Source organism: Sylvia atricapilla, chromosome 2 (assembly GCF_009819655.1).
Source record: "Sylvia atricapilla isolate bSylAtr1 chromosome 2, bSylAtr1.pri, whole genome shotgun sequence".
Classification (NCBI taxonomy): domain Eukaryota; kingdom Metazoa; phylum Chordata; class Aves; order Passeriformes; family Sylviidae; genus Sylvia; species Sylvia atricapilla.
The window spans coordinates 24,600,332-24,874,394 of NC_089141.1; the positions used below are offsets into that span (position 1 = coordinate 24,600,332).

At 39.0% G+C, this 274,063-nt stretch overlaps 4 protein-coding genes across 6 annotated transcripts; 1 reads left to right on the top strand and 3 right to left on the bottom strand.

Annotated features, from left to right (window-relative positions):
- The first annotated feature begins 4,034 nt into the window (after window positions 1-4,034).
- Window positions 4,035-184,456, top strand: STXBP5L (syntaxin binding protein 5L). The gene is given in 28 exon segments (XM_066341019.1): window positions 4,035-4,738; window positions 20,602-20,699; window positions 68,902-68,983; window positions 71,016-71,116; window positions 91,121-91,163; window positions 91,165-91,185; window positions 91,187-91,260; window positions 101,900-101,963; window positions 108,855-108,938; window positions 113,703-113,826; window positions 115,367-115,445; window positions 115,621-115,775; window positions 117,341-117,413; window positions 118,643-118,790; window positions 120,367-120,434; window positions 121,631-121,671; window positions 124,976-125,193; window positions 128,371-128,543; window positions 132,903-133,028; window positions 136,950-137,101; window positions 145,487-145,552; window positions 164,244-164,414; window positions 176,430-176,669; window positions 177,566-177,926; window positions 178,885-179,050; window positions 180,858-180,969; window positions 181,340-181,560; window positions 182,577-184,456. Coding segments are annotated over 28 exon segments (3,495 nt in total). The 5' UTR covers window positions 4,035-4,546; the 3' UTR covers window positions 182,619-184,456.
- A 6,207-nt stretch (window positions 184,457-190,663) lies between these two features.
- POLQ (DNA polymerase theta) lies at window positions 190,664-242,623 on the bottom strand. The gene is given in 30 exon segments (XM_066338408.1): window positions 190,664-191,162; window positions 193,974-194,089; window positions 195,831-195,984; window positions 197,413-197,537; window positions 199,131-199,242; window positions 199,585-199,769; window positions 200,414-200,532; window positions 202,859-202,994; window positions 203,468-203,642; window positions 204,955-205,092; window positions 206,813-207,006; window positions 208,080-208,320; window positions 209,737-209,933; window positions 210,518-210,661; window positions 211,679-214,740; window positions 215,552-215,795; window positions 217,352-217,476; window positions 217,797-217,990; window positions 220,359-220,501; window positions 221,048-221,252; window positions 222,515-222,657; window positions 225,865-226,077; window positions 227,117-227,291; window positions 227,350-227,505; window positions 229,384-229,603; window positions 232,247-232,355; window positions 236,259-236,415; window positions 237,806-237,936; window positions 238,641-238,823; window positions 242,428-242,623. Coding segments are annotated over 30 exon segments (7,806 nt in total). The 3' UTR covers window positions 190,664-191,048.
- A 1,037-nt stretch (window positions 242,624-243,660) lies between these two features.
- METTL16 (methyltransferase 16, RNA N6-adenosine) lies at window positions 243,661-253,134 on the bottom strand. The gene is made up of 9 exons (XM_066341020.1): window positions 252,994-253,134; window positions 252,705-252,904; window positions 250,283-250,423; window positions 249,178-249,293; window positions 248,294-248,436; window positions 246,942-247,011; window positions 245,998-246,087; window positions 244,914-245,087; window positions 243,661-244,822 (listed from the first exon to the last, which is right to left on the bottom strand). The coding sequence occupies exons 1-9, from the start codon at window positions 253,119-253,121 to the stop codon at window positions 244,202-244,204; spliced, it is 1,683 nt and encodes a 560-aa protein (XP_066197117.1). The 5' UTR covers window positions 253,122-253,134; the 3' UTR covers window positions 243,661-244,201.
- A 2,373-nt stretch (window positions 253,135-255,507) lies between these two features.
- On the bottom strand, window positions 255,508-271,712 carry TNFRSF1A (TNF receptor superfamily member 1A). Of its 3 annotated transcripts, XM_066341022.1 has the most exons (10): window positions 271,524-271,712; window positions 262,031-262,232; window positions 261,575-261,703; window positions 261,134-261,280; window positions 259,168-259,249; window positions 258,779-258,846; window positions 258,457-258,579; window positions 258,072-258,109; window positions 257,136-257,292; window positions 255,508-256,557 (listed from the first exon to the last, which is right to left on the bottom strand). In XM_066341022.1, the coding sequence occupies exons 1-10, from the start codon at window positions 271,560-271,562 to the stop codon at window positions 256,256-256,258; spliced, it is 1,287 nt and encodes a 428-aa protein (XP_066197119.1). In that variant the 5' UTR covers window positions 271,563-271,712; the 3' UTR covers window positions 255,508-256,255. The 3 variants fall into 3 exon arrangements, with proteins under 3 accessions (XP_066197119.1, XP_066197118.1, XP_066197120.1); XM_066341021.1 differs by lacking the exon at window positions 271,524-271,712 and having other exon boundaries at window positions 262,031-262,367; XM_066341023.1 differs by lacking the exons at window positions 258,457-258,579; window positions 271,524-271,712 and having other exon boundaries at window positions 262,031-262,367.
- Window positions 271,713-274,063: the final 2,351 nt, after the last annotated feature.

Sequence of the window (274,063 nt, forward strand, 5' to 3'; positions counted from 1 at the left end):
CATTGCTTTTAACTGCTAATATATGGATTCTCAAAGGGACTCACATTAATCACTTAAAAAGTGTCAACTGTGAAACCATCTCTTTTTGCACACTTCTGTATGTATTTTTTTAACTACCAAAAATATAACCTGAGATTAAAATATGTTTGCAGCTTTGAAAAGTCAGGAAATTCTAGTCCGCAGGCTGAAGCAGGATTTGTTATTAAAACAAAAACAACAAGAAAGCCAGAGAACTGACCAAAACACTAATGATCAGTTATACACAAAACATACAATCTCTAATATTATCCTTTCTGGTCAGCTGATCTAAGGGCATCTTTCCTGATTCTTCATTTTCTTGGTCAGTGCTTGAATCAGATTGAGAGAACACTGAATTAATATTACTCTCCTTTCCAGTTTGATTCTAACCAATCTTTTTATATTACTGCACATAATCACGAGCTTCCTTGAGCAAAAACCAGAATGAAAGTTCATATGAATTTTGATGGTGTAGACTGTTAAAGATACTCCTTCTCAGCAAAATCTTTGTAGCAAACTTTAACATTTGGATCTTTTTGACCTTGCAGAACAAGATGACTACTAAATATAAAAGATACTATTCAGAAAAAAACACTGAAAAAAATACCCTCTCATTACAATCTAAAATACAGATTCAGACACGTATTTCCCACAATCCACAGGCATGTTTTATTTAACTTTGTTTATGTATCAATTTAACATCTAAAATCTTTCCACATTTTCTTAATTTGATCAACTTTTATTAAAACTCGTGGTGGCAATCTCATGAGTGTCCTGTGAAACACCAATACCACCTAAATCGGTACAAGTTGGCACAGAATGCCTCATGTGTCTACTGCTTGTTTCTCTACTGAAAAAAAAAAAAGGAAGCAATAGGCGGTTTTTTTTACTGTGTCAAAACCAAATTGTTTCCTTTTTGTTGTTGTTGTTATACAACAAAACTTCTCAGCAGCGTGGTCATTCCATGGGGCTCCTTTCTGTGCCTGTCAAAGCTGAGTTAGCCTATGTCCTACACTGTCGTGTCTCCCTCTGCACCATCCCACAACTCACATTGCCATCATTCTCTCTGTTTCTGGATTTGTGTCCAGCTTAGAGAAAAACTTTCAAAAGGGACATACATGCCTTACATGCACCAAGCAATGAGACCAAGTTGTTTTTTTTTTTTTTTTTGCAGTTGGTGTTTATAAACAGGACTGATAATATTTTACTGGGCAGTTTGTTTTTGTTTTGGATTTTTTTTCCCCTGCAAGTTAGTTTTTCTAACAACACACTAGCAGTGTGAGAATCTTTGCTTGCCCTTTTGGATACTCTAAGGTAATATCTAATATCAATACCCAGTTCTCCACAGTGATTCTCTGGAAGAGAAATGTTATTGGTATTCAAAAAATGTCTGCACCTTATTCCAGCTCCAAAGTTATCATTCATTTTCTAATTTTCCTCTTTTTCTTGACTTAAACTGTCTTATCTCTGTCCTCTCTAGAACTGTAAAATTATTGTGTTATCAGATTTTCTTCCTCTAGTACCCCCTGACTCCTAGACAGACTTTTTGCAAGTTTCTGTGACATTTTCTTCATCCTAATTATTTCATTTTTAACCTATCTTTCCCTTTCCTATTTACAATTCATGTTGTTATCCTCCTTTGGGGTTTTGTTAGCCTTTTTTTTTTTAACTTCCATTGCCTCTGGTGAACATAGTATCAGTAGGACATGACATTCTTCAAATAGCTTCAAGTGGGTTTTGACTTTTTCCTCATTCTCCAAAAACTCTGTACTTTTATCTTTACAGATTTGCTTACTCAGTTCCATGCCCTTTTCATTTCTGTCTCCTTGCCATAGTCCTCATATATTTTGTTTTCCCATACAAAGTTATGTTCCCTTTTTTCCTGGCTACGGAAAACCTATCACCTTTCCAGTTTCATCAGCATGTACCCTTTATTTTCATGAGGGCATTAAGTGAAGCTACAGTTATTCTTTGAACTTTACTGCAATCTTTTTATCATTCAGATGGAGAGTACCTGTGAACACAAAGGGATGAGCTAAAGTGAAAAAAAAAGCATGGATCTCAATGTAAGATGCTGAATTATCTTGCTTCACAGAATCGTAAGATTCATAAAAACCAAATTAGGGCTCAGAGTGGGTATCAGAACGACACTAAGCACCCCTAAAACATCTGAAAAATGAGGTGACCAGTGTGCACTCATTGGTCACCTCAAGTGTGAGGAATGTGCAACACTTCGGTGAGGTGTTACAGATAATTCCTACACGGGAGAGGTGTTATGTGTTTATTCCTTACACCATTTTATTCAGTTTCTCGGCTTCCAACCACGCTGACAGCGCTGTGCCATGAGTCACTTTTAATCGCTGCCTCATTTGTTCCTGACCTGAATAACCTTTTTATAGAGGCCTGCGTGCAGTGTAACACCTCCTGTGCCGGATCGCGCTTCAGAGGCCACACAGCTGTCCCAAGCGATTTGCACGGCTTCGGAATGAGCCTCGGGAAGGGCAGCCCTTGGTCCTTTGTACTCCTTCTGGAAGGAAAAAGGGATTTGCCCCCGAGAAGGGACGGTCAGTGCGCGGGTTTGAGCACCGACCTGCACAGACCCCTCAGTGCCACAGCGAGAATATGGGGGCTCCACACTGAGGACCCCTCCTCTGCCACCGTCAAGACCGTCACCTCCCGTGACACTTTCACAGAATTACCGAATCTTCCGAGTTGAAGCGACCCTCAAGGATCACTGAGCCCATCTCCTGCCCTGCACAGGACTATCCCCAAGTCACAGCACCGAGAGGATTGTCCCAAACACTTCTTGAACTCTGTCAGGCTTGGTGCTGTGGCTGCTTCCCTGGGCAGCCTGTGCCAGTGCCCAAACACCCTCTGGGTGAAAGAACCTTTTCCTAATATCCAACCCAAATCTCCCCTGACAAAACTTCATGCCGAATTTGGGGTCCGTTCGACCCCACGCACGCAGCTGAAGCTGCGACACCAACTCCCAGCTCTCCCCACCGCCACAAACCCTGATCGCGGCCAGCCCGGCTGCCCCAGAGGCTGCTCCCCCTCAGCAGCTCCGGGATCCTTGCCGCTCTCGCCGCAGTGGGGCGGGGGCTCCCCTGGCCCCGCCCACCCTCTGGGTGGGGGCGGAGCATGGCGGAGCTGTGCTTCTATTGGTGAGAACGAATGCCCATCCTGGCAGTTCTCCAATCAGAGGCTGCGAATCGCAGGGCCGTCAGACATTGCTTGTTTCCTATGTGGAGCACGCGAGACGCCGCGCGCAGTTCGCCGCCCCTTCTGCCCTCTCGGCCAGTCACGTCCGGCCGGCCTGACCGCAGTAGGGAGCAGGACCCCGCTGGGCGCCTGTCAATCAGTGCGTTGCCCCGCCTTGCCCATTCCCCGCCCGCAGCGCAGCCGGGAGCGGGGGGCGGGCCGCTCCGGTGCGGCAGGCGGGGCCCGGCGGACGGGGGAGGGAGGCAGGGAGGGAGAGGAGGAGGAGGAAGGGGAAGGAGGAGGAGCTGCGGCTGAAGCCGGCGGAGCTTTCAGTACCTCGGAGAAGGGCTGCGAGCGCGCCGGGCGGGCAGGAGCCGCCACCGCCGCTCTCCGCTTCCCTCACCTGCCCCGCTCCGCTCCTCTCCCGCCCCTCCCGCCCCGCGTCCCCGCCGGCGCCGGAGGGAGCCCGGTCCCGGCGGAGCGGCTCCGCGGGGACAGCACGGCAGCGGCACAGGCTGGGTGATCGGGACGGGCGGGGGGTCCGTCAGCGCAGGGACGGGACGGGGGTCAGCCCGGGACAGCCGGACTGGCTTAGGGGTCGCTCGCTGCCCCGCTCCTCACGGAGCGGCGGTCGGGGCGGCGAGGAGAGCGAGGGGGCTCGCAGCCCGCATCTCGCAGCCCGTGGAGCCCGAGGGGAGAGAGGAGCACCGAGTGCGGCAGCGGCTGCCGGCATTTGCTGGGTGGGCAGGGAACCAGAAACAGGAGTCGCACCAGCGGCTGAGAGCGGGGAATCTGCTCCTCGGGACAGAGATACCCCCGGCTCAAAGCGGGTTTCAGGGGAAGGGGAAATTGAGTGTTAGACGCATTTTGGTAGTTTTGCTGAAAAAATCAAGTGCCGAAGGCAGATCTTAGGCAGATAAGGTAGAGGGATGGATCCCGCTGTTTTGGATGCCGGCTTGAATTTTTTATTTACTTTTCTGTTTTGACCACTGCTAAATGTGGATTTTGTGAGCGAGCCCGATGGCGGTTGTTCCATTGTTCCTTGTTTGAACGTAAATCTTAGTCCTGCTGCTTGTGGATGTTTTATTTATTTATTTATTTATTTTTGGGAAGGACCTTTCCAGGTAGCTTTTTGCGTCTGACAGAATGAAGCCTTTGTATTTTTCAATCAATCATACCTAATATTGACGTTCTGTTTGGTACAAGAGACTTAAAGTGCTGCCTCACTCAGAGGACCATTAAAGACTTTTTCGGTCGCTACATGTAGCTGAATGTGTTACGACACATCCTTTCTCCCCCCCCAAATCTTCCGAGAGATTTTTCCAAAATGAAGAAATTTAATTTTCGCAAAGTTTTGGATGGTTTAACTGCCGCATCCCCTGTTGGAAGCAGTGGCGGTGGCAGTGGAAGTGGGGCTGGTGGTGGCTCCGTGCACTCAGGAGGGACTGCGGGAGCTGCAGGGACACCCAGAGAGGAGATCCAGGAGACGCTCACTTCAGATTATTTTCAGATCTGTAAGGTAAAAGCTGTATTTTTTATTTTCTATAGAAATAATAAAGGCTTTCCTGGGTTGGGGGTTGGGGGGGTAGTAATATGATACCAAATAAGCGTTTTCCTTGAGAACTGCAGTGGTTGTATAAGGACTTTGGAATGATAAGACAGAGATCCAGGGGATGCTTTTTCCCTCCTGCTGCAGAGTTGGGGTGGTCAGTAAATTCATAGAAATCTTGATTTCAGCACTCAGGGCCGAATTCCAAGTTCACACTTGGACCCCAAACTGCTGACAGGATTGTGGACAGGAAAGCAAATCAAATGGTGTTAGTACGGATAACATTTACAAGTCATTAGAAATTGAAGATTGTATGCAGCTACAGGAGGATTGTCACCTCCTCGTTCTTCATCCTCCCTGCCTTTCCTTCTCTATTTTAAGAAAAGGCACAAGCTAGAAATAAAAAACAGTGCAGTGACTACTGAAATCCAGGACTTAAATGATTGTGAGGAGCTAGATGTAGATTCAGGGTGGCTGTTTACCATTTGTACTGAAGTTTCTGATTGCATGATAGCAAACTTGGTGGGACAGCATAAATACCAAAAGTTGCCAAATCTGTTCTGCTTTTTATGTGTTGATCACCTTAAGTGGGAATTTTCTATTGAGTAGAAAGTGTGAGATATCCCTGCATGTATTTTGGTTTGTATCGTTTTCTGCAACAAAGCTTTTCGTGGTGGTCTTAAATACTTGCGCCTGTAAGACAGTACAAACTATTTGATACTTCTGACCAGCTCTGGAATATGAAAATCCTACTTTTGTAATAAGGACAAACATGAAAGGAGATTATGGTCTTCTACTATTACATGTCAGTTTTATGTGAATTCTGGTGGCTTTACAAACAAAGTTTTGTTTGCTTATTGTTTTGATTAGAAGCTTCAAAACCAGAATGTTTAATTAGTGCAATTTGCAGTACTAGGAGTAAATGGACTCCACCTATTAAGTACTTTGCTTTTATTAATCAGATACAAATTGATCTGAAATTTAGATTACAGTCAACTCCAGCACATCTTATTTTTTTGTGTTTCGGAATGAAGAAAGAAATTAAAAACCAAGACAAGCCTATGAGACATTTTGTGTGTACATCTGGTCCTTGTGAAACACACAGCCTCCCTGATCTCAGATACCGTGTTTCTAATTCTGTTGGCTTTCAGCTACAGCTGGTGTCAAAACTCTTGCAGACTTCAAGGGAAGAAGGATGAGCCGTATGGCTTAAAGACTCAGGGACCTTTAGATAGGTTGTACAAAATTCTAATTATTTTTTCTTATAGTTCTTTGCCATCCTGAACCACAACAGGTTCCGGCCTTTTGACTCACATGATTCTGTAGTTTAATAGACAGTCAGTAATAAGTGCATTAGAATCATATCTGCTTCCCAGGTTTAAGTTTGACTACCTTTGCTTATGTACACGGTAATTTAGCATTTTGTGAAACTCCAGGTCTTTAGTACAGTGATTTCCCATTTTGTCACATCAGTAAAAAAGATAATACAAACAATCAATTAGAAGGTCTGACATTTAAAGATTTCTAAGTAAAGCTAAAACTCAACGTGGTTTTTCATGTTCAAGTCATGTGATAGGGACAAAGATCTGTATTTAGCGAGATACATTCTTATTTCTTACGGCACATTTATGAAAATAAGAACATAAGATGAAAAAAAAAATTTCCTTATCTCCATTATTTCCCTTGTTTGCTTTGATATTACTTGAAGACAGATTGTGTTATGTCCTGATAGATCTATTTGGAATATGTGTAAAGGAATATGCCATTTGAAGAAGATTTCAATAGCCAATATTTGCCTGTCTTAGCTCTCAGGTTAAAACGTTCTCAACAAAGTAAATTTGCGTGCGAAACCTTTCGGTTGCTTGCAGCGGCACTTGCTCATGAACGCATGTTACTGCAGAAGTCTACGGTACACAAAACACCGGCTTCCTTTTCCAAGGTATGCCGACAGCAAACTTGCGAAGCCCTGGGTGATGCTCGTGACAGACAGCCGGCGGTGTTTATGCCCGGGTGCGCCGAGCGGCAGCTGTGCAGCGCCCCGGGAGAGAGGCAGAGGCGGCCCGGGCGCTGCGGGCCGGCGCCGTGACTCGGGGCAGCGGGGCCTGGCGCAGGCGCAGCTCGGGGCCGGAGCGTGCGCCTCCGTCACTGCGGGTCGGCTTAGACACACCGGCCCCGCGGGCCCCGAGCGCCGGCCCCCGGCCTTTGGGGAGTTCGGCGCTTCGCTGTTTCAGCGGGGTACTCGCATGTTCGCTTACATAACTTACACGGGCTGCGTATTTAAGGATCCGTCATCGGTGATCCTGCTGCGCGCAGAGCTGAGTGAGGCTAATGGCACTTCTGGTTCGTTGTATCTGCAGGGTCGAGGCATCTGGGCTAACAGCCTAAGCAGCCCTCAGCCTGCTTTTCCTTTCTTTGCTGATTATAAAAATCCTCATTTAGAAGAGAAACATAAAAGCTGACTCACACTTAAGAATTAAAGGGCGTTTCCCTGCAGTTTTTAATGTAAATAAATTGCCTTTCTGAAGTTTGTAGGAGGTCTGCTTGACTGAAAACGCACCTCCAATCCTCTAGCAGAAAGCTGTTTTGAACGGTAACACACCTGATTTCATTTGTAACGCACCTGAACACACAGCTCTCCATTTTGTGGCATTTTCAGGTTTTGAGTTCCAGACTGGAGTTTAACAGAAGTAAACTGAATATTTTATGCCAAGATGTTCTCAATGAGTTACTTTTGACATTTATATTTAAATCATTTATGTGATCTCCTGTATTGAAAGAATGAAGTATTCTTGAAGCTATTTCATATGAAATAGCTACGGCCTGTTTTAAGCATGATAAATTTACGTGTTGGTAGCTGTAATGAATCAGAGGCACCATTTTCAAAGTACTCAAGCAGTGTGAGATATTGCCATACCTTTGTGACAGCAGGAAGCTGAGGTACAGTTTAGGCTGCGTCTAGGGGCTGCTCTTGGGATTTGGGTATCCAAGTGGAAATCACGAAAGTATTGATTAGAGTTCACATTAGTTGAATTGAATGTGTGAGATAGCAGCTAAAACTAGGCATGATCTAGTAGAATATGCTACTGAAGTCTGTCTTAATTTTAATTGGGACAGACCAAATTTCCTTGGGTTTGCTTCTTTGTGTTTTCCCTCTGTATATGTGTTGGTTTTTTCCTCTGGCAAGGATTTTTAGGCTCACCTGTGTTTGTCCAGACCATCTAGAAACTAAAATACGGCACTGGGGAGAGATCTGCTATTAATAAAGGAAGTGAGAAGTTCACAGTTAGGATGTTTTAAGTCATTTGGGTAGAACTTTGAGCAGAGGGCACATAAAGGGAGAAAACAGTGATTTATCACTTTTTCAGGATGTTGGTTAGGGGATGATGCAGTTGGGAAAAACTGAAAAAGAATGAAGATTTTTTTGTATGTGAAGTACTTGTTCCTCTTGAAAAGAAGTCTCCCATATAGAACTACTCAGGATTTTCTTGGAGGGCATTATAGAGTTGAATTGAATTTGTAGAGCATGAGGTTAATAACTTTGAAATCAAGACCTCAGTTAAGAGCACAGTAACAGATGTACTTTACCAGGTACACAATTAATCTACTCTAACATGTTTTCTTTTGCTGTGGGCAGCAACTGGATACCCACAAAAAGGTCTAAGAACTGGCAATTTAATCTTGTCAAAGAATTGCTCAAACGGTTATAGACTGCCCTTAAGCCCCAAAGCATGAGATTTCTTTTCTTTCCCAAACTGGTCTTCAGTGTTATTAATGGGTAGTCTTGCAACCCAATAAACATCCCTTAACTCTTGTTATATTGTTTGATAGTGTAGTCATAGTTTCAGTATGTTATTACCCAGTCTTTGTGCAAAAACCCATGGAGGCCAGAACAGTTTTAGGCTTTTGTTAAAACTGATATGGAATCCCAAGGCCAATTGCAATTGTGCCTTCCTAATCTTGCTTATGTTTTGCAGAAACAGGCCTTCAAGATACAGTCAATGAGTAGCCAAGTTAAATACCATAATTTTCTGGATTTCCTATCAGGTAGTCTTAAATTTTAATTCCCGGAGTTTATAGATGGTAATACCTTATTTCAACCTATGAAGATAAACATTTAATCCTTCTGACAACATCCAAGTAGGTATTTTAACTGCAAATGCAACATGATGCTATAGTTCAGTGATAACACAGAGAAGATCAATTTTGGAATGGCAATTTAAGCACAATGCTGCCAGAGCACATTTTTTGTTATGAAGAATTAAAACCAAAAAAATCCTTGATATAAGATATCCACAGTGATTTAGTCAGTTTGAGCTGTTCGGTTAATATGTCTTATTTCCTGGCTGAGATTATACAGGGAACAAAAAATAAAATGTTTCTAAAGTGCTACATTTTCATGAGAAGCCATTTTAAAATTAGCATGAACTCTTACTTGTAAGTTCTCAGAGTTCATTTAATACTTAAATGGTAATAAGTTAATGTTGGGAAGGATTTTTTTTCAATATACCAGAGTTTGGATCTAAAATTAAATGCAGATCCTATTCTGTTTAAAACTACAGAGTCATAAATGACACTTCTAAATTAGATTATAGTAATTTCATGAAATTTGGGATGAGAATAATGTATTCTTCTTTTTTAAGTGTTTGTATTAATTACAAATAGGATTTATCCATGGGAAAGAGCATAGCATATTAAAAGCTTCTTTTGAAAGAATTTTGCAGATTTTAAGGTACCTGTAGATATAACTGGATTCACTTCTTTGGGGTTTTTGTGGAAATATCTGTCTTTTTGCATAATTAATCCTGAATGAAGTAATACACACCCTTCATGGCCAACACATGCAATTACATCTTCAAAATTATTTCCAGACTTGAAGGTTGCTGAATAAAGCGCTCAAAAAATTCCACATTTCTTAAATAACTTTGTTTGCACAGTCAACTTTTAATTACATGATCCCCTATTTCTTCTATAGGTTTAATTTAGCAGAACAAATAGTGTTTGCTCATAGGAAAGTACTTCAATATTTCTTTGCATACTTAAACCTCAGAACATGCCTGAATATTAAGTTCCCCATGGACGTTTCCGACAGAAGTGCTCACCACTGTAGTTCTGAAAGCTTTATAAACATTAATGAATTGACCTTCATAATATTTCTGTGAGATGGAAATTATATATCCCTGCAGTATAGATGCCACAGAAAATCTAAAATGTCCAGGGTCAACTGTTTTGAGTCTCCAGCTTGACCTGCTTTGCATCTATTTTTCTTTTACGTATTTAACTCATCTCACATTGTTTTCACATTCTGTTGCACATATTCTACACAGCTGCAGAGTGATCTTTAAGTTGGTTGTTCAGCTTATATGCCCACCTTAGATAATAGCCAGAATGACTCTGAATTTCCTTTCTGTCTCAAATGACTACAGATGGATATCTGGCTCCACTGTACCATGGCAGAAAAAGATAATATAATTAATCCCTACAAGAGGAGAACAAATCTATACTGCATAGATTAACTTACTTAATTTTTAATTTTTTTTCTTTTTATAGTTGATCTTGCATTTTTAACAATATAAGGACCATAGAATAACCTGAATTGGAAGGGATCCTTGAGGATCACCAAGTTCAACTCTTTGATTTCACTAAGGGAAACCTAAAGGTTAAGATATTTACTCTAATTTTGTGTGCCATTTGAAGTGAGGTTTATTTTGATTGTTGGTTTGGGAGGGTTTTTTGATTTTTTCTTAATCCATGGGATCATAGCTGTTGGAAGCTCATCTAGTCCCAACCCCACTGCCATGGGCACAGACACTTTCCATTTGACCAGACTGCTCAAAGCACCATCCAACCTTGAACACTTTTAAGAGTGTTCAAGGCATCAACAGTTTTTCTGGGCAACCTGTGCCAGTGCCTCACCACCCTCACAGTAAAAAATCTTTTCCCCAATATCTAATCTGAATCTGATCTCTTTTAGTTTGAAGCCATTGCCCCTTGTCCTATCACTACATGCCAATAAAAAGTTCCTCTCCAGCTTTGTTTTAGCCCCTTTTAGGTACTGGAAGGTGCTGTAAGGCGTCCCTGGAGCCTCTCCAGGCTGAACAACTCCAACTCTAGTGGGAACACTGGCTATATTATTCCTCACCTGTGGGTCACCAGGTAGTTAATGAGAACTTTTCTTACTATTGCAGTGGGAAAAGCAATTTTTAATCTCATGTAAGAGGATGGAGGAAATTCTGCCTGGTTGGCTCACAGTGCTCTGATTGAGGAGCTGTCACGTAAAAAGTTGGTTGCATAAGCAACTTTGCCCCCAACTCAGTTCTGAAAGAAAAAGATATTTACACTTAATTTTTATAAGAAATGACCAAGAAATTACTTAGAGTTTTGTGGATAAGAATATGAAGATTTTTTTTCCAGATAGAAATACATATTCTGTGTAAAACATGCAGCTGTCCTCAGTGGAGCTGGACTAAATCAAAGACAGACCCCATTCTCACTCCGTTTAGATGAATATCCACTCATATCTGCTTCCTATTCTGAGACATCTAATATTCCCTGGTGTATGATTTATGCCCAAAATACTTTTGGAAGTCTGTGTGAAAACGCTGTGAAAAGTTAGTGTATTCCCTTTATAAACTGAGAAAAGGAAACAGTAGAGAGAACTAGTACACCTTCCTAAACTACATGAATATAATGGTCTGTTGGCAATTTTAAGAAAAAAAGTGCTCATGAAAGTAGCTTATGGGGTATATTAATTTGTCACTGTGTGTTAGAATCGTTATAGGGAAGATTAGAGGACTGTAGGGTTAGAAATACAAGTAATGTGTGTCTGTGGAGAGGAGAGAAAGCACATTATTACGTACAGATGGCTGGCAAGTATGCTCAAATGTAATAAGATGTTATCTTGTACAAAGCTGTGTCCATTCCTAACAGATCACCAGCAAAGAGTATGAATAATAAAGTACTAGAGATAATCTGTCACCTGTAGCTAGGGCCAAGGTCTGAGGAGGTACACTTTTAATGGTTCCTTTGAAGTTAAGTTGTATATAGTACTGAAAAAACCCAACCTCAATATTCAAGGTGATGAATTCATGGACTCAGAAGGAGCCTTACTGTATTCTGTGGTGTATATAAGTAGATGCATGGTAGCATGTCTTTTGCAGAATTTGAATCCAATAAACTAAAAAATAATTGCTTCTATTTCATTTAAAAATCTGTTATGTAAGAACGCTGTGAGGTCAGACACTCAGAAGTCAGGTCCCTTATTCAGCTAGTATCCAGTTATATCTATATGTGAGGCAGTCTTGTCTTATTGCATCTTTTTATTTTCCTAAAGTGTCTGCTTATATCTTGTTCCTGTCCTCCTCACAGTATACAACAGTGAACAGTATACAACGTGTGAGGAGGATGAATGCTATTCAGTTTGTGTTCTTTGCAACAGTTCCTGTGAGAAGATATCTGTGTTATCCACTGGGCATCACCATTATAGTAATATAATAATAAATTAATGAATGCTCATCTCTGCTTCGTTCATCCTGTTCCATCTCTTGTATCCCTTCAGGGTGGAGATGTGCTCTCAGTTACAGCTGTCCATCATCATTTGTGTTACAGGTACATTCCCTTGTAGCTGTGGATAAAACTTAATTTTACTGAGTCCACAGATCCCTGCTTAATTCATTGCTCGTCCCTACATATATTTTGAAACGCTCCCTGAATGAGGCAAAGGCAGGAAAAGTGGCCGTGGTTATGTAAACAGAGATCTGATTCTTACAATCCTTTGGCTCTGCTGTTTTCATTGTGTCTGTTTTCTTGGTACCTTCATAGGCAGTGCAGAGGGACAGTGATGTGCAAGATCTGCTGGATTTCACTGCTGTGAGAGGGTAAAAGCCTGCCACAAAATACCTGCATTTCATTTGGAATGTATCTTCACCCTGTGTGAGGTGACATGCTGGCCTTATTTTCAGGTTAAATTCTCAATTCAACATCAGAAAAAAAAAGATCTTCAAGTTGCATACAGCATGTATATAGAAAGAAGGTAGAAGATTAATTATGAATTAGTATTAAATAGTAAACAACGTTGTGAAGGAAAGTAATGAAATCTGGTAATAGCATTTGTATACAAGAATTTCAAATTACATTGCAGAACAGATTTTCACAGGAATAAACCAATAATGCAGATTATCTCTGTATCAAACTAGAGTTTAACACTCTGTTTCTCTAGCTTCTCCCCTGCCATTCCCCAGCCCAAATCCCCCACCGTTCAATAACTTTATCACAGCAGTAACATTTTTTCAGTCCTCAGTATGGCTGATTTTTTTAAAAAATCTAAAATATATTGAAAGCAGCAACCAAAGCATTTGTTTCAGAACAGAAACCACAATCCATAACAGAACACAAGCCATAACAGAACAGAACTAATTAATCCAAAGTAGTGAAGTTTCAGAAAATCTAAAAATGGGAAGTAATGCAAAATTAATTAGTTATTAATAATATTGTTTCATATTATTATTATTATTATTTATTGTTATGTTGATCTGATGTAAACTTAATAAGAACAGTTTTGGTTTTTTTTTAATTTCTCATTAAAGTTACAAAACTATCCTATTCTTTGTATCTGCGGTCATAGTGCTGACAAAAATATTTTTCTTTCAGGGCTATCAGATACGTTGAATGTTTTACAATTCTTGTATATGTCCCTAAAGCAGATCCATCTGTTGATATTCTGAACCAGCCTGTCTCAAGTTCAGAGTAATACAGTTAAATGATGCAACGACAAATCAATGGAACTGCTGTTTAAGTTACTTTGATTATAAAGATTTTCCTTTGCACTGAAGTCTTGCTTAAGTGGGTAGGCCAAATGAACATTGCAATCAGTAGTTTAGGGTTGGGGTTTTTTATAATTTTACATTAAAGACAAGGGTAGATACAGTTTTATGAACGATCAAGACATTTCTCCATATGCTGGTGCCCTATTTCTTCTTGCCAGTTTAAATGGCAGTGGTAGGAAGTACATTACACATATTACTCTACAGTGGGTGCAATTCCTTCATTGTTGTCTCATTTTTTCTTCCCTATTTTGTATATTTGCCTGGGGTTTATTGTGGGGTTTGTTGTTGTTTTTGGACTTGAGAGAGTTCTTTTAGAAAGAATAGTAAAGTAAATGAAGAGATGAAAGAATTTTGCATATCCTTCTCACTTGGACTTGGGATTTCTCCAAAGGGCATAATGCCTCCCTTGGGATGGTTATATTCATGTATTACCCTGTAACTTACAATGCTGTAACTCAGTGCTGTGGTGGATGTAGGAGGATGGTGTAGTTGCCAAGCAGTTGCTTGGCCATAGCTACACCGATTTAAATAGATCCAGAAAGTGATATTAAAGGAGGAGTTGGACCAGACAGTCTGCAGAGTTCCCTTCCAACCTCACCTGAGCTGGGGAAAATAAAGCTTATAGATCAATGTAATTCTATTTATTTGTGGATTTTCCTGTCTAAATCATATTAATTTTGTATTTTTGATACACTACAGTGTATTTCAAAGGACAAGCATGAGGAGAATGCTTTTTGAAATTCAGAAGGCCTTATTTTTCCCCTGTGGTTTGCTTAGCTTGGCTATATTTATATGAATTGCATCTAAATAGGACCATCCTTATTTATTTAATAGTCTTTAACATCTAGCTTGCAGAACTGAAAATGACAGTGGAAAAACATCTCTGAAGTATCTGCAGAGATCTTTGTTACAGAAAAAAAAATCATATTAATTTTACAAAAATATAATATTTAAGTCAGCTAATTTCAAATACTCTAAAATCTCTCTTATTTTTTGTGTAATTATCAGTGTGTAATATTTGTGAAACTAAACATTTAAAATTCAGGCTTGAAGTCTGCTTTATGTCCAGGACAGCTACAAAATTCTACCATAGCTAATTAAGCAGTTTTTTGTAACAAAGTAAGTTCCATAATTTAAAAATTAAACAATAAAACAAATTTGCCTACTGCTAAAAGGAATGTTCTTCTATGCCAGCAGTTTTGTAGGGAAATATTATGAAATTCTGTGTTTCTTATACATATCTTTTCTTCCTGCCCCAATACCTATCTCAGTAATGCTTCCCTTTTGTGTCCACATTTTCCATGTTTTTTCTTACTGTATTTCTCAACCAATAGTTTTCCTTTTCCTTTTTCTTCTTCTCTGTTCACTGCTACTGGCGAGGATAATAAGCTCTAAGAAATAGCTGCTGAGACAAACCCATGGTCCATCTCTCCCAGCAGTCAGTCTCTGACAGTGGCAGCAGAATTGTCACTTAGGGAGGGTAATAAGTACATCACTTTCTGCAGTCCATTCCCTTTCCAATCTCCCATTCACCATCACTGGATTTGATATGCCACCCCCCCCCCCCCCCCCCCCCCCCCCCACCCCCCCCCCCCCCCCCCCCCCCCCCCCCCCCCCCCCCCCCCCCCCCCCCCCCCCCCCCCCCCCCCCCCCCACCCCCCCCCCCCCCCCCCCCCCCCCCCCCCATTTTAAACTAATCTTTAATTTCCTTTGAATGCCTCCAGGCTTTGCCAAATGCCTCCATGACTTGGCCAAATTGTTTAGCTTACCCACTCACTTGTTTATATGATTCTTAGTGATATCCCCCCACATCCAGATCTCAAGTAATGGGCTCACACAGGTTTTCTGTAGCAGCAGAATGATGCCCTCTGTTAGTCCTTCCTGTGTTCTTCCTCATGATGTCCAATATTACTTGGCTTTTGGGGGTTGCCATTGAACATTAAACCAAGTATTTCAGAGGAATGACAACCATGCCTGAAAATTACTTTGCTGAATTGCAAATGCTAGTTCCAAGTTCAGCATTGTGCAGATCTAGTTAAGATTTTTTTTTTCTTCTAGATCTCTTTGACTGAAGCTCATTTATCAACTTCTTTCCCACTTAAGTCACTCTAATGAAGTCTTTCAGGAGCTGGTCACCAGTAGTACTGAACTTCACTGTCCAAAGGAGATTGCTATTAGCTGTGATTTCAGAGACTTCAGGGTTCATTACCTTTTATAGGTCATTAAAGACAATGAATAAAATTGGTCCAAGCATGGAGAACTCTACTTGTGGATTTTCTTCATGGTAAAAAATCCATAAAACTCTCCTTTGTTTTCTGTGACCTAACCAGCTTTCAGTCTACAAAGAAATTTCTTCAGTCCCATGACACTTCTGTTTCTCTATAACATTGCTGTGGAATGTTATTGGAAGGCTTTTGGAGAACTTATGTATATTCATCCCCTTTATTTACTTGCATGCTGACAGCTTCACAGAATTAGAGAGAGAACTAGTCAGACATGATTTCCCATTGAAGAAACTCTGCTGACTTCTGCAACAAGCTTTATCTGTGTGCTCTGTTAGTCTTATTTTACCAGCTTGTCAGGGACAGCAATCAGCTTTCCCAGTCTGCAGGTCCAGAATCCCTTTTGTAAATGGCTTTTTCCAGATGACTCTTACACCACAGAAAAGAACTATCTGGGGGTATCTTTATCTAAGGGGGAAAAAAAGATAGTTTTTTAGAATATACTGTGAACATGCTCAGAAGCCCTGGTTCCTATTAGAGGTTGAGAGCTAGATGGAATCAATAACTTGGGTTTGAAAAGTTGTAGCTAAGCTGTGATTTTTCAAAAAAGTATTCCTTTGAAAAATGAAAATTTAGCCTATAAAAAATTTATTTGTCGTGTGTTGTTTACTTTGGTGGAAACCTGCTGATACCTTGTCCCCTTTTCATTTTTCATGAGAAGGGATCAGTCTTACCAATCAGAGGTTACAGACACAGAGAGCCATAAATGAGTGATGTCATGGTCTTGTAGTGAGTGTGATACATGGCAGCTCATTTGTATAAGCACTCAGTTTTATCACTACAATCTTGGAGCACCACAATACTAAAAATAGTATTGAATTGGTGAAAATGCTGTCATCATCGACTATTTTAATTTTCTACATAGCTGAGCAAGAGGCTGGAGAGGTTTCAGTCAACATTTTATCTCTTCTCTGTAAACCAGTCAATTATTCTTCAATGACATTTTGCATGTGGCATGTTGGTGACAATTTGGAAGTAGACTCTACATACTGAGCCACAGGTTTAGACTATGTAGTTAAATTTTAGCAAACATACATATTCACAAAAATTGTTTACCTAAATAAATCACTTTTGCTATCAGATGTTAAATGAAACAGGGTATCTATAAAATATTTGTAGATAAGGTAAACATTTTAGGTTTATGCAAATTGTCAGAAACATTTTTACTATAAACCCTATGTATCAGTTGATACAATTTAAATTTTGATCTAGTTCTGTGTTTTCTGGAGCTATTTAGAGGATGTTATAATCACTTTTATTAAAAAGGTGTCTTTGAAGTCTGATACAAATTACCACAGAATAAAAGATGAGAAAAACTCTTATACTAGATAATTGCATTATGCACCATGTGAACAATTATACTGGATATTGCATATTAGTACTAGTGCAATTTTTTCAGTTAATGAATATATCATGGTATCTTAGGCTGAAAAAGACCATTATGTCCTGTACAGGATATTAAAATGTTCATTGTAGATTACTAGCAAGCCCAAATAATCGATTTCCTATATTAATTGAAGTAAATTGTTTGTATAAAGATTACTTTAATGATATGTTCATGCAATTCACTGCTTAAAATGATTTAAAGAGAATTTAATAGAAAATAACTGAGCTAAACACAGATTTATGCTGAAATTGTATCTGCATTTGTAATTGTTCTGTTTCAAGTAAATTATTTTCCATATTGCACGGAAACTGTATGTCCTAGGGAGTGCAGACTGCCTCTAGAGACAGCATGCCCAAAAAGGAGACATAAAAGGAACATGGATAATGTGGAGAAAAGCAGTCCTGGCCCATCTGCTGTTTTCTTTTCTCTCCCCCCCATTTTTTATTTTTTTTTTTTTATTTTTTTGCCAGCTTCTTTCTCGGGGTATTTGGGGTAGTTAGGCCCCCTATATTTCTTTGAACGCAGAATGATTTTTAACCATACTTCTGCTTTTGTCTTCTATTGGCCCCAACTATTTCATTTTGTGTTTCTGAACACCATTGTAGTTTTGTTCTATGTTGTTCCTCCTGGACACAACTCAGATAAAATAGGAATGTTTGGGGGGGTTATTTGTTTGTTTGTTTGTTTTGTCACCCTAGGGTCAAGTTAATTTTGTAGCCTTCTCTTCTTTTTCGTTTGTATTAGTAAATGCTGTAAGGAAGCCCAGGCACATTTCTGGAGCTGTTACTCATCCTTATGCTCACATTCACTCAAGCTGTATCAATGCACAACTGAAAAGTCTGCTTGAAGTGCTGGCTTTTCATGTCAGTTTTTATCACAGTCCTTGGAAAAAGAAGGGACCAAAAAGCTTTTGTTGGACAAAAGCTGAGTACAAAAATTTGGGAGTTTGGAGTGTTACAGCTTTTCTGTTTTGTTGAATAGGTTAAATCTTAATTTAGTTTCTGAGGCTGCTCTAATTTGGGCCAAACCCTCAGTTATAGAGACATCTTTTTCTGCCTGTATAATGTAGCTTTCCTTCCTAAATGGTTTTGTTCTTTTGGCGTCCTAATAAATAGAAATATTGTACTTGAAAAGTGTAATTTAGTTCGATGTTCAGTAGATTTCAACAATTTTTTAAAAATATTCTACAAATGGCAGAATATTGCATTCACAAAAACCTCCCAGCTGGAATTAGTGTAAATACTCAAATTTGGAAAATGGCTGCAAATTAGAAAGAGCACTTTGAGTTAATCTTAGAGTTCAAAAATCATACTGAGCTATGATCCTGAAAAGATTTACATCACTGTTCTTGTAAAACATAGTTCTATCTCAAATACAGGTCCCAATTAAAATTTCCAAGTGGGAAGTCTGACTCTAGATTGCAGAAATACTGAATATACAATGCAGATTCTAAATATGTAGGCAAGGATGCAAATATGTCTTTAAAAATATTTATCTTTGCATTCTCAGATCTTAAAAAAGCACTGAATACTCCAGTAGTGGCTAAACATCAGAGAAGCTTACTGTGACTGGAAATGGTAGGAATTCAAACTTTATTATAGAGAGCCTCTCTAAAATCAATAATTAAAAAGAAGAAGAAGAAGGTGATTATTGGTGAAATACATAGGTTTTTTCAGATAAGGAAGAACATTTGTTCCCCAGAATACAGAAGTCTCAAATATCATAGCAGATTAGTAATGTGACATATCCAACACTTCAGCACACTATAAATACTACAGTCCATGACTCCTGATGTGTTTGTGACATGAGAGGTAAAACCATTTTTAGAGTGTGTAAGTCTGGTCCCAGACTTAGATATCAGAATGAAAAACTTATATTTGAGTAATCCTAACACTTAAGAAAATAAGAAAGTTATAAATCCCCAAAACACAAAGCAAACCAAACCAGAAACAGAATTGAGATCTTTGATAAATGCCTACATTAACATAAAGAGTGAGTTACTTTTCTACAGCTTAGTGAAGTAGCATATGCTTCTGGGTTTTTTTCAGCCTAGAAACTAATAATTAGACATTCTTTAAACAACTTCCCTTATCAGCAGTAATTAATATACGAGACAAGGAAGATCTCTTTTAAGGAAGTGGTTATTTGCTGAAAAACATACATTTGGTTGTTCCCAAACTGCTTGTGAATATCAGTTCAAGTGTTTGCAGCTGTAATGGAGGAGTTGGAGTGATACAGCTGTGGAATCATCAGCTGCCTTTTACTCAACAGGTCTGCAATTAAGGAGTCCCTTTTGTTGAAGTTGTTCCATAGGGACTGCTGAATGCTTCAGCAGACTTAGTTCTTGAACTAAATAATTTCAAGGAAGAGGAAAATAGCTTAAAAAGTTAAATTTCATTCAGTTCCAAGTACTTCCTCTCCAACCTCAACCACTTACTAAAAAAAGAGTCAGTCCTAGAGTTCAAGGTTTTATTGTGTTAAATAAATAAACCTTTATTATTATACTAAAAATAGCATTCTGTGCCCATTTTAGGTAAGCAGCCCCCCCCATTTAATTATAGTTCATTTTTATGTGTATTTTTATAGTCTAGTCTTGTTATTTTCAATTTTACTCTGATGTTAGTGTTCTCTGTCATCAGATTCTTTCTCATAAGAATTGGACAAGTCGTGTTGGTCGTAACATTCAGGTTAAGGTAGCTTAAAATACTGAGACAGTCTTCAAGGATTTGTTGTATCATGCTCAGTTTATTTATTCCCCAAAGTATCTCAGCAAAAATTAGAATTAAAAGTACAGTATTAAAATAAAGATTAAGAAAGGGTGAGTGGTTCAGTTGCTCATTGTGAGAACATCTTCTCTGCCGTCTTTGTTTTTTAAATTGATATTAAGGTTTTTACCTCATAGACTCGATTCAGTTTGTTGGTTTATTGGATCTTTTCCCCTGGATATATTCCATTTCTTTCTGCTGGAGCTGTTTTGTTGAGGCTGAGGTTGCTTCTGATAGTGTTTTGAAAGCATATTATGTATTTTTTTTCAGTTTACAGTTCAGCCCTGCATATTAAGGTTATCTTTCAGTATACCACTTCAGCAATATATACCAGTTCTATAATAACATACATTTCACAGTCTACTTTGTTGCAAGAAAACCTTTTAAAATATTACTGAGTGAAAAGCATAACTAGAAATTCATGTGAACAGAATTCACCTCTGTATTAAAATACTGTATCTTTTTAAATATTTCTCTTGAAATGTATTGAAAAAATACAGAAAAACATGAGCACAAAACATTCATGCTGTTCTCTGTGGTTGCAGTTCAGTCACTTTGCTCTTTTGCTCTGTTTCAGACGGTTCGCCATGGTTTTCCTTACCTACCCACTGCCTTAGCTTTTGACCCAGTTCAGAAAATTCTGGCAATTGGAACAAGAACAGGAGCCATACGAATGTATCCTTTCTCATTCAGAATTTGCACCATTTCTATGTATTTGTAAGTCAGGGATGGGAATTATCTTCTGCAAGTACTCAGGTAAGGGTACTGTTGTTGTGTTCTACTTTCTACTTCTTTGCTTATGAGATGGACTGGAAAAGGATGTGCTGTTGAGGAATTAACCAAGTCCCTAAGGGGTTCAAAGAACAATTTCTGATTGAGTTTTTAGCATATGGCTTTGGCATATTTTGTTTAAGATGAAACAGAATTGATCTTTTTCAGCGTGAAAAGTAAGAGTGGACAGCAAAATGGTAATGAGCAGGTTGTGGATGTTGTGCTAGCAATAAAAATTCATTGCTGCAATGCAGTTAGTCAATGTTAGATTGCTGTTAGGTGGTTATGTATGAAGTTATTTAGAGTATTCCATGTAAATGGTGGGAAATAAGTGATTTTAGGACAGAATTCATCTCTTCCCAGAGGAGAAGGTGAAGCACTGTAAAAGTGGCTATTTCTTTTTGTTAATTTAAAGGTACTTAAGTGCCAGTAATTTATATGTTGTTTTTAACACAGTAGGATTTTAAGTTAGAAGTTTATATGAAATTAATTCAAAGAAAAGGTAATTAAAATTTGAAGACTTAAGGAAAAAATTAAGAATATTTAAATGTTATGTATTTAAAAATGTCTAAATAATTTTTTTAGTTTGGCATGGTTCCAATGTTTTCCACTTCAGTGAAAATACATATAAAGGAAGAAAAAAAGAAGGACTATTGCAGGAAGGTTTAAAAGTTACAGAATACAAAAGTAATAAACCAATGTTTTTTACCAACTTTTGTAGCCAAATGAATTATGTGTTTAAAGTAGGGGACAATGCTGTATGAAATAACAGTATGATATTTTCTGGTTCTTTTGCTATCCCTGTTCCCAAGGTAACTATAAGTGTAATGAACCCAAGGCAAGTTACAAAGTAAAGAAAAATCTCTTCTAGAAAACAAGCCCATTCCTCATGTAACATTACTAAAACTTTGGCTCCTCCATTTTTGGGTATTCTTGGTGTGAACAGTTGCATTTTCATTAGCCTCATTTCTACAGATCCAGAATTTCTGACAAGACTCAACTAAACCTCCAGTAATGTGGTCAGCTTTGCTTTGATAGTTCTACTCTTTATTTCTTACGTATGTGAAGTAGATTTGGTATATTCGGTTCAAATGCAAAGAAGAAAGTGTCCATGAACTTGTGCACTTCTGGGAAGTGCAAGTCTAGTAGTCATGGTTTCTTCTTTTTAGAGGTATGCAAGGTTAAAAACCTGGGGGTTTGTCCCTGGAAACTTCCCTGATATCTTCAGAGTGAGGACATTGGGAGTTCCATGGTAGAAGGAGGAAGACTTTGCAGAAGACTGACTTTTAAGCCCACCCCTTCTTTCCATCTCAGCAATTTGGCTTTTCTAGGAGCAGTGCTGTCCCTGGCTAGGCATCCTGTATCTCTAAAAATCCCTCCTTTGAGGAAAATTCAGGTACTGAGACTGAATTAATACAGGTTCGTGTAGAAATAAATTAAAACTGCATGTCTCCTGCCACAGGAGTTCCATGCCACAGGAATGGAACATAAAGTGGAAAAACAGCTATATCCCTAAGCTTATATAGAATTCTCTATGTGTTTTCTATTAAAATAGTTAGCAGAAGGGAAAAGAATGTTTTTCAAAGTGTCCTTCCTTTTAACATCTCTTCTGTTTGCTAGCAAACTCCTACCTCACTCATGGAAAAAATTCTACCAGTTCTAGTATTCTTAATCAACAAGAGCATCAGGATTAACCAGGGAATTTGATTTTTTGGGGAAGATAAGTCATAATATAAATGCTTCTCAGCTTAGTCACAGAGAGCCTGGTTTGCTTAATTGAGCCCTGAGTTAATGGAAACTGTGCTTTGAAGACCAGAGGGTGCCATAAAAAGAATTACTTATTTATTAATTTTAACTGAGGTTTCTCCACTTGGCTCTAAGTTTTGCCAGAACATATTACATAAAAAACCTACTTGTGGACTAATAAATTCCAGTGAAACAGAGCCTAAGACTACCCCCAGACACCACTCATTTAAGCCAGTCTGATTGCAGATGTTTGTAGTTGTGGAAATCAGGCAATAAAATCCAAGATGTAACAGATTACGTATTATATCTGAAAGTACAACTCACTAATGCATTTTTCTTTTTAGCAAACTAAAGAAAAATGTTAGATTGTAGTGGCTACAAGTTTTCCACAGTATCCTGTAAAAAATACATTTTTAACAGAACTGCAGAATTTCATTCTGCCGTGAATATGTCACGGAAAGAAAGGGAATTCTTTCCATACATAGTTGTGTTTGGCTGGTGTTTGTAACAGTATTGTTGATGGAGCGAAAGGACAGCTACTTGGCTGCCATCAGAGAAATTCACCAGTTATCTATTTGTTGTTTACTGGTAGTGCCAAAGGTACCCGGTTTGGATCGGACTCTCTGTTTAGGGGACACAACGAGGATGGAGAGGACTTTTTTTCCTACAAGGAACTGCTGAGGAGCTGGGGATGTTCAATCTGAGAAAAGGATGGCTGGTGGGGGGGGACCTTATCACTCTCTCAAGTACTGAAAGGATAAAAGAAAATGGAATTAGATGTGCAGGGAAGTTCAGATTGGATCTTAGGGAAAAATACTTCCTGAAAGGGTTGTCAAACCCTGGAACAGGATGCCCTGGGAAGTGGTGGGGGTCACCATGTCTGGAGGTGTTCGAAAGTTGTGCAGAGGTGGCACTTAGGGACATGGTTTAGTGGTGGACTTTTTAGTGCTGGGTTAGTGGTTAGACTTGATGGTTTAGGAGGCCATTTCCTCCAAGAAAAGCTAAGTGATTTTATAAGATCATCTTGTTTCTTTCGATGAAATAACCAGTAAACAAATCTTCAATTCCATAATTACTGTGCCAAGTAAAGGGGAAGGTAAAATCCAAACCCAAGATAGCTCTGTTGAATGTCATGGATCCTCAGCAGCTGATGTACACAGAGAGGCTGTATTCCTGGGAGGTAAAACTCAGGCTGTTTGTGCACTCGAGAAAAAAGAGAATCTGGCAAAGAAAATAAATAGTGCTAATTAAATCATTGCTAGCAGAGTTCTGAGTAGGCATGGAATTTTACAGTTGCTAAAGGAAATGTGGTAAAGAATGCTTCACATCAGGTTGGATTTACTTTAAAAGAAAAGAGGAGAATGTAACTTGAGGTTTTGGTCTGAGAGAAGGGTGGCATAGAAGCTAAATATAAATTGTGACAGATTTACTCTCCCTGGAACTGCTGTCTTTTAATCTAAACAAGGTTTCAGTAGTTCTTTATCCTTAAAATAAGCTGACTGTGTTCTCTGCTGTTTACTCTGTGTGATTTATTGGGCAGATGGAATGGGGGTAGCACAGACGAGATCATAAACCTAAAGTTCTGTTGTTTGAATTGGAGGAATCATTGATACATTTCATCTTTTTATCTCATTGTACAATATATCTGAGATTTTTCTAGAGATCTTGACCTATTTAGGAATACAAACTTCACTGAGAGTCAGTACTCCTAACATAGTTCTTTTAAAATTCCCCCGGAAATCAACATACAAATGTGTGTTTTTGTGTGTATAGATACCTAAATTGGTTATTACAGAAATAAATTTATTGTCATCTACAAGAATAAAAAATTATTGTAAAAGATACCAAAAGAGTTAAATTTACCTGTATTACTAAATCTGACAGAATGAGAGTTTGGAGGAATTTTTTTATGCTAAGACTACTATGCATCTGATTATGTGTGCATTCACATATGGATACATATATGTACATATTAGGTTTCTGCTACATGCATAAATTTGGGTCCATTTGTTTCTCAAGCCTCTTCAGACTGAATATGTTACAGCTAAATGTAATGGACTTCCCTCACTTCAGTTGCAGTTTTATCCAGGAGATAAAATGGAATCTGACATCTGCAAACAAATGTACTGAGAAATATAAATTGGAGATGCATGTAAAACTGGCCTACAGGTGGATGACTCTGGCAGCATTTTAAGTGGAGCTGATGACTATGAACACTAGCTGAAAAAACTGCGTTCTGCATGTCTGTTACAAGGGGTTTTCTTGACTATAATAAAAAAAGCCCTCAGGTTATTCTGATAGTGAAATTATGACTACTGGTGATAGTCAACCATTTAAAAGATGGTTATGCGTCTTTAATTAGACCTTGTGCCCAGCTTTAGGGCTTTCCCTTACCTTTTTTGTTCCAAACTTTGTCATCAACAGAAGAGTTGATGTGCATTGGAATAAAGTGCATCAATTTGACCTCCTTTCCAGTCTACTAATTAATAATTTTTAGACAAATATCCATGACCTAAATTTGCAGACATTCTTATACCACAGAAATTGTAGTCATGCTACACATTAAGTTAGTTATTTTGACTCTTTTCTTCTTTTGTTTTTATCTGCCAGATACTCTTGATGGTAGCAGGAATTGATACTTCTCCAAATAACTTAGCAAAGCTAATATCTAGTAAAAGACAAACCCAAAGTACACAGGCACATTCAGTGGGAGTATTTTAGTGTTGTGGAAGGAGACCTATTTTTGTCTAGCTACAGGCATTCATTCAATTTAAATTCTTGATGACTTCTTGAAATTAGGTGCGTTTCTGCACATATGTTGTTAATGGAGGGAGACCAGGGATGAAAGGGAACGGGGAAGGTTGAATGCCCATTATGAGGTAGAAAGGCTACAATGATTCTGAATAATTGTCTCTGCATTGGGAATACCTAAGGAGAAGTTTCTGAAGCCAGCGTTCCCCCTGTGAGGATCTTCCACAGGAAGGAACATGAACCATGTGATAGGTGGTTCAGTAGGAATAAGACAGACACAGTCACACACTATTTCAGCCTAAACCTCAAGTAAAGGTGTAGGATAAAAGCACAGTTTTCCTGAGGTTCAAGAAATGGGGAGCTGAACAAAAAGAGAGACTATGATCTCATTCAGGACAGGGAGAGGGAAAGGTATTCTTGAAAAAGTTCTCTCATCCATGGTCAGCTCACTCCCTCTTTCCTAAGTGACCTAGTTTCACTTCAGTTCTTATAGGTTCTTAGATTTCTGTTCCTCACCCCTGACTGTCTTCTCTTAGTGGCATTAAGCAAGCAATATTCTTCAATATCCATCTTTCACCGACCTGTGCAAAGCAGTCTCTGAATAACATATGTTTCTAAGGAAACTGTTCAAGTCAAGAACCAAGATGTTTTCCCAGGTGCTTCAGATTACTGCATTCAGAGCCACACGAGTACAAAAAGAAGGATTAAAAAGAGCATCATGGGAGAAGCCAAGTTTGTCCAAAGAGATTGTGGATCAAGAGCTATCAGAAAATTAATAGCTCAAGTAGCCAACTCTTAGAAGGCATTAAAGAATGTAAGTGTGGCATCCAATTCTCATCAGAGAGAGCACAGGGAGGGGAAGTGACCAGAAATTTTGTGAGTCTGCTCCTCTTCAGTGCTCTTATGAGGGAGATATTCTGGTGTTTATCAACACTGTTTTAATCTTGTACTCAAAAACATCACCTGCAGGGCTCCATGAAGAAAATCAGGTCCATTTCAGCAAAACACAGCATTACTTTTCCAAAAATTCTGCAGTACTCTTTGAACAGTGTGGTTTTCAGATGATGAGTGGAAATCCCAGTGACTTTAACATGCTTAATTGTACAAGTGATAATTTGAGCAGAAAAAAATGATTAGATCTTCTCTCTAATTACTGACAATAACGTGCTTTCCAGTAATCTAGTTTTTGGGCTTTCCCTTTTTTTTTTTTTTTTTTTTTTTTTTCATTTTATTGAATGAATAGTAGCATAATTTATATGGTATAAAATAGATATACCATATATAGCACATTTATATGTTGATATTCAACATTAAGCCTAAAATTGCTCATAGAGAGGATAAGAAAGAAATATTAGAATATGATTCTTTAGTACTATAGTTGATTTCTGGTTGGGATTTTTGTGTGGTTGCTCCAACAAAAACCCAGTCACTGAATACACTACATTTTAAGTAGCTACGACAAGTGCATTTTAAATGCTGTGACTTTTAGAGGAGTTTGACATTTTGTTTTGTTATTTAGCTGTATTTTCTGCAATGCAGAATTGATAGCTCTGTGGCATATTTACATATTTCAGTTGCTTCAGTAAATAAATAAGGATTGACTGAATTATGTGGTCTGATCTGAGACGCACTGATTTCAAAAGCACCATGCTTTTATTGTGAGATGAATCAATATGAGATGTGTGGTAGAAGAATACATTTGAGTGCATGCATGTGCATGCATGTACATGAATGTCTTTAGTCAATATTGTCTTGGAAACATATGATCAGAACAAACCAACTTAGGGTTTTAAAATATTTATCTCAATACTTTTTCCGAATTACTTGCAATATTATGTAAGTTTACATTTGCAAATAATTTCTCCATGTCAGGTGTGGATAGACATGTGCCCCAGTTCCCATTAGATTATAACAATAGGCCTTTCTTTTTGACAACAGTTTTGTTCATCTTAATTTGTAGATTTTGAGAAATTCCACTTTAAGTTAAATGCTTAGAACTAAGGAGAGGCTAATGTAATGCATCAATACTGTATCTGTTATAGAACTAGATTTAAAATTTCTGATTTGGTTAGGGGAAGTGTCTTATATTCCTTCTGCAGACATCCTACATTCTATTTAGTAGATTATTTGCATAGTTTTAATACCAATTCATTTTACCTAACTGGCGAGTTTCATGAGAGGGGCATCATTTTGAAACCCAAGAGTACAGTCTCTTATATATAAAAATTAAGTTAAAGGTGAATTTTGTCTCATGATAGTACACTAATATGGTTGATCAATCTTCTCCAGCAGCCTCTGTTACAAGATTACGTTCTGGCAGACCGTCTCAGAGGAAGTGTAACAGGTCAGACTGAACGTAAAATGCAGTAGTGGATGCTACTTCAAAGAGTTTATGCTCATCCACTGACTTGTCCTGTGGATGTACACAGTTGAGATGTGTGACTGTCAGTTCAATTTTCTTAGCAGAATGTTTAAATCTATACATCCTGTTACACACAGCATTTTTCCTACCAGACTACATATACCTGTGAGGTATTTTTCATGTTAAAGTGTTGCACTTTATAGGAAAAGCAAGTGCAACCCAGTGTTTGTAAGATAATAATTTAGTCACATAATTTAAAGGAGGAATCTTGCATTCCAGTTTGTGCTCAAGGACAGATTATAAATCTTACTTGGAACAGTGACTAGATGCAATAGTAATAACATGTGAAGTTCTTCTCATTTTTGTAGATCATGTTGTCTTAGCAAGACAGATGGAATATCAATTTCATAATAGCTTCATATGTTTGTTTCTCAGAAGTTGTTCATAAAATATTAGTTTATACTGGAAGATCAAATGGTACCCAGTAGATTTGGTGATTTCAAAGTAGCACTTAAATTCAGAGCTGTCTGCATCTACAGCTCTTGTCTTTGATAAATTCATTTACTTTATATAACAGATCACTGGATAGCATATGCAGGTTATAGAGACTGGAACCTAAGATCTCCCCATCCTAGGTGAAAACCTGCTAGTCATGATTTCTTGTTCCATCTCTCTTAATTGAGTGTTCCATTCTCTCTCAAACTCCCACATCCTGCTCTCCTGAGCTGAATGAGTCACGAGTTGCTGTAGTTCCAAGTAGGGTGTGGTCAGGACACTGTGCTTACAGCACTTTTATTGTAAGCAGAATAACCATTCCATTTTTGTTCCTCATTATTTTGAGAAGCAAAAAATGCTGCACTGTTAATGGGGAAGCTTTTTCATGGTTTATCAGTACACCTTTTCATTCATACGATAAGGTGTCTGGTGGATAGAGGCACCTGCAGATTTAGAACTGGTCACGTGGATTTATTTGAGTGAAAAGTTTTCATCTACAGCAAGAGCCAAGACTTGCCTTTTCAAGTCCTTTGGCCTTCAATAAAAAAGAGCTTTTAACTTGATTCTTGCTGTTCGAAGCTGTAAAATAGTGAAGTATCTACCAGTGTCAAGAAGTCGTTATATTTCTTAAATGTAATGCATGGTTTTTAAAATTCTTTTAAATTAAGAATACCACATTTATATTTTCCAGAACAACAGACATAGTAAATCCTTAAATACATTGACAACAGAGTGATGAGCTCTGTTAAAGCATCTGTGAATTACCAGGTGTGTTTTAATTATGTCTCCACAGTGTGTGATTTGTATAAAGTGAATGAATAACCATTCTTGAGCATGTATTTATCACTAAAAATAAAATCTTGTATAAAAATGGACCTTAAATTAGTTAAAAGATAACTTACCTGAATTAACATCGTCATCCAGACCATAAGCTTTTCAAGCTGTCAACTTCCTCAAGTAGAATGTCCCAGCTAATAAGAAAACAAAACTAGAAACCCCAATCTTTTCTGAAATGAGAGGAGAAGCAAATACTTCTGTGAAAGTCATCCCTAAGAATGTCTTCTCCTATGCTCCTGAATTTTGTAGCTTAGGATGTCTCTGACATTGCAACTCTCAAATGAAAGGAAATACTAATGAAAAACTGGTTTATTTTATAGGTTCCCTCGGTTTTAATTGATAGATCACTATTTTGGACTTGAAAGTACAAGAATCACTTCATTAGGCTGACAGTTTTACTACAGCGAAGAAGCTTTCTGTTTTTTAAGCATAAATTAAATCACTGGGAGATCAATAAATGCAATAAGAAAACAGTGTAATTTTCATGGCTGCTGAACAACTTAAAGATGAGATATTTTCCAGTTGTTTAGGGGAAAAAAGTTAAACTCTTTTAAAAGAAATTTATATAATGCTACCTGCTACATATTCCTAGGAGTAGACTAAATCTTCTGCTGCAAGAGAGGACAGAAAAACACTGAGTCCTTACTAGTTTCTTTAGAGGAATGGTTGTCTGCTGACTTGAAATTCATTAGTTAATGTAATTCTGAGCAAGCGGGTAGAATGTTGTACCTCACTTGTCTATTTTAGCTAACCACTGCCAGGGCTTCCCTATTCTAGCTAGCCATAACCCTTTATAGGGCTTCACAGAAAAGATGCTAAGAGAGATTATATTAAGAGTGAATAGTTTTACTTCTACATTTATACCCTAAGCAAAGGAACTCAAACATGAAGTCCTTAGAAATATGATACAATTAGGTCTGTATGTTCATTTCTCATTAATCCTGCATCAGTTCTGTCCTCACACTTCCCCAGCTTTGCTATCGTCAGGATTCCTCACCAACCTTATGCTTTGGGGCCTCACAAGGAAGAGCTGTGTCAGGGTCTGTGTCTACTTTGCCATACTGCAAGCTGTAGAGAAGGGAAGAAGCACAGACATTACACTTAGAGGAAATGAGGATAAAAGAATGAAATACTGCTTTTTGAACTACTGCATTTCTCTGTTGTTGCTTTCCTGTCTCGTCTCCTGTGAGACTGATGTTGTATCATGAGGAGAAAAAGAGAAAATTTTAGTGGTTTCACGAAACAGTCTAGTTGGTTGCCTGCTCTCAAAGTACAAAATCAAAGTGCCTGCTCTGGTTCCCCTGGCATGTTTCAAACTGGCTACAGGGACTGAAAGCTCTTCTGTTCTCCCAAGAGGGACATCAGGTACAGCTAAATTCATTCATCTGGGCAAAAGCCACCAAAGCTGCTACTGCTGAATAGTTTGAAGATTTCTTTTACTTCCCTAGTTTAGGACAGGATCCTGAATGCTGGCAACCAAAATATCCAGCAATTTCTGCTAATGTGGTGCAGTTTCTAACAAGACAGGTAAAACTTGTGAATAGTAGAGATGGTCAGAAAGAATGTTCATGATCTGTGTGCTCAGTTTTATCTTTGCTATCCAGAAACAAAACTTCCACTGAGGCCTAATGGTTGTCTGGCTACTGGTTTGTCTCTAAGCACCACCAGATGAGGCTCCTGCTATCAACCTGTATAACCAGGTCTCTGAGTTTGCAAAGATAAGGAACCAGTAGTTAAGTAGGGTTCTCTTATCTGTCCTTGCTTCTGATATTTCTTATATTTAGAACATCACCTGTGTGATCGTTAGCTCCTAGTTTTACGAGGTCTGTGCTTTGACAAAAACAAGGCAATGACAGACTGTTACCTTTTGTTTCGAAGCTTCATCCTGGGATAAATATTTTGCGCTTCTGGACTCTGATATGATGTTGGCATCAAGGTTTTAATTAAGACAGAAGGGAGCAGAAATCAAGGTTTCACATGTAACTTTAACCCTTCCAAGTGATCACATTTCCAAATTCTTGGCTTTAATTTACATTCTTTAGCACTCTTTTATCACTTCAGTGTGATCACATAGTAAATGAATTCTTCAAGATTTGGGTCAGTTTTGCAATCGTGTCAGAATCGCAACCTATTTTCTTGTAAATGTGTTTTAAATCAATGCTAATACTGAGTTAATAATTACATAAAATCAGTTGAATTTCAGGGAAGAAACCCCAGATTGTATAGAGTATCTCAAAATCTGAATTAGAAATGGCCAAATCTATTAAAACTATCAGTTTATTTGCCTTTTAATTAGCAGCTTTACATTCCTAGCTAAAACAATCATCCTGCTTGTTGGAGATACCTTTAGAATCCAAGTTTCAATTCAGTATTCCTCATTTTACTTTCTCTTCTTCTTCCTTAGTGGAGATTGAAAAGAGCTAATACTGTCTATAGTTCCAGAAATGGTTATAAGGGAAAGCCTGTCAGTATTCTGTGAAAATGTGAGTGGCTTTTTTGAATGAAGTTAAGCCTGTTATGAGAGACATAGCAGATCAAGTTACATCTGCCTGTGTTGCTGCTTATGAAATAGTTCAGCATCTTGGAGGAGAGCAAAAGAAGCTCCCCCAAACTAGATAGTTTGAGAATTTAATAGAAAGTATTTTCAAACTGCCTGAAAAATCAGTAGAAGCTTTTGGGAGTAGCAGACTCGTGCAAGCATCTTTCATTAAAAAAAAAAAAAAGAGAGAGAAAAATAAAAAGAAATTTCTCACCAACTTTCTGAAATGCATATTTAGAAAACTTCTTGTTCATCAAACAACTCCAAGACCAATGACAAAATTATGAAGTGTTATTTAAGTGTGGGGTTTTTTTTTAGTTCTAGTCAATTTATGGTTATATAATCATAGTATGTCTGCCCTGGAGCCTTGTTGTCACTGCTCATTGCAGTCATTCTTCAGTCATGATTCTGGAAATTTAGGCAGGGTATTTTTATCAACAGAATCTTGTAAAGTTATCCTTTAAAGGGAAATTGAGCTGTGAATCTTCCATGTCAGTTTGAAGCTTGTAAGCATATAGGATCTCTCATGGGGCTTTTTTATTGCCACAGTTCTATTCATCAACACTCCATATAGAGCTGATTGTAGAGATTCACACAGTCTCTTCCTGCTGTAAGTTTAGATTCTCCTGATGTGCATAAGCAGGTAAACTGACCTTTTCTTCTAGTGGAAATCATATTGAATTTGTCAATTTTGTGTATAGTCATCATTTTTCTCTTTCATGAAGTTATGCTGGTGTGTTTAAAGATTCTTGCTAAGCTTGCTAAACCAAATGGATTTGTCACATTTAACTCTTTCGGTCTTTAACAGATTAAGAAATATAGCAAACCTTAACAGAAGTATACTGTGGTATTGTGACTTTACCATAAGTGCCATTGCTTTTGGTGGCACTGTCTTCAGAATGTCAAAATCACTACTCAAAGTCACTGTACTCCCTTATCTCCTCTCCATTTTTTAAATGCTCTTCAATTACTAGGAGGAAGATACTACTGGAAATTTTTGAAGCCCATTAGAATTTTTTTTATTGGCAGTTTAGTCATACCCTTTTTTTCCTACTGTAATTGTTAATCAATGAAGTTATTTCCTCTTGTTTTGTGTCTTCAGTTAGTTTGTTTTCTGTTAAGGAGACTTTCTGCAGCCTTTTGACAACTGCGGAAATTTTTCTCCTATTTCATGACTTTTTAAAGGGCCAAGAAGTACCAAGAGATCAATTTGCATATTTTGGAAGGAATTATTGGTAGTTTTTAGAAAATACTGTTTAGACTAAATTCTTTATTTTTCTATTCCTATTTTAATTTAAAGGTGTTTGCAAGATTCCAGTGTAGCATTTACAGTCTTGTAATTTTCTGGATAATCTCAAGTCTCTTTTAGATGTGTTATTATCTACACAGTTTGGGGGGTGGGCATTGCTAGCATCCATTCTGCTTTGCTCTTATGCTCCTTCCAAAGCGTGACATAAATATTGTTTGGACCTACTAGTAGTTTACCTGGGACTTTAGCTGCTGGTTTCTGAATCTACATTTCTGATACCTGCATATTTAATAATCTTACTTAACGGACACACACAAATAAGGAGTGTGCATAAAGGAATCTTTGCCAATATACTCTGTTAAAAGCTGAATCAAAGAAATAATTCATTTTCTAAAATATTCTTGTTTGATTGCTTCTTGTAGCCCTGGGTAACCCAAGAGATTAATAAGGTTTTGTGGTAGTTATTATTGTTTTGTAAGGTTGTCATTTCCAATGTGGTCCAAACATTTCACATTTGTAGTTTTTTACTTTTATCTTTCTTAATATTCTGGCAGCAGTGTAAATCTAGAGCAACTCTTCTGAGCTCAGTGTAGTTGTTCCAGATGGATGTTGTACTTTCCACCTCCACATGGCCTGGCAGCACTTTCCCCTCAGGTTTTATTCTTCTTATTAAAATAAAATAAAATGTTTGAGCAAGAACATATATTTGCTTTTTATGATAATGGGCAAGGAGTTGTACTTAAAACTTTTTACATAAAGAAGTTTGGACTGTTAGCCCAGCTACTGTTCTGATAAAATCTCCATTGTAAAAACTTTCTTCTACCTTTCTCAGGAAAAATGACATCCATTTTGGTTCCATCATATTTAATGAGTAACATAGTCTTTACTTGTAGTGCATTTAGGCTTCTGGGTTTAGTTTCTTAGTTTTACAAGAAAATCCCTCTTATTAACCAATGCCTATGGCTGTAACACCAAGCAAAGTGCAGGGAATTATATAGTTCTGATGCATCTCAATCAGTTTCTTTAAAAGGGAAGTTGAAACACTCTTGGGAAGCATTTAATATGAAGGAAGATAGAATTCATTCCATTTTAATACTTCCATTTTACTCTTGCATGCTTGAACTGATCTGCAAGTAGAACAGTTCTATATCAGTATTTAAAAAGCTATACCAATATGAATTAAAACTACAAAAAGCAACACTACAGAGTGGGGAGAAAGCAGTATTTTTCTAGAGAGACCTCTAATCACCAAGTATCAAAATCATTAAAATGGATATTGATAGAGATATTCCAGCTTTACTGATGTGAGGAAACTGAAGCACTAAAACAATTTAACCCAGTCTTTAATATGAGATGATTGAAGAGCATAGGTCCTTTGATTTTCAGGCTAGGACTTCAACCACAAGCTGTTCAATTCATTGGCATTTAGCCTGAAAGTTTGTCTGCATGTTTCTGATGGTGTTCTTACGTGTTGTCTTCTAGGTCATAAGGAATTCAGGGTTCATTCCCTTACCCTTTCACATTGTGGTGTTGTAATAGCAACCTAACAACGTAACGTATCAGCAATGAGTTAACTACATTCTTGATCTTATTTTCCCCATATAGTTTACTGTTGCTGTGGCTTGATCAATAGGTTTTAGATTGCCTGTTACAATCTTTGAATGGCATATATAAAATACAGAGAAATTGTTCTCACAGTCAGGTTTTGAGCACTGTGATGCAGACACAGGCATTTGTTAAATGTGTTGCCACATGGAATAAATAGATTCAGTGTGTACGTTCCTCAAATGTAAGAAAAAGTAAGACTTTCATCACCCCAATGCGTGTAGCTATGTGTTATTTTAATTCCTATCTGAAGTGAGGAAAAATGAAACAGTATACACACAAAAAGAAAAGAAGATACTTTTGGCAACTGCATACTTCCAGATTGCATTTGTATTTTAAGGGAGGGGACTGGGAAAATGCTGTGTCATGTGGCCACCTGTCAGGAAAATTACCAACTGTCTCCAGTCTTGATTTTAGTCGTTCATAAAATTAACACAACAGATAAACAGTGATATCGTTGTAAGTGAAACCAGTTGATGGATTGATCTATTTAACAGGGTTACAAACTATTTATTACCCAGGTAATAAAAGGCTGAATAAATTCTTTGTACTGTGTATCAGAATATCCAAGCCTCAGGCAGGCAGAAGTGGCTCTTGAAACCTGTGTGTATGTTAGGTTTTAGGTTCTGTAAGGCTGCATATTAAAAGCTTCTGTTTACATTTCTCTTCCATCTCACTAATGCTGATTTAATTTCAATCACAGTGGCAAAATGATCATCACTATTGCTTAGGAGTTCAAACAACCACCAACTATATCATCCATATTGTAGAATTCTGTTGTTGGTCTCTCTAACCACCTTTCTCACAAAGAGGGGTTGGGAAGCTTCCAGGTTCTCCTTTGTCCCTTCTTCCCTGTCTTTTCTCTGAAGGATGAGGCAGGGTTAACTACTGAACATTCACTGAAACCATGAGTGCATACACAAAATTGCTATTACTGCCATAGCCAGTCCTCAAGCTACTTGGTGTGAGTCACATCTTAAAGGAAAACTTTATATAGGCAAATACAATTCCTTTTCCTTGTCTCCAACTGTGTTTTGTTACTAATTTTAATCACTTGGGCAACCTCCCCTGCCACTAAATTGTAAAGCTACCAGTACTCCACATCTTGCACCCGGAAATACTTTTGTTCTGCTTGCTGCTCTCCTGTGTTCTGCAAAACCTGGGGAAACCAGGTCTTCATATGTGTGTTTGTCATAAGTCCTGAACTGGAAGCCTAGTGTTGTCCATCTGCCTCTTCCACTGAGATCTTAACAAGAGATGATAACCGGGAGAGAGGGAAGCTGAAACATCACAGCTCAGGGAGAGAACGCAGTCTTTTCAAAGTCTTCTGCTGTAGAATACTGTCTTGCTATTGCAGAAAACTCTTAATATTCAGTTCCAGCATCTTCAGACTGCTTAGTCTTCATGTACAATGGTATTTCTATTGTTTCAGAAATCTGCAGCCAGTTTTCTGCATTCTCTCAGTATCAGCAGATACCCACATTAAAGCTGTCTTAGCAAACCCAGGAGTCCTTCACTCCAACCTGCCTAGCACTCCTCTGCATGTTACTATGCCTCTGCACGTTTCTCAGGTCTGGCATTTGCCTTCCCTCTACAGTGTCTCACAGCCTCTCAGCACACCCAGCAAATCTTACCGCTTTTGTTCATCTGTAAGAGCTGCCAGGTTTTGCAGAGCTCTGGTCTTCTGCTGCTGTTCTTTGCTGCAGGATATATTGACCATATACACTGATATTTGTAGCTGAACACAGCTTACAAGTTTCTTCTCCTGCTTGCAGTTGAAGAATATTCTAATGACAGCTATAGCAATTGCTAAGAATGGAACATGCAAAAAAAAACCCAAACCAAAAACAAAACAAAAAACCCCACAACCAGCAAACCAGTACTGTTTTTAACTTCTTTTAATGCAATTGGGTCAGTTGGAAGAAGAAGGAGAATAAATATCATCTGACTTGGATAGTTCTCTGAATTCATCAGCAAGTCTCCAGAGATTGTTCAAATACTCCTGCATTTTGAAGAATGTGTTTTTGCAGTCTTTATTAAAGCTTAAAGCTTCTTGGGGTGTCGCAGCACCACAGACTTTGCCAGCTCTGGGTATACCTAAACTGAGTGACTGGATTGCAGTTGTGGTAGGAAAGAACTCAGCTGGTGAGCTCACATTCAGCCTAGGAATGTGAATACGTGCTGGGAGATCAGCCCACAATGACCTTTGTGCTCCTGCAGACAACATTATTACAATACCAGGGCTGTGTGAGCTCGTTGGGAATTACCTTCCTGAACTGTAGTCACGTCTTTGCTGGCTGGCTGGCTGTCTTTTTGTAACTAGAGGCTGTACTCTTTTCATATTTTACAGTAACTCATAAATGTTTAAGACAGCTTTTGAGCAATTAGTGCTGCTTCTGCTCTAGAAGTTATGAATTTGTTATGTGCAATGATTTTCATAATGTGTCACCTTAATTTATTTCAGTCAGTTTGGCAAAGAAAAGCAGTAAAACTGAAAACATGTAAGGTTGCAGTTTTCTAGTTGCATGAATAATGTGCAATATCAATTCCAATCTATTTTCATGAAAAAAAAATAACAAATTACTTACTCCACTCTATTCTTAGCCTGGAAATATGCTGACACATCTAATGCATAATAAAAAGTACTTTACACGTGAGTTACCTTGGTTAGCGGCTCACTGGGTCCTCATGCTTGTGCTTCCTATTTATGAAGAGACTTTGCAGTTGAATGCAGTTTTTTTCATAATGCTGAAAGACAAATTACTCTTTACAGCTATTAAAATGGGAAAGTATCTGGTGGACTAACAATCTCTTTCTTTACAAGCAGTTTAGGGGTTTTTTCCCTCAGAGATGTAGCCCTTCTGTGTTTCTTATTCATCCTTTGTGTGTGACCTATCAGACTGAAGTGGTTTGGGGAGAGGAAAAGCAGTCCCAAGATAAAATACTAGTTGTGACACTAGAAAGATTTTGATGCAGTTTTATTTTTAGAAATCCACATCACAAAGCCATTTAAGGCAATGGTTTTTTTGGCTTGTGACCATGGACAAATGTTACACTTTTTCAGACCAAGTTGGAAAATGCATCTGCTTGTTTATTTGTAATCATTCCCATCTCAGAATGGGATTGTATGTGCTTGATATAATTCCTAGAAATCTTGAAGGTTCATGCCTTTATGAGTTCTTGGGTTGCAGCTGAGGTTGATTATTTGACCTTCCTTGAGGATGTCTCCTGCCCAGGCCAGGAACAATGTGGGTATCTGGAAATGGTGGAGCTGTGCTGTGCACTGGAACTGGTTAAGGAAGACCAGTGTTGCAACTCCTGAAACTTTTCACTGCCACTTTATCTCACTAGATTTCTCTATTTGCTTCTTCTTATCCTTTTATTTACCCCTCTGTTTTGAGGGGAAGGTTAGTATTGGTCTCTTTCTAGCATCTCTACAGGGAAGGCCAGAAAAAAAATATAAAAATAATGAATTTTTTTCACTTCAATAGGTTGCTAAGTAGGAAAATCCAGTTCTTTTGTCCTGTAATTGGATTCCCTTTACAATGCCTATTTTGTAATCCAGGATCAAAATAACTTGAAAAATTTTGAAATTTAATCCAGCACATACCATGCTACAGAGGGTTATTAAAATTCTAAAATGTTCTTCTAGATACCTAGTTGATAAACGTGATACAAATTTGGAATTCCAGTTGTTTGGGTTTACTTAAATTGAAACTTGTGGAAGAAACCAAAACCTTGCAGCAAAAAAATATGTCCTCTTTGCTGCTTTGATGTGTTCAGAGCCAGCTCTCACATTACATAAAACTGGGTTTGAACTAAACACTTCAAGATATTTTTTTACTTTTAAGGTTATTCAGCCATTAAAACTCATATGAGTGGTAATATATTTTCCTAGAGCTTCAGATCTCTCCCCATCTTCTGTGAGCTCAGTGAATGCTTTGCTTGAAGTTTTATTCCCTTGGTGGGGTGAATGACTGGAACCCTCTCTGTGGAAACAGGTCAAACCAAAACCCTTTTCTTTCTGTGCTGATGCAAACAGTGCAAAAAATAAGAAAAAATAAAAGGCTGTTTTCCCTGTCTCCATATACTTCCTTTAGATGAGGTATTAATTTACAATATTTTCCTTTGTAAAATGCCAGTAGAAATAGGAAATAAAATTAATATAGAATTACTGACTGGTTGCTTTTATTGCTGACATTTTGTTTTTAGTATACACTGATATTTGTATGACAGTTCCACTTCCCATTGTCAGAAAGTAATTTAATATTACTGTAGCTCCAAGATCTCCAGAAACAAAGTTAAATTAGAAACAAAATTGCCAAAGGGACATTAAATGTGCTGAAGAAAGTAGTGGGAGAACCCACTGAAGTATTGTAGACTCTAGCAATATTTTAGAGGCTGGATACCTTGTGTTAGGTTTCTGATCTATTTAGGCAGGTTAGAACAGGTTGATAGGTTTTTCTGAATTAAAAAACTCAAGGTAATTTAACTTAATTTTTTTTTTTTAATAATGAACACCCAGAAAAAAATGAAGCCTTTTCTCTTTCTCTCTTTCTTCCTAAATCCATTCCTTTATTTGAGGAGTTAAGGACTAGAAATTGTAAAAAGTTGGAATATTTATTTAAGGTTGTCACAACAGGTGCAGGTGCTCAGCTGATTTAAACTCATCTCTGTGTGTTCGTGCTCTGAGAACTGGTTCCATTCAGTACCATCCACCACCAGCCAGCACTGCCATCCCTCCCTCTTGCTGCCTGGTGAGCCAGATCTGGGAGCAGGGAAATTCAGTCTAGGGGAAAGGAGTTGTTTTTTCTTTTGCTGTGTAGCTGCGTTTGAGCACAAATGCCTCCCCGTTGTGCTTGTGTGGCAGTGGAATGAGCCACGCTGTCAGCACGAGGAAGATCAGGCTGCTCAGCCAAAGGCGGCAGGGAGAAAGGGCACAGCATCACTTGTGTCGGTGCTGTGGGCTTCAATTTGTGTAGATCAATCATGAAACCACACCAAAGCATTTCCTCCTCTGCTGTTTAACAGTTGATGTTATGGATGATCTGAAGGTATTAACTAGATTGATTTGCAATTTGTCAGTCATCTTTGCAAACATCAAAAAGATGAGGCAAAGCAGAAGGATCAGACAAACAAAGCAGACCCGAGTCAGGTCACAGAGCTCCGGGTACAATGGGATGTTTCAAAAGTTATTATATAGTGCAATTATGTAACTAACAGTCTAGATTTTATCAACATGTCTGTTCATCACTGAAAACTGCAGATTTCAATGTGGAATATCTCTGTTTTCAGCCGCTTTTCTTTCAGTGTAAAATGGCTGTTCTTAATCAAAATTTGCACTTTTAGGGCTTTGTGTCAACAACTTTTTTTTTTCTTATTGCAGTAGGCTATCTGTACAAGTACCACTAAATTCCAATTGGCTTCTTGCCATCATCTTCAAAAGGGTGATGTTTGCTCAAGTTAAAGAGTTTATTAGTTTTAAATGATCCTATACTTGTAAGATTTCACTTCTCATTAACAAGTTATAGGAAAATGTGACTGTCCTCTTCCTAACTTTAGGAGTTATTTACATGAATATTTGTAAGCACATTTTTGCTTTATAATCCTATCAGATAATGCAGGTGGTGCAAAAATTCCCAAGTAACTTTTAAGCCACAATTTTAATGTTTGCCTGAGCCTGTTATTTCCATTATTTACCTCTTTACCCCTTCATTTCCCAGTGCTTTCAGGAGTTGATGTTCATCAACATTTTGCAGTCTGCTACCAGAAGTGAAGTATTGTTGACATCATTTCTGAATCCATTAAAAGCAGGTTCCCACAGGGCAAATATTGCATGTGTACAAATTGTTTACAGCTTCTGTGTGGTCAATGATGATAATAATAGTAGAAAAAAAAAAGATCCTGGGAATTAAGCCATGCAGAGTTTTGCTGTTTAATTTTGACAGTGTATTGGTTTTTTGCTGCTGCATGTTCTTAATGCTCACTAGAAATATAAAGGGCAGTTCTTTTAAAAAATGACCATCAGTGGCTGACACAGATGCTCTTTAGAATGAAATAAATTATATGTAGCATTGAAGCAGTCAAACTGTTTTTTCACATGTCAACCTTTTCCTTATTCTATTTAGCTAATTTTGTCAGATCGTACTGTATTACTGATAGCTTGTCATGGAAGAGTTCAGTATTATGTCTCTGTCTTTGCTCTGTCCCTTTTCCTTTTCTTTCACTGTAGTCCATCTCTAAGTGAACTCTTCTCTCTTCTGAGCATGATGTTATGCATAATAATTGCTGAGTTTAAAAATGTTTTAGAACATGTCCTTTGAATATGTGAGGTTTTTTCCATGTTGCAGTCATTATTGCTGATGGAAATCTCTCTCTATATATATATGTTTATATCTCAATCAAACTGCTTTTTTTAATTTGTATAAAAGCATGTTTCATCAATCATACCTAATTTAGTTTAACAAAGATTAGAAATAAATTTGCATGTAACAGCTGTACAGTATACAGGTACATTAAGCAAAACCATATACATGGGAAAATATTCTTGGAATGGAGAGACCTTAAACTGTGAGACCTTAAACTTCAGAATTGGCCTAAATTCAAAAATGCTGTATCTTGAAGCAATATTCAAGTCTCGTTTCATAAGCACTAAAAGGTTCCTGAACTCAAATAGTCAAAGGGATTAAATTACTTCAGTTATGCATATGTTTTATGCTTCAAATGACTGTGCCAGGGAGCTCACTGAGTACGTGCCCTTGTATCCTCAGAATGCGGGATGTTTGTGGCTGAGGGAGCACTTTTCTGTTGCACAGGCAGGAAGGACCTCAGCCCATTTGTTTGCTATATGTTCCCCTCTGGTCTGTAAAGATAAAAGAGAAATATGTGGGCGAATCAGAACGTGTTCATCAGGGTAGATATCTGTCATACTTCAGAATTTTCCTGGAGCTAGTGCAAATTTTGGCAGTGTGTACTTATTTTTTAAAAGCTTGAGCAAGCTGCATAGTTCCCCCACTAACCTTTTGCAGATAGAAGAGGATTCCACATCCTCAGGGTCTTAAACAATTCTTTTTAACATTCATAGAAGCAAATCCTTCAGAATTCTTTTCTAACCTCTAGAGGCAGAGCATTCTTAAATTGCCATTTTTTTATTATAGGTCATCTTGCTTTTCATCCTTCTACAGGCTTTAAGTAAAGCAAAGATTTTAGTTAGCTGGACTAACTAAAAATCTAATTAAATCCTGGCTCAGGGTTTAATGAACAAGATTGTATTTTGCACCTGATTATTTCTTGTCTTTTTTTCCCCCTCATCACTACTTATTACAGTCTCTTCACCTGTTTAAATTTTCCTTAACTATTTTTTTTACCTTTTTTTTTTTTTTTTTCTTTTATTGTGAGTAGTGGTTTTAGAGGATGGGCAATTGAAAATGGTGCCATCTGAGGAAATGCTTGTTGAGATCCCAGGGATAGCGTATCTTGCTTCAGAACTTCTCATGTTTCTGTGCTTTCTGAGATCTCACCCAGCATAGCACTTGACTGGGGTCCACTAAGGGACTCTGATCTTTTTCTTTCCTTTTCTCTTTTTACTTCAAAGCCTCTGAAATATGTGAGATCTGTGTCTCACCCCTACAGCACAGTATTTTTGTGACACATGACAAAGGATGTGTCTTACAAGCTCCAGGGTGTGGTAGGAATGTATGCAGTGGTATTAGAGGATGAAAAACCTTTGGGGATAGAGATGGAAGACTGAATGGGGAAGCAGAACCCAAAACAGACACAACATTTTCTTTCCCATTCTGTGTGGAGAGTGCTGCATGGAATATTCCTCCTTCTGCACAACTCCCTGGTTAGGTCTCAGAGTGAGCTAAAAGCATCTCTTAAAAACAGCCTGGAAGCTGAGTAACGATTACATCACATGGACAATCATGGAATCTGCTCCTCACCTTGATCCTGGGTATTATTTTACTTAGCAAAGTAGATGCAGTAATCTGCCTTCCAACTGCTCCTTACAGTCTGGACTAGTTCCACATTCATCTATTGCATTTCTATTCCCTTGGATTTAAACACCAGACAGAAATGCATTTGATGACAGTTGTCAAATTGGGCAGTGTGGTTACTTAAAGGTACCTACTGAATTAACCAGGAGCTGTGTCAACTGTGGCAAGGGCACTGAGGTCTTTTTCTGGAACCAGGCACCTTAGTTAAAAGCTGTGTTCATGGCTTGTCAGCCAGCTGCTGTTCTCCAGCATGAATGTTTCATTTTTCAAGCATTAGATTCCTAAAGACACCAATACAGTGACATGAAATATTACGCAAGATATCTTTTATGCATATATTTCATGGTCTTTGTTACTCTTCCTGTGTTCCCACAGTGTCAGTGAAGTATCACAGTAATAGATGAGTATGTGATATTTATTTATTATTACCTTGTAAGTAAGACATAAATCTTGATGTGAAGACATAAAGTGCACAATTTTCACAATTTTCTTAATTCTGTAAAAAAATTTGCATGTTTTTTTGAGTTCAGCTTTCAGCCTATTATTATGGCTTTCACAAATCACAGAAGTCTTTAGTAGGTTTTTTGGGGTTTTTTTAGGGGGAAGGGTGTTGTTGTTGGGGTTTTTTATGTGGTTTTTGGGTGTTTTTTTGGTTTTGGTTGTTTCTTTGTTTGTTTGGGGTTTTTTATTTGTTTTCATTTGTTTGTTTGTTTGGGGTTTTTTGGGGGGGATGTTGTTGTTGTTGGTTAATTTTTGTTTCTAAGCAGATTTATAGACACTAAACAAATTGTGCCCTCCGTGTCAGTGTTTTGTATGACCATGGAATCTATGGTTTGGGGACTAGAATGAGGCAGTAGGAAGCATGTTTTTCTCTGAACCAAGAAAGGGGGACGATTCCATCATCATGCAAGGCTCTTGTGTCAATGTAGCCTTACCAGTGTTCTGTGGCTCAGTGCAAAAAGGGAGGCTGTACAGTCTGCACTGTTGAACAGTGCTTAGTGTTGACATCTTTAAAGCAGCATTCATCCCTTTCTAACTTACATATGCCTGTTGAAGTAGAATCACAATAATGCGAGAACCACATAACAAAAACCTGTGACCTGTGAAAGATAAAATTATCCCCTTTTGCCATAATAGCTTGATATGGATCCGTTTCTTTTTAATGTAATCATTAACAAATCATCACACACAAAGTTAGGAAGGCTGCTCCATTTTCCAGTAATTTGTTCATATGGCTTTTGAAGATGCTCCAAAGTTCCTACTAGCAAGTAATTTAATTAGGTGAAACTATTTCCTTTGCTGTTTCCGAGCAAGATATTATCCAATTTAATAGTACCAAAAATATACCCCATAACTTGATATATATAAACGATCATGCTTCAAACTGAAGCTGGATTTTTTTTACTCCTAGTTTCAGGATGGCTTTTTGAGATCCTGTTTAGACCTTTTGTTTTTTCAGAAAGTTCAGAGTTTAAAACTAATATAATTCCTTTGGGTTCTTAGATTCTAAGAGTGAAACCTATCACACAATTGCTGAGTGCAAACTTGTAGGCGAGCTGCAATAAATCAGGGCATGACTCAGATTTATCCTGTCTCAAGGGAACGTTTAGAGGTTCTCTCAATGAGTTTATGTACAATGAATTGACCATCGTTCATATACCTGTTACCTAATGGCAATATTATATCCAGTAAAGGATTTATTTTAAATTACAGAGACTGGCAGAATAGTTTTTATTCTGATGGTAAGAACAGAACATAATTCAAGAAGCAATGTATTTAAAATATAACACTGTCATGCTTATCTCTGCCATTGTATTTTTAACTCTTTCATTTGGAAGTACTCTAAAGATGATCTTTAATTACTTGAATGCACAGTATTTTTTCTACAGGATCCTTAACACCATTTAACTTTGCTAATGGATTTGTTTGGGATAAGCTATACGTTCAGTAGTTCTACAAACATAATTTTTGTTCTTGCCTCTATCATAGTTACTGTTACTGTCCTGTGAAGACTACACTGGTGGGGGGGCTTCGCTTTTCTTTTTAAACAATTTGTTGCTGTCAGAACAGGCTTGCTGCTACTGTAGTGCTGCCAAATGGATTCCAAATTATGGATCTGGCATGCATATTGTCCTACAGTCCAAAATATCTTGGAGGAGTTACTGCTGCTTTCTGTCTGGGTAGTCTTCACTGGCAATTCTGGATGAGATTTGAACATATCAAAAGAGGAGATAAGAAGGGTATTGCTGATATCTGTTGGAGAATGAAGAGTGCAGCAGTCAGCTCATGTTCAAACCAGCCTGTTCTGGCCAGTAGCCTCCTACCCACCAAGGAGCAAGAGCAACTTCTTACTTCACTTGCATACCATTCATGATCCAGTTTGATCACCCAATCAATTATACTCCATGGTGCCAGCGGAGAGAATGAGGTGAGGGTTTATGCAGGGAAGCACAGCAGCAGTAATTTAGACTCGTAGCCATCCACAGCTGTGAATGAAACCCTGACCCAGACTTTTGACAGCATTATTTTGGGAGAGTGGTAATCTTAATTGCTTAGGTATCCCTGAGTTCTTGTCCTTTTCTTGTTCTGTTTGTCTTTTTTAATTCAATAGATTTTGTTTGCTTAAATATCTTTGCCACTTTCCCACCCTGGCACCTCCAGTGAGTGGTTAACATGGCTCCCATTCATAAGCAGTTTCTGGCCAGGACATTACACTAATGTTCTAATGTAAAAAAATAGAAGAAAAAAAGGTTGATCACTATATATTTGTACAGTTTGAGGCATATTCTTAGAAGCCCTGGTAGCACAGCTCCTGCATCACTGCCTTATCCAGGAGCTGTGGGGAAGGCACTATCAAGATTTGCACATAAATGAATATTCTTGACTCAAGCATCCTCAAAAATCAGTGTTTTTAAGGATATCACATGTGGCATCATGTGCTGTGTATCCTCCAATCTGTTCCATGCAAAACCAAACTTCTGCAATTTGAAATTCAAAGTGTACAGTTACATGTGCAAAAGGCAGCCTGGTTGTGTAAGGGTGACATTAACATTTAGATACCCATATATTGAAAGTGATAATCTAAAAGAATGAGAAGGAAAAAAAAAACTTACTCAAATTGAAAGAACAGCAGAGTAGAAATAGCAAAGCTATTTAGAAATACCTTCACCTCACTGGAATGTGAGGATAAATCATCATTTTGGAAAGGTATATGTATGAAATTTAAAATGGATATTTAGAATTTTACAAAACATAGCATTTCATGTTTCTTTTCAAAGCATGAAATTGTTATCCGTAGGAAATATGTCCTCCTCAAAGTAGTGAAATAAGAAAGGACAATGACAGTTCCAAAGACAGGCAGCATGATTAAAACCCACTGACTTATACTTTATATAAATGTAGAAATGGCAAATGGGCATTTTTTGACTGCAATAAACTGCCTGAATTATTAAATAGCTGAGAAATTAAAATGAGCAGAATTTTGGCAAGCGTCTTAAAAACCTCATGCAGAGTTTGCCTTTTCCTTACTTGCTGCTCTTTCTAAGGGAAAAAATGCATAGATTGTGATAGTTTGTTTCATCTTTTTAGGTTATCTCATTGTTATTTTTAAAATGAGCTCTCAAAACACAACGTTCCAAGAATCCAAAGATCTGAAAATTGGTTTGCCCTTTGCTGCTTTCATAAATAAACTAGAAATCAAGAAGGCACAAGTTATCTCACTTCTTTCTTTGATTGATTATTACTGTTTTCTTATGCTCCAAAGTCCTAGTCTTTTTTGATCATATTTAATTACCCTCTCTCAAAGGTAGAATTGTTGGTGCTTAAAATGTCTGCCTATGGTTGTGTTGGAATGTTAAATCCTTTTGTACACCAGCAACAGAGGTGGGTTTACAAATGATGTTTCCCCTTATGTTCACATCACCAGGGTGAGTACACAGCAGGTACTCTCCCCAGCACAAGTGAGATACTGCAGTGGCAGTGGGACAAAACAGGTATTTGGTAGTGTTGGAGAAAAACATGGAAAAGAAGCCTTGAAAGTCTAGACAATTAAGATGACAGTGTGGAATAGTTTCTTTATTTCTTTATTGCTTCACACTAAGAGAAAATAAAATGTGAACAGATCTTCAAAGAAAACAAGTAACCAGAACTTACATTATCTCAAAGATTTTGTAAGGAAGTTGAAAAATTGCAGATTATTTTTGGACATTAGACCAGTGCAGGCTAAGAGGATGACTTGGCTGCATGCAATGTGAAAAAATACATAAAATATTTTCTCCTACAACTTTGCATATAAATGTGTGCTACTTTTCTATTCTGTGTATCGATTTATAATAGAAATCTTTATCTATATGTGTGGTTTTACTACTTCAATATATGAATTAGCTGATACACACTTTAATGCATTTAATGCATTTTTCTCTCCTACATGCATGGCATATGCAGTTAGACATTATAGATTTATATCCAGCATCAGTATAGTCAGCTTTGTTCATGGTTTCTTTGCTTTCCAAGTTAAAAAAAAAAAAAAACCAAGAACATTCTCTTTGTTAACCTTTGGACATTTTACCTGAATACAATTCTTACATACTTTTTCTGTGTGCATCAATAAAATTACCAATAACAAATGTGGATTGTGATTAAATTCAGGGAACTTGGATTCCTCTTACCATGCATAGTTGTTGCAAACTGAGTTATATCAGTGTGTCATTTAGAGGTATTTGGTCTATAAACCATTATTGCTGCAAAAACTGAGTTCACACTTGTTTCTGACTACAGAAATTTTTAGATCAGTAGACAAAGAAAACTCAACTTGCTCAGATTGCTTTTTAAATTGTCTAGGAACATAACTTGAAGTGTACCATTTTAGGGTTATAATTTGAGAGTTGGGGCAATTCTTGCTCTTTCTGGCCTAACAAAGGACAAAAAAGAAAGAAATGCTTCCACAAGGATTAGTTTGTGTTGATGCTATTGATCTGGTTCCTCTTGTGGCCAAAGGTCATGCTGACTGCTAAAAAAGAAAAGTGGTTGAACAAAAACCACTGACTTAAAGGGAGGTTGTTAGTAGAGGTGGCTTAGTAAATATTGTCCTTTTAGCTGCAAACTGAGCTGCCATTTCTGCAGAAATTGTTGCTTCTGTTTTATTTCACTGAGTTCAAAAGGCCAATTCTGAGTGCTGAACCAAATAATGTGGGTAACATAAGGTTTAGGAAAAGTCCAGATTTCCAGTATAGAAGGCATATTCTGTCATTTGAAGGGGTACCATCCCAGCAGACTTGGGCAAGCTTGAGAAGTGGGCCCATGAGAACCAATAATAAAATAAAATAGAGGGAGAGTGAGTTTATACGCTGACAGATTGTGGTAGGATAAGGAAGAATAATTTTAAACTACACCAAAGGAGATTTAGTTTAGATACTAGGAAGACATCCTTTACTGTGAGGGTGGTGAGGCAATGGAACAGGTTGCCCAGAGAGGTTGTGGATGCCCCATCCCTGGAGGTGTTCAAGGCCAGGTTGGACATGACTTTGACAACCTGTCTAGTGAAAGGTGTCCCTTTCCCTGTCCCTGTCCATGGCAGGGGGCTTGGGAATAGATGACTTTTAAGGTTTCTTCCAACTCAAGCTATTCTAGGATTGACTGTTTTATATGTAAGTCTAAGTGCAAGTGTGCAGATACAGGTATATATGTACATACACATCTATGTGTATGTAATCCAAAGGCTGAAGAATTTGGCACCATTTAAAAAGGGATTAAGAAGGTATAAAGTGAAGTCACCTTCATTTAAACCTTGTTTTAGTTTATGGAGTGGGATCTGAAAACAAGAACAAGGACAATGTTTATATTGTCAATTTTTTTGAGGCTATCTACACAGTTTAGTTTTTCATTATTTTCTATGTCCACATGTTGCAAGAGGGAAAAAAAGGACTAGACAATTCTTGCTATCTCTTGATAAATAAACTACTATGCATTTGTCTTTTAAATTTCTTTGTCTTCCTTTAGGATTTTCTGATGTCTTCTCTTTGTAATTCCATCTTATTTCTAAGGTCTCAAGCATGTAAATGGAAGAGTTTTCACTGTAAAATTATTCTCTATGCTAGCATCATATATATAAATATCAGTCTGACATAAAGATCCAGTAGTTCAGAAACAGAATTTCATAGACCAGGTATTGTTTATTCCTTACTGGTTTTCTGAGTTTTTGATCAGCATTCTGGTCACTCTCCTTTTAGCTAGTTTGGGAGAATGTACACATACTGTACTGCAGTAACTTTCATGTTACCCCTATCCTTTCAGTTTTTTGGCTTGCCCTTTTTTAAAAAAAGTTTATTATATTTTTTCAGTACTTTCTGAGGTCCATATTTTAGTAGAATTTGTATTAATGGTTTCCCCACACATTTATGTGATCTTTGTTTATAGTGGGAGGTGACCATAGCAGCACTGTAGAGCCAGTTTCATAGTATCAGTTCTGCTAAAAACTGAGTCTTCTGAGCTATGAAAGGGGTCTCTGAAAAATCCAATGACTGCTGCATCTGCAGAGAAGCAGCACTGAAAACTTACTGCAGAGTGAGTCAGATGAAACACAATGAAAGAACATTTTAGCAATTTCTAGAGTTTTGCAATTATTGAGAGTGACATTGACATTTTTCGAAGAAAACTTTGTGTCTCTGGAGAGTGCCTATACAAGCATTATGCATTGTGCAGCCTCACTTAAGCTATCTGAAAGCTTTAAATGTTCCCTGGTCTTCATTTGTCCTCTGTAAAAGAAGAAATGTGACCGATGCTGTATCTTCACTCGCTGAGCAGACATTGACTATGTGCCAAATGCAGCAGTGATCAAGTTTGCCTACCTGGAGAATTTTTTCCAAGCTGTTTGGCTTTTAGTTTTGTTTTCTAGAATTTAGAAGAAGCATCTTCCTAACAGCAATCCATAAGAAAACGAAATGGGGAGATGTAGGGTCTAGGGTTCACTACCTGTTTTGGAGGAGCAATTCTGTAAGATCTCAACAGCTCTGCTTACATGTGGCTCCTAGAGAGAGTCACAGTGCATGACTGACAAAGCAGGATGAGCCCCTTTCATGGACAGGATGAGAAAGTGGGGAGTGTGCAGGAAGGGCTCTAATTCTGGCAGAAGTGCATGGGCTTGTGGCTGAAGGATGGAGCATACAAGTGTCAAGGCTCAAAAATTGGCCAGGAGAAAGGAAGGGCTGTCAGGATGGGGCACCTTTCACAGTTAAATGGAGAATGTTGGTATGTGCCTCATAAAGAATAGAAGTATTGTGTATTTATTTTATCAGTGCAGCATTCTTCATTGGAGAATGATGTCCAGACCCTAATGGACACTAATGGCCTTAAATAGGGCAAAGTGAAAGACATATTTCATTAACAAGTAAAGTGAAAGGTATTTTTCATTAACAGCTCAAAGATATCTGTGTAGTTTGTTGATTTTAAAATATATTTAAAAATCAGTTTATGTTTATATATATAATGCTGTTTTAACATTCCAGAAAAGATAAGCCTCCTCACAAACATTAATACATAACTTTTGGATCTGGGTTAGGTAAGGATCACTTTCAGCAGTATTACCTCAGACTGCAGCTAGAGCTGCAGAAAAATGCTACAGCTTGACATTCGCATAGTTAGTCAGGCTAATGTTTTTAGGGAGGCCAGGCCTAAAGTGAAATTAGACTATTTTCTGTGGCTTCTCCATGTGTTACCTTGCTTTACTCTGTGGAGTGCAAATGTCTCAATACCCTTGTTTTCTTCCTGCATTATTTCTACTTCTATTAGGAATCCATTGAAGTTTTCACGTAGTGTAAGACCAGCTTCTGTTTAATTATCTCTTTTTCATTCTGAAGAAATAAGCACAGTGAACTATTTTACCAAAACTGAAATAAAAGGGAATTACTAGTTGATTGTGAAAGATAAATTGCAGCCTTTGCTGTTTTAATAAGAAGCATTTATTCAGTTACAGAATCACATTAATATTTTCTGATTATACAAATTACAAGATATTCCACATTTTAAAGTACAAATAGCAATAGTAGTAAGAATTTGAAATTTATAACTAATTAACTTACAAACTATTACTGTAGACTGAACTAGAAATATCACAGCTCTTATGCAGCAATAAACAATCACTGTATTTTCCTTTAATAGATTTACATATCTTTTATTAAAGTAGTCTTGAATTTTCAAAATATTATTGATTTTACTACCTTATGTAGCATGTTGTGTATTATTTTCAGATGTCAGACATTATTCTTCTGATGTTGGTACCTCCCAGAACCTCAAAGGGAATATGTCTTTTATAGGAATATGGCCTCAAAACATTTGTCACTGAAAACAGGAGTTTCTAACATATGTATTTGGTATATACACATAGGTGTATAATTGTAATTTGTTTATACCTATGTATTGTATTTATATTAGTGTGTGTAGATAGATAGATAGATAGATAGATAGATAGATGCTGTAATGACCAAGAGTATTCTGTGTATTGAGTAAGACAAGTGGTTTGATAGATTGAAATCTATCTATATATATAAGGACAATTCAAAATAAATTCGATGAAGTCTCTTGGTTTATCTCCAGATGCATGATCTGTGAAGAAGGGAATATAATTTTCTGTAAAAAATCAGCCAGTTGAAAAACAACCCCTCAAAATATGGAGGTCAGAAAAAAATCCTAGTTTTTAAAAACGGAGGTGTTCTTTGAGGATAAGTATATTTAGTTAAAGTATAGATCGATAAATATATTTTATCTATAAAATTTTTCTATAAAAATTATAAAAATATTTATCTATAAATATTTTATCTATAAAATATAGATAAGTATATTTAGTTAAACTGAGTCTTTCTGAGTCTATGAAATAAAGATATAAAAATAGTATAGTAATTATGTATAGCATGCTTTAAAGCATACTTATGCATGCCAGATATTGTAGTTTTATAATTATATCAAACTGTCTGCAGAGCTTTACTTCATCACTTTTTGTTAACGCCAAGGAAAATAATAAATTGTTATATATCAGTACATTTTTAAAAACAGCTTATTAATCATGGGAATAGTGCCATAAAAATATCATGTGACAACAAAAATAACTGTTGGAAAGACTTATTGCATGAAATAACTGAAAATATAAAAAAATATCCCATATGCTTCCCCAATTTCTTTCCAGATACCAAATGACAAAAATTGTGAGTTATCTGGGACAGTTGAAATAGAGGTCTTCCATTTGCCTTATGGTGGCTCCATGTACACTCTTTGCTGGCTAGCTGGATCTCTAGGGCAAAGGTGATATCCCTGGTTTTGCTGTCAAATCCTCTCAGCCATGGGAAGTTTCCAGTTGTGGAGGAGGGAAGAGTAAGGAGCAGAAAACAACACTCCTGGGAGCTTGGTGTGCAGGCAGCTCTGGTGGAAGACAAAAATGAGACCTTTTGTAGGTGCCAAGGAAGAACTATCCAGGGGTGATGTGCCCCTTTGCAGGTGTGCAGTGTGGAGGTTTTTTCTTAGCTCATTTTTGGAGGTACCTCACTCCCAATGTGCCTGAGTTTTTATCCTTCCCTGTGTTCTGGTTTGTGCCCTGACAAGAGCTCATGTCAGTGATCCTGAGCCCTTGGGGAGCACTGGAGGTTACCCACTTGGGAGGAAGGAAAGAGGTAATTCTTCTGAAGTGTGTGATCATGGCAGGGCCAAGGGGCAGTATTTCCCCAGTGATCAGGATGGGAAATGTGCGGGAAGCTCGGAGTCAAGGCTGTGTTGTGTTCTCTCCCTCCACTCTGGGGAAATGTCTGAAGCAGTGCTTTGTGCTTTCCACAGATGTAAGCCTCTCTTTACTGCTGTCTTGGGCTAGCTTTGCATAATTCAATAGATCCTCTCTTCCCACTCAGTGGCCACCTCCTTTTGCTCCCTTATCTTCTTGCTTTAGGCAAATGTGGCCTGAAGGTTTGGAAGAACTCCTGCTCTTCCTTATCTGTTATGATTACAGAATTCTCTGCAGGCTTGTCCTGAGTTCCCTACAGTTTCAGGCTTTTAAGCAAATTAGTCTTAGTCTCACAGTATTTGTCACCAAGCAGAGTCTTCACAGATTGTGTCAATTTTTGCTTCAGTGACCTTTTTATTATGCACATGTGGAACAGATTCTGGATCAGATTCTGTATCAGACTTCAGAACCTGGAGAACTAATTTAAGTGTGAGGTGACAAGCTTTCCTACCTATGCCATTTCAAATGTACTTTTTCATAAGTTATAAAAAGGACTAGTTATTGGGTTAAGAGTATTTTAGTCTGAAAAAAGTGATTTTTCCTGATTTTCATGGTATTTTCTGCTTAAAAGAACAAACAAACACAACAGCCAAGTGAACTGTATGCTATGAAAAATGCTTTTCATTCTCTTCTGACTTGTGTATTTCTGCTGGTCAACAACCAAATGACATTAACCTGCAGAATACAAATACACTTTCATGCTGTATGAGAGGTGATGATAATTTGGATTACAAAAGAAATCAGGAAATCTTGCATGCTGTTGCCTACCTTACATGGTCTGTGTGGGTTTTTTGTCCACCTGAAATTTTCCCTTTTTTTTTTTTTTTTTTTTTTTTTTTAATGCAGTTTATATTGTTATATTTATAGTTTAGATATAGTTTGTATAGTTAGATTTTATATAGTTAGAGAATCAAAAGCATTTTGTTCAAGTACAGGAAATTATTTCTCTGTTATTTTGTATGTTATCTTAAATTGTTACTGTAAGCCAGGGAATTAGCAGCACTATGTGAGAACTCCATATCTAATGAAAAATCAAAAATCGATTACAGTTGTTACAGGTAACTAATGTCTCACTTCTTGAAAAATTACAGTGTTGAGCTTGGGAGATATTTTAGTGTATGGTCAAAATGGGTTTTTTTTGGCTGCTTTCTTTGCAACAACAAAAAAAAGAGGTAATTTTCTAATGATAAAGTAATAGTTGTGTGTGTCATCAATTTATTTCTCAGTAATCAGGAAAAACAAGGAAATTACTAAACTACAATCACAATCTTGATCTCCATACAGTTGAATCCTCAAAACAAGAGGTGCTATAAGAACTGAGGAAAACATTCCTCAACTTCTTCATGGTGCCTGACTTTACGATCAATGTTAAATACGTTGTTTTAGAAGCCAGGGCTGGGGAGAGGTGGAAGAGACAGCAAAATGATTAACATTGAAAAATCTATTGCTTGGACAGATTTTTGTCCCCAAAATTTCATAAGAATCTGTCAGTCAGTCTCTCTGTCACTGCTGCACAATAACAAAGACTTTGATCACACCAACAGCCTGCAGATCATTGTTGTTCTGGCAGCCTTCCTAGTCAGGAAGCACATGAGTCTGGTTGTAGGTGGCAGCCCAAATCATCCCAGAAGCTCCATTATTTCTGTGAGTAGCATCAGCTAGACTTTATACCTGCCATACGACCCCGTGGCTCAGACTAATCTTTATCAGGAAGGAAGGTGCAGGAGGAAGAGTTCATATTTACTTTTTCCAATCTGGGGCACATTCACTGCCCTAGGACTTAATGATGTTAATCTTTGGGAGACTGGTGAACTGCTTTCTCTTCAGGGACAGGGTGTCTTCTCATGAAGCAGGTAGCAATTTAGGTAAAGAGAAAATTATTGAAATTATCTCCCATCAGAAGAATCAGAATGCATGTCTCATTTTCTGGAGAGGTGATTACATGTTATGCTTCTCTATTTGTGATTCTGTACCTTAATGTAAGGGTTATTCAGAGAATTGGTTAATTGCCTTGCCAACAGGAGTGTGTGTTAATGCTACTGAAGTTTAACAGTTGACTGCTACATTGCTAGTTTAATTCTGCACTGGTGGTTGAGTTATTTTGTAGCAGAGATATAAATTACCAGTGTGTGAATGTGAATAAGAGCTGAATAACCAGAATACAGTGCTTTTTAGGGAAGCTTTCACGTTTTTCTCTTTTTCACTTGCCTTGTCTTTTTGTTTTTATGAATGTAAAACTATAGAAATCTTGATCGATTTAAAGGAGAGAAACAAATATTACGTGGCTGGAAGTAGTGTGTTACAATGAGAAACTTGAGGATCTCAGTCTGACTTTATGAAAAAGGAGAGGGAATGATGATTTAACTGCTTTCTGCATGTCCTTCCACAGGAATAAAATGGCTACTGAAAAGATTTTCTAAAGTAACAGAGAAATATATTAGTGGCTTGAAATTAAAGTCTGACAAATTGCCTTAATATTTTTAGCAGTTTATGTTCTTAGTCTTTGAAATGAGCTTCCTTGGAAAGTCGCAGGTTCTTCATTTCTTGAAATCTTGAACTTTATTGTCTTTCTGGAAGATAGACTTTATTAAATAGTATTGTGTTCATTGAGGTAATAAAAGAGGTTAGACTAGACATTTTCATGCTCCAACAACCAAGAAAATTTGCTTTTTTTTCCATTAACTATCAAGGAATTCTAGTTCTAGAAATTTAATTTCAGATTTAATTTCAGTTCTAAAAATTAATAGAGGAATATTTTTAATAGTATTTTATCTACTGGGTTTTTTATTCTTATGATTTGTTTTAATGCTAATCCAGCAATTCTGGCATATTTGTAAAATTTGATCTGGTAGTAGAAGAGGGCTAATTCTGAAAGGATGTTCTAGTAAGAGCTTTGGTTAGACTATCAATAATTAACTACTTGTACCTTGAGAATACCACGATATGCTACACAGTGATCTGAAATAGATTCAGCACCAGAAGAAATGAGAGAGTCTTGAAAATTAAGAATGAATCTGGTTCAGGTTTCATAATGTGTTGTGCAAAGATGTCAAAACATACTTAAATTAATGCAGGACACTTTGATATGCAAAGTGCCTTAGTGCAGAGCTTGGAATTTGTGGTATTTGACTCAAATAAGGCTTCAAACAAAGGAGGAGCTGCCCTGATTTATGATTTTCCACCTGCATTTCTACCAGGCCTTTACTAAGAAAACAATTGCAGTCACTTTGCTCTTCACTACTTCTTTCATTTGAAGAATTTCTACTCTTCAGCAGAGCATTGAAACCAGGGTCCATCTGTGGCATTTGCATTGTGCTCGAGGAACAGTGTTCCTGGGGATATCATTGCAGAAGAAATATGGCCAGAATCTGAGTATTCTGTATTCAAACATAATGTTTGTCACAGGAACCAGGGTTTTCAAAACATTGGAATAGAGTGCATTAAAGCTGTTGCCATTGGTCTGGATTCTGTTGAGTAAAGCAGGATGTATAATGCATTGGTCATCCATAAGTATGAATGTCTTGAAGTTCAAAGAAATTTAGGGTATTATTTGTATTATTTAAGAACAACCTCTTCCCAAACCCACAAAATATAGCAACAATAAAAAAAACCCACCTTTCCCCTGAGTCTCTAAGTATCAAAAAAGCTATTTTGTTCTTTCAGACACCAGAGATTATAGTAATAATGGGGCAGAGTAGCCAGAATAGAGGAAATATGAAATTCAACATTTTAAATTAATTTTTTATCACATTTTATTTCTGGATCAACAGATATAGCAGGGAAATAATGTGTAATGTGTACATTCAGTGAACAGAAGAAGTGCCTGTACTTTCCACATGAAATAAAATCAGTGCAGTAGTTGGAGCAGTGGATAGATTATCTGTACCCTCATTGCAAGGGTGTAATTCAGAAGAAATGAAGGAAAATTAGAAGTATTTACTATCATGAGGTAATAAAAGAAAAGAGTATTTTCACATGAAACCCTTGATTTTAACGTGGTGTGTGATTATCAGTGCTAAAGTTAATCATCCTTAAACTGGGACACAACCTTTTTTATTGTCTTTAATGAATTGACTTAGATGTGTTACTGATCTTTAAAGCAAAAATGGATGAAATCTATAGTATATGGTTGAGTTATTAGAGAAATAAAAAATTCAGATACTTAATTGCTTTTTGATAAATATTATTGAATCTATTCTTTTTTCATGTCAGGGGGACCACTTAAATTTGGCACTATCACTATCATTTTATAGTACCATCAATAATAAATCTGACTGATGATTAGTGTGCAACGAATATGAGTGCTAAATGTTAGACTGGGCTATGGGAAATATAAATGCCTGTGTGATTTGGATTTAAAAACTGCTTCATTAAGAAAAAAAAAGTCAACAAAAATTATGATTTTGTTACAGGATCATAGAAATCACATTGAGCAACCAATGCCATCTTAGTAGTCACAAAAATGCAGGTCTTAATCCCAGAAAAAGCTTTGGTGTGGTGAATTTACAGTTCTCTTATTCCTGGCAAGATGAGTATGGGAAATGTTTGTTGATAAGGTAGAGCTAGAGCTCCCTCTCAAAAATGATTGCTTGAAACCAGACAAAACTGAAAGCAAGCCACATGAAAAATGGGATACTAAATTGGATGGCAAAGGTCAGTTTAGGAATTAACCTCTTTTAAGTATATAGAGCTGAAGTCATTGGCAAAGCCAAACATGAAAAGAAAGCTTCACTGTGGGCTGCAACAGCAGCAGACTTTCGGTGAGGTTTTTATGTTCTTGTGGAAAAGTGTGTATATATATTCTGTGTCACGTTCTGCGTAATGGTGGCTTAAGTTGCAGGAAAGCAGCTGTTGTAGGTACCTATCAGTTTCAAGTCCTGATGTCTGTCTTTGGCAGAGAGGAGCTGGGACACTCAGCAAGAATAATTATTTGCCTTTAAACGTGATTGGTTCAACATCATCCCTTTCATAGGCATTTCTTCTCTTTCCATTTACTTACTAATCAGTTCAGTTGTCAAGTTACAAATCTGTGCTAAGATGTACATGTAAATTGTGTAAGTTTACCCAAGCTACAGCCTTACATTTTTATCACATATTAGGATGTGAGTATATCTCATATTTAAGAGAAATCCATCAGCAAATTTGGACAAGAAAGCCTCCAAGCATTGTCAGTAGCTGTGAGTATATCTTGTCAATGCTTGTTCTAATAAATCAGTATTCTCTGAAGACCTTGTACAGCTCCTGCTTTATCTATACAGATACTGGCATTTCCTAGGGCAAACCTAAATTCTCAATATGTTTACCTACTCTTTGAAAATTCTGAATCCTTCCAAAGTATTAAAATTACAACATCAGAAGTCTCTGTTGAGGAAAACTGGGAGGTCATTTAGGGTCTTTTTGGTGTCGCCCCTTCCCCTCACTTTGTCTGGAGAATGTCAGAAAGTAAACTTGCCATTTCTCTGCCATTCCTTATGACTCTCTGGTAGTAATTATCTCATTTTTTGCCTCTTGCAAGCACTGATTAATTGCATCCTTCTTGCCTTGTTATCCTCACATTTCCCCCTCTTTTAAACATTTCTCTCCATCCTAGTGTGTTTGTGTGTGTGCATGCATTTTTCTTTCTAGTCTGATTGTTTTGGGCTGATTTGCAGATAAATTGTGGTCACACAAAGCATCCCCTAATAAATACATATTCATTTGGAAACTTGAGATTCAAATATTAGAAAACTCCTGCTCGTTTTGGTAAATTAAGTCAAAAGGTGATATGCAACAGCCGAAAATGGGCAGTCCAGTTTCTAGATTTAGAATCACCTTGCCATTTTCCTAGACAGACATCCCAAGCAATGTGATGTTTATATGCACTGAAGTCAAACAGAGATAAGTGACTGTCTTCCCAAGTTGCTCCATATCAACCTTTTGTATTTATATTCCTTTATCTGTCTTAAAATTAATCCAGGTGATATTTCTTATGCTGAACTTGGAAGAACAGTGCTTGGAAAAAGACAACTTCTGGGTTCGGGCCCTCCCCCGCCAAACCCCCTAATATAGATTAGTTAATTTTTTTTAGTAAAAAGGCAAATCAGGAATATAGAAGTGCAGGAACAGTGACCATGCAAAAGGTGATATTTATATATCAAGTCTTGAAGACAATATAGGATTACTGAAATGTGACTTTTGTGATTATTGTTTGTGGAATGGAAAAGAATATATAAAGTTTTTGTGTTGCTAAATAGTCGGTAATGCTTGTTAGGGTTTCACAAAATCAAAGCTAACTACATCTCCATGTTTATCTTCCCAAATATTTCCATTTTGACCTTCACATTAGTGAGAATCAAAGGCTTAACTAATTGGTGGTCTCTCTTTCTTGTTCTACCTACAGTTTAGATTCTTAAACTTCAATATGGACATATGAGTAATATCTCCAACTGCTGAAAATCAGTGTGGAGAGAAGCTCCTGCAATTGATGTGTGTATATACTGTGAAGCTGGATTTCTCCCTGTTTTGCTTCAGGTTTCTCTTCTCTTTTGCTCATGCTACATGTATGATAGATTGCTGTGCAAGGGCTGTCTTTCCCTAGATGAAGCCTATTTTAATAATTAAAATTATATGAGGACTTCTCCAGGAGGCAGAATGGGTGGCCTACACTGTATCTTGCTTCTTCTGCCCAGTTTGTTTCCCTGCAGGCTTCCCGCCTCACGTCACACTGCAGTAACACAAATTAGATGGAGCATAAGGCATTTTTCTCATTGTCTTCAGCAGAGAGCAGGGCCCTGGTGGTGTGTCCAATTGTGCTGGGCTGGATCTGCAGCTGTTACTGCAGGCCTGCTTCCTGACATGAGATAACAAACCCAGCAGATCTTGCCAAAGACCATGACAGTGGGAAAACTGAACCATCCAGCCTCCACAGTCTCTGCCAGGTCTTCTCATTCTGTAGAGAGGGATTTGGATTTTTTTGGGAGCCACCACCTCCAGCAGCTCCATCATGCTGTCAGTTACCTTGAGGGAGCCTGATGTACTTCAGCTGTAGCAGTGCTTCAGTTCTCTCCAAATCTGCAAAGAATAATCCCTCAAAGGGAGGCAGAGCTCTCAGTCTTTCTAATTAGAATTGCCAAGGAAGTGTAGAAGTAGTTTTGATCCTTCTTGATTCTTGTCCAACAAGAATTGGGTTATTCTGAAATAATGCTGTATTAGTATGGTAAGTTCTGAAGCAGTGTCCTGCTTCACTGAAACATGCAGATTTTTCAGTAATTGGCATGGAAAAACTGGGATCCTGGGAGATTTGTGGTATGTCCTATTTTATTCCCAGTAGTAGTCGGTCTTTTCTTAAAATGCAAATTCTCTTTGGAACTTATTCAGTATTCACTAACTATGTTTTCAAACCTTTATTCATGTTTTAACCATGTTAACTAATGTGATTATAAATTTTAATTCAAATAAAACATAAGTGCTTCTTACAGCTATGTTCATCATACATGAACATAGTTTGTATAACACAATCTTACAAGGATCTGTTTAAAGTGACAAAATGATGGTTCATACTCATTTACACCAAAAAGATTTCCTAAAATACATTTTAGCCAGCTGCTTGCTAGCTGTTTCATGTATATTGAGTGGAAGGCCTGATTAACTGTGGACTATATTGTACTTTACTTCAAAATCAGATGGAATAATTATGTGGCTCAGGAGGGTTATAAAAGTGATAAATATAGATATAATTTAACCTGTAACTTGGACGAGGGAAAAAAAGCACCTCTTCCATGTATCTCAATGCTGAAATATTTTCTTAAAAATGACATGAGTTTTACGATAGTAGAAAATAAAACTATTTAAGGTTGACTGATATTTGAAATGCCTTTCAACATAGGCATATTTATAGTGTCAATTATATGGAGCTAAAACTAAGAATAAAACTTGCCAGATGATTCATTGAAATTTTGTCAAATGCTAAATTAAATTTACTTCAATTAAATTCTTACATTATTCTAATTTTAGTAATTCAAATTTGAATAGCTTCATTGTCAGTTTTGGCTTCTATTGATAGCACGTGTTCCTGTGTGCTTTATACGACCATTCTTGCTTAACAAATGAAACTCTAGATTAACATCTTTCTTTATTAAGAGTCAAAAATAAATATATTGACTGGCAAAAGAGCTGAATATTAATACAGCCTAAATGAAGCTTATAGAAATGTCATTTGTCTGTTTTTCTGGGGCAGGAATAAAATTACTGCCTTGTAACATATTGAACTTCCTTTTAATAAGTTTTTGAATGTGAAGTACTTTTCTGTATTGTACCAGAGACCTCCTGGAATCATCCAATACTAAACAGATGATAATAGAGCTGAAGCAGTGGATGAATTTGAGGAATTGCTCATCAGCTGACTAACAAGCTGTGAGCAGTTTCCTGTGGAGTAATGAAATTATTTAATATTTTAGGCAGCAGTGCTCTGCCTAAAAAGAACATGCTCTATGACCTCAGCATCTGTATTATCTTGTGGTTGGATAAACAGTGAAATTAAATTATTTCTATTGGCATATTGATGTTGTAGGGCACATTCCTTGGAACAGTGGAAATGTTCAAACACTCAAGCAAACGAATCTCTAAACCACTTACCACTTCCAAAGCCTGAGTCAAGATCAGGTGCTGTCTTTCCCAATGCATTAGTACCTGTGTGTTAGTGCAATTTTTTCTGACTGAAATGCTCTTGCATAATACATCTCTCTAAGTATACTTAGATCTCTCAGTTAAATGAAAGTGATCTCTGATGTTATGCATGGAAATTTTCTGACATATTACTGAGTAAAACAAAAAAATGTATCATCAAGCCATCCACTTTTACATTAGAGCCTTGGGGTTATATTTGCACAGTATTCCTTGCTTCTTATTCCAGTATAATCAGAAAATTTAACAGGATGATTATTCAATTTTATTTGTAAAGTTAAGTTCAGACTAGAAATATGTCAATCAGTATACAAGCTCTACTCATCATCTGTTATTGGATAATCACCTCATTTTCATAACCTACTCACTGTCTTGGTAGCTAGTGGTCTGGAGATTTTCAGGGACTAAATTTCTTAAAATTCATTCTGGGATTATTTTATTGTTGTTTTAGCAGGTAATTGTGAATTTAACTTTGAAGAAAAGAAGTTGCTTATAGAAAGGATTTTTTTTTTTTTTTTTTGTGTTGAAAGCACTCTTTTGAATGCCTTACAAAGATGCTCATAATTGTTCAGTGAAGTGTAGAATTTTCTCACCTTTTCAGTAGAAACTTTTCACTGTTTCCGTTCAGTGTTGATTGGTTGATAAAAGCAGTTTTGGCAAGGTCTTTGCACGTGATAAAAGTAAAATCTAGGGCATTCTTACTGCAGGACAGAGCACAAAATTTGCCATGAAAACCAGTCATATATGTGCTCCTGATTGCTTCTGCTTTGCCTTTGGAGTAACACAACCGTGTGCAAGGCAGTGTTGGTCTTAAAATTCCGTAAGTGCTCATGAAACTCAGAACTAGAATTGTGTGGGACTCATTGCTGTGATGTACCTGACACGAAGAATTAGCCACTAGTAATTGCGACAACTGTTAATTATTCTATCACCTTCAAACAATGAAGTTCTTCTTTCCCCTCTGTGTACTAGCCAAAACAGTGGAATGATTTCATGGAGGAGGGAACATTATTTCATTATTTTCTCCCATCTTCCATAGCCTACATAATTTGCCGTAGGGCCTTCATCGCCTTGTTCCTCGTCTGGTTGTTGGGGCTGGAAGTAGCATTCGGGAAAACAAGCAGTCTTGCTTTAAAGATTTCCAGTAATGGCTAAGTGCTGTCTCTGTTTAACAGGGAAAGTACAGTGAGTGTCTCAAGCTCTGTCGCTATATGGATTAAGATTTAATGTATTATTTTACTTCTCTGACTTTTCCATAGCAACCTGGGGAGGAATTAATAGTTGGGAAAATGCATTTTTATTTTTAGTTACATTTACTTCAGCAGGTCTTTTGACCTTTTACAAAAGACTGGTTATGAGATCACTTGTCATTCTATCCTCTTTTGTCGCCAGTTGTTCTTCATAACTGGCAGCTATGAGGAAAATCTGCACCTTGTAATCAGTGTTACCAATCACTAAAAATTCAACAAACATTTGAAAAAAATCTCTGTTGAGGAACAATATGAGAAATAATAAGTTTTGACCTTTTGTAGAGTTTATATAGTCTTTCATTTTTGCTTGAAGAGCACAAACAAACATTTCTTGAACTTTCTCCAAATCTGTTATCAGCAAATTCAGTGGCAGAGTGTACAAAACCAAGGAAAACAAATACTAACAAAACATTGGTGCTTAAGTTTTAAATGCAGTTGAGTTAAGTATGAAACCGTTGTAGATGGATGCATTTGTCATCAGTGACTGCACATGTGATAACCTGCATCTGTTATGTGTGTTCTGGGTGTACAGACTCACACGGAGCAAACACTGTGTTAAATATTAATGCCTGAAGGCTGAGAAGAAAAGCAAATCAAAATGGCTGAGTTAAAGCTACCTGCTTGGTTTCTTTGGTAAGACAGAGTGTGTTAGACTACCATCTGTGCCCACTGCAAACAGATGGGCAGCAAATGGGATGATTTGCATAGTCCTCTTAAAAGGCAGTAAATTGAATCAAATGCTGTGGTGTTATCAAATTTTTTATCTATATATCTGTAGGATCTCTGGATCTTGGTTATGTTCAAGTAACTTTCTGGCTTTGGAACACACAGCCCTCTCATTTGTGTCTGTTTAGTTTTCCATAACCTCCAGTGTGCATTAGGGCAAGAGTATTATTCTGTCCCAGCTTATTCTCTCTGTAGCTTTTTACCAGATGGGTTTGTAAACAGATATGTTCCTCCTATTCCTGTATTTGTCATGCTTATGACTGAACTGGTGTCTGCACTGGTAAATAGCTCTGAAACACTGGCCCCTGTGAATATAATTAATTATACTCTTCACTCACTTCCATGGATTCCAGTTTTCATTCATTGTTGCCTTTCTTGGCTTTATCTGTATGTGTCAGTGAGCTTGCTGAGGCTTATGACTACCTGGGAAAAAACAGGAGGCCCACTGTAAATGCACCCTTTTAATGTTGTTCTTTTTTTTTTTTCACTGCTGCATGAAGATCAACCTCAAAATACAGATCATTCAGTGTAGCTGCCTGGCAATATGGAGCTTTTTCAGACTAATAACTAAATTGCTTCTCCTTTGGAGGGGAATTTAGCTCTAGGTAGTTTCTGTTAATCATTGTGCGTGTGTGTGTATGCATATGCAAAAGGAAATTTAAAATTATTGATATTCCACAAATTAAATATGAAATTATTCATCTACTTGAATAGATAATCTTGAAGGTCTCTTCCAACCCAAGCCATTCTATGATTCCATGATTTTGTGTTATTTGTGAAATATTGCCAGAGTCAGTACCTCTGAGTAACTGCCTTCACAATGTACTACTTCAGATTTAGGGTTGATTGAGTTCAATCATATGTTGGCTGTATTTGTATTCTCTTTCTGGAACAGATAATTCTCAAAATGACAAATACCTTGAAAGAGAGTCTTATTCAGAAGAGATGAAAATATGTAGCCTTATGAGTTTTGCTTATTCTCATGGTATCTGCAGATACTTTTGGAAATAAAAATTAAAGTGCTTCTAGTGTATAAATTAAATACTAGCTATCTATAAGCTTTAACCTGGACAAAATCAAAGATTTGCCAGAAGCAAATTTTTCGGCCATTTAAGTGAATAATGAACATTTAACTGTTCCTGTGATTAACTCTTACATAATTTGTATGCATGAACAGAGAAATGTATGTTAAGAAAAATAAACAAGATGAAGGTCATTGTAGACCAAAATCTCATGTTTATTGGTGCCAAAAAAGTTTGCATTTATGAAAGATTTCACATGTAGCATCCTAAGATAGCAGCCAAGTGCAGCAGTATTTCACCTTCTCATAGTTGAGAGGAAAAAAAAGAGCCATTTATTTAGCCAGCTGAATGAACTCCAGACATAATGAAGCTCATTGTAAAACCGAATCCTTCTATGTTCATAACAAAACCCACAAAGATATTGTTTAATGAAGCAGTGCCCAGTGAATCTACAGCAAACAGAAGGCCATAAAGGTAGGAATAAGTTTTGTGTCCTTTGTAAGGAATTCAGTGAGCTCAGCTACAAGCAGTTGACAGAATGGAGCTTCGTAGGGGGTCCTTATTTTTTGAAGAGCAATGGAGAAGTCCCAAAACCCAAAACCAATATGATTTCCCAATTTGTTATTGTAATAAATAGGTGGTACACACATGTATTAAAAAACTATGTTGAATATAAGAAATTGCAAAATTTCTTATATGCAAGCTATGTTTTTACATTGTATTAAAGAAAGATGATGTGTAGCTTTGGTTTTGAGAGTTGAAAGACGTTGAGCACACATTCTAGACTATGTATGAAAACACACAGTAACAATTCAAAGGTAAGAAAATTGCTGGTGACATGAAAGTAAAGGAGTTCAGAGTATTTTGCTTTTATTTATGAAAAAGATGGATAAGATACCACTTTCAAAGCAGGAAATTTCTGAAAATATGCAAGTAATTAATTTAGCATAAAAAGATGTAATGAGATGCAAAGACTTGAAACTGAAGCTAAATGTATTGATTCCACATATAGCATGACATTCTTAATAGTGAGGATAACAAAATGCTGGAGTAATACACTTCAGAAATTAAAATATAGAATATCTCTCTTTATAGAATATAAAGAGAGAAAAAATCAGTTTGAATCCCGGTTTTGTACTTAGGACTTAGCATTTATTTAGGACTTAGGACTGTGGCATTTATTTGTACCAGAATATGCACTGTCCTTAGTAGGTAGAAAATTAATGTATGTGAGACTTGGAGAAATTCCACGAGGGAAGTGTAAAAATATGTATTCCAGGAACTGAAAGTAGCTATGTTCAAAACTGAAAATCTAGGTGCTAAAGGTGCTGTTTCCATAATTGTCATCTTTTGACAAGATCCTCCCTGCGACACAGATACAACTGACAAACCTTCTGGTTGGTTTGGTTGGTCAGTGGTGTGGTTGAATTCTTTGATCATTCTAGTACTTGATTATTTAGATGAATCCATTGGTGCTTTTTAAACTGATAAGTCATTCAATTCAGTGGAATAAGTCTTCTGCAAGAAAAAGCCGTCCTATATTCAAGTTATACCCTAAGTCAATTCTGCAGTTGCTTTATGTAATGGAGTAACACCAGCCCACAAGCATCTGCTCTTAGGGTGCTGTATAGTCCTACTCAAACATGTACCAGTCAGTGCAGATCAGATGACAAGGACTCAGGGCAGCAATGCTACTTTTGCAGCACCCCACAATTCCAAAATGTTTTAAAGGAGAGGCTGTAAATTGAGTTTTCCTATTTCTGTGTATATCATTTTAATAAAATAGTAGATGAGTGACCATGATTTCTGTTTAGTAATCATAACCCTTTGCTCTAATGTTCATTTCTGTACATAGATTGCTTTCAGTCATGGAAGAAGTTAGTTAAGTACTCAAAAAGAGTTAGAGCTGTTATTTACATAGCTTGCTGTAATTTTCTTCTGTGGAAGAGTTTTGGTTTTGAAAAAGGTGCCATATGTGATTTAGGAGTTTTTACTTGACAGGGGATGGCTGCTGTCTGCCTTGGCAGGTGGTTCTTTATGACACCGTATCTTCACTTCCTTGCCCCTGCAAAGAGGAATGAATCAGACTGCAGTCCTTGTTATTGCCAAAAGATTTAATCTCACACTACTAAAGAGTCACTGTCTTAATGAAGGAAAACATGTCCTACCTCATCCTCTTCTGATCCTAAGAAGTTAAATACCTGCTGCAAGTGACACTGGCCTCAACTTCATGAGTCACTTCTGAAGTATCTGCACTTATGGTTCTCAGTGAACACCAAAGACTTAAAAGTCTTTGAATTCCATTAGTACTAACCTCTGAGAAGTATGAGACACATCAGATCTGTATGTATCACATAGTAAAAATGAGTCATGGAATAAAAAAGCTGTGGGATACTGTAGAAAGTGGTCAGAGATCATGCTATGAAGAGATTTGGTCATTGTTACCTCTCATCATGAATGTAATCATTCACTTGCAACTTTGATTTCCAGGACATGAGAGTGTAAATACTTGGTTACTAATTTATTATGCTGTCAAGGAAGTCTGCATCTTGGAAGATGAATCCAAGTACTTAAAATTAGTCATCTCAGCAACAGATTTTTTTCCCAAGTAATTTTAAGCTTTGGAATATCAGAATGTTGAAATACTTAGTGAAAAAGTGTTGCATACAAGTGAATAGAAGAGCAAAAAATCCTATTTCAGTTTCACAGAACTTAAAACCAGGATTAAATGTAATTTTCAGAAAGAACACTTTTCTTTTAGAATGTTATTACTGTCACACTTTCACTGCTTGATGTACATAATTCTAATTCTACTTGTTTCACTCTAGATCCCAGAAGACATCCAGACTTAGTTTTCATCTTTTTCACTTTTATGTATAAATTAGGATAATCTGGCATGGCTTTGAAGGCCCCTGGGAGATCCAACATACTGATAAGAGAGAAGATAGTGACTAGCTTTTATTCTTGAAACCCGTGGTGTCTACTTTGCAGTATTTAGATGTATTGGTCCCCCCTTTTTAATATCCTCAGAGATACTCCATGCTCCTTGATAGCAGAGTCATCATTTAATGAAAAGGCAAAAGTAAAAAGAATAAAGTCAACCCAAAGCCTGAACTGCAGGTTCTTCTTCTGCTGTATGTCCTGTTGTAATACACTGCTATGAAAAGATTTGATGAGGTAAGGTTGTACTTCTCCATGCTTGGCAGCAGAACACAGAATTTGCAGAAGATGAGCTCAAGTGCCAAGAACATGTGCCAAGTCATCATATCTCTTCAGCTCCTTCTGCTGGAAGGACCTTACTGCAGCTTCCAGAATGTTTGAAAACCACCAGCAGTCAGTGCTAATGCTGCTATTTAAGCATCAGTTCTAACTTCAGGGCAACTGGCCAGAATGAAGCAGACAGCACAATTTCTCTCTTATTTTAGTAATTTGTGAGTACTTTAGTAATTTGTGTTTCAGGGTGAACACTGATGCATATAAATGTGAATTTTTGGAGAGTGCTTTGTTTGTTTGGGATATGCTGAGTGGATATTTGGGATATTTGTCAGGATGTTTCCTAGAAAACTGACTTAGTGTGATGCTGATGCTGAAGGGTGACAGACGCTTAATCAGGGTAATGCAGCTGTAATTTTCATTAAGGGCAATCATTAAGTAGTGCCATGTATTTATACTGAGTATTTAACTCAGGTTAAAAGGAAAGCACTTACCTGTTAAAAGTTCCAGTTAGCTTGAAATCCCAGGTGGGTTGGTTACTTGCTTGGTTGGTTTTGGTACTTTCTCTCATATTACAAGAAGTGGTTGTTAAATGTTAAAGAAGAGTGCCACAGAACAGTCATTCAGAATGGACCAGAGGATTACTATCAACTCTTAGAAAGAGCCTTAGACTACAATACATCTTTATAGTCTATTTTGAATAGGTTGTTTAAAAGGTACAGTTTTTTATTATTTTATCAGTTATGATTTTATCCATGACTACAGTTTGGGAACAAGCAGCAAATGGAGTTACTTCTTTTTCTTTCCCTTGATGTTCTGTAATGTAGTTATGGAGTTTTATACACAACTTTTTGTCTATAAACATCAGTTTTATAGAACTCCATCTTCATCTTCCAAATAGAGAAATGAAGGCTCAGGTAAGAAAAAATACTTTTTGTCCCCTAAGGTTATCCATTAGACCAGCTGAAAAAATCAAGAGTACAGTTCAGGTCTCTCAAGGTTAGTGGTATCCATTAAGCTGCTTGTTTACAATTGGAAGAGCAATTGCTTCCTACTTGGAACTTCTAAACCTCAAATTTGCTAATTAACAGATTATACTTTCTGGAGGCCAATATTAGAATGGTTTACTGTACATCTTTCTCCTGTGAAAGGGGAAGTAAAGATTCTGACATTTACTTGCCCATAAAATAAATGGCCAGTTGGCTTTTTTCGGTCAGGGTTTTACAATATGCTGATATGATTGTATATTACTAGTAGATCAAGCTCTGTGTTGTAAAATCTTGCTTCTAATCATAATCCTATTATTTTTAATATGTGGTGTTTCATATGTTTCACACAGTGTGGTTGCTAATAATATTTCATATTTCTCCTTTTGCTTTACTTTTGATCTTCAGTAATTTTCTGGAACAGCAGTTTCTTGCTGACGTCTCTGACTCAGATGGTAAAGGCCATCATCCTCTATGTAAGGGAGATAACAATTTAGCATGCAGAGAAAAAGGCCTGAATAGAACAGATAAAAAGCTACGTACATTATATGTCTAGCCTTGATAAGTACAAAAATCTGTATATTCGTGTCTTGTATAAACCAATAATATATAAAAATAAATTTAAGATTCATCCTGCTGAATTTATCTGTTAATTCATGTACTTTGTTTCACAGGAAAAAAAAATAGGCAAGAACAGATCACTCACAATTGCACATGTTTCAGGCTGCTGATGTTGGTACTTTAATTAGAATACTGGAATGTCAACATGAATTCTTTTGTTTTACAGAAAGCAAGAAGAATTGAGGTTAATTAAAAGTTAATTAGAGTTTAATTGGTAGTTCCTTCTTTCCCTCTTTACTTCTGGTGATAACAGGGATGTTAGAATCCTTGACTTTGATGACAACAGATTGGGCAGGCCTGGTGTTGATTGCTACTGCCAACATGAAAGTGGTGCTGCAGTGCTGCAGCTCCAGTTCCTAATCAATGAGGTAAGGACATATTTACTCAGATTCTTCTGTATAAGTTCAGTTGAATAAGTCAATTCATGTTATTGTAATTGAGTGATATAACTTCTCCCATTGACAAATTGTGCCAACAAATAAGTGATATACATCCAGAGGACATTCAACATACAGCCTTCTAGAAGAGTATTTATGGGACTGCACTCAGGGGGAAGTATTGCCTTCCTATACATCAGTTTAAAGTATTGAACAAAAGGCAGTCAATACATGAATGTGTGTAAAATGATGTAAAATCCATTAGGTTACTAAATATGCTGCATAGTTCTGGTTCAAATAGAAATTAATAAATGAGCTAAATCTTTCTATCAAAATTTATTGATGGTTATTGGCTGAAAACTCAATAGTTGGGGATATGCTATTAGGTGAAACAATGAAAAGCAATTGCAGGGATCATCAATCAAACCATCATGCTTAGTCTTTGTAAATGGTTTATCAAGATCAAATTTAAACATGAAGAAACAGAGCCAGATTATAGCTTGCTGTCTGCAGAAGGTTCTGAAGATGGGAATAGGCAAGAAGACTTTCTGGTGAATACAGATCAGAGGGGCTTTCTGGGTTTTTTTTAGGACTTTAGAAGTTGGCCAAATCTTAGTCCAGTTTTGATTAATTTTCTCTTATGACATAAGGAGACATTTTGACAGTTTCAAGTCCTCTTCGTAAATGGGGAGATCTTAGAACTTCTTAGGGGAAGATTTTTATTTTTATGGATTTTTTAAACCTGAAAAATATTTAGTTTTTTCCTACATCTATTTGGAGAAAGTTACGGGACCACAGATACTGAGAAGGGAGGACTGAAACTTTAGAAACAGTCCAGTGAAATTCTTAAGAGGAATGCAGGGATGAGAACAGGAAGGACAAAGTTTGAATCAGTATTCTTTCTTTTCATTGGTTGACCAGCAAACCCCCTAATGCATAGAATTAATTTGATTTCTGTGGTGGACAGACTTTCTGACTCTTTGGGAGATGAGAATTAAAGCATGGATTACTCTGTATTAGAGAAGTCTCACCTCCATAAATTTTGTTTGCATAGGTCAATGTTGAAAAGAACATTTGCTAGGATTAGAGAAGTTTATTAGTCAGTCATAAATGATAGGAACTAATCTTTCCAGTTACATTCTTGCTCTTCCTCAGTATAAAGTATCATCTTGTGTTTAGGCAATCTGTTCCTCTCTGTGATGGTAGTACACTAGGCTGGGTCTGTGCCTGGCCAGATCTGAGGTGTCAGGGTACAAAACCACTGCAGGGGCTGTAGGGAGCTTCCCCTGCAGGTAATTTTCACATGTCACCAATGTTCTGTGGCGAGGAGAATGGCTGTCTAAACCAGGTAGAATAAGTTCACTCCAAGCTTCTCAGTCAGATAGAGGCCTGGGCTTTTAACCATGACCATTTTTGGGACACCATAAGCGGAACCAGTCTTCAGAATATATTTTTTTTTATCTGTGATAAGGGCTCTATCCTTCTGTCTCCATCTCTTAGTTCTTCCTACGTCCTGTCCTCTTGCTACCTGTCCCTGCTTTCTTATCTGCATCCTCTTTTCACAGTTCCAGTCTTGAATTTTCATCTTACCTTGATCTGAGTACTAAGCTGTGCTTGGCACTGTCACGTGTGTGCCCATGCATGCACTAATCTCTTTATCCTTCAGTTATATCTTTCACACTCACCTTTTTAAGTAAGTGTTGTCTGTTTTCTATTTTGTTAATCTTTCTGCTTATGTGGAAGGACTTAGGAGTTGGCTTGTGTAACCTTGCTACAAAGCTTGAATTTGAGTTTTGAACTGATGGAGTTTTAATTTAACTTAGGCTGATCTGGTAATGTTTGCATTTACCAGATTGATTCAATTATGTATTATTTATGGTAGAGTATTTTTCTTCTAGAAGAGAGGAATGATTTTTCATCACCTGTCAGTTTTACAGGCAGATCTTTAGCAGTGAGGATCACATAAGAATAAGACAGAATCTGCTGGAAAATAACATGTAGCTGTATTTTGTGTCTGCTCTAGGGTGCTTTGGTCAGTGCATGTGCAGATGATGCACTTCATTTGTGGAACCTCCGACAGAAACGACCAGCTATTCTACATTCTCTAAAATTTAACAGAGAAAGGTAAGACTATATGACACAAATTGGAGATCTCATTGCAAAAACACTTCCTGGATTTCTTTTAATACATTTTGCCTTTCTACAGGTGGATATAGTTTTGCATTGAATATTTTTCTTTCACGTTTGTTCCTATGGAACAAAAACTTCACTTTCTGCAGCTTTCTTAGAACTAGAAAAACTTAGTCTTTTTTTTTGCCAAAATGTTCTTCATTTTACTTCTATTTGCATGAACTGCTGTGAACAGTAACTTGTTTTTTCTTTAGACTGGACCCAAGTACTCACTTTTGGGTGAACTGTTGTTCAGTAATACACAGAGTACTTCAGCTGGCTGTATGAGGGTAATAATTATTTTCTTTACCTTGAAATATTTTTTTTTAAATACTGGAAGTTTAGCAGAAAGAGGTTGTCAGTAAGTGTCAAGTGAATCAGAGTGTTTTAATAAAATTTGACTTTATCAGTACCTAATTGTAGGAATCCCTACAGAAAATAGATTAAAAGAGTGATTGTAATTTTCAAACTCAAACAGGAGCTGAGGACTTCAATCTGTATTTAGTCACCCAAGTAAAACCTTCATTTCAGTGCTGCACATCTATTAATAGTGAGAAAAAGTTCCAAATTTCTATTAAGGAATTAGGGCAGTAGTCAGGAGACCAAGATTCAGTGCAGAAATGCAGCAGTTGTTTTTAACTGGAAATTTAACTCATATTTTTATTCTCTCAGCATGTGCAGTGTTTATTAAGGTGCAGTAACTTTTTTGATATTTATATATTTGCCTGTGCAGTGGGGAAAGATCCCAGTACTTCACCAGAGCTGTGAAATGAACAGACTCATCAAATCTTTAGCTACAGCTAGTCTGGAAATCATTATGGAAATATATTTCTCTTTGTTGTTTATTATCCAGATACAAATCATATTTGCACCAAAATGTCACCAAGGTGGGTGATTTGTAGTGAGAAGTGCTGCCTGATTATTTAGGAAATAGACAGCCTGATTCCAACGAGTTTATAACCTATAACAAAAGTGTATCAAGTGGTCTGGGACTGCATGAGGGAAGATGAAAATGAAAAATTATGATTGCATTTCTAGCTGCTTCTGGACAGTAAGTTATCATTTTACATATGGTGAAATGTTTGAATCTTGGTATTCTCATCAGGTAGGTGCATTATTCACAATTTGTCATTGATAAGTATAAATACCATAGAAGTTATTCCAGTACCTCTTGGTTGAGCTCTCCCAGCCAGCAATCTGACACACAACATAACCAGTCACTGCCTATAGGAATGCAGCCTCTGTTCATCTCTGCCTTCTCTTCAGAGATATTAACCTGTTATCTTGGTCATTATTTTGTCAGCTTTACTCACTAAGAGAAACTTACTCATTTTTGCTTTGCTAAGAGCAAAACATCTGTCATCACACTCACCTAATTTTCTTTTTCATCTGACACCCTAAGACATAAGGCAAAATATTTGCAAGCGAGTTGTTTAGAATACTGGAAAACTTTGCTAAAAACCCAGTTTTCTCCAAGGACATTTTTGAACTGAGGTGCAAGTAGGATCTGAGAATGTAAGTTATTTTTAACAAATGCATGGCTAACTGTACTGCCTTTTATCAAAATCTAGTAAGCTGTGAGCAAAAAGAAATACTGTTAGTTCTTTCATCTGTATTTTGTGTGTATAACTGGTTGCGTTGCTGCCATTTAAATAATTTTTATTAGTGCATCAAAGTGTGTGAGGCAAATACCTTGCAATATAATATTGTCAAAGAAGTAAGTCCAGTTTTAAATTAAAAAGAAGTTTTCCATAAAAATGAAAAAATAACATTATAGGCAGTTCATTTCTTCTTGGGGGTCTCTAGCACTGCCCTAAGCTTCTGGGTGGTTTTTTTTTAAATTATTCAAGCAATTGGCTTCAAAATGAAATCTCATAATTTTTATTATATTTTCTTTTTACATCCATATGAATTTATTTTAAATCATTTAACTTTCAATTTTCTAAGCTCAATTACACATTTAGCAATGTAAAATTCAACATAAGCCTCTGGGCAAGTAGCAAAAAAGGCTAAAGCTCTAATTAACCCTCTCAGTTTGGAACATTTATATGCCTAATAGAGCCAAGTCTAAAAGAGAACTTTCCTTTTTTCTGACTATCTTTTTGGTGTTAGAGGGCAGAAGCTCTAAATTATGGGATGGTTAGAGAAATAGTAAATTAAATAATAATTGCCTTAGCTATATGAAATCTATGACAAAATGGATGTAAAGGGAACTTGAGAAGCTGACAAAGTGATAGGATCAAAATTGATTTTCTTGAAGAAATTCAAAGGTCTGGCTTCCAAAAAGTAATGTTTTCCTCACTGTGGGAACAGTTAAAAATACTTTATTTTCATCCTCCCATCTCCTCTTGAAGGGGGGAGTTAAGAGAAGGCAAGATTCATATTGAATAGAGAGATTCTTTCATCCTAAGTCTGTAAACCAGTAAACAAGCTGATTTTAAATGTTTCTTAAATGGGGAAAAATGCTTGTTGACAGATAATAGGTTTAAAATATTGATGCATGTCTTAAAAAAATGCTAAGGTATTAAAAGAGGACATATAGGGAACTGTTTAGAAAGTCGAATCTAGTTCTTATAAGATTATTTATAATATAACTTGATTTTAGATTTAAGTAGCTTTCACAGAGCCAAACACATAATTGTTCAGATGCATTTTATCTGTGAAAATGGAACATATGAATCCTTCAAATTTTTCTATTTGCATGTCTCTCTTCAGGATTTAAAAAAAAAGTAGTTTTATTCATCCGTAGTGTTTGCCTCCTTGTTACACTGTTTGGTTTAGTTGTGGAGGTTTTTTTAACAAATGGCATATTTCCTTCATGAAGTGATGCAATATAATGCACTTAAAATTACAGTTTTTTATCTGTATGTGATGATGAAGATTATTTTATTATTCCAAATGCTTGTTTTATTTGACTTTGATTAAGTAACTTTCATGCAGAATCAGTTTATTCTGAGTTTTTATGGTATTTGGTGCATGAACTGTAGAGCTGGTAGTTTCTATTAGACAGGTGAATGTTACTTAAGTCTTTGGCTGTTACTCACAATGCACCAGTCATCATGTAGTTGAACTGTTTCATTTGCAATTTGCTTCTGCTTCTTGACATTTAAGATTTCGGGATAATGGACTAAAATCTGTTCTTTAGGTTTCTGCAGTTACTTGAGTCAAGTTTCCCCAAGTGCATGCATACATATATTCCCTCTCTCCCTCCCACAAAGTAAAAAATGTTTCTTCTTTTCTTTGGATGTTGGTAAAAACATAGTTATAAAGAGCAGAGAACATTAAATGCCAGTAGTCTTTGACTTAATATGTAAGATTCAGTATTAAGACACTGAATGGTTTATGAATAATAATTCACTAACAAAATGCACACTTATAGCCATTAAATCAGAGTTTGCAGCTTCTCCAGATTTAGTTTTTACTTCTTCTGACCTACTGTTAAACTAATGATGATGCAGCAGTAGCAATAGTAATTCATAATTCACTGTTCCTTTACTAAGTGTCTCTTTGGAGCAAGTGTAGAAGGAACACTAAAGAGACTTAATGACAAACAGGTATTTTCTGTTGTACAGTGTAGGGCTCTGGGCTTTTTTGGACTTAAGCAAATTATTTGGTTTTTGCCAAAAAGTATGTATTTATTTTATATGAAGTAATAATCTTAGATTTCTATTGCTATAATTGGAATATAATACAATGTATTAAGAACTTTCATGAAAATACAAATATAAGCAATGTGTTTCAGGGCTTGGCTCCACACCAAGAGCTGTAATGATAAGGCAGTTACTCAAAGACATGCTTGACAGTAGCATATGGTTGATAATATATGATTTATGGTTTCTTTTACAAATAGGGTAGACAGGTAAAACATTTAAACTCTGTAAACATTCTATAAGAATTACCTCAGTGTTTTTGAAGGTCAAAATTGTGGACACCTTCCATATGTCAGAACCCCTTTTTACTTCCTTGATGTCATAAGAAATGCCAGATTGATCTTCAGCAGGCATTTTAGGCAAAATGAATAACTCAGCTACTGGACACTGTTCCAGGCACTGCCTCTATCTTCTGCAAACAATATCAGGATTAAGCAAAACCCCTGGAAACTGCTATAGGTCTTCATTGTTTTTAATGTAATCAGAGCAGACTTCAGCAAGTACAGCTTTAAATATACAACAGCTTACAGATTCCCATTTAATATAGGTAGGAAACCCAGCAAGGATTGCAGTGTGAAATCCAGGGCCTGTAAGCCAGCAGGCACTCATTTCACTTATGAGCACATTTCATCTCCTGTCATTCCAAAGCTGAGCTGGTTCAGTTGTGTTGACCGACACGGGGAACAGCTCTCCTCTCTTTCTTCTTTCAGCCATTGCTGGCTGGTGTGTGACACATGAGCCAACAGTGCTGCAGCAGCTTATCCAGTGACCTAGAGCAGCACACATGAGCACAGTGTGACACACTGTTAGGTCCTTAAATCCATCTGCATGCACTCTGCAGCAATGCCGTGACAATGCCACGAGTGCCCTTCTGAGGGGAATCACCAGGTGACACAATCTGTATAACTGGCTTTGAGACTGGTGTGCTGGCACAGAGCAAGAGAAGCCTTTTAGGTGGGTGACTTTTAGAGCAGCTCTGTTAACTATAAACTCACTATTAATTAGAAATTTGACTCCTACAGTTGAGATCTTGCAGTATTTGAATAAGATGATGGTGAGTATTACTGCAAATGCTTGAAAACAAAGCAAAACAAGCCCAAAACAAAAAAAATGGGTGTTTTTGAATAAGGTAACTTTTCTTGAGTCTGTATTCTTTCCTAACAGTAAGTGAATCTTATTTTATTTGCCTTACTGTATCTTTGCAGGATTTTGTGTCCTATGTTAAGAGCAGTTTAAATACTTCATCTCTCCTTTGCAGATAAACCTCATCAAAATGACAGCAAGAGGCTATTGAGTGAATATTGGGGACTGGCTGTGCAGTCACAGCAGTAGCTGTGTCTGTTGATTTGTGTTAGGGAACTTGGGGGTTAGTTAAAGTAGATTCTCTGTCTCACTGCCTGTTCAAAGAACTGGATTCTTGTGATAGCTTACCTGCTCATAAATGAACCTCCTGGTTAATAGTGCATAGCTCCAAACTCTGTTATGTACTTCCCAATTAGTCAGAGGTCTGTCATCAAGCAAGGTTCTGTACAGTTGCACGGTCATGCTATGCAACAAAACAGATTCTGATTGCATGGTGTGGTCTAGCATTCAACTATTGCAAAGAACCACAGAATTCAAATATAAAGCAATATTTCACCTTAAAAACATGCCACAGTTTCTGGAAAGGATGTAAATTTTCTCAGATTGATGATGGAAAAAAATAGGAAACTAAAAGAAGCCATGTGATTGGCATTCATTTCCATATGTTGATGAAGATTTTACAAAACATTCTTCTGGAGGCTTTTGTTTGGGGTTTTGTTGTTGTTGTGGTTGGCTTTGGCAGTTGCTGGTTGGTGGTTGGTTGGTTGGTTGGTTGGTTGGTTCTATGTGTAGTGTCGTCTTGCATCAGCATTTGCCATTTCTGAAAGAATGGTGCTCAGGGGTTTCAAAACCCAATGTTTTCATGCAATTCTTGAGCTTGAAAAGATTGTTGAAGTTCTTAAAAACCTTTTGGGGAGGCTGTACTTTAATACTGCAGGGCAGAAAAATCAACTTGTCAAATATCACTTCAGAAAGACAAAGGCCGGAAAGATTTTTTCAGTGAGATTCACCCAAATCTTGTTAATGTATTAATTTACCACATGCCTCAGCTTTCTGTGTTTTAAAAAACCAAAAACACATTATTTTTTCACATCTTATATCGTGTTATGGAAAATTTAATAGGGCACTTGATCTGTAGGATCAATGAGAGCCATAAGGTAATCCTGGAAAGTGTCATGCAACCTAGCTAAAATGAAGACTGTCTTAGTTATAAAAAGAAATCAAGCATTTGGGGCTTTTTGTCTTTAGCACAGGTTAGCTAAACCATCAATGAAAAGCAAAAATGCCAAACATAGATTTGTTCATTGATTCCAAGAAGTGACAGGTTTGATTTGATAGTTTTGTGAGACTGTACAATCTTCTGAAACAAAATAAAAATTCACATGATCCTTAAATTCTCTTTTTGATAGACATGTAAGCCTTCTAGTGGAGTGGAGCCAAAGGGACTTCCTCAGTCTGGTTCCCTCAGTTGCACACCAGAGAACTCATATACCTCCCTTTCTTTAATGAGCAAGCTGACGATGTTTTGCCTTAAGGTTTGATGGTCCCCTTAGAATCCCACTAAGGAAGGCACTCAAGGCCCTGTAAGTTAGCATTCAAAATGCTGTCTTTTAGAACTAATACTACAAAGAATGGCAGGAGACAAAGAGTACACAGGTACTCTTGCATCCCTGTAGATGCTGGGAGCCCTGAGTTGGGCATTGTCACACAGACCTTCAGTCAGCAGATAACCCATCCTTGGAAAGTGGCACCCCATTTTTGTCAGCCAAGTTATTGCAGAGTTTTCTTGTAAGGAGACAGCTGTGTGCATTACTATCTATTACTACTATCAAACAGAGAGGACATAAACACTAAAACTTCTTTCTGCACTGTTGGTGCAACCCCCAGGTGGGAGCTGCCGGGCTTCTCAGTGAGAACAAGGTGGCTGTGTTCATCCAGCTTCCAAGGGGTACGTGCAGCTCCGCACAGCCTGGAGACCGCGCTGCACATGCGGCCCCTGGCGCCTACTTGGTGTCACTTGTGTGTGGATCACCCACATGCAACAGCCCCCCACCCAGGGCCTTACACTGTTATAGAACTACTCACGCTGAAATCCACTGTTTGCTCTTCAGGAAAATCGTTCCTTCTCAGTTTCATTCTTCTGATGGAAAGAAACCTTGCAGCTTCAAGACTAAATGTATTTTTATGCCTCTTTTCTTCCCGTTTGTCATGATCTTCTGGTATCCACACTGTCATACATTTTAAATATTTTGTCTCTCCTTTGCAGAGAAACAGCTCATTCATACACATTCACAACCTGTGGTTTTGTTGTATGGGGGGTTTGTTTGTTTGGGGGAGTTGGTGGTTTGTTTATTTGCTTTGTTTTTCAAAAAACAAAGCATCAAGATTCTGTGTTCTCCTTTATAATTTTTGTCTTCATTAGCTTGTCTTTTCTTTGGGCTTTTTTTCCTCATATCAATTCTTTTGAGCTGATGATTCATCAATGGAAACACATTTTAGATAGGGTCCCATCTGTGCTGTGACCATGACAATGCATTTTCATTTGTAATCTCTGCAGAAATATGTTTACTGATGCATGCAAAAATGGCATCTTCCTTTTATGTGGCTTCATCTTACCACTGTTTGTGGTCTTGCTGTGATGACTAATACGCCCATTACACTTCTTCCCTGATGTATATCTAGCTGGCAGGGAATGTGCTGCTTTTCAGTGCAAGCCTTTAATAGTGGAAGCCAAGCAAGACAAGCAAAATTGAATTATCTTTTTCTATCACTTCTGTATCATGAACTCTAACCCTAACGTGGAAGTTCTTTGAAATTTGAGGCTGTGCCCTTTGCATTTTTAATTTAATTTTTATTCCTTATACTTTACTCATGTAGATTGTCTTTCCTCTGTAATATTGTGTCTTTAGAGGTTTCAGTAGTATTAGTACCAAGATCAGTTGTGAAGTTACAACAGCTGTAAACTAATTCTTGAGATATCTTTCAAATATCCAATAAAAAATTTCCTGTTTTCAGTAAAACCCAGTGTAAAATAGACATTAAAATTAGAATTTTATAGTGATTTTTTACAAGTGCTGTATTGAGCATATTGACATATGCTGTATTTCCTATAATTTGAATATTCTGGAATAGCCTACCTTTGGTGAACCTACCTTCCATATTTTACTATAACTTTCAAAATTTTTTCCTTTTGAAGGAAAAAATATTTTGAAGGACTCCAAACCTTGGTTAGTGTTTATTTTTAAGTATAGGTGAGTAAGGAGTGATAACGTTACAGTCAGAACATCAGACATAACAACATGGCCTAATTTTATCAGGTTTAGTTTTTTTATGCTTACCATCTTGAGTGGGATTTGTAATGTAATCTGAGAGTTGGTGCCATTGCAGAAGAAGTGCTACAAGAGCTTAAGATGGCTATTCCGAAACCAGTTTAGTTTCTTTATGTTTAAATTACGTGAGGGTAAATGTTACTCTAAACTAAGATCACAGAAGCCCTGGTCAAATTATTCATTCTAAAATATTAGAAGGATCTCTGTTTATATCCAGATCCAAAGTTGAATTTAGGAATGTCTGTTCTTTCTGAATGGTGGCTTTTACAGTCTTTCCCCAAAGTAATTTTTAGTCTTTCAGAATTCTGCCAATATTATTATCATCAGTTTCATTTGAATTTGAAAGTCCTTAAATGCATTATGCCACAGTATCTGCTTTTTTATATGTTTGTTAAATTACTTCTCTGAGGGCAAAATGCCTAATATGCTACATCTGACTTACTCTTAGAGCTAGCAGCTGTCTTCAATAGCAGAAGGGCAAGAAGCCCTCGAAAGATAACTTGCAACCAATCACTTAACACATGCACACACGAAACCATCATGGCCCATAGAGCTGCTGGAGAAAATGTGTAGCTGACACAATTACCTGAGGACTTAACAACAGTACAGGGCCCTCTGACCTGATAAACCCCACTTTTCCAGTCTACGTCTTTCTTTGGGTGTCTGGCTGTTGTGTTGTTTCTCTGAGGAAAAAAGCATCTCTTCAAAATTCCATTTGAAGAACAAATTCCATTCAATTCATTCCGTTTCAAATTCTGTTCAATTCCATTTTGAAGAACATCTTTGCAAAGTTTTGGTTTTTTTTCCTTAATAGGGAAGAAAAACATGTCCTGGTTTATTTAAATTTTGTGTCACCTGGCCACATGTGATTATTTGCCTGGGTTTCTTCCTTCTGGAAAAAAAATCCCTCAACAGGAGTCATAATGTTGCTATATGCTGTCAAACCTTTCATTGTATGCTGAACAGTGTGCTGTTTGTTTCTAAATTCTTTGTAAAAAATAAAGCACGTTTGTGAGTAGATTTATGCATTTTTTGAGAAAATACAGGGTAACATGTTATGTTGTTTTCACATAGCAGCTATGTTGCCAAATTGCTCTGAGGCCAGGTTTGGATAGCAACATTTAAATATATATTCACAGCTATGCATTTAACAACTGTTTCATGGTCTCAGTCATAACAAATGAGAGGCCCAATACTGCAATATAAACATGCATCATATTAGACAACAGGGGGAAAAAAAAGGCTTTTAAAATGTATGCAAGTTCAGACAGCATAAACAGTCCAGATTATCAGTTGGAATTTTCTTGTTACAATTATAATATAGATATGGGAATTATACGTTTTTGTCTTTCGAAGTTTTCAAATTACAATTTTGAGACATCTTTCAGAGTTCTGTTCAGGTCTTTCCTTTGACCTTTGTTATATTAGATTTCCAGTCATTTCTTAGAGCAATGAAGAACATGCACCCATTCGGTTGCAGAAAGTAATTTGGTGTTGGAAACCACACCACCTCTTTCTTGCCCAGACACATGTCAGCTTCGAGCAAGAACTCAATGCAATGATTTAGGATTACTTTTCCTTCTGTCACAATAAACTCTGGGCATTATTCCAGTAAATCAGAAATAGAGCTAGTAATGTCAGTGTTGAGATTATATCATTAAACAGTACATGAGCAGGAAGAGAAGAGAGACTACAGATTGCAGAAAAACAAGGACCATTAATCACAGAGTCCCTGTCTACTGAAGCGCAACAAATGAGAACAGCTGGTCTCCAATAAGTCTACATGATTTTAATTGATGGAAGCTGTTAAGGAAAAAAAGCATGCATACAAAGAAAAAGCATACACATGTAAATTATTTTTTCTTTGAAGTCAATTTCAGTATTTCAGTCTCATCCTGATTTTAGCATGTCATTCAAAATTACTTGATTGATATTGATATGAAATTGGGTTTAAACTTATTTTAGTAAGAATGTATGATAAACACAGATTTATGTATACTGCAGCTAGCAGAGGGTGAAATACTAACATATCTTTGGTTTACTTTTCTAACAGCTCTGTGAAGTCAAGCTGTTAAACAAAAGACAAGTTTCAACCTTTCATCTTTGAGCTAGGTCTCAATTAACTTTTTTGGAACTAGGAGACTGGCAACCAAAAACTGCATTTTTGATTTATTTTGTATTCAGTGTTGGGTTGAAGGGATGAGAAAACCCTAAACTTAGGTGTTTGGGATTTTTTAATGCAGATGCTACAAAATCAATGAGATAAACACATCAAAACCTTTCTCTTTTGAGACCATCATCCTCCTGTTCCAGCCTTTGTTATTTGGCTTTCTTTCATTGCTAAGAACTTAGTAGCTCTTACTGTGCTCTGTACTGCCCATCACTGTCAAAGTGTTTGGTATTACAACCCCATTTTTACTTAACCTTCAGAGAAATTTATGAAGGACAAGTGAAGTATTACAAATATGAAATAGTGATTTCACAAGCCAGTAGACAAGAGAAAATCATGTACATTGTCTTTCCCCTGAAGATGAGAGCAAGAGTCTGTTCTCCAACCCTGTTTCATTAATTTTCTCGCCTCACTGCTTTTGTGGAACTTTTATTCTCATTTTTGTCGTATAATGACCTTGAGTCAGCATCAGAAACAAATTAGAAGTCAATGGAAAGTATGCTGGTTTCCTCCAGCGTCTTTTTGTATTTAAAGAAGCGCATTTTCCATGCAATTTCCTTATCTCTTTCTCTTGGTACCAAGTGTTCGTGTTACACCTGTTCCATCCATAGCATTATTGTTGTGTAATACTAAAGATCTATCAGGGAGAAAGTGTCACTGTCACTGTCAGTGATCCTGCTCCTACCGGTAAGACACTCCAATGAATTTACAGTCAAAACCATAAAAGGGAGTTGACAAAAGAGAGTGTCTCTTTGCTGTGCATTTGCCCAAGAGGAAGGAAGGTAATTTTCTGTCATTCTGAAAATGAAACAAAGTCTCTGTAGCACAGGCTACAAAACTGTACGTCCCCTTGCACACTGGGATTTCAAGAATAACTTCTAAGTTGTTCTTGAGCTCCGATAATGCCCATAACTTGCTGCAGTGCTATGCAGATAGCCTTGGAGTTGCTGAGGGTGGGAATTGCAATGCCTGTATCTTATAGGACGTTATAGTGCAGCTGTCTTTCTGTATGTGTTATGACATGCTGGACAGGCCAGGGTGACCTTCTGTAGAGTTGTAAGGTTAGTTATAAGAAATTAACCTGGGAAAACCTAAAAGTCCTGTGGCGTGCTGTAGACTTTGACTGTCCTTGTAAAGAGTTCTTAATATCCTCGTAAAACTTATCTAAATACATAAATTAACTCTTCATTCAGGGGAGATCTCTGGATTTACTAATTTAATCAAATGGAATGCATCTGATGTATTTCTGAGCATGCTTTTTCTGATTTGGTCTAGGTTCCTTTGAGTTAACTGCTTGTAAATAATTTATGTTGACACACATTACAAATGTTCATATAGTTGCTACATGGATGTTTTTTGTGGTTAACATAAGCATTTCTTTAAAACAAGTATTTTTTAAATGCTGTAAGCTGTTAACTACAGTTGTGATTGCAAAGTCATTTGAAATAGTAAGCTCACAAGTCAAGAATAGGCCTAACTTCAGGCTTTTAGGGTTATCCCCCTTCCAGATGGTTTACACAAAGTTCTGGCTTTTGAAGAAACAGAGGAACAGCCTACTTTTATTCTCAATTGTTTTAACAGAAACAAAGGGAAATAAGAAACATAATATTTTATTAATAGTGCTTTACCTTGAACATCATATTTTCATTTTTAACACTTTAAAGGAATTATGAGCTATTAATGATCATTCCCAATTTCTGAAAAAAGAATGCTTCAGAATGTGTCAATAGATCCAATGGGAAAAAAAAGGGACAAACAAAAATATCCTGAGAAAGAAATGGTTTTCCAGCTGCAATTCTTTAAATTTGATGTATTTTTTTGTGCTTCTTGTATTTCTGTTTCATATTCTTGTAAGTTTCCTATATATAATATTTTGGGTAAGGGACACCATGAAAAATGCTTGTATCTCAAACACTTTGAAAACAGCAGTGGATCACCAGCCAGATGATGTATCTAAATAATTTTATGGAAAATAGATGCATAAGCTTTTTTTGCTTAGTCAAAATAAATAATTGTGTTAGATATCTCAGCAGTTTTTAAGCCTATTGGCCTTAAATGAAACACTAAAGTGAAAATGTTTTTCTTAACATTTTCTTCTACATAGAATTGCAGAAATTGAAGTGGGAGTGGGGGGAGGAGGAGGTCTTAATTATATGTAAGATTTTCAAAATAGATAGAAGTATACTTTGCTTAGGATAATTGTACTGAAATTATAGTTTAGAGGTGAATCCTGATTTGTTGTACCTCAGCATTTGTAGAGAATTCTCCCATCACTGAAGCTCTTTAAATCAAGAGGTATCGTATAGTAATTGTTCTAGCTCAAGTGGTAGTTAATTTGAAGAAATCAGATAAATCAGTATTAAACAGAAGAGAGGAACCTCAAAGGTCATTTCTTACATTCCAATCCACAAATTATATTTTTTGCTGTTTTACAAGCAGCAGTAACTGTGATGAATACTTTTATCTAAACCTGTATAAAACAAAAACAAATAAAACTGCTCTGTGGATTGATTTGGGTAAGATGAATGGTCTGAGATACCAAACTTGAAGGAACATTGGGAAGTAGAAGTCTAGAAAGTAACTGTTACCACTGCCTTGACTCCATTTTTTCATTCATGTTTCTTTGTAAAGAACATGTATTAAATTGCCTCATGTAAAGCAATAATTTCACTGTCTTTCTTCAAAGCATTTATCTCTACAGATAGAAGGTGTAAGCTCAAGTAATGTCTTCAAGCGATCTACTGTCTGCAGGTTTTCAGTAGTTGTTGTTTGTTGTTATTCAGTCAGGAAATAGGCACAGTGGTATGTGAGCTAACTGATTACTTGTTTCACAGTTTTTAATTGTAAATGCTTTGTGACTTTCATATTGACTTAGAATGGTAGAACTTGTTGGTAGAGATGATTCACCGAGTAGTAATAACAGAGTAGTCACATTCAGCTCTGAATTTGGTGGAAAAATACAATTAAGTTCTAGCTCTTGCACTTTCTCATTAGATAGGGGCTCTTCAGATACCCAGTCCTGTCATCACCTTTATTTGCAGTGCATGCACTGTAGTCTTAAAAAACAGATATTTGAGTAGTCTGTGTAACACTCTGGAAAAAATCCAGAGACAGAACTGTTCATGCAGTATTTTGAGAATATAATTACCTTAATATTCCTCTTGTGTCCAGATATTCCTAATAACAGTGGGATTTATCCTATGTTGTGCTGTCATCAGGATGCAATGCAATTTGTGTTCAATGTGTTTTTAGCTCTACTTCACCTTCTTCTATGTAAGTAATTAAAACAGAACTTAAGACAGATCAAGTGATTTTAATTCAAAATAAAGGTTGACTGTTGCTAGCAGAAAATACATGTGAAAGAGAAGACTTTTCTTATTTAAAATGAACCAGGTTTTTAAAAAACAGGTTGACTAACAGTATCAACCTCAAAGGCATGTTTGGTCATTCACTTTCCACTAGGAACTGTATGTGCAGGGCTGCTAGAATTTTTGAAATTATCTTATATGGTATTTGGAGAATCTAGTGTGATAAGAGCAACTCACGTTGTGATTAGTATCACCAAGACCCTGAAAGGAAGGAACTCTCCAGATGTATTGAAATGCTCTATATTTTGTTTGACTCTTAGTCAGCCAGTTAGTAATTTAAAGTATTTCCTGTGCTCTTCCATTGGTTCCAGAGACTTCACATACTCTGCAAGTACGTTAATATGAGAGTTGGAGTTAAACATTGGAATTCATAATAATGAAATTTATCTTGGGTTTCTGCCTTGCTGGGGCCTCCTGGTATAACAACAACCCCCTGTAGCAGGGGAAATGTTACTACTATGCACAGACCCAGTTCACATTTATCTGGGGAACTGCAAACCATCTGCTGAAAACATACCACATTACGTGGATGGCAGACTGCATGAATTGCTGCTGTGTATGTTTTTTGCTTGTCTTAGAGTGCTGATGAGCTCCAAATTTATATATAGACTAGGAAAAAGATTAAATACCTCCAGAGACCAAACAGCTCATAATTTACATCCTTTGCCAGATCTGGAAACAACTCCTTTCTTCCATTGTCAGTAGTGTTAACTTGTGCTTCTGTTAGGGCACTTCAGGTTGGCTACAAATTACTTTGCATGAATGTGTCCTCTGTCCATTTTGAGACTTAAAGCAATAATCTATGCTTGAACATCCTCTGCTAAACTGGGAGAAAAGTAACCTTACACTTTCTGAGAATACTGGCTAGCCAGAAGCTATCTCGGTCCACTTTCAGCCACTGGAGAAGGAGGGGCACCAGATGAGTCTGGTGTGCTTTGTTTTGTTTTACTTTTGTTCAAAATTACCAAAAGACTAAGGGAATATGAGGAAAGAAAATAAATTGTGTGGAGAAAATTTATGCTTGCTGATGGAGGGAAAAGGGGACTGATACAAAGTCATGAAGCCCCCTCAGCAGCTGGAGTTTTTTTGTTGGAGTGAAGAAATCCTGCAGAAGTGAAGAAGGAAGGGAATAGCTTATGCAATGGTTTTCCCCTGTTGTGAATATCCATTGAAGTCTACCACACGGCACAGATTCCTCTCTAAATTAATCCTTTCAAAGAGGTCGCTTTGAAAGAGGACCTGACATAACATCAGCCAGTCATTGGCAAGTACCAGGGAGGATACCCAGTCTATCAGGTGCTAGTGCCAAAAGAACAACTCTTGGGGATGACCAGGGGAGGGAAATAGCATAAATTAGTGGGAAAGTACTGAAAGCACCAGAGGATGCTGGGGGAAAATCCCTGGAGTCAGGAAAAGAGCCATAATCACTGCAATGAAAAGGTAGACTTCTGGTAGCCAAACCATCTTAAGAAGGTGATCAACTTTCTCAGCAGCTGAATTCTTCCATGCTGGGCAATGCCCTGTAAATTTGTGTGTGAGACAGTGGCCGTCCCTTAGGAGTCACTGAGAGTAGAAGGCTGGGCCAGGACCCCCGGACTGGCGTGCCTTTGCAGCTACTGCCTTGCTTCCTGTCAGCTACTCATGTTCCCAGGTTAATGCTCCTTCTTGTTTATCACCCTTTTTTCCTGTCAATTTGTGAAATTTCCATAATTGATGAGAACCTGGACCCTGTAGTTTATTTTGGTTGGATTCTGAAAGGGAGTTCAGACTAATGTTTGTTTTCTTTAAGAACTTAAGAAACTGAACTCTGACAGTCAGTGTCTGGGTTATAAGGAATACACGTTCTATGCTTGTTCATATTTAAAAGTATCTGTATGAAGAGAAAAGCCATAATATAAATTTAATTGCAGTTTTGATGTCTGTGAATGAGCAACTAAATAATTAAATTGGAATAGCTGTTTCTCATTTTGACAAAAATGCAATTTACTCTCCACCCTTCAGTAGGTCTCCTCACTCAAAACCAGGAATAGCATTCCAAGAAAAGTTTTCTAGTAAAAATAGAAAACAAAAATGAAAAAGCAGAGGCAGAAAGAAGCATTCTAAAAATATCTTTTCTGTTTCTTAGAGAAGTACAATTAACATAAGAAAGATGATTTTAAACAATCTGAGAGTTTTTGCTAATACTTTAGAGATTGTAGCATTCTAAATTATTTGTAGTATTGTAGTACTCTACTACTATGCAGTGAGGTTTTGGCCATGGGTTGTTAGAATGTAGAGTGCTGCAATTTTTCCAAAAAAGCATACCTTTTCAAGATTTTGTAGGCAAATATTATTCCTTTCTGAAATAACGTTCAGTGTTTTTGACAATGCCTCTTTCGTTATTTCATTACTGAAAAATATGTTTAATTACTTACATAAGGTCTGTTTTAGGGCCTTAGCAAAATAGTTTTTCCTTACTAAATTCTGATTTAAGTGTTTGAGTTAGTGATTTTTGAAAATTTTTGATTTTTTAAAAAAATTACTATATCCTGCAGGATAGTTCTATATCTGTTTTGTCATTTAGAAAAAAATTATGCCATGTTTCAGACTGTTACAGCAGAATAGAAACACCTTTTTTGGTATCAATTCATCAGGTTTTTGCTATTCTTATGATCAATAAGATTCATGTTGTGGTTTGCTGCTAAGAATGTACAATATCCACATTTCTGGATCAGTTTCTGTTAAGTGATCAACATTGAGAAAGTCCTCAAGTTTCCATTTAATTCTGTTGCATGTTCTCTCACTCAGATTGACAATCTGATTAAACTTTGTCAGAAGCACTTCGTTACCGACATAATTCAGTACAACCCCTAACTTCTTAAGAAGAAAAATAGCCTTTCTTTCTTTCTGGCTTATTGACTTGTTTTTGTAATGGCATCAAAAGACATCTTAATTGCTTGTGGGATATATGACTAATAGAGTCATATAATAGAATACCTTTCATCCACACTGAAAACTACAGTGTGAGACTTCATTGTTTTCTCTTGAAGAAATCGTTATGTAATTTCAGTACTTACTGAGATGGAAGATGTTCATTAAAAATCTGAGGTCTTGCTTCAAAGCTTCCAAGCCTCAAAGTCAAGTTAATATTTTCTGTAGAAGTGAAAAGTCAATAATATATAAAGCAGTTTGAATTTAATTTACATAATGTAAATCAAACTGCTTCAGAGAAGTGCAGAGGTTTAGGAGAATATAAAAATCATATGGCTTTGTTTGGGTGAAGTCTAGTAATATGTTAAAATGCCTAATAATCCCTGTGCTCTAATAGGTTTGTTACTACCGGACTGTCTTTAACGGGAGTGCTATTTTCTTAAAAGCTCTCATATTATAAAGGTTTCATAATGACATTCATACATTCATAATGTTTTATAACAGTTTGGGTAAACAATAAAGTCTCACTAGGGTAGTTTTCTTTATGGAAGGAAGAACATGCAGGATACTTTCTGGACCTGGCTGTCCCATAAATACTTGGCAGAACAAAATTAATTATTTAAGAAGAAGTAGCTGAGCTTAAGAAAAACAGGCAGGCTGTGGTGCTTTTTTTTTTCATTCTTTAGCAATACCTAATTCTCTTTTGGTCTTTCCTATTGTGCATCCAGGCTTAGTAGTTGACTGGTTCTGGGATTTCACATAGGCCAGCAAGATACTAAATCTAGTAACTTATGGCTTAACTGCTTATTAGTAGTTACTACATTTGTTGATTTTTTCTCTTGCTGTAGGTACCTTGTTCTAAAGCATTATGTTACTTGAAATTTTAAACCTAGGTAGGCAAATGGAGGATATGCAATATCTAGGAATGCAGACACTCACTTTGCCCTTTGGTTGTTGTGGCAGTGTGTCCTAGAGATTATGACATGGAAGCAAATCTCAAAAAGGATGAAAAGCAGCCCAAAGGAACCTCAAACAGTGTGGGAGGTGATGTTGAAACGTATCCATAATCAAAATATGGGATTTAATTCTTGCACATGGGAGATCGAGTTTTCTGCAGTACCCCATAGTGGCTTGTGATTAGATTTAACAGAGGACTGAAAAATAGTATTATTGTCCTAGGTAGACTTGAACCTGCTTAGTCTGATGACACTACTGCAAGAAGTTGGAAGTAGTAGCAGGTGTTGAAGTCTACCAGGGCTCACTTTGGAACTTAAGAATTTTTTGTCAGTCACTAGACGGCTATGTTTTTACACTTTCAATTCAAAATTATCTTCCCTTCCTGTGATTTAACACTTTACCTAAACAAGTGTTGGGTGAGCTTCAAAATGAAATGATTAAGAGGGTTTTGTTAAGTAGAGAAGTTTTTTATGGGCTGGGACCTAACAAAGCACCCATGTGCTTTGCAGTGCAAGAAAGAAGAGTAGAGGTAGCACAGAAATGCAAGTAATGAAACAACAACAACAAAAAAATAGACTAAATATGAATTTAACCAGAAGTGAAGGAAATGATGCACCTGAGCAGAAAGCAAAATAATAGAGTTGTTTGATATAGAGGAAAAATATCAGGAAAGATGTGAAAAACAACTTCCATTCGAAACTATAAGCCACAAGGGTAAATGGTTCCTTGCACCTGTTAGAAGCAGAATAAAGCTCATAGCTTAAACTCCATCAAGGATTATGCAGGTGGCATAGATACCTTCTGCAGTTGTTTCTGTTGGATCTTTGATGGTTCTGACTGCACCCACAATATCAGTACTATGCAGCTGCTTGAAGGCATTTTAAGTTATGGATACTAAAATATAGCTCCCATTCTCAAAGCAATTCTCTTGAAAAACCTGGTGCTTTTTCCACTAAAGGCTCCAGAATTATTGCCAAAATTCCACAACATGGTAAAATTTAGTCCTGTACAGCTGGACAGAACAAAGATGGTCTCATATCTAGGTCTCGCTTTAATTAACAAAACAAGATTTCTGTGAAGGGAAAGCCTTATTCCGGGTTCCATGATTCACGATAATTTTCTCCATGAATTAAAATGTCAAGACTCCATATTTCAACTGTGTTCCATCACGGTGATGCATAAGTACAAAAAAAAGTAATTTTCCTCACTTGAATGAATTTAGCATTAACATGTACTGACAGTTTATTAGATACTTGGAAAACTACAGAACTATGCAAATACTGTGTATAATCTGTTTGGAACCTTTTTATTTGTTGAGAGTGCTTTATGGGGAACAATTACATAAAGTATATTTAATTTGTAAAAATTATTGAATAGTTCCTTTAAAGAGTGGCAAATGCTCTACTCAGAGGACTTTACTTGACTGAGAGAGCCAATTACTGAAGATTGCCAACACCCCTCTCACTCCTTTGTAATAAATTCATGAAAATTCCTCACCATAAGAATGAAAATTTTAAATATGTATGGTTTTAAATAATGTATGTACTTTTGTGCTGGTTGAAGGTGCTAAGAAAAAAAATCACATTTGTATAAAAGCCAGAAATAGCCTGTTTGTGGAACTGAGTGATAAATATAATAACATATGACAAAAAAAGAAAAATACCTGTTTTTTTCTCAAAATTTACAAGGTCTGTACCATAAGGTTGGATTCAGCTTCAGTCTCTGTAGGTAGCATGCACTCACTTACATTTTAATAGCAAATGTTTTCTCACTCATATAGATTTAGTTTTGTTTTAGTGTAGGTAATATCTATATAATAACCATAATATGAAAGTTACCTGATCATACTTACTTGTCATCTGTAACAACTTTTATGTATTATCATGAGAAATCATCATGATTTCTTTCCAAGCTGATGTAGCACTTTTTCATCACCTTGTAATGACTGAGGATTCAGCGTGTCTTGTGGTAGTTCAGTTTTGATAAATGCTCTTATCTAAGGCCCTACTCTCCAGATGGCAAATAAATGAATGTTTTCTTGTGTGAATTATGGTGCTATACTTCTGTGTGCATAACATGAATCCCACTGATGTCCACAAACTGTTTATTCGGCGGATAATCTGCTATTCTGGGAAAGGCTATAGGAAGGCCTTCCCTTGGGAGTCCTGAATACTATCAAAGTGCAATTACATACTCATGGAGATAGATAGACCTAGTTCAGTGCTCAAGTGATGCTTCTTTTTGTCCTGGCATTTAATATCAGGAGGCAGGAGGCTCTGTTTTGTTTCATGTTCTCTTTTATGATTTTTCCTGGAGATGACCCTCAGACCTGTACATTTTTTCAGAATGCCTGCTGGGCAGGCTTTTTTCTCAAGTTATAAATGGAAAAGAATAATTATTTCAACTGTAAAAGTGTTAAAAAAACTATTGTTAATGTGGTATTCAATCACTTATATTTTGTTGTTTTGTTTTGTTTTGTTTTTCTTTTCCAGGATTACTTACTGCCATCTACCTTTCCAGAGGGTAAATTGGCTTTTATGTTGGAACAGAGAGAGGAAAATACACACATTGTAAATATTGAGTCCTTCATTCCTTTCTGGATATGTATCATGTGGAACAAGGCAATAGAGCTGTAAGTGCAGATTTTTTTTTTTTTATTTGTATGTTCAGTCATTTTCATAGCTGTCTTAATTTCAGTTTTTAAGAATATTTGGTTTTGCAAATATTACGTAGATCTTTTGAAGCCTTTAATTCTGTGAATGCAATTTGCAGTATTACTGGCTTTTTACAGGACATTAGGAATCAGATTTAATTAGAGACCATGTAATTATATTTCACATAAAAGAAAAAAAAAACCTGGTATACTGCTTAACTGTGAAGTTCCATGAATAGAGGAAGTCTTTAATCACTAAAATTCAGATTTTGCTATTTTTTATGAGGAAAGCTTGATCACCATATCCTCTATCCTGTGAAGAGCATAATGGAGGATATTTGCCCTGAGATTCTACAGAGAACTTTTCTTCAGTGAACTGTGGAATCATTTAGATGAGAGGGGACAGGGGGAGGTCTCTAGACCAAGCCTCCTGCTCAACACAGTGAGAATTTCAAGGTTAATTCAAACAGATCAAAACCTGATGACGTGATAGGAAAGAGAAAGAGTGCCTACTAAATGTTAGTTCTCTAACAGGCTAAGCCAGGTACCTCTGTTGGGAGTATGAAATGGAAAGAGACATACAAAAACCTGACTGGGATACATCTATGCTTCGTGCAAGTAAAAGTCTTGACAGAAATGAAAAACACTTCTTCTGCTGTTTCCTCTGTGAAGTTCCAGCAAGAGGAACTTCTGTGGGAAAGCTCAAAATACTGCTGGCAGTTTCTGAGACATTTGCTTCATGTTGTGAGGGACCTGTACCTCTGGTAGTAAACTGAAATACGGCGATCTCAGTGAACCAAGAGGACATTAGCTAAGAACAGGGTTACAGGCCTGCAGTGCAACCCCAGTTCTCAATATTTCCTTCCTTTCTTTTCCCTCTATTATTATTATTATTATTATACTAATCACTTTGTCCCCCAGATTGAACTGATGCCTCATTTCTCTCTCCCTCTCTGCACTCACCAAACTTCATAGGCACAGTTGTATAAATTAAAACCAAGGATTCATAGTAATGAAGATTCAGTCTGCTGGTAAATCTTTTGTTCAGTTCTCATTTTGGAACGTTTGGTTGTTCTGTGAGGCTGCTCAGCTCTGTTTAGTAGTTCTGGCTGCAAAATAGTAATGGTGGAAAACATGGTTTCCATCAGGGTATGATGATTTGATTACTTATTCAGGTGGATATTATCCTAATTGTTTTCTGTTTCTCACTTTATTTGGTGACATTGGAGGGCTTTTGAACCCTGTATAGAGTGTTTATGTTTACTACATTGAATAGATAAGTCTTTAAGTTTTGGGAACAACATGTTTTCATTTTGTGTGCACTTGTAATTTTCTTTCCTCCAGAATTCGGAATGTTTCTGTTCTGTAGGAAAATACATCCAAAAGTTTTTATGGACTGGAAGCCTTCCACCAAGTTTCAGTTTATAATTATTTTAAATTCTTCTGGACAAATGTTTTTAAATCATTTTAGTGGCGATGACAACATTTTTCATCAGAGTACAATAGAATGATGCCTCCCTTTCTATATGGGAAAATAAGGGCTGCTTCCTTATGAGCTTCACAACTGATCTGTTGACATGGGCTAGATGCTGTGCAGTATGCTCCCCAGAACTTTCAAGGAAGAAAAGCAGCCCCTCCTAATTATCTTCTTTCTATTTTCTATGCAGGAAAATACCTAGATTTTCCAAAATTGCTCTTTCCATAAGTTGTAAAGGTAATAACAGCATAATAAAGATGATAGTGTCACCTCAAGTACTTGGAAGTGCTCTATGGGTACCAAAGTAGGTTCTTCTTCTAAAAAGCAAGTTTGCCATGTACTGTTTTGCTGACAGGTGAGCACAGGTATTCATTCATAGCTGTTTCCAGTTCTACCAGTCTTAAAAGGAGGAATTGATCCATGTAGGTGTGCTTCTCTAAAGCTCCATCCTCTCTACCCAGTCTTATCATGTACTCCTTGATATGGAATGGAGGAGGTTGTCCTTGTAAATATTTTGCAGGTGGACAGGGGATCCTATGTGTCTCCAGATTAGCTCTCTGTATTAGAGGAAGAGGCTGGTGGGAATAATGGTGATGTTTGCCACACCAGCCACTTTTATGGATGCTGTATCCCTCTGAAGTTGAAACTGGGTGACTCAGTAATGTAATTTGAACTCTCTCTGGTAATAAACTATGATGTCTCTTCCAGTACTGTTGCTTTCCTGCACTGTAAAATGGAATGTAGATTAGCTTTTAAAGGAAATGTTATTAACTTTAAATGTACTTCATGAGGCTGAGCTTATGATTGTAGACTTTTCTTTAGAATAGTACTGAGAAAAATGTTTGAGAGAACAGTTTTATTTGGGCCATGGATATGTTCTGATTTGATGATATTTTTTAATCTCCACATTATTTTCACATAATTTTTTGCATATTTTTCACATTTTAGTATTATAGGATCATAAAATAATTCATGTTGTAATGCTTCTTTACAATTCTCAAGACCAACTTCCTGCTTATAGTAAAATCAGGTTGTTCTGGGGTGTTAAGTTTACAGGGTATGTTGATGTTAGGTTGCTTTCAAAGACAAAAGAAAATAGGAAAATGTGTGTATATAAAATTCAGGAAATCTTCAGCCTTACCATGAACAATGTAAGGGGCAATGATGCTCATAACATTATGTTAAATTCTAAGTTAATGATAATATTTCTGAGTGTGAGGTTAGCTTGAAAATGTTACTATTCTCTATAAAATGTAGAAGGAAAGAAATTAACTTTTGTGCAATTGCATGCCTTTCAAATTTATTGGCAAGAAAAGAAGCATTGCTCTGCTGCTGTATTCAAGTCCTCAGCTAGATGGAGGTTCTATAATAAAATTTTAAGTTTCAACTTGTGTGTCATCTGCTCTAACAAGCCTGAAGGAGTTCATCCCTCTTCATGCAATTCTCATCCAGCTTCTAAAACTGAAAGTCTACCAATATAACTTATCTTTCTTTTAATCACCCCCCCATACTTTATACTGATTTGTATCTACTTCCAATGAAATCTCCATGTAACCCTCATTCTCAGAAAAAATCAAATTTTTTGAGTCAGTGAGGCCTATTAAGTGACTGCAAGAATTTTTTTGTAAAAGTTATTCTGTTGCAGTGAAAGACTGAGGTGAAAATGCTGGTAGTTTGAAGACTTGAAGGGAAAACAGGTTTAGATGCAACATTTTTTAGACTTTGTATATGATACAAGAAATCTGATCACCTTGTCCTGCACAGCTACTTTTACTTACAAAACTGACATTTGGAGCAGAGGGATTTTTTGTGATTTTCTTGTCTACTTTTGGATCTGAAAGATCTGTAGAGCACTAATTTTTTTTAAGTGATAGTGGTTTATGCCCTGTTCGAAGCTTCTAGCGAAGATACGTGTCAAAAAGATGATTGCAGTACATATTTTATCATAAGAGACGTCATGTTCTCTTACAGGACGACCATTTAGTGAGCTTAAACAGTATCTAATGTTACTTAGAAATTAAAGCTTGAACAGCTATAATTCAAAGGAAACGGATTTTTTGTTGTTTTGGTGTTTTTTTAAATATTATTTTCAGAATTATTTAAGTCATAACCAATTCTGGAGGTTACAGATGAAATTTCCTTCTTAAATCCTGTGCACTTTCTGTGTCTCGGTGGACCTGTCCTTGAACAGAGCTGAGAAAAAACACAAGCATATGAGTACCATTCTTGTCTCAGCCATTTCTATCATCTCATGCATTATCACTACTTCAGGCCACACTGAGGCATTTCTCAGCTAAGAATGAATAAATTAAAACATTTTCACTTGTCATTTCTCTGTCATGTAGCAGAGACAGTCCTTTGCCAGGGGGGTTTGAGGCTCATGATACTGTTTGGTTTTCTACCCTCTTAATAAGCAAACTGTTCTCGTCTTTTTCTTCCAAATGTTTGGAAACAGCGTTAGAAGAGAAAAATAGTCAATGAGCCCAGCATGCCTCCATTTACTCCAGCTACAATGAGATCGATTTTCACAGCATGATCATACATTTGGGAAGGTCATCTAGTGTTGGAAAGCAAAAGAAGATCTTTATATGTCTTCTGAACTTCAAAAATGAAAAATCTGCCTTATAAGCCTCCAGTAAGATTCCAGTGTTTTAACATCCCACTATCTAATGAATAAATAACTGAAACTTGCCAAAATTTATGGAATTTAGAGGATCAAAGAATTGGGCAGACTGGAACTCAGTTATGACTGAGCCATAACTTGGTATCTCCTTTCTTAGCCCTTTGTTGCCCAGCCCCATTTCCTAAAATGGAGACTCAGAATCAGTAGATCCACAGCTGTGAGGGAAAGCAGTACAAAGGAGAAGTAACAGTCTAGAAGAATCTGCTACCCACTCTATGTGCAGACCCAAATGGAGATAGTTATTACTATAAAGAAAGCACAACTTTCCAGGCTTCCTACTTCTGGACGTGTCAGGAAGTGTGTCTAAGACTCAGAGTTGCATCTTGAGGTTGAACTGATTCTCCACTTACTCCATCTCCAAGCTTTGATCCACAGCATATGAATAATGTGTCTAACTTACTAATTCTCTTAAATTGCTCTATGCTCTACCTATGAAAATAAGATCTTAAATTCCCTGGAGCACTGCAGCTTTATGGTAGGGGTGGAATAGTGGGAGATGTCTGATTACTGACACTGAAGAAGTATTTGTCTATGAATGTGTTTTTTTCAGCACTGCCACATTCAGTCAATTTCAACTTCCTAACAATGAAATATATGGATATTTTCCTTCTTTTTCCTCTCTTCTAACTCTTTCTATCACTTGCTAACACTAGACTTTTATTCAGAGATCATTACAATACTTCTCCAATTGTGCAGGCTATTTTTCTTTCAAAAGAAGAATGGTTTTGATTTGAATTTATTTTGTCATAGCGTAACTTTTTCCTGCTTTAAAGATTGTCTTGGTATTTGAAGTTTCTTATGACAGTATTTAAGTCACTTGATTTCTTAGAGTGCCTGAAACATTCAGGATGATTGAGGAATACATCATCTATGTCTTTTCCACATTTTGCTGGGTTCAGATTGTAACTTTGCTGAAGACTTCTTTTTGAGCTTTCTAATTTTAGGATAAAATAATCAAATAAAAGCTTCTGTCCCTACAAGTCTTTGAAGACTGTTTTACAGTGACTGCTGTCTTAATTTCAGTCCAGTTCTTCTGAGTAAGAGGTCACGTCTTACACCATAACCACTCTCATCATTTCCCCAAATGAATATACACCAGGCAAATGAGTACCTGCTGCTGTCAGAAACTTCTGATGAAGCACAAAACACTCAAATAATCAGTATCTTCTTAGCAAACACATAGTTCTAGTTCTGTACAGCTGTCATGGGAGTCTTGGTTCCATTTTTCAATTCTGCAGTCTGTTTTTTGGGCTAAAGGTCAAAGAAGACTATGAAATGTTTCAAAGTTTTGTATCATTAACTCATACTTTCTTCTTGCTCTGTTGAAGTTAGATTTCATTTCAGGATATTTTTACTGCAATCATTGCTGATAGATTTTGGACTTGACCTTCTTTTTTTTCTTTTTTTCTTTCTGCTGTATATTGACTTGGATTTGTGTTTATCCTTTTTGTGTCTTTTCAGAGCTTTTATTTTCTCAGTCATTCTCAGCCGTACCCTGGCTGCTATTTGGGAATGAAAAATTCCCTGCTCAACTATTTCACTTACGCCTTATTTTCACCTACTGATTTTCTTTATTTTTCCCTTTCTCAAGGAATAGAATCTAATTCATTTTTATGCTATGCTTTTAGTTCCCCAAAGCCAACTTGAAGGAGTGCCTGTATACAAGTATCTGTCATCAACAGTAGAGTGCGTTATTCATAAAAGCTTCAAATCTGGTTGGTTTTCCATCACCTCTTTGTCCTTTCCATGATCTCTGCTTTTGCATTTAATATAATTCAATGGCAGGGTTTTTATTCGTTGTAGGCAGTTCCAGAATGACAGTGTCCAACTCTCCAGTCTCCTGGACAGCTTTATGGTAATAGCAATGAGGGGAAACAGTACATTTATGTATACTAAAACACTTAAGGCAAAATGGGATTTTGTGTGTAGACATTTCCACATGCGGTATAATTTACTGTATGAAAGCAGTAATTATTGTATCTGTAGTTTGATAGCATTTCATGGCTTCTATAAAATGATGTTATTGATATAATATAGTTAACTAAATAATTGCTTTGTTTAATCTGGCTTGTAGTGCAGTCACAATGTCTGCCCTGAAGAGAAATTGACTGTAGAGCCTAATGCCTTGCTCTCCTTTACGAGCAACACTTCCCTAGGGCTCCAAAAAATATTGTTATTTCTATTTGTACATACCTTCCTTGAGGAGACAGGGAGATGCAAGAAGTGAGGCACCGATCCTGGTCCTGGTCCTAGTGTGGCACAAAGGACGAGGTTTGGATTCCTCACCACAGTCCTGTACCTGAAGGGAGGTAGCATCACTCCAGGAGAAGCAACCAGAGAAGATTTATCTTGTCACTCCTTCTGTATCCAGCCATTGGGCAGTCTCAGAGCAACAAGCAAAAGGTCTTGCAGAATTAAGGAGGTTGCAATGCTTTCACACATAGCTTTCTTCCTTGCTCCACCTGAACTGGGATTATTTTGTATGAGTTTATCCTCCCACAAACATCTCCCCCAAGACAGTATTGTGCATGTTCATCCAAAACCAAACACCAAACTTAATGCTGCAATCTTGTGAATATTCCTGTTATGTAGTCCGAAGAAGAATCAGGTTTGATGCAAATACTTGCTGTGTATAAAAAAAATCAATGTTTCTTGGAGCCCTGGAAAGGCAGTGCAGGAGGATTGCCAGGGAATAGGCTCTACACTTCCAAAAAGCTTCAGGAACATCTGTTTCATCTGTGTGTGATCTTATCTGTGATGGCACATGTGAAATTAGTTTTTGGTATATACATCTATTTGAAAAAGATCCTTTCTGCTTTCCTGACGGAAGTCCTGTTATGACTGCCAACTTAATAGACTCTCTGCTTACCTGTGTATAAACAGAGCTGGCCTCTGTTAAGTGATCAAGGAAATTGTGAAGGGTGGATCCTGGCTGGTTGTGAAACCTCCACCCAACTGCTCTCTCACTCCCTGTCCTCAACGGAACAGGGAAAGAAAATAAGATGGAAAAGTTCATGAATCAAGGTAAAAATCAGGAAAATCACTTACCAGCTACTGTCAAGGGAAAAAAAAACAGACTTGACTTGGAAAAAATTAATTTAATTCATTGCCAGTTAAAATCGAAGAGAATGGTGAGAACAAAGACAAAACTAAAGCCCTTCCCTGTCGAATCATCATTTTCCCTAGACCAATGATATATGTGTGAAAACTAAACAATGGTTTGTTGAGTCTTTTGATAGAGTGACATACCTGACAGTCTTACATTTAAGAGAAGGGAATGAAAAAGGAAGAAGCCAGAGCAAGCCAGGTATCATACAAAAACAACTAAATCATTAAAATGACAAGAAGTGAGGTAATATGAATGCTAAGAAAATACTTATTTCAGATATAGAGGAAAAACAATGAGGAAAAATAAATCTCATAAATGTAGTGCACAGACTGATGTGCTTGATATCAACTTGCTGATAGTTTATATAAGCTGTTATTCAACAAAACTTAAAAAAATAGCTCAGTGCATAATAATTAAATTATAATACTGATAAAAGAACAAAAAGTGCCTAAGAAAAAAATACCCAAACCCTACAACATTAGTGCAGGGTCCTCCAACTACAATGAATTCAATAGGGAAGTGGAGGAGATTGGAAAATGTATTGTATTAGTGAAGGTTTTCAGCTGAGGTTTTAGCACAGAAATTTGAGGCTACACCCCGCAGGAATATAAGACAAAAATAAGACTGGTAGTAAAAGACAGGGGGTTTTATACCATTTGCAGGGGAACAAGGAGCTTGTGTGACTGTGAAGGTATACTTACCCTAAAGAATAGAGAACAGCTCATGTAGAGTTTGCTTTTACCCAAAGGGAAATTGATACATTCTTTGGTAAGTGATGTCATATGTATCCTTCAAAGAAATGGGTTTGCACAGATTTATCTAAACTGTTCCTGACTTTTAAAATTAGTAGGTACAAAGAGCTGACTAAATGGAATCGATTTTTACCTTAGAAAGACAGTATGCTCTTTTCCTTTCTCCCCCTATTTGTTGTGATTTTGCCAATATTCCTGGTCATGTACCAAGACTGGAATGGCCAAGCAACCCACCGTGCATCCTGGTTGGTTCAATGGCCTGGGACAGCTGCCCAACCCATTGTGCTTTGTCAGCCTCCATGTGCTTCTGCTACCAATCTTGTTTGTCCCCAACATTCCAGGGAAAAATATCTGATGTTTGCTTGCCTCTGCTCTCTCTTATGTCATCTGTCGTGTTTCTCACCTGGCTAAAAAGTGAAAATTCCTATGCTGTGTCTTCTCTTCTTGTTTTTCCTCTTGTTCTCGTCCTTCCTCCTTTGCCCATCACTTCATAGGCAGTATATACTCCAAACAGACCTAGTTCTTTCCATCAAAATACTCTGACCCATTCAGACAGGTGAATCTTTTGTCAGAAACAATACTTGAAACAGCCTAGAATGTCCCAAACTGCCACATGCACTCCCTCAGGTCAGATGTACAAGATGTCTGTAGGTCTAAGCACTGCTTGCAAACAACCTCATCTCATCCCTCAGTTCTCTGTCACTGCCTACCTACTCTGCCTGCTCCAAGGCCTGGTGTAGTGCAAATGATATTTTTATTCAGTATGGGTTACTCAGAAACAGAAGCACAGCCAGAGGGGTCCCCTCTGATGAGTTGGCTTGGATAGGAATGACAGCCAGATCTCCTGCTATCTGCATCTCTGTAAAAAATGGGTTTGTGCCATGTCTCAGGCCAAATGGGTGCTTGCTGCTGGCACCATGAAAGAAAGTCTGTATAGAACGTCACTGTATAAAGCGTCTGTCCACTGCTTTCCTGCTGATCTCATTTCTGGGATGGGATATGCTGCAAAATGCTTTTACGGGAATCTTACTCGTGGAGACATCATGTAGGAGAGTAACACACTGCATGTTCAGGATGTCTGGAGTAATTTTTCCTTGTCCTCCGCTCAGAAATAAATACCAGACTAGATCTTTTCCTCTCTGCTTTGACCCAGCTTTGGTGCATGATGAAATAGTTAAAACATTTAAATATAATAGGGGCAAAGTATAGAGGCCAGAGAAGAGCGTGCATGTTTTCAAGAATGTTGGAGCATACTATTCTGGGAAGGAGGAGCCTATGAGGCTAGGGATCAGTCCACAGTGTTTTAATGTTTGAGTTGTCTAAGAATTTTTGTGTACCACTCTCAGCCTTGATTTGGAGTCTGGCCTGTAGAACAGAGGCTAGTTTTGCTACGGTGCAGTATTCAGCCAAAGGAAGAGGCCATTATTTTAGGAAAATCCTTTGAGTAATTTGGCTGGAAAAGCTTGTTTTGGTTTGTTTCTCTTGCAAACTGTTTTAAAACTTGGACCCTAGGTAATTTTTTACATATGGTTTTGGGGTAAATTTTCGCTTTATGGGCTCTGCCAATCTCTGCTGTATATTTTTTTCCTGATGACCTTTGGTGAACCAAGACCAGTCATACAAGTTCAGATCCTAAGCTGAACTCCAAGGGACACGTACTCTGATCCCAGAACCTGGACTGGAGAAAGGTCCTCCTCTGTGTGGGCATTCAGTGTGGACTGGTGCTTGTCATCTTGCTCTCTATGATTGCCAGGACCTGAAGATCAGGTCAGAAAAGATGATAGACAAAAAATTCCATCTGTTCAATCAATTTCCTGTGATTTGCATTTTCTGCCAGGTGCTGGACATTATAACTTCAGTACTAAGTTGCATACAACACGGTTGACACGTGTTGCAAAAAGGGAGTGGGTATCAAGAATAGTAATTAATCTCTCTGTAGTCTTACAAAGACTCCTAGGAGGGGTGTTGTGGCTGAGGAGCCCCACTGAACATGCATTGTGGTGTGGCTGTGTCAGTTGGTCTGAAGATGAGATGAGGCTTTACTGATCAGACAGAGGCAAGATGCTCCATTTCTGAAACCCCACTGCAGTAATGCTAAGGTGCTTCCTAACAGGGCAGTGTAGGTGAAGTTACTGAAACCCTGTCTGTAGTGACAGTGGAACTTGGTGAGTCATGCTATCAGTATCTGAAATGAATCCAGTGCAGACTTTGTAAATCCTTGGCAAATTAGCTTTCTAATGGAACAAGTAAGGAGAGAGAGTCAGAAGGAGATGGAGTAGAGAATAGAAAAGGCAAAAAAGCTGTAAGAATGAGAGAGGGGGGAAATTACTGTAATAGGAAGAATAGTGAGATTTAAAAAGAAAAAAGAAAGAAGGAAGGATTCTCTCATTTAGAAGAGAATCTTTGCCTATAATGGCAAAAAGGAAATAAAGGAGAACATGAGAAGCTACCTAAAACTTTACCTTGCCCTGTTAGTCTTTTTTACAATTATTTTTAAATTATTGGAGGTACCTATTAGCACACCTAGAAACTGTGTTAGACCTAGCTCTTCTTACAACAAAAACCATTCACAGATTTCAACTGATTTTATTTTGCAGATCCACCAAGACTCACCCTGGCCCAGTTGTACATTTAAGTGACAGCCCAAGAGACGAGGGAAAAGTGAGTACAACCAATGTATAAAATTTTGCAGAATTTCATAGCCTTTGTTTGCCTTGCTACCCTTTCCTTTTGCTTACTCACTAATTTTATCATATGCTTTCTTTCTCTGTTTGCAAGTCACTTTAACTATTTTACTGTTCCTTAGAAAAAAGGTTATTTTTGTACAAATTTAATGAGTAAACTTTTGTGACACAGACTACACACTGTACTTCGAAATTTATAGCCATCTAAATTGTTCCTGTTTAAAAAAGCTCGACTTTGTCTAAGTAAGATTTGACTAAAAACTCTATAATTACTTCAATACTTGGATACACATGCTCTTATGAAGGCATTATAGTGAGTTTTTATAAGATAGCAGGGTTGCTATCCAAACCAGGTTTGGAACTTACTGCTGTTTTCTAGTCTCAACTCTGTTCACTGTCCTCAAGTGAGAGCCAAACATGTAGTCAGAACATTAGGGTTGTGACTGATACCAGCAGGAGGCACAATCAGAGTTGACTTTATTTTGTATGGCAGCTTTTCGAAGATGAAATATGGTTGATGGAATTCTGGTTCTATTACAGCTTTTTTTTTAATGTGTGGCTACTGATATCTGAGCATTTTGCCTGTGTGGAAAGGGTATTTAACTCTCTCCTTGGTTTTGATCATTTTTAGTAATTGCATTTCAGTGTGTATTTGTAAAGCACTCCATCTTCCAAATGGTCTATCTGTTTGAAAGTGTGCCTCACACAACAGCTAACACTAATTAGAAGCTAGCAGCAGTTTGAATTTCCAATACTGATGTGGGGGATATTATGCTGAAATTTTGGGTACCTGGAAAAGCACTGATGGCCACATCTGATTTTCATTTGCATTGCTTGTCCTTGGACGTATCCATATTGCAAGGTGAACTACACACTAATGATGCACTTGTGAACCAACTCTCCAGCAACCTCGATGGCATCTCTAAGCCTTTCTGGAAGAATCACAATAGGTCAAGCTATTTAGAACATTATCAAATAAAATAATTAAACATTATGAAGTGTAGTGTTGTAGCCTCAAACAAGAAGCCATGGAGAAATGCATTTTGTATTATCTATGGCAAAACAGCTGGTGAGAATAATGGTTTATGGATGAGGCATCGTTCTTGTTTGCTGGCTGCAACAGAAGCTGCTGATGAGCTACCAAAGGGAAACAGTGTAGGAAAAAAGGGTCTTGAAAAAGGAAAAAATGGTCTTATCAGTGAAGATTTTTTACAGGAATGCCATGCACTGTGTCCAAACAGAAACCTAAAAATATTTTTCAGCAGAAAGAGAGAAGAGGAAAAGGACCCAGGCAAGGGAGTTAAAAGAGAACTGGCTTGGGAATACAAGTGCTTCTTGTTCAGAGGGCACGTGGAGACATCTGGGCACTGATGAAGTGCTAGCATTCGAAGAACAACAGCAAATTCAGACAGATGCCTACGAAAAACAAACACTGAAAATTTATGAGGAGAAGTAGTAGAAAATGTAAGGTTACTAAAACCATCCCAATGCAGTTCTTTATATCATTGATAGGTTGATAGTGGTGTGAAGAATTAATTGGTGCTAACAAAATACTTGCAGTTTTACAGAATGTAGAGCTGATAGTGTTTACAGGAATATATCAGTAAAAGGTACACCCAGATGTAAGAGAATATCCAAGTATTAAATCAAAAGACATAGTTCTAAATAAAAAAAATCAACAGTAGAGAAATAGATTAAACTACATTTTTCAGCTAAGGCTTATTAAACTTTAGTTGAAAGAATGCAAAATAAATCAATCATTATTCAGAATGAGGAAAAAAGTGGGGAAAAAAGCAGCTCTTAGGACTTTTACTGTTCAACATGGTCATATATAGCCTAGAAAATAGAGTAAGCAGTGATGTGGCCTGGTTTCTAGGCTTTAGGAAGCTGAGAAACTCAGCAGTAAAATGGCAGGTTAAATACTATCTTTTTAAGTACATTCAGTGTAAATTATGAGAAGTGATACATGTAGGGCAAAATATTTCTGATTTTACATATAATGGTGTGATTTTACAATGGATGTGAGCTGATGATTACTGTTTGGTATCTAGAGCTTTGAGTAATGATTGCTAGTTCAGTGGAAATGTCAGCTCAATGCTCAGTAGTGAACAATTAAAAAATCAAAATCAGGCATTATGTAGAGAAGAACAGAGAACAAAACAAAACTATTAAAGAATTGCATTGTTGACCTGCCTGCTGAATGCTGAGTATAATACTTGTCCTTCTGTGTCTGAAATGAACATAATGCTAAAAGAAATTTAGAGAAGGGTCAGGGTTTTCTGCATGACAGACAACTTAGTAAGACAGGAAGATTCACTATGGAAAAGACCTGATTGTGAATCCAAGTTTGAAAATCACAGCTGATATTAAGAGAATGGAAACAGTCTCTGTCAATACAAAAAGCAAAAGGATACCAATTGAAGCTGATGTGTCAGATTCCAAACAGGCCAGTTAAGTACTTCTTCAAATGTGCAATAGGTAGAGCCTATAAAACTTTTTCCAAATGCTATTGTGTGTAGTGAAAATGTGTTGATCACAAGAAAGACTACAAAAGTTAACACAAAAGAAATCAATGTGAGAGTAAGTGAAGAGGTTTGCTGAATCTTCCTGAAAAGTCTTTACACGTGATGTAAAACAGGGCCATGTATAGTAGTGGAGATGGATACACTTGAATGAGAAAATTACTTAGACTGAGAGAATATGTGAGAGTTGCAAGTATTTGTCTTCTTCCCATATTATTTGGTATTTGCTTTTGGCCATTTCAGAACAAGATACTGTTATAGGTAGACTTTTATTTAAATTAGCTAAGTTGTTCTTAGATAAAAGAGCTGTTTGATGATAGCTTTACATACTTGGCTTATCTCCACAGCTCCAAGTTAACCAAAAACCGCCAAAATGTGTTGGTGCCAGAAGTCAGACTCCACGCATCACTTCATGATAGGCAGCAGATTAAAGTGTTCTTTGCATATGTTTCAGGAATTAAAGAATAGGTACAAATCAGTCGTAATCCTTACACAAAATACAGATGTTCTTGTACTCTACAAGTACTTTGCAGGAGTCCAGTGGTATAGCCTTCTTTGGGGTATTACAAAGTTGTTTACAGACCTGGGACTGTTTTGCTGAAATAAATAAGTGTTTCTCCTGTGAATACTGAGTGGTTGAGAGTCCTAAAATATAGCCAGACTTTTTAAAATCTAGGACGACAGTCTTTCTATTTGAAAGCCAGGGAAGTTTGTGCACTGGCAGTATCTTCACCTTTTTCATTAAGATCCTTTGAATTCCTGAAAGTTCCGATTTATTTCATTGACTGACGATTGGGTTCCTTGTGCCAAAAGAGTGAATGCAGTTCCAGAAGACTTCTGCCATTCAAAACTTTTCCAGAGTGGCCTCTAGGTAAACTGTCTAGGCAGGCTTTGGAGACAAGTCTCTTTTATGAATCTAACAAGCTGTGGCTGGAAGACAGACATCAAAGAAAATTTAGGCATTTAATGTGTCACTGAAGAACAATTCGGAGACCAAGTGATTAAGTTCATGAAATACAACTATGTCTGCCAGATCAATTAATAAGTGTACATTAGGGACAGACTGGAGTGCACAGACATTAATAAGTGGCAGATCTGTAGCAAACATGATTTTTCTTGCTGACAAAGGAAAAGACATTAAGTGCAACGATCTGCAGTTTCCCAGCAAATGGAGAAAGCTTAATAGGAAAAGGTTTAATGTTATTTACAATTAACTGGTGGGCTAAACTTCCTATCTCTGAGTTCTGAGATCTAATAATACCTAAAAAAACAAGCCTGTTTGGCAGGCTTCTTTGTTTGGGATTTTTTTCTCCAGATGTTTTGTGCTACCAGAACAAGGAAGGGGCTTGCTGGCATGTACCAGGATGTAATTGGTTGATGGCAAAAAAAAAAAAGAAATTTCCTCCCATCATCAAAAGCATTTGATGAAGAAAGATTTAAGTCAAAATGTGAAACAACTCCACTAGACAAGGGAGATCTTGCCAGGACTTCTCTCTGCAAATTCTGTCCTTTGTTCTGCTTTATTTGTAACCTAATTTAGCCTGAATAATTAAAAAAAGGCACGGGAAAAAGGCACGAAAGGCGAAATAAATCTTTACAGTTTTTTCCATCCTTGATTATTTACAGATATTGTTTCTCTTTGACTGGGTTTTCCTCTCCATCTGCATTTACGGATGTTTTGCTTTTTACCTCTATTACACAAATAGAACTTGTCTTATAGATCTCCCAAGTGAGCACTATGACTGAGAGAAGTGGGAATGTTTGAATTTCCTGTGGTTCAGACAGGTCAGAATTCAGAGCATCATAAATATCCTGGCAATAAGACTAATCCCATTCACCCAAGCTGGAATTGTGACTTTAGTGCTGTACCACAGTGTTGGTAGTAAAGCAGCATGACTACTGTCTGAAAAAAAGAGAGATTCTTGGCTATGTAGTAAATATCTTTGCCATTCAATTTCTTCACTGAAATCACACTTTGTAACTTGCAGTTCTTTAGTGCAGTTGTGCATTAAGCATTTCAGCAATAGTTCAGGTGAATTGCGGCCTCTGATGAAAGGTATTTAACCTTTTAGTAATTACCTAGAGCATGATATCTTTGCAAAAGAGAGGGGAAAAAAACCAAAAGACAAGCCTCCTTCTCCAGGGAGAAAGGCTTATTAAGAAACAGAGCCACATAATAAATGCTTTTCAATTTCTTCACTTTTCTGAATATATTTGTATAAAAGCCGAGGTGAAAAGAATATTGGTGGATACAAACTGAACGTGACTGGTTTGGTACCCAGCTGTAATGCACAGGTGCAAGTGCTTGTTATGATGCAGCAAGGTAGGCACTCAGACTCCATAACTTATTAAAATATTATTTATTGGAGTGAATACAAAAAGGAGGGTGGGAACCCCAAGCTGCGTAGCATTGGTTGAACCTCCAATAAGGCCATTGTGAAGAGGCTTGCCAGCTATTTTGGTCTTTGGAGATCCCCAAAGGTTGTTTGGTTTTTTTGTGTGTTTTGGGGTTTTTTTTGTTTGTTTGTTTGTTTTTTGGTGTTTTTTTCTTCAAAAAAAAGCCCCATCCATTTCTACTGTCAAGCAAAAGAATGTTCTCATGAGACATACTGCCTTACATAAGACAAAGGCACAAAGGTGCTGTCCTTGCCTTTACCTAGTGGGAGAGACCTACAGGGTCCTTTAGAATCGGCAGCTAAGTTTACCCTGTGGCCAAGGAAGATGTGCAGCATGATGCAGGCCTGAAAGCCAAGTGCTGTGTGCAGCACAGCACAGGCCTGCACCTACTCAAATGAATTGCTGTGAGCATCACTAACTCCTGGATATACAAATGGCTTCCGTTTGGGATTGCTCTACCAACAGTGCAAGCAGCTGCAGTAAGACCCTCCTTTGTTCACTCTCTCAGTGGCAGCCTGTTATCCCAGAATACCATATGGCATCCTGACACAAGTGCTATCCAGTTAGATGCATGCTTTCTGACTCTACCACAGTATCCTATATGGAGCCATCCAGAGCAAAAGTGCTAAATATTCGTGAATTTTTCCAGGACAATTTGAATGTTTTTCAGGAGAATACTTCAGGAGCATAATAAGTTATTGTTTGTATTCAGGTATTAAATGTATTAACCATAAATCATTTCCAGACTAGCTAGAAGACTCCACATTAAGAATATTTTCCTAGCAATAAAAAGAATCATATCCAGTAGAACTGAGGCTCTTTGGTAGCAGTATTGATGTGTCAGTTGTACTTGACTTGGAAAGAAACTGATGTTTTGTTTTGCAGCCCAGTCAAATTTCATTTTTAGGACTCATACAAGCTAAAGTGAGTGATACCAAAGATGCTGTTAAGGCTTCTCCAACTAAGAGATAATTTTGTCGTTATTCTGTACAATTCTTTATATAGAAACTGTAAATTCTTGCCTTCTGTGATATATCTGCTTACAGATTATGAATAACTGCAATTGTCATTGCCAGTTGTATAAAATATTTTATCACAGAAATGTGAGAGTCTGCCAGTCTTCATGTCCAGAACAGATTCTTAAGAAGACAGATTCTATGGGAAACAGTTTCCAGGACACCTAAATAAGAGAGCCATCATATTGTCCATAAGATCTGAAATTAATTGTGTTCAAATGAAGAGTAACTCTACAGTACCAGATCAGTATTTCACTTCTTTTCAGTGAAGACAAGGAGAAATTATTATGTTCATTCTTATTTTTCTCCTGAGCATTGTTTTTCTTCTCCTTCATCTTTTCCAAAATTTTTGCTGGTATTTCTCTGGTGTGCATGATGATATGACATCCCAGTTCTAGAAGAAGTAAAAAATGTCGTATCAGTTAATTTATTTTTAATTATTAGGAAAGCAAGCAAATTATTCTCTGCAAGAGGAGTTCTTCAGAATGTTTTAAAGCAATAGCAAGCATAAATAAAAGGAATGTAAGTAGCTGGATGAGGGTTTAATCTGGTGATTCTCTCGGTTTGAATTATTTAAGTATCTTAGGTGTCAAACATTTCTTTCTCCAACAAGGGGCAGGGAAGGTAAGAGCTGGTAGGAAAATGCTACAGTTTTTGGTTTTCAGCAGATATGTAATTGAGAAGACTGCCCAGGAACATAGTCATGCAGGGAGAAAAAAGGTGTATAAAGCTGGTTTTTTTCTGTATCAGTTCTTAAATTGTCAGCAATGTGAAGTAATTTATACTGAGAGATAATTTGAAAGCAAGGTATTATGTGTAGGGCAAATCACAATTTTGCACATCACTTTGTTATTTCTTTTTATATTACTCAGTGTTTATATGTACCTTTTCATTTAGAAAATGTAATTGTGGCATTTTTTTCCCCTCCTTCAGCTGTTGATAGGCTATGAAAATGGGACTATCGTGTTCTGGGACTTGCGATCTAAAAGAGCCGATCTGAGAGCTTATTATGATGAGGTAAGCAATTCCCATTAACTCAGCAAAGCCATTGTTCAGCAGTTTGCCATATGTCTTACCAAGCAGATGGATGTTTATCTAAAGGCATTGTTGGTTCTGGAAATACTGTTTGTACTCTGCTTTTGGGCAAACTACTGACAATAGAAATCAAAGTCTGAAGTCTCTAGTTCTGATGCTTTAGGCTCTCATGAGTGTATTGTGACACAGAATGTCCTCCCCTTGATCCTGACAAGTTCTTCAGCTTCTCTGTGGGGATCTTCAGTTGAACAGTCTGGCAATGAGCTGACCTGAGATATAACTGCCGTAAGGATTACATAATAATCTTTACTGAGTATTTCTAGAACATTATTGGAAGACAAATTACCTTGTACAGCTGTTGATATTGCCTAGTACTTAAGATCTGATTAAACAGTTTTCAAAATTATATTGTCATAATTATCATACAATTGTCTCCTGTCATTTGTAAGCAGCTTGTGTTAACAGAGATGCAGTTCTTGTATCAATAATCAAGCTGCTTGAAAAATAGATATACTCCTAGTTATTATTATTGTAGCACTAGCCCTATTAGGGAAGAATATTCTTTGTTCTGCCAGTACTCTAAAGTTCACCATGGATGAGCATGAATGCAACTACAACTGAAGGTAGAAAAGCATATTTTCTTAAAAGTGATCCTGGCAGTAATTGGTTTCCTGTAGTTCTCTTTCCTTCTTCATCTTGTCACCTTGCTATGTATGATGAGTGTATACACACATTTATGTCCCCTCTAAAAAGCAACCTGAATACATATGAATCCTGCACTCTTTCAGACCTGCTGCCAGAGACACATTGAAACTACTCTGAGCTTCAAGGCTGAGTTTCTGAGCATCAAGTCAGCAAATGTTTCAAAGGACAGAGTTTGAACAGGCCAGCACTTAAGCCTCAAGACATGCCCACTAAATTGTCTCTCTTCTTTTACAAACACTTGTGAAATTGCACCTATTCTATTACTTAAGGTTGAACAGTTTTTCCTTTTACAGGTCTCCTCAGGAAGGGTGGGGGTGGGGATGTCTGTTCACCCCCTGTTCTCTCTGGTACTCAGAATGAAACTACATGAAGCAGGATCTTCTTAATGCTGGTTCCCCTTTTTGGTTTTTTGGGTTTTGGTTTTTTGTTTTTTTGTTTTTTTTTTTTTCATTTTCAGCCCAGAATGAGTGGGTGTTGAAAATTGCTCATACAACTTAGAATTTAGTTGTTCCACATTTTTAAAATATGGTTCTTAGGAACTTGGTTTTGTCTTTTAATCAGTCCTATGCTTTCCTCCTCAGTGGTTATTTGCTGTGTCATTACTCCACTTCATGCAACTTGTGCTGGCTTCTTATATACTGAAATAACTACAAGAGTCTTGTTTTGTTTATAAAAGGATTGTGTGACTAGCATTTTACATTATTCCAGACTTTCAGGCTCCATATTCATAATGTTCCAGACCTGATAGAATTCCGTTAGGGAAGCCACTGCCCTTAGGGAGCCACTAAGAAGGGTTCCTTTTTAAATCCTGGGTTACATAGGTTCTGTGAGTCAAAAAATTACTAGTTTGGCATGTCCCACTTTGTGTTTAGCAGCAAACCAAATTATCAAGCCTAAACCTCATTTTCCGGATTGGCCACCAAAGATCGTAATCCAGAAATCATTGTTTTTGCTCCCCTTCACCATGCGACCTGGACTGATGGAAGGTCTCAGTGCCCACAATGTCTGACTAATCTCTCAGTATTGTTCTGGCACTGAGCCAGAACAGTTCCAGTTGCAGGGTATCTGTGAAGTCTCAGATAAATTCCTGTAAGTGTTCTGTATCTTCATTAAGGACCAAAGTGCCTCTTTGCATGAGTTCTGAATTAAATTAATTCACCCTCATCTTTCCTACTATCACTGAGATTTTCATCTTCTCAATGGTGATTTGCATGAGGCATTGAGGCTCTTCCAATCAATGCTCCTACACAATACCTTCTATAAAAGGCTTTCCTTCCAAGCTGTTTTATAATATCTTTCAGAAGTTTATTTCCATCAAGTGGTATAAAAAGACAGCACATAAACAAGACAGATCTTTCAGATGGTTCTCAAGTTGTTACTGGTAGTTGGCAAACTCAAAATCCAGCCATCTTCCTGTGCAAGGCTTTGGAAGTTTGTGTCAACCCCCATTCAGAGCTGTCATCTTTCATTGGAACACATCTCCAAAACAACGATGCAGAGTTCTCAGAGCCATTTGCCAAATGACAACTCCCTTCCTTTGTCTAGCACCATGCCACTATGGAAATATCAAATCGGCTGTGGCCTTTTGCTGTAATAGTCCTGCAGTACTACGAACAAAAGGATTTCTAGCATTCAAACACTAAGATGAGACAAGCATTGTTCTTGTGCAATATGGTTAAAATATGGTTAAAAGTGGTACTAAAGACCGTCACTGGAGAAGGTTTGTGGTTGGGAAGGAACTGAAATGGTGTTAGGCATGCTTAATTTTAGTACATACTTAGTATGAGAGAAGATGGAATGTGTGTGCAATCAACGTGGGTATTGCAGAAGGAGAAACAGACCGAGTCTGGAGTGAGATGCTTTATGTGCATACACTGTGTGAACATTCACATGAGTCACCCACCATGATGAACTCCTGTTCTAAGCACATAACTGCTCCTTTTGTGTGTGGATGCTAAAGAAGTGGATCAGAATGCTAGACATACTTTAGCAGAGTGAAAATTTGGGACTTCTTCAGGACTGTCTTTCAGAATTACTTGTGACTTGCAGCTGAGACCTCCAAAAGCATTTCTGTTTTTCTTGCCCACTTTGTGGCAAAGTCTAACAGGTCAATTTGAGTTGCTGCTGAGCCAGCTATCTGTGCCAGGATTATCCCACCTCAGCTCCACCCCACGGGAGGTTTATGCTGGCAGGTGGCACCTGGTCATGGAGAGGCAGTTTAACAAGCAGCTCAGTACAGTTTTTAGCTAGTTATTATCTCCTGCTCAGACACAGTCAGTGACTCTAACCATGTGACATGTTTCTAAGTGTGATAACACATCAAAACCAGATTCAAATTTGGCATGATAGCAAGCATGAATGAGCTCATGTCAGAATTAATTTGCATAAGGATAGACATGCCTTCAGTGTAAGTGAAGCAGTGCTCCCCACAGAACTAAGGATATTCTACCCGAGGGCAACAACACTGGACTTTGCGTGAACCATCTTTCTGTGTTATCTTTTGTTACTTCAATTATAGTTCAGTTTCTTTTGGTTATTTAATAGGAATTGTGTACCAACTTCTTCTCTGGAAGGTAGATGTTTGAGTGATATCCATTGTGTCAAAAATAAATACCTAGAGTTCAATATTTTTCAACTCTGTTTTTTACATCCTTTTTGGCACAACTATTTTAGTAGTGTGTTAGTCAAGCATTCATATACAAGACATGTTGGATTCCTATTAAAATATCTGGGTCATCTTAATGCAGACTCACTTGTGGCTCTGCTGTCCAGCCCCAGGAGCTGAGTAAAGCTTTGGTAAAGGTTCATGGCCCTTTGGTTGATTTCTTCTGATACTGTTTCCAGACCATGAGCTGTAACCCACCATAACAATCGATATAATGATTAAAAGAGGAAAACCAACAGGGAGTTTTAAATACTGACCAGTAGCACTTAAGCAAAATTAATATGAACAGCTGCAGTGCTGACTTACGAATACCCAGGCATGATGTTAAGTCTTTGAATAAATCAGGTAAATATCTATATGCAATTTTAAGTGCATGCAAGGCCTTAGCATTTCCTTTGAAAAAAAACACTGGAAATTTATTAAGCTTCATTCAAAAATAGATCTTTTTATTTACATTTACATAAAATTTTACTGGTTTTTGCTATTTAGCAGTGAACATTTCTGGAAGGGATATGGATTCAAGGGAGAATTCTGTGAATTTGTGCTTCTGTGGGGAGTGTGTAAGAAACTGTGGCATATAATGAATGTTTTGTCAGAATATGGCTTTTGTTAGTTTCCAGCACATGCCAGGGAAATCGAAGGACTTACGCCATTATCCTTTCCTATAGTTTGATGTAACTATGGATATTTTCAGTCAGTTCCACTAATTATGCACAAAACACTAAGAATGGTGTACATAACATTTATCATGTGATACTTGCAGCATGCACAAAAGAGTGGGATACTCCTCTGCTCCAAAACTATCTTACATCATTGTTTTGGTAATGTTCTATATCAATAAAATAGCCCTGGATTCTTTAGTGTTTTGGTTCTGACATTAAACATCCCAGATTTCTGTAGACTTGCTCTTCAACTTCAGTATGTGAGAGAGTGTGTGGAAATTATCCAAGAACAGTGTATTACTTCCTCTGGGGAAAACTCTGTGTGTTGTATGTTACCTGTAAAGTTTTTTACACAGAATGACCAGTAAATTTACCAGATTAAATACTTCTAAGGAGAGCTATCAGACTCTATATTACAACTGCATTGTATGGCCCTTGTTCTTACACTTTTACCTTAATACCCTTTTCCTTCAATTTTTGCCTGATTCAGTACAGACTTTCTTACATTACTGTCTTACATTAGCCTCTGTGATGAAATGTTGCTTACAGCCATCTGTTGCTAAAAAAGTGATGGTAATGGACTTCAAACAAACAAGAAAAATCCAACTGTTGATATAACATTAGAATAATATAATCCAAAGCCATACATGAAAGTATCATTAGTGCAAGCACTGTATTCCATTCCAGTCTCAAGTTCTTCTTTCATTTCTGTAGGCTATTCATTCTGTTGCTTGGCATCATGAAGGAAAACAGTTCATGTGTAGTCACTCTGATGGCAGCTTGACCCTATGGAATCTGAAAAGCCCTAACAGACCATTCCAGACCACAATTCCACATGGTAATTCTGAGAGTTAAAGTGTGTAACTAAGAAGAAAGACAGTGTTCTCAATGCTGTTTGCTAATATGTATGTTTACTTAATTTTTCCTTCTAGCCCAGATGTTGCTTCTTGCATAAATATTTTGATCTGCAAAGTAGCTGCAAATTATTGTAAAATCAGTAACTAAGATCAAACTTTTTATTTTAATTGGTGTCATAAATACCTCTGTCTGATTAGTATTACTCTAATGTCTTATCCAATTCCTTTTAAGAGTCTACTGCTGCTCTGTGAGACCCTCAGGCTCTGGGATCTTCACATTTTTTCCTTTTATAGTTTGTACTTAGGGGCTTTTTTGTGCAGTTTTCACAACAAATTAATGCATTTTGTACAAGGTACTGTGGTGTTTGTCATGGGGATGGTACAAGGCTTCCCAAAGAACTGCAATGAGGAATTTAAAGGAGCCATAGTAAGAGATGGCTGTATCTTTTATGGGTGGGACTTTATACAAAATTGCTTCCAACAAATTAGGTTAAAAAGTATTGGCACCATTGTAACTGAATACATTACTTTACTGAGAGACCTGACCAGCTAGAGAGGGAGGAAGAAGAGAAAGTTGAGATCCGAGTAGCCCCAGAAGGATTTAGTATTTTCTTAATTTACTTCCCTTTTTATCATTTTTAGTCATAGAATTGTCCAATATCAGAAGGGAACTCTCAACCAGCCAGATGATCAGATCAAAACAGGCCTGATTTGATGAGTAAACTTAGGACATTGGGCACTTGAACACTTCCAGCAAAAAATTGCACAACCTCTTTGGGTAATACCTTTCAGTATTTAGTGACCTGTGTGGCACACAATGTTAGTATCTAACCAGAATTTTCCATGCCACAACTTTTGTCCTTTATCTCTCATCATATATCACTGTGCACCTCTGAGGAAAGTCTGGATCCATCTACACTGTATCCTCCAGTTAGGCTGTTGTCAAAAGCAAGCATAGACTTTCCAAGGCAACAAACCCCAAATGGCTTTTTTTTTTTAGTTTACAAGTGGCTTTTCTTTGATTGGAAGAAAGTACTGAGCCATAATTAACCAAGAACTAATGAATTTCAGTTGTATGTTTCATTTAATTTTATCACTCAACTAGTTACACTCCAAAGCATGTAATGTTTTGTCAACAATGGGAATTAAGTCAATCTAAGAATGGCATAGGAAAAAAATAAAGCTGTTTATGGTCATTACATGTCCAGAAAAAAAAAAGGCATATAATTAGTCTGATTCATTCATTATTAGTTAAGTGTCATACTCAGAAATCTGCATGGTTTATAGATGTCTTTGAAGTGTGTCTATGGTTCTTTAGATGTATGAGGCAGTAAAAACACAAAGACAACCAACGTAATTTAGACAAATGCGTATTTTATGGAAATAGGAGCTGATACTCATAATCATTTGTAGCTTTTTAATTCCTTTTTTTGTTGCTTACACTGTTGTTTCAATGTATATGTTTTCATTTGATCATTCAATTTCATGTTTTAAGAGTTTTCCTGTTCTTTCTCTCCTTAGGAAAAGTTCAAAGAGATGGAAAAAAACCTGAATCTTGTAAACCAATTCTTAAAGTAGAGTACAAGACCTGTAAAAACAGGTTTGTTTTTAATGCTGTAATTAACTCAATATTACATTTCTGAGTTTAAATCCTTTTAGAATCTTTTCCTGTTTTCTTTTTACAAAGCTCTTTATTATTATTTGCAAATACTAAATCCATAATGTAAACTTGTATGTACTATGTAGACTTACACTTGCTGGTTTTTTTAATACAGTGAACCATTTGTGATATTTTCTGGTGGATTGTCATATGATAAGCCTTGTCGAAGACCAAGTTTAACGATCATGCATGGGAAAGCAATTACAGTTCTTGAAATGGATCATCCTATAGTTGATTTTTTAACTCTTTGTGAAACCCCATATCCAAATGGTGAGTTTATTGGGAAAAATACAGTTATTGAAAATGTAAAGTGATCTTTCCTCATACATTAATCCCATCCCAGGGACTTGCATCCTCATATTTGCCTTCATCTCAAGAAAACTACATAACTGAAAGTACCTGGAACTTGTTTGCATTCTCAATGTGGGAAGCAAGTAGGCAATAAAGTGAACAATAAGGCATGCATAAATCTCCACTTATGGAATTGAAACCTATGGGCTACTGTGAGAAAACATTGCTGTTAATCCAAGATAGGTGCTTATATTTCTGAAATATTTCAACATTTACAGCTAGCTAAATTATGAAAATTAAACTATCACTTACCTGCAAAAAAGTTCTTACACTTAAATAAACTGTTAAAAAGTGTCATGTTTGCTGCATGCTGCAGGGCTGCCAAGTTCTGAAATACGTTGTCAGAAAGTTCCAGAAAATAAATTAATAGCTGTAAGTCAAAAAGGGACTAACTGTAGCATTTTAAGCCCTCAAGCAGAAAAGTAAAATAAATCTTATATACATACCTAAACCAGAAAAACACCTAGTGAAGATAAAGTGTATATGTGCTTCAATGTCATGCAAAAATTTAATTTTCCATAGTCAGAGTTGCTTTGGGCCTTCATTTAAGTGTGTCAAATACTTCCCAGTACTCTAGGTTTTGCAGCATCTTCCCCTGTTCACAGACCAATATTTAAACATTTTGGTTTAACTTGTGTTATTCATAGCCTAGTATAAAAACAGGCAACAAAGAATGTGCATTCATAGCAGGACTGAAAGGAAGATGAATCATTGCTCTCTCATTGACTCCTCCTTTTGGCATCACCCATCTGAACACTTTATTCTGAGCTTGCACGTGCTGCAATGATTTGCTGCTGTTGAAAAGAAAGTCATAATTTGACATTTATATATTTTTATAGCATCCTATGCAAATGAATATACTCTGTGCATCAAGGGAAGCATTTATTTATCTTAATTCTTTAGTTCTGATAAATAGAAAGAGAACTGTATGAAAAACCAAACCATATAATCTCCTAAAGAGTGAGCAGGAGGAAGGGGCATGTTAGTACCAGAAATGAAAATAGCAGACTTACAGGATTCCTAGGGAATATTCCCCTTGAATCACCTCAGAAACAGGGGCATTGTGTATCAGGCAGTGTCCTGCACAATCTGTTTCTGGAGAGCAGTTGTATGCAGCAGAAGTATTACTTTTGGACAGCATAAATACTTCTTCTGTATGACAATTGGATTCAATAATACAATGATACACACAATTTATTCATATTCTACTTCTTTACTTTCAACATAGCATCATGCTGGCAGACTGTAATACTCCAATTTTTCTTCTGCTTTGTATATTTGTCAACAGTACTATCCAAAAATAATTTCTTACTTCCTCTCTGGCCCTGGTTTCCAGCTATGTCTGGTTTGTGCATATATTAAGGGTTTATACCTCAAAGCTTCTAATATACTGTAAAAATTTAAAGAACATAAATATTGCTTGCTTGCTTAAAATGGCTAATAGGAAAACTCCATGTCTTTAATACTTGATTCCTTGCTTACAGAATTTCAAGAACCCTATGCTGTAGTTGTGCTTTTGGAAAAAGATCTCATAGTCGTTGACCTGACACAAAGCAAGTAAGTATAAAGTTTTATATATTTGTGTGTTTAACTGCCCAGTAAATTACCATAAAATTCCAAATCATTTAACTATCCAAAATCATTCACTCTTGGAGATAACTCCTACTAAATATTTACTTCCACTTTAAGAGCTAAGTTCATCATGAAAAGGAACTTACAGTAATATTTGTTCCTAAACTTTGGCATAAATCTAAATCTGAAGTCCCTTCAGCACAACCCTCAAACATTCATTCAACACCAAACTTCAATAATATTTGAACATGATTTGGAAATATAATTCAACTACTTTTATTCACGTCTAGCCTCAGTATCTTAATATATAAAGGCATTGTTTTACATGGATCTACAGAATTACTTTATGATCCAGTTGCTGGTTTAAATACAAATAGTTCTTTCATATTAAAATCAATGTTCCTATCAAAGAGGGACTTTAAATAATTTAAAGCATAATCCAATTCTTATTTATGCTGTGCTGCCTCCAACACTACTAGGAATGGACATCCACATTCACATTAGTGTTAACAAGGAACAGATTTTGCTGTCAATGTCTTGAAAAATGTTAAGTGAACATATTCAGATCTCACTTTAAGGAACAATTTAGATCATCTCAGCAGTGTAAAATTGACATAACTGAAATCAGAACCAAATTTCCTATATTTTTCAATTGTGAATTACATTGTGTAATGTGCCACAAATGAGATTTTCCTATTTATCAGGCTTTTCAAACTGATGGAAGTGAGAAATAAACTAAGATCTACGCACCTGTTATTGCAATTTTTCATTGTATAATCAGAAGTCTACTGACTCAATAAGCTGAGATGTTCAATATAAAAACTCCTGTTGTAAAAGTGGTTTGTAGTTCAAAGTATATACCCATGAACATGAAACTTCTGGAAAATGTGTTACTTCTGTATAAATAAGTCTTTGAGATGTCAGGAAAAAAATCAGTTCCTATTCATTCATAAATGTAACCCTATTAGCTTTAGGCACTATTTATGTAAAAGGAGAATTCTTACCAAAGCAGCTGAAATTTTAGAACTTCATTTGGGTAACTACTCATTATTACTGATATTAAAAACAATGCATAAGTTCAAATAAATAAGGGAAAATATATTTAATTAGTATGATTTTACTTGGATTCTGTTATATACTTTAATATAAGAATATGTTTTATTCGATGGCTCCGTGTGTCACAGTGCTTCTAATGAATTGTCTTCCTTAACTAGTTTTCCAATCTTTGAAAATCCATATCCTATTGACATTCATGAGTCACCTGTTACCTGCACAGAATATTTTGCGGACTGTCCTCCAGATTTGATCCCTGTACTCTATTCTGTAGGAGCAAAACATAAAAAGCAAGGATACAGCAATAAGGTAAGCAAAACCAATATTCTTCCTTTAAGCAAAGGAAGGAGATGTGTAACCTAAGTTTTTGTGACATCTTGCCAAATTATTTTTGTTTTGCTCCTTTAATAATCACTTTAAAGTTAATCCAACCAACAGCTTAGCAACCTGATTACAGTCCAGTGTTTGTCCCTCAGAAACATGACCACTTAAGCAGAAGCTTACCATTAGATAGGACTTAGTGATTAAGATGCTGGAGTTAGTCCAGATCAGATTGTGTTAAAGGAGAGCCATCAGTGTACAATTCAAATTTGTATGGATAGGTTCTCTCTGTTACAGAAAAAATGTGAAAGCATTTTAACTGAAAGATCTGAACAGAGGAGGTTCAGTGAGAGCTGACAAAGTCTGTGAGATTTGCTATTAAACAGGGATAATAATAATTATTTTACTGAGCTACCAAAGTCTTACCACAATCCTGTAGAAATAGGACAAGCAGCAGGAAGTAAAAGAAGAAATGTAATTAATTTATGAATTTCCAGCTTTAAATGGGTTTGTATTTTTGCTAGAAATAATCGATTTTAATAAATGAAGTAGAAAAAAATACTGGGTAAACAAGTCAGACATCATCAATTTTGTATTCAAATCAATGGAAGTATTCTCCTTGGAGCTGGCTTGTTTTGCATTAACTCTGAGAGTGAGCCCTCTCTACTTCTTTTGCATCTTGGTTCACAAAAGTACTTCAAAAATTATTTTTAATTCTCCTACTTGAGTCTACCCTTACCTTACCCTTACCCTTGCACTTTGCACACCTACCTGTATTCCCTGCATCCTCCCTTGTCCCCTTGCTTTATTTGTGCATGTACAAATGCACACTCTGAAGGCAGGTAGTCACTCATGTGCCAGATACCCATTTCTGTACCCACAAGCATCCACTCCGTGTATCCACAGAAACAGTTTGTGCTCCCAGTTTTTCTCCATCCACTCATACCCTGCACACATCCTGACCCACTCTGCACATATGTCACCCTCTGCATCCTGTATCCTGGATCCATACATGTCAGGGCTTGAGGCACTGGGCAGCATTATAGACCAAGAGAAGGGGAGTCTTGCTATTAGTAAACAAAAGGCAAGGAAAGAGATTATGATCTCATATGTTCTGTAAAAGTTGCATTCTCTTATGTCATGGCATCATGCTCTGGTACTTGTTTCTGGTCCAGCTTCTTCAATGGTCTTTGCATTCAAAACAAATTCTCAGTCTATTCGGTGTTCTATAGAATCTCCAAGTGAAAAGCCATTGCGAAAGACCAGCAGAAGTGTTTGTAACTCCTCCTTCCCATTCCTGTTTTAGGCTGTTCAGTGTTAGCTGTGCAGAAAAATTTTAAAAGCATAGAACAATAGTTGATAATATAAAAGTGTTATTAAGTTTCCAGAGCCTGGACTGATGACACAAAAATGTTAATAAACTGTAAAAGCCTTGAATTATACTTTTTTTGTTGTTGTTCTTTTACAAGCTTTTTGGGGGAAGATGTTGTCTCCTCCTGAATTTAAAAGTTAACCAAGCAAGATTCAGTGGAGTAAGTTGTGGTCTCTACTTTTGTTTGTTTAGGAGTGGCCTATCAGTGGTGGAGCATGGAATCTTGGAGCTCAGACATATCCTGAAATCATTATTACAGGGTGAGAATGGAACTGGTGATTGGTACTTTTGGAGTATTTGTTCTACTGCTTTTGATTGTGGGTTTGCTATAGATAAGACTTGAGACTTCACCACGTATGCATTTCCTGGCTCTTCACTTGAGTAGTGTCACCACAGAAAGTCTCTTTTGCTGTAGAAAGCAGAACTTAGTACCCGGGGATCATAAGTACCCAGCTTAGTAGCTTATACCCAGCTACCATTAAGAATGACCATTTGAGGAGCTGGTGTTAGATAGCAATGCTTGTGAAGGCAGGGGCTTTGGGAAAAAAAATCTATTGCAACAGAATATTTTGGCCTTGAAGGTCACAGAGATTCAAAAAGGAGAGCAGCTGTTGTTCTATGGCTGTTGTCCCTTGGCCTTCTGGGGACTCTCTGTCTGGGGACAGTTTGGGAATTCATTTTAATATTGAGCACTAGTGAGGATGTGGTGCACTGGGATGAATTTCACCTTGTGGGCAGAGAACCACAGCAAAAAGGCCTATAAAGGCTCAGATTGCAGCAGGAGTAGTGCCTGATGGATTCCCAAGGGATCATACTGTGAAACAGACACTGTTTGTTCAGGTAAGATGCACCATGTGTCTTCCTCTGGTCTCAGTCATGTATTTGATGAATTGTTACTATCACTGATACTAAAGACCTGATTTTAAAACTAAGGTTATGATGTATGCAATAGTGTGACGAGGTGATGAAGGGATCATTCTCATTGCAAACAGAAGTGTCTCTTTTTTCCAGCTTTGCTTCAGGGATTTTATGTTAATAAAAAGAACACAGCTGTGAAGTATCAAGTGAAATGAAGTTACCTTCTGTTCTTTCCAAGTTCACTGTACATGTGATTTTTAGAGTGCATAGGTTTGATGCTGGCCCACTGCAAAGCCAAAAGTGCTATAACTTCAACTCATTATTAGTGTGGGGAGTAATTTCCTCTTGTTGCAATCTTAAAATTCATTGGGGGCCTAGTTTTCTGCAGGAAATGCATAAAAAATATTTTGTTAACTAAAGGAAACCAAATAAAATATTCTCTTATAGTTATTGTGTATGTCTTTAAGATATTGTCAGTAATTATAGAGAGTTGCATAAACAAAATGAATTTTTTCTTGTATTTATTAGTCACAAAAGTAGATGATGTTTTAGAATTGCATCTTGTTTTAACACATTTAATTTTTATATTTTTTTTAAGCCATGCAGATGGATCAGTAAAATTTTGGGATGCTTCTGCCAGTAAGTTTCTAAAGTTCACTTTTACATAATGCTAACAAATCACACAAACACACATTTAGATATAAAACAGGATATTTAACAGGTTGAGTAGTAATAGCTGGGCTGATATAACTAGGACAAAGGGGTGAAATTAAGAAAATGTTTATTAAGTTAAGAGAAAAAATACTGCTAATGAGATATATTAGGCAGAAAAGAGCGAGGAATAATAACTAAGGTCCAACGTACCAAAATCTATGAAGGATGAAGTGCTGGTAAAAAAATCCCTAGGGCATATTTTTCTTGTGCATATAGAGGAGAGGGCTCAATTAGATCTAACATTGAGTTCCAGTTGTCACTTCTATACTAAGTACAACAAAGTCTTCTTTATAGCTAAGTAAAAATAAAATATTCAAATACATTCATATATTTCAAAACATATTTAATCTGGTGAGAGTGGAGAAGACCCCGATCTTTTCTTGTCCAGTCTCAAATCCCAGAAAATAATTGGGAAGCATTTCCATTCGTCCTAGCAGGAAAAAGCTTCAGAAAAGACTTATTCCATACAATCTAGCTATAACTGCACATATCAGCAGCCAGCACTTTCCCCTACAGAAAATACACATGGTATTCATTAGTAAAATATATTTATTAAGATACATGTACATTTTGATGGAAATTTAAATTACTCTGCTTCAAATAATTGATGGTGCTTCACTGAAGTTCCTGTAGAGTTGCCTTGTATTCTTGTCTCTTCAGTGGTACAGGGATGTCTGAGTAATAACTCTCTTTTATGAGGTATGAATGTGTTAAAGAAAAGAGCATGAAAGAATATTGTGGATGAAGTGTTAGGCATAGGGAGATTTAATATCACCCAAATAACCAGTCTGCTGTGATGAGTGCCAAGATCATGGAGTATGGGATACTTAAAATACCTGCTAGTTCCACGTGATGGCACAGAATTGAAATAATTAATATTGCTACAGTTTCCAGCCAAATATGGGGAATGTTGACAAGTTTTAAATGTCAGCTGTACCTGATGACTTTGTCAGGTTCTTGCCTTTTGCTTAATAACAAATATTTTCACTCAGTATGGACAAGGAGAAAATGAGGATTTCCAAACCCTCATTTCACAAAATATGTTTCATTTATTAAATAGGCACAGCAATGGAACATGGCCATGGATTGTTTTTTTTTTTAATTATGTAATTCATCTGTTTGGAAATGGTGGGAAAACAGAAACATGCTGCTCAGAATTTACGTCTTCCACTGTCTTCAAGTTATGGTGAACACCAATCATCAAATGAGGTCAACAGTTTATCTGCAAAACCAGAAGTTTTTGAGAGCTTTAATATGAACACAAGTAGGATAATTAGTTTTATTTAGAGAAGTACAGTGAGACATTATACTTTGTCTTGTGAATATTTTGTTTTTAACAAGAATGTGCAAATACAGGCTCTAAAGTTAGGGTGAAACAACACAGACTATTGGAAGACCCCAAGGCACTTAGTGTATTTACTGCACAGGAAGCAATGTGCTGGTTATTCCTTCTATAACTGGCAGAAATGGGGAAAGAAAATAATTCTCATAGGGAATACAAGCATAACCTAATCAATACACACATGCTGCAGTAGGAATTTTTCTTAACATTAAAAGCTTAGATAGTCATGAATATCCATGATCTCTTCAACGGTACTGGTATTTGCAGTGCATCTCTAATGTCCTGGTTGTAGTCCTGCTTTTCAGGGCATGTACTGTGTTAGTCATACCATACTTGGTAGACTTTATTTAAAAGGTTTTGATTATTACAAAGTGTTTGTTTTTTGTTTTTTTTTTGGTTTTTTTTGTTTTTTTTTTTTAATTTTACCTACAAGGTGTTAACCTTTCTAAATGGAGTTAAAAGCTCATTTGAGATTCTCTAGCAGAAATAATATCCCACCGGTATTTGAAGGCACAAAATTCTTTTCTTTTAGACATATTTTAATTTAGACAATTAAAATCTTGTGTCTGAAAGCAGAGATCTGTGAGAGACAAGGACTTGCTAGGCCACTGGAGCTGTTTTCCAAGTGTATCTTTATTCAAAAGAAATTGCTGGGTTTTTATTTACTTGTGCAGACGGTACCCAGTAATTCAGAGCAGCATAGAGAGTCTTGTACTCTGTACCCTGTGATTCTATTATTCTTCAGAAGTCATAATGTGAATGGACCCATGATACCTGATTTGAAGTGCCACTTTAGATTTCCTACTGGCACTAAGAACAACCTGAATCCTCTTTCTTTGCCACTGAGGGCAGGAAGAATTATGTATTTATTACAGAAGCGCTTGCTGTAATTTGTGAAAATTCAGAAGTGCTTTATGTGCTAAAACTTTTTAAAACATTAAAAATTGTATATGCTAAACCTCCTGGAATATATCTGCACTGCCAAACAAAAATGGGGTTTTGCTGTGTTCATCATCTGGTTACATAACTAAAACACTGTCCTTTCATCTTCCTGTTGCTCTTGTTACACAAGCTGGCCAGGCTGAGCTGCCACAATTACACTGACACAGGCAGCAGTTTTGCCTTTGTGGGTATGCACACCTTTGTATGTGCTGGGCCTGACTGACTGTTTCTGACCTTGTGCAGTTACTGATTAATGCCACTGAGAAACCAGTGTAAAAGTAGTAGAAACAGGGAAGAATGTAAAACATAATGGGGTGAATTGTCACCCCTCCTTTACCTCTAGAATTTGCTGCAGCGGAGTTCTAATCTTGACAAAAGCTTCTGGATACGAGGATTTTATATACAGGTATAAATATAGATCTACTTATTAGTCAAGAAATTCAAAACATTTTTAAATTCCCATTAATTCAGAAGAACTTTTTGTTGACCAGGCCACCAGCATGCTTTCCTAAAGTTTTCTCTTGAATTGCCATACAGTCTTTACATTCTGTCAAGACCATAACCTCAGACAAATGAAATTTTAGTGTCACATCTCTTTAGGAAAGTATCAATATTATCAGAGCCTCTCTATACCACTGATTATAAGCCCAACTATGGACACAATGATTTACACCTTTAGCACCCTTCCCCAGTAACAACTAAGAAGTATTTCACAGATAAATACTCTTTTGAGAAGTGTTAAACACATATCCTATTAGTAGTGTGTACCAGAATAGTATTTGTACTGTTGTCCTGGTTTTGACAGTTGTATATTATACATCTCCTCCTCTTAGGCTTTCCCAAGATTCCTTGTTATGCTACAACTGAGAAGAAAGTGGGGACTGAGGAATTTTATTACTGATTTGCTTCATGTTAGTATTTTTTATATGTTTTAATATATTCCAGTTACTCTACAGATGTTGTACAAACTAAAAACATCAAAGGTCTTTGAAAAACAGAAAGTGGGAGAAGGAAAAGCAACAGCTGAGATTGTGGAAGAAGATCCTTTTGCTGTTCAGATGATGTACTGGTGTCCTGAAAGTCGAATTTTCTGTGTGGCAGGAGTTTCTGCATATGTAATTGTTTACAAGTTCAGCAAACATGAAGTAAATACTGAAATTGCAGTAAGTACTCATTTCACTCTCTTATAAGAGAATGTAGTTCCTAAATCAAATTGCCTTGCTTCATCTGTGCTCAAGTACTTAAATAAAAAATAGCAAGCAGTATAAATACAAGTTTAAGGACATTCCATTTTAAACCTTTACTTTTTTAAATTTAAAATATTTAAACCTTTTAAATCTTGATCCTACTTCGGTTACTGACAAAAATCTGAGCGTTTGGGAACCTAGTGTCCACTTTCTTTGTGCTGTAGTAGTAACATACAGTGCAGCTTTCAGACTTGGTTTGCTTTTAAGACTTTATTATATAGTGATCTCTGTTGTATTAACCTGGTCTAAAATTACTGTCTGCTGTATGTTTTTATCAGTTAATGTACATTGTGTACATGCACAATGCTCTTTTTTAACGCAAGTATTTAATCTCTTTAATTTCTGTTCATAAGGAGACTGAAAATTATCAATGGGTTTAACAAAACAAAAAGAGTTGGTCTGTTTCTGGCTTATGCTGACGTTGCTTCCCTAAAGATGGAAACTATATAAAGTGCCAGATTATTTGTCACCTTCCCTGATTATAGTTCTTTCCTTTTCATGCTATTTTAATGCACTTTAGAACATTCTATTGTGGCAAAAACCTGTGTTATTTTTGGTCTGTAGCCATGTGCCATTCCGTATGGGTATTCATTACCTGTAGTTCTTCTGTTGTTTTCCAGTCTTTTCTCCCTCTCCAGGCAATTATTAAGCTGCCTGAATGTATCATTTCAGGAAGGGTTTAAAGCTGATGAACAGTAATTTCACACTACTGACCAGCTCATATATATTGCTGCTAAAATTACTCCATTTCAGTATTCTTACATTGTCCCACAGCAAATGCACCTTATCTTCTATTATCTATAATTTGTTATCTTTTCTCCCTGTCTTTCACTTTTCTGGCTGAATTGCATCTTTACTGTTATTTTCCAAGGTGTTATAATATGTGCAAATTGACAGTTTCTCAGATTTCATCTGTAATTAATAAGCATTTTTCTCTGAATATTAAATTATGTAATCTGAGTGACATAATCACAGAGTTCCCCTGGGTTTTGTGCATCTCTGAAATGGGCCTTCTCTTTTGATTCTGCATTTTTGCTGCTTGCATTCAAGGCTTTGCTCTAAATGATGTGAGGGTTTTATAATCAAAAGTATGGAATTCTTTGTTGGAATCTGCACCTGACTTTGGGCTGTGTGGTTTTGTCTATATTGAGACTGAGCTGGCCAGTCTCAGGATTTCTTTGCTCCTTGAGGTAAAAAGCACTTTGTGTCCTCCCTTCCTTATCCGCTGGACTGAATTTACCTTGAGCTCAATCTACAAATTCCTACATTTTAAGGCTCCCACATTGGTTTGACTGCCCTGATGTCAGTGTTGCAATGTTTTTGCTGTGGTAAATTGGAAGTCTGCAGCTGAATATGCCTTAAGGACATAGGCTGTGCCTGGGATTTCCTTAACAGAAATATTATTTGCATCATTTCATATCTGATTCTGGAGGCAAGGAGTATGCATGAAATGAATTCTACTTCATATCTAACCTTGGTGTCGTTGCCATGCTGTTACATAAAAAGCATTTGCTGCTGTTGGTTTTGTTTTCTTAGCTGAATCCACTCCATCCTATCTCAAAAGGATCTATTTATTCAACATGATCACTTTCTCAGTTGTCTTTCCTCAATGAAGGTCTTCTTCAAAGCTCTTGAGAAGAAATATAGGAAAAAAAGTTTACACTCATTTGAATGTGGAAAGAGGAATCAATAAGCCTAGTGATGAGATCCCCCAAAATTACCTTTCTTCTGTGTCAAAATAAATCGGTTCAGTATTTCTATAACCCTCCTAAGGTCCAGTCAAAGCAGGGACAAAAACATAAGAAAAATTCACAATCGTGTTTTTAGCCTGATTTTTTTCCCTCTCTCTTCAAATGCACAACACCTAGCACTTTACAAAATTAATTTTAGCAGACAAAGTAATACACACAGAAAAGCATTCAGAGAAGAGTGATGCCCTTCTAACATGGTAAGCAGAAGAACATACTCTTCAACTCTTCAAGTTACTTTAGTCCTGCATAAAGATTAAACGGCATTATAAATTGTCTCAGTCAGCTGCAATTACTTCCAGATTAGATTTTCCTGAACTCAATATTTCACTCATTAGTCTTTGAAGGCAAATGTTGTCTGTAGGTTTCTTTAACTGATTCAGGCACAAAATGTCCATGGATTTTGAAAGAAGAAAACAGAAGTGAAATTTTGAGAAAGGACTCTCTCTCCTGGTTGAACAGAATCACTTCTTTCTGAAATCTTGTGTGCTTTAGCACAATGGTTGAGAAACAGGGGACCCTTCAGTGCTACTCACCTTTATCTCCTGATTCTCATGAAATTTAGCCATCTTGTTAATCTTCATTCTGGTACAGATGATGTCTCAGTGAAAGATCACTAAGATGGAGCTTGTGGTGCCTACCTCTACAATTGCTTCGATTTCTTTCAAGGTAGCAGGATTAAAATTATGCTCAGCTAGTAACCCCCAGACCTTATCTCTTTGAGAGCTGTACCTTGGTTTTTATTCTTTTCAAAATGAGGATTTTCTGGGACGAGTCATGAGGTAGAAAGAATTGCTCTGTATTTATTTACCTAGATTTGAACTTCCTGTCCAGTTGCTCCCTGGAATCCTTCAGTTAATATTTCCTGAATTAGTGGAGAGGATTGTAGAGTGGTTTGGCCTCTTTTTCCCTTTCTAGAGTGGCCAGAAGGAAAGCAAAAGGTAACTGGTTTGAATTTTGCTTTCTAGAATCCACCAAACTCATGTTCATTCTATGGAACACAGAGGTGTCTGTGCTGTAATCTCTGATTTCCTGGCCCCAACCTGTGGACAAGTGAAGCTCATGTATCAGTACTATTCACACTGTCAGGCTTATCCATCCTGGCTTGAACTTGTCTGGTAGAGACTGTTGTATGAGTAATCAGGAGGCAGAGTTGGTGATCCTTCTAGTTCCTATCTGACGTTGCTGTTACTCTGTATAAATAACAAATTACAGTATTCTTTGCCTGCAAGCTATAATGATAAATGGGGGGTATTTTTTTTAAAAAAAGGTGTACAGATATTTATCTGAAAGTAACAGCAGCTTTCCTTAAGAAACGATAACTTGGCATTTTTATTTATTTAAGTCATTAGAGGTACGACTTCAAAGTGAAGTAGAAGACATCATTACTCCTGAACCAGAAACAAATCCTCCATTTCCAGATGCCTCCTCCCAGCTTCCTTCTTTAAAGAGTCTTTCAGGCAGTACCAACACTGTAACATGTGAAGGAACGATGAAGGACAGTATCCCATGTCTTAGGTAAGTCTGTGCCATTGTTTAAATATTGATCTTTCTAAAAAGCATTCTTATCTGTTAGTCAGTCCATCAGCTCCCAAGAAAAAGAGATTAATTGTATGTATGTGAAACAAAATGAGAATAAACCAGAATATGGAACAAACAAAATAATTAAGGCAAAATTATCAACATGGGATTTTAAAAGGATAGAAGTAATTGTGAAGAATATAAACTGTTACAATAAAGGTTTGACTGTGATTTTCCAGTGTGATCTAGGAGTAAATCTTCAAGGAATTTCTGAGGATAAGTCATGAAGAAACTTCCAGCATGTGCAAAGCTTTCTCTCCTTGATCAATTAATATAACACTATCTTTTTTAATCAAGAACTGTATGTAACACATAGAAACTGTGTTCATACTTATGAAACAATATTTCAAATATAAAATTATGAAACAGTCGCACTGTGTGAAAGTGTATATTTGTTTAATCTTTAAAAAGAAGCAAATTGTTTTCTGGTAGAATACATTATCACTGTTTTGGAGTAGATTAATATGTTCTTATTAATAAGGCATATAATTATGGATTTGAATAGTTTAAAACAAGAATTCGGTGTAAAACTCTATAAACTGTAATTTTTCAGCAATTAGAGTGCATTGCTGACAACAGTTACTCTCATTTTGGTGAATTCATTATTATTTGGGTATAATTATTATTAAATCTTTTAAATGCCTCAATTATTTCAAAAGCAGTTCAAATGAACACTTCCTGATTTTGCAGATACTTTGGGCTGCTTGACTCCTCAAAATGGCATTAGCAATTAAAAGCAATATTGTGATATTGTCCTTGTAAAATTAACAGTATATTTTGGCATTCTGTTCATTTGTCCACCTCATTCAGGCAGGCAGTTGAACTTCAGACCTCAGTTTAATCATTAATTTGAAGTATGAAAATCAACAGAAGAGGCAGAGATCAGTTATTAAAAAAATCCAAATGTGAAATCTATTTATGACATTGATATCAGGAAAAATGCAATAATTTAATCATTTCACTGGCTAACATTTTTGCTTCAGAGACTCTTACTTGATTTTGTCTGGGAAAGAGAGGAATTGTTGATGTTGGAGGCAGAAAAATTGTCATGAACCCATAGATGTTCAGCTTGTTAGTTTTTAGAAATTTTCCTAACTCAAAGAATCTCACATTAAATGGGCCAATAGGATTTTTTCAAATTTTACACAAGGTAACTGTAATCTTATTTTGACTGAAAAGTGATTTTTCAAAGTCAGAGTAATTATACCACTAGAACTGCTGGTACAGTCCTACATTTAGATAAAAGTATACTTGTGTATGCTATTGTCCTTCTCAGGAAAGACATGTAAATATCCACACTTCCCCCCAAACCTTAGCTGGGTCCACAGGCCTTGTCTGTCTAAGAACTTCTGATCTAAGCAGAATTCTGGTGGTAAAATGAAAGTAATGCTGAAAACACGGGAAAAAAACCCCCAAAACCAGTAAAGACCAGGGTGATGCTGTTGACTTTACATGCAAGTTATTCAGGTGGGCAGCAGGACAGAATCTAAAATAGAGCAGTATTTGCATTAAGCTGCAGCCACCTGCACTTGGCGGGTGAGTGCACAGCTTGAACTATATTGATAATGCACATAAAATTTTACACACATACATAACTGACTCCATTATGTTTATTTTCATATCTGCTTCACAACATTGTTACAGCAAATGAATGGCACTCCACAGTACATTTTTTTTCTAGCCAGAAGTCAGAATGACTGAATGTGTTCGTGTCTTTGAACAGCTACTAGGAAGAAAGTAATTGGAAGGACAGAAGTAATGAAAGCTTGGCACTTTTCTGAAATCAAAAGTAACTGTTACCAAGAGAGGCAGGCAGAGTATGGAATAAATATTGTTCTTGCTTCTTTCAGAAGATTTTGCAGTGAAATAGGCAGCTGTAATAACCTAAGAAACCAATGGATTTGTGATTATGCAGATAAATATTTTTGATGTAAATGCTGTTATCATAAAGCTGTACCCAGAATGTCAGTCTTTGTTCCCAGACTTCTAGTATCATCCCAAAATTAGGTCAATCAAAGGTTTTGACAGTAGCTTCAAGTAACTCCAAAGTGATAAGGAACTGTGAATATCTTGTGAAAAAAAGTAAAATCCAAAACTTTGCAACAGTGAAATTCACTGTAGCCTAACAAGAACAGTAGTCTAGGAAATCGTTGAAATGTCTTCATTCCTTCTGCTCATACTCCTGCAGTCTGCTTAGGCTTTTATTAAAAACACTTCAAATAAAAAGCCATCCAAAACAAGGTGCAGAACTGAGTACCTGCATTACTGTTCAAGCAGGATGGTTAGGGAAACAAGGGAAATAGCTCAAAGATTCTTAAGCAGGAAGATGTCACAGAAACATGGGAATGACAACCTCAATCTTGAAATCTGAAAATATTTTACTCCTTTATTGTATTCTTTCACCACCTGCAGTTTATTCTATGCTTAGAGAAAATCCCTGTGAAAATAATATCCATTTTTATCAAAGCAAGGGCCTCAAATTTGCAGTGAAAAATATTTAGAGGGAAAGGTATTTGCTTTTTTTCCCTCTGGTGACAGAATCCAAAAGAAAGCTTAGAAGGTACTTCAAGTTGTCTAATTTTTTCAGCATGTCATTAAAAACACATTTGAAAAGTAATATCACATTAAAAAAACATGATTTAGAAGATCAGAATTAATTCTGCAGCCATTGTCAGTCTCATGGTAGCTTGTTTAGAAGAAGGAAAGTACAAATGCATTGCTTTGACAGATGCTTGTTGGAGCAGTGTCCTTGCCTCTTGTGTTTTTCCACACCATCAGTTATCCATGAGAAAATATGGATGGAAAGCTCAACTGAAATGGTATTAGACTAAGTCCTGGTTCTTGGATTTCATTTACCTATTCTATATTTTTCTAACATTTTTAAGGGCAGGAGCTGAAAGCTGAAAATGGGGTAAAGTTGGAAAGGCCACCACTATTATGCCTCTTAAAAGGCTTATCTGCAGACATTAGAAGTTGAAGGGCTCCATCACAAAGATACTCTGAAGGAGTGTTTGTAAAATATTCAGCTTCTGCTTGCAGTGAAGTTTCTTTGAAAATAATAAATCTTTACTGTATACAACTCTTGTCTGTGGTTTCAGTTTATCCTGGTCTCAAAGGACCCCTCTCCCTTAGCAGCTTGAGTTCACAGATGTTCACACCTTTGTTCTCAGCACAAATACTCCTGGGTAATCCAGGGCTTGCTTCATTAAGGTTATGAATAGCGTCACTTCAGAAATGCTCCTGGATATGTATCATATGAACAAAGGAAAGGGCAAAGCTTTAGTGCCAACAGAACAGGTTAGGAATTGCAAAACAGAGGTTTGCTGTTGATAGAAAACAACAATACAAAGCTATCGCCAGCTGTAGTGGGTTGAGCACTTGCTGAGCTGCATTGTCACGTCTTTCCGACGACAATATCCATGCCAAGTGCCTGATCACTGCTCCAGACAAATACACATGTATGGTCTGAAGAGTACGACAGGGAAAAGAAATAGAACAATGAGTGTGCCAAGCCACTGTTAAGGACATGCATTTAGAGGATAGATAAGGAAAGACTTACTCATAAAGTAGACTGCCCTATTTTATGCCATTTTATGGTGTGCAAAGGGATGCAATATAAGCACTCACCAGTAACAGGTACAGTGAAAATGCACTGACTAGTGGGTTTTACCTGTAAATTACTACTACAGCGTGAATGTACTAATGACTAACATGAATACCTTAAAGTATTGCAATAGCATATGCACTGCATTGCAAAATGTTTTCTTTCGGCATATCCCACATTGTTGTACCACTCAAAAAGGCACATAAAGCAGTTATACAGAGCTGTTCAGCTCTTACACTTCCCCTTAAAATGTACATCTTCACTACCTGCTTTGCAAGTCACTGAACTTGCCTAACACAGTAGGAACAGGTGTTAATAGGTGTATCAGATTTAGTGTAGGCACCATTCGTTCATGTATTAGGTGATTATAGCCCTAGAAATAGAACAGGGCTTGTTTGCACTACATGGACAAATAGATTTGTCAAGTCCATACGTTTTTAATATGCTCTGGTGAGGTCCACTGCAGAAAAGTGTATCTTATCATCTCTTGCCTCTTCATGTTTTTCTGTCACGCTTTACTTCAGAAGGGAAAAACGTTCCAAATACACAGAAATGTCCTTTTTCAAAGTCTGAAAAGAAAGTACTTTAGGTTTTCCACACAAGTTGACATTTCATAATGACGCAAAACAGTTGTTTTTCATGGCTCAATGTTTGTTTGTTTGTTCTTATTTTGTACTTCTTCTTCTTCTTAGTGTTAAGGCTCGACCTGTGCGGATGCCTCCTGGCTACCAGGCAGATCTCGTTATCCAGTTGGTGTGGGTGGATGGTGAGCCTCCACAACAGATTACCAGCCTTGCTGTTAACTCTGCTTATGGCCTGTAAGTACCTCAGAATTAAGGTGATTTATTGTTTGTTGCAATAAATCACATGTTTTCCAACTGTACTTTGAAATTTCTCACAGACAGTTGAGGTCAACGCAAAGTATTCAAAAGATGCTGTAACTCAGCATTTTCTAGGGGAAAAATTATTTTGAACTGACATAGAGATTGTAATATGGGATGTAAAACTGCCATTCTTGCCAATATTTTTACTAATCCTATTTAAAAGACTGAATCTTTTCACATAATTCTTCCCATCCTTTCAAATAAGATCTAATTGCACTTCAAATGTGTAATTTTCAAAGTTATTTTGAAAGGTTCACCAAGGTGAAATGCATTTAATGGAAAATGGTGAAGCAATTAACTGTTAAATGCCATTTATCATGACATCATATCTTACTTGGAAATTGTCTTCTGAGAGCAGCATTTTTGTCTGTGCTAATGCCTGTTTGCACAGGAATCGGTGACCCGAAATTGACAATTGAATAAGGAACATTTAAATGCTGTATTCTGGATGGCAATGCAAATGAGTGTGTGTAATTGTTTCCTCAGGTTCAGTTTATTTGCAAATTTTTAATGTTTTCTCTTACTGAGAGTCACCCTGATATATTAAAATGGTTTTCCCTGTAGGTGTTACTCCAATAAAACTATTGGCTGTAATAGGTGTCAGGTGCTGACTCCTGCTGATTTTCAGTAAGTCTCTGGACTCTTTCCAGAGGCTGGCAGTTTAATGCAGAGTTTTTACATTTCTGCAAAAAATATTGTGTTCTGGGGGCTGTTTTTTCAAGTTTTCAGCCTGAATTTTTAGAAAGTCTCCTATTAATGAATTCTTGGAGTTTCTTTTCCTTACCATACCTTGATGCATTTGTCACTTGTGCAAATTGTTAGCTTTTGCCTGATTTGCTCCCTTGCAGATTTCAGACCTCAAGGCAGTGTCTGAATAATCACATTCTCTCACCAATAATCAGCATTTTCTCCCTTATAAACTACTCTGATAGGTTGTGGTTCTCCTAATGGCAACGGTAGTTTCCTAAACCACTGATTTGATTCAATCAAGTGCTTTATTTTGTTTCATTTGCTAGGAGCAATAATAGTTTATATGACAGCCTCCTTTAAGACACCATGAGCTAAGTACAAGATTGTTTCAGAAATAAATGCATGTATGAATAAAGTAGGATGATAACCTAAATTTAACTTTCCTACAAGAACCACCCAGGAAAGGTCTTTTTTCCTTACATTTTTTTCTGTAGACTCTTTTTTCTCTTCCTTTCTCTTGTCTCTCTTTACTTTTTTCTCAGGTCTGTGACAAGGCACGGTCTTTTCTTTCATCAGAATTGTTGTTTACTACTTTAATTGTCACCTGTTATCTATCTTCACAATGTGGAAAAACCTATTCCACTTCAGCATGAAGCCTGAGAACATGTAATTTTTGTCATGCTAATTGTACAGTTATTTGGGTCATCTTTTGCCTAATTTTTCTTCCTATACTAATCAGTTTAAGTAGGTTGAAGACATAAAATGGTGTCTGTTCTGGAGAGCTGTTTCCAGTATTCTTTTAATTATTATGATTTCTGGAACTGTTTTACTGCAGCCATGAAACAGGAATAAAGTCAGATGCAAAAAAAAAACCTTGATTCCCAGGAAAGATGAATGACTTCAGACACTGCAAACTTCTATTTAATGTATTTGGTTTACTTTTAACAGTACCAAGGCTACAAATTAAAAGTATTGACACCTGTTTCATTAACGTTGAAATGAATCATCAAAAACGTCTTCCTGTTATGAAAGTAGAAAAGAAAATTTTACAAATTGCTTCAATTACAACTGAATAACTAGGTTAACCTTGAGGAAAAAGGTTAAATACAAATAATAAATTTGTTTTCAAGTAGGTTCTGTTGTACTGAAAGTAGTCAATGAAAATTTATTAGCAGCTCATGTGGTAACAGTTTTCAGCTAATCTGTATATTTATTGTCAAGAAATATCTGATGAGGGTTTACCAACACAATAGGACATTACCTATCAACTAATTCTGTTCATTGCTCAAAACTGAGAAATTTATTTTGTATTTGATTTTATAAGGACTTGGTTGTTAGCAATTTATCTTAAGTCTTGGTAACAGTAATGGCCATCTACTTTTTTTTACCCATCCTCAGAAGTGGGTAAAAATCCTATTAATGAGAAATTTCAGATTCTTTTTTAAACTAATTTGTTTGGGTATAAGAAATATTAGATCCATACTTGTGTGTGAAATTAGAGGAGTTTAGAAAACTACAGACCAGGAAATTATACATTTTGTTAAATTGCTGACTAGGGGCGTGAATGATCACTACCTCTTCTTGTGACTCATGTTTTCCAAAATTCATTAATCTCAGGTTAATAATTTTCAAAGTACAAATGGCTATTTTTTTCCCCTAAAGTATTAATAGATGAGATTGACACTTGTCATTTTTATTCTTTTTTTTTTTCTTCACCCAGAATGCAGGGACTTATGAACACATACCATCAACCCTCTTTTAGTCTAAAACCATTATCCTCATTCCCATGAGCGCTTTCTCACATTTGTCCAGGTCCTTCTGGATGGTACTTGTCCCTCAGGCTTATCTCAGCTTGGTGTCTGCAAATTTACTGAGGGTGCCCTCAATTCTGTTGTCTCTGTCACTGGTAAAGACATTAAGCTGTACTGGTCCCAGAATGGGCCCATGAGGGACACCAACTGGGGAAAAAAAAGGTCAATGGGGAAAAAATCAGAGTGCATCCATAGTATTTCCATAGATGCTGTACTGCAGCCAGTGTTGAGACAAGGGTGGTGAACACAGTGTAATAACAACCAGTAGAATTCAAGACACTGTTGCAGATGGTCCCTTAATTTGCTAGTTTAACAATTGAGGAAAAATAATTTCATTTTTCTTTACATATTACTTTTATATTTGCAATATGGAACCCTCTTTTTTATAATAGAAGCAATGTAAGAAAAGGTAGGACAGAAGAAAATTTCCTAGTTACCCTGCTTTCCCTCCACCTCATTACTTTTCTTCTGCAATGTTGTTTTTCTGCACAAAAATTCCTTTCAGATATTTTGAAGATACATTAAGAAGAGTCAGGTGGAGGTGAGTGCACACCTGACTTTGTGTGTGAATTAATTGCTTAAATATTTTGCAGTGATTTGAACTAACCATCTTATTCACTTTTTACATAAAATCACAGAACCTGATAGCAAGTGATTCTGAGTATGATTGAGCATGGTTTGGGTTTTTGAGTTTCTTTGTGGCTGTACTTGAAATCCAATGTCTGGAATTTAAAATTGCACTCTGATACAGAAGGACAGAGATCTTGTCCATAATCAAACTACCATCAAAATTCATTTGCAGAAGCATTTCAGAGGGCTAGAGACTGTTTTAACAGGAATCACTGCTGTAGATAAGCTGACAGACTTGGAAGGAAATTTTATAAATGCATTTCAGATTTGGAAATTGTATAAATGCATTTCCACAATATAGCCTAATATATTTCATTTGTCACTTGCATTTAGCTTTAAAAGAATTTTTACATGTATTTGTATTTATATTTTAATTTGTATTTTATATAAATGCATAACCACTTTTTAAGATCTACATCCTGATTTTTAGGCTTAATTGATATCATCATTATTATAATTATATTGTTCAGTGAAGTAACATTTAGACATTACTGCAATGTGTTTGGTACAGAAAGTTGGTAGAAGTTGGAAGTCTGCTTTCTGGAAAGTCAATTCAGAAAACAGTCTTTGAAATTCAGGGTTATAGGTCCATAAGAAATAAAAAATGTGAGATTGAGCAGTTCCTGAAGAACAAGTTTGTGCACTGTTCATAATAATAATGATTATTGTTTTCAGCATTTAATTAGATATTGCTAACACTTTGGAGGGACGCTTCTCTTTGCAGGGTGGCTTTTGGGAACTGCAATGGTTTGGCTGTTGTGGATTTCATGCAGAAGACAGTCCTGCTGAGCATGGGCACCCTGGACCTCTATGGATCCAGCGACCCGTACCAGCGCCAGCCGCGCTCACCTCGCAAGAGCAGGCAGTTTGCTGCAGGTAGGAAATCAATCATTGTGCTTATGAGCCTGATATGTTTCTTTGGTTTTTTTGCCTGTGGCTTTTTCTAGTGCTTTTGGAATGCATGACTATTTGCCGGCCAATGGAGTTTCTATAACTTGGCAAAAGAAACTTGACATGCTCTAGGTGCGGGCACTTTCTCAGAAATAAAATGTTTTATGAGGTTTTTTTTCTTTTGGGATGGAGGTCAGCAAGTAATTCCCTTAGCTGAGTCTGTAAAAAGTCATAATGAGCAGAGCAATAAATTGCTTCTCTGGCAATCCCTTGAAATGTAAATTGTATGCTATTTGCTTTCTGGTTTTAAAAAGTTCATACCAATAAGACTTCAATTTAAGCTTAAATGTACCTTCTGCCAGGTGCTATTAATTTGAGTAGTCAGTTATGTTTAGAGATGTGTAACACATGGGTATGTGTTATGTAGGTAACACAAGGAGCTCAAATTAAGCACTTCTTTAGTGAACTGAAGTTCTTAATTTAAACCTACAACATCCCTTTTAAAATTTGATGCTAAGAGGATCACAGTAAGTCATAACTGTTATATTGTGTTGTGTATTAGAAATATTAATACTTCCATAGAGCTAAATTTTACCATACTTCGTTGGTTATCTAAGCATTTACTTGTATGAGAAAAAGTCAGATTGTCTGTTTCAAGTCTTTCCACTTGACATATTCCATAGTAACATGCAAGAGTCAGACACAATTATGAAATGTGTTTTGCATAGCTGTGAAGTTTTAGAATTAGATTTTAAAATATCTGTGAAAATGTGGAGTTTTAAATCTAACCCTAAAATTGTAAAATCAACAGATTATAGTAGGTTTATGCCATCAGCATTTTCATCAGCAGACCCTACACTGAATCATCAAATCCTACTTCTCCCTAGAGTTATGGGAAATACTTGTTTATAATTGGGAATGTGTTTACAGCCCAAACAGAAAATAAAATCTAGAGGAAAATTTATAGAATAAACTACAAGTTTTCAGGCCTACTTCTGCTCCTGAAAGACCATTTATCTCACTTTCTATGCATTTAATCATGGCAAGCTTAGTTCCCATCTGTGCCAAGTGTTAAATATGTAAATTTGGCACAGCTGAGGAGAGAAGAGACCAGCAGCTTCAAGTTACCTTCAGCTTCTCTCTCTGGTTTCAGCCAGCTCCACAGCAGCTCCCTAAGAAATGTGAGCAGCTAGCCACAAACAACATGCTGCAGAACTCTGTACAAAAGGTGGAGGATTGTTCATGTAGAAAAAGCTGTTATCAGCACTGTTTCACAGAGGGTTTTTCTCTGTCAGTGGCAGCCTGGGCCAATCCTTTAAGGCATCATTCCAGCTATCCAGTGCTGCCAGAATGGAGCCCACTGGGGATAAATGACCACTGTGAAGGATTGCAACATCTAGATTGCTCATAGAAACTATGCATCTAAAAAAAGCCTCAGCTGCTTTCTCACCATCCATCCCACATACTTTACTTTTTTGATTATTTTTCTTGTTATATCTCCCAATTGGAAGGTAAGCATCTGCTGAAATTTCTTCACCTTGGCTGTTCTAGATGCTGGTTATGGTATCACTTCCTTTCACTTTAGACTGTTTTTTCTCTCTTTCCTCTGCCTGCTGCTGATGCTGGTGTACTGGCATGTTCCAAAGACAACTTTTGCATGCGTGGCCTGTCTAACTTTTATCCAGATTTAACGAAACGGATCCGTACTTCCTATCAGAGTAAGTTCTATAAAGGTTAGGCAAAAAGCTTTATCATGATTGGACTATGCCTGACTTAAACCCATGTGTTTGTGCTTTGTAATGTGTTTTTTTAAACACATTCAGCATGCATGCAAACTTTTATTACATTTTGTGATGTCAACCATGCTTATTTTTGACAATTACCTTTATTATACAGAAATCCTTTTCTTTAAAAAGAGAAAACCTCAGTGTTATATGGGACAGATTGGGCCTTAGCAATTATTTTTCAACAATGTTATGTTCTTGGTGACAGTATCTTTCTTTGGTTTTATATTTGTTTCCATGAACATTTACTGATATGAAGCATTTCTTGTTTTGCAATGGCACTATTTGTAGTTACCAATTAATTCTTCCCTTTTTCCAGAAGAACAATGTGGCTTAAAAGGGTACCCATTTGATTGGATGCTGTGAAATTCAAAATTTTAAATATCTTGGTTTGGTACTTAAATATTTGGCTTTGGGGAACAATCCTGTGCCTCTGATCTTTGATGGGGAATGTAAAGTGGACATAAAAATACATACATCAAAGAGGGCTATGAAAATTCACGTTTTTAATATCTTTAAATTATGAATTATACTGCTATGAAATTTAAATATTAGTATTCATCACTGCAGAATGTAGTGAACAAAGCTATAATTAAGTTTGCAAAAATGACTGTTCAACAGATGAGCCATACATATCTTAATTAACTGCAGTGCTTATATGTAATTAGGTCTCTAGGATGCCTCATTTTAAAGCACTTTTCACAGAACAACGAGATAGGCCATTTTATGTTAAATATTCAGTATAGGCAGGATAAAGGAGTGGCAGTTGTTTTATCATCTCTCATAAATATAAAGTTATGTAGCTATTGAAATACATTCGTACACCTGCACGACATATTCTGTGCCATGCCTCTAGGCTGATTTTTATGACTTTATTTCATAGTAGTTCATAAAAGGTGGTCTGTTTAGTTAAAAGACTAGTCCAGCTACAAATTCAGCAGTCCATAAAAAGGTTTGGTGTATGGTGTCTTAAAGTCTATTAGTCTGATCTTGCTAATTGCAAATGTGTAACAGAGAACCCAAGTGACAGCAGTCAAATGTTTGGGGTTTTTTTCCCCCCTTCTAAAATATTACAAATTTCTAAGGGCAAAAATTACCACTGTTTTCATTCAGGATTACAAACATAGACCATAGAGTCTTTCATAGCTGAAAATGTAGTGTCATAGTTTTTGTCATAGTCAGAAAAGTCTGAAAAATCTTCCTATGAAGTATTAGTCTGAGTTTTAGGCAAGATCATTAGCAGCTTCATTTCTTTCCTCAAAAATGGTTTTGGTTCTTGCTTTTGTCATTAGATACGTATATGGGAATATATATTGTATGATCTGAAAGGTGCACCAAGCAGTAAGATCAAGAAAAGGACTAGAATCTGTCACAGACTGAAAATATCTTGCATAGTCATTCTCATGTTCTGCGTTTTTATATCTCTTATTTGAGAGATGAATTTTAGGAGTGGTATTAAGAGAGGATTCCGGATTTTGCTTACAAGTTTATCTTCTCTCATAAGGGATGATGATGGGAAAAGTAAATTATTTTTGGAAATTGTACAGTCGAAACTGATATTATTATGACAAAAGCAGGAGCAGTCGTGATAACAGAAGCATTAGGTCTAAAGTTTTAAGGGTTATATCAATAAAAATGGAAGTTAATGGGAAGATATAGGAGTAGTTGATTCAATTAAGTAGTGAAGCAGGAAGATAATTTCATGTGGATCAGTATGGAAAAATAAGACTTGTAGGCATTGAAGCCACAGAAGATATTATCAGTGAGCAAGATACTTAGATTTTTTTTTTTTTTGGTCATTTTAGAGGTTATTTGCAGGAAGAGGCAATATAATTTAGTGCCCAGCCTGATTACAAGAGTTAAAGTGTGATGTTCAAAGATGGGACCAATGTTATGGATTATAGTATCAGAGAAGACAGTGATGCTGATAGCTCTGTTGATGTAGTAAAGAGGACACTTCAGCACAAAAAAATGTAGAGTTCATCTTGATGATGTTAAGTTCATATCGAATACTTCTGAATAGATTTTAGAAAGACAGGGTTACTACTCTAGTTTGGATGGAAGAAATCCAAGTTAAAGATGTGTACTTATGAATCACTAGGGATATATATATATATATATATAATATCGCTATGTTTATACAAAAGAATCTCTACAAATACTGAGTCAGACAAAGAAAGTGTTGGTATTTCAGTCTGGGATGTCCTGCAACTTAACAGGGAAAGGGGGAAAAAAAAAGAATGAACATGTAAGAGGAAAGAGGCAATAAGTTGGAAAAGAGAGGCTTTCCAGAGGAAAGACAAAATCGACAATATCAGGGACATGCAATATGCCAAGCACAGTGATGGAATAAATGTTTTGAATTTTAGCCAGTAAATCTATAGATAGCTTAATAATGGTTAAATATGTGAAGTAGACTTTTAGAATGCACCCAGAGTGGACTTAGGGCATTAAGGCAGCACATTCTCTGGTTTGGGAGGTGAAGGAGGGAAGAAATGTAACCAGTTCTAGGCGTACACAGTGGAAGAGACTGGAATGCAGTCATCCTATCAGGGAAGTAATTTGAGGAAAATAAGAAGCTAAGATGAGTGTAAGTGCAGAGCAGGGGGGTAGCTTTCAGGTGTTGATGATTGGTTCCATTTACTGTAGCATCTGCAGCAATATCCCTTTGTAGCAAGATTATATGACAAGCTAAATAAAATAAACTCTCCCTGCTGCACTGCAGAATTATGTGGTTGGCTGGTTGTTGGTTGGTTGGTTTTCTCCTTCAATTGAAACCAAGTTGTACGTGTTGTTACCCAATTTTGGAAAACATGCATTCAAATATTAAAACAAGTATATTTATTGCATGTAGAGGGATAATGTCTGCAGCAGAATATAAAAATACCAAAAATGATGCAAAAGGAATTTGCATCTCCTACTAGAAATTCATACCATCTGTTGGTAGAACAAGAAAATACTCTTCATGAAGGCTCCAAAATATTGTCAAATCCAAAGGATGTTGATACATTGCAAAATAATTTTCATAATGAAGCTCTTCAGTGAGAAGTCCTTGTTCCTCCCTCAGGCCAGTCCTTTGAGAGGGGGTGAGCAGAAGTAACCTTGGTCTGACAGGAGGGCACAGAAAACTGTGTGCTATGAGTCACTGTATATCAGTAATTGACATTTTAAGTCACACCTAAGAAGCTAATATAGGTTGATTTAAGTCACAGCTATATTCTGAACTAACTCATTTCCAAAGAATGGATGCATAGATATATACAGGTATATAAACATAAAGAAAACATAGTATGATAATTCAGTGTGGAGATGAGCAATTAAGACAACTCTGACCTTACTTATTTTATTGGTTTGTGAATATTTATGGTAATGTATTTATAATTCACTTATTTATAAGCAAAGATGTGATGGCTTTGGGTGCTTTAGAGTAAATGCTCAGTCTGAATGATTCAAACATACGAATAGAAATTTCAAATTTCACAACATTTTAAATTACAGGTTCATTAAATCTGTTACCTCATACTAGTATGGGTTTTGATCCTTGAATAAAAAGGAGATGAAAATCACACTAAACTTAGAAAAATATCCATAGGGCATATCTGTAAAAGTGTTTTAATGCCTTATGCAATATATTTACATCTTGCACTATTTACATATGTTTATGATTTGCTCAAATCAAAGCCAATTTCTTTATAATGTCCATGGGTATATCTTCTCTCAGGTGGTTGTTCACATTGACTGTCTCAGGTTTTTGCCTTTATTTTTACTGCTATATTCCTTTTGCTTTAGGTGGGCTTAAAATTTGCTGGGGTGGTGGCTTTGGGCGGCTAAAAATAGCTAAAATATCTTGGGGCACAAACTGCCTACACAATTCAAAATGGAAAGTGAAAATATTTTTTTAATCTAACTTGAGTAGCTGTTATAGTCTCTCAGACATTTGAGGGAAGCTGAGGTTCATGGAAATATTTATGCATGGTAAATTATTGAAAATACTTAGTTTGGTTTCCTTAAAAAGGAAATGAGAGTAAAAAATGAGCAGTAGTACAAGGAAAAGCTTGAGAGCTCACTTTCTTATCTCAAAGGGAAACATTTAGTGGAATCAAAGGTAACACATAAAAATTGGCCAATATGTGTTTATCTTTTCACTTTTCAGTGAATGATGATTGAGCAATTCATTGCCTTACAACATCTTCAGAGTTTAGAATTTAGCAAGATTAAAAGAGACATTGGGTAAATGGGTGTGTAATGAGCAGAAGTCATTATAATATTTCAAAGCAAGAAAGATTTATGGCAGGAGAAAATCTGCAAGTGGAAATGCTTAAGCAAATCTAAGTGAAATTAAGCCAATGCTCCAGTGCAAGACACTGCATTTCACATTGGGATATGTTGCATTTCTCCTTTAAAGGCATCTGTAGGTGGTCATTGCTGGGGGTGACAGTGGCTTGACAGCAAATCAAAGTTTGTAGAGAAGTTTGCCTGTTCAACATTCTTAGATACCATAATATAAGATGTATCTTTTATGTTTTATGTGGCAAATTGTGCCAAACATGAAGGAGTCATGGTCTTCATACTGAGGTTGCTCTTGGGTAGTGCAGTTTGGTGTTTTTCCTGTTTAAGTCCACAGCATCATAATTTATATTGAGATGGAATATTATTTTTATGAACGCCATAGTAAAACAAAACAAAACTATTTAGAAGCAAAGTCTGACCTGAGATTTTATATTGTGTCTGACAGGAGACCTAATTATACAATGTTTAGAACATCTTAGACAAGGTGTTAAAACTTACGTATCTCAAATAATGCATTTACAAAAGAAACAGTATAAATTTTATTTATCCGAGGTCTCTGATGCTATGCAAGTGTGCCAAAATTGCTCCCACTGCAACCTGTGGACCGTTCTGTAGGAAAAATCAATTCTGTCCCAAATCTCTAGGTACATACAGAAACCTTGGGTTCATGTGGAAGTAAGATCTGCTGTACAAGAGAGGCTTCCTAAATTATTACAGTTCCTGAATATTCTTACGATGTCAAAAGTGACTGAATTTGCAATTGATTGAAATATAATTTTTTCTCACAGATTCTAAGTGAAATCAAAGAAAGATTCAAGTACATTTTTCCAAATAAAAAATCTTTGGTTTTCAACAATAGTGTCTAGTTTGGCAGCTCTTGTTTCTTAAGTCAGGAGTGAGTATGTTTTTAATACTGACTTAACAGACTAAATCAATACTGCTGGTCTTCCAAAGGGCTCTCAACATTATTCTTGTGCTCCTACATCTTCATTACTGGTAGGAGCTTTTTTTTTTTTTTTTTCTGCTGGCTGGGTCTCTGGATCTTCTCCAGTTCCTTTAGCAGTTCAAAAATACATTGTGATAAAGTTGTCAGTACCTACTTAAAGATTCCACTGGTTTTAATACTAAGAAAGCAGGAATTGTGACTGAGTGGCAGAATTTTCCAAAACAAGAGTGTATATGAATTTTAGTGGTGAGGGTCCAGAAGCAATAAGAATTATAACACGTAGTCTTACAGGAGCCATGGTGCCCATTTAAAGCATACTGAAAGGTTCTTGTAGGATATTTGATTCTCAGGATGCAGCACAAGCAGAGTGTGTGTAAATCCAGTATCAGTAAGGCAGTAATGTACACCTGACTGTGGGTTCTGACCTCAGGGCTGTGGGTCACTCAGCTGGCATGTGAATGTCTGGGCAGGGCTGCCAATGTAGCCAATGGTATGGGGTGCCAGAGCCCCTATAAGAAAGGTGAGCCACAGGGTGTTATGGATACATACAATGGGTGCATTTGGATAGGTGTGGCCATGCCCAGTTCACTCACTCAATGGTTAGCCCATGGTAAAGGATAGAGTGAGCTCAGACTTTCCCTCCCTTCCATGCCTAAAGGCATGTTTTAACTTGAACATTCAAGCAAGATGGATCTTAGTTTGCTCACAGAAACAAGCTCGAGTTTACGTGGTATAGACTAGGATTCCTTTCCTTGGTGCTGTCTTCCATGTAGGTGGAGTTCCTGACAAATATTTCTAAACCATGTATAATGTATTTTGTCAAAAAATTCAGCATTACACTCAGCCAGCATTATCAATGCTTCTGAGTGATCTATCTTGTGTGAATTTGTGAAAGTTATAATGTTGCACAGCAGCAGTAATCTTATTTTTTTTCTTCCCCTCTTTTAAGATTTCCTCCCTGCACTATGCAGCAGTTTGAAAGCACTGAGTTGTTTCCACATCAGTTTGACAGGGATGAATGAGTTTGAGTCATATCACAGACTTTTACATTTTAAACTATACTTACTTGTTTTCTTTTGTTAGGTACAGTCACTCTTTTCTATCCCAAGGCACTCGGAAAACAAATCTGAGTTAACAAGAGGTGTGATTTTATTTTTTTTTTTTAAAACCAAGCCTAAATTGCTGCAGTGACAGCCTGATAACTGCACTTATCTGAAATAGATTATTTCCCTCTCATTTCACACCATTCCTCTCTCCAAATTGACTTTTAAGTGCAGAATATCATCAACCAAGAAAGTTGAAGCATGCCCTGTTAGATTGTAACTTAACTCTTTAACTCCATTTTTTCAGGCCTGACTGAACTCAGTGACAGTCCAGTTTCCCTGGAGCTTGAGCGTTGCAAGTCTCCCACTTCAGGTAAAGGTGATTGGCTTCTCTTCCTGCAGTCTATATAAGCCATTCATGTCATGCATCACTGTGTTTCATTAATCCCTAAGAAGTGAAGTGCATAGTTCCAAAGAGAAGAAAATACTGGAGAAGCACTTTTTACATAGCACAGTAAAATCCTAAGTCTGTTTCCTTAAGGAAAACTTAAATGTACCTTGTGCATCTTGAGGTGAACAGTGTGAAAACATCTGAAGTAACAAGATTGTGCAGGTATATTCCTATAACCTCCTATAAGAAGCTTATTTCTCTGGTTTTTTTGAAGTCGTTCTAAGTTTTTTTGCAGTAGGAAGTCCTTGTAATTCTATATGTATATATTATGCGTACATGTACATAGAGAAATTATTTGAAATCAGCAGTATAGAGATGGTAAATATTAGCCATTAGACCTCCAGTGCCTAATCTATGTAATCTACAATAAAAGCAGAACCCCAGATAAAAATATTTGCTTATCAGCCGGGGCAGGGAAATCTTGGCCACACAAAAATTCCTAAATGTTTCCCGTTTTACCATAGTCCCTCAGAAGGTGGAATTCGTCTCATTCCCTGAGACCTTTTCAGCAAGTACCTAGTCTACACTGATCTCTTTAATGTGAGTTCACAGTCTTAAAGATGGTTGCTAAGAGCTGTTTTCTGGTAGCTGACTTTTAAATGTTATGGAAAATAAGGAGGTGTAGCTGTGATACATCCGTTTTGCTTGTGGTATGCATATCACACTTCTTTTCCTTGTAGTTTGGTAAGTATTGATAGATTATTTTTTTTTCCCTCCTTAGTTATGGTGACAAATTCCCACAAGTATGCTATTCAAATTCTCTGTTATTGTTTCACATATTTTATGTCATAATAACAAGATACATTAATCTTGAATGAAAGCCACTAATTAGTAATTTACAGAAGGCTGAAACTAATAAAAGTGTTTCCCTGACATAACAAGAGCTAAAACAAAACAGCTGCTTTGAAATGTGTATTTCCTTGTACTATTTGCAACCCTGATTCTTTAGATATGGAGATATCAAAGTGAAATATGCTATAATAGTATTGGTATAAAACTAGGAGATCAAACTCTTGAGCAGGGCCTCAGAAACTCATGATATAGGCTTTAAAAGAAAACATTTCATAGCTCAGTTATAATTAGATTATTTATTGTGTGGCTCACTGGGATTCAACTTTTCACTTTTCAGAAATGAGCTAAAAACCTTTCCCTTTCTTTTCACTGAAAGCTAGGAGATAGATGACTGACTTGGTAACCATATGTGCAAATTCTTGGTTTTATAATTATGAGTGTCTCCTATAACACTTTACTTTTCTGCAGTTAACTTCAATTTTTCATTCTGCTAGTGCTCAAAAATAGCTCGCTTAGATAAATCTGAGATAATTTGCTCCAAAATTTATTCTGCTTTTTTCTGTTTTGGAGATATTCAGCAGGGGAAACATAGCATATTTATGGGTGTTTCCTATTTTAGCACTTTCATGTTGTTTTCCAAGCTATATTTATATTTTTAAAATGTTAAATCAGGTGCAGTTTTGTAGGAAGTAACTATTATTAGAACTACTTTTTAAAAGAAGAAGCTTCTTTTACTGTGACTGATATTGATTATTTTTATCTAATTATTGCAGATTTTAATTAATATTGCTTCTGCATGCATGCTGTATAACAGAGCAGAATCCAACCTTGTCACCTGGAATAAGTGACCTCAAAACTACGCCCTCCCAAACTTGAGAGTGGAACTAATCCTGTGCTCAGCAGTACAGCCTCACACCTACACCAGCCTTCTCACTGACTAATGTTTCTTGCTCATAGAGCATGGCTACATACTTATGGATCTGTCAGGCAGGATCCTTCTACTTCCAGTCTTGCCTTTATCTGTTTAAAGTCCAAGGCACACAAGCCCTGCAATGGAGGTGTGCTGTGTTCTGTAAGTGCCCCGTGATCTTTGTGTTTGTAAAAACACTGACTGCATTCCTCTGCAGACCAAGACTTGATCCTCCAGAAATTTAACAAAGCCAGAAAGAACACTTGAACTGCCCTGTGAAGTGGCTCGAGTTGCTGCTCAATGGAGGAGGGCCTGCTGGGTGTGACTACATAGGGTTGCAAAGACAGAGGGAGCAGAGTTTGATTTGTAGCAGTTCATTCTGGTTGCCACAGCACATCAACATCAGTTCTTCACCCAGCAGGGGAGTTCATGCCAGGTACTGGCCCTGAGTGTGCTGAATACTACACAAAGTGCAAACTTCTGGAGGGCACGAGTCTAGATGGCGAACACTGCAGACATGATGGATGGCACAGTGGTGAGCGTCCTCGTCCTTAGCTCTGTCAGAAGGGCAATGATTTGAGGAACAACATTGCTGTGCTCGTGTGTGTACTTTGAGACTCCCAAGACAGCACCCAGGAAGAATCCCTAGGGCATGCTAATTGCCAATGTAGACATGAGTAGCTCAACATCTGAGAGAACCATGAGTAGCTTAGTCAGATTTCCGTTCCAGTCGGGCCATAAGAACAGTGTTGATAAAGGCTTCTTGGAGTACTTGAAAAATCTCCTGCCTCCTCATTTCTTGGTCTGATGTTGAACATTGCTTAGAGTGCTTGAACTGTCTCTGTTTCCTTGAAAAGTTGACTTTGCCTGTAACATTCTAGTACTTGGCAATGTCTTAACCTCTGACTAAATTTCACCCTAGGTCAACTCAGAAATTTGGCTTTGTTGTTTCTCTTCTCCCTGCCTCAAAGCAGAATTAGGCATTTCTGTGTTCTATCATTGATATGAGCGTTGGAGCACTGAGCAAGAAACTCGGGGCTGAAGAGTACTCCTTATTTCACATGCAGGGCTGGTACATAATTCAGTACAAATCCTACTTCTTCATTAAGAAATATTTAACTTGGTTCACAAGACTGTCTTCTCAGATGTTCCTCCTGTGCTACTTACTAAAACATGACTTTGCAGATGATATAATTGAAAAATAGATTTCTGTGCTGAACATGGTTCAGAATAGAACATAAAATTAAACCATTTGATTAAAAGTTTTCTGAAATGCACAGTGCCACACAGAGGTAAGGAGTAAGGGAAGAAACAGCAACCTTGCTTTTTTAAGAATGATAGGCAGAGGAGGGGAATAATCTTCCTTAACTTGTCTAATTAAACTAGTATTTAAATACTATAGTGATGCATTTCCAACACTATAAAGGAAAAGAAGAAGTTAGTAAAGCCATTTGAAAGATTCTGCTTATTTTTAAATATCTGAGAGAATTTCTGCTGTAAATGTATTCTGGATGTAGTAATATGTATGGAAAAACACTATGGTAAAAATTGTGGAACAAAAGAACTTTTAAAAACCCCAAACTCTTACCTATATAGAGTATGTTTCATGAATGCAGAAATGCAGGAAGGCATGCCATATCATGGTGTTTGGTGGCTTAAAACCAAAAGCCTCAGAACATCCTATTCTTCGTCCTGTGTGCCTTGTTCTTTCAAACTGTATTTTCATTTTTGTTTTGATGTGGGGGCCAAAAGGGCTTTGTACTGCTTCCGTTCTGCAGTGGCACATGAGAGCTCAATAGCTCTAAAGCACTCGTCATGTAAGTGGTGCTCTATCAAATGCTTGAGTTAATTACTGTGTAATGAATTACAGAACAGTACCCATTCCAGTAAATTTCGCCTTTATTTTTATTATCTCATTAGGTAAACTTATTCAGGGGCTCTTAGGAATATAATGTATAAGATGTATATAATTATGTATGTCCATTACCATTTTAAACATTCCTATGGAGCTTCATATTGAAGTCTATAGATGCAAACACACTGTGAGCTCAGGAAAATGCAACTTTGATAGGTCATTTGTTCTGTGAGATGCAATTGGACATTTTAGACTCCTTTCAAAGACCAGAAGGAAAGAATTTCTTCAATCTGTGTATAGGAGAGTGACTTCTCAAATGTTTGTTCTAAAATGAAAATGGATTTGTGTTTTTTCTGAAGAAGCACCTTTATATTGGGGGCTTGTATCCAAAATGCTTTTAAGATTTTGAAGCTTAGAGGAGGCTATGTAAAGATTACCATAACTGATTCCCGTGAGCTTTGAGACAGGTCTCTAATGGCAAGATAACGAGTTTTTATACACATATGATTTCCAAGTGCTGCTATCCTTACTCATTTCTAGTTAAATCTGCTGGGATTAGGCCTTTGCCATGCCAATCTCCCACCTTCCTATGTGAAGTGTTTTTAAAACAGCTTTTTTTCTAGCATATTATTAAGTTTCTTAGCAATCATTCTCTTTCTTAACTTGTGGGTGACTTCAGAGTATCTGAAGAGATTTGACTCCATTTGAAAATTATATTCTGCTGGAAAACAAGCTAGAAAGTAAACGTTTCAAAACATTTTGTGTGTCTGTAAAACATAGACTGTAATTTATTTTGAAACTTAGTTACTGATAACACTGCAAAATTATTTCTACTTTTCTGTATTAAATTTAAAATTATGTTAATAGTTAGAAGACAATAATTAGAGATTAGCTTCAGCAGTGTGGATACAAGGTGCATTTTATCACTATTTCCCATAAGCAAGGAAGTTTCTGTACAGGTGAATTCGGCCTTAAATTCTTGAGAAGGGACTTGTGTGTAGGGATTAGCAAGGAGGCAGTGTGAGCTGGGGACCTGGGTTTGGGCCCTTGTGCAGCCCCTGGTACATGGCTCAGGGTTCAAAGGGGCTTTAGCAGTAACTGGGACTGATATTTCCAAGTATTAGCCAGGCAGAAGCTCCTAAGTAGAAAAAATGCTGTATGAAGTCACCTTCCTTTTGAATAATACGAAAAATCTGTGACCACAGTGCTGCTGTACTAGCTGAGGGAAGCTCAGCATTGAATGCCAGAGCTGTGAGCACACGTTTGTTTGTTGGTTTTGCCTTGGTGTTTTCCTTGAAAGGCTGAGAGGAACCATATGGCTACGGAGCAGGATGTTGTCAGGTCAGAAGACCTGCGTGCTCAGCTTAGCTGGCTGCTAGACTGTACCTAGGAACTCTTCCTCATCCCACAGTTGAATAATTTGACTCTTAACACTTGAAGCTCTTTTGGGTAGGGGCTGTCTTGCCTTATGCTGTAGCATCACAATTTCTGCTGGCTGCCTTCAGCGTGAATATAAACAAATAATGATAGCAGACAACTCTGCTGGCCTCTCGAACCTTTGTACTCCATTCTCAAATAAGACTGGTTTTCCAAAGCTCTTTGTCAGCAAGATAGGCTTATGTGCCTAACCCTTCTTTATAAAAAATGTAAGGAGTGTAAAACATGCATGATTTAGGTGCTAAAAATAGGTTACATAAACTGATCAAAACGTGGATATTATTAATAGTTAAAAGTTAGTTTTAAAACATTAATATCGACAGCTTTAATCACAGTAAAGCATGAAAACAACTAGCTGCTTCTGTTGTTTTTACCCTCAAATTTGGGATCGATTGACAGTGATCCGTGCTGCGTCCTAGTGCATCAATATCCAGCTGTGGGATTGCCACGTGAAGGGTGTGCAGTTGTCACGCGGCAGCTCCCAAACCAAGATTCTGATTCCTCTGAAGGAGACTACACAAAGTCCAAACTTTGCATGGGCTGTATGAGCCTGCACACAAATAGCTGGGAGCTGTTGTGGTTCAGACATGTGTCGCCATTTGGGAACAGCTGTGGCATGCTACACAAGACACATAATTCCTGCTGTACACAAACACCTGTAACCTTGAAATAGAAGAGGTTAGACCACCAATTTTCAAAGCTCGAAGCTGCATGATGCCAGCACTAATTTAGCTACTTTAAGTTCTAATCTGTTAGTAAAGTGTCCTACAGTTTTTCTTATGAATTGCTTATCCTTTTTCAGAGGGCTGGTTAGGCCAGATGTTGTCCTTCCCCTAAAAGGAGATTATATCACGAGTGATGCTTCTTTATAGCAGAGCACTGATTTTCTGGAGCAGTAGCCTCCCATTCACAGTCTGAAAGAGTATTTGACAGCTGCTCAGATAAATGGAATGGGTTTTTAAAGGCTGTTCTGAAAATCAAACTGCCCTTCGTGTAAGTGCCTAAAATGGATGTTGGTGCCTAACACTTGGTATCCAAATTAGAGAATTTTTATGTAGTAGTGTTAGGGGTGTGTATTTTTGATGTCAGGCTGATCTGGAGAGACTTCTTTACCATGTCCTGAATTAAAGTTATGGCTAAAGATGGATTACTGGGAGAGCTGTGTAGGTTCTACTGATAGCAAAATATTGCTCAAGAGCCTCATGGGTTCCCTTACTCATCCCTGAAGAGAAAAAGAAAAACATCTGACATAGGTGCTGGCTGATATTTAATTCTGCCACATTGCAGGCTTTGCAAAAGGATACAACAGAAACTAATTTTTTTGAGATTTTGTGAATTACAAGAGTGAGTGTCTGTTCTGGGCATCCTTCCGACCTAAAAGCTTACTAAGTACAAATTACAAAGAATTTTTTCCTTATATTCATATGTTCCTGTCACTCTGATATTTATTATGTAGCACTTTATTTAGAAGTATAATAATAGTAATATAATAGTTGACAAATATTTGATTGTTCCCTTATGGTAACAGACAGCATGGGTAAGGGATAAAAGGCAGAAAATCATGTGAAAAAAATAATGAATACAAAATGAAATAGCCAAATTGGAAATTAAATCTTCTGAATAATTAATAAAAGATTTCTTAAGGCATTCTTCTGATAAATTTGATGCCATTTTGACTGCTACAAGACATGCTTTATTTCAGTTCTCTGGTGTTCATTGTTTGAAAATGTGCTCGTGTGTGAGGAAATGAAAACATTTTTGAACAGAAGCAGAATTACCGGTTTCTTGCATAATTGGAACACAACAAATAATTAAACCTTCACTAAATTGAGTACAATATTTTGATGACTAGATAACACCACATTATGTCCTGAAGCTGCTGTATTTTGTTTCTGTGCAATCTGTCTTCCTTTCCATAATATTACAACAGTATGTTCTATCCTCATAACCTCTGCAATATGCCCTCTCTTTTTCAAATGCTGTCTTGAGGTATGATGTCATCAGTTCTCATAATTTCATTGCACCCTCTTATTAAATTGGTTTGCAGGTGTTTAAATATTTGTCATATGCTGCATAGCCAGCATTTGCAATATTTGCCTTAATCTCATTTGTGGTTTCTTTTTTCACCATTTCTGTCACCACAAGGTAAGATATTGCAGTCACACAGCCAAAGCTGTGTAAAACATCATTCACTCCTTGACAGCTGGAGTAATTTTTTTCCAGTGCTTCTTTGTTCAATTGCATTTATTTTGCTGAATGGTGTAAATGAAAATATTTAAACCATTATTCTGCCTTTATATGCTGATTAAAAGAGAAGTGCTACAAATTTGCAAGATGGTTTTAACCAGAAGATGGCATGTTGTTTTCCCTCGCTCCTTTTTCTTTCTTACTTATTAACAACTGCCTTTCTCCTTTTTCTGTTGTTTCAGTTAAAGGATCAAGAAAGTTAAGTCTGCCAACAGATCTTAAGACTGATCTTGGTACGGTAGGCGAAAGCCAGCAGCTTTAAACTTCCTTACATTCATTGGCAAAACATTCTACCAACTGATTCATGAGATAACACAATAACCTCAGAGGCTTTGTCTGAAAAGGCTTTCTAAAAACCACCTATTAACCCATACAGTTCTGTTGGCAGCTCTCAGCATTTTGCTTGTTTAATACTCATTTATTTCATGTAGATCTATATTGCCAGTCATTACACACTGTGTGTGTAATACTTTATTCTGAAAAAGCTCCAGAAGTTTTTCCAAGCTGGTTGTCGGTGAACTCTGCCTATAATGCCCAATGCATGCGCTGGTCTATTTTCTTTATTTGGTGTACGAATTGTGCCACAACAGTGATTAGACAATTGAACATCTGTATTTTATGGTGTCTTTGAATGTCTGAGGAGTCAGATTGGAAATCAGTCATTTGTCTCAGTCTTCTCCTTGAGATTTACTTCTGCCAGCTGTTAAATACATTGTTTTTTCTGTAATCATTTTTCTCAATTCTGCTTCAATATTTCAGTGGAAGTGCATAGTGAGAGCACAAATTTCACCTCAAAAAACCTAAAATGAAAATTCTATATCTTGAATAATCTAAAACTGCTTGGAGCAGATCATGCAACACCATATCCACATAAAGGGTATTGCTCCTGGTATTTGGATTGAAATGTGTGGTTCACACAAAAAGTTCTTATAATTGTTCTTTAAATATTCTCAGTCTCAAGGAGTTCTTTCTTGTTTTACTCTTGGGAAGTTTCCCTTGTAAGATGACAAAAAAAAAAAGCCAAGTAGCCATGCCTCATTACTTAGTGTCCTTTTAGAGATAAAAATTAAAGTTGGATCATGTCCTTGGACAATACAGCTGAACTTCATTGCTGTCACTGAGAATCATGTGCACCTATTAACCAAGGTAGCATTTGTTCCACAAGGCAAAAGTCAGGTGTATAAATATGTCTTTCATAATCTAAATGATTGAGCAACCTGGAAAACTGTCAATTGCTCCTGGTAAAGATTAGGTAAATAAATGCGGAAAAAAATAATTGGAAAATTTAATCCAGGTTTTGCAGGTTTCAGAGTACAAAGTGATTCAGTTGAAATAAATTTGAGAAAGGAATGGAGGAATACACCTAAGCAAAATTTGGAGTGGAAAATTGTAATGTTCCTAATACTCCAGAAAGGTGAAAGAAGTAGGCAGCTATAGGCCTGTAAAATTAATATTTATCACTAAAGTAATGGGCAACTATTAAGAGGGAAGGGGAATACTTAGAATATCAAAATAACCATAGGGGATAGGATTTAAGACTAGGCCATATTCTACAGATCAAACTTCTTTTTGTTAGTATTATTAAAATACATTGTCTTGAAGGACACATAGCATTAAATAACTTTAAATCCTGAAGTACAAGACAAGCAAAAGATAAACTTAATGGATAAAAGACTGGATTTAGAGGATTTTGAAAAAGAAGTATACTATTGTAATTAGAATTGCTAGAGCTTTATTGTTTTATATAAAATGTTGCATATCAGAGAAAAGGCTACATTATCATCAGCTTTCCTGTAATCATGTTGGGAGCGGGACAATATTGTAAGCTTTGCCTAGAATATATTGACAAATTGCAGACAGATTTATATTTTTAAAACTCCAAACAAATTAAAAAAAAAAAAACATCCAAAGGAAACCCCAAGGATTGAGGAGCAGGGTAAAAAGCTCCAGAAGTTAAACAGATTCAACCTGAAAGGGTAGGAAGCATGATGAATCATTTTAAATATATGACATATGTAAGGAACTTTGAAGATTAATGGAATACATAATCCTGCCTGTAGTTTTGATTTCAGAGTAGTGATGTTTCTACCATTCCTTTATTTACTTGTATTCATTATTTTTTAATAGTATAGAACAAGCCTAAGAATAAGCCTAAGAAGGTCCAGTTCAACATCTTGCAGGAACTAGTGGAATGCCATTGATTCCAAAAGCTTCATAAGCACTGAAAGATGTGATCAAATTGTCACTAAAGCATCTTGTTTGTTTTTAGTGCCACAGCAATCAGGTATCCTGGGCTCAGATTACCCAGAAGCTAAGGATGAAGCACGTGGAAGCAGCATTCAATGTCTAAACTGGCACATACTCATGGATAATCACCAGCAGAGAGAGGTTTAGAAAAGGAAAAGAAAATGGACTGAAAAACCCCCAGACTTTCAACTCTCAGTCATGACTGTCTTAGAAGGGCAAGATATTCCTGTTAATTATTCTAGCCATTAAAACTGTGCTGAATTATAGATTGCTTAGTTTACAACAGGCTGGGAAGAGCCTCTCTTTCTCAGTATAAGGAGCTACATTTAAATGAGAGTTCCTGGAAAAAGTGATGACCACATTTCAGTTACTTCTGCTCCAAAATGTCTTGGCCACACTGACGGAGCTCTTGGAGATTACTTATCCACTGTTCAGCTGTTGCCTGGGATTGTCCCCATAGTCTGAATATGCAGTGGCCAGCAGTAGTTTTTGGCCCACACTTCTTGTAAAGATATTCAGGTCACCACTTTGAAATGATAAAATGTTGTCCATGCATCCCATTGGCTCTGGCTGGGAGCTTTTTAGAGAGTGCTGATAGATCGCCCACTCTCAGCAGCAACTGCAGCTAATTGGGGCATACATTAGCATTTGGCAGCTTACAGTTCTGCTCCCTTCTTATGATCTGCCTCCTGGAATGTCCTTGCTTTCTCTTTGCTTTGAATTGTAAATAGTGGAGGTTAAGTAGAAGTTAAATCTATTTCAGGTGGAGGTGTTGCCAGTACTGGAAATTGCTTGGGGAGTAGTTTGCTATCGTTTAGGGGAATAATGTGTGATCTGATGACTCAAGGTGTTCTTGTTAAACCTCAGCAGGATTTTCATGACCTAAAGGTACTTTGGGACTCCACTTTGACCTTTATATGACTGATGAAGTTGATCTCAGCTTATTTTTATTTTGATGTGGTGATTATTATCTCTCCTTGCTGAAGCACTTGTCACCTGTGGATGTTGTCTCTCCACACAGAAATGAGTGATGTGGCATATGAAGGGATAAACTGAAATTTCTTGATAGTTTTAGCTACTGCAGGTCACAGCAACCCAATGTTTATTTGAGCTGACCAGAAGGAAGACGTGTCAATGCTGCTGCAAAGACTGTACAGCTTCTCTGTTACCCTTCAGAGGCACCTCTGAATTATAGTATCTTTATTTTTAAACCTAATAATGTTTCCAAAAGTCTTCTGAACAGATCATCTTCATTTCCTTGCTTGTGTTTCACAGAAATAAGTTATGGAGATAATCCTAATTTCATTTAATCAAGTGGAGAGTCTGAGCTATATCTAGATACAAAGAACTGCATTGGTACTAGAGCTTTCTAACTTTGCTTCACCAGCCACTTCAAGCATCACCTTGTATTTTATTTTTTAGAAAATATTTCTGCTCATTTCACTAAAAGCTTTTAAAGGTGCCAGCTGATCACAGGGAGCCAGACAGAAGCCATAGCTAAAGATAGGGGAAGGTCAGTAACTGCTGACTTTTCTAGAATTACTATGAACAGATGGTTTGACTATAAGGAATTGTGCCATCACCTAGACTTTATTAGTGAAAGAACAAAAGGAAATGCAAATATAAATAGATATCTCTTTTTTTCCCCTTCCTGCTAAGCTGTGATCATCAAAATTTTAATATATTTTCCTATGCTTTCTGCAGATACTTGTAAGCAGCGTCTGAGTTCTTTGCCAAGTGAAGTTAATGTCTTCCACCTTATACAGTAGTGAAAATCTAGAAAAATTACCAAATAAGCTCATTTTTTTTTCAGGGGTTTGAGAATATTAGAACATATTCTAATGCAGAGGCCCAAAAACTTTAACTCTGAGAGCTGGGTTCATAAAACATAATTGTAAGGATCAGATTAAGGACCTGGGGTTATGGGTTTGTATTTCGTTTTGTCCGTTTTGGATGAGGTTTGTTGAATCTGTTTGATTTGTGTATGTGGTAATAGAAACATAATATAAAAAGATCCACTCATTGATGCCTTTGTATATCATTGACAGGGAAGCATCACTACCTGGATACTCCCAAGCCTATAAAACAGTGCCTGAATAAATGAAGGCTCATTTCCATTTTAAGAAGGAACAGTGGGGTTATTGCAATTCTCGCTTTAATTTTTCAAAGTATTTACAGCAGACGTTAGTCACTCACACAATTTTGAAGCTTTTAATCTGTTTTTGCTTACTACTGCATTGGACAAACTGGTAGATTTTAGGTGGAGAATTCTGTATTGATTTGTCTGGATCTGCAGTTCTGTTTACAAAGCTAAAGAATTTTTCAGAAATTTTGAAACTAGATGAGTTGCTTTCCTCCTGGGTATGACTTTGTAGAAAAGGCAGTCCAGACATCCAGCTGTACCAATTATTTCCTTTAAATACTTGGCAATACTTGAAAATTGTTTGTATTTTTGCATGATAAGGATGCTAGGGACTTGTCTAGTGTGTGTGTCGCCTTCCAGAAGGGTAGAGGAACTTTTCTGTCCCCTTCTCAGTCTGAAAGTACCATCTGAATAGAGGAATCATCTGAACTCTGCCTCTAGGTAGAATCACAGCATAATCAAGGTTGGAGGGGACCTCTAGATCCCCCAGGTCTAGATTGTCTAGACCCCCATCCTGCTCAAAGCAGGTTGTACTACACCAGGTAGGTCAGGACAGTGTCCAGACAAGTCTCACAGCACTTATCTCCAATCTGGCAAATGCCAAAGAGAGGGGAAGGATTTCACCCCTCAAGTGGCTGGTTCTGCTCTTGCAGAGTCAGTGGGGGATGAGCTTTGCCTTTTCTGCATTAAGTTTGATCACTATGAAGGTGCAAAACATTGTGAGGTGGACTAAAGTATTTCACTTCTACGGAAATGGTTTTAAACCCTTTCAGCTATTTCACATCTTGAGGCTTGGATTTTGATAATCTGTGTTGAGGACCCTACTAGACTGAAGTCTGTTAATCTTCTGAAGGCCAGGTGTATAACAGCACCAGTTCCTTTCTTTCTTAAGTAGGAGAATGTTTGTAGTCAAACATTTTTAAAAGAGAACCTATATATCTAATGGATATATTAGCTCTTCTACCAGTCCAGATAACCAGAATTTTTAAAAAGCAACAGAATGATTCAGTTATTGTAGCAGAATACACATGTGCTCTGTGGTTACATTTCACAGCAGAAAGGGGCTGTGTTATAATTTCTAATGTTTCCAGGTGAGGAAAAAAAAAATTACAGCAAACTGATTTACTTGGGAATTTTACAAGCAAGTAGTTAAAAGGAAAGGTAAGTGCCTTAAACCATAAAAAAATACCTTAACTAAAATGGTTATAAGTAATACAGTTAAATTTCATCGCAAAGGAAAAGCAGTGAAATTTGGCAGCTGGAAAAACAAAACAAGTGGTAAAGATCATCATACACTTAGGAGTTGGTAATGACAAAATGATGTACAACTGCTAGGCTCCATTGTGGCAGGTACTCACTGCTCCCAAGTTCTTTGGTTTTACATACAGAAGAGTTCCTTACTGAGGACTTCAGAGGTAAGTCATTTTCCACTCCTTTCAAGCACTACAGACACCGACAGGGTGTTCTTCCATTCCGGGGTCTCTGCTCACCTCTCAGGGTGTAACATTTTTCATTTTTGAAACCAGAGAATGAATGCCATAGTGAAAATGCAGGTGCAATGGTACACTTAAGGAGTGCTCAGGACAAGTTGTTGATATCCAGGTGATCCTGTGGTCCAGCCACTCTGCTTGCATGTTCCAGTGTTGTTTTCTGTGCAGCTCAGGATTTCATGCTTATGTTTTAGAATTCAACCAGGTTTTCTGTCTTATGTTTTCCTGTGTATCGCACAAGGCATAGCAACCATTTATGTTGGATTATTCTGTGGAGGCACACTGAGTGCTGTGTACTTTTTGAGACAGTCCTGTAGTGTGGTGTTAAATGATCACTAGAAATTCAGCAGATGAATCTGAGGAGCAGTGTTTTTCATTTGGAGAGCATTTATTTTGGATTTTCATTTAATTTTTTTTTTCCTAATTTCGGGCAAAAATAGTCATTTTAAAAGAGAATCTGTCAGTGATCTGACAATGCACTTAATCTTTTCAGCCACTCCGCAGTATTTTGCTTCTCTGACAAATACATCTGTTCATCCTGCTTTCAAAAAATATGGTGATTTTAGAATGAAGTGTATGATAGGATTTTGTTACCATAGGCAGAATACCATTATATTACACAGGCAGTAGGTTACAATGACAGCATATTATAGTGTTAGAGTGGACCTAGATATTCTACCAGCATGTCATTAAGACAACTCTTCCTTCCTCTTCAAACTGATGAAGACATGATATTAAATGTACATTCTTCTGGCAGTGCATCTGTATGAACCTCTTCTGCCAGGGCTTTCACCTTCTGTCCTCTCTGGCTGACAGAACTGCACTAAGGGAAATTTGTGTTTCTGACTTTTTAAGGAAGTTTCTTTCTAATAAATTCCTTAAAATTCTTAAATTTAATGGCATTAGTCTGTGTTCTCATTAATGAATATTTGCACTATTGCACTAATTTTGATTATTTACAGGCAAACCTGAGGCTTTTCTTGGGGCCATTTGTACAGTTTTGAGACTGCTTTTTTTTCTTAATTCAAATCTGTCTCTCTCTGCTGTGTAAAAATAAAGGTTAGTCACCACTGTAATCATTACTCAAAATCTAATCTATTGGTAATACACAAAAATCCATCAGTGGAAACAGATGGATTTTTCTTCACTTTAACACTTTAATCTTGAAGTAAAGATTGTATTCTTCAACAGTTGTTGAGAAGATTCTCTCAGACTTGCTTTTCAGGTTCTTTCTGCTCTGTATTAAAGCATTTTTCTGGTTCTTTCCTGATTCTCATCTTCTCTTTTATTGATTACTTCATTACAACTTAAGATGACATTATAATGCTTCTAATTATGGATATTTATATTCCTTTGTCTCTGCCTCTCTCCAATCATTAATAGGAAGGTTTTGAGCTAGTTTTTCTGTTTGAATTTATCCATTTGTTAGAACTGAAAGAATTGCTTGCTCATATTCTTTCCTGATTTTTTGTGTCAAGTGTAAAAAATTGCAAGGCACTAACTGCAAATGAGTGCTTCTTTTTTACTGACATTTTCATTACATTTGGCTTTAACAAGTGTTCATCTTTTTACTAGTAAGCTGTTGGTCTCTGTGGCTCTTTTGCAGAGGTCACCAAGTTGTTTAAAAGTTCTATGTTTTAATCAGGCAGGTTGTGTAGGATATACATTGTTACTGTGTGTAAACTAAAATCTGCATGTATGTATAGAATATTCTCCCTGTGCAACATGCCTCAAAGAAATTTGGCTTAATCTGAGGCTGCCCTACGGGTTTGCTGCTGTCACATCACAGCTCTCAATAGTTTCATCAGCTTTTCAGTAGCTGATGTTACTTCTTCAGTTCCTCTTGATCTCATCATCCCGCTGGTATTTTGTGTGACACTCTTGCCTTACATCCAGCACAGTTCTCTTTGCTTTTTAAAGCAGTTTGTGGAGTGCACAGGGCACTAAATGGTGCTGGTGTTTGGTAACGGGGACAGATAAAGCATTTTTAATTCCATGGGCCCAGGCAAAGGCAAACAACCCCAAACTGCACTGTAGAAGCAGCACATGGAGAACATTACAGAGTTTTATGTCATGAATTTTTATGTATTTTAATACATCATATATACAATGATTTACTGCTGCTTTATTAAACCAATACAGTTAGATTGGTTTTAAATGGACTAAAGGAGTAATTGCCTATGATTACTTCCAATAGCTTGCATGAGCCCTAAATTTTTAAATTAATGATCAGAATAGCTACAAACTGAGCCCTGGCCATTTAGTTCACTATCTATAGGGAATATACAAGACTGCTCCCCTGGCATATTGAGTGGCTCTTACACAGTTTGGAGACTGCTTCAAGGATAAGCTCCACTAAACCCTGATGCCCAAATATATTGCATTAATGTGGGACTGGCTGAAGGGATCCAGGAGCACTGGAGAGGATAATTCTAATTAGAAGGGATAGGAGGTGATGGCAAATGCAGTGGTAGAAAAGAGGAGTGTTTTGTGCAGTTTTCTTCAGCAACAACTTTTCTTTGCCTCCTCCAGAAGAGGAGAGAGTGAGGAGCTGTTGCACTATTGTGTCAACAGCACAGAGAAATCTGTGCATTGCTGCTTAAGTATAACATTAATGTCCTTGATCTCAATTAACGCTCCAGATCAATTAATATTTCCAAGCTGAGAAGAGCCTCAGTGACCATGAGACAGAAGCAGTATTCCAGCAAGGACAAAAGTAAAAATGTTGCTTTTCCTTACAAATCACACAAAGCCAGAAAAAAGCCATGTTTTTACAAGCCTCCTGTACGTGTTCTTTGGAGTGGTAGGGAGACATCTGTCATGGCAAAGGAGAATCAGGTGACTCAGAGGGGTAGTAAAACATTGCAGCTGTTTCAGAAAGGCTGAGAGCTTGAACATTCTCATTCTCCCTTGGAAAGTACACTGTAGAAAAGTAGTACTTCTGTTTTTCTTGTCACTTTTCTTGCACACTTCATCTTTTCTCAGACAATGCATTAAGGAACCCTTTCTTTAATAGTACATAGCCTTTCTTTAGAATTGTTTTGTATCACAGAGCTTATAGCATTAAAAAATATGAGGAGTTAATTTTTAAATACATACGTAGAATTTTCTCATGGATTTGAGTGGTCTTTATCTGCTGGATTCTTTTTGGTTGCTCCACAAAAATATTGCAGCCTTGTATCATTATCTTACTTTTTGTGCAATGCCTGTGTTTTTACTAAGGCTTGAAGACCTGCATTTCTTCTTCTGTACATTTTAAAATGTTACATCTAATCAGAGGAACAAAACAGTGTTAAAATGCAGCCAAAGTTTGTAGCTGATCAATAAAATCCCTATTCTGCTCATTGTTATAGCACCCACTAATATTTCACCAGCTTCAGTACTTCAGTACTTGAAGGGATATCTCGATGTCTTTCGTCTAGGATGAAGCCCGATTTTTTTTGTTGTTGTTGTTTTTTCCTTCCCAGGAACTGGCTTTGCTTATTCAAAAAAGCATTGTCAAAACAGCTGAAGGGATTTAGGTGCCCAGATCCTAAGATGATTTTTTGGGGGCCTTTGAAGGTAACTGAGACAAGTTAGCATACTTAGAGAAACACAGCAGCATTTCTCTCGAACTGTGGCATAGTGAACGGGGGTTTGGATGTGTTGTGGCCATTCTGTACAGTGCTCAGGGGAGAGGACTCACAAATGTTGTTGATGTTTCTATAGAATATGATTTTTTTTTTTTTCACTCTGTTATGTTCCTCACCACTTCCTAGGATTCCCTCTGGAGATAATTAGATATCATGCTGAAACACCTTCCCACAAACTGAATTTTGAAGAAAGGAAGCAGCTGGATGAGGATGTGTCTGTTGCTGAGGTTGAACAGTCAGCCTGTGTCCTTGAACAAAGCCCCCGATCTCAAAGGACTTTCTGCTGAAATATACAAACAGTTCCAGGAAATTTTGGAAAATTTCCTAACTAAAAATGGAATGAGTCATCCACATCAGTTTTATATCTCCTGTTAGATCAGTTAATAGCCATGTATTAAAGAAAAATGACAAGAAGCATGAAAGTTGTCTCCCCTACAGAGCTATTTTGTTACACAGTACAGATACTAAATTGCTTTCTAATCTATAATTCTGAACATTTTTTTCCACTTTTGTTCATTAAGAGTGAACTATTTTCACATGGAAAGGCTATGACTTGCACATTCAAAGACTACATGTACCACACTGTACACTGTATTCAGTATAGGAATATTGAGGGAATATAGAAATAGCTTTTCATAATGTACACTGGTGCTGTCATGGCATGGTAACCAAGAAATAAATTTATCTTGGTACAGGAACATTCATCTTTTCCTTGGATACAATACAAATCAAAGACAGTTGACTGAGTATGATCCTTAAATACAGACTCTTAAAGACTAAGATAATCCTCAGATATAAATAACCCAACATTTATAATAAAGGCAGAAAAGCGCGAGACTGTGGGAATTAACCCCAAATTAAGGCAGAAACCTCTACCTATGGTGTTGAGCTTCTACAGCTTTGAATAAAATATTTGGTGTGCTTGCATGAATCTGAACTTTTGTTTTGCTTACTACCTGCTCTTTACTTAACATAACCTGCTGCCCAAAAATAATTCAGTTATACCTGGGTCTGTATCCTTTCACATGTTGAAGGGGAAATTGTGTTCAGTAATTCTCCTCATCTTGTCTTGCCAGGCATGAGAGGAAGAAAAATACTGCATGAATATTTTGCGGTCCAGTCTAATTCTGAACTCTGATCCAAGCCCTGATCAGTGGTTGTTGTGGTTTAAAGACCTGTTGACAAAGAACAGAGGAATGTAGTAAGAGTTTGAAACAGGCATGTTTTGTTTCCCACCCCATGAGACAGCAACATCCGCTGTGCTGATTGACCATGGCCTCATTTCTATGGAGCTGCAGCACACAAATCAATTGTTCAGCAGTTTCCTTAGAAGTAAAATAAATCTATGATCTATAAAGAATAAAATGCTTAGCAATATTATGGCTATTTTTGTAATTATCTCAAATAGTGGCCTGTTTCGTGCAGCTTTGAGTCAGGCAGGAAAGATGTCTAGCTCTGAATTCTACCCTGTAGTAAATTATACTTGCAGTTCTTACGAGAGCAAAAAGGAAAGAAAACATTCAAATTGACTTGGCATCTCTTAGGAGACACAACAACGGGGTGTCAGTGTTACCCGCAGTGCCTTGGTAAATGCCTGTGTGCACAGGTCAGCAAAATGCTGTGGGATCTGCAGCTCTAAGAACACGTGCCAGCTCTGTGGCCCTTGGGTTTATTCAAACCGTACCTTAAAAGATATGGCGAGTTTTTCACATACATCTGATGGGTTGGTAAAACAAATCAGTGGTTATTCACAGAAGATTTGATTTTACCCATTCTCAAGTATCAGAACATACATCTCTCCTCCGTTCTGAATCTTGGGAGCTGACACTTTACCTAGCATCTGTTGCATTCACTTTCCAGATCATGTGAATGGTCACTGTACAAGCCCAACATCCCAGAGCTGCAGTTCAGGCAAACGCCTTTCCAGTGCGGATGTGTCGCGAGCAAACCGCCGAGGGCCGGGCAGGCCCCCCTTCAGGAAAGCCCAGTCTGCAGCCTGCATGGAGATATCTCTCCCAGTCACCACAGAAGGTGGGTGGCAATCACTCTTTTGCCAGGTATTCGTGAATTTCTCACCGGGTGTGAAAGGGAATGAGTTCAGCAGGATCCTTGTCTCGGTTATTGCCTTGAGCTAGCTAACACTTTAAACCCTGGTAGGCAATCAGCAACACCATGACCCTGATCCTCTTCTTGTGGGGAGTGTTTGTATCCTAAGCTGCCCACCTGCAGGGGTGTCTGCATCACAGTTACAGCTGGGACCAGTACTCCCAAATTTCCACGCCTGTTAATGAAGGCAGAGCAAGGGGAATTATATCACTCAGATTGTCTGCCTTGGTATTTTTAAATGCAAATTGTTTCAAATACCTTTGTTATTCATGGCACATAGCTAGAAGATTTGATTTTTTCATTTTTATGGTAACAAAAAATCAGATTTTTTTTTTCCGCCACATTCATGACTGATTGTGAGCAAAACATAACCCTTTTGTATAGCTCTCTTTATGTGCCACACAAACATGGTAAGTAACACTGTCCTATAACAGCTCCTGATGGAAAACGTACCACTGCCACAGTAGTTTCTATTGCTGAGCATTTTTCTTCATCCTGTGTAGTACCAAACCCATCTGGGATTCTTGTATGCAGATACCCTGCAATATCAGCAGCACTTGTACCTGCCAAGGCCACAGTATTACCTAATCCTTTCATGCTTCTTTTTTTCTTCCCTCCCATCCTCCCAGGGTATATAGGGTCACTGGCAAGCAGTACCCACAGCCCCCTAAGGGCCCACTGACTCCTGTGTACAAAATGTTTAGTAATACAGTGATACTTTCAATGGCATGATGTTGTTTTCTGCATCCCTGTCTCGTGAAAGATTCACTTTATGTTGTTCATGGCTATTTATAATACCTGTCAAGTTTAATATAAAAGTGTATCTCTTCTAGAGATAATCATCCAACTTCCTTTCAGGCTTGAGAAGTAAATTGAATTAATTGACTTTTAAAAATCCTATTTAAAAGTATCACTTAAGTAGTATTAAAACTTTCAGTAAAGTCAGTGAAATGACTGTTGCAAGAGTGAGCCAGACAATCTCCAGAGTCATTTATATCAGCATGAAATGTGATGGAGCATGGTTGCAGTTTGTCCTTGGGTGTCTGGATTTGTGTATAAGTCATCTTTCAGCAGGTCTGTTGACTAAAATAATTTTCTGATTATCTGTAGTCTCCCAGTAAAGCAAGGTCTTCTGTCCAGCTTGTCTAAACTATTTTTCAGTTGGCAGTATTAGATTTTTGAATTCTAGCTCTACTGCCTGATCTGCCTGGAATGACTGACATTCCACTGTTCTTCATGTATCTTGAATTTCTAGACGCACTGCTTTGTCAAGTGGTTTGATGTGTTTCTAAAGGCTTTTCTGCTAAATAACATGATGGAAGGTAAATAACATGGTGGAAGGTAGTATGATGCTTGAAAGATTCTCAGTCTGGGTGAGGGAAAAAGAAGAAAAGGAGTTAAAAGGTTTGAGAAAGAATATGCTGAGAATAAGAATTCTCTCTCTAATGTGAAAGTGGCTTTGATCAAAACCTTCTGGTTGAGCTGTTCCAAACTAAAATGAAAAAATTCTCCTCCTTGCTAAGAATTTATTGGCTACTTGGGAGCATATGCTGCAACAAACAATAGATGTATTCCCAATAAATTATTTCCTTTATTTTTATATTCTCATGAGGTGAGTAAAGATACATATTTTATGTCTTTTCTAGAAAGGTAGCATTTCAGGTTAGAATTTGATAGGCTTTTATTATTCTACCAGAGTAGAATTTGATTAGAATTTGCTATCTCAGAAGGACTTCTTAGGCATTAAAAAAAAAAAAAAAAAAAAAAAAAGCCTTTGTATGGGGGTAAATGGTTCTTACCTTTTTTAAGCCTGTCTCCAAGGCACTGATAATACTTGGAGATTTTTTTTAATAATGCTTCCAGTTCCCACTCTTTACAACCCCTTCTATACGATTTGATTAAAAAGATAATACATTTTGGTAAGTAATCATAAGATATATATTAGAATAATGAATCCCTTGCATTGGATTTCAAACTCTACCTACTCAAATCTGACCTCCTGGTACAACAAGAACTGTATTTCCAGCATTTTCATCAAGTCTATTTTATACAAACTTTCACACAATACATTCTTCTGACTTCGTTCCAGCAAGCTGATTGTCAAGATTCTGCTGACTCTCACCTCTTTACTTCTGCAGAAGGATTCCTGATAGAGACAAACATTTTTGAAGAATGTCTTTGCAATGATGAATCATAGGAAGGAAATGGGGGGGTGGGGAGGGAAGGGCAGAGTAGTTGCCTTGTTGTCTGCAGGTTGAAATATTGCAAACTGCTCAGATTCATAGAGTGCTGATATTTCTCCCACATTCGTAGCAGAATAATTCAAAAGCCAAGTACCAGTAGCAGAGGAGTGGTGCATCATTACTGTTACTGCCTAAACCTGTGTTTTTCTCAGTTTCCTCACCATCCTCTTTTACGCTTTTTGAAATGTTGCATGTTGTCTCAGTATCTTCTGCTTTCATAAATGCACTACTCTCATGGCTGTAGTAAAAAATTCTGTAGTTCCTCAGTATTCTATATCTTATTTTAGCAAAAAATTAGAATCTTGCAAATTCTCAATACCATCTTATTATTTATAAGGAAGAGATTTTTTTTTATGGGAAACACTGGAAGAGATTGCCCACAGAGGGGATGGATGCCCCATCCCTGGAAACATTCAAGGTCAGATTGGACAGGGCTCTGAGCAACCTGACCTAGTGGAAGCTGTCCCTGTTTGTTGCAGGTGGGTTGGAACCAAATGACCTGTAAAGGTTCTTTCCAGCCCACACTACCCTGTGATTCCATGATGAGTGATTCTAAACAATCTTGCTTTCACATATTTTTGATGAAGCAGTACCTTGAGATAATATAAGAATTTATGGGCATTGTAAACAAACCCACAAATACAGAAAATTCCATTGCTGAGCTTCCAAAGTCTAACTTTCAAGTCCCTTTTGAAAAGAAGTTTTTGAGATTTCAGAAGTTAGTGATTATATTGCTTTGATAAGGCTTTCTTGCACAGAGTAGAAACTACATTTTTTTTTTTATTATCAAGTTAATGTTGTGTTCTTAAACAGTAATAAAAAATACACATGAATGCAAATTATTCTTAGCCATTAAAATCCTTACAAAGACTCTGACCCATGACAAAGTTCTGTAGAATGGGAATGTGTTTTGTCTCCAAGCTTAGTGGATTTTTTTGAGAGCTGTAGCCATTTGCACTGCTCATGTTTCAGTGAGTTCCAGCTTGGGGTTCTTACTAGCACACAATTTTTTCTGCAAGTCTTCACAGAGACATTGAAATAGGGATTAAATCTTTGTTTAGTTTCCTGGGGAAAATGTGTGGCTCGACTGGTTTGCCTCCCTGTTCTGTGGCACAGACCCAAAATAGTCCATCTCAGCCTAAGAGCTGACATCATAATTTTTAAACCTGCAGAGATCCCAACCTGATCAAGAATTGCAGTCTAGATGAATAGATCCCAAACATCTGCTTCTTTTCTGCACAGGAAAATAAAATATGTATTGTGTTTAAATTTTTAATTGCAATTTTAGATTAAAGAAAACCCTGAATTAAAGAAAACAGTGGCATTAAAGAATAAAAATAAAATTGCTGTGGGAGGGAGCTCAGTGTGGTTGTACTTGTGTAGCTGGTGGGTACATGGATGTGTGCACAGATGCACGTGCTGGCACACATTTCTCCTTGCTTTGTGTGTTATGAGAAGTCTTTCAGACTTAAGACTTCTTGGTTTTTGATTGTTCTTTTTTTTCAAACACTGTTTTTTTAAGTAATTTTGCATTCTCCAAAGGTTTCTCTTTAGCTTGTGCTGGCTGAGGCAGTCATTTTTTTCTCCTTGTCTCCATCCATACAGAAATCTGGGCATTCTGCATACCTTTGTCCACGTGTGGTTCCATCATACATCGTGGGAAGAAAATACAGAGTAGGGTTTTTCCTTTGAAGTGTAGTGCTTGGAAATTAATTTACTCCCAGCAGCAGTGATATAAAAATACTTCCTTATTTTATTATTTTTGTTCCTCATTATGTAGTTTTTAATTAGTCACCTTGTTCTAGAAAGGCCATTTACATATTGGTGTTACAGAATTGCCTCTGAACAGGGAATCCTAGAATGGTTTTACTGTGCATTGTGATTTTCTAGGAATGCTGAGAGCAAAGACTTGGTATTTGCTTTAGCTTTCCTTTAAAACAATTCTGTTTCAGCACTTAGGTGTTTCAGCACTTTTGGATAAACTCTTTTGATTATAGGTAGTTAAAATTTGATACAGAGCACTTGAATTGAAATGTCACTATGAGATGGAAAAATGAACCACTCAAGTAGTTATTATTTTTAATAACCTTACCAAAATCCTATGGCAAGTACAGCACCATTTCCATTTTAACTGGTCCAGTATACTTGTATACCTGAAGTTTTTCATTGTGTCTGTATATGCATAGGATGACTACAGTTATTCAGGGATAAGTTGTTCTCTCATCTGCATGATTTTGTCCAATTTATTTTGGAAAATACACAGTACTTGGTATATACTATATAATTTAAACTTTTTTTATTCATCAAAAGTATTTGGAAAATTACCATTTAAAGAAAAGCCTTTTGGGTAGCCTGGTGGAAACTTCCAGGCAAGTCCAGTGTGCTGTAGCTGGGGTCTTGAAACATGACACTGAGTAGTTATCCTAGAAAAAAGGCCACTGCCTGAGGAAGCAGATTCACCTGGTGTCATGCTGAGCATTAAAATGTTTGCTGTGTAATTTAAATAAAATTTATATCATTTTTCTCCTGTCAGTTATGGCCGTGCTGTTAAGCCATCTCCAGCAGTGCTGTATCCATAACACGCTGGATTTTTTTGCACTGGATGAGTAAATGTGGCCATGAGGTTTCCTTTCCATGTGGCAAGGTGGGGGTAGAAGAGGGAGGTTTCTGTTTTTATCACTGGCTCCTCTTTTTCTTGAGTCTCTCGGGCCTGAAGCCCACGTGTGGCTGTGAGGTAGGTAATGATGGCCAAGGGGTTGGTTGGTGTAGCTTTTAAGGCAGTGCTTCCTAGGCCTTCAAGGAAACAGAAAAAGAACCTGGTTGCTTGATGTAGAAAAATATTGGGAAAAAAGCACAAAAGTATTCAAATGCTTGGCAGGGTACTGCCGAGAGGAAGGGAATAGTCAGCTGTCCGTGTCTCTTGAGAAAAGGACAGGACATAAATTACTGAGGCAGAAGCCTGACTTAAGGAAGACAGTTGGGGATTCATTTTGATCACAAGGGTAGTTAACTGCAGAAATTGATTCTCTGAGGAGGTTATTGCTTCTCTGGCAGGTTTTCAGAACAGCTCCTGTTCTCCAGCACATTCCCTTTTGCCAGTACTCTCAGTCTTGCGGAGTGGATCATTTCTGGTGAACTTCCTTGCCCAAGCAGCCGAGCCAGACTGACACTTATGTCATCCCCTGGGCATGGCACAGCAGTCCTGGGACCACGCTTCACAAGGCCCCTGAGTGCCTTGGCTTCTCACAGCTGGACTTTCATAGCACATGGAAAAGCCTTTACATTGATGGATTGATTGATTTCTCAGGGAGGGGCTGATGGTGACTCTTCCTGTAAATCATTTCAATTTTGATAGCATTGGAAGTTACTTTGCCATCAGTTTAACTGGTAAGACTTGTATAACAGGAAAAAACTTGGAGACATTGTGGTAAACCACAGCCTCCACTAACTGTTGTGTTTGTCACCATATTTCTTGTCTGTGCAGAGAAGCAGATAAAAATGTTGCAGAGAAGACTTGTTCTAGATCTAGAAAGTGTGTTTCTTACTTACCTTGGAGTATGTTTTCTGTTAGGTTCTACCACGATCGACTTGATTTCTTATGAGAATCTGTAAATTTTCTTTAAAACAACCAACGCCATGAAAATATGGTTGTTCTTGCAGTCACTGAATGTCTAGTCAGTTTAGTCAGTTTTAATTCAAATAATGATTTGATTCCAGGTGAAGCTAATTTCACACTATACTCTAGACATGTTAAATGTTAGGGTGAGATATGCCCTTGAACACTCAAATTTAGCTTTTTTTCCTTGCTAGCCATTAATTCAGATCAACCCCAAGTGTTTTGCTATATCAATGGTCACTTCCCTTGGCCTGCCTCTTCCACTCCCAGTGCCCCTGGAGGTTCAGGTTTTGTGGGTCTCTGAACTTGCACCCCAGTGACAGCCTGAGATGAAGCTGAGGTCCCCAATACTGAGTGGCCCAGGTGAGAAAGGTGTGGAGGCAGAGATGTTGCCATGCCATGGCTTCATCATTTTCCATGATGCCTTTTGTCTCCACTTTATCCTTGGATATTCCACGGATAAAAGTTCTACAAATTATTCTTTCCTGAACTGGCAGTGTTATGAAAGATGCTTCAGCAGAACGGATAGTTCAGGCTGGGGTTTCAGTTCTACAGAATTGTGATGTCTTTGATTAAAAAACATATGTCCAAGCTCATAAACTAAGTCCAAATTGAGCTTTTCGTGATGTTAATGTAAAGACAGTTTGCTTGTGTAAGTCAAGGGAAGTGATTCATAGAAGTAAATATGGAAGTTTGATAGATTCTTACTGCAAAGATCTTTTGCATTTTTATAGAAATTATTTTTGCTTTTTCAACATGAAGAATAATTCTGCCCTGACAGTTCCCTTCTGTTTTTAAAACTTGCTGAACTAAAACATAAGCCTTGACTTTACTATATTCTGGAAATACCAAAGATCCAGGTCTACTTTCTTGAATCTGTGTTCTCTTTCAAGCCTTTACTTGCCATGTATTCCATCAGTGTTGTATCAGTGGGAATTGAGTGAAACCTTTCAGGTTACACTGCCTTAATTGTAGCAACTTCAGAGCAATACATTTCAGAACTTCCTCCAAGGAGGGTCAAGCATCCCACAGCTGTGAGCTCCATGAGAGCACAGGCACAGCCACCGTGGCTGGAATACTCTGCAAGCTGCATATCCACAGCATCGTTTTAGGGAAACTTATTTAAGTTGATCTGGTTGGAAATCATTCGCAGTAAAATTCCAGATTATTAGCACATTATTTGTGCTCGGGACAACTGCTGCTGCTTTCTAGTGAGTTGTGTCATGTGGAATGCAGCTCTAGAGTGCTGCTGTTAAAATGTTGGGTTTGTAGCCAAGCAAACGTGCAGTGTTCCTAAATGTGTCTTACTTCCTGCCCCTTTATCCTTTGTGTTGCTGAAGCATTGCCATCGTGTTTGGTCTGTGTGTGTTTGTGATGTTACTGTGTACAAATTCATGCTGTAAGTATAATTCCTTTACTGAATATTTCCCTTGACACTCAGAGCTTTGAATACGTTCCTGACTACATAATTTTGAAAGTGACAGAGTCCTCTTAAAATGTAAGATGATGGTCTTTCTCTGGCAAATGTTTTAAATAGTTCCATTGGCCTCTGTTAGTTTCAGTGTTTGGGATTAAAACTTTTAGAGTTCTCCAAGTGAGGAGAATATAAACCATTCCACTTTTTTTTTTTTTTCCTAGAATGTATTGATTTCCATGTCAAAAAGGTCAACCTCTGTATATATTTCATAAACAGATCAATTACTCATTACTGTAACACCAGGAAAGAAGCTATAAATAGCATCCAAGACACTGATAATCAATTGCAAAACTCTTCAGTAATGAATGTAAATATTTGCTATGAAAATGTTGATCTTTGTCACTGGTAGGTTTGGGGTTTTCATTCCTCTTAACAAGTGGTACTTCTATTTTCCTGATTCCTAACTTCATAAAGAAAATAATTTTAAGTTAGTCCTAATTCCACTGTTTTATAAAAATCCCAGTACAATTTCCTGGAAGATATGATATGTGAGGATGTGTTCCCCTTACAAGGCTTGAGTGCAGCTGAGAATAGACAAGTCAGAACATTCCCCTGAGCACAGCATACATGTGGGGTTTTTTTAAATCCATGGGAAAGTGAGGAAATTCTGGTTTTATTTCTGCTGAGCAAAAGGAAGTTAAAAAAAAAAAAAATGTCTCTGCAGTCTTCATTCTGTACAGGTGGCAGTTGAAACACATGGAATCAATCATTTACTCAAATAAACTTTTGAATTCTCAGAAAACCCCCAAACTCCAAAAGATATCTTCCCCTAGACACCAGTGCACTGCAGCAGGACCCTCTGTGAGGCAAGGAAGGGGCTGGGGCAACTGCTCAGGGCTGCTTTTGCATAAATTCATGATGATGTTGGGTCCAGTCATTCCTGTCCTTTTGCAGTGCATGTGCCTTCATGGCAGTGGGTTGCATTCCCAGTGCTGCAGCACTTCCATGGAATCAGAACATCCCCACATGACGAGTGGCACTGCACTGCTCACACACACAGATGAACACAGGGGAAGACTCAAAAGCACTGGCTTCCTTTTTAACCTGTGTGTGCATTGAAATGTCCTGTGTGTTTTTTTCATGAGGTGGGAAGCAACTTTGAGGGGTTTTGGTTGCTTTTAAGTCATAAACTTCTGTTTGTATGCTGCTGGCTTATCACCCGAGTTTAAGAACCAGTCCGGTGTCACAAAGGAAATTGGTTCCTGAGTTTCCACCTGCAGCTCATTAACTCATGAATGAAAACATTTTGAAATAAGCAGAGCTACTCAAAAGACAGCAGTAATGTTTATTCTGTGTTGCCTTGACCCATGGAATACAGCTTTTTGAAATGCACTGACTGCAGGTAGTAATGCTTTAGCTCAGAGCTGTTTATCATTCCAACAGCAGCATCTCCTAAATTACAGTCACTGCTTAGCTCTCAGGGGCCACTGGATCCCTCTGATGGTGCTCTCTGCTGCCAGCTGCAGAAAAATCCTGGAAACCTATATAGGAGAAAAGAAAAGCCAAGAAATCTGGGTGTGCAAGACAAAGAGAAAAAAGGATGTGGGGATCTGAGGGGTTGTGGGGGGCCTAATGGATCTGGGAGTTGGATATGTACCTCTCAGAGAAAAGGGAATACTGGGCTTCCTCAAAGCAGGAAGCAATCTAGAGACAGGAGCACATTTATTAGACAGTGCCATGTTAGCAGGATGGTCTCCAGAGAAGAAATTTCTGAAGAGTGCTTCACAGGTGAATGTCCTGTCCCCTGGCTGAAGCACAGAGTCCAAATCAACTCTGACCTGTGTTACAAGGAAATGGTCCTACTTCAGACCTTTCCTGCAGAAAGATGTAGAGACATCCTTGCTACACTCATCGTGCAGAGTGAGGAAAGGAGAACAGAACAAAATAACCTGGAATATGGTGGCTCAGTTAAGGATTGTTACAGGCTGGCAAGTCAGCTTTGAGAAAATGGGATGACATTTTAAGACACAGAAATCATACTAGCAAAAGATTTGGTGAGTTTTTTAAACTTCCCAAGGAAAGTGCTTTTGTGTTTCTCCAGGATACAGTGTCATGCTTTCTAGATGAAGAATTTGGGGTAGAATCTTTTTGAGAAAAACCTCCCAGAGAACAAGACTCAACTGAACTTTATCCTGAAATCTAGGAGGAGGAGAAATTTCTACCTTGCTTTAGAGCCAGCCAATAAAGTCACATAGCAGTTGCAGACTTTGCTCTTCAGATATGTTTAATGACATCGCATTTTGGCATACGTCTTGCTGATCTTTGGAATTTCAGTTTGAGTAGTGTATTTAATAGAAGATGGCACAGTATGTTCCCAAAAGTGTCCTAAAGATTATATCTGTTAGTGTCAGTTTTGCAGAGATGTATTAGTTAACTGTACTGCACAGGAGTGAGGAACATTTCTTGTTAATTTAGGGAGGGAGAAAGCTTGATGACACATGCAAATGGCACATCATATATTTTAAGTTCTGTGTATATCGCCTACACTAACTGCATTTGTCCTTTCAACATCTTTCTTAGCTTGAGCACCACCATATTTGAATTTTTTGTGACTGTGATATTAATACACCTGTTAAATAGAAGATTAATTACATAATAGCATTTTTATTAAGGATTAGGTACCCTTTGGGAGGAAAAAAATATATATATACACATATACGGAGCCCTGATGATTTCTGCTTTCATGTCTTCCTTTCTTTACCTGGCAGCTGTCAGTGCTCCAGAAGGAGCTGGGCCAACTCATGCCCTGCAGGAGGAGTAAAAAGTGCTTGGGGTTATGGGAGAAACTAATTCTCAAGGTGTTAGCAGCTGTATCCATAGATGTGGCAACATTCCCAGTTTATGCAGCTACATGGAGCAGCGCTGAGACAGAACTAGAGCTTCAGCAGTGCCTATGCGAAAGTGAAAATGGGGTGAGGGCAGCACTTGGAAGTTCAAGGAGACATAAGCTTCTCTTCCATGAGAGTGGAACTGAAGTGCCAGGAGCAGCTGTCCTGTGAAACTCCTCTTTGACAAGTTACAGATGCCCTCAAAGGACAGAAGGTGGCCCAAGTGTGAAAGAGTAGCCGGAGAATCTGCCCCAACCCTGTGTGCCAACACTTCAGGCAGAAGCACGTGCAGAAATCCTGGGTATGGTTCCAGCACTGCTTCACCCTGGTGCTCTCCAGTCTTCCCCAGGGAGCTGCAGTGTAGGGATGACTGAACTGAGGCATCTGGGCAGGGGAATGCAATGCTGCAGTTCGTTGTCTGAGGAAGAGATTCACTGGCAAAGCTGCTGCTCTTGTGGAGCACAGGAACCATGTATACAGTGTGAGGATTAGCTCAGTTTTAAGCTGGAGTACGTGAGAAAGTAATTTTCTAATTTTATTCTTCAACCCTGGCTAAAACTATTCCTCTTTTTAGATACTTCTGTTGGCTCTGAAGAGGTGACTCTCTTCTGAGCTATGAAAAGGACAATTTTGTACCAGATACAGATCAGCTTCATAATTACAGGTTCAGGAGCCTGTATCTTTATCAGATACAGGCTTACCCTTACCTTTATCACAGATCCAGTACCTTCAACTATTTCCCCACCTCCAGTTATTATTGTTGCAAAAGAGCGTGTAGGGTTTCCAATTATCTGATCCCATTTTTAACTACAGGTTGGTAAAGAGCAGCACTGGCATATGTTTTGCCAGTGCTGTGCAGCAGCTAGCCCTACTCCCATCTTCTCTCTGGCTCCTTGACTCTTCAGGAACTTCTTAGCCTTCTGTGCTTTACAGCCTCTGATGTTCCTGCCAATGCCAGGAGCTGCCTCACACAGCTTCATGCTTCCTGCCTGGCACTCGGCAAAGCAAAGCAGAGCTCCTTAGCCTGTTCATTGTTACCTCTCTCTGAAAAGCTCAGAGAACAGTCTCTGTACCTGGGCACTTGCAGTGGGGAGAGCACAGCTCTGTCTCCAGCTGGCTCTCAATGCTGCCTGCTAAAGCTTCGGCAGTGCCAGCTCACTCTGCAGTTGTTGCCAACGGCACAGAGCAGGCTTCTCACTTCACCCCTTGGGAAGCCAGAGTAGATTTGTACCCTGAGACATTCTGGAGACTGAGTTCAGTTCAACAATGGGTGTCTTTTCCCCAGGGAGCAGCTATTAATACTTTCACAATAAATGATGACTTTGAATGCAGTGCTGGAGCGTCCTAGTGATGGCAACAAGAGCAGAGCAGGGGACATGTGCTCTGAAGCTGGTAATGACATCTCCCTTCATGTCCTGCAGCAATGAGATACATGGATTAATTCTAAATGCATTGGTAACATATGGGCCTAAAATTATTTCGTGCTATTTAGAACAAGTCCTTTGAGCTAAGGCTGTTGTAAATTCTAATTAGTCCATGCTAATCTCCATAATAGGCAGCTATTTCTAATGCAGATCTAACTGATGATGTCTGACAGCACTTTCCACACTTATTTATACACTGGCAGCAAGCTGGTATCATGCTAGGGTCGGAATGTTTGCTCAGGTTAAGAAAACTTTATTTTCTGTACTCTGCAGGGAGTTTGTATTTACTGCCAGCTTGTGCCTGCTCCTGGAGCAGTGATTTATGCCTCTTTGCTTGTATTTGTTTGTGCAGAAAATAGGGAAAATTCCTTCAGCCGTTCCCGAAGCTCCAGCGTGTCCAGTATCGACAGGGACTCAAAGGAGGCGATCACAGCTCTGTACTTCATGGAGTCCTTCGCCCGAAAGAACGACTCTGCTGTTTCCTCCTGTCTCTGGGTCGGAACAGGCCTCGGAATGGTCATAATCCTGTCCCTAAATCTGCCTGCTAGTGACGACTTACGGCAGTCAGAGCCTGTCATGGTGTCACCAAGTGGTGAGAGTCCAGCTCTTTTCCTGCTTTTTATCTGTCTTGATACAATGGGGCAATAACTGCATGATTTTGTACAGCCTTTTGGGGAGAAATGTCTCAAAAAATGAAGTGGTCACTCACTGAGTGGAGAGCACACAGGTAAAAATGCTCATGAGGGACCAACAACTTTATGGACTGAGATACTTTGGTTGCCTTAGTTCCAAATGTTGCCTTGTGCAACAGGCAAAGTTCCATGTTTCTTGTGAGGACAGGGAAATTAGGAGAGTTCCTTCATATTGTGAAATTACAGTCCTGTTTACGATTCTGTCTGGGATTCTGCAAACAGTTTGGCTGTCTTAGTATCAGAAAGCTGCAGAGAAGCAGAAGGGAATTCAGGAAAGGAAACAAAAATGTTGGCAGGTTGCTGTACCAGGAGAGATCCTTGGCTGAGTGAGTGACAGATGGTGTAGCAGAGAGAACAGAGGGCTGAGAGGTCAGGTCTGAGGAGAGGCAGCATGTGCTTAAAAAATGGACAAAAAACGGAGAATACACAGAAGCAGAGGTTTCCTACCCCAGTTTGTTTAGAAAAACAATGCTGGAAGGTCACCAGACTTAGAGCAATTTTAATGCTAGGGAATAAATACCCTACTAGCATAATGTAGAGATAAACAACAGGCCACTTTCTACAGCATGTGTTATATCCATCATTATAGATATCAGCTGCCTGAGACCTTTCCAGTTCTGGCAGGCTGTTTGTTCACCTTCTCATGTGGTCAGAAAGAACTGAGCAAGCACACCTTGTCACCTTGGCTGGATCAATGTGTGCACTGTGTCTACAAAAGCTGGCTGTCAGCTGTGCTGTGCTGACAACCAGTCTGGCTGTGGTGCCAGTGCCAGTGAGGGGAAATTCTGTTCTGCAGGCACTGTCCTGACACTGAAGGGAGCCGTGCTGACCTTCGCCTGCTTGGACTGCATGGGGACATTGACACACCGGCCCTATGAAGTCTGGAGGGACCCACACAGCGCTGATGACGGTGACAAAACAAGGAAAAGGAAACTTGTCATGCATTCCCCTTCCTCCTCCCAGGATATGGGTGATCATCAATTTGCAGTCATTTGTTCAGAAAAACAAGCCAAAGTCTTCTCATTGCCTTCCCAAACATGTCTTTATGTCCACAACATCACCGAAACGTCCTTTTTATTGCGAGCAGATGTGGTCACCCTCTGTAACAGCGTCTGTCTGGCGTGCTTTTGTGCTAATGGGCACATCATGACACTGAGGTACTTATCTAACTAATCTTGTGGCAAAACTAAGCAAAGAGGTGGCACAGTGCTGTCATATTCCACTTGTGTTTGCTCCAGAGTGCCTGATGCTCTGCATTAACTCCCTGGTGGGTGCATTTACTTCCCTGCCTTGATGCAGCCATACCTGATCCTTGGGCTGTCTCCACGTGGGGAGTTAAGGCAGGCAGGTGCACAGTAAAGCAAGCACCTGGTTTTTTCTAGTAATCCCCTACCTGTGACAGTTGATGGCTGGTGATTTTTAACTGTGATAAAAGAAAGCCCTGATAATTTTGCTCAGTTATGGTGGGTCAGGTGTAGAGAAGTATAGACCTCATCCACAGAAAGGGTTCTGTTTAACCTTTGTGAAGTACCAAGTCCCAATCTTGGCACTTCTGAAGATTTTCTGTTCAGAGCACTTGATTTCCTTTCCTTGTCCCCTCTCCCAGGGAGCTGACTGTGCAGTAGCCCTGCACTTGTGCCTTCACCTTGCTGCACCCTTTCCCTGGCCAGGCCATTTAAATTTGGGAAAGTACTGTCCAAAACAGCAAACCATGGGAAGCTGGAGGACAGCAAAGGCCATGTTGGAGGCTTTGTCCACAGGGTGGAAGCCGGGCCCTGCCAGGCCCTTTCCTACAGATGTCCCTGCAGGCTTTGCCCTGAAAATGACCCAGCCATGTGGCACAAGCCATCCCGTGCCACAGGCATATCCCTTATCCAGACAGTAGCAGAAGCCTTGGGGCCATGGAGGCAAGGCAGCTGAAACTTCTCCATGCAAGCAAACAAAATACGATGGGAACACAGCATTGTTATGGCAGAATTTTTCAGCTTAGAGCTGGACTTTAACTGTTGCAGTTATGAAGAGCATAAAGTGAAGTGTTGGTTTAAAATGCAGGCACAGAGCAGGTGTACCACGTGTGGCAGCTGGTGACTAACCTGGGAATCTGCTTCTCCTCAGTTTGCCCAGCCTTCGCCCGCTGCTGGACATCAACTATTTGCCTGTCACGGACATGAGGATAGCAAGGACCTTTTGTTTCACTAATGAAGGGCAGGCTTTGTACCTGAGCTCTCCCACAGAGATCCAGCGCCTGACATACAGCCAGGAGATGTGTGACAACCTGCAGGTAGGGCTCACACCTCACTCTGGTGTCTCTGTGTGGCAGGGATGGTGGCCTCACTCATCAGGGGTTGACTGGCCCTGATAAGGGCAGTGCTGCAGGGGCGGGGCAGATCTGTTCCTCTCCACTTGCCTTGACTGAATGGTGCCAAAGCAACAGAGAGGGGTCAGCAGCTCTCTTGTGCTTTGGGCTTTTTCAGGCACTGTCACCTGCACCTGTGCAAAAAATCTTAACAGTCTTAGAGATGGGCTGGTTTGGTTTGGTTATTTTACAATGAAAATGCAAATGAAAATGTCATTTACTGAAGAGAAGGAATTGTGAGAGGTTACAGGAAGAAACATGAGTAATAAAAGAAAAAAAAAAAAAAAGAGGGGGAATAAGTTCTGGGTTATATAATTAGCAGTGAACCAGAATGGAAGTATAAAAGAAATGGTCCTGCCAGCACTCATTATGCCCTAGGGAATAACATGTGCTGAGCTGCTCAACTCACATCACAGCACTGTCTGTCTCAAGTCTGAAAAGGCACTTTGAGGAGTGAGCATTGCACACCAGCTTTTGTGCACCAGAGAGAAGATTATTTTGCAAGGAGCCAATTTTAAAATAATCTAAAGGTTTGACCGATGCATCTTAGACTATGGACCTACAGCAAGAGGCTGTTACAAGTTAGATTTATTTTTTTTTTACCAGCCTTAACAGCATCATGCAATTACCAAGCAGAGGGAAACACAGCCCTTGCTTCTCTGTACTGCTGGACTGTGGCTGCTTTTATCTTGGCTTTTATGCAAAAAAAAGGTTTGCATGGTCACTATGTGTGTACAGAAAGCAGATGACCCAGCACCACCTGCTACCCAGGAAAACAAAGCTGGGCTGCATGAGAGCTCCACTTGGGCTCCAAGGGCTGCAGTAATTTTTCTCCCCCAAGCAGGTGACAGTGCAGAGGAGCAGTGGCTGTGAGTCACAGCGCAGTCCTCGCGCTCAGCCCCCAGGAGCGAGCGCTGTGTGCAGCACAGCAGCTGGATCTGCCTGCTGAGGCTTGGCTGAGCAAACACAGAGCTGAGCAACAGGGCAGAAGCTGTTCTCAGTGCACACAGCCCCCTGCTTTCAAACACTAACGGGACTGCACGCTTTTCCCATCAGTTTTTTCCAGAGACCCGGCTTTTCCTGGTACTGCTGCAAATGAATCTGAGCCTGACATTTGTTTGGAGTGACTGCTCCAAGATGTGGCACTAGAGCAGTGCCTTCAGCAGATGGGCTTGTTTAGCATTGCTGATGGCACACTAATGGGGTAGGGGAAGGTTGTAGGAAAGTAATGAATTTTGTTTAAAAATAAAAAAATCAACTAAAGGACAAACCACCAAACTCTGAATTGCTGGCAAGCAGTGAACGCAGGTGTGCTATAAAAAGAAAGCACAGTGACTGCCCAGCCTGGCTGGGTAATCACTAAAGCAAAATACATAATACTCAACAAATCGTTATTCAATTATAGTGTCACCTCTTCTGTTTCTAAGCAAAATGTGACCTTATCACTGGTGTTGTCATTCTGTATTAGCTGCAATTTTTTTTCTCTGGTAACAAACATGGGACTGGGCAGTGACAAACTGAGTCCCTTTGAATGCATGAGTGAGTCCAGGTAGCTCAAGCATTTGTCAGAATACACAAATATTACCCACACCATATGGTTCACACAACAGACTCTTTTAAAACTAGTTGATTAGATCCAGTGCATGTGGCTTGTTGATGAAAATCAAGAAAACACCTCGAGCTGCTTTCACCTCACTAACCTTTTATGTGGATGTTTTCCTGGCTTTACTAGGACATGCTTGGGGATTTGTTTACTCCTGTGGAAACACCAGAAGCCCAAAACAGAGGCTTTCTCAAAGGACTTTTTGGAGGAAGCGGACAAGCTTTTGACAGAGAGGAGCTTTGTGAGTAATTTATTGTTTGGGGTTTTTTTTTGGCAGAAATTCATTCTTGAGATCCCCTGCCCTTGTTATCTAGGAACGGAGCAGTCCACAAAGATTTAGGTGATTGATGAAAAGACCAAGTTGACCTAGTGGAGGAAGGGGAGGGTCTTGTCTGCCATTCCATAACTCCTTCACCTTGGCAACTCCTCTCGATCAGCTGAGTGGGGGGCACATGACTGCACTGCTGATGTGATGGTGACAGAGCAAAGCCTTCCACACGTGCCACAATGATGTCGCTGCTGCAGGGCTGCGGCTCAAGATTAAGGAGCACTGACTGGGCCAGGCCAGGAGCTCATCCCTGTCTCTCTGTCTGTCCATTTCTCCTTTGCAGTTGGCGAGGCCACGGCAGGAAAAGCCTCCCGCAGCCTCGCCCAGCACATCCCTGGGTCCGGCGGGATTGAGGGCGTGAGAGGAGCCGCGGGCGGGGTCATTGGGGACCTGACCCGTGCCCGCATTGCCCTGGACGAGAGGGGACAGAAGCTGGGAGAGCTGGATGAAAGGACTGCCAGCATGATGGCCAGTGCAGAGGCATTTTCCAAACATGCACACGAGGTAGGAGCCCCGGCACCCACACCCTGGAACTGGGAACTGCCGACACTGCCACCCAGCCTTTGCTTCCCTTTGGGAAAGCCAAGTGCCATTCTCTCCCTTCACCCGGTCCTGGTGTTGGAGGTGTGCTCATGTCAACTGGCATGGCATTGTTCCTGCTCCCAAACTATCAGAATGCCAAAAATAAACTGCCATTGCACATTTCCAGAAATGAGCATCCATTGTTAGCCTCTGAATTTAGAACATGGCACTTCTCATCTTGCCTTTCTCACTAATTCGTTATGATTTTTTAAGCCACTTAATGCAGCACATCCAAGCAGTAGGGCAGAAAACAGGTAGGTGGATGAGTATATAGGAACCTTTATGGATCTTACTGGGAAGAGGAGAACATTACTAGTACAGCCCTGTGGTACTGTTATGTAGAATAGGCCTTGCCAGGAATAGGAATAGCTTCTGTGCTTGGAGCTGGAAATGGAAAGCTTTTCCATCCCACGCTGTTAAGACTGGGAAAACTAAAGTGATTTTTCTTGAAGATAAAACAACATCAAAGCATACTTCCCCAAATGCACATTTTTTATTTAATGTGCATCATATCTCTGGACAAGACCTTTACATTTTTATTGGCTTTTGTAAGTGTGAGGCAGAAAGAACGTGCCCTGAAATGCAAGAAGTTTATATAGTCAGGGCATATCTTCTGTGCTTCATAGATAAGTGTCTTTTCATTCCTATAGAAAGCAAGTTCCTTTAATTTTTGAAGAAGAAAAATAGTTAAAGCTCCTCAGGAAAAATCTTGTAAAAACAGCGATAGCAGGTAATGCTTTTTTAATGTAATAACTATGAAATTAAATATGAGATCTCAGTGGACTCAAGACCTGCTGGCATTGTTAGTGAAGTATTGCATTGTTATGCATTTATTAATTCTGAAGTTTGGCACTTAATGGGCCTAGGTCATGTGTGGTCTCTCAAATGCAGGACAGTGTTTGATTGCCATTTGTTTGGTTTTTTCCCCGTCTCTGTAGGTGATGCTCAAATACAAGGACAAAAAGTGGTACCAGTTTTAGACTTTCAAAGAAGCTGCTTGTGGCTTTATTAAGAACACTGTTCAGGGAAGCAGCCTTTATTCCCAAATCTACCAGTCACTGGCCAGAGACAGTTTTTTCTCCTAGAAGATGTTCTCCTGTTACTATTATTGGATTCATCACAGTGGACGTCAAGGAGAAATTTTACAGACCGTGGGATGGAAGCTGGAATCATGAGGGTCTTTCCAACAGCTGACTCATGGGGTGGCCAATTTTTTCCTCAAAAGGAGCTCAACCATCACTGTGGCATGTAGTTTCTCAGAAGCTATAGGTATGAACTGTGGGGAGTGCGTCTGGTTAAAAATATTCTGTACAAACTCGAATGTTAATGCACTTATAAAACTTTGCATGACTAATTGCCAACTTAAAAAAAAAAAAAAAAAAAAAAAAAAGAGAAAAAGGAAGCATGTTGTGACCGAAGAAAAATGGAATTTATTTCTATTCTGAGGAAAAAAAAAAAAAAGAAAAAACACCTTAAATGACAAAAATCTTTATTTTTTAAAAGTGACATTATAAAAGGCCAGTACATTTCGAGCATGTTTGCTACTGTTCTCCACATAAAAATGAGTTGAGCTGCATTTTCTTATCTGCTATTTATTTCCCTTGAAAAGCCTTGCTGAAAAGCAGTGCTCCTTAACTCCTACCAGAAAAATAAATAAATTTAAAATCCTATCCCCAAAATATAACGATTTTGCAGGTAGCTGGACAGACACTATATAAAAAGTCATTAAGATGTGCATAGATGGTTTATTTGCAATTCAGAGCACATGACACATCACTCTAATCTATACTTTTTAAAATGTGCTCTAGATTCATCTGTTGTCCTTGAAGAGGGGCCGTGGCACTTTTCATCCCCGTGGAATCTGTATCACTTGGTTGCCTTATTTCTCAGTAGCAGGAATAGAAAACCAGCTTTGGAAAGCATTTCTTCAAGTTAGGAAAAGCAAGATGGGAAACCACAGTCCCATCAAACAGTGCTCACAGAGGCTGCTTAGCAGCTTGCAGAGCAGCTTAAGTGCTCAACTGAAATTATGAGAGGGGACCTGCACAGAAACCCCCCTAAAACCTGTGAGAGAGAGAGATTAGAGCCAGGAACAGGACACAATGGGCCAGGGAGGAGCATGGAAAACCATTGTCAACACACATATGGAACACAGATACAAAGTGACCCTTGCCAAAGGTGAGTGGCAATTTGTCCTCTGCTCACACTGCTACAGGTAATTTGCTTCTGCTTCAAAGTGGCTTGTTTGGTTTTTGCAATGAATGCTGCAGGAAACTCTGCAACCTGCAGCCACAGAAGGGAACAGTAAGCTGGATTTATTGCCTATCCTCCTGGAATGCTGCACCCTATTCTACAAGACTCACTGCCACATAGGTCAACTATTAAGTTAGAAATTTTTCCAAGATTGGCTTGGAAACAAGGCACTGAAGGGTTGTTTTCATGTGTCTGGACATAGTTTCAAATTAGAAAAAAGAAAGTGAGGAAAAACTAGAAAAACAGCCTTTAAATTTTTTCTATTAAAGGAATGTAACATCCTCTGTCCCCTCCAAGGAACCCTGATGGACACTGATGGAGACAGGCACCATCCCACTCCCACCTAGACCTTAACTTCCACTGGTGTTTGAGAGGGATCATCTGAACACTCAGATGAAACAAAGATGTCTTTTTCATCTCCTTCCTTTAGCTACAAGAAAATACAGCCCAGGAAGTTGTAGCATCCAAAGTCTGGCCCACTGCACAAGTTAAAGGGTTGGAAGAGATCTGAGGTGTTATGTTTTAAATTCCCATTGTAGCAGAACAGAATTTCATGATTTACAGGATTTTTGCCATAGACAAAAATCAAAATTATGGCCCTGACAGGTCTAGCTCAACTGGGAATGAGACTCCACAAGTTCCTCTGGCACAGGAGAAACTGCTCTATGTTGCCAGAACTGTAGAAATTTGCACAGAGAAAAGTCAAAGCCTGAGCACTGCCTGGGTTTCTGCTGAGAGCCAAGGAATTGGAGTTGTCCATGACCCAAGAGGATTTCTCTGTGTGTATGTGTGTAAGGATATGCCAAACTTGCCACTCTGATGCCAATAGCAACTGGGTTGGGGAATTCCTCCCAGGGGCTGGGTCACAGAAGTAACCACTTGTGCCTGTGAGGGAGCACTGCCCTAACAAGGCATGGAGAATGAGAAATAAAGAACATTAGAGCAATTTGATCCTCAGTTTAAACCTGTGTTCACTGGCCCTGTGCTCTGGCCTATAATACAAACCCACTGGTCTCTGGGCAACAAAATAATTTGGGGCAGCAAATGTCCAGCAGCCAGCTTATTTTCTATTGTGCCCCGGTGTGTGGCAGTCAGAAGCAGTCCCACAGGCTGATTGCAATCGTGGGATCTTGGAAGGAAATTTAAGAGCAACTTCTAACTGCCGATCACTGCAGCTCACCCAGAGAGAAAAGTGTCCTCAACAAGTCTTTTACACAAGGCCCAACTGACTCTGGCTGCCAACAGTCTCTAGTTTAACACCAGGGGGAAAAAAAAACAACCTGCCAGTAGATTTCCATTTGCATTTTTATGCAACAGAGAAACGAGAATTTAGCAGCCCTCAAACTCACAATTTTTAATACTAGACTTTTAAGCAAATTTTCTCTAGTACTCCCTATCAGGTCACAGCTTTCCACTCTTACATATTTTACATATTTCCAGGCAGTTACCAATTACTATTTCTGTTAAGTTCACCACTTGTGACTAGAATTATCAATTTTCTTGTAGTCTGTAGAGATCTAAAAAGTTGTATATGTTTGTATATAGAACATTCTATATATATAATATATATATGTAATGTATATGTTGTATAAGTTTGTTAGTGCACACTGTTAAATGCTTTCTATCAAGATTTACCATGTATGTGGAAAAAAACCCCATCACTTAAAAAGTTCAGTGAGGGAGGAAAAACTCTTGCCTGGGTGATTTATTGTGAAATGAGGGGGAGTGTGGGATTTTTGCAAGGCTTGCCCTGAACGCTGCTCGAGGCTGTCAGCGACAGGCATGAAGCTGCAGCATTCCCAGCAAGGAGCACAGCATCTGACTCTGAGAAAGACTAGGACTGTGACTGGCTGGAGGAAAACCAAGGACATTGGCTGTCATTGGATGTTGAAATCGTTCTGTGCTTTCACCTTTCCCACTCAGACAGCACCACCTCAAGCAAAATCCCAAGCTTAGATGTATCTTCAGCCTTGCAATCCTCAGCTGCACCGGGCCAGATTGGCTGGAAATATTAGTTCAGTTTAAAACGCTGTTTGTTCATTTAGATACTTTGTTCTCTCACCTTCTTCTCTCCAGGAGCTCTGTCACAATCACAAAACCAGTTACACAGAACTTCGAACAGCACACACACCTTTGGGTTTGACCAGATGTTTGTAATCTTATGTCTAGTGCTGTAGATAGACAGAGAAAATGCATTGAATTAGATTATTTATAAGTCTGCAGAGTTGGCAAGTCTTCAATGAAGTACAAGCTACTTTATTTATTAATAAAAAAATTAAATCCATACCTAGAGCTTTAACTTCAGTTGCAAATCTTCAATTAAAAGACATGACAATTGAAATTTTGAGAATCAGGTTTTGTTTTCTGTAATTACCTGTGGGGGAGGGGTTTAAGTTTTTTTACAGTTCTGCAGTTCGACTATCTACATCAATTAGTCATTCCTCCTTTCATGCCACAGTGTGTGCACAATGCAGGTGGGCATAGAAACCGTTTCTTTTTTTTCACTTCTGAGCTGCATCCAACCTCATGCCTCCTTCATATATAAAGTGTGTGTGTTGTAGCACAGGTGAAGCCCCAGTTTTTGGTTAATTATGCCCCTCAAACAGCCTGGGCCCTGCCCCACCCATCCTTTCCCACAGCCCAAAGGTGAATTCAAGCACAGCATATTTCAGTCCTGAATGGTTTTTGCCTTGGAAGGCTCTGGTAAGAGCACACTCTCTCTCATGAAGGAACTCGTGTGGACATTCATAGTCAACTCTTCCTCTTAGGTGTATAAGCAATAGTCACGTAAATGAGTGTTTCCATTCATGTGTTTTGTTTTGTGATTAAATCAACAAATCAAACGTTGTACTTTTTTAAATAGCAACAAATATTCAGTTTCAGTGTCAAGGAAATGTGGGCTGAGTATGTGTGTGGTTTGTTACCGAGTCATTACCTGTCTCAGAACAAAGGCTGATCTGGGGTGAACCACACACTCCTGTGCTAACCATGTCCTGTTTCCACAGGTATCCTAAATCAGTATCACAAAGCTAAGGCATCTTAAAGTGAGGCTGTTTCCAGCCCCCATTAACAATCAAAAAAACCAAAAAAACTGAGGGAAAGAAAATAAAGGAAAGAATTGATACTAGTTGGTGTAATCTCTTTTTTTCCAACTTCTACTCCTAGATTCTTTATAGTATTTCAAAGGTGCATGGTTTGTGTAGAGCCTTTGGCTGGAGTTTACACTTCTCATTCGAGAATACAAAAATTGCAGTGGTGGTTGTTGCCGGGGGTGGGATGGTCACCTCCCTTTCCTCAGCATCTCCTGCCATGCCCCAGCTGATGTTGCCATGCTCCACTGCAGGGAGCTCACGTGGAGCTCCTGCCATACCAGCCCCCCGGGGAATGTCACCCACCTTGGACCCGGGCTGCCAGCCAACCAAGAGCCCCTTCCCGTCACAGCCACCCACAGGCTGAGCTCTGGGAAGGGCAGGAGTGAGCTCACTGTAAGGGCTCTTCCCAAGAGCTGCTCTGCCAGGAGAAGCCCAAAATGTCAGCCAAAGGTGCTGAGCTCCCATCTCCTTCCTGTCAACTATGGACAGCTCTCTGGCTGAAATGCAAGCAGCATGGGAGAAAAGCAAAAGGACCAAACCAGATCAGATTACCAGTGCCATTATTTGTCACCTGCCAGTCACCGCTTCCAGTAGCCAGGGAGAAAAGGAAAGCTGCAGCAGAAAGACCAAGGCAAAACAAGCTTGTGGTCTGCATGTGAAGAAAGGACCAAGAGGCTGCAGCAAACACCAAAGGTGTGAGTTCCTGCTACCAAGACTGGGCCAGTTCTGCCCCATACCAGAAGCCAGCTGAATGCAAATTTGAGTCATTTTGAGCAGAAAGCAGATGGGAACCAACCAGACCAGGGCTGCTCAGCAGCTCCAGGTACAGGCTCTCCCTGTGAGGAGCTGGGTCCTGCAGGTTCCCATCATGTGAAGACAAGGCACTGCCAGCGACCACAGCTGTTTGCCAGGACTGCATCCCAACTGGATTTCTTTTGGTCGTTCAACTATCTACATCAATTAGTCATTCCTCCTTTCATGCCACAGTGTGTGCACAATGCAGGTGGGCATAGAAACCTTTTTTTTCACTTCTGAGCTGCATCCAACCTCACGCCTCCTTCATATATAAAGTGTGCGTGTTGTAGCACAGGTGAAGCCCCGGTTTTCGGTTAATTATGCCCCTCAAATAGCCTGGGCCCTGCCCCACCCATCCTTTCCCACAGCCCAAAGGTGAATTCAAGCACAGCATATTTCAGTCCTGAATGGTTTTTTGTCCCTGCTGGTGCAGGAGCCAGGCAAGCGCAGCGCAGGGCTGAGCTGCAGTAGGAATTCTGTGTGCACCAAGGGCCAAGGCTGTCAACTGCTGTAACAAACAGAACTTACCCCTTCTGCAGCATTCATTTGTCCTTGTGCCAGGCTGTGCCAGCTGACAGGAGGCTGGAATGGGCTGTGAAACACACAAACAAGCTGAGGAGCAAACGCTACCAGGTGTACCCCATCCTGATTTCACAGAGACTGAGACTAACCTGCACTCTGGTTATTGGGTCCTGAATTAAATAAAATGCCCTCAGCCAACCAGAAGTGGGGGGAAAGGAGCCCACAGGCAAAACCAGGTAAGTAATGTGAGCAGCCAGGTTCCTTTCTACCACCCTCAGAAAACAACATAAACCCTTTTCTGCAGTTCTGGACAGTGCCTCTGCTTACCTGACTTAGGGAGACTGAGCGGTGGAAGCAGAAGAGGGCTAAGAGTTAAAATCTAATCAGAATTGAGGAATGTAAATAGCAGCAATCAGAAAACAGCTCAGAGCCAGTCCTAGTAACAGGACTCAAACGCCACAGTGGCTACCTCTTATCATTTGCTCCAAATTACTGCTTAATTAAAATGAACCCATCGAGTTTGTTAGTCAAAATAAGTTTGGGTACATGTTAATCCCCTTACTGATTAGCATCACCCCCTTCTGAGAGCTTGCTGAGAAATATATGTGAGATCCATCCTTTGGAAATTCTGAAGGCAGTGTGTGGGAGAGGAATATTGTAATGTGCCAAAGAACAAGCAGCCCAAATGACAGCAGCCCCAGTGAGGCCTGCAATAGGGCACAGGTGTGTCCCTGCGGGACACCCAGGACAGGAAATCATTAGGCCATGTAAATTGATAATGAGTCCAAGCCAGCATCTTCACAGCAGAGCACACAAATGGTCAGGCACCGGGGTGCCGAGGCTCGGATCTGTCAGTAACAAAAGCTTTAATAAAGTAAGAAAAAAGACAATGCTGTGGATAAAGAGCTCAGCCATCAGGTGACAGATGTCATAGATAGCCATGGCATAGAGCAGGCACGAAGAAAACAAAGAAATCTCAGTGTGTGGTGGAATACAGAACAGGAAAGAAGGCCAAGACAGTGCTGAGAGGGCCAGTCAAGGCAGCCTCATCTGGGGCACAAGAGGCAGGTGTAGGATCAGAGTAAGGGCTGCAGCCTTTTGTAAGGAGGCCCCATTAACATCCTTGAACACTCCCTCTGTTCTCCAGCCCTCGGTGCCGGCTACTTCTGATGTCAGGATAATGGCCCTGCCAAAAGCGCTGCATTTGAAGTTAACGATGCCGAGCCCCCTCTCAGGCTGCTGAAAGCCAAGTGTGCATCCTCTCAGATCAGGCTGAAAAAGCAACTTCAAAAGTACACTGCTCAAAAAGGACCCAGCAGAAGTTCAGAAATGAAAGGATAATTAGGGGCTTGAAAACTTCTCACAGGAGGCAAGAATGGAAAGATGGAGATTGATTACATTAGGGAGGAACTGCAGAAAAAAAGACATGATACAATAATTAGAGGCATAAGGAAGATGAAGGGAGGCATTTGTCCTCCCTTTCTTGTAAGATACAAGGGGCTAGACGATGAGATGACAGAATCCAAGGTCAGGCATTGTGTGAAGTTAACAAAAGCAGCTGAACTTGTGTAACCATCACAACTGTCTGGAAGGGAAATGAAAACATGTGATGTGAGATTTAGCCAGACCAGAAGGTATTAGTGGGGAGAGTAATGCCAAATAGTGGCAGATTAATTCTCTGCAAGCTCCTTCCTTGCCCTTTCCTTTGAAGGATCTGATCCCGGCTCAGCTTGACAAGCCCAAACTCCCGGGAAAACTTTCTGCCTGATCATAGGGTCAGAGCCAAAGACACTGAGGCAAAGAGTGGGGGAAATCTGAGCAGGTTTTAGTGGGGCTGCCAACAGGCAGGTGTGAGGCTTCCTTAGGAGAATGGTCTCTGAATGAAGAGCCACAGGTCACCATCACCAGTGTCCCAACTCCTCTCAAACACACCAGACCTCAAACACCAGCACAGCTGCCATGCCAGCTGGCCAGACTGAGAGTTTCCTTCTTCACAAAAATACACATTGCCATGAAGTTTTTAACCAATTCACTGAGCTTTAGTCTTTAAAATGTGTCTGCTGGTGATTTTGAATTAACTCTAAGAGACTCCAAACAATATCCCTCTTGAGGCCAGTTGGCAAAGTAGCAGGAGGATGGATTACAGCAGTCAGTCATCAGAATATTTTCTGAAAAGTCAGAGGCCAACCACGCAGAGGTTCCACTCATTGTGAGCACTGCACAGCTGCTCAGTGAGAAATCCAGCCAACTGTAAATCCAGCACCTGAGTGTCATCAGCAGAATCCAGCAGAAGATAATCCTGGCAGAGGCCTGCAAAATCCTACATCAAATACAATCACAATGACTTTGCCTTAGACAATTATACGCATGCATTATGCCAAATTATGTTTGCACCTTGTTTTAATCATGTAATCCAGCTCATTTCATATGTAATTAATTCATTAGGCTTTGGGGGGTTGTACAAGAAGATCAAGCACATTTTAACAATTCATTTAAATATCCTTATTTTAACAATTAATAATTTCACAGTTCTGTAAACACACTTCAGTGCTCTGACTGAGCTCTGGAGGGTTTGGGTTTGGTGAGTTCATACCAGCTTCCACCACATGTCTCAGAAGGCAGCTTGGTACCCTGCCATGAGAAACACAACTCAGGAGGATCACACCGCCAGCAGGTGATCACAGCCTTGTCCTGCCCAGCCCATGGTGCCTTCTGCCTCACCATGCACAGGAAAGTCACACAGCATTGTCACAGCTCCAGGTCCTGCAGGTCTCCCCAGCTGGGGCCAATTTTCACTTTAACATTCAGTTTCACTGAGAGTTTGATGGCGTTTTCCATCTCGTGTTTCACGATCTGAGCAACCTAGGAGGAAACATCAGGCATCAGACACACACACAACTTCAGTGCTCTGGGTTTCTGTCAATAGCTGGGGCAGACAGACACCTGGAATCCTCTCCTGCATTTATTTGCACTGACTTACCACCGATGGGAATGCAGCCAAATCCTGATTAGTGTTCACGAATGGAGAAACTGTATAAAGCCAGTGAGATTTTATGCAGCACAGAGCTGTGACTGGTTCTGCAGTGTTTAAGACTGCTCAAAAAAGGGGCCAAGATTAACTTTCTGTTAAACACTTGAGAGCCCTGAAGAGTCTCATCTTTCACTCAGCTGCATAACTCTTAAGTGTTTCATGGAGTCTGTTCTGAAAACTTCAATGTACTGAAAGCAGGACACAAAAGAAATTTGCCAGAAGCAAAGAACGGTGGCTCCTCCGCGTTGTGCCAGCTTGAAAAGCACTCTGTGAAAAACAAATCATAAACCTCTGGGAAAGCAGCTCACATTCCATGTGGGTGCTACAAATACTGCCCAGGTTCCCTCTCTCTGTTTAGTTAAGGCAACTCCTGCCCTCTAGTAAACAGATGAGGTAACTGTTCTCTGCTCCCCAGAAATAGTCATAAGAAAACACTCATTGCAGTGCACAGTTAGAAGACCAGAAATTGTTTCTTTCTCCAGCTGTTTGGATTACAAGAGACTGGATTTTTTTTCTCCTGACTGTAAAAACGTACCCTGGACAAAGGTATTCCCTTTCCTCCCACAAGACCTATGCAAAATCCAGCCTGTCCTGGATTGCTTCTTTGAATGAATCTTTAAATCCACACCCATCCCATGAACCTTTCCAGAGTTAAGTGAAAAGAGGCTTTGAAATTATCGTGATTCCTCAGCTCAGCTAGAAGCCACCCTGGCAATTGTTCAAGCTGTCTGACCTTTCCATGTGTTTTCACAATTTCCTCACACGTAGCCACCATTAAAATTCCTCCACAGTTTTGGGTGGGGAATGGAGGAGGGGATTTGAGGAGATCAGAGCACAAGACCTGACAACAGCATGAAGAACTAGGGGAAGACTGGTCTTCCAAACCCCTATGCCCTTACATACTGCATTTCAAAATGATCTTGATAACCTAGAAAAATGCTTTGAAATTGGATGTAATTCAGCACAGACTACAGCACAGAGAAAGAAGCAGGATAGAGAATTAGGACAGAAATAATCTACTGTTCAAAAATAGGATGAAAAATAACTGCCGGGGCAGGAAAAAAATGGGGTTATCAGAGATTAAAAACTGAACAGGGCCTAAGCAAGGCACACTGCTGTGAGAAAACAAGGAAATGAAATTCTGGAACATAGAAACTGTTGCCTGCATGACACACAAATCAATTTTCCACTCTATTCAAACCACTCCAGCCTTGATCAAGTTTGGGGCCCAGCAGATAAAAAGAAACTTGAACCATACAGAAGGAGATTCTCTGAGAATGGTCACAAGTCCAGCACATGGCACCAGCAAAGAAGATCTGATTAGGGCTGCTGCACCTAGAACCAGGGACAGCAGCTGTGCTGCAGGGGAGACAGGAAAACTCGCTGATTTAAGCAACTGCCTAGAAAACTCTAAGGAGAAATATATCTGAAGGAAGTTAGAAAAGCTGGTAATAATTGCTCTTGAAGTTGAGGTAGTTAAGGAAATAAATAGAATCCAATAAATAATAAGCAAATCCAGTTCTCCTGGGAACATCATGATAAACCGGAGTCGGTATTTAAAGATGTTAAAGCCTATACTCAGGGGATTTCAGTCTTCTACAGGAAGAATATTAGAAGCCTTTTTGTCTCAAAACCAGCCTGCCTAGATTGAAGCAGCAGATGTCTGAACAAAACTGGCAAAATGAGAAAAAGCTCGAGCTGAGATTCAAGCCAAAAATATCAAACCTTTTGTTTTTATTTACATGAATGTATCTATATTATTAATGAATATACTCACTTATATTCTTTGTATTTTATTAGTACATATTTATTAATATATACATGCATGCTCAGGCCAGTCAGCACTGCTGAAAGCTCTGTCAGACTAGGAGATACTGCTTGCCATTAGGAGATGACCTTTTGTCATTAGCCATGTGCCTGTGCAGAAGTGGAAGAAAGACACCCCAAGATATGGAAGCAAGGGCTGGGAACCTCCCTGTGTTCTGCTCAGGACTTGGGAAACACTGAGCTGCCAACAGCCACCTCAAACACTGCCCCTGAGAGCTGGCACACAGACTGCTCTGTGCCCAGGCCTTCAGGGTGGAAGGGCACTCACACACACACACACAGGCATTAAGGGCACTTGAAAACCACCGAGCATCTTCATTGTACCTACCCCGCTGCCAACCAGCACCACAATGCTCCTACCAGGAAGACAGGTAGGTAGGGAATGAGGAAATGAGTGCTAAAAGGATAGAACCCTCCTTTCCCTGCAGAGAGCACAAACCACAGCTAATACATGTTCTGAATTAGGCACCAGAGCATAAGCAGGGAGGCAAAAAGTCCTCCAGATGAGGAAACACTTCCCTCTACACCTGTCAACAATACTAAGCCACTTGACTCATCAAGCCTCACAGAGAAGTTGCATAAACTGCTGTTACAAGCAACAAAGCACACACTGAAAATGAACTTCAGCCATGAGCATGGTTTGAATCAAAAAATCAAGGGATCAAGCACGCAAACGTGTTTTTTTCATCCAACTGAACTTTGCTTTCACAGCCCTTTCAGCACCCAGGGAGGGGGGATGTGAGCTCCTTGGAAGGAAGGCTTGTTTGAAATACAGTAAATGCAGCAGAGCTGAAAGAGGAACTGCAGGGCTTTACCTGGATGACATCATCCTCTGCAACCTCATAGAGGAGCTCATCGTGCAGCTGGAGGATGAAGAAGCCTCCTCTGATGGGATGTAACATCCCTGTGTTTCTCCTCCTCAACAGCCTTCCTGCACAGGTGAAGAGCAGAGTTTGTTAGGCACCATCATACAAAAGTGTGTGTTTCTTTTATCAAAAACCTTTGCACATTCCTAATGCTGAGAAAAAGAACGTGAGGACCTTGAAAATTAAAAAGCCCACGCCTACAGACAAAACCACAAATCATGGCTATTCTATAAATATTTGTACAGCTACTGAGGGAAAAAATGTTAATGAAAAGTAACTAAAATACACACATTTCAGCCTTACAATATAAAGACATGAATCAGAACAGAAGCAAGAGACAGTTTTGTTTCCTGAACCATCTGTTTTGAAAGTAAATTTTAAACAAAATCATGCAAAGTTTAATCAGAAGCTGGTTTACAACATTCTCTCTGGCAATGAATTAGGATTCTGCTTTTCTTCCAGGAACATTTTAATGGCTAGTTTAAGAAAGCAGTCAGCCCCCTGCAAAATGCAGTTTCTGAAGCTGTAGCTCCTGAGTAGAAGGAGGAAGGAAAAAAAGAGCAGTTATAGAATAAACAAGTAAGCAGCTGACAAAACCAAGATCCTGGTGGACCTTCCCTGACAAAAAAAAGAATTTTAAAAACCCTTCCATGGTAAAAGCTGTCAGTGTTTTAAAATAAACAAACACAACCTCACACACAGAGACTCAAAAGTTATTTATTTCTCAGGTTAGCTGACAGGAGGACTTCAGTTCACAGAAAGGGTTTCAAGCCATCATCAGTTCCTCACACTGAGGCAGCAATGTTGAAGCAGCCACGTGATGCAGGATGCTCCTCTGATGGCACAGGCATTTCTAACTTGCTGAAAAAGAATTCCTTCCAGTTCTTGAAACACTCAGTATCAGAGCAGGGGAAAACTGTCACAAATGCATCTACACACTCCCCTACAATTACACTGGCCAAAGGTCAGCAGTTTCTGCCCCCAGGAGGGGTGAGAAGCTTGCCAAGCAAGTGCCTTCTACTCATAGCTGACCTCTGAATCTGGTCTCTCCAAAATAAACTCCCTGACACGTTTTTAGAGGTTTGGCAATTAATTATTTCATTTCCAAATCATACTCTTCATATTAAGACAGCTTCATGTTTCAAATGAAGCACAAGAACTATCAAAGAAATATAGCCCTCCATTTCTTAACTAGTCTTTCTAAAACACACCTGATGAACAATACACCATCTACATTAACCTAAAAAAAGTCTTTGTGGCATTTCTCTGGGAATGAGCACCCCAGCAGAGCTTTGCTATCTACAGACAGGCAAAACTTCTGCTGATAAGTGCTTCATATGATACTCTTGTGAAGTCTGTGTACATTAAACTCCAGCCAACAAATTCCAGACTTAATTCTGACCAAAAAATGTACTTTTAGAACCAGAAGTCATCCCATTCAATTTTTTTCACTGCCTCTGAAGCCAGAGTCTCTGCTCAGTTCCTCCTTCCCACTTCTGAACAATTCTACGGTGGCATCACAGACTACATCAGACATGAACTCTCACAGCCAACCCTTGCAAGACCTGCTCTGAGGTAACTGGAGTCTCTGTTCTGGTCATGCTTGCTTTAGTTTATTGAGCAGACATTCTTCCTCTTTCCTGATGACTTTTTTTGCACCTTTAAGACAGACTTACCACTGTCAGAAAATAAAACTTCTCCCACCTCTAGGTCCAAAGGCACTAACTTTCTTTTTTTTTTTTTTTTTTATTAACATTAGTAACACTGAAAATCTTGCTCTAGTGTGCAAAGAAGAGGCAACCATACCAGTCTTATCTCTTGGGAAGGAGCTCTGCAGATGTCCATGGGACTTGATCACAGAGGAGAAAGCTTCCAGGCGTCTCTGAATATTCACAGTGGCTGTTTTGACAATATCTGCAGCAGATCCCTGAACAGTTGTATTCACAGCCTGGCGCTCTGCCTGAACAGAAAGAGTTGTTCTCAAAACTCACCCCCCCAAAAATCAAATCCAGCATGTCACATGTACTTAATTAAAAGTTATGCATGGAGTAAAACCTCCAAATAAAGAGTTTGTTCTATCTGCCTGAAAGAAAGACACATTACAGACTAGCTGCAGACACAAAATTTCTACAGGCACCTGAGAAAATTCCATAAATTTAAAATTAATGAATATCAAGGGTAATAACCTGCAAGAGTCACAATCCACAAGAAGGAGAAGGATATACCCACGGTAAGAGTTTCAAGGGGAGTGGAAAAGTCTCAGTTAACCTAAGCACCATCTATCTTCAAAGCCATAAGGGATGGACAACTGAAGGCAAGAAACTGGACTTCATGGACTAACAATCTGGTCAGCCACACTAAATCCTGACTGCCAGAGCATTACAGCTGTGCAAAAACACACCAGACCACCATTTTTTTCAACACAAGCAACTTCTCTACTAATCCCCTTCTCAGACAAGAAAACTGTATTCAAAGCTTCTTCTTTGTTTAGAGCTGAAACAGGTACAAAGAATTACAAGGATGCTGAAATGAAAGTGAAGATAATTCATTAACTAGTCTTTAATATGATGTTAAAGACTAAATCATCTCCAAAGCTTCCTGCTGAAGTATTTTTCAGATCAAATTGTCCATTATTTTCAAAAGTTTTTTGAAAGCCTCCTCATTTCCCTGTCAACTATTTGGAACATAAATTCTCCCACTTCCTCCCTCGTCTACTCTAGTCTTTAATTCCACACAATCTCATCCAGCTTCCTACTGAGAAGTATAATGCTTCCTCCCCACAGAAACATCTCTAGGGAGTCAATCCACTCTTACTGAAGTACAGTCCATGGCAGAAGTGTCCAAAATGACTTTGAAAAAAAAAATTATGCTAATTCAAAGGTGTATGCTAAGTAAATATTTATCTAAGAAGTTAATGCTATTTTCCTTTCAGGGAAAATAAGAAAAGGAACAAATACCCAAAAATACAGGTCTTAAATACCTTTTCTTGTTCAAGTGCTGACAGCATGTAGCATACAAAGACTGCTGAGTGGGAGCAACTCATCCTAAAGAGTTAAAGTGTACTCCTATGTGGAGGCTTTTTAAAATCATGTCCATTGATTTCAATAAATTACTCACTCCAGCTCCAACGTGGGAGTTCTGAAGTGAGGTTAGCACAGTGATGACAGCTGCACACCCAGTCACAGAAGACTTACGTCAAACAGGCCATGACAAAAGCTCTGTTACTCAGAGAATGACTGAGGGAACAATGAACTAACCAAGAAGTGGAAGGTCAGGACTAAGACGGCTCACAAACCTTATAAAACTGCAGACCTGGCTACGCAAAGAAATCTGGTATTTTAAAAATAAAACAAAAAAAAAATTTAAAAAGGCACAGCACTCAACATACATGAGCCTTACTGTAGGGATTTGGATCTTTGATAGCTGGCAGGTATCGCCGTCTCCCCAGGATGGTCTGCACAAACCCATCCCTTCTGCAGCTCTGCACTGTGTCCCTCAAGAATTTCTGAACCCCTGTGAAAGGAGAGAGAAAGTTTTCTGTAATACAGCTGATGTTCTGTACTGACTTCTCAGTAGGGTCACTGAAAGCAGTCTGGGGCAGCCAAGCAGCACAGAGGAAATCCTTTAAATTTCCCAGACCTCATCAGTGGACAAAGGCACACAATCACTCATTCAGCTCTGCTGCAAAACCTATTAAGACTTTTGAGGTGGAAGAGAGTGCACAGTGTCAGGATATCTGGCTGTGCACAAGGAGGTGGGAAGTCCATCCTGCACAGTGCCCAGGCACAGAGGGTCATACATGCATTATTGATAATGGAGAGGTCAGAATCTGGACCAGCACTGGAAAGACAAGGAGTAGGGAGGGAGTAAATTGAAAGCAGAAGCCAGCCCTTGATGCCTCAGGCTGCCTGACTTCAGGCTGTGTCCCTTCAGATTCTAGGATGAAAGAAAATCACCCACCTGCACTTTGCAAGGGAAGGAGCAAATCCAACAAGAGTGTTAAAAAGAAACATAGGTCAAAGAAAGGTGAGGCAGGGAAGAGTGAACTTGCACTGCAAGTTCAGGTAACAACTGCACTTAAGTGGGAAAAGTTAACTTCAGTTTCTTTCCATGTTTACAAAACACAAAATGTAAAAGGAGCTATTCAAAATCAAGACTGACAGCATAAGTCAATTCATTAGGTGTTTCATTCAGCAGTCAGCCTGGCAACACATGGCAAGTGAAAATCCACAAGAAGTGAAGTTACAATATAAGGTACACTGCAGTTTGTAGCACACACATGTACCCAGAGAGAGGAGGGAGAAAATCGTTCCTAATGCTCATGAAGGAGAGACCACTCAGAAATTAACAGAGACTAAATAGAATCTTAACAGAAAACCATTTCTCTGCATCTGTCTCCTAAAGAAACAAACCCTAAATCTTCATAATTTTCCAGCTCATTTTCAAGTCCTATGATTAGTACTAGCTGCTTCTTGTCCCATTTGGCCTCCATTCTTTTTTTGATTGCAGCTCTATTCTCTCTACAGCTTTCCTAAAAATTAACATGCTTCTTAAAAACACAACCATGTCTTTTTACAAAACATGGGAGAGCTACTCTGAGCAGCTGGATAAAAATTAAAGGATAATATGTGAAACAGTTTAAAACTCCATGAAAACAGAAGACAAAAGCAGAAGAAAGGAATGGTTATATTTAAAAATTATAAGAATCATTGTCTGAAGTTGTCACATGTCACAGCACATGATATGACAACACAGTTGTCGTATCATTTGAAGCTGTGTTTTAATAAGGAAAAGCATGTTTCTCATTCAGAAACTTAAAGAGTTTTAAAATGACTCCTCAGGGCTTATTAATTAAAGTAACAAAAAAATATATATATTGTGATAAGTAAAGAACAAAGTCTTAAAGGTGAATAAAACCAGAGAGTAGAGTAAAGCATTAGAGTATCAAACTGCTGCATTCATGCACTGGACGTTTTCAAAATGAAAAGCATTTTCAAGAGATATGAGTAGTGGGTTGAGACAAATTTAGGATTTGAAGAGACATGCAGAGAAGGGATTAAAAACAATCACCACCACCCCTCAGCTCCCAAACAGCCATATCCATACCTGTGTATCTTGATTTGAAGGATTCAATATAACTGGCAGCTTCATTTTCATCAATCCCCATCTGCTCGCCTAAAGATTTTGCTCCTATCCCATAGATTATTCCATAGCAAATCTGCCAGAGGAAAGGGTGAAGAATCACAACCATTTGGTCAGCCATGCAGAGAAAGCAGAGCCAAAACAAAATGTGATGCACTGAAGACAGCTGTATGGGAACAAGGGCAAGTATTCAAGAAGACAGACACCTTCTGAGTCCAAGCCATTCGTGCTGCTTTTCTCCACCCTCGCGCCCCAAAACCCCGACAGCTCCAGTTGCAATGTACTGAGAGTGGGAGGATGGACAAAACAACTACTGAACAACCATGGCTGAACTCAAACAGAAAAACATACTACAATGTGCTGAACGCTGAACCTTCCTGCCCAGAAAGCTGCTATTGAATTTTTTTCCTAAAATTACCTGCTTAGCTTGTTGCCTGCTCCTGTCTCCAACAGTTTCGGGATCAATCATTTTCCATTCTGCTGCAATGCTCTTAAAGACATCGGTACCACCGTTCAAGGCTTGAATGAGGCGACAGTCACTAGACAAATGAGCAAGGATCCTCAGTTCCAGCTGAGAGTAATCAGCAGCCAAGATTAAGCCACCTGAATCAAGAAGTTACCAGAAAGTATTATTTCATAAATTACTCCAATATGCCATCCAACTTGCCAGCAAGAAGGACTGAACCTGTCCTTTATCTTCTGCTCTGAGAGTTTTTCACAGCAATTTCTATCAAGACAAATTCTTGCCTGTTTCCCCAATGCTCAGGCCTATCTGCTTCACATCTAGGCACATTTAGAATCCATCAAAACCATACAAACAAGTATCTGTCCACATGTCTGAGCAGGTGTCTGACAGAGGAGGCAATGGGAGAACTGACATTTGGATAGAAAGAACATTAGGTAGAGTGCAATTTGTGTATTAAGAGAAGCCTTAGCTACCTCTTTAAAAAACAAGTATTCTTAAAGAGGAAATGGAAGTATGAATGTGTGAATGATATCATTTGAATACTTTGCCTAACTGAAACTCTCTCTTTTACAAGTGTAAATAATAAAGTGTGTAATACAGTGTGTAATAAAGTCGTGTGAATAATTGTGAAGGCGTGCTCCTGGAAAACGGCACTAGTTTTCCAGCTAGGCTGCTCAGACACATATATACTGTTATCAATTCTTATACCTTCATTATATCTAGGATTTTCTGCTAACCATATACTTAACAATTCCTGCCCAGAGCAGGACCTGGGCATTACCTGGGAAAGGAACAAAAGCATGCCTCATGCTAACAGAAAAGGGTGTTCCTCTTTCTTCAGGTCTGTGTGCAGCTTGAACCTTTAGCCCATTAGGCAAAATACTGGAACGTTTTCTGCATCTGTGGAGAAAAAAAATGACTGCCCTTCACCAATTTCTAAAATACTAAGAGATGTGTAATCATTTTTACCACAATGAATCAGTGAAAACAAATGAGACAATGGCTTTTCTTCCATTTTTCTGGACAATCCATACCCAAATTTGACCATGTAGGAACTGCACAGAGACTTCAAACACCTGAAACGGATTTATTGATTCCAAAAAGATTTAAGGATAAATCTCCCTAGTACATTCCAGATTCAGTTCAGAAATTGGATAATTCTGCTCTAAAACATCTGTGATGAGCATATTCCAGAAATGCAACAGAGTCACACGAATCCTAAAAATTCAACACTCCACCTTGAGTGCCAAGTCTCTCAACATCATTCTCCTCTGCAGAATGCATACACCAGTCCAGAGGCAGAAAAACTGCCCCCCTCAACATCACCCTCATTACTGCACACAAACACAAGTAACACACTGCACGTTTCCTCCTAAAGACTGAAGATAAAACTGCTCCAAGGCTGCTCGATTTTCTTTTCTGAGAGGCCAAAAGTTTACAGTGTCACCCATATGGTCTGCATCCTTTCAGGGCTTACTTAGGTCTCCTATTTCTCCAAGGCATTTGTAGCTGCAGATGGAACTGTATCCATAAGCACATCCAGTGAACAGTGCACAGCTCTGACACCATTCACATCACATCCTCCCATCAGCACCACTCTACCAGACAGCCCAATGGGCTCTTCACTGGAAGGCAAAAAGCCTTTTTAAGTCCTTGATGTCTGGATTAGGGATCTGAGCAAATTCTTTATCAAAATGAAAAGGTATCTCTGAGATCAAGACTAGTTTCAGCAAGCAAAAAACGTCATGCTCTCCCTTGTGCACTTCTTTTTCTTCTTAAATATTGGCTTTTCAGGAATGGTAGAGATCGATGAGATGAAAGCACAAAAATCACAGAAATAAATTTTCAAAAGAAATAAAGGCGAGAGACAATTGCATGTCTGCCTACTGCAGAAAATCACACTGTTCAGCACAGGTTCTCAGCTGAGTTAAATGTATAAGGGCTTTATACCATGACCTAATTTAGCTACACTCCTTTGGTCAGAGGCTTCTTACAAGAGGAGGAAAGAGTAGCAATAGTAGTTAGTAAGATAATAGACAGCTTGGACCAAAGTCTGGGAGGCAAATCAGACTTGGCTGGATGGCAATTTTCTTTGTGCCAGCAGTTATTTCTGTGCCTTTAGGATTGCCCATCTTCCTAACACAGTGGCTGCTTAACTAAGGAAAAGTCAGCCTGAGAAACAGACTGCTCAGACTCTGGCAGGCACTCCAGTCCTTTGATGGGCTCTTCTCCACAGGGAAGACTCTCAAGAAACCAGCATACTCTCCAGCCATCCTGAAAAGCAGCTGCAAGCCTGAGCACTTTATCTCAGAATGACATTCCTGCCTCCATGGCTATGCCTAATTCTTCTGAGGAGAGACAGACAAGATCCTTCTAGTCCTGAGTTCCGACTACTTTTCCAAGCCACAAAGGTGTTAAACACATGGTAGAAAAACCAAAACCCTCAAATTTTTCACATCTTTCTGTGGGGGAAAAAAACCTTAGAAAAGTCACTCAGGTGACACAATTGGGACAAGAAGCTGAATGGAAAAAGAAACTGAAAGGGCAGAAAAGCACCACCGAGTAGGAAGCCTCAAAGCTCACGAGGTAGATGCTAAAAGATTGACCTTGGTGTTTCACTAGACTTCCACACAACTGTTTAGGCATTGGCATGTAATGCTGTCAAAGTAGAATTGTAGAATCACAGAAAACAGGATGTTTGGTTAAGAGAAACCAAATTTAGAAATCTTCCTCTGCTCCCTGGTAGTTTCTGCAGGTCACTAACACAAAGGAAATTATTAACAAAGAATGAAAAATATGTTCATCCCTGTTCCCTTACAAAGGGAGATGCACAGTATAAAACAAATTAATTTTCTTCTGCTTCTTCCACAATATTCTATCCCCTTTCAGAGTAGTTCTTAGCAAGTCAAACGAGATCCTAACTTCAATTTAGTTATTTTCTCACTCAGGCTTCCCATCCAACAGCTGGGAATGTACTGCTGATCTCACTGAAGGGTTTCATAAAGAACGTCAAAAAGAAAGCAAATAGCTTCATGACACCACTTGCTGTTAGTATTATTATGTCTTTTATGTATCACTGATTTTTAGATATTTATTCCCCTGTATGAGAAACACTGAATAACAAGTCACAGTAACATGACAGCAGCCACAGGTGAAGTGTGAAAAGAGAAATTTGACAACTTGACCACATTAATATTAGACAGAGGCTTGGTCAAGATCCTCCTACCTGCCCCCCAAAGCAGCAAGAGAATTAGCCTTTCCATGGGCTTGGGAGGGTGGGCTTTCTTCCACCACAGTTGGCATCTCAATCTCAAAATCTCTTGGCACATTCTGGATATTTGGCTCTGTGAAGGTTACTCGACCTGAAAGAAAGACAGGGCAGAACTAAGGAAGGGTCCAAAAGAAATCTCTCTTACTCAATACAGCTGCACTTCAAAATACACTGCATCTCCAATATATAATGGGCAGGAGGGTGAGAGGACACAACCACTGAACAAATTTTGAAAAAGGAAAAGTAATTTGTGTTTAATGGGCTTGTGATGGTTCCCCATTTCTGTATCACTAATAAGAAATCCCCAAATCCGGAACCTATCCTGGAGTCACAGATTTACATGGTAATATGTGCAAGAAATGAATAATACTGCTCAGTGAACACAAAAGCTATTTTAAACACATCTGTTTTTTTGGGGCAGATGTATAGATATACCAATACCTTTGTTTGGTTAAAGCAGAGCACAGCCTTGATTTCCTATCTTTTCCTCTTAGAAAAGCTGTACACACATACAAAAAGACAAAAAGCCTGTAAGAATTCAGGCATTTGCACACATTTGTTCACCTGTAGCTGTGTGAGTCTGTGAAATTGGATATATCCTTTCCATTCCCAGCACAGAATTCAGTCGCTTCTCCCTCTGTAGTGGAAACACCACTTTAGTAATGGCATTGTTGATCCTCCTCCATTCCAATATCAGCCCTGGCAATGGGTGAAGTGTCTTTAATTTCTCCAAAACATCCTTGTGGGAAGAAAAGGGCACAACTAACCAACGGCCTTTAAAACTTTATAAATAAAGTTTTTGCAGTTCTGCTGAAAAAGTGACTCCTTCACCCACAGTGAGCTTCTAGTGTCACTGCCTTAAAATTAAATAGATTTTATTTATACTCTCCACTTTTACCACCTACACCTGGGTAATCAAAGCACCACCTGACATAGCTGCAGTTTTATTACCCACAAGAAGACAATCACTTCTCTTTGGACTTTTGCACCCTCATCATCACTCTTAATCTGCAGCAACCAGTAAATCACCTGAAATGATGAAATAAAGCATCACTTGCCATAGGTCCCCTACGTTGTCTCCTCTTGTCCAGCGTTAACACTTCTCCTCCATCTTCTTGCATATTTTTCTCCCTGCTCTCTCCTATCTGTACACTAGGAACACCAAATGAAGCCCTTGACCACGCTCCTTGAAAGACAAAGCTGATCACTAGCAATCAAATCCTTTCAGTTTAATCAGAAATGTGAAGGAACTAGCAAGAATTTCAAAAGACAGTGGCATGCAAACATTTCTCAAAATAACATTTTGTTTCTGTGTGCCGCAGGCAGCTGCAGCCTCATCCCTCCACATCACAAAAGGAGGAAATCCTCCCTTTGCTTCTTGCTCCCTGCTCTGCCACCACCACTGCACCAATGTCTTCACTGCCACTTGAGTTCCAGAAATCAATACTTGTCTTCTAAGTACAGACTACAATGAACAAGGGGAAACTAAGAAAACAACACAGATTAATGAGTCCTGAAAACAGGAACATATATCTGCTAATTTCACTTGTCTGGCAAGAGCATCCATTAGCCTGCAGCAGTTGCTATTAATGCAGGTCCAAAATATTTATCAATTGGCAAGCATGTCAATATCCTTCACATTATTCAAGCTTCTTAGATACTAAATTTGATAAGCCATCAGGTTAGCCATTCTGAAGACAAATTCTCTGAAGCAGATTTGATAGTAGCAGGAAGAGAAAATATTGTATTTAGTTGACATGGTATTTAAGTATCTTTCAAGCTGATGTGGAAAAATTCTGCTATTGGCTTTACAAAATTATTGTGCTATTTTGGTCTTACATGTGATTTGGGAAATCAAATTCTGCCTGATTTACTCTTATTGAAGGCTGCTATTTATAGGCATGTCCTCACTGCACTCAAGCTTTAGGAGAGTAGGAGTTACTAACTCTGCTAACAGGGAAGGTAGAACCCACTTTGAATTTCCAGTGGTAATTGGAGGAGCAAAAGGCAATTAAAATTTACTTTCAGACTAGAAATATATTTTACCGTACCTTGGTTGTACTGAACTGCTTGCTTAGCCTGACCCTGTTTCCTTTAGCAGTTGCTCTTCTGGTGTAACCTAGGGTTTTCTTGTTCCCTTGGACTTTCACATCTCCATTTTGTGGCAACTTCAGCTCTAAGAACAAGACCTGAAAGAGGCCAGCATTTCAAATCAGTTTCTGCACGCTACACCCAAGGGGAAACAAAAGCAACTGAGCACTTAAACAGCTTGTTCCAGCCAAAGGATAGTACAAATGCTTCAGGTAATTAAAAAGCTGATTAAAGATCCCACCTAACAAAGTCATTCCTCCTCATTTTAATTAACTACGAAATGCAATTTAAAATCTCATTTTCTGAACACTCTAAGTTTAAGTTCAGAGGTATGTTTTTAGAAAAGGTAATTAACTTCATCCAATAAGTGAGGTTATTACTGACAGTCAACTGTAATAAAATGCAATGTTCAGATGACTGAAAGTGGGAAGAACATTGGTGAAAAAAAAGAAGTGTTAGCAGGGAGCAGGCTTCAGAACAGTATGAATGGCACAGAAAGAGGTGGTCACAAATACCTTTCAGGGAATAGCTAGAATATTAGTTTTTTTAACAAAGTGCCAGAAACCAGAAAATTAAGTATATGCCCACTTGGTGACAGACAGAATACAGGTCTTAATTTTTCACTTTATTTTTCTGTGTAGAATTATATGCTACTTAGCAGCTATTGTCTTTGATTTCACAGCTGGCAGAAGGGAATAGAAATCTTTTCTCCCGCCCATTTATGTAAGCACAGTAGTTTTACTGACACAAAACTAGAAGGGTAAAGTTCCATTAACTTATACAAGATAGTTTACATGACTCATAAAAAATTTCACACATGAGATACGAGCTTCCGTGGTTCAGAAAACAGCATTTCAGACAAACCTTTACTTCCCCTTCTCCATGAAGCAGAGTGAAAGTGAAGTCAAGCATTGTTTCAGGAGTTCTAACTTAGACTACTGTTACTGAGCAAGACTTCTACATTTATAACAAAGAAGGAATATTTCTGTGGAATTTCTTTTACTGATAGCTGTTTGCAGATTTTGACTACATCCATACAAAGTACAGCCCCTCAGTGAGAAAATAGTATATGGAGAAAACAAAAAAGAGGGGGATAAAACCATGCACAGCAATTTTAATCCATTTCAATTGTTCCATGCAATGTACATTAAAAAATATAAGTGAATTTTTTCAGGAATTAAAGATTTGCTGTTTTACATAGAAATCTGTTTTTAGACTTAAAAAAAATATCAGTTCTTAAAAGGTTCTTGAAAGCAGACAGTAGTTGATTCAAAACTTTTAAAGCAGTTTTTCCTCCTCGATCATGGCTGTACAGGGGCAAGAGTGACAATGCAACTTCTTCAGCACAACTCTTCTTAGACTCAAGACTATATGACACCACATCCCATGTGCAGGACACTGGCATTGCAAAAAAGCTTCTACACTCCTGTACCACCCACCCAAAACACTCCAAATGACATTTAATTGGCAGATCATCTCATGCACTCTGAGAAGCCAAGGCCCTATACAAGCCACATGCTTATTTTCACTTGGCTTTTATTTCCAACATACATATTTCCTCTTTTACTTTCTTTATCTCTGCTAAAGTTGGCAGAAACCAGACTGATCAGTAACAAGCAGGAGAGACACAGCCTCTTGCAGGCAGCAAGCTCATAATGAGTGTAAGGATAAATGAACTCTGCAGAGTTGGGTTTGCATTTTCTCTTTTCTTCATGTCATCTTTAATTTCTTAATGAAGAATTATTTTTCTTATTTTAGCCAAAGCCTCTTGATGGTAACTTTCTGGGGAAGCTCTCCCCCACCCCAACCCTCACCTACCTCTGCAATGTCATCAGGGCTGGTCAAGGAGAAGCTGTGCCCTGCCAGCTGATATGCCTTGGTCTCAATCTGGCTCAGTTTAGCCTGCATGACCTGTTTCTGGGTTTCGTAGGCTGCTGTGCTGAAACCAATGCCATTCAGCTCCAGCAGAGCCAAGCAATAATGGGTGGGCATCTCCACATTAGAAAATACATCTGTAGCAAGTACAAACCCAAGAAAATCTTTTATGAAACACATCAACTACAGATAAACACATTCATTAAAAAAAAAAAAAGGACAATCCTGAGTTTTGAAAATACTGAAATGTTCTGACACACTGAAATCTTTTACTGTAGATTTCATTTAAATACTTTTGTGCCTGGAATAAGAAATATTTCATAATAAGAAGTGTTCCAGAACTTCCTGTCATAAAAATATTCAAGAAAGCAGCTTCTGTCTTTTCTTTTTTTCTAAAAAAATGCATCTCTGCGTATATCAACATTTTATAAACTGCAAACGTGCTTAATGTAAGGCTTTCTATCTTGATACACTTTAATTCCACCACCCACATATTTTTAAAATGTTCTAAGGTTCAACTGTAACAATCATAAACAATGCAGTAAACTTGCAAAAAAATACTTCAGTGAGATTGGACCATAATCTTTGGCTCTGGATATAATTTAGGGGAAACCATCATAATGACCACCAATAGGTATATTTTTGTGGATTTTTTTGATGGCTTGTTTCAAAGCAGCACAAGCAGCCAGCAATTATTAGTGGAAACATTAGTGGATCATTCACTATGGAATCACGAGAGTTTCATGGACACAATGCATACATGACAAATCATGCTATATGGGCAGGCCAAAGAGCAAGAAATCTCCTTCAGAAAACATTTGAGGATTTTAGGAATTACTTCAGACAAGAAAATCCCAAAACTTTGGAAAATGCTCATGACAAATCAGACCCACAAGTCCCTCAGAATGTCCAGGGTACTCACCTGAGAGGTACAAATCTGCTTGAATTAGAGACTTAGAACAGACTTTGCTACAGCCTTAACCACTGGAACTGGTAGAGATTTGGGATATAAGAATTATAATTTTTTTTCAGAATATATATGCTTCCAAGGGAATGTCCCTCTTTTCTTTTAACAAATGAACACTTTTAAATTAATATATTTAGATTAGAAGGTTCAAACTGCCCCTCTTCTACACCGATCATTCAGGCTGTGGTAGCACAGCTGTATTTACCCTCCATCTCTGCCCCCAGGCAGAGGAGGTCTCTTTACCTGTCAGATTTTCCCTCTTTAATTCCTTGTGGAGTTGGTCCATGACATTGAAGACAAGCACAGACTCTATGGCTGCTCTGTACCGCCCAGACTGGTCTCTGCTGGCGCTCAGCCCCAGGCTCTGCACCCCTTGGCCAGTGCCCACTCCTTCCAGGAGGGCCAGCTCACTGGGCAGAAAGTTGGTCACCATGCTGTGAAGGGTATGTTCCTTGGAGCCAGAATCTAGCAGCCAACATGCAACCTTAAAAAGGGAGACCTCCATTAAACCTTTTTTTTTTTTAACCTTTTAGTCGTAATACGATGCAAACATTTAACCAGGGTTAATTCAAGGTTGTAGAGGTTGTAAGTTATTTTTCTTCATTTGGCAGGCAAACTGCAATAATTTGTTACATCATTTCAATAAAAATCTTCAAGAGGGCCTAAGTCACTGAAGAGCTTAATTCTTAAGTGAGAATGAAAAGTTATTTCTTTCTAAAAGGTTATTTCTGTACTTTTGAAAACTTTATCCTCTGTCAAATAAACCCATCTTGAAGTGTCTTTTCACTTATTAAAACTTAATTCAAAGGGAATAAATACAAAAATCACGATCAAAACATGTTTAATCTGAAAAATGACTTTGTAGAGATCAGAACTTGCTATTGATCTAGAATGTTAGCCAAGCTGAGCTCTCCTATCTTTTGCAGAACAGGACTACTGCCAAGAACTCTGCATGGAATATTTTACTCCTGGTAGAGCTTAAACCCTTGCCTTCAAAGCAAAACATGTGTATTTCAATTTCCTGTGCCAAAACACAGGATGAACCACAGATTTCTACATTGCCTCTGCCATGCAAGAAGTAAAAACCCACATATATATATATGGGGTTGGGGAGGGTGTATGTATATATTCATTGTAGCACTAAAATGAACAGTGAAGGGAAAGATGTTTTTACTACTCTTCAATTTCATCCTAAATCTATGTCTTGGTATGAAAAAAAAATCTATGTTTGTCCTTGTGTTGAAGGCCTAAGCTCCTTTCCTGCAGAGCTGAATATTGCCATATCAGCCCATATGCAAAGCAAGCTTTAAAAATCAGCAGGATTTTCTGTGCACCCAGAGCTTTTCATAACATGGACAACAAGGTGCTTTTAATCTCAAGCTAGTGTTTCATGTGAGTTACAACCAGTACCCAAACCTTCTGAAATTCCATGTAAACTTTGTTTTGTTTTGAGAAGAAAGGGGTAGCAAAGTGGTCTGTATGCATAGTGGGTAAATCTTTTGCTTACAAAGTCTTCTGCTCTCAGAAGAAATAACTTGACCAGAAGCACTTGTGACATTTCAGCCTCAGGCTTCTTATTGCAACAAAACAGAAGTTAAGTCCTGTTCACTGGGACTGGGGAGAGATTTATCTTCGTTTCCCCTGCCAAGTAAGGAATCAAATAATAAGTTGCTAACCTCTGAAACTCTTCGTCTGTTTCTCTTGCAGGTAGCATGAACCTCCATGGCAAAGCAAATGTCCTCGAAATACTGTTCTAGATTGCCCACTGAAAGAAAATTTCACTAAACCTCCTGACAGATTCATACCTAAATAACAGAAGTACCAGAAGGTACTCCTGTCTTTCCACTATTGTGTTTAAAATAGCAGTTTCACACAAGTGAAATTTCTTAATCCTGCAAACCTTTGGGTCCTCAAAACTTCCTTCCAAGGAGATGCCACACGCCATCAGCAGAGTTTTGTAGTGCTGAATGAAGTCATACATGATAAGTGAGTGCTCCTTCTTTGTCTTCTTCTGCAGGCACAGCTGCAGATGGTTCAGTCTCTCTGTCAAAGATAGACTTTGGTCCAAAGGTGGTGGTGCCAAACTCAGACTGATTTCTACAGCAGGAAATACAAGCAAAAACTACCTTTTAACCCATTACATGATAAAAGTGAAAAAATCACCTAAAGCAGAAAAGCTATAGCTGAATTATGAACTAACAATACATCTATAGCACTATTACGTATTTGTTCAAATGAGACAAGGCTCCCAAAAGTAATGCTGTGTCTGTACTAACAAACAAAGGATAGCCAGGAATCAAACCCTAGTCACAAGGTCACTTAGCACAGACTGGGCTATGGTTCAGCATTTGAGTGCTAGATTTGTTCTGGAGAGTAAAAATTGGAAGAGATTGAAAGGGTAAAGCAAGTTAGATAAAGAGAACCTGGGAGTGAGCAAATGTTTTAGCCATATGCATGCTCACAGTCCAGTGTCTGAGCTAATTACCTGCCCTTATTACAAAGTACTGCAGATTTATCCACAGCAGTCTGTTCAAGGGTGTTTAACACTTAAGACTGCTAAATGACTCCTCCACACAGCTGGGGTCAGGACAATCACAGCACTTCCAAGAACCTTATCTGCTGAAGGAACTTCTTTGAGGTGCAGTCTCAAACAACCCAGCAGAGCCTGTCTGCTCACTTACCAGTCTGGTCTTGGATCTGCTGCAAAGAGATATAGTAGGCATCTTTTCCACCCCAACACACCGCCAGTCCAACTACCAAGATGTCTTCGCATCCTTGGACAGGAAATCCGTCATCTTTAACTTGCATGCATTGAGGAGAACTCACTAAGGAAATAATTTCAAGTTACTATTATAAAATGGCGTCCATAAATACAGAAGAGTTGGGATCCTGAATATGCAAGTACATAGAGTTGAGCCTAAAATTTAATATTATTGAGTTTCAGTAAAGCAGAGGAGCTGAGTGTTAGCAGAGGATGGAGTGTTGGTGTCAAGCATTTCCTTGATAGGTCTGGTGATAGTAATGAAGAGTTAGCAGCTCTTCATTATGTAAAGAGTTATGTGTTATTATGGTATGTGAGAGCATCTGAATATTCTTCTGTGGCTGCCTCTGAACCAAGGTTACATATTTTCAAATATTTTCAAAATATAAACATGGTTCAATATAAGCATGTGTGAAATTCAGATCAGACTCTGGCTGTTGCAATATTGCTTCTTTTCTTTCCCCCACAGAAGTATTCATATGCTGCAGTTTGCTACTGCTTTATAAACATATTCTTCCTTTAAAATGACAAGATTAAGCAGTTAGATTCTTTACTGTCACATTGCCATAACAACAACAACAACAACATTTCTTAACTATCAAAATAGATTTTTGACAGGCAAATGTGAAATGCTTTTTAGAGTGGAAGGAAGGAATACACTTCTATCTCAGCTCTTGAAGAGGTTGCTAGAAAAGGCCAGAATTGAAGGAATGCTTTATGGGTGGTTTAATCTGAACAGGAGGAAAATCTGATTTACTTTGAGGGTGACAGAACACTGGAGCACATTGCCCAGAGAGGTTGCAAAATCTCCTTCCCTAGAAATATTCAAAAGCTGCCTGCACGTGATCCAGCGCACCCTGCTCTACATGAACCAGCTTTAGCAGGGGGGTTGGACTAGATAATCTCCAGAGGATCCTTCCAACCCCAAACATTCCATGATCTTGTTATATCAGTGACTTTCCTACTTTTATTTGCAGATCCTTTCCTTCTCCAGGCCTGCTTTAAGCTGAAGATACCACATGGTATTTAAGTATCACATGTATTATGTTCACAACATAATGCACTGGGACAGGAAACTGACCTTTTTTGAATTTGCCACCAATCGTTGATTTGGGAGACATAAGGCACTTTGTTCTTTCACATGCCACTGAGATGGAGAATCTGCTTTGCTCCTTCCATTCTGCAACAAAAGTCTGGAAAAGTGCTTTGTTGCTTGCTACATCAATAATAGTGAAACTTTCAGCACTTAGGGGAACAAATGGAAAAACATCCTGAGATAACTGCAGTGAAAAGCCTTGGTCTATAGTGGAATCATGTTCTATCTCATCTGTCTCAGTTGGGTTTAGACACTTGGGATTGACCTGGAATGTTTTTACCTGCTGTTCTGTATTGCCCTCACTATTCCACTGTAGCTGAATTGTCTGCCCTTTATTCTTGCAAGTGACTTGCCTCTTTCTTGAAGATTTCACAGGGAGAGAAGCAGAACTTTTTGGAAAAAGCTCTTTGGGAGGTGTTGGAGGAATAAACCCATTATTACTATCTGGTGCAGGACAGGATGATCTGTTGCTTCTCTTAAGCTGAAGTGTTATGCCATCTGTTTTCCGAACATATGAGTTTTCAGTTTTGTTTTCTTTAACCCTGAAAGAGCTTTTTAAACCCTGGCAAGTGGGCAAAGGCTCTGGCTCACAATAGTCAGATTCAAACACTGGATCTGGCTCTTGACTAGCAATAGGAGCAACTAACTCTCCTTTCAAACTAGAACTTGCTGAAACTGGTTCAGTGCCTGAGAGGCTGGGCCATTTGTCCAACACATCCTGCAATCCTGGGCTTAGCTCAAACGAGCATCCAGTCCACACCACTGGATGTGGGTTCTTCTCTGAAGCTTGGTGGCTTGTCTGGAGCTTTTCACCTTGATCTCCTACTAAATCCTTTGATCTGGAGTCATTGTTATGAATGACTGAGTTTCTTAATCCTGACTGACCTTGAAAGGTAGAAGGAATGTCTTTCAGAAAAGATGGTGAGTTTCCATGGTCTAAAACTTCTGCTATTATGTCTGAGGATGCTAGAGACACATTGTTACACTGTGCAGGATTCTCATGTTCTTTCTGATTGTCACTGTCATCAAATTTATTCTCAACAGGCCCTGGATTCTGCAAAACACCATCTGGAGGAAGCAAAGCCACAGGGTCCTTTCCATCAACTTCCATTATGTGAACAGCTGAAAGGTCACTGACATTACTGAAGCTATCATCAAATAGCAAGTTACCACTCATATTTAGGCTTGTTTCAGGGACAGGCTGGCATTCTACTTGTACAATGTGCTCCCTACCAAAATGGAAGGTTGTTTTATTCAGGTCTTTAGACACACTCTCCGCTTTCACTAGATTTTGAGTCTGGTAATCTTGTAGAAAACTGTGTAGCTGTGAGTCAGTCACTGAGAAATCGCTTTCTTTAAGGCAAGGTGAAGGTTCTATTTTCTTCACTACAGGCTGTAAATTAAGGCCTTCAGACTTCAAAACTTTATTACTACAGTGCTGAGTTGTGTTTTTTGTAATGTTATTTGTTGTGATAAGACTTGGGAAGCTCCGTTTCCTAATTGTTGCAGCCAGCCTTTTATCAGTATCATTCTCAGTCCATAAACTGCCTAGTTTTTCTGGTATTTCCTGATGTGGTATTGCTGCCAGCTCTGAACCTTGTATCCCCTGCTGTCCTGTGATTCCAGCTGCTCCCTCCTGTTTTATTATCATCTCAGTTTGAGTATCCAACTGGATGCTGTCTTCAAAGTCTCTTGAGTCAGAAAACAGATGAGAGGCTGGATCATTCTGAACACCATCTGCATTGCAAACACCTCTGGATTTTACTAAAGACCCTTTCAGAAAATCTTTAGGATGACTGTTGCCATTCTGCAGTGTTCCAGCTTGTAACAGTATTCCATTGGGCTTTTCACTCCCATTTTTGCCAGCATTCTGAATCTGAGTATTGCAGGTTTTCTCCTCACCAGGACAAAAACGCTTATCAATCCTTGCCTCAGCACAGCTCACATCTGTTTGAGTTTCATTCCTTTTATTCTGCCCACCCTCAGTTTTGTCAATTCTCTGTGTCCTAGCACTACCAGGTATTCCTCTACTTCCTACAATACTGTGTGTCTCCACACTGGTGTGTGGAGTACCCTTCAGCACAACAGGTGCCTGAAAACCTGCTCTCACCTTAGGCATGCCTTCATTAGTGGTGCTAGGCTCTGTAACTAATTCTTCCATTTCATCTTTCTTCCCAATCTTAACTTCCCCCCTCTGTACAGAACTTGAGGCTTTATGAGTTACAGAATCTGTTTCCATAAATTCCTTATTATTTTGGTTTGAAACAGAATTACCTGTAGAGATGATGGTGTGGAAATCAGGCAGGTTTTGTATGTCTATGCTAAGCTTATTTGAAACATCAAGAAGTGACCTCTGCAGTTTTGAAGCAGTATTTTTGTTCCTAGTCCGATTTAAATGTGTATCTGTGCTTTTAATCAATCTAGAGGCTGAAGACCCTGTTCTCAACGTTGGTGTTTTTCCTTGTTCAGTAAGGTGCTCTTGGATTGCTGACCTGGAATCTGTCTTGGTTTTGATCTGAGAAATTTCTTCTATGTTTTCATTTCCTCTGCACACATTTGGTCGTTTTCTAGCACTGTACACAAGATCACCCTTGCCTTCCTCTGCTCGAGCCTGTTTCCTGCCCAGGACTTCCCTCTCCAACAAAGAGCTTTCTGTGCTACTGCTCAGTCGTCTTTTATATCCCTTTTTAATATTTGGTAAGTTTCCAATCCAAGAACCAAGGCCATTACAGTGTTGAACTCTGCGCCCTTTTTTGTTTAACACCCTTGAAGACTCCACAGACTCCTCTCCATCTGATCTATGCAGTCTGTCTTCCAGTTCTGACTCACTGCTGATCACAGAGGATGTATCAGTCTCGAGAAAAGACTCTGGGTTCCACTGCACCCCCATCAGTGCCAAATCCTGCTGCAAAAGTCTCCTGGCTTCCTCCACAATGACGGAGGCTGCTTCTCTTTCAGTTAAGCCCTTCATTCCAGCCATCCAGACACTGCGCACGGCCCGACGCTCCTCTGCTGACTCCTCATCCTCATCCACAGCCCTACGAACACTGCAGGGAAGGTAACAGGCAGATGTAAACATCCCATGCAGAACACAACAAACAGCACGAGGAGCTGGCACTATTCTCTCCTGCTCCCGTTTCAATGGTCATCACAGCTTCCTTTACAGAAGCACTCTACCCAAAATATAAGGCACTTGATGGGAAATAACTTGATTGGAAATAACTATTTCTAAATATGAATAGATGTTGAGGAAAGATATTACTGGCTGCGTACCCCAAAAACATTGCCAGATTTCTGTGTTCAAATGTAGCCCAGATGAGTCCCAATTCCCTACTAGGGCAAGATGCAGGTCTCAATGAATCATCCTCCATGTCTTCGAAGGAAAGGAAACTTCAAGAGCATGAACCAGACAAGTGTCATGGCACAGTCCAACACGTACTTGATCAAGGAAGCTTGTTACTGCACTAACATGTAAACCATAAGAAAATATGAAAAGATAACCAGTAACAAATCATCAACTACTTTGAACATATGATGGAGCTGCCTTTTAGAGGCAGCAAAAACCCAGAAAGCACTGACAATTCACCCAGAACTAAACAGTGCATTGAAAAGAGGAATAAGAAAAAAATTTGGGTCTCAAAAACCTATTCTGTAAATACAAGATCCTTCTATTAATTTCAGAACAATCATGGAATGACTGTGATCAGAGAGACTGCGTAGGAGAGACCTACAAGTTATTTTTAACTAATATTTGACACGGAGTTCCAAAGGGTTGCCATATTTTATTGCAGATTTCATCCTGTAACCCTTCACCTTACAATCCCCTTTACCTAGCTTCTGGACTTACAAATTTCTCACCTTTTAAATGGTACTGAGTTCTTCAGAGCGGCTGCCACGTCCTCAGGACTGGCTTTAGCAAGGTCAGCCACAGTGACAAAGCCAGCGCTGTAAAGTGTCCTGGCATGCTGCGCATTCAGCAGAGACACTCGGACCAGGTCACAGAGCTCCCTGTGCACCCCAAAAGTGAGGCGGCTCTGGAACTGAGAGAGCAACAGCTCCATGTTGTGCCAGCCCAGTCGGTTACAGAAAACTGTTATCATTCCTGGAACACAAAAGTCACATTAATGTCTGAGCTCCAGCTCCAGTTCCACTAAGCTGGATTCACTCCCCACCTCCCAGTCTGAATCAGCACTCACTTTACATTTCTCACCTTCCCATTATTTACAGAAAATAACTCATGTTTATTACAAGTATGAGTAGGAGCTAGTCTTGCAGAACTCAATCTGCAATTAACTAGTTAATCAGTGAGGCAGAAATTCTGAATGACACTGTTTTTTTCAAAGATGCTCATAATGAAAGTTTGAAGTACATGCATATCTTGGAACAGCAGTCCTATGAAACAATCATACTAAGAAAAAAAAGGCAAAGGAAAAAGTAATGATGAGAGTCATCAGAAACCACAGATCTTTGAGGAAACCCAGTGCTGACATCCATAAAAGCAGACCTTGGCCTGTAGGATGTCAGTTACTGAGAGCATCATAGGAGGTAGCAAATCCTATGATAAAGGTTACAAGTGCAGTCCCCAGTGCACGGGAGAAGGAAAAGAGCACAGAATAGACAGTTTCTTACTCACAGATTGCATCTACAGACTATGAAAGCCACTGAAAGACATTGCATCCCTCACTGATTTTACAGTCATTATAGAATACAACTTTTATCATATCTCTTAACTCTATGTCACATCAGTAGTTCATTTTACTTCCCAGATTACTCCTGTGAAAAATTTTAACTCTGGAAATACAGAATTATGAAACTGCTACAAAGTTATTTATACTAAAAAGTTTTAAAAAAAGAAGTTATTTATACTACCAGAATTAAATTAAACTACTCTGCATCAGTTGGCGTGACCTTTTCATTTTGGGGCTTTGACTCATGCTGCAACCCACACAGAGGGTTTCGCAAGTTGAGCTAAAACTGTCTTAAAAACTGCAAACCCACTTATGGAGTAATGAAGGATTTAGGCAACAGAAAAAAAAATATCACAGTCTCATGGTGGGCTGTTACTTCTACTCCCACATAGGCTTCTTAAGGAAGTTAAAGGTAGCAGCTGTCTGACCTCCTGTGATCTGGTGCTAAATGACCCAGAAGCCACTCACTCTGTTTTGAAAACTGTAACCTTATACCTTCTGGCCAATTAATTTCACATTCAGAAAAAAGCCATCTTAGAGACTCCAAACTTTACTCAATGCTGAAAGATATTCTTTCCTGATAGAGCAAAGCTTTACAAGAGACTTGCACTAATTTCCATACTTAGTGTTAAACAAACTAAATTCCTGCGCAGCTGATTTCCACAGACCTCAGCAGGCTGCACACTGCTTGATTCTCCTCACCTGGCCCCCCTCTCACTGCACATTCTGTGGTTCCACAGCAGGGGCAACCACAGGTTAAGCTATAAATCCTAAGTGGTTTTACAAGGCTGTTTGCTGTTAGTATCACACTGCGGCTATCTTAGCCCCAAATCTGGAAGAACGGACAAAAAAAAAAAAAAAAAAAACCAAAACCAAAACAAAAAAACAAAACCAAAAACAAAACAAAACAAACAAACAAAAAAAAACCTAGCCAAAGGCTTCTTGGGGGTATTCTGCTCAGAAAACTCACCTGCATAAGTGGCAGCAGATTGCTGCAAGGATTGAAGCTGACCACGACTACAACCATATTTCTTGGTCATATCTTGTAAAGGAACCTCGCTGATCAAATCCAGAAGGGCAAGGCTTGTGAAAAACCTGTTGACAAAGTACATGAAGAATAAAATTGTCAATCTGGGGCACATTACTGTACATGGCAAAATGTACCAGGATACATGGGACAGAACAGTACTACAGTGTAGCACACAAAGGAAAGAGAGAGGACAGCTTCCAAAAACATCAGCACAAACATCTTGTGCCACCAGTGTTCTCAGACCAGAGCAGACCAGGTCCAGGTTCTCTGACCTTTCAGCTCACTCAGAAAAAGAGCCAGTTCCTGAGAACAGACACAGAGCCTGTGCATGACAAATGTTATAGCCTCTAATCTCTGCACATTCACACCCACATTCTGTGGCTACCTTTTGTGGATGGCCATTTGTCTGTGCTGTTTCTCTGTTTTAGCTGTGATTTTGCCCTTTACAGAGCGAGCTAGAAAGCCTTCTTCAATCCCCACCAGCTCAGCCACACGTTTCATTGAGGCAGGCAGCTTCTCCCACAGGCAGAAAAACTGGTACCAATCAATGGTGGTCCACTCCTCATACACTGGGGTGACCTAAAGAAAACAGGACAACGCAAAAAAATGTTTCAGAGAAATAAACAGAACTAAACAGAGCTTTGGGTAAACAAAACTACAGCCTAGGGAACGTGGTTAGAGCATCCTACGCACTGCGTAAAGGCACTGAGTCACAGGCGTGTACCATGAAGAAAGTAAAAGCTCTTCTCATCCAGTTTCTTTAATATTTGTACTGATGAGATCTGACTCATATGGGTACTCCAATGATAAAACAATTTAGAAACTTTGTCAGATTGTTCTTTAAATCCAAGAAACTAAACAATTTTTAAGCTGTATCTTCAATGTCCTTTAAGAAAACAGAATTCTATTCAATTTTTAACATAATTTACAGATATCTACCAACCTCTTAAAACCATGAGTAACCATCCTAACCACTGCCACAGCATCTGATAAAGGAGGAAGGAAACAGATTTTGCCAGAACTTGCTGAAGCTTTCATTTACCTGGAGTACAAAACAACCTCAACTTTTATTTACACTAACAAAGCTATTTTTAAGCTTTGTTAGACTTAAAACCAATTCTGTTAATGTTTAGTCAGAACAGAGACAGTTTCTCTATGAGGAGACAAAATGTCTTCATATCTTTATCAATATAAAGAAAGATTAATTATTTTGAAAGAACTAATAGTTGTTTGGCACAAATATTAAATGGCACAAAATACTAGATGTCTATGTGGTTGTAAATCATCCATACCTCTTCACCTGCTGAGAAGAACAAAAGTTATTAAGATGGGGGTTTATCCTTTGTTGTTTACTGGGCTTTTGTTGTGGTTTGGTTTTTTTTTTTTTCTTCAAAGGAAACTATTTTCCTAGTCCACAAATCCTTATTTGTTTTAATCAACTTCCCTAAAATACAAGGGTTTGGAATTCAGTCTCATATTTGTACAAGTAAAAGATTCAAGTTTAAAAGAATTTAAAAGCATTTTAGCAGAGAAACTCCCTGTAGCCCATAAGGAACACATGAAGAACAATACTTGAAAAAAACTACAAAAGCAGCAAAATGAAATAAACCTTTGGCCTTGAAAATGAACAGATTTGCAAGAAAGTGTTTTAGAGTAGCTTAACAGAGGAGAATCTCAAGAACATTTTGTTCAACAGTGTATAATTTAAAATAACCTTAGACAAGCTGCTGCAATTAAAAAGTACAGCATAAAAAACATAATGCTATCACTGCCTCTGCCTGAGAGCAAGAACAAATTTAATCCTTTTTTTTCTGCTTTGGAGACGCAAACAAGGAAAAAATCCACTGGTGCATAACACAAAGGAGTTCATTTTACCTAGCAGAAACAGAACAAAATATAATGTAGTCCTCTAAAACAGAGATATGAGTACATATGGGACAGCAGTAGTTAAAAAAAAATCTACCAGTATCAGCCCATAACTGGGTTATTGAACACAGCAAGCAGAGATGTGTACCCTCAGACTCTTGCCTGCCCCTGTCTCCCAGTTCAACAAGCTTTGTAATTGCAAGCACATTCCTCTTGAAGTGAACTTTCTTTTCAGACAAGATTCCTGTATTCTGCCTTTGATTTATCATCCTGGTAGAGAATACACCTTACACTCAAAGAAGGCTAAAGCTGACTGTCAGATTTCAGCTGATGACTGCGTGATGGGCCTCTGGCAGCCATGAATCCCAAGTTGTTCAGTGCTACTCCATCTGGTTTCCTCACTAAACTTCACAAGTTCATGGCTTTCTCTCCCAAGGTCTTAAATAGCAGTGTTTAGCTTTTCAAGTGTATCTGCTCATAAATCTTGACACACTCTGGGACACTTTTCCCTCACAAGATTTATCACACTCCTTCCTTTAGCCCTGGCAGCATCACCAGGCAAGTAAACTAAATCAGGGATGAATTTCACTGTAACTGAAACAAAGAAAGGCCCATCCATAGAAAGAAAACGGTGCCTCAGTGGCTCTCTGAGGCTTTTTGGAAGCAAAATAGATACTAAATGTCCAACATTTTTCTAGGCCTCCAAAAGTATAATATGAAATTAGGCCCACTGATCCCAAATATACTTACAAAAATCAATTTGTTTCATCAACTTCAAGCATCTCAGAAAAATTACCATTATCTTACGCTCAAAACTTAGAAAGTTCTGAAATCCTAGGAAGTCAAGAGTGACAACAATGGGGTTAAATGGCACACAGCACCTGCCTACACAATAGACACTATGGTAAGACACTAATTCTGAACAACATTCAATTTAGAAACTTCTCTTCATGAAGGATAAGCTAAGCAAAGCACAGAAACACCCAAACCTATGTTCATGGAGCCATCAAGAACTTTGCATTGTGCTGTCTCCCCTTAGTTTTGGTAGTAGAAGATACAAGACACAGAATGAGGAACCTACCAAATAGACAATATGCAGATCATTCTCCAGAACAAAGCTTTTCATAGCTCGCTGCAGGTCAGCAAAGATTTCCATGGCTTCAGTTGGTGAAAGAGAAGAGGCAAGAGTAGCTGAGCCAAGATGTGTTGGGTGATAAACCTTTGCTGTTAAAAAATATATATATATTATGTAGGGAAACATTTAAATGCAAGTTTATAATAATTTTCAGGTTATGCTGTATTTGAGAGAATTCTAACTTTTCACAGCTGCTTTTTCAATTAGAAACAGTGTATGTCTCCATTCTGAAGACAGAAAAATGGAAACAATAACAGGCTTAGCCTTGCCTATGTATAAACTAGCCTTTTTCTTTTCTTTAGAAAGACAAATATCACAGTCTGCAGCTAATATGCACCAATCCTGTGGTTAAAGTTTGCTTTGTTTAAAGATGTTTTGGAAATTTGTAGACTAGGACACATCAGTCTCAGAGGTGATGTGCAGGTGATGTGATGTGCCTTCCAAGAACACGTGCATGCAAACTATGCTAAAGCAGGTATAAAGATAGCTTCCAGAAAGCTAGAAAATTCTTGATACACAATTCTTTAAAATAAAATAAAGATGCAGAGAAGTCCTTACTATTAATTCACATTGAATATCTACTCAGTTAACAAATCAAAGCTAACTGCAATCACTGAAAGGAAAACCAACTTTACCTTTCACATCACTGCCAGAGTCCACAACCTGGATGAATTCATTTTCCAGCAGCCACGCCACACAAGCCTCTATAGGTCCAGCCTGTGCTTTGTCTTGTCCTTTCCCATTTTCCCACTTGCTTTCTTTCAGGCTGGATGCAAGCAGAGTGCAAGAGGCGTAGGTCTGCACATCCTCTGGAGTGTTGGCTACTCCCCCCGCTATGATCTGTTGAAGAAAACCACCTGTTCATATTGCCAGAGTTGCAGTGGGACAGAAGATCAGATCAGAGAATCGAAGAGAGTGATCCATCATCTTAGCTTTAAAGAACCATTTTCTTAGAGAGGGGAATATGAGGCAAAGCAACAGCCAACTTTTAAAGACTTTCTTGGCAAGAAGTCAGTCATCTTAGGTAGAAGTAAGAGGACTAATCTATGGTAAAGAATGATTGACAAAATCTTATTTTAAAAGTAGACATAAACATAGCAGCAATTTAGATTTCAGACTAGCCTGAGGCATTTTTCTTAGCAAACACTGTGAAATCTTAAAATATGTTAGGAAACAAACTACAATTTCATAAATACAAAAAGCAAACCAGGAAGGTGGAGCTCTTGTAAGGCTATTCAGCATACTGAAGGTTTCTCTTAGTAAATATGAATGCTATACCCCACCACTGTTTTCCTGATTGAGAGTGCTTTTGTTCACCTTGGATTTTGGTTTTGCTTAAAACGAACCCCTTTTAATCTTTTAGATAGCTCTTGTGTAGAAAAATACATTTAGAAATTCCATTGGTCTGCTAAAATTCAAAATCTGTGGAAGCACAACCAAGTTCTAAGTATCACAAAAGTTTTCAAAAGACAGTAAAAGTATAACAAATTCTCTTTAAAGAGTCCTGTATCTAATCTAAGTTCAAGCCCAAAAGCAGCTTTGGAAAAGGACATAAGCTCACCTACGTGGAATAAAATTCATTTTTACTCCTATAGGAATCCTACAGAGGAGGGAGCAAATTGGGTACCACCCCTGTTTGCTCACCAAAAATGTGTTCACGAAATTTCAATCATTCCTGCGCAGAAGAGGTAGGAAACTTGAGGGGGCAAATATGAGACCCTACAAGGTTCCACAAAAGTCATTATGGCCCAATTCAGCCTACAAAGCCTCTAGGATCAGGAATTTACAAGCATCCTCCAGCTAAGAATGTCAGGTCACACCTCAAGTTTAAGACTTATACTTAGTTCTACCTGCTGCTTGAGTACATCTAAATGCAATAGCAAAGCTGCTTTGAGTGTGCTCACATCCCAATCTGCAGCAAGCAGAGAAACATCCCAGACAAAATGCTGAATACTGAAGCAAGCTGGCAGACCCAAATAAGATGACCGGGTTGACAAAGGAGGAAACATGAAAAATAAGTGCACAGAAAACATTTGATGGTGTCACAGAAGAAACTACAAGGGTACAAGCACAGTTCTAACCCCTCTCTGAGTGTCCTGTACCTCCAGTATTGCTCTTTTCATGCTCAAAGCAACACCTTCCCCTTCTCTTCTAAGCAGACAGCTGCAAACAGGCTTGAGAGACCCCTGAAGCAGAGCAGCACCTTTTGATCGCTCTGAGGGCTTGCAGACTAAAATGCTCTCACCTATTGGAGAAGAAATGAAAAACTAAACAAATGCAAAACCGATTTTCTTAGTACTGCATCTTAGTACTGTAACAGCTGCACACACTTCACCAAGGACATATTATTGGAATGGAAAACTGTAAGTATTTTCAAAAAACATGAGTAACAAAAGAAGAGGGAAAAATATGCAACCTTAAACAGGGCGTACAAATTGCTATGTAAGAACTGCACAGATGCACAGTATATCAGAACTAAGTTAGAGCAAGGTTCAAAGTCACATTAGACTAGTCTGGGCCTTGCCAAGTCATCTAAGGAGATTCCACAGCCTATCCATGCATCTGCTTTGCTGCTGAACAACTCTTGCTTCTTGTTCTGGAGTTGACTGGAACTATAATATACAGTGACATCAATTTGACTTTTTCATTACAATAATAAACTGATAAAAATCTCAAAAGTAAGAAGAAAACATAAAAGCTGCACAGTATTTTGACAGTTTGTATTAAGTCAACCAGCTTTCACTCCAGGAATAACTAATTCGGAAATCCAAAATTACTGATCTAAGTAACTGTGCATACTGTGAACTTTCATATATGCATTTTTACACACTTACACATATGTATCCTGCATGGTTTCCACTGAAAGTACATCTCAAAATATCCTACCTTAAAATTCTGTCAGATATTGTTAAGTTAATCTCTACTGAAACACTGTGGGAGACAAAAAAATGTCCCAGAGTCATGAAAGAAAAATTAAAATAATGGGTAAATTCCTTTAATGAGATCACAGTATAGCTTAGCCACGGAAAATGCAGTGGTCACATAAAGGATATTTTTTCCACAAAGCTATTAGAGAGAAACTGGATCACTGAAAAACCTTATCTAGTTGCAAGCTTTGCCAATAAATGATAAATAAATAAATTCTAGGAAGAACATGTTTGCCTTTGACTAAGAGGAGAGCATTAGTTTTGGATTAGCTGTACAGTAAATATCATGACAGATTTATGATAACTTGTTAAGATTTAAATGCATATAGTCTGGACACAAGGTAATTTTGGTAGTGGGTATCTTAGTATGATCCTAGGAACATTAACTTAGGATAAAATTGTAGCTCTGGAAATGCTACAGAACTAGTGAATCCAGACGTAATGAAAACACAACTGCACTTAAATTTAATGAATAGAATAAATAAATGCAGTGTGGGTGACTAATGAAATACAGCTTAAACATAATTACGTAAATTAACTACGTATTTATTTAGGATGAAATGATTATCAGAAGATGACATGGATTTTTTTTATCCTACTAGGTGAAATTTTTGATATCTGTTGACGATGTACTTTTGACAGAACTGGGGAATAGGTAAGATAAACTGCCTGTAAAGCACTATTTTGTGAAAGAAAAGCTTATTTTTATTTTACAAAAAAGAACATCTATTCATTTTGTATTTGGGTTCTGATGTGACCTGAAACTTCCTCTGAAAACTTCCCTTTGACTCTTTCAAAGAGTTATATATCTAAAAGAAAATCTAGCAGAAGATGGGCATCTACTTAGCTCTACATTATCTGAAAGTTTTTACAAGACTTTGGGCAAATTCTTTCCCAAGATGCCACTGATAATTTAAAGCTAATAATTGCAATTCAGTAAACGATAATTAATTAAAAAAAGGAACTGAGCTGTTCCAATATCCATTATTGAACATTTCAGATACTAAGTGAGGTCCAGGTTAGCATCAGACTAGACAAATACCAGAAGACTTGGGATATCTAGGCATAAAACTTCATTAAAGCCAATAAAGGCCCTACTAAATTCTAGGGTTTAACTATTTCTCCTTGGAAAATGGTAGTTTTGACGAATGCAAAAAAGAAACAAATTTCACTCTCCAAAATTATATTTTTAAATTTCCATCAAATCAAGAAAAATAAATTAAAAAATCAAAATGTAAGACAATCCAAAACCACAATGTTGGGAGAGGAGGAGGAATTCAACCCAACAGCATTTCTCTTCTGTCTGTCAGCTAAATTTCATATCCACATAAGGCATTTTTTCCAGCTGAAGTTGCTGTCCTCCAGTCTCCTTACTCTGTGACAGAGTAGCAGCTGGCAACATAGCTTTATGTTCTCATCCAAAAGACTCCGTGGAGTGGAAAAAATGGTACATTCATGAAGCTCATCAGCATAAAATCAACTGCTTACTGTGCACAACACAGTCACGTCAGAACTGTCAAAAAGGGTACTAATTATTGTAACTTGAAGGAGAAAAAGAAAAAACTTCAAGGAATAATGTGACTTTACACCTGCCAGCTACAGTCAAATGAGAAAGTCTGGAAAATTTTGAAATCCAGCATGCAGCTGCCCTTTTCTTGAATGCATAGGGAGAGCTCGCACAGATATAGGTCGCAAAATGCTCTGTTGCTATGCTACTCGGGCAAAAATAGAAAGCTAAATGTAAGAACAGTCTGCTTACATAGGGCTCCAGCAAGCACCAATCAAACAATCAGGAGGGCAAATCCCACTTCCCATATCTGTTGAACTTCTTATTTTCTACTCTGTTTATACTTGTATAATGTAGCTTTTTGCAAACATTATCCACAAAGGTAAATTTCCATTGCAAATTAAAGTAACAGGTAGGATTATTTTGTTGAACATCAATCAGTGCCACTGTATGCAAGAAGGTGCCATGTTATCTGTGAACTACTGTTCATTTTTCCCTGTCTCTGTCTCATTGCTACTCTCAAGATCCACGAAATTGATGGAGTTTAGCAGAAGTTGAATAAATCTAAATCATATAACAGAAGTTTGTCAAATTAGGGTTGTAGACTTTAAATGCATTTCTTACATTTTAGGCCCATCCAATGAGAGTTTACTGCAAATTTTCTCACTGAAACTCTAAACACTTTAGTCAACTGACCATGGATCATAGAATTAAGGCAAATGAACAACATAGCCTTAGAAGCTAACAAGAATTCAAAGGAGAAAAAAGCCTGTTCCTGAAGTAACTGACATATAAATACCGACGTCGGTCTCAGGCAGCGAAAACAATCCCCTGGGAATTACGACTTTTACTCCATTAATACCAAACAAATCAATACCAAACAAATTCATCTTGATTAACCTAATCATACCGAATACCGAAGGAATTCATCATGATTAGCGCCTAATTGCGAAGTACCGCCCTGGATTTAATCAGGTTAACACCGCTCCTACAGAATGTGAATAAAGACTCTGCTTACCCTCTGTGTCCACCCCTTTCCTGCCAGCCCTTCCAGCCATCTGCTTGTAGGTGAGGATGTCCAGCAGCCTGCCACCAAAGGTGGGTGTGCGGATGATGACGCGGCGCGCAGGCAGGTTCACTCCCGACGAGAGCGTGGACGTGGCTGCCAGGACTCGGATCAGGCCCTGCCGAAAGGCGCCCTCGATCACGTCCCGCTCCTCAAAAGTCAGACCTGAGGAGACCTGGCTTTTAGCGACCCTTGCGATGCTGAGACTGAATTTAAGAGCTAAAAATATTGCTGTCCAGCAAGGGAAGGACAAAACTTAATGAACCTCGACCATTCAGTGTTAAGAACTAGACTTGCAACACTACCTTAGTTAACTTCTTCTGACTGGTAAGTGAAGCAAAATTTCACCATTAATTCTTTATTATTCAACTGACAGTAACATACGAGCTTTTCTAAGGTGTTTCTTCCTACACATTGTAGGAAGATGAACTACTTACTGCATATTTACAAGCACTGCAAGTAAATATATAAAGAAATAAAAAATGAGGAAACAGCAGGGAACTAGGATTTACTCATCTGCAGTCCTGACCCTGGACTCCTTCTTCATTATTCTCCTTACAGATCTGGTATGTATCTTTCTACATTACCTTCAGGGCTTCAGGCCAATTTTATAAGAAATATAGATTCTCTAAGCATTTAGAATTATTCCTCCTACATAATCAATGCCCTAGCTACTGTTGTCTCTCCCAGTCAGTCTTTTTTCTCAGTGAATCAACAGGTGACATACTCTATTACCTACCTAAATAAGAAATAAAAAATCCAAGCAGAAGTGTTCACAGCACATGCTCCTTTTATTTTTACTTTTATATTGCTTCTATTTTCTCATTTATTTCAATATTAAGCTGAGGAAAATGGCTGTGAAATACTCTGGCAGCATTAGGAACAACTTGAAAACTTCTGTAGCTGCAAATCAGGTAAGTTCTCAAGCATTTCACAAAGTAAAGACCAGGTAAGTTGTATTCCAAAAGTTGCTGTTATCCAACACAACAGAGAAAAGATTTAGCAAAACAATTTGTGAATTAAAGTCTTTGGCCACAAAACAAGAATTTCAAATTTGCCTGTAACTGTGGGGTTCTCAAAGCTTATTTAGTCTTAAGCTACAAAACACTTAGAAAAGCAACTGGTAAATCGCTGATACCTGCAGTAAAAAGAATCCATATGATTTCACCACTACTGAATTCAAGACCAAGATGTTCAGGAATACCTGCATGATGAAATGCCACTCCCCATGGCAAAGTACGCTGCAGCACAGAATCCAGGCCTGAGATTGAACGCTTTAACTGATCCAGGACCTCATCAATCCCTTCTCTGTCCACAACAACTGGGGCAAGGGCTGAGCCTTTTGCAGAACCTTGAGAGAGAAAGTATTTTTATAGTTCCTACTAAAATTAATTTTCATTAAAGGTACTGTGCATATTGTAGTCTTCTATTAAGTACTTTTCTCTTACTCTCAGCTTGTTGCAAACTGTAGAACTCCCTGGCAATGATGTCTGCCAGCTTCTCACACCAGTTCTTGGACGGACAGAAGAGCAGGACTGAATGGCCACCACAAACAGTCTCATAACACAGGCTCACAATATGGTCTTCGTCTCCCTGAATGGAGATAAAATATTTTCAGTGCACTGTCAAATTGAATGAGGCTTGTAAATGCTGTCCTTCTTCTCTATCCCAGTAGGAATCTTCTACTTCCAGTCAGTAAGAGAAACAAACAAAGAACATGGAGCGCTGTTGCCTTAGTTTCCGTCTTGCTTTATGAAGTTCAAGCACTAGTATGACCACACTGTTGAGAGCAGTTCTAGACCTACCCATGAATACATGTAATGTTTTACACCTTGCTTTCAGAAATCTTTTTCTGAATGAAGGCCACACAGTGCACAAATAAATCACTGCAACCTCCATATTACAGTTAACAGTAGCGGGGAAGAACTAGGAAGTGCGCAGGAGGAAAACCTCTCTAACTAGGGAACATTTTTTAACTTGGATGTCTGAACTAAAAGCATGACCTATAGCAGTCTAAGCATCCCCAATAAGATGCACTCAGCAAGCACCGAAGACTGCAAGTGTTCAGAGAACAGTGGAAGGCTTTTAGGGATACTTATATAGACGTTGATGCAAAAACCTGCTGTTTACAGCTTGCTTTTTTTGGTTTTAAGATCCTAAGAGAGTCCCTGCAACTGATCTGTTATGCTCGGCTATGCCAGATTCTCTTGCAGCAAGCAGGCCAAAGGAAGAAGAGAAAAATGTAGGTGTACAGCAAGAAAAAAAAAGCACTAAAATGCAAATGAAAACGGGGAGCAATGGCAGGAACTTCTCCACAAGGATTCAGCCAAATTCAGCTCAAGTGGTGAAGTCATCAAGTTCTCTTTTACTGGTCCAATCTGAGGCACAGAAGTCTGAAGGTCCAGTGACAGATTTCAAGCCCAAGATCCCCCAGACTTATAAAATAAACCAACTCCTTTAAACCGTTGAGTCATAAATCTAGTTTAGTTCTTCCTCTCGCTTAATTTAGTAACTATCCAAAGCAACTCAAAAATATCCAAATGCAACATCGCCTTCCCAATGTGACCACGTAAAAGCTAACTTCCAAATGGTCTAGTGAAAAACATTTCCTTTTGTTTCCAGGATACTTTTTCTTTGCTGTGCCATCATGCTACTGACAAGAGAATGTCTGTGCACAGCAAGAACAAAGTGCAAAACATTCCAAAATATTCCAAAATATCGCAAAACATTCCAAAGTATTGCCGCCATTCAGCCCATATTGCTCAACCACTACACTGGTGTTACACAGAGCAGTTGAAAGGACTAGAGAGAGAATTTAGAGAATTTAGCCTTCAAAGACTCCACAGAAAAGTATCTACAAGTGGAGAGCTCCAATTTTCCACTTCTACCCATTTGGTTCTTTGAAATCATTACCATATGTTACCCCTAACTTTCCATATCCTTTTCAAGTGTGCAAAACTTGAAACTACTGAAAACAGATCCAGAAGAATTAGGATGGACATCTGCCTTCTAATCAGTGTCAAAATTAGATCATTTAGGAGTTTAACATAAGCAGGTTCAATACCAAATACTTTCTCCCAGTTATGAATGCAAATTCCTTGGCCTAAGCAGGAAATACTTTCCTGCATTTATAAAAGGGAAGTAGATTACCAGACACAAGATAGAATGGTGGGTAAGAGGGTAATCAAACCTTTATACCTGTCAAGTACTCAGAAACAACATAACTGCAAAGTCAACTCTGTCTTCAAGTTAGAGTCAAGAATCTTCATGAGTGTGTCTCTTGCCGTTTTTTAAGTCAGTAGAAGACAAAAATACCAATTCTATTCTGTTTGAGCATGAAGCAATGAAGTAAACAATCAAGTTGTGAAGGTCATCTATTTAAAAATAAATAAAAACATATCAAGAGCTGCCTTTTTAACTTCAGCACTACGAAAGGCATTATCCCAAAGCCACTGCTCAGGGTTTTGTTACCTTCAGTTGCAGCTTGGGCTGGAATTCTCGCACTAAATTCATGGAGGAGTCATATATGTTGCTGCCAATTTTCACCCACTCCTTGAGGGGCACAGGGCGGAAATCTGTACAGTAAAGCTCTGCATCTAACCATGAGGCCAGGAGCCCCAGGTTAGGGAGGGTAGCACTCATGCCTATTACCTGTATGCCACCAAAACCAGGACTGGTGCTCTTTGTGTGTCTGGAAGTGGTTAAAAAAGATGAAAGTTAGTGACAATATAGGCAACTGTTCTGGAAAACAGAATTCAGAAAAACCAAAAGCAGTTTGATCTACTTCCTTCCAGCCTCTCAAGTGCAAAGCTAATTTTTCAACTTCTTGACAAAGAAAGAAGCCATACTCTACTCTTAGAAAACACATCAGGTTATGCACTGATAACAAGATAATTCAGCTTTTAATCAGTTTGAACCTAAACCTTTACCTTCTTTAGGTAGCCAGCAACTATAAATTGACTGGATATTTGGAGAGACTGAAAACAAATACAAAGATCAACTAGTTCCTTGCCACTAACAAAAACATAGAAATAAAGGAATGGCTCAATCTCCACTGCAATCTTTCTAAGCCTAAATACCTCAATTAAAATACTTCTATTTGTTTCCATTTCAGGACAAATAATATTAGACTAATGCCTTTATAGATCTGGGAACCAAAACCCTAAGTACAGCAAAGAAGCAAGTAGCATCTGTTCCTAAAATGCAGAACAGCAGCTTTCACTAAAGACAGTGAGAAGTGATGGACTCCTAGCAAACCTGACAACACAAACTGTTAATTTAGATATCCAAATTAAGATGTTAATTCAGGCTTTTACATCCACATAATAGGGTTTTTTTAATGCTTCTAAGCTTATGTTTGAGAAGTATTCATTTGAACTGAGCTACAAATTGAGACTAAAAAATGAAAAGATCTGACAAATCACTGTGAGATCAGAAATAACCTGAACCTTCTTAGAAGACCCTGGTAATCCTGGCAAAGACAAGACAGAGAAAACAAGATTACCCAAAAGCTGTAGTATAAAAGGCCAGTTCACTGATGAGACAGAAATAAGGAAGTTGGGGAGAGGCAGACTCTCTATTATCTAAGCTCTTTAAACATTTGCTGTACAGGTTCACCATCAAGGTTAGAATTTTTTCTGCCTACAGAAACTTTGGACCTTTTCCTCCCTAAAGCAACTTTTGACCTCCAAGGATTAAAAAAGTTCCAGCTCTACAACACACTATTTGACTAAGGAGGAGAAAAATCTGCTGCAGAATTTTAGCTGAGTCTGGAAAAACCTCGTGGAGAAGCATGGACACCCACACAGGCAATGGCCATCTGAGAACATTTTCTTGCTGTGAAGACACAGCTTGTACTTCAGTGGGACAGGCACTGATCATTCTGATAACTGGCCAGACTGGTCAGTGTTTAAAGTCTTTATATAAGCCCATTAAATAACAGAGAGAAAAAAAACCAAACATAGACTTAGAAGGACATTTGAGAGAAAATGTGGTGTTCAGCTCCAGGAATGCAGTGGTTTCCAAAATAAAAATAACAGTCACTTCCTTCCTGTCAGGAAGTGGTACAGGGTACCACTGTCACCTTGATCCTGACAGAGGGATGGAGAGTCTGGGCCCTAGCATGCCTGCATGGTGAAGACTGAAACACTGCGTCTTCCCAGGAATATTCCTCGATGTACCTGTACTTTTTAACCCTGGCAAGTGTTTTCTCCTTCCTGCTTCCTCCATGCAAGGGAGTAAAGCAGAGGGTGGGCCTGCACCTGTGCTGCAGCTACCTGATAAAACTGAGAGAAAAGGAGTCATTCACACTGCTCCAAAGCATTCTGGCTTCCAGGATTTATGGGGAGAATATGAGAAGCCAGATGTGATTTACACCAAGAACACTGCTGGCTCCTGGAATTCACAATGGGAAATACTGGGTGAAATGTCCAGTCAAAAGTGTAGAAATGGCACCTTCCCCAGAACTAAGTAGATGGTCTCTGCTTAGCCCAGCACTGGTTCAACTCACAAGACAAGAAGCAGCAGAGAAAAATGGCAAAATCTGACTTTTTGTGCTAAGGAAACAGTTGATTTTGACTCTTCTCTCAGCACCACCAATAGAGGTTAAGAAGGTTACACCACCTCCTCCATTTCCTTTTCTCTGTGTTTGGGCACTTCAGAGCAGCTGGGCATTTTGGTGCTGAGGATCCAGATACAGAATTCTTAGAAGCTTCTAGAGGTCTTCCCAAACATCTTATCTACTCCCCAGTGTCAAATCAACTGTGCTAAAGGCAAGAAAACATGCAACCACGAATCACATGTTATAAGCAGAAGTGGAGCTCACCCTGAGGAGTGCTAATTAAGCAGACTACTGACATACCCTCTATGCCTCCTGATCAATTCACCATGCACAAGTTAACAGTATGCCCACTCTTCCACTCTTCCACCACACCAGAACATTCCAGTAGGATAATTACACCATTCCATGAAGCTAGCAAAACTGTGTTTAAAAAATCCAAAGTTTAAAAAAAAAAATTAAAAATAATAATAATAAAAAAAAACCACCAACCACAACTAGGCTGAAGAACTAAACGAAAGGTTCAGCCTTACTTTTTTTCCTGAGAGGATAAATCCCATGGTAGCACACAAATTGAAAACCATAAGGAAAAGATGGTTTAACTACAATGGCAGGCCCCTGAAAAGAGCTATGATGAGATCTTTATAAACAAAATAGTCCAGGTCATTGCTCTTATAAAAACCTTAGAGCTAACCCAAATTTCTATTCACACAGAGAACAAATATTTAGTGTCATCAATTATTCAGCATTAAAAGACAAGCATCTCAGTCTACTCACCTTTTTGTTACCGTCTCTGTAACATATCTCACTTTGGTCAGGAGGAGTTCCAGCAGATATCCTCGATGAGAGTCTCCCAGCATGTGCAACTCATCCACAACCACCACTCCTGATAAAGTAAAGCACTCAGCTCATATTTGACAAACCTCCAAACTAAGAACAAATAGCCTCAATCCTTTCACATTCCACATGATGAACTGAAATTTATATTCACAAATCCATCTATGCTTACCAACATGACAATGGCTTCCTGCTGTCACTGAGAGAGAGAAATCATGACCAATGTCATGACATTTCACACACACCACAACCACACATACACACACACACAATCAACTTTTAAAAAGTAAAAATAAATAGGCTGTTTGTCTAGACATCACACAAAACAGTATTGCGGCGTCTATACTTTAACCTTGTTGCAAATAAAAACTCTCAGACTTCAGAGTATCTGGAAAGGAAAATTCTAACATTCAAATGAGCTAGTAAAAAATTTTGTTGACATCACTGTCTTAGTTAAAAACACCATTTTTTTCTTAATGCAATAATGTCAGAAAAAAAACAAGAGCAGATGTAATTATACCGGCAGAGTCTGCTTCCTATTAAATTGCTCTTCATTAACCAACCTGAACAGGCTCTACTATTTACCTTTGGCTTTCTAATGAAAAAAAAAAATCCTTGTTTCACAGCTTTTTTTCCCTCCTACAAATGACTTTTTAGTCTATTAACCACCTCCATCAAAATTTTAAGGTGTGTAGAAATATCTAAAAGAATCATGCCTAAAAAGGCTTCTCAATATCAGCAGCTGGAGACAACAGACCAGATTAGAGTGTTCCCTAAGGAGAAGACACAGAGCCACTACTACTCAGGCACCCAGTGCACCTCCTGCACACATCCCAACAGGAGTATATATCCTTTCTGGCCAGCTGACAGGGTCTCAGGGATATGGAGTAGGATAAAGGAAGGTTAAACAAAAAAAGCAGGGCACAGAGGACACCATGCTTCATTAGCTCTGCTGCTGTAGAGGGCTTTTTTCCTCTTTGGTGCAGCTATGTAATATCTTTCTGGTGTGGCTAAAATAGCAGGAGCTTAAGGGCAAATGTGACCTTATATTATCTGTCTCAATGCTATTTTTCTTTCTCTTTTTTTCTCTCCTTCCTACATATGTTCCTTCTCTCTCCGTCTGTTTTCTCCCTCCTTCTCTTTCAAGCCACTTAAGTTAGAAAAGAGTGCTGCACTGCCTCATCAGCCTCTTTTACAAACTCCCACCCATCCAGCTCCTCTGTCTTCCTGTACTTCCTCTATTCTATGCTTGCTTTTAAAAAAAGGCAATTCATTGGTCACCAAATACATATTTGTTCAGCTACCAGAAAAAGCTCCTTCCTGCTTCCCCATACAACAATCTGTCTGAATTCTTCCAGAGCTGAGACAGGACAGTTTAATCAGATACCTACAAAAGTAAAAGCCTTACAAGTCACTTCAGACCTTCATCATCCTACATAGGTACTGAAAATGAGGCTAGACTCAGTCTGCTATTTCTGTCTGCAAATTAGGTGTATGCCTAGAAGACAGCTGAAAAAAAACTACTAAAAAGTACCTGAGAGTTACCAGACATGTTTACTGAAGAATAACTAGGTTGTTTTAATTCCTCATCCTGTTTAAAACGAAAAAGTTCTGAAGGACAAGCAGAGAGGACTTGATTTTTTTAAATTATAAATAATCAAGTAACATTTTAATTTCAAGTTTAAATTAAGAAACAAATATCACAACACCACATTACAAGCCCAATCCCAGCTGACACACTGAGACAGCAGCAGATTCTTCTATAATTATTTTCCTAAAAGTTTCTTTAGCATTGGTGTCAAGAGGCTGAACAACAGGAATATCATCTCCCATGTACCAGGATGTTCTAAACTGACATGTTATATAATAATTAGCAACACAACATTGCTTTTAACTGCTTCATACAGCAAAGAGAGCTCTGGCAGAGGAGTTGAGTTTCTCTCAACAATTTCCAAAGGCAACGTGAGCTATCAGCATGGGGTTGACATCAACAAAAGGAACAGCTCAAGCTTGAGATGGAATCCAGCCAGGATTGCAGTCATCTCCCAATAACTCATCTCAAAAGATAAAACACCCCTGTTACAAACTGGTCTAAATTTAGAATTAATTAGAAGACAAGGTACAATCTTGCAGTTTCAGACATGCTTGCTTTGGGTGACAGCTAAACTGGCATTTTCAGTTCATACCCATATTTTACAGCTTTTATGAAAATATACCTCCAAAAAGAAAACTTGTCCATTTCTTACATAAAGATGACTTTTAAAATCAAGTTTAATTTAAAAATTAATGTGAGAGAAGCATATAAAGAAAGGAAAAAAAGCTTTTTACCCTTATTTCTGTTATATGCCCGTATTGGGGCATGAGGGAAATGCAGGTTTGCAGCAGAGGTATTTTCAAATGGTGAAAGAAAAACATGATGCTTTAAGGAGGTATTGGTATTGAGAACGCATATTCAAACTCAAATCTTGTAGTCACTAGGCTGCTTATATTTATATGACTCTTTTCAAGTACATTCATCTTCAAAAGCACAACATGTAGGGATGAAATGGAGGCTCCAACCAGAGGGAGTTGGTGTATCTCTACCTTCTGAAAGATGATATCATTAAACAGTATATTTTAATATACTGAGTGTGCTTCCAAGCCACACAAGCCAACATGAAGTTGCTTATCCTGACCCATCTGCCTCGCGCTGTCAGTACAGCTTGTACAGTGTCATGAAATAGGATCAAACTAACCCTAGTTTAAACACGGGAAAAAACCTTAAACCAGGTAGCCATATATTGAAATAAATAGCAGGTTTTCTTCCAAGTAAAGGGATGAAGATATACATTCAAGAATCGAGCTGGACTGCTGGAGCCTTCATTTGAATGAGCTTAAAACGCTGCACAACAGTCACCCACTCATCTTCCAGCCCACTGGCAGTCTCTAAAGCATTCATGGTGATTCAGCCCCTATAGATCCAGGCTTGAACGTGTTATCCCATGATCTCACACTCTGAAAAAATCTGTATGGTTTTATTTCCCATTTTCTCTCAAAAAGCTCTTCTGGTACACAATGCAACAAAATATTATGATACCAGATGCACACAGAATAGCAGTTTCAAAGGTGGAGGTCGCAGATCAGTTCGATCCTCATCTATTTTTGCAATTTTTATATTTTAAAAATAGCAACCAGCTATGTTACAGGACAGAGTGAAGATGGGAAGGATCACTGTATAAAACATAACTGGATATAGCTTTCTTGATCAGAGAAAAAAGAGAATAACAAACTTCTGACTGGACTAGCAAAGCACGTCTCCAAGTGTACACAAACACTGGGCTTCTTCAGTTTTTACCTCATCCCCCAATACTTAATGAATACTTTCATTATCTAGTGGCCATCAGGGCCACAGTGACCCAGAAGTCAATGTTACAAGGACAGAAGGTTTTTGAGCAAACAAGACAGAAATGAATGGTACAGCCCTCCCAGTCACCATGCCTACCCAGAGGAGCACTATGTATTTATTCCGCTTATCTGGATCCAGATGAGCACAGAATGTAATTCCTTCTCTTCCTCAAGCTAAATGAAGATAGATCTTAGATTCCACAATCTCTGTCTAAAACAAATGAACATAGTACATTCTTGAACTCAAACATACCTCAGAACTTTAATTCAGTTTTATTAGAGAACAGTTCCTAGCTATGGGAATCATTGTTAAATGCAGCTTGCCCTCCATTTGAGACAAACTAAAGAGTGCAGCTTCTACCTACTCATTCCAGTTGCTGAGCTACATGGAACAGTGCTGACTGTCCTCCTAAATCCAAATAAGAGGTTCTCTGGAAGAAGAAACTTACTGCATATTCCTATATAGAACATTTGTCACATACAGGACTCAGAAAATTCAAAGTATCCCATGATTTCACATGTACTCAGAATATGTAAACCCCACAATGGTCAATCTGTAGTATTTTACCCAGTGAGTCCATTTTGTTTTCTTCTATGAGCCTATTGATTAGTCCATTGGCTTTCTCAATGGTGCAGACAGCAACATCCAGAGCAGAGAAACGTCCAGCAGGAGCCATGCTTCCCATGTAGCCTTCAACTCTCACATCCACCTCCTGAAACAGGGCCTGTTTTCCAAGGATACAGGACATCATCCAAGGTTACAACTCTGAATTTTGACCCATGCCTGCTGGAATCACATATAAGCCTGCACTCTCCATCTACAATTTTTAGTACTTTTAATGCCAGCTAATCAGATTAAAGCCATATCTCAGCCAGTTAGTGACACTTCTTTTTCCCACTGTCATTTTTTATTTCCAAAGCAGAAGCCACAGAGTACTCGCTGCAAGACAGCGTACATAACTGAGTAAAAGATCAGGACTACTGCTTTGTGTAAGCATTAGTATTAAAAATACTAGGGAACACACAGTGCAACAGTTTATATCAGTGGCTTATGTACAAAGACACCTTCCTCTTGAGAAATCCTGGGCAAAAGCCAAACATGGAACTCCAAACACAGTGATGACACATCTCACACTGAAAGCCCAGAAACTTCTTCTCTTCCAGGTCTCCTTACTGCAGTGCCAAAACTTTGGCACATCCCACACTGTATTAACAAAAGACATAAATATTTGGACCTCAGAGGTAGGTCACCCTTTGAGTTCAAGAGTGTGCAGCTATAGCCAAGCCTCATGCCAGGAGTAGAACAACAGAGCATTGATAATCCTCCAGTTTTACAAGATTAAAGCAAAAAATGCATCTCTGTTATCAATCACTACAAAGTACCTTTTGCATTTAGTTTGTAGGATTCCCTAGCAATTTGTAAAGTTAAGATACCATCTCAGTTAATGAACACCCAAACTGTCTTAACTGCTAGAAACTATAACAAAAATGCCTGCTGGGTTTGGATTTGGTTTTAGTCATTGTCATTACCTAATGGCAACAATATTTGATGTGGAAGTCTTTCAAGAAAAAATATTTATGTCTTGAAGAGTGTTCCCACAGTAATTTTATTTTTTAAATAGCTGGGGGGAAGAAGCCAAAACATAATCATTTTCTAGCAGAAAAAAAAGAAATAGCAAAGTCAAAGTGAAATAAAACGCACAAAATTGTGGAGAAATACCCCAAGGAAAACTAAAATACACTTTTATCGTTAAGATAACATTTACACCTTCCCTTTGTACTTTACCTAATCGATCTTTCATTAGAAACTTCATTTAAATTTTGTATATTATCAAACCAGTGAATAAATGCAAGTAACAATGCTTTAAAATTCAAAGCTGAAATAAAATGCTTTAATCGATTCCATAAATTTTTTTCTAAGTTTACTTTTTTGGCTAAAAGTTTCATTTTTTTTAATCTCCAACTTAGAGTAAATTTTAAATTATCTATAACTCCTTTTTGAAAAAACTCAGCAATCTTTTTTTACCTTCAAAACCCATGCTTTTGCATGTCTGTTTAAAAAATGTGACCCAATAACTACTACCCATAAATTTACCTTCCTTGAATGCTACTTACCTGCAAGTAACATTTCTTCTCCTTGGCCACAGAGACAAAGGGAAGGATGAGAAGAGCTTTCTTACGAGTCTCCAGGACTCGCTTCAAAATAAGCAATTCTGCCACAAGAGTCTTTCCAGCACTGGTAGGAGCTTGGAAAAAAAGGGGAGGGGGGGAGAGTTTAATTCATTTTTAAAGTTTAAAAAATAAATCCAAGGAACAAATCTAGCATAGAAAGCAGTTACTGGAGAACTTGGAGAGGGACTCTTCAGTTGATGTCTCTCACCCACAACCACATTTGCAGTCACCTCTACAAAGAGTCAAGGAGACTAAAAATCACCCGCCTCTTTTCTAAGTTCTTCATCCTCTCAGTGCTGCTCTAGAACCTTTTTCCCATGAAGGGTAGACACCAAATTGTCATTTCCTACAGATTTCTAGTTCACCAGTCCTACTTCTCCTTCTGCACACACACCCCACACACAATATGTGATGAGAAATGACAAATGGACTGAAAAAAAAACCTAATAGCAAATAATACTCTCAGAAGTATGTAGATCTTCAGTTATCTCTCAGTTCCTAGTTGACAGTCTGTAACAAAAAAGAGTGACCATTAGCTGACTCCTAATCATCAGTTTCTAAAGGAACAGAGAAAATGGGGCAAAAAGTCTCTCTACACATCTGGAAAGGAGACCATTAATCAAGTTTGAGGTACAGCAATGGGACAGATCTTAAGATGTCTCCAGAAGAGGATTTTGACCTTTCTAGCTGTCAGATCCAAATGTTTCAGCACCAATAACTCCTTGTAAATGGCAGTGGAAAAGTTAGGGGGGGCTGGTTTTGTCAAATGTTCACATACCTGAGTAAACAAGGTTCTTCCCTTCCAGAACTTGTCCAAGCATCAGGCATTCTGCTTGCCATTCAAACATCTGCACTACTCCCAGACTGTGGTATTTCTCCAGAACCGCTTTGGGAAGACCCCAGCTTGCAAGGAGCAACTTGTCTGCTTGGTCTTCAGGAACATTTACCTGCTGATATTGCCCTTTGGAAGGAGAAAATAAAAATCAAATTTAAAAAGTCAAGTATCATCTTTTGCATCTGAGGGCATTTAGGTTATACACCTAAATGTCAAACTTCTCTCCAAACTCCTGTATTACAAGAAAAGGCAATAAACTATCTGCCCTGTATTTTTCAATATTTTGTGTGGACGGTTCACCATTTTTCTTATCTCTTGACATCTTTTTTTTTAATTTTTCCTCCTGTAAGATTTTCCACATCCAATTAATTACTTCACCAAACTCTTGCCCTGGTATTTGCTTTTGAGACAGAGCAGCCATTACCAAGTACATAGTCAAGGAGAGCTTCAGCACTGATAAATGTAACAGCATTGCAATGTATTTGCCATCTTGTCCTTACCCACACCATCTCCCTTTTAAATTACTGCTACTGAGATTTCACTAATTCTCACTGATTGCAGAACTGCCCAGTGTTTTTTATTTTACAGATGAATGAAAACCACAACCTAAAGCAAACAATCCACTCAAGCTACTCTGTAGAATGTGTCGTATTTCAGTTTATTAACAGTGATATTTCAGTTTATTAACAGTGACTAGTATCTTCATAACACTGCCAGTTCCTCTAGCTTAATTAAGTTCCTTGTTGATTGTTTCTTGTCTTAGTAACCCTGAACAACTTTGTGCCGACTATAGACACTGCCTCCTCCTTCTCCTCCCTTTTTCCAGATCATTAAGAAAACTCAAGTTTTTTGTCCCATTCAGGTTTCTAACCCACAGGAATGCCTCCCCTACCACCCATAAATATACAATTCCTGTAAAAGCATTTTGTGAAAGACCTTGTCAAACTGAGATGAAAACCAAGTAATCGTGTGTACTGCCTCTACTGTACCCATTTTTCTACTGGTACGTTCAAAAATTTCTAAAAGAAATTTCCCACCATTGTTGACAGCATAAGGGCTGGCTAGATTAATAATACCAGCCTGCATAAGCAGTCAGCATTTTTTCTCTCATCACACTAAAAATTTCAGCTGCTGCCTAGAGGTTAACCCCAACCTGGCCTGTCACTCCTGCATGATCAGTCTCCTCTACACAGCTTTGCTTCACTTTGTATAATCAAAGTACCATAAAATACTAAACAAAAATTTACACACCATTGGGAGAGAACAGAAATATGCTACAAAGCAGAATAGACCTCCCAAGGGGAATTCAGAGGAGACCAGAATTGTCCATCCTAAACTGTGACTGTGGTGGGCTGACCCTGGCTGGACACCAGGTGCTACCCAAAGTTACCCAAAGTCATTCCCCTCCTCAACAGGACAGGGGAGACAAAATACAGTGAAAGGTTCAGGAGTGAAGAAAAGGACAGGGAAAGGCCACCCACCAATTACTATCACAGGCAAAACACTTGACTTGAGGAAAATTAATTTATTACTAATCAAATCAGAATAGTATAATGAGAAATGAATCAAAATCTTAAAAATACCTACCCCCCTACTCCTCCCTTCTTTTCAGGCTCAACTGTATTCCCGATTTTCTCTACTTCTTCCCCTCCAGCAGCACAAGGGGACAGGGAATGGGAGTTGCAGTCAGTTCATCACACATTGTCTCTGCCACTCCTTCCTCCTCAGAGGAGAGCTCCTCACACTCCTCCCCTGCTCCAGTGTGGGGTCCCTCTCACAGGAGACAGTCCCCCACGAACTTCTCCAATATGAGTCCTTCTCATAGGCCACAGCTCTTCACAAACTGCTCCAGTTCATGTCCCCCACAGGGTTACAAGTCCTGCCAGCAAACCTTCTCCAGCATGGGTTCCTCCCTGCACAGGTCCTGCCAGGAGCCTGCTTCAGTGTGGGCTTCCCACAGGGCCACGGCTTCCTTTGGCCATCCACCTGTTCCAGCATGGGTTCCTCCACGGGCTGCAGGTGGACCTCTGCTACACCATGGACCTCAATGGGCTACATGTGGATAACAGCCCTACCTGCCTCACCGTGGTCTTCACCACAAGCTGCAGGTGAATCTCTGCTCCACTCCCTGAAAGACCTTCCTTCTTCACTGACCTTGGTGTCTGCAGGCTGATTCCATCACATATTCTCACTCCTCCAGCTGCAGCTGCCATTGCACAGGCGTTTTTCCCCCTTCTCAAATACATTGTCCCAGAGGTGCTCCTGCCATTGCTGATAGCCTTGGCCAGTGGCAGGCCTCTCTTGGATCTGGCTGGCATTGGCTCTGTCTGACATAGGGGAAACTTCTGGTAGCTTCTCTGAGAAGCTTATAGTCCCCTCCTTGCCATGCAAATCAAATACAGGGACTCATATGGCAGAAGTAGGATTCAGAAACACAAAAACCTCTATGTGATGGGACCTCAAGTTTTTTCCCTAGTGTTAAAACCAACAAATTTCACATAAAAGATGGAATGAGTAAAGGATTATGTGATCTGGCTCTTTGAAGAATGTCTTTAGATTAGAACTGAACACACGTTTGGAAACTTGTGACTTAGAGATCAATGTGCAGAAGCATACCTCTGATACTAACCTTTTTTTCTTTTTACTAAAACAATGCTAAGAAACAGTCAAAATTAGGAAGATATAGATTGTTGTTTAATATCTTTCAGTATTAGATTTCTCAGAAAGAAAACCATTCCAGAGTGTGGGGCCAGGTAAACACAGGAGTGCTGCTTACTGCATTGTCTTTGGGGAGCTGGCTGTGGAAATGTGTACACTGCCTTGCTCTATTCCATTGCAGAAATTGACAAAATTGCATCTTGCAGAGCATAATCACATCAGTGAGAAGATGTGACATGACTGGAGAAGAGACCGAGAGATGTAAACGCTTTAAAAAGTTACAGAAAAATCACCAAAGAGATGAAACCGCAAGATGCTTTGTAAATATCTTGATTTTAAGATGTCGTATACAATCTCGATGCTGCATACGTCTTGATTTCTCTCCTGATCTCTTCTGATTCAAGAGCACAATAAGCTGGTAAAATGTATGTATGGCATCTAGAAGCATCACTTTAAGTGGCTCTGTCTGGCAGCAGGAGCACTTGGTATGACACCTTGCCACAAGATGTTTATACAAAATGCCGTATATTGCATACAGAAATATATTGTGCATGCTTCTTCTGTATTCTGTATGCATTCTTTGATCAGTTTCTCAACGGAGGTAAACAAACCTTGCCTGGTTTACCAAGGCGAACGGACCGTACCGATTGTTGTATTATGGCAGCACCTAGAGGCCAAGCCAAGCACAAGGCCCACAGTTACACGACACACAGAATGCCCCCATCTCAGAACGGCGCACGGAATACACATTTTCATATTTCCTTCCTCGACTGCACAGCGAGGGGTGCAGGAAATCCTTCGATCAGCACCTGCTCCCACAAGCGCGTCCCCCGGCCGCGGCCGCTGCCCCGGAGGGGAAGGGAAGGGGCGAAGCGGGGCCCGAGCACGGCGCCGTCCGCCAAGGCCCCGCTCCGGGACAGCCTCGGCCGCTCCGGCAGCGCCCACCGCCCCCGGGGCAGCCCCGCTCCGCCTCGCCCAGCACGGCCCGACCGCCGCGCCGCACGGCCGAGGGGAAGGCGGCGAGGGAAGGAGGGGAATGGGAGAAAAGGGCTGCGCTCTCCCGCGCCGGTACCTGCCGAGCCGCTGCGGCGCAGGGAGAGGTCGAGGCCGGGCGGAGGGCTGAGCAGAGCGCGGCGGGGAGCGGCGGGCCCGGGAGGCACAGCCCGTCCCGGCCTGCCGGAGCTGCCGCCGCCGAGCCCCGCGGCCGAGGTGGCGGCGGCCGCGCTCGGGGGGAGGCCGGTGCCGCCGCCATCTTCCCGCCGCGCCATTCAAACGCGGCCCCGCCCCGGCCGCGGGCACGGCCCCGCGGGAGCGGGCGGGACGAGGAACGGGACCTTCCGCCGGCAAGCCGGGCACCCCGGCACGGCCCAGGCGTGCGGCCGCCGCAGGGGACGGGCTGGCTTTGTGAAAACACCGGGCTTCGCTTCGGCAGCGCTCCGAGCGTGCGGTACGCGTGCGGTACCGGTGAAAGGCTGAGATAATTAATGGTGGGTCTGCTCCGACAGAACAAGGCTTACCGTGCAGAGCTGAAGCAGCCGGAGAAGGCACCAACAGCCTCCCTTGCTGTTTCTAATGCCTCTGACGCCAAAATAGCTGTTTCCGATTCTAAAAGATTAGGACTGGTTTTACCTCTCCTCAGCAATGTGAATGTGAGAAGCAGTTCTACGAAAATTCTGCAGTACTCGAAAAATGCATGTCTTTGTCCATCACCCACAGAAGTGTTAAGAAGCATTTATATAAAAAATAAAGCTTGTTTAAGTTGCTTTTAATTTCAACTGGAGAAAACGTACTGATCTTTTAAAAAATAAGGACAGCAAAGGATGGACACTGAAAGCAGGAGTATGAATGCACGCAGTTATTTCCCGCTGGACACCACTGCTTTATTCTGGGTAACACAAACACACGCACCCCACTCAAAAAAGCTCCCCATGTTCTGTATCTCTCTTCAGAGAAACAGATCACAGCTTAGGAGGCTTACTGCACACGAAGCAGGACCGATATTCATCATCTCAAACAGATACACACAGGAATTTCTGGCCCTTGACAAAGAGAATGTGCTCTCATTCCTGCCATTAAATCTTAAAATTAAATGGAAGCAATATTTAAGAATACTGTTGTCATTTTAGACAATTATATCTGAGTAAGTGTAAAGGATGGTCTTCTTCTGATGGAAGAGTCAATGTATTTTAATCATCTCTAAATCAAGCAGCTCAAAAAGCTTCTTACATTGCTCAAGTTTACAAAACCAGATGCTAACAGTAGGCTGTGTTTCAAAGCCCAAGCACCAGACAAACACAATACATGCTTTTTTCCTAAAGCAATTATTTTAATGAGTTGACACTTGGAGAATGTATCCACACTGCTGCTCTGTTGACCAAAAGTCAGATACATGAAAGGGAAGAGAGGCATACTGACATCCTCTGCTAAAGACTCCTCATTGCAGGAAAACAATTCCCACTGCAGACTAACCATTTCCTGTATTAGTACTGAAAAAATATTGAAGAAAATAACTCAGTTAGGATTTCTACTTAGTAACAATATATATTTCTATTGTGCCAGAAAAAGACCAGAATAAGCACTGCTGATATTTAAAATGCTCACAGCATCAACATGTTTCACTTCAACATGTAGTTTCACAACTGTAGTATGAAATCTGTTACTTCCTCATCACTTCATGTCCTCCTTACATCTTTAAAAAAGCTATTAAATATTAAAGGAGACATCTATCTTCATTCTACTCTTTTTTAAGGGGGAAAAGACAGGTTTTGCTATCTGAAATTTTAATTCATTAAAAATAGTTTACAAAATTTAAGGACAGACCTACTTTACCAAAGAGGAAAAAAGAGCTAACTAGCAACCAATCGAAGAATTTGGTTCCGTAAGTATGTGCACAGCTGGTTCATCAAGTCTCTGTTCTGTCCTTCAACCCAGTGCATTTCTACTACTACATCATTTCCTTCTTTCTTCACATTCATTAAACACTTGAAGAGAAAACCCCCGCTAGTAGTTTCTTTAGGGCTTTGCTCTTTTTCCACTGTTAGATTGCTAGCTTCCTCTGAAGGGCAAGGTTCCTCCTTGGCATCACCAGAACCTTTCCCAAGTGATGTTTCTCCCTGCTTTGCTTCCATCTCCTCTTCCTTCACAGGATCACTGTGTTCTTCTTTGGCAGCAGATTCCTCTGGTTGCTCATCACCTGCTGTCATCTGGACATCCTGATCAGGTGCCATAAACCCCATTTCAGAGTCTTCGGCCTTGGGGTTTTCACAGTCTGAGTTGTTGCTCACACTCTTCTGGCTGTTCTTTTCCTCCTCCATGGCTTGCAGAGTATCTTCAGAAGCTCGGGGAAGTTCTCGTAATTGCCTTATTCGCTCTCGTTTCTTCCTCCTCAAATGAATCCAGGAGTTTTCAATGGCAGTCACAAAGAGGCTAATTTCATCTTTTCCACATGGAACATGTTTATGCTGAACCTGTTGCAGAAAACAGAATTTCATACGATCCTCTCACACTAATACCTTTCAATTAGAACATTGTGTTAACATCTAATACTTCATACTGTACCTTCAGATCAGTGAGAATCTTCTCTACCCAGGCTCTAACCACAGCAATTGCTTCTACAGCATCCCAGCCCATAGCTGCAGCTTTGATGGATAACTCTTTGACTGTAGAAGCCAAAACCATGAATGTAATTGGTTTTCGTGGTTTTTCTAGTTTTCTTCTTTTAGAGGGAGGTGACTAGAAGAAGAAAGAAAGAAAAGAATTACAAGGCTATGCAGTATTAGCGGGGTGACTTTTGTACTCAGAAGACTGTGATTCCGTAAGACATGAGGATTAAGAGTGTAAGGTAAGGCACTAAGCAGTCATTCGTATGGCCCGTGCTCCACTTCACCCCCAGGAGTTTTAGACTCAAACCAGCTAACAGGATCATGCACTTTATGCTAGCCTGATGGACAGAGGGAGTTTATCTTCAGGTATTAGGCAAAAAGCTTCATTGGTTCCTTCAGACTATGAGCTCTCCATGAGCTGAGAAAGTGTGTCTGCTCTGGGGAATAGAGGCCAACTGCCAATATCCACGATTTGATCCAAGTGCACTGAAGGTTTACTTGCATCTTCCCTAAGATTGGTTATTTATTGTCTATGCCTATATTCAAATATACAAACATCCAGATCCAAAAAAGCAACTGGCTCACATTTCAGGTGAACAAGCTCCACTTACATTCATGTAGGCAAGTCTGAGTTAGACGTGGTCATACCTATTTGGTAACAGAATCCACAAGTTAAATTAAAACTGAGTTCTCAGAGGGAAGTTTAAATTCAAATCCAGCCCCAAAATTAGCGTATTTTTATTACTACTAAACTGCTATTTGAGGTATGTTACAAATGATCCTTATTTTCAATGAAACCCACAGGAAGTTCCTACAATGGCTTCCTTTTTCCACCCTCAACAAGGGTCACTCATGAATCACGTCACAACTGCTAACAGACTGGCAGCCGTCTAAGAAATTCCACTGTCCATACAGCCCAGCACATCCTATATTCCAGTCTGAAGAAGAACAGTTTGTATCACAGCAGTTATAGCTCATTAGCCTCTTCCTCAAGTAAGAGGCACAGAAAATCACAAGCAAACCAGAATTAAGCTACTTACAGGTACTTGCACATCATCATAGAAACTCCAGGCCAGTGCCCATCTCATGGTGCGTCCCTGGCAGAATTCAGTATGAGTGACTTTAGGAACCTATGCAAAGAAGCCATTTCAGATTAATATTATTAACCTTATTTCAGATTAATAAGCAACACTGTTTTACTGCACACGTTTTCAAACAAAGCATATTTTCTCATTGCACAAATAGAGATTTCTGACATGGCTCAGAGGTGTCAGGGCTCTCTCACTTCTCTCCCTTTACTAAGATTGAGGTGCAACAGTTCAAGGACAGAGAAGAAAATCAGATATTTTGTGTCTATAGCTGAACATCTGCTTTTGGCAATTCGTCTTTCTGGGAATTAATTTCGCCATGCATTCTCTTTCCTTCCACTGTATACATGGACAGATGTCATAATTGTTCTCTTTGTATGATAGTTAGTAAAAAGTATGCTTCCTCCAAAAGTCCTTTGCACAGCCCTCCTTACTGAGAATTGTAGCACAAGGTTCCATTTTACTTGGCGCCAGAATTGAACACAAACAAAACAACACTGCCACTCAAATCATGTTACTATTTCTTTTACCAACCAGATTGCTAGATTTCATGTGAGCTAAGAAGATAGGTAGATTCTTTTTGGTTCTTTTTTCTTTTTTTTTTACTATAGCCTTGTTAAGATTATTTTAAAGCAGAAACCCTGAATATTCTAGAATGAACACATGCTCCAACATGGGCTAAAGACAAAACTATGGAGACAGTATTTGCTACTTATCTGTCAGTTTTGAATCTGCAATAGTTGAACCTCAGTTGTTTCCCTAACAAGGAATTGCAGCTCCTTTTTATAATAAAAACTCTGTGAAATAATTCAACAATAATTACCCACATACACTGAAGCATACTATATTCTGTATAGAACACAGGCAGAATATATATGGACTCTGTGCAGACTCACCCCCTGGATTCGAAGTTCTTCTTTCAGTGGCGCTAAACTGCATTTCTTCCCCAACATGCAACTGTACCATCTGCAAAGCACACATTAAAAAATGTGTTTTACAAATAGAGATCAACTGAGAGTGGCAGCTATCAAGAAGATCTACTTGGACCAGAAAGCTGCAAAAACAATACAAGATTAAAAGCCAAAACAACAACAACAACAACAACAACAAAATCACACTTAAACAGAATCACTAGGACACAGTACAACAAAATTCAGAACAGAAGGTCAAAGACAGACTGGACAGGGAAATCTTTTTGAGCTTTTAAGAGCTACATTAGGAGTATTTTAGAAACAACACCTGAACAATGAGGAATCTTGTGACTTCAGTTCTGGGGAACATGTTACACCTTACAAGAATTTGTTTCAACTTCTCCACTTTCTTTGGAGAATCAGAACAAAAAGGAATAACCAACTATTGACAAGTAATCATGCTCAAAAGCAGACATACTGATTATTGCTTGTGCTCACTCATATCTTATCCAGGTTTCCATTATGTAACCCACATTTCATAAGGAAAAAATCAGGCCAAAAAAAGGAAAAAAGTTATTTTCCCAGTTCTAGTGAAGCTTATCCTTCCACCCAGCTCCACATCTTCAGAATCTCCCAAACATTACTTTAGATGAAGCTCTGTTCTTCATCTAAATTATTATTTGAGCTTTACAACCCCATCTTCCACATTTTTTGATGACTGGATCCAAAAAAGCTTATTCATAAATATAACATATTGAAATACAAAACTTAAGATTTCCCAGTTATCAAGGGACAGTTTTGTCCAACACTGGGGGAGTGAAAGCCTGATAGTCAGAAATCCGAAGATGTGCCATCTGTTTCAAAATTAGGTTCAAAGAAGATCTCATTATGTTTTTTATTGCAGCTTATGTTCACCCAAGACAGCATTCAGTACAACAGTGTCCTTTAGCAGGCAAAGCTGCAAGTTACCAAAGTTCAGCCAGGGAAAGACAGAAAGTTTTAGGTAATCAACAGATAACTAGGCAATTTCATAAAACCTCTTCCGTCCCAAAAGTCCTCAAGAATGAACCCTGATCTTTCTCTTATCAGGGACATGTGCTAATTTTGCTGCAAGCTGCAAGTCCCACTTGTACAGGCTTTTTTCATCTTCTGCCTTTAAACACCTATAGCTTCTGATTGCTGCTCAGGCACAATTGGATGTGTAAGTATCATCAAACAAACTGAGCAGATATCACTGGACCATAGCTACTAAAAATAACATCTTTGCATGACTTCTGCCAAACATGAAGATAAAAAGTGTTAGTTAGGGGTTTTTTTAACTGGAACAAAACACTTACCTTAACCTCTTTTTAAGTTGGAGACTATCATGAATAATTCTTTTGACAAATTCCAGCTCTCCTCCCTCAGCCATGATTTCTGTGATCCCTCCTGTATTTACAGAGCTGGGAGGGGGACGCCGTGGATTTCGAGAATTAACTCCCTGGATTAAAAAACAAAAACATTTGACATGAACATTCAATGAAATGTTATGCTGCCTTGTACACTGCTTCCTATCTTAATTTTTAGTGGGTAGCAAGCACCACCACCTCTACTGATCCTCCCCCCATGAGAACCATGGATAACAAAGATCCATTCAAAATAAACACTCCTGAGTGAATTCCCTACAATCTCAAACTTAGGTAAACTACCTGCCACATCAGGATTCTGCTAATATGAAATACAGGTAATTGCATACATGCTAAGGGCATCTATGCAATTACAATCTATAGTGTTTAATTAAATCTTAAACCTTCTTTTCTACTGCCCTGCATTATACATTTCTGACTATATTCAGCAGGTATTGCAAGACCTGTATGATACGTGACTAAGGAAATAAAAAATACAATTAAGCAAAATTCCAGGAACTAATTCCTTTGTACCACTGTTATGCAGCAGGTACCTGCATAGATTTCAGATTTTCTAGCTGTCTCCTTTCCAAACTCATTTTCTAAGACAGTAAGAACTTGTGAAAGAATGCTACAGATCATGCTCCACTTTAGAAGGGGTAACAGTTAAGTTTTCAGAACTCCTTTAGGGGCACAGGGGATGAGAAGAGAGAAGACTTAAATGCTATTTCATGATGATTTGGGATTTTCCACTCAACCTTGCCCAAGCCAAGAGGTTAAATTGTTGTTAGGTCCCCAATGACTACTGAAGTACAACATGCAGTTTGTTACCTTACCTTAGCTTCCAACTGGTTGGCAAAAAAGGGGGGGTTGCACATGCAGAAATCATAAATTATCTCAGATTCTTCTTTCAGTGCATCCATTAGAAGAGTCTTCTGTGGTACCTTAACCACTATTAGACAAAGTTAATTTGGTCAGTAAGGAACTTCATGTTTTATTTAACATGCTATATACATTATACATTGTATAAAACCTGTGCTTTCTAAACAAAGCTTTCTGTAAAAGAGATGTAACAAATATCACCACGAAAAATAAAGATTTCAGGTCAAGGATTGCATATAACAGCCTGTAGGTTTATACATAGCAGCAGAACCACATGAACCTGTTTAAAACAACAAAGACTCCCTGAGTTATACCAAGTTCTCCAATACAAGCACAAATGTGCTTTGAGTCCTTAAAACTACAGCCACTAAAGCTTCACATGAGGCCTGTTCCTTTGCCAGCTGCTTTTCCAGTATATTGAAACACCACCACACCACTAAAAATCAGTGTCAGCAGTGACAGAAAACTCTCAAGCTCTGGATCTTCAAGACTGACACGGACAACAGACTACGTGTTGCTCAAATGGATGCTTCCAAAAGTTTTTATGCAGAGCTCATAAATGAACCTAGTTTTTACTACACTGAGTTCCCACAGAAAATTTTCCAAGCTCATTCCCAGACAAAGTCTGACATACTGCCTTCTGCTACCACAGACAGTGTCAGGATTTCATTCATGAAGTGAAGAGGAAGAGCTCTCTGTACAAGATACACCTTTGTGGCAGTGTCATGCAATTATCCAAGGGGAGCATTCCAGGTCTCCTACCAGCAGAAACAGTTCAAGCACTAAGAAATACTTCAGTAACAGACAAGGAATACAGAGATAAAACCAGCCCAGGGTGAAGTTTAACTTTCATATTTTTGTAAGGTTCTCTATCCACACATCCCATGCTAGGCAAAGCAGCTTTTTGGCTTAAGCACACAGTGACTTTAGTAAATATTCTGCTCCAGGAAAAATGATTGAGCATGTATTTGGAATGAATACACATTCTGAAATGCCACTGAACATGGCAAAAATATGTCACAGCATTCATATACTACTAAATTCCTTATTACATTGTACCTTTGATAAGATCAGACAAGTTATTCTGTTCCACATTCTTCTTGGCATAATTGAAGCACATGTCATCCACTTCTGTTGCAAGGAAATACCAGCCATTCAAAGTTGCTCCAAGTAATGGATATATACAGGATGCACCTGTCCCTGCAGAAGTGAGAATCCACGAAAAGGGCAAAATAAGTTATACATAGCGTGGCTGTAACTGCGTGCTTATTACACCAAAAAGAACATCAAGAAAATGCTGATCATTGATCATCTACTACTCAATTCTTCAGTCAACTTTTTTTTTCTTATAATCTGAAAAATAGGACTGTTAAATATGCACTTTTAATAAAAGAAACAATAATAAATAAATTCTGTAGTAAACCCTCATCTTTGGTTTAAGCTGTTTTTCTTCTATATGACAATGGTTAATTTATACAAAGAAAGCCAAATGCATTCTGGCTTTACTAAAACAAAATCCCTACCACAAATAAATTTCTCTTCTGCATTTTTCTGTCATCTAGCACAAATTATTTCCTTTGATGCATACAACAACCACAAAAAAAAAAAAAAAAAAAAAAAAAATCTGTTCCACCAGACTGTCTTTCTCTAATGTACAAAACTATCAAAGAAACTTAAGTGTCAATCAAGATATTCAAACAGAGAGACAGACAGATAAAAACCTGGTAAAAAGAGAGAGACGCTAACACAAAATAATTATGGCATACCTAGGCAGTCAAATTATCAACGACAACCAAATTTAGGATTAAAGGAAATGGATACAAGAAAAGGGAAAGCTATTCCACCACCACAAAACTGGAGTTTAGACATGTATTTAGAATCTGTTATACTGACTCATTGAAACATCAATAACTTTATCTGGCAGCATCCAACAGCAAGGAGTTACTTCTAGCACTTCTGTTAAGTCCCTCTTGGATGACTTACTGCTTTTTCCAAAGCTGAAACATCAAAGCTCATGCAAACTCAAACTGAAGACTCTGCAGTACGTGGAGGACTAAAGAGGATCTGTCTCTTCTACTCAGCCACGTACCATGATGAAGTTCATAGAAATCATTTTCAAAAATGAAAACTAATGTCAAATGCTTAGAAGCTGTCTAAAAAATTTCAAAGTTACTAGAAAAAAGCTGCCGTGGACACACCATGTGATGATGCAAACCTGGTATCCAGCACAACTCCAGCTAAAAATACAGGTCAGTAAATTTCAGGGAAAAAAAATGCCAATACAAAAAGTCATGCTAGCAGATGCCAAGAAAAGTAAAAGCTGGCACAGTAACAGAGATTACTGAACCCCAGCTTTGAGGAATTCAGTAACTTTAACGTTTTAATGTCAAGCAGTAAAACAAGTTAGAAAGGAAATTCCAGCTTCTCTCAACTTCATTTTAAGTTTTCTTCAGCACAAAACAGACTTTGAAATCAAGCCTCTGAAACTGCAAACGAAGATTCTATTGACAAAACAGAAGATATGAACTACATTCCAATGTACTATCACTAGTGCTTTTTAGATAATTCATACAGAATAACCAAAGATTTGGAATCCAAATGCCAATTTTACTATTTGTGTGTGGAAGCTCTTATGGAGCTTGCCATTTTTTTATTTCTAATGAAAACCAAATTATGGCCATCAGTGTACATCTTACAAATTCACATCTCTGCTGCTTACATTTATCTGCTGCCTAATCTAGGTATCATCTTGATATTACCCAATTATTCACACTGAAAGTGGACAATATCATCCATCTGCTGATGCCTGGTCCAACTTAAAAGATATTTTGTTCTCAACAATAAACAAGAAATCTTTGACCATCTACAACCAAAACAGAGCTTGGCTAGTATTTGCCCTGGTTTCCAATTCAGTCTCTTTAACAATTCAGCTCACAAATATATAAGTGCATCGAAATAAATTAAAATAAAAATTGAAATTTAAAAAGGATAGAGGATTCGCCTGTCAAACACACCTATAACAACGGGGGGAAAAGTTACTAAATGGAACACTAAAAAATATTGCTATGCAACTCACGAACTCTCTAGTGCAGACATGCAAAAGCAGAATTAATAAATTAGCAACAAAACACAACTCCCCAGTTAAAACACTGAGAAGAAACACTTCTTAGTTCCTTTAGAACATTTTTGCCTGCATTTCTAGCAGCACAGTTTTTGTACACCACACAAAGCTGCACTCAAGTGAGCTCAGGGCCCTGAAGAGGCACATAACTGCGTGCCGTGACTGTCCCTGTGTTTGCGCAGAGAAATCCTGCCCAGGCAGAAGGCACATGGAACACCTGTGGGGCTCAGCCTGCCTCCCACCACAGCGAGCACCCATCAGATCTCTTTGTTTCTCAAACGTATGGATGGGCAACAAATTGCATCTGCTACTGTCGCTGACGGTAAATAAGGATTTAAACATTTAGCTTTTGCCAAGTACCTATGTCAATGCCTCGTCTCAGGGTTTGCTTCTCAGCATCCCGGTGGCCGATGAGATCCTCCACCCAGTGGATGTAGTTCAGCCTCAAAGGGACGGTGGGAATGAGCCTTTCCACGGGAATGTCGATGGTCAGCCCGAAATCCTCCTTCAGGAGGGTGCACGTCAGAGCCCTCACGGCCTCGGGATCCTTGAAATTCAGGCTGGAAGGCACACGCAGAGCTGTCAGGGGTGCCCGGGGGCGGACACACACACACAGGCACCCACCCGCCCCATCCCGCCCCGGCCGTACCTCACCCTGCCCGCGAGGGTGGTCTGCACGTGCTGCTGGAACTCGGGGTACTTGCCGGCCAGGTAGGCGAAGTCGGGCGGCTTGTCCTTGTAGCGGTTGCGGGCGTGCATGGATTTGTTGAGGGCCATGTCGGGCCGTGCCGGGCCGTGCCGGGAGCGCGGGATCACGGCCGCACCCCCGCGCGCCGGCCGGGCCCACTCCCGGCGCGCACCGCGGCCCCGCGGGCCGTACCAAGGGCGGCGGGCCGCGGGGGGGGGCAGCCGGGTGCCGCCCCGCTCGGACCATCGCCCGCCGCCGCGGGGAGGGAGGCGCGGCTGCTAAGGTGGACAAGTGACCACCGCGGTCCCACAGAACCCTGCAATGTCATGGGTTAGGGGGGACTTTAAAGATTATCTAGTCCCAACCCCGCTGCCAAGGGCAGGGACACCTCCCACTGGACCAGGTTGCTCAAAGCCCCACCCAGCCTGGCCTAGAACGTTGCCAGGGTTGCGGCATCCACAGGCTCCCTGGGCGGCGTGTGCCAGTGCCTCACCGCGCTCGCAGTAAAGAATTCCTTCCCAAGTCTAAATTTCCCCTCTTTCAATTTACTCCTTGTCCTATCACAACAGTGACGAAGAGTCTCTCTCCAGCTTCCCAGTAGTCCTCTTGAGATGCTGGGAGCTTGCTGGGAGGTCTCCACAGAGCCTTCTCCAGGATGAACAGACCAATCTCCTCAGCCTGTCTTGGAGGTGCCTCAGTCTTCCCATCCACTTCGTGGTCTCCTCTGGACTTGCTCCAACTGCTCCATGTCCTCCTCACGCTGGGGGACCAGAGCTGGACCTTGTACAGTTACAATGTAAATGTTCTATATACAGGCGTCACCGCTTCAGCGTTAGACACTCAAGGAGTAAGGAAAACAAATAAATGAAAGGACATAAACAGTTGGGTTTTTCTGGCGGCTGCTCTGTGCAGGCTCAGAGGCAGCAGCACGAGGAGCCTCCACTCCCATCTTCACATATATTACACAACCCAAGTCACCTTCGTTATTGTGAAGGAGTCTTCAGCATTCTCTGAAACACCTCATAGTGTGAGGTGTAAATTATTAATTTCTGTAAAATTCCTGCATGAAGCCACTGGCAACTGAGCAGTGGCCTGGGGCCTGCTGCTTGTGGCTTACCTTGTGCCACAAGCTTTGCCACACGTGGATTTTAACTGATGTATTAAAGAGTATTAGATGGAGGGGAAAAAAACCCAAGGCTTAAACATCATAACTGGGAAAGATTTCTGAGAATTTCCCCACTTCAAGCACTTTCAATATACAGCATGTACTTCTAATAATTATCATACTGTTGTGCTTGTTGAACATAAATTATGAAAGAAAAAGTGTATTACAGGGAGCTTTGTACTGTCTCTGATTAAAAAAAAAATCATCCTCAATTAAAATAGGATGTAGGCATAGCAAAACAAAGCCTCAAACTGGGAATTAAAACTGACTTCAGTTCCTGCCTTTGTCACTGACTGTCAGGAACTTCCAAGTTTCAAGTGGAATAAGAGTAGTCCTTCCTTATTTAACATAGTGCTTCAGCTCCTCAGACAAAAACATGTAAGATTAACATTAAAGTATAACTTATTATTATTGTATTTAAAGATATTTTCCTGTTTTAAAAGCCAGATATATATCCAAATGACTCATTGTATATTGTTTAAAAATTCACTCTAAATGTGCTGGCACTCATATTCTTGAATATCTGAGAAGACCTACAACTGGATTTCATTTCAGTCCTACTTCGTGCCCTCAGCGAGCTTCTCGTGATGTGAGGTCAGCTAAGTTTTACACACCAAAGTACATAAAATTTGGATTTAGAAAAAAAAATAGAGACCACCAAGCCACCGACTCTTGACACTTCTGTAAGTTATTCCCCTTTTCCCCTTCCTCTGTCCTCAGCCACAGTCACAGAAAAGAAGCTGATATGAGCAAAACCAGAACAGAGGTAAAAATATTCACTTTAATTCAGAACATTTAGTGTATTTACAATAGAAAGTTTCTCCCTGGTAGAGGGATTAAAGACTGAAAAAATCCATGTTACAAACATGTGAACAACCTGCACCCAGTGCAGGCTAATTGATTTTTTTCCTACATCTGGTTCACTCAGGGTAATTCCAGTGAGAAAGTGCTGGGGAGAGCCTGGAGATGGTACCAAATGGCTCCCACAGCCAAGCAGCAATCACAGAATGCAGTCCAGGAAGTAGTGTGAAGTTATTCAACAGGTGCTAAAATATCTATCCAGACACATACACAGTCCCATTTGCAGTTAGATTCATCAAAGCAGGTAGACACAAGCCTACCAACCTGTGTGCAAGCACAGATTTGCAGAGGTGCTCATGCACACGTACCACCTCACCCAGGCAGATGCACACACTCCTCGCCACCCTGCACCTGGGCAAACACACAGGCAGGTGTTCTGTTAATGCTAACTTACACGATTTCTAGATACAGGAAAAAAAAAAAAAAAAAAAAAAAAAAAAAAAAAAAAAAAAAAAGAAACAAACTTGAGAAAAAAAGCACCAACCCTCTCATCTGACTCATTGGCTCGGAATCTTCATTCCTCTGGAACCTGAGGGAAATGGTGTGGAAAGGATAATGTCCTCCTGTTTCTCCAGAGAGAGAAGCAGTTCTGGATCTCCGGGAGTCTTTTGCTACAAGGATACCCACTAGTTGCTACTGGTTGACACCGAGAGGGGGCAATCCTCTCCCGCTCCCAGAAATAGGCACATCCTCCCACCACTTCCTCCGAGTCAGATTTAGCAATCAAAAGGCTGCAATATGAGCCACTTCAACTGGTTTATCTCGCAGAAAAATAGATCTGCAAGAAGTGAGTGAGTACTTTAGCATCTGAACAGTCAGCTTAACCAAAGCACCCTACAAGTTTACCCACTACATGATGCGTGGAGCACCTCTTTCAGCAACAACTTGTCCACAGAAGCTGATCTATGATCAAGTCATTCAGAGCTCCTATTTGCATCTTGGTCAGAGTCCACACACCACTTCCTTAAGGAGGTGCTTTCCCTCCCTGGGAAGGGAGGTGCTGCAGAGCTCTGCCATGGCTTAAAAGTGTTGAACTACATGGTGGTTAAGAAGCAAACCTCAGCCTTCCTCCAGCATAATCTGCTACTGTCTCCTACAAAACCAGCTGACGAGTGTTACAAAGATGGGGAGATATGGGGAAAGAAAGAGAGCTGTGATCCCCTCTTAATAGTCAAAGGCAGCTAAAGCAGGAATAGATTAAAGATGGTTGTGGAGGCTGCAAGGTTGAGGAGAGTTCTGGTTCAGCAAAGCTTCTTGTACAGCGTCACTGCAGCCGCTGAGCTCCATCTGGTTCAGAACACAGCTGATGTGCTCCACGGTGGCGGCACGGCCCATCTGCAGTTTCCACAGTCTGAGCATTTCATACTGGGCATCTCGCAGGCGCCGGTGCTCCAGCTCAATGCGCTCCAGGTCGCAGTCGCTCAGGCCCAGGCGCCGCACAAACTCCTTCCACCGCGACGGCGGCACGTGATCCACCACGGTGTACAGGATAGCAGGGTCTGCGAAGAGAGAGGGAAAACTGTCAGAAGCAAGGTTCTTTGACCTCGAGGAGAATAATCCAGGGCTGGAGGTTGCCTTGGCATCTTGCATTGCCCCCCCTTGTTCAAGTCTTGTCCAGTTCTCCAGAGTAATCATACAGACTCGTGTGATGTCCAGACTTGCTCTTATCCCTCAAAACGTAATGGGGATGTTTCCATATGCCCTTGTATAAGGTCATGAGCAGAGTTAAGCACATTTGCTTAGGGCTTTGCTGCCATACATTCTTGAAAAAGAATGAATTATTGAAATTATTCTGGGTCACTACCCCCGAAGCATTAAGGCTGACAGCATGTCAACACATATGACAATCCATTTTGCTGGCAGGGAAAAGGGACAACAGAAAGACCTTGCACAGATATTTAGCATTTACAGACTCAGGCTCTGGGCATGCTTCTGCCTTTGTACTATGCCATGCATAGATACACATCCAGGTCACACACTCTGGGTGAGCTCTGTCCAGCATAGTCCTAGCTGCATCTGCATAATTAGGTTCTCGTTTGACTTGAGAAAGAGAGAAGGATGGAGGAGTTGCACTTACTGTCTGGAAGCTGTGTCTTCCTGGCAGGTCTGACACAGTCTGGTAACTCATGTGAACTTTGTGGCAGATGTGCAGATTGGGGTGTATTGACTGGCAATTCTGTTTCCTTCTGGGACTCAGGAAGAAAGGTCGAAATCTCATTTCTTTTTTCCCCAACCTGAAACACACATTACATAGCCCAGAATCACCCACAGCAGCACAATACATCTGTCTCCTGTGAATAACCACTAGCTTTATATGCTAAAATTTATCCAGTATAGGTGGGGAGTGGGTGTTGAGATTTTTTTAATTCTTCCTACATGCTTTGTTTCAGCAGAAGATACCAAACATTTCTTTCCAGCAGAACCCAAAGAAATGTTGTAACTTGCTTTTGACACCATAAAACAAGAGTCTGGAAAAAAATACTTCTTTACAAAATCAAGTAAGGCTGGCACCCAAAATTACCACCATTCTAGAAGCTCCACATGCCACCTTTCCATCAGCCTCCTCTGTAAGGCTGTGGAAACCCCACCTCAGGTGCTGCCTGGGCCCTTTTATTTGCAGAGTTACCTTGGACCTGAGAGAACACTGTGAAGAAGCACTGAGAGGCTTGTGGAGTCAAGATTTGAAGTAAAATTAATTAAATCCTCCAATCTTGGGGTATACAGAGAGAAAAGGGTATTAAGGACCAACTAATTGAACAAAATGCACCCAGAAAATAAAAAAAAAAAATCAAAAAGCCAGGAGTTTGAAAAGCATCTTCTAGAAGAGGGGAAGTAAAGTATTACTGGCTCCACCCTCTACAGGAAAAGACTTCTGAGTTAGCCAGCTCTATTACTCAGCTCATATGAAAATACAAGGCCTGAAAACAGCCCATGGGGAAAAATATTACTGAAGATCCTAGGCTAACATATTTGAAAGTGGAAGGTAAGCCCTTACACCCATCATCTTGCTCACCTCAGATACCGGCTCCTTGGTTGACTGCGGCAAAGAAACTTCAAAGAAAGAAAAAAAAAAAAAAAAAAAAGCAGAAATTACTTTCACTTCCTCTTGTCCCAGAAAAAACAGGAAAGCAGCTACTCAACAATCCTGCCCTCAAAAATGTTTCACAGCAAAATACACGTCCCAGAAATAAGCTCATGTGCACTTCCAGTCACAGCTATGGGCCCGGATGCAGAACTGCAACAAACGCCTTGGCTATTTGTGCTACTTGTGCTACTCTGGCCTTGCAGCAGAGCAGAGTAAGGGGATCCCACTTTGTCCCTCACACACATGCACACACAAAACCACATAGAAAAAGGTGGGGTTTTATTAATATCACTGCACATGCCACTGTACTCACCGCAGGAGTAGAAAGACGACACTACCCTATTTTTCTGAACCAGCTTCCCTACTTTATGTGCAATGCAGAGGACAGAGATAACTCCAAATACTGCAACAAGGGTGCCAAGTACAAGGTTTCCATCTGGACAAAAGGAGGAGAGCAAAGGCATGAGTGACTAAGAAAGCAGCAGGTAAGTGCTAGAGGAAGAACAGCAAGTGAAGATTCGCAAATGGTAGGGAGAAAAAGGATAATGGTTTGACAACCCTTTACAAAAGGCATTAACAGAACAACACCCCATAATGAAAAGATTCCACTGCCCTTCAGTCTCCTGAGTACTCACTCAGGTCAGATGAAGTCGGTGAGGTAGCAATTGGGCTAGGACACCGCAAGCAGTCTTCTCCGGTGCAGCTGAAAGAGCAAATCAGAGAGGTGAGCACACATGCAATGAGACTCCAGCCATTTGCAACCATCCTAATTAACAGACAAGTCAAGACGAGCCTGCAAAGCAGAGCAATGCACTGTGACTAGTGAGTTTGGGTTCTTGGAGACCTGATGCCTACATGGAGGAGACTGGGGGTGGGAGAGGTGAAGACCTACATGCCCCAGAGAGGCAATTAGAATACTGTAAAGTTATGTCTATATAGAGTCGTGAGAAGAATTTCCTTCTCCTGTAGAGCTCCTGCTGTCTCTCCTACTCAGTTCTGGGGCATACAGAGTAAAAAAGCTCACCTGTTGCAAGGCTTGCAAACATTATTACGTGACAGGAAGAACTGAGGTTTACACCTGCAAATTGCATCTTTGTTCTTTGAACCTGCAGAGGAAAAACAAACACAAACCGTTGCAATAATCTGGACAGAGAAGAAAACAAAAGGAAGAAGTCCACTTCAAGATAGATGAGAGATTATCCTATTTTAAGCCTGGAAAACTTCTATTGAAGAAGAGATACAGGATTTGATCTAAATATAGAAACAGAGTTGGGGGAGGATATAAGTAATAAAAATAAGAATGCCACTGTCCTGAAGGTGGGCACCTTTGTAGAGGCTTGGGAAGAGACTATAATTACAGAGCAGCTGAAATTAGTATAATGCACAAAAAGCAGTAAAAGTCACTAAAGGTCAAGCATGACAGGAAGGGGAAACCACATTAGTCAAGCCAAGATGAGGGAGAAGTGGTGCCTGAGCAGCTGGGACTGGTGAGGAAGTCAGTTCAGGGCAGGGAGAAATCACTTCTAGTCATGGGACACATAAGCACTCTTCTGATGTCGTGAGTGGAAGGGGTAAGATGTCGTAAGTGGAAGGGGTATTGCTTCTAAGCAAGTCACAGGAGACAGCCTGAGTAGAACAAGTGTGGGGAGGAGCAGGCAAAGAACAGTGATGGAGAGACATCAAATTGCATGAGAGGAGGGAATAATTTACTAGAACAAGGAGCATGCATTCTGTGGAGAGTGAGGGACAAGAATAAAACACTTCCACATCAGCCAAGAGGGAAGGAAGCTGCTCAAGGAGACAGTGTGAAGAGATGACCCTTGAGGAGAGGCTTAACTATGGAAACTGTGACAAGATGATTGAGCACTAGGGGGAACACATTCACCAGTGAAACAGCAAACCTCACACTGGGCAGGGTAAGAGATGGGAAAGGGATCAGGAGCAGCACAGTTTGCCAAGAAGAGAGGATAGCTTTAAAACAAGGTAGGGTGTGGGAGCAGCTGGACTTGAAACACAACCCTGCTGTGATGATTAAAGAGCAATTACTAAATTAATTGTAACTGTATCTTTTGTACAGATCATGACCAGCTGAATAAGATGTTCAGAGGGGAGTGTGTGTCCTTGGGCTGGAAGACAGCCACTAAGGAATGTATGTACGTGAAGACTTGGAACACCAGTGGGCGTGTGAATGGGCACATGTGTGATGTCTTGTCTGGCTGCACAGTTGGATCCACCTGTGCAACCTTATAAAAGAGCTAACTAAGGAAATAAAGTGAGTTAGTGTTGCCACCAATACTGACTTGTGCTTTCTCAGTCATCACCTGAAAAGAAGACATTTAAGGGACATGGAAAGAATTAGATTACAGACAGCAGTGTTTGTTTAAGATCTCTGATTCCTGACTGGAGATGAGGCACCTTGGGACAACTAACACGAGTACTTCTCCCAGACACCAGCATCATCCCAAGGTAATGCCCAATGCCACTGGGTATAGTTCAGCATTACTCACAGCTCCTCACTTGAGAACACTGCACTGAACACTGTGGTTGCTCTGCAATTGACTGGCAAGCAGTTCAGCTGAGCACTGGGACCAGAGGTATTTTCATCCATTGTACTCAAAGTGCTTCCAGCAGTTGGTAGGGAAAATGTAGTGAGGATCAGGAGAAAGACAAACAAGGAAGGCAAGGAGAAACGTGCTCTAAACATAAAGACCTTACTTCAGGACAGGCAAGGCAGAGACACCGAAATCAAGTAGAAAGTAGCTCCTCACAACAGCCAAAATCAAGAAATCATTCAAGGACAAAAAGTAGCTATAGGAAACAGAGACTGATGCCAGAGCAGACAAAAAAAAAATAGCACTCTTTCTGGGGCAGACAAACTACAGTTTTTGTTCCAAAACTACCATCCTTTCAGTGCAAGGCACTGCAGCATATCAGAAAGTCTACCCTGCTACAGTACATCTGCACTGGAGCCATATCCAAGCCATACTCACAGCTGGCAATAGTCCCATCAGTACATGAGCTGCAGTTCCTACACCGGAAGAATTCAGACTCAGAATCAATTTGATACTGATTCTTCTGACAGCCACATACAGTATCTTGCTGTGGGGTGCAGGGGGTCTCTACTACCTGCTGGAGTTCTGAGGAAAGAAAGGAGAAATTATTACTCCAGCCTCTTTCTTCACCTTCAGCTGAGAGCATTGGTATTGTTATCCCCTAATTTTCACAGAAAAAGGCCAAAAAGGCCTGCAAACTGTACCTCAGACTGTACTAATTTGGTAACCCTTATTCCTCCTGTCCCGAGCCCATCCCCATACACTGTCTTACCCATTCAATTGCTTACTTTTCAAAGCTCCCTCACTCCCCTTGTCATCCCCTCCAGCCCTCATCCACCACTATTTTCCTCAGATCCTGCAGATCTCACAGTAACTCACCTGTACGGCAGCGTGTGCACCTGAAGCACTTAGACATGGTGTTATCAACAGCTGTGAATGTGCCACTGGCACACGGCAGACACACAGTTGCTTGGTCAGGCCCATCACAGTCTTTTGCCTTGTAGGTACCTGCAAGAAAATCACTTAACAGAGCTCTGACAGGAAGGCAAATATGTTGTCTTAGGGAGGACAGGAGCCCCTGGTTCCTCCCTCAAAGAAACCCTGGAGTTGACGGCGTAAGGAACAAATATGCTTCCTCTCACCAGTGTGAATAATGCTGACAGCCCACAAGAGGAGAAAAGGAATAAATAAAAGGAATAAGAATTTATCTGGGTAGGGATAGGTACCAAGCAAAAGGAGAGCTGATTAGTTCTAGCAAAGAGACAGTTTGATAGTGCAGGACAGGGAACTGCCTCCAAGGTAAAAGTCACTACTACTGTATTTATTTTGTGTTACCTGCATGGCACCTCATGCAGCAGTGGGTCTTCCTGGGGTGCAGGTATTGTCCCAGCTGACAGGGCGTCTGTTTCTTTTCTCTCCTCAAAGCGTTAGAGGGGCCTCTTCCATCCAAATCTACCCGACGGACTTGCAGTCTATATGGCACTGGAGTAATTTCTACAGATTCCTTTGTCAGCACACAGACAAATATTAGAATAACCTGTAAACAGAGAGAGGGAGGGAGAGGAGAGAAACAAGGTGAGAAAATATTATATCCTCCTGCAGACTGCATCTCTGACTTCAGCACCTAGAATTAAATCATATCATAAGTTCAGTTTACTTGGCTAATTGTGGTAATGGGACCCTATGGGACCCTCCACTCAAATGTGTGTGGGGAGATGATTTACAAAAATAAACCCCAAGAAACCGATGCCTGCCATCTGTGATATTCGCATGCCGTTCAATGGCCTCTCTGGCCAACTGGTTGTATATAAAACAAATACTCTTCATGGCAAGCAGTTTATACATGGAATGCCTTGAAAACGCTGCAGCTTGCATAAAAATTACACAAGAGCAAAGAAATGTTTTTATTAAGAAAGGCAGTAAGGCTGTCCATGTAGAAACTGTTCCACAGAGAAGAATGCACGCGGTACTTGCAGTACCACTGAATAAATACACAAGATAGGAAGTTTGGAATATGATGGCAAAGGAGATTATCACTGCCTGCAAAGTACAGGAAATCTTCCAAAACACCTCCTGGGCAAGCCAGACCTAAAAGCGTGGGAAAGTTAGATTTTTGAGTTCTCTCCGTGTCAAATGTAAATTCTTCCTCTTAAACTGCAGCTGTTAACAATCAGCTCATACAGTTTGACACAAAAATGTGCAGTTTTTTATTTTTTTAACTCTGTTAAGATGTGATTTCTACTTTTCCACTTGAAAGTTACTGTTGTCATGCCAATCTTAACAGAAATATTAAGATTGGCACGACTGCTGTATGACTGTAAGAGAGTGTGACATTGTACACCCACACACACATGAACCAAGGGTAAAAAGCACAGCCTGTACCAGTAATGAAGGATGCCATTCCCTGGACACTGTTTTCAAGACACTATTCCCAGCACTGAAATTGAGAAATATACTGTTTATGTAATGGCCGAAACGTCTCCACTCTAGTAAGACCACAGCATAAATGACTCATCAGCAAAAGATCCTGTACCAAAAGGATGGTAACAAGATTGCAGCATATCACAAACACAACTCCTTTGCCTGTTGGCCCAACAGAAAAACAGACCTTGGGCATGCATTTCAAACATTCAGATAAGAAAAAAAATATACAACAACAAAAAGGTTTAAAAAAACCCCAACAAAACAAAATCAGGTAAAAACTTGGCCCAAGATTCATGAAACCTGAAGTCAGCATGTTTCTACAGCAAAGACCCATCCCATACCAATCGATGACTCCAACCAAAGAGTATGGAAGATTTGTCCAAAAACTGCTTTACAGTACCATGAAGAAGTCCAGCAGAATGATGAAGACAACCTGCACCCCTTGTCATCCTCTTGGCACACAAGTGATCCTGGTCACACCATCTGGACCTCCATGCGTTGATGCTTCTGAGTATGTTACAGATGTACCAATGAACTCTGTGCATCAAATCGTGTGAATGATGAAAATCAGCTAACTCTTTTTGGCAAATGAACACCGCCCTGCCAATATAATCTCAGACAAAGTTTTACTACACTACCTTTCCTCTAACTGTAATGTTTTCCCAGCTTGTTTTTTTTTTGAAAGTGGTCATTTTGAAGATGCCCAGCATTACAGGCACTGCTTCAGAGTTCCCTTTTTTTTTTTTTTTTTTTCCAGCTAGGAGAGTTATAGCAAAAGCAAAGTAAACCAATAAGGGCAAACCACAGTGCTGATACCAATTTTGTGGTAACAAGCTTAACAAAAGATACATAGAATGAAATGGCTATGAGAGGCCCACACTGTCCTGTTTCTGTTTCAGAATTAAAGCCTCGGGGGAGAAAGGTACTTGCATAAAAGCAACTTAAAACCTCAAAAAGGATGGAGTTTGCAACTCTGACAAAGCCAAAACATCATTTTTCAGAGAGCTCTGACATATTCAGTAGACCAGACGCTAAAATAGTGAACAGAAAGAAAGAGAACCGCATATTTGGATAGATATCATCTCAGACTTAATTAGCTGACCACAGAAAAACTGTAAGCACTCCAACAACTCCCCAGCAAAACCAAAAATTGTTTCAGCAGTTGACATTACGAGATTTATTAGTTGCAGGAAAATGGATAAAAGATCCTCCACACAGATGGTCTGACACACAGTAACAGTAAAAACATCCTTATTCTCTAGCTAGTGATTAATCCCCTGATATGAGAATATAAAGCCAGTCTGTAAGTCACACAAATCAACAAGAAGATAAAAGCATCAAAGATTAAGCCAAAAATACAGAGAAAATTGGTCAGATACACCTTCACAGCCAAAAGAAAACGGAAGTGCTTTTAACTATTCAGATTAAGTGAAAGCATGTCTGTAAGTGTCATCAAAACAGAGTTAACACATTATGGACCACAATCTGCAGAGCAGAGAGTCACAGGCCACAAGTGACTCACGCCCCAATGACTTGGCCATCCAGCAAAATCATTCACATCACAGGGAAAAAAAAAACAACACACCATCTTAAGCAGCCCCCCAAGCCATTCAGCAATACAGTGATAATAAGCAATTTCATCAAATTCAGGTAACACACAAAATTAGAATAGTCTGTTCTGTTTCAGGTGGAAGGCACAAAACTCATGGTGTATGAACTGTAACAACCATATTACAACATGGACTACAGAGCTGATGAAAATCCTCAGCAAAACCAACCTAACAGGATATGAAAGTGACCACTTGGAAGTGGAAGAGTGACTCAATGAAGAGTGAGAAGACCCCATATAAAAACGCTTTTGATCTAGACAGTCGCTTGAGGCACAGGGAGTTTAGATCCTAAGCAATTGCCCAGGGATTTCCTTATTGGGGGTCCCCCTTTTGAGCCGCCTGGCTTCAGCTACTATGTAACACAGCTGATTTATACCAATAAATATGCCTGATAGAGAGGCGAGCCTGATTTTAAAAAATTCTTTAGCAGTTTGCCTCTTCTGGACACATTCTAGGACCTTCAAACACTTACAGTGCGAGGCTGCGAACCGCCGCCGGCACTCCGGGTGAGCCGCAGCAGCGCCGGGCACAGCGGATGATCCCCGCTCTGCTCTGCCCAGCTGTGCTGCCGTGCTGGATCCCCCAGGACACGGTCTGTGCCCTCTGGGCTGCCCGGGCACACCCTGCTGACTGTCACTGAGCTGCTGCCACCAGCACCCCCAGGGCCCTCCCTGCAGGGCGCTCCCCAGACACCCCCTCATAGTTTAGATTTGTGCCCAGCGGTAACTCTGTCCCCGGAGTCAGGATCCAGCAGCTGGACTTGTTCGATTTCATTCCAATAATCATTGCTCAATGCTCCAATTTATCTAGAATAAATACATTGAACAGAACTGGCGCTGGAATTGAGCCCTGAGGAGCACTGCTGGTCGTCAGTCACCAGCCAGATTTGGCTCTGTTTACCAAGCACTGAAGCCTCAAGTCATTGATAAGAGTTTTCCGAGGCAAAGTTTACAGGTCTCCTGCAAGTGAAATAAGCTGAATTTCCATTGTAAGATGTACAGCACACTCCACCTGCCAGTATAATAAAAACAGTACCCATCAAGCAGCTTCACAGAGACCATGTGTATGAAATAAACCAAGTGATAATTCAAACCACATGTGATGCACATCACTGATTCACACCTACTCACTCATCTCAGTGAGTAGGCACTACCCAGGGAAAACAGAGCCGGCAAAACCTCTAAGGTTTACTTCTGAAACTGCTGCAGGAATAACCAAAATATGGCAGAATGCTGCTTCCTTAAAACATTCCAGCCTTCTGGGTGACAGCTGCACATTCTCCTCACATGTAAGGCAACTCTAGTTGCTCTAGTTACTGCCCAGCATTTCACCTGCAATGAAAAAAAGGCACAGCACAAGCCCAAAAGCTCTTCTATGCAAGGTTTTGACAGCTGAGACAGGCGTTAGGAGCCTTTCCACAATTTTCACACTCAAATATTCTTGAATTACTGCCACCACTACAATTTACACCCTTGTTCCTGCTTCTGCTTCACCAGGCCATGCACAGAAAACTCCAAGTAAGGTGATACCCCCACCAGAGTAAAGCAAAGAAGAAAGGAAGGGCAAAGATAAAAGTGAAGAACAGAGCAAGATGCCAGAAAGATGGGTGAGAGGGTGGAATGAAGGGGCATTTGAGATCAGTGTTCTCAGGGCAAGGAGACATAGTGCACAGTTCCTGAAACACAGGGACTGCACAGGGAAGTGCAGCATGTCAGGGCTGTCCCATATTATCTCCTTAGGAGCCTGGGAAACACCAAACTACTGAGCATGAATGGCTGCAGCCCTGCTGTGACCTGCCAGGCTCCTTGCCTGCAGGGAGAAGGATGGAGGGAGCAGGTACAGTGACACACAGGTCATTTCTCTATCTTTAATACTGTGGCTTCAGTATTGCTGGAAAAAACAGCACACCATACTAGTCACTGTAACTATCTATATTGTGCTGTAAATAATTACAAATTAAGTCTTTTAGTCTCAGCATTATCATCATCAATGAAATAAATATTTTATTCATATAAATGCATTTAGTTTGTCATCCTTAATCCTTGGACCAAGTTGCACAAAGATTTCATTGTAATAACTTAATCAACTGTTTCCCTCAAAAAAGGCTTCCATTTTGCAAATTCATTTTTTAAACTAATTAACTGCATGCAAATAAGAGGCATTATGAGTCATTAGAGTGTCTCAAAATATTTTGTAACACTAAGTTGCCTTGGCTTAAGAATCCAGCATGATACATGCCCCATGCATAAGTATTCTACATATGAATCATCTCTTAGCCTTTTTAATGAGTCATAAAAAATTAGTCAGCTCAGAGGCTTGGACGAAAACTGGTATCTTGCTCCAATGAGCTACCAAAGAAATCAGGGTATGGGACTGACCTTTATATTCTTTGTCTGGTTCAGCCATTTCCAAAAGCTCTTGGAGATCTGCATTTTTTTTTAGTTTGCTATACAAAGATGAAAGGGAAACCAGAACTTCTGCTTTACACATTGAGAAATGTGCATTAAAGCAACATTTACAGGAAGTTTTTGTCATTGCTCACTAAAATCTGGAAAGGACAAAACAAGGCTACAAGAACTACTAGTATAAATAATCCTCCATTTTATGAAGATGAGATGAAAGAATGCTGTATTTCAGGCCTTGTCTAAAATCAGCAGACTAGTAACAACTTTTGATACAATGAAGAAAGGCCTTAGAAATCCTAGCTTAAAAAACAAGGAAAAAAAGTGATTATCTATAAAGATTGTGGATTTCATAAAATAAAATATCATAAAGTATATGTATTTAGAAAGTTTTATTTCATATTAGTAGAGATTAAGAAAATAATGGAGAAGTCAGTAGGTGGTCACAACCGTAAGAAAATTTCATTGGAAGGTTTCCCTCTGAGGACGCTGTGGTGAACACTGTGTCAGAGTGCCACGTTCACTGACCCTTGATACCTCAGCACTTTGCCCGCCTGTGTTCAGGGCAGAGTTTCACTGTGCTGCTGTACAGCCTCACATCAGAGCACTAATGGAGCAGGAGCCATGGGAAGGCTCAGTGGGGTCCTTACTTTTCCATCCTGAAATGATTTTCAGCTAGGCATGAGCCCTCGGCCCCTGCCCACTCTGTGCCACAGACCTGCTCGTGCCGCTTGTCAGTGACTCACTGGGTGAATTTTTCAGTCAGGTAATTGTCCAATGCCAAGTCCTACTCATTAGAACAGATATTTTCCTATCTGGTTTAATAGAGAAATGCAGTGACATTGCTTTGAGATGTGCTTTCCACTGTCAGGTTGCTAAGAGCATAACCCAAAGATACGTGTTAGCAAAGGAAGCGCTCAGCTATCCAGGGATTGCGAAAGAGAACACAACGCATCTGCCCCAAATCCAAACAAAGCCTCTTTTGTGATGACTAAAGAAAATGGGTAAGAAAGTGAAAAATTACAACACTGGGTTTACCACAAATAAGACTGCTAATGCAGAAAATTGATTACTTAATGAAAAGGGAAAGGCATCCAAACTGACAGTACTGGTTACTTGTGAGAACAAAAATTGCCACGTAAGTGTACTTAGCACACACCCTAATACAGACGTTTCATTTGGCTAGAAGTAGTTAGCCCTAACAATAGAAATTAAAATTCGAGTAATAAGCAGTAAAAGTTCTATTTATCTGACTGAAGAAAACAACCAGAAATGCAATCAAATTCTATGAATTATTAGGAAATAAATTGAGAATAAAACCAAAAGTGTTGTAATGACTATATGTAAAGGATTGAATCCAAACTGTAGTTATGGTCCCCAATCTCAGGAATATAAATTAATCCAGATATAATACAAAGAAAAGTAAAAAGGACCATCACTGGTACAGACTGACTGCCACAACGGGAATGATAAAATACAGAGGTCTATAAAAGAGAAGCCTGAGCCAAGGATACTGTAGCAGGCTCAAAGTCACAAACGCCAAAGAGGTGAACTGGGATGAGTGTTCTCTGTCTCCTCCAATACAAGAACTATGAGGCATCACATAAGACAAGCAGCAGAGAGATTCAAAACAAACACAGGGAGGTCTTTTTAAGGCCAACAAGTAGCTGAGGTGTGGGACTCCCTGAGAGAGCGCTGGCTCTGCCAGAAACCTGCCCTGCTTCCAAAACTGATCACCACACCCATCAGCAGAAGAAAAGAAAAAAAAAAATGTTCAGGGATGCAAAATATGAAGACACCATATCAACCTGGAAATTCCTACAGTCCCAGCCCACTGGAAGCCATTCTTATTTTTCATTGCTGTACACTTGCTCTGCTCCAAAACCCTTGGCAGACACCTGTGACTGGTCACTACTGGTAACAGGCTGGTGGCCCAACAGTTTTTTCTTACAATCCACGTGGTGGCCTGGTTTTCAATTTTTATATAACATAGCTTCTAACTTCAAAATGGCTGTTTCTCCCTTTACTTTGAAAAGAAATCAGTGCCAGAAATACCCTTATGGGTATTTTTTCTTTTTTCTTCATAAAGTGCAATTTTCTTTAATAAATAAAAATTCCATTATATATATATTTTTTTCTTTCAATGAGACAGAAAACACCCTGGCCTCAGTGAAGACAGATGCCATTTTGTCCACTGTAAAAGTCAGGAGTGCATGGGGAGAACACAGAGAACCTGAAAATGAGTTTAAGGACAGGCAGAAAGAGTGAATGTATGGGAACAGGGTACAGGAAATTCTGAAGAATCACAGGAAACATAAAAGAATCAGAAGAGTAGAAGGGAGGCATCAGACAGCCAAGAAAGGCTATGAGAGCAAACAGGATGATAGGCAAAGTAAATGACATATGGAAGGGCAGGCAACAACCTGTAACTCCAGGAAAAACAAAAAGAAGAATATGATTTTATTGAAAAGATAAGCATTATCAGTGGGGAGTAGAGTGCTGCTTGAAATGACACACAAATAGGAAGGGGAAAGGATCTTCCAAAAGAAATCCCACTGAAGGACACTTCCTCCACTGTCTTATTTAACTGAAGAGAATTTAATGAATTTGGGGAATCCAACAGGTTTTTTCTTTTTTTCCCACCTGAATGAGTAATATCAAGTATAGTATCTGATTTACACCAAAACATGTGCACCTCTATTCTTAAGGCAGAAATACGTTTTTCAGATTTGCTAACTGCTTTGAAATCTGTCTGTAAATCAATGATTTATGTATCTTACCTAGGCCCCCATATGGTAAGTGATCCACAGCTAGAGTCAAGGTATTCCCTCTCCTCAGTTTCAGTTGCACTGTCCTGCCACTGCTAGCTTTAAGCCTATTACCGGGTTTCCAAACCTTTCAAGTGATTAAAAAAAAACCACCCCAAAACCAAATCCAAACCCTTCTGGAAGGGAACTTTGCCCCTGCTGCAACTTTCTGACCGCAAATTAACAACTAACCCAACATTACAAGCCCAGCGCAGCCAAGTGCAAGTGTGCATTAACCAGGATGCTCAGGTGTTTAAGGATAAACAGTTTGACCCTGTAACCTCTCGACAGCAGAATTCATAGTGTCATGATGCTGAGTGACACCACTCCATTGTCCCACCTTTACCGCGTATCTGCTGATACCGGGTCTCCATTCACGTCTGGCAATCAGGTTATTCACAAAACTCTCCGATTTCTTTTACAACTTTTTCGCCCGCAAAATCACAACGGGCAGCTTAAAACTCTTGCCCTACGGAGCCCGGGAAGGCTAAAGAATATCTACCGGCAAAGCTGAATTTGCTTTTATACAAATCCCGTGGTTTGGGGCGTAGCTACAACCCACTAATCTCGGTTAAAAAGCCCGCAGAGTGGCATTTGTGTGCGGCCGGCTGCACAGCAAAGCGTGGGTGGTTCGTCCCCGGCCCCCGCACGGAGCGGCGGGAGCGGAGCGGCTCCCATCCCGGCCCGGGCGGCTCCCATCCCGGCTCCCATCCCGGCCCGGGCGGCTCCCATCCCGGCTCCCATCCCGGCCCGGGCGGCTCCCATCCCGGCTCCCATCCCGGCCCGGGCGGCTCCCATCCCGGCTCCCATCCCGGCCCGGGCGGCTCCCGGGCGGCTCCCATCCCGGCTCCCATCCCGGCCCGGGCGGCTCCCGGGCGGCTCCCATCCCGGCTCCCATCCCGGCCCGGGCGGCTCCCGGGCGGCTCCCGTCCCGGCTCCCATCCCGGAGGGCTCGGTGTCCCGGCGAGCCCCGGCGCCCGGAGCGCCCCGCGCGTTAACGGCCGCGCCGCGGGCTCCAGGGAATCCACCGCCGTTCCTGTAAGCCCAGCCGCCTTTTCCCTGAGTCAGGGATAGATCCCGGAAACGGCGCCAGAGCACTCGGTGCCCGGCGGAGGGCGGGGAGCGGAGGCAGGGAGGCACGGCGGCGGCGCTGCCCGGCTGCCCCGCGGGCACCGGCGGATGGCGCGGCTGGGCTGCCCGACCCGCTGCCGCCGCTCCTGCCGCTCCCGCGCCGCCACCAGCCTCCCCTGCGACGACGACCGCCCGCCTCGCCCTCCCGCAGACTCCCCGAGCCCTGCCCCGCTGCCGTCCGCCCCGGCGTGGGGCTGCCGAGAGGGGAGCCCCAGCCCCCCGGAGACGGCGAGCAGAAAGCGGGCCGTCCGCAGACCGGCAGCGATGGGGAGCCCGACGGCGGCCAGGAGGGCCGAAGAGAGCCCGGGCCCGAAAGCTCGACGGCGGACACCGCTGTGCGGGCCCGCAGTGAGCCGCAGAGCCGCGGGACCGGAGCCGTCGCCGGGCGAGGCGGTGTCCCGGCGGCGCGCGGCCCCGCTCCGTCGGGAGCGGCCGAGTCCCCGCCGTGACTTACCGTCCCCAGCGAGGTGCGGGGCAGCGCCGGGCCGCGCATGGCTCCGCGGCCCGCTACATCCCCGTGGCAGGGTCCCCCACGTCCAGAGGAAGCCGCCCCAGCCCTACCCAGCGCCGGCCGGAGCAGCGCGGAGAGCGACTACCCCGTCTCCAACTTCCTGGCAGCGGCAGCAAGAAAGAGAGCGACGAGCGGGAGGCGGCCCGGAGCCGCGCCGAGCCCCGCCCGCCCTCCGCCGCCCCAGGACCGGCGTCGGCAGTATTCCCTAAAATCCCAGATGGACAAGCCGAGGGAAAGCAACGGATGGTGCATGGAGTGGCTAAAGCCGCTACAAAACACACGGGAAAGGAGTCAGAGGAGGTCTACCGAAATCTTAAAAGTTCTTGACGCAGGAGTGTTTCACTCTTCAGCTGTACTTTCCACGTGAAATTTAACCATGTACTTATAAGAAAAAAACTTTTTGCATCTTAACTGACTTAATTTTAAAGACAGTCATTTTTCAGCCACGATCAGCATTTTCAGAGTCTGTATGACCATCCTGTAGTTTTTAACCTAAAACACACATTTTCTTGTATGGTCCAATGAACCAGCTGTACAGATAGAGCAAATATAAGCAAAACGAACATGATATTCTGTGTAAGCCGTGCTTCATTTAATATATCCTCTTAGCACGTTCGAAAAAAACAAAAATACAGCTAGGAATGAGTGGCTAAATGATAACTCCCCTTCATTTGCTGCCCATTAAGACTTCCTCTTGCTTTCTGGAATTATCTCTACACTCCGGCAAAAGACATTAAATCAAGCTACTAAGCATTGTTTTGGAAGAATTTGCCCATTTCGGTACAAAACGGGTACAATTCACTCCATGGATTGCCTGAATTAGTGCAGAAAAATCCAAACACCTCCACAGAGTGTTCCTACAATGGAGCTGATTATCTGCTGTGTGGAAGCAAAGGACTGCATGTGCACAGGAGAAAACAAGGAGGGCACTTTTCCACACTTTGGCTTGGAATAGCTGTGACTTTCCAGCTGCAAGTCCCAGGAGGGAAGGAAATAGCAGAATAACCTGTTACCAGATTGCAGCCATCTCCAGGGATAGAGGCGGAAAATATCTTTTCCCGTTCATTTCCTTGCCTCGAATAAGGACAATACAAAATTAGCCCCTTAAGGGAAAATTCTGGCACGCATTCTGTGAAGGAGGAAATAATGTTTTTAATGGGATGTTTCAGGTTTAGCACTTGCTGTCATGTGAGTGGATGAGACACATCCTTCAATCTTGCATGGAGCTTCAGCCCTCAAAAAAAAAAAAAAAAAGGCAAAAACCACACACACACCAAAAAAGGGCAAAACCCACATAAATGTCAGAAAAATCCCTGTGAATCTTCACATTTGACTTCTCCCAAGTTCGGGGAGGGACATCTCACACCCCACCGCATATTTGACATTTACACCAATGTGAAACACATCAATGCACATCCTCTCTTCCCAGCTTTCACCAGAACTCCAGCTCCAGGCCTCCCTCCATCCCTGCCACCTCCCTGCAGCCTGCCAGGTCTCCAGCTCTTCCTGCGGTCCTGTGGCTATGGGCTAAGGCCCAGAGGGACTGAGCCAGGGTGGTGGCTTCTGTGAAAAACTGCCAGGAACTTCTCACATGTCTGGCAGAGCCACTGCCAGCTGGCCCCAGGATGGGTGCACCGCTGGTCAAGGCCAAGCCCATGAGAAATGGTGGCAATGCCTCTGTGATAACATGTTTGAGAAGGGGAAAAAAATAATCGCGCAAATGTAATTGCAGCCAGAGAAGAACAGAATGAGAATATGTGAGAGGAACAACTTCAGAGACAAGAAGGTCAGTAGAGATGGAGTGGGAGAAGGTGCTCCAGGCACCAGAGCTGAGATTGCCTTGCAGTCATGATGAAGACCATGGTGAGGCAGGGTATTCAAGTCCACGGGGGTGCAGAGACCCCCTTGTAACCCACGGAGGAGCCCCATGCTGGGACAGGTGGACGCCTGAAAGAAGGTTTTGACTCAATGGGAAGCCTGTGCTGGAGCAGGCTCCTGCCAGGGACCTGCAGACCCGTGGAGAGAGGAGCCCACAGTGGAGCAGGTTCCCCGGTAGGATCTGTGACCCTGTGGGGGGGCTCACGCTGGAGCAACCTGCTCCTGAAGGACTGCAGCCCATGGGAGAGTGCGTCATGTGGGAGCGGCTCCGAAGAACTGCTGCCCGTGGTAAGGTTCCCATTGGAGAAGTCCATGGGAGGGACCTGCTGGAGAAGGGGAAGGATCCCTCTGTCCATGAGCAGTGGCGGAAACACCGTGGGATGAACTGACCGTAATCTCCATCTCCTCTCTCCCTGCGCCGCTGCGGGGCGGGAGGGCCGGAAGGGGAAAGGTATTTTTAAGATTTATTTTACTTCACATTATCTTGCTCTGATTCTGTTCGTAGTAAATTCAGTTATTCTCACCGAGTTCAGCCTGCTTTGCCGGTGACGGCAATCGATTTGTGATCGCTCCCGGTCCCCATCTCAACCCGTGAACCTTTCGTT

Bases quoted from the DNA above. Each gene is read 5' to 3' on its own strand.
- METTL16 (XM_066341020.1), bottom strand. From the start codon at position 253,121: ATGGCCCTCAACAAATCCATGCACGCCCGCAACCGCTACAAGGACAAG. The intron at 247,012-248,293 runs GTAAGTGTTTTG...TGTGCTTTGCAG, and splicing joins CAACTTAAAAAGAGGTTAAG to ATGGTACAGTTGCATGTTGG. The intron at 245,088-245,997 runs GTAAGTAGCTTA...TTCTTCTTCTAG, and splicing joins ATGATGATGTGCAAGTACCT to TCACCTCCCTCTAAAAGAAG.
- TNFRSF1A (XM_066341021.1), bottom strand. From the start codon at position 262,304: ATGCAGTCTGCAGGAGGATATAATATTTTCTCACCTTGTTTCTCTCCT. The intron at 261,704-262,030 runs GTAACACAAAAT...ATTTTCTTGCAG, and splicing joins CTGCATGAGGTGCCATGCAG to GTACCTACAAGGCAAAAGAC. The intron at 261,281-261,574 runs GTGAGTTACTGT...TTCTTTCCTCAG, and splicing joins GTGCACACGCTGCCGTACAG to AACTCCAGCAGGTAGTAGAG.